General features: G+C 41.5%; 9 protein-coding genes and 6 long non-coding RNA genes across 30 annotated transcripts; 9 read left to right on the top strand and 6 right to left on the bottom strand.

The window, feature by feature from the left end:
• The first annotated feature begins 3,698 nt into the window (after positions 1-3,698).
• LOC111253025 (uncharacterized) lies at positions 3,699-13,191 on the top strand. 4 transcript variants are annotated; one of them, XM_086992611.1, is made up of 9 exons: positions 3,794-3,811; positions 4,277-4,350; positions 5,906-6,196; positions 6,361-6,512; positions 6,712-6,911; positions 7,188-7,292; positions 7,481-7,816; positions 8,115-8,465; positions 8,735-13,191. In XM_086992611.1, exons 3-9 carry the CDS (start codon positions 5,985-5,987, stop codon positions 8,939-8,941), a joined length of 1,563 nt encoding a protein of 520 aa, XP_086848737.1. In that variant the 5' UTR covers positions 3,794-3,811; positions 4,277-4,350; positions 5,906-5,984; the 3' UTR covers positions 8,942-13,191. The 4 variants fall into 4 exon arrangements, with proteins under 4 accessions (XP_022667555.1, XP_086848737.1, XP_022667553.1 ...); XM_086992612.1 differs by lacking the exon at positions 3,794-3,811 and adding an exon at positions 3,885-3,899; XM_022811820.2 differs by lacking the exon at positions 4,277-4,350 and having other exon boundaries at positions 3,699-3,811.
• Positions 13,192-14,412: 1,221 nt separating this feature from the next.
• Positions 14,413-32,758, top strand: LOC111252660 (uncharacterized). 2 transcript variants are annotated; one of them, XM_022810908.2, is made up of 12 exons: positions 14,413-16,154; positions 20,221-20,544; positions 21,727-21,885; positions 22,433-22,585; positions 22,696-22,860; positions 23,023-23,175; positions 23,357-23,460; positions 23,697-23,762; positions 24,124-24,302; positions 24,713-25,091; positions 25,308-25,899; positions 26,422-32,758. In XM_022810908.2, the coding sequence occupies exons 2-12, from the start codon at positions 20,376-20,378 to the stop codon at positions 27,249-27,251; spliced, it is 2,949 nt and encodes a 982-aa protein (XP_022666643.1). In that variant the 5' UTR covers positions 14,413-16,154; positions 20,221-20,375; the 3' UTR covers positions 27,252-32,758. The 2 variants fall into 2 exon arrangements, with proteins under 2 accessions (XP_022666643.1, XP_086848524.1); XM_086992398.1 differs by lacking the exons at positions 14,413-16,154; positions 20,221-20,544 and having other exon boundaries at positions 21,764-21,885; positions 22,315-22,585.
• A 7-nt stretch (positions 32,759-32,765) lies between these two features.
• On the bottom strand, positions 32,766-87,091 carry LOC111252661 (uncharacterized). Of its 2 annotated transcripts, XM_086992399.1 has the most exons (6): positions 85,697-87,091; positions 79,864-80,051; positions 72,681-73,173; positions 46,129-46,349; positions 36,610-37,006; positions 32,766-36,485 (listed from the first exon to the last, which is right to left on the bottom strand). In XM_086992399.1, the coding sequence occupies exons 1-6, from the start codon at positions 85,911-85,913 to the stop codon at positions 35,950-35,952; spliced, it is 2,052 nt and encodes a 683-aa protein (XP_086848525.1). In that variant the 5' UTR covers positions 85,914-87,091; the 3' UTR covers positions 32,766-35,949. The 2 variants fall into 2 exon arrangements, with proteins under 2 accessions (XP_086848525.1, XP_022666644.1); XM_022810909.2 differs by lacking the exon at positions 79,864-80,051.
• On the top strand, positions 48,304-69,930 carry LOC111252662 (uncharacterized). Its single transcript, XR_002674303.2, has 3 exons — positions 48,304-48,672; positions 53,071-53,170; positions 58,344-69,930. It is a non-coding gene; the product is annotated as an uncharacterized LOC111252662 (long non-coding RNA).
• Positions 87,092-96,718: 9,627 nt separating the features above from the next.
• On the top strand, positions 96,719-99,534 carry LOC147754779 (uncharacterized). The gene is made up of 3 exons (XR_015330438.1): positions 96,719-97,491; positions 97,909-98,211; positions 98,510-99,534. It is a non-coding gene; the product is annotated as an uncharacterized LOC147754779 (long non-coding RNA).
• A 26,048-nt stretch (positions 99,535-125,582) lies between these two features.
• LOC111253249 (RNA-binding protein 25-like) lies at positions 125,583-139,450 on the bottom strand. Of its 2 annotated transcripts, none has more exons than XM_022812389.2 (19): positions 139,261-139,450; positions 137,841-137,968; positions 137,450-137,557; positions 136,843-136,958; positions 136,511-136,612; positions 136,060-136,192; positions 135,618-135,746; positions 135,088-135,183; positions 132,387-132,473; positions 132,085-132,248; positions 130,797-130,929; positions 130,377-130,502; positions 130,073-130,191; positions 129,456-129,733; positions 128,981-129,075; positions 128,722-128,775; positions 128,377-128,539; positions 127,817-127,982; positions 125,583-125,878 (listed from the first exon to the last, which is right to left on the bottom strand). In XM_022812389.2, the coding sequence occupies exons 1-19, from the start codon at positions 139,322-139,324 to the stop codon at positions 125,827-125,829; spliced, it is 2,313 nt and encodes a 770-aa protein (XP_022668124.1). In that variant the 5' UTR covers positions 139,325-139,450; the 3' UTR covers positions 125,583-125,826. The 2 variants fall into 2 exon arrangements, with proteins under 2 accessions (XP_022668124.1, XP_022668125.1); XM_022812390.2 differs by having other exon boundaries at positions 139,225-139,422.
• Positions 139,451-139,668: 218 nt separating this feature from the next.
• On the top strand, positions 139,669-168,496 carry mRpL20 (mitochondrial ribosomal protein L20). 3 transcript variants are annotated; one of them, XR_015329881.1, is made up of 5 exons: positions 139,669-139,823; positions 140,637-140,769; positions 141,538-141,712; positions 167,785-167,880; positions 168,184-168,496. XR_015329881.1 is itself a non-coding variant. In XM_022810525.2 (4 exons), coding segments are annotated over exons 1-4 (474 nt in total). In that variant the 5' UTR covers positions 139,669-139,822; the 3' UTR covers positions 145,104-145,479. The 3 variants fall into 3 exon arrangements, 1 of the variants encoding a protein (XP_022666260.1); XR_015329880.1 differs by having other exon boundaries at positions 167,785-167,909; XM_022810525.2 differs by lacking the exons at positions 167,785-167,880; positions 168,184-168,496 and adding an exon at positions 144,939-145,479.
• On the top strand, positions 146,871-163,858 carry LOC147754778 (uncharacterized). Its single transcript, XR_015329882.1, has 2 exons — positions 146,871-155,707; positions 155,957-163,858. It is a non-coding gene; the product is annotated as an uncharacterized LOC147754778 (long non-coding RNA).
• On the bottom strand, positions 166,551-173,353 carry LOC111252500 (uncharacterized). Of its 4 annotated transcripts, none has more exons than XM_086992406.1 (11): positions 173,159-173,352; positions 172,470-172,852; positions 171,355-171,504; positions 171,058-171,148; positions 170,798-170,897; positions 170,208-170,455; positions 168,999-169,083; positions 168,608-168,733; positions 168,007-168,240; positions 167,527-167,623; positions 166,551-167,300 (listed from the first exon to the last, which is right to left on the bottom strand). In XM_086992406.1, exons 2-11 carry the CDS (start codon positions 172,805-172,807, stop codon positions 167,255-167,257), a joined length of 1,515 nt encoding a protein of 504 aa, XP_086848532.1. In that variant the 5' UTR covers positions 172,808-172,852; positions 173,159-173,352; the 3' UTR covers positions 166,551-167,254. The 4 variants fall into 4 exon arrangements, with proteins under 4 accessions (XP_086848532.1, XP_086848530.1, XP_086848531.1 ...); XM_086992404.1 differs by having other exon boundaries at positions 170,735-170,897; positions 173,159-173,349; XM_086992405.1 differs by having other exon boundaries at positions 168,007-168,237; positions 170,735-170,897; positions 173,159-173,347.
• Positions 173,354-177,666: 4,313 nt separating this feature from the next.
• Positions 177,667-183,406, bottom strand: LOC111252589 (vacuolar protein sorting-associated protein 33B-like). Its single transcript, XM_022810754.2, has 11 exons — positions 182,685-183,406; positions 182,186-182,356; positions 181,875-182,009; positions 181,525-181,684; positions 181,181-181,351; positions 180,843-181,037; positions 180,235-180,341; positions 179,547-179,638; positions 178,749-178,950; positions 178,352-178,592; positions 177,667-177,920 (listed from the first exon to the last, which is right to left on the bottom strand). Exons 1-11 carry the CDS (start codon positions 182,769-182,771, stop codon positions 177,679-177,681), a joined length of 1,803 nt encoding a protein of 600 aa, XP_022666489.1. The 5' UTR covers positions 182,772-183,406; the 3' UTR covers positions 177,667-177,678.
• A 388-nt stretch (positions 183,407-183,794) lies between these two features.
• On the top strand, positions 183,795-214,961 carry LOC111253399 (uncharacterized). Of its 5 annotated transcripts, none has more exons than XM_086992809.1 (23): positions 183,795-183,953; positions 184,231-184,399; positions 184,546-184,664; positions 185,108-185,228; positions 185,642-185,836; positions 186,093-186,185; positions 186,645-186,804; positions 187,125-187,273; positions 187,519-187,728; positions 187,888-188,022; positions 188,496-188,714; positions 188,934-189,068; positions 189,558-189,779; positions 189,903-190,122; positions 190,305-190,416; positions 190,552-190,627; positions 192,123-192,198; positions 192,349-192,452; positions 192,560-192,736; positions 192,963-193,123; positions 193,331-193,478; positions 194,959-195,138; positions 212,973-214,961. In XM_086992809.1, the coding sequence occupies exons 2-23, from the start codon at positions 184,247-184,249 to the stop codon at positions 213,081-213,083; spliced, it is 3,276 nt and encodes a 1,091-aa protein (XP_086848935.1). In that variant the 5' UTR covers positions 183,795-183,953; positions 184,231-184,246; the 3' UTR covers positions 213,084-214,961. The 5 variants fall into 5 exon arrangements, with proteins under 5 accessions (XP_086848935.1, XP_022668462.1, XP_086848936.1 ...); XM_022812727.2 differs by lacking the exon at positions 212,973-214,961 and adding an exon at positions 195,459-195,693 and having other exon boundaries at positions 183,796-183,953; positions 184,564-184,664; XM_086992810.1 differs by lacking the exon at positions 212,973-214,961 and adding an exon at positions 195,459-195,693 and having other exon boundaries at positions 183,796-183,953; positions 189,636-189,779.
• On the bottom strand, positions 206,025-209,232 carry LOC147754777 (uncharacterized). Its single transcript, XR_015330187.1, has 2 exons — positions 208,537-209,232; positions 206,025-206,991 (listed from the first exon to the last, which is right to left on the bottom strand). It is a non-coding gene; the product is annotated as an uncharacterized LOC147754777 (long non-coding RNA).
• Positions 214,962-218,044: 3,083 nt separating the features above from the next.
• Positions 218,045-223,906, top strand: LOC147754776 (uncharacterized). Its single transcript, XR_015330186.1, has 3 exons — positions 218,045-219,938; positions 221,209-221,394; positions 222,519-223,906. It is a non-coding gene; the product is annotated as an uncharacterized LOC147754776 (long non-coding RNA).
• A 2,241-nt stretch (positions 223,907-226,147) lies between these two features.
• On the bottom strand, positions 226,148-260,994 carry LOC147754775 (uncharacterized). The gene is made up of 4 exons (XR_015330183.1): positions 260,349-260,994; positions 229,402-229,648; positions 229,111-229,171; positions 226,148-226,972 (listed from the first exon to the last, which is right to left on the bottom strand). It is a non-coding gene; the product is annotated as an uncharacterized LOC147754775 (long non-coding RNA).
• LOC111253405 (histone H3-like) lies at positions 226,274-227,878 on the top strand. The gene is made up of 2 exons (XM_022812742.2): positions 226,274-226,524; positions 227,241-227,878. The coding sequence occupies exons 1-2, from the start codon at positions 226,274-226,276 to the stop codon at positions 227,398-227,400; spliced, it is 411 nt and encodes a 136-aa protein (XP_022668477.1). The 3' UTR covers positions 227,401-227,878.
• Positions 260,995-277,570: the final 16,576 nt, after the last annotated feature.

Genomic DNA, 277,570 nt, shown 5'->3' with positions numbered 1-277,570 from the left:
ATATTTCCATTGCCTAATAAACTTATGTAAAAAAGCAACGAAGTTAAATAGAACGGTACAATCCAGGCACGATACAACTGGTGGATGTCACGTTCAGAGCGCACCCAGATGACCTCTATCACAATATTGTCACATCGTTGACGATTTCCGGCCATATCCAAGGCAGCACCGCGCCACAAATGGCTATCGTACGGGAATCTTCGGTGGTCTGCTGTATTAATTCGATGTTCATTCATTCGATCGCCAAGGATCGACGAAATATGTGGTGCTTTTTCCTTCTCACTGGAAACCAACCCCGGAACATTCGGGGAACGGTCGATGATTTTTCAAGTCATGACATCTGGGCAGGTAAGCTTTACTACGCTAGCATTATCCAGCAATACCGAATTAAGGGAAGAAGAGTCACTTGACAAAGCAAGGAACCCGGACGAAAAAACAATATAAGAAACGCTGTCAGCGTACGTTTTTACCAGCATCGACTGCCTCATGGTATTTCTACGCCAATACTATTCTATTATACCGCTGCAATTTGCTACGACTTGCCAAATCGGATAGTCTTAGTAAGTCGATGTACATATTCTTAGAACATCAACGAGTAGATAGAAAGATCTGTTCATAGTTTCTCGCGTCGTCGATAATTACTCAATATCTACTTGTAGCATGCTTAGTTTAAGCGGGACCTGCACTGATTGAAGGACCAGTAAAATCAGATGAAGTCCATCTAGCGTACCTATAACAGCAAGTGTAAATTGTTTTGCTCTGAAAGCTAGAGGGGTATGTGACCATAATAGCCGTTAGGTAAATATTTTGTCAAAAAAAACTTTTGTCAGGGAACAGCTTCGTGATAAACAATTCTGTCATTCGCTACCGAGACGAATCACTTCCTTACAAAAGCTATTTAATATGCTTGACTCGGCCTACCTATTCTCAGCATCCAAAATTTCCTAGCGTTTTCCTTAAGATATACTGGTTCCAATATGTCATCGTATTATCTCTTGTACATATACTTAAAAAGCAATAAACATCGTTGCAAAAGATGGAACACAAGCGGTGTTGCATGGCCCATCTGAGAATATAGTGAGTGACGGCAGTTAATAAACGAAGCTATTTCCGCTGATTTGAAAATAGCGAATTACTTCTTTTCAAAAAGAGAGGACTCAATAAAATTAAGCACTTATTTGCCAGTGAGCGTCTCTTTGTTTCGAGTTTACGTGCAGTATCGCCGTTAGGCACTCCATCAGCGGACAGACTGCTGGCTCCCAGGACGAAACGTAGTGTGTTTATGTTCGGGTTCGAACCTAGACCACAACGTGTCCCTAAGCTAGGGGGCCTGCAGGGATAGTATAGCGATATCTTCGGACCTTGTTGGCGTTCGTGAGTCGCGGTGACGTTTGCATAATGTGTGGATCTTCACTAGTTCGTTCCCTCGGCAGTGAGCAACTGATGGTCTCGACCTAGGTAAGGCTTGAAAAGGCTTCGGATCAGTTACGACTGTTTTTACTCCTGGCGGGCATTGGAGTATGCGTGCGGCGTACTTGACTTGCTGCCATGCCTGTATTTAAGTGATCCTCTACAGGCCATTTTAGTAACCTGATTTTTGAAGTACGTGAAAACATGTGTATTGCAAAAAGTACATACTGCACGTATTTCTGACTCGCTGCTCGCGCCGTCCTTTGAAGGAGACACGCCATTGTCGTCGGATGGCAGGCTAGAGGTGCAGTGGGGTGCAGCAGCCGTTATTTATCGGCACCTAATGAGGCATTCTTTTCAGGGCCTCGGAAAGAATACTCGCTGTTATGGGGCTATGTTGGTAACATCTGATAGTATATTTTCAAGCTATTTATGTAAGGTAATTGAGATTAACAAAGAGGGCAGAACTTAATCTTTTCAATGTGTACAGGATAATTTAGCTAAGAGGAAAACTTGAAGGAAACGTCAGTTAGAAATTCGTAACTAATGAGAAAAAAACCTATTGAGCACAGGCGACCTATCCTTTCCCTGCTACATAACACTTCTTTTTTAGCTCACCCTATATGGCATCCTTGAAACCTGCGACAAACGTAAAACGACAAAATGGAAAAAGAATAGACATTAGAATCAGATACATTTTCGAGCGGAACTTTGAGTATATTTAAAATGTTTCATTGATGGCTTTCTATCGTGCTAGGTAGACGTATATAGACGAGAGTGAGAACGTGGTTCCGATCGAATCATAATGGTTTCCTAGAAAAACAATTAAAGCTATGCTTAGTTTTTCATCTGCGACGACAGCAAAAGTATGGTGAGTTGCCCTATTGTTAGGTTTGCCCTAACAGTGTTTGCCTTCAAAATACGGCGGGACGTTTTTTCGATCTATAGATAAAATCTACTATACGGCTACGCCGATATTGTACGATAGTCCGTTAACAGGTGACAACAATTAACTAACATTAGATCGATTGTTTCCGTTCTCTCTAAAGATAGTGTCTACTAGAAGATATGATTGGATAAATGGATACACACACATATGGACATTTTTTTCATTTGTGTCCAAGGATTTATTCGTATCTGGAAAAAAACAGGAGTAGTTGCCTGGTAGGCGAAGGGATTTATCTTCATACTACATAAGTAGTTACTACTCTTTCTTTCTCGCTAAATTTAACAGGCAACTTAAAAGAGTGAGCGTTACACATTGTTTAGGCGTACCTGTCTCTAACATATATATTCCCTATATTTAAGACAGGTATACAACTATTAAATTAGCGATTTAGTTCCAGCGGTAGCGAGTACACAAAAATCATATCATTTAAATGTTTACATTTTTACACAAATTTTTTTACCTCTTTATATAGTCTGTTAGCTGCGAGGTCACATTGTATCGAACCCTGTTACGCCATACCAATTTGTTGTTATAAAAAAATCATAAATGAGTAAACGAACTCTAACGTTGAACTCCAGATGTATATCAATATAATATTCTATATAAGTATTCTAGAGCACCATTTGCTTGTGGCGAGTAGTTAGTGCAAAAGTCACGACCTTTTTTTATCGGACGCGTACAAGAATATGACCGCAGTAAATATCCTACGGCGATATAGGTTAAACGCAGCTCAGAAACAACATATAGCGACATTTTCAGAAAAAAAAAGCTTTTGCTGCAGTTCAGATAATTCGAAGTCGTTTTTCTGTAAAAAAGCCATTGATCTTAATAAGATGCCGCCAGAAATCGGGAAACTTTTTTTCCCGTAATCTCGATCATAGCTAAACGGATCTGATATCGTTAGCTGTCGTCGCTAGATATTATCTTCACTTATCCTTTCTAATTCTCCATTCTCCACTAAAATTAAGTGCTTTTATTGTTCTTCAATCTATAGCACTGTTCAAAACGATGTTTCATCACACCAACTCCAAGGCAAATCCAAAGTACTCATTAAATCGGCGTCTTTTATTGGGCTAGCTAGCTAGCTAGCTATTTCAGTATACCCAAAACTGTTTGAACTTCGTTTTTAATCGCACTATTTAAATATGGAACTGCCAAAATAATATCACCTTAGCATTTCTAATATAGTTTACTATATGGATAAAAAAATGTTTGCCATTGAAGGACGATCAATTCAAAAATTTCTCTTGTAAGAGGTAAAATCATGACTGTGGCTCCATCTAGTGGGTGGCCTCCGCTAGCTGCTCTACGACTTTCTATAAACCTAACGGCGCCCCCTCGAGGCTGCTCTGTGCCCCACGGTTCGCGCACGCGCAGAGACGCTGAAGTGCGCAGTGCTCTATTCGTATCGATTTAAGGCCCCGGCGGTTAGCCGTGCTCGCCTGGATAAAGGTAAGTCAGTGCACTTTCGCATCTTTTTTTGCAGCCCTCTTTGTGTTTGATGTTCAACCTCAATCCATATCGCTGTAGTCATCGAGAAGTAAGTCATTGGCGAATCGTAGATTTAAATATCAGAAGCTCTGACGTGTATAAATTTTAAATCGTCCGTTTTGATGGAGCGAATACGGATCAGGATTTTGGCAAACGTTCTCGAAGAGTGCTTGCTTTAGACAAACGTCGTAAGCTAAGCGCCTGACGGGTTTGCGGTTGCGGTATTTTGACGCAGACTAAGGATTTTAAATTTGTCTTGACTTGCAGATATCATAATGCGTTTTACTGTTGTCCATATCTAGAGAATAGCGTCAACTAGGATATTAAATTGGTGCAGTATAGTGGATCGGCCATTTTCGATCACATGGGTGATGCGTATATCTCCAGTTTCTAATCTGCGTCTGTGTGCCGTATTTTTGGCCTTAGATGCTCGACAGATTGTTCTTCATAACCGAAGCAGGCCTATTGCAACGTTATCTGCTCTGCAGCTTGAGCTCTAGGTCAGTGCACAGTCATCGCATAAGTACTCAATATTATAACAGAGAACGCTGCCCGATTCACTCAATATATCTGTGCAAGGATCGCTTAATTAGTGATAATTCTTACGTTACAATTTTACGCCATACGCCGCCAGTCCCGTTGAATATATAACACTCATTATAGAAGAATTTTTGTTAGCTAACAATTTAGCCCAGGGAAATAGGCAATCATGGATATCTCAGAGAGCAAACAGGTACTCGATAGATAAAAGGACACCAAGAAATAAGCCAAAACGGAAGAGTTACGACTGCTTACTTCGAAAGCACACGTAACCATGGCTAGCTGATAGGAAAAATTGCTTTCATATCGCAGGCCAACGTGGAGCTCCCCATCTAAGTAAGAACCTTGATAATTTCAGCCCCGGTTTAGTTAGAACAACTGGCGTTCAGCTAATTTGTAACGCTAGTTTCTATATATCAGCGGCATTGGCTGTTTAATACTGATGTGGGGCCAGTAAGGAATCTGGGTTTACCATATTGTTACCATGAGTTGAGCTGCATAATTTTTTAAATAGTATAAGCGAACTGTAATCAGTTTGTCATTGCGACGACTCTGTAATATGGGTAACTACCTATCCAAAATAGAGTAATTAATGTCTAAGATAAGCATTTCCGTGTCTTGGTTTAAAAACTCTTTCATTTTTGGTCGACTTCTATGCCTTGGGTCATCAACAAAATAGGCTGAACAAGCCTTCGTCAGATTTTATCAATGATTATTTCGCATCGCATCTGAATCTTCGTCCGAAGGTTGTTGGCTGTCTCGCTATATTACCGTTGAGCCATTCAGAGATACAACCTATATATGCATATAGGTAATTATCCCTAAATCGACATGCACCTCCGCACTTCAATGACACGGTTGTCCATGTATCATTCCTGGATCTAACAGGGTTCGTATTTGAGTAAAATATTTGAATTTTAATGATTAAAGATAGATAAACTATTGGTCTGCCTGGAAACGGCATACTAACAACGTCTATCCTGTGTTGAAGTATCGCTTTCGCCAAGTAAGACGTGGCGAAATCGTCCGCTCGTGTAACCGCTACAGGCTATACTGTGACTTTTTTTAATGTTTTCTCAGCTAACGAACGTAGTACCCTCTTTTCTTTCCTATCGGTTTTTTGATTCCTCCAATATTTGCGTCGTTTGATGCTTGCCTCTCATGGGATTAGCTCCCATAAAGTAGAACATCTCAATCCTTAAAATTCGTATGAATGGTAACCCTGGTCAGGTCTCAAAGATGGACGGACGATGCCTATTAAATAAATTATGTAACGGTTCAACTGTGTTGACACTTGTTGTGTGAGCATGCGCATCAGTGGGCTTCCTAATAACAACCTGAATGATAAAAATAATTAATAATATATACAATGATGATGATGATTACCACTATGGTAGCATACATTTCTACGCTTTCTACAAGGTAGAACAAGTATCTTCTTTCTATACTGTGAATAGATTGCACGTAGCTACACATAAATGTAACCTAACTACATTGGCTTTTTGGGTATTTCAGACCGCGCTGACGTATCTACATTTGTCGGCAAATACATTAACGACAAGTTTTGTCAAAAGAGATCAATTCCGCTGTCAGAATGAAGCGGTTAGCCATTTTTACAATGGCATTAGCCACCGTTACTTTGGCGTTGGACCTTGAAGCAGTGCAGAGAAGTTCAACACGTAACCGATATTCCGCTATGAACGGAGATCTCCTGCACGAGCTAGAAAAGAGACGCTCAGTGGCCCCTAACTATTTCAACATGTTCGATGAACCGAACGGCCGCATGGCTAACGATCGATACTACAGGTAAGCGACCGTAGGTTCGAATACTGATTGCTTTAAACGCATAGCTTTCACGAATGTATTGCAATCAACCCTATCACTCATTTGCACATACGGTCAGTATGAACCGTATTGTCTCTCGGGGGATCTCAGTATCTCGGACTGTTGTATCTGAAATTCGATCGCAGGCGCATGCAGGAACTGCTGGCCAACATGGTAACAGCCACCCAAGGGGCTCGAGGCGCAGCAGCATCTGAATCTGCAAGTTGGCCAGACGTCCTCCGCCAACGGGACGCTCGACTTACGCAAATGGATGATATTCGACCACCTTATGATCAGGGTAAAGATATACTTTTACGTTAAACTCATTCGTGGGCCAGAATAGATTAAAATCTACGTTTAATTCACAATGCTGTCCTCGACTTGCCTATCGAAGCAGGACTCTGTGTTGAGACTGAATAGTTATCCTGAATCAGACAAGAGACACAGTAACTAAACTATATTCCATTGACGGTGCGTCTCCTCTACGTCTATTGCAGATGATTTTCCGTCGTATGAAAGTGCCACCGGACGTCAGGATGAGTCACTTAGCCGCTGGACCCTGCCGTCCCCGCCACCGCCGTCGGCAGGGGCTGGCTCGCCTTCGGGAAGACAGCAAAGCATCCTTGACAAACGAATCAGCATTCCCGATCGCCAGAACTCTTACCGAAGCCACAAGCAGCTCCCGTTCTCGATGAGGGTGAGTCGGATCTCGATGTTGATGATGCTAATCTTATCTCCGTGGAGGTGAGCCCACAAAGAGGCTTTTCTGTTAAACACGTTATTATTCTTATTCTTAACTAAGCTAGCTAACTCTACAATTTTCGGTCAAGTCAGTCCAAGTAGATCCTGACCATTGATGCGACTAACGACTTCGTTAGACTCGGTAGCATGGGCCCTGAGAAAAATTCAATTCACGTCTAATCAACATGCATATGTCGTAGAAGATATTATTAACTCTTCAACTTTTACGCAGGTTCCTCAGGAAGAGCTGCTAAAAAAGAGGTCTACGGAACTATTAACAACGGAGAAGCCACAGACCTCAAGAAGTGATATCCTTATCAAAGATCTTAAGCAGCCGGTACGCAAGTTCTATACCACTACATGAATCGCTCTTAAAGCTGTATAAGCAGATCAGCGGACCTGATTGATTATTCTAATAATATTCATGTAACACATACCTGCTGTTCTAAGAGATTACGGACTCCAGTTTATTTTGCTAGCTTATTGCAATATTGACGCGGTTTTTTTTTCATTTTGCAATTTAAGGACATGGACAAGAGGAACAAGCGGACCGCCGTTCCTGACGCAGCATCTTCAACAGTAAACACTGAGACAAATGTCTCGAAAGCATCCCTCAGTAACGGAAGTGGGGCTAGCGGCAGGATGTCTCCTGCCGATTTCAAGCAGTGGCTCACCGACGAATACTACCGTAATATGGCGATGAATTTCGCCACGATGCGTAAACGTCGAAGCGTGCCTGATCAAGCGGGCCTTGAAGGAGCTCCGATGGAAGCCCCTGGAGAACGTGACGACGGTGCGGCGTTCGAGCGTTTGCGTTCGATGGAGCAAAGCCTGTTACAGGAGGCGCTTCAGCTTATGCAGGTGGAAGTAATTCTTAAATTTAGAGAATACTTAGATCAACTTGCTACTAATAGGGAATGTAAACAATTTTTCAAACGGCCATTGCGATCAGCACCCCTAACTTTTGACATTTGTCGTGCGCTTAGCCTAACTTCTTAATTCTATGTGGCACATTATCCGGTGCAGATTATATTCAAATGGGTGTCATTTTAATCCAGAGATACTAAAGGAATCAAAGATTAGAATAAATAACAGAGACCCAAATTGATTTTTCAAACAGTTGGCCGTGCTTGCTGAATCTGCTGAATTATTTTTTTAGAATGGCAATGCGCAGCCGGGGCGTGGTAAGCAACAGTTCAAGTTGCAAGTATCGGAGCGTCTTGATGTCGCCCACGATATCGAAAACCTGAATAAGGCTCTACAAAAGCTCTACGCTGATTCGGAGCGACTGCGCACTCTGAACGAGGCTCAACTGATGACTGCCCTTCGGGAACGCGCTGCATCAGCGCCGGAGGCTTCGGGCGGCGTCGGCGCCCAACTGACTGACGATTGCCCCGAACTGTCGCTTCTTTCCAGTGGCTGCTCAGCTTTGCAAGGAATGTTTCCACCGGCATCCGTCCATGAGCAGTTCCTACTCTCGTGCAATTGGCATGAGGTCTGCTATGCTTGTGTAAGTAGCCACAAGTTTTCAAAGTGTTATGGCCATTTGGTGCGACACGTCTAGTTAAAAAATACATCGATTTTAATTGGCATCTTTTAAAAAGAGAAACGTTAATATAAGGTCTTTATTGGATTTTCCTCGCCGACCGCTTTTAATATATACAAAATGATATTTTCAACTTCTCTTCATTCTTCAACGTAGCGTTTCGTCGTAGTATAACGATTTGCCCTCTTCGTATTTTAATAATGTTTTACTTTTCAATCCCTCCTCTATAACAGGGCACTCAGCATGGTATTAGCTCTGAACAATGCGACCGACAGTTTTTATCAGACATGCGTATAGTTTGCTCGCAGCTCGGCAGCTGCAACAAGCACATGGTAGCACTTCTACTTGAGCCGTTGCATAAACGGCGCGTCTACTTCAAGCGGAGCGTAACGCCCGTCTGCGATCGGCCGTGCGTAGCGTCGTTCCTTGCTCGGAACTAAAACATCGTTGTTTCGAAATCTCGGCAGCCGCCAGGCTCTACCGGTACACAGTGTATAGACCAGTTTAACGTACCTCTGAAAAAATTTTACGTCTCGTCCCTCTTGCGATTCTAGTGCTTCGCGCGCTAGGCTACCGGCAGCCGGGGAGGGGGGGGGGGGGTCTGGTAAAGTTTGTCGGCGGTTGTACAGCTCCTGATAAAGGATGACGGTCTACAATTGCGAATAACATTGGGTTATTAGGTTGTCAGGTCGATGAACGTCTCGCTGCAAATCTCTCCGCTTGGTTGATTAGATTTGCATGCCATAAGGTGATGGAGAGAGATCAGTTTTTAGGGTGAATATCAGGCGGACTAAGGTCGCGCGCCGCCGCGTGTGCTGTCAACAAAGCAGCAGAAGGTCAGTACAACAGCTGCAATTACAGAAGTACCACAGATCTGTTGCCTGGGGCAATATGATACTGATACGGTCAATATATGATTTCTCTTCAGGGAGAAAGTCAAATGAAATAAATGCTGGCAACATGTCTTTTTCCCTCAAATGATTTGCGCAGCTCACGCAAAAGCTATATCGTCATCTCCTGAACCAGAATGTCTTTCGGCGAGGAATATCCATGCCTGCTCTTATAGTGATACACACACGATATACAACAGACAGATAATAGAGAATAAAAAGGAAGAGGACGCAACAGAGGAAAAGACATAAGTAGGAACATGACCTTATACGATACTAAAATAACAATAACATCATTATTATAATAACAGCAGACGAATTATGATATACACATGTAGAGGTACTTAGAAGTGGCATCATTAACGAATAGAACTAGGTAAGGCAGGACGCCAACAGCACAGCGATCGTGAAACAGATTGTTTAATGGCATACGCTATATCAATGAAGAGACCTGGGAAAACATGAATGACAAGAAGTGAGTACATATAGAACGATAATAACTGAGTGATTTACGGCTAGTAGTTACAATGGCAACGTGCAATCGGAGTAACTTCGAGGGTGCAAGATGGATTCGGATAGAATACGAAGGCTATGATTGTTATAACAGGACAATGATTAACAGTGATCATAGAAAATGCCCTGTTTGGAAGAAGGTGGGGCGCCAGAAAACCATGAAGGAAATCTGATATACTGAAACAGATCGATTTTAGTTATACGGCCACGAGGACCTGTTTCGCAGTGGGAACAAGAAGTCACTAACTTTGACGTGATGATGATGATGATGATGATGACGATGGCGGTGCAATATCGAAAGAGTGGCATCGATCGACCAATTTATTCGGCCGAAATTGAAACGAAGAGGGGCAGGCCAACAAAGACTGAAGTTGGATTCTAAATAGGACGTATACAGTACGAAGGAGGCAACGCGGTGTCCTCTTGAAGTATAATTGCTATGGTGTGACCATCTATGTTAATTGTATCAGTGAATCATCGTTAACAGTAATCACGTTTGTGTATTATTGCTATCCATTATAATTCAATACCAACCTGAAAGATCACCTGCATGGGCCGTAAACACTTACTTACATGGTGGGAGATGAATAATCTAAGTTATATGTCGAAGGGGACAAGCAAAATAGGGGGTAGATACAATCCTGTGCGAAGTTGCGATCGTTAGAATGGTTTGGAAAGAAATGAGGAAACGCAGACGTACATTTGAGAAAGCCAGTCACTGCGAACGAACGGGAGTGTTATGAAAGACACTGCACATCATTGAAACGTGATGTCAAACATACTGAAACGCGCGTTGTCACGTGGGACATATAACATTATCATGTAACAACAATAATAATTACTAATAACAGTAATACCAACCAGAATATATTAAAGTAATAAACATAACAATATTAATAGTAATGTTATATTCTCAATAATAACTATATATACATTCAATATATCTACTTTATCTCCTACATTGAAAAAAATGTCAAAAAACACCGTGCGAACACGTTTTCGTTAACGCGGGCCCCCGATACGTTCACGTCAAAGCGAACGCAACCGCGCAGATTGAAACAGTTGAAACGCTGAGAACAAACAGAAAGATTAAATCTCACACAATTCAACATAACGACGCTAATATGAAGTGTTATTACTAGTAAATGATCACCGACGACAAAACGTCGATGGCAAGAAAGCTGTTCAGAAAAAGAAGCTACAGGAACACATTTTCCTAAAGACAACAAGATACCAGCTATCACTACAAACCCCCTATAAGATAAACGGAAACGGATGGATACAGGTGGGCCGCATCGGATCGTATGGAGGACTGCTCTGATAGTAAGATCAGGCACAGCAGCAATAGCGACACACCGTTATAACATGGAACACGTCGACGACGACCTGGAAAGCGAGCGGAAAATACGTTGGTATACGTACACAAAGATCTAGATAGACGATGACAACTTAAGGGTCTGTCATTCTGAAAACAACACAGTAGTAAACAAACTAACTAATAATTGCAGTGAATACTAACGACAAGCTATTGATTATACTAGTTTCTTTAACGATAAGATTAAAGAAATCATCTACATATACTGACTGTGCTACGTCACAGTTGGAGGTTATCGAGGTAACACGAATAGAAAGAAAGAAACTGCGTGCGGGGGGTGCAAAGGGAAGAAGGGGCAGATGAAAAGAACAACAGGAAAAAGGTTCTAATGAAAGCCAATAATGGGCATGTGATGACAGCTGAAAACGATGCGGTCTGTTGAGCGGTAACGGCTGACGTTGTTAATAACCGACCACCGACTGAAGAAACAGAAGCTACTTAAACTCAACGTGAAAATGTCATAAAATGTTGGAAAAAAAATTGGACAGATGATAAAGGAATGCTGAAGTGTTTTGTATTGGAACGGTAATAAAGATTGCGGAAACGGTTGTTATGATCTTCCGAAATATATGATAGACAATTCGTGAAAAAAACGAACGTTGTAGTAACGATCTTTATTATTATTATTAGAAGGAACAGTGAGGGATGAACTGGACTCGCTATAGAGTACAAGTGTTTCGGCACAATGCCGGCAAAATTTCATGTTCTGCTGAGTGTACAAAGGTACATAAAGAGCACATAAAAAATGTTTAAGTTAATTATTAGTCAGGGGATGAGCACCCATACACTTATGTGACGTACCAATGTGGCGAGCATTTACCTAGCCGTGGCTGTAACTCGCTCCCATTAATCTAATATCCTCCCACTGTTGAAAACAACGGTATAGGCCTATACGTGTCCTGACGGAAATTGTTTACGTGGCTTGTTTCAATCGTGCTGTTATCGCTACGAAGGACAAAGCTTTATATGCCTATTCGAAGAGCATTCATTGTCTAGTCATTCCCCTAACTAATCCGGCGGGAACACATTTGCATCGATTACAAACTACAGGAAAGTACCGCGTGAGCGTCAGCAGCGAGCGGCCGAATAGAGATTCATGCCAAAAAAGCTCACCTATCCCCCATCAACCCAGCACAACTGATCTGGGGCCTACTTCTTTTGGTGGCGTTACTCTGTTCTTCATTCTATGTATTTATCCTTTGCTCCGGTCCGACGTGCTGCCGGACACTTCCACGAACCGGTAGCCCTCTATTTGAGCGGAGCATCGTTCTTGATAAATACTTACACTATATACGTTTGTTTTCTAGTATTGGAGTCGTATTCGATTAACTAACGGTATTTCAATGAAGATTTTGTTAATTTTGTTTTCATAATCCTTAATTAAACATCGCTTATGGAACAGAAGGCCCACTTGGCCTGATTATTGACAGTCTCCAACATGTATGCTCACAGCGAACACTTAGCCGTTGTACTATTCGCATCTCATATACACCTAAAAAATCAGCTAGTTCGCTCAACTAAGCGATTTGTATCTTATAGGCTGGCATTCAATAAAAGGCAGTAACTACCTGATAAAGGACAATGGCAGAGTTTCGATGTAGCAAATCGCTCCCAACGAGCCATTATTATTTTCGGCAGGGATATTTTTCATAGGGCGTATATACGGGGCATAGGCACCCTGCTACAAATCGTCAATTTCAGTGAAGTAACAAGGACTCGAAAACGTCAAAGTCCAACAAAACTATTCAATGGAAGCGATAGGAAGTCCGGCTCTCATAAAAGAAAATACACTAATTTGAAAGATTATGAGACACGAATGAAGAAGAACACGACAGTATAAATACTAAATTAAATATAGATGCAACAATAACAATACTAACGATAATAATAAAGGTTTGTTTTTATCTTAAAATGATCGCCTTTTCATTGTTAGTCTATGGTACATGTCGTCCTTGGTTTATTATGTACCTATTTGATCGCATCTATCGCGGATAGTAGGCGCCCATCGTAACGGAACATTCACTAGCAATCTCTGGCTTTTTTTTTTTCATTGCGGTATTTTCTCGGCCTATTCAGTTACGTAATTAGGGAAGACGGACAAAAAGCTTACGAGGAAACATGTTTCTAACAGATTCATACATGCAAAAAAAAAAAAAAAGGATATATATGGGTTGTTCATACTACGTTTGTTAACTAGTATTAGATAAATACGAAGTTTCAGCCAGTTATTAATAAATTACTCTGCGCACGGTAGTACGATGCATGCATGTTTTATGAGGTGGAGAATGTTCTTAAAAAAATTACTAGATAAAACCAATTTATATAATCTAATAAAAAAAAAGAAACTGTATAAGCAGATACATAACTGCCTGTTACGATGAGCTATCGACCGGTTGACTTCAAAGATTTAGGCCAACAAGTTAGAGCCTTGGTCGAAGGCGCCATACTCAAGTACAAACCGCCTATAAGGTCACGGTACAAAAATTTCTTTCTATACTACTAGTCCAATAATACAATGATGAATACGTTCTATAGATAGAGTAGATACACCGGGAATTAATAGGAAAATATCATCCGAGTAACTTATTAGCTCCTAAAGATTTTTGAAAAGTTTTTATTACGGTGGAAAACGTTCGCACTACGAACGGTTCAGCAGCTAGAGCTTTAAGATAATCCCGATTACAGCATGAGGATTACTAGAAAGCAGACTAGTAAAAAATTATTTGGTCTTGTCATGGTTCCCTATATAGATGAAAAAAAACTCGTTCTTTTTATGTACAATAGGTTCCTGACGCGGTAGAAGCAAGCACATATTTTGGTGAACCTGCCACACTATCGAAGACAACAAAAACAGACCTATAATTGCAACGCAAGGCTATTGAAAACGGTTAGGCTACTCTGATCGAAAGTATCTTTTCCAATAAAAAAATAAGAAATCGAATAATTAAAATAGCTAACTGGCATGATTTACTTGCTTTGTCTTCAGGTATAGGCACGTCATAAAAAGCCATTTCGAAAGGTGCTGCACAAATTTGAACTGCGCGGTTGTCGGGCGTCGTCTTTCCATCCAGTACCAACCTCGCTTGCGCCTGTTTCCTTCCCTCATTTATTTTTTTTTGGCTGATCGATGCGAACTCAAACTCGAAGTGCTGGTTCGGACTCCGACTGCGATACCGGCAGCGCCAGTATCAGCTGCACTCTCCCAGTTCCCTCTGCCAGCTCTGAACTAGGGTCTATGCTGAAGCTCTCCGCTCTGACAGTGACTGACTCACCATTCACCAACACCCCAACACCACCTACCCCGAACCCCAACGCCCGACCTATAGCAATACCTCCTCTACGCGTGCTCCTGCAGCCAAAAAGCAGCTACTACGGATGGGGGTGCCTCTGCTACTGCCCTAACTTCCTTTCGGAACGCCGACCGCTGGCCGCCAGTCTTCTTGGCCCATGACGCGCGTACACCATCTCTCGTTTCTAACCCGTAGCACGATGTTTCAGCTCGGAGCCGCCCTCTCGTTCTCTTAAGTCCCGCTCGACTCCCTGTCGACTGTATACAGCTCCCAGTTGTTGGACAGCAGACAAGAATGTCCCCCAGTACTTACCAGCATCACGACGACTACAACACCAGCAGCGGCAGCAAATTCAGTCGAGGGGAGCAGTAGCCATCGGAACGGAAACGCACCTTTCAGTAGTAGGACAGACTCGCAGTCGCTATTCCTCCGCTGCTAATGGCGACAGACAAGTTGCGAACTGCTTGCAAAGCAGCTAAGTTGGACGTCGTGTATGTGCGAATGTGAGTTAAAATGGCAGAGTGACTGAGTCTATTGAACTCAGTGGCTTCCTGTTAAAGCATTGAAAGTCACTAGATAAGCAAGCCAATACCGCAACGCTGCCATCAAGGAGAACCAGCGGAAGAGTCTTTGAACTATTTTTACAATTATTAACCGTCCATGCTGTGCTACTAAGTCTGATTTTACTGCGATCGGCCGTAAAGTGAGTCCGAAATGGCGATCGTCCCAGAGAAGGTGCCGCTGACGGCAAACACATCGGAGGAACAGTCCTTTGCAGGTGGAGTGCACTTATAAGCTATATACCCCCGTGACGTGTCAAACTCGATGTCAATGCATACAATAGCGGACAGTTCAGTTTTGCCTTGAGAGCATTGAAACGGTGGACGCGTTAAGTCAAGCGACGCCAGACTCAGGACGAAAGTCTAGCGCTCGTTTTGACGTTGATTACACCGAGTGGCCTGTTTTTTTAGGCCATTTGAAGCAATTTTACTAGTCAATCAACTATGAGCTAGAGAAGCGTCTGCCTCAAGGTGTATCCATAAACAAACAAAGTAATGGAAACCATTCACTCTGTATGCCCGTTGGGTTATGTCAAAATTTACTACAAGTAGAATAGCAGTCACTCGCAACACGCGCCAAAAACGTCACCCTCCGAACGTCGAATAGGCGACGTAAAGAAATTCGTATCTGAGCTTCCCGCGGCAAACTGTTATAAAAAGCGGCAGCCGTAACAATGGCAATTCCTCAACTATTACGATGTGTTTATGGTCGGTAACAGAACGCCGAAGGGCAAAAATCGACGTGCATTTAAAGCAAAGTGATCCGAGAATTGATTGCCGCTTGCGAGACGGTCCTCATCGGCCTGATTCGGCAAGCCATTCATAGCGCCAACGAAACGAGTCAAAGGAGACGGTCGCTACGCAAGGCCAGCCTGACGGGCTCATCGAATCCTATGCAGAAGGGACATCAACAAAGACGGCTGTGGCGGTCGCTTAACAATAATCTCTGGCGCGTGGATGCGTTTATATTGTAGCTTCTTACTTACTGTGAGGACAATTATCAAAAAGACAAGAGGATTCGCAAGGTAACTCTCCAATGAATAATGCGATAGTGTAGTTACAGTCAGAACCATCTACAAATGGCTTTATAAAATAGACTGGTGGCATATTGATTAGGTATAAGCTCACCGTCTCGTCGCTATAATTCAGTTTCTGTATGATTTCATTCCAATCGGATTTAAGGAAAAATCACTTAATTTTCCCATTCTGCTTCCATGTTTTGGTCAGTATATAGTTATCGAATGACCAATACAATAGTACATAGCGTTCATCGTCCGCATAACCCTCCAACGATAATATACGCGGAGAACTTCAGTTAAATGTTGTAATACTAATCAACAGTAACGATTGTGTCATCTGCCTTCGTAATAACTCGTACTCGAACAAATTCAGATCATCTGATCATAGACGTACGCAGACAGTCAGCCAAACGCATTATGGGACTTCGGATCGACACGCAAGTCGTAGATGCTTATCGTTGCGCACATAGTCAGTCAGCGGCCATGTCAGCGTGACGCCAGCGATGGTCTAGCACGGTCTATCGTTAACGGAAGGAAGGAAACATTTGAAACAGTCAGGCTCTGTTTAGCAACTATAGCATTCGTCATTTAAGCGCTAGAATCTGCTGTAACTTTTGTTGTCTCAGATAAATACCCTAGCATGTGCTTGCCCCCGTAAAATTTGCCCACCATCGTGGCGATGCAATGACGGCGTTGTTACTGAGCGACCCGGAGTTGGAAACGGCAGCGTCACAATATGCGGCGTCTGTTGTTGGCTATAGCTGTTATTGACCACACTGGAGGAGTGCACAAGGGTCTTGCTTGCCACGAGTCGCTGCTACTACCACTATACGCCTACAAAGAAAAAGTACATGAGCGAACAAAAGCTATCGACAACTGTCGTTTGTCGTTGTCGACTGCCAGTACGAGCGGGAACTGAAACTCGCCAATGGCGAAACAGAATCTGTTAAGCAGCCTTCCATTTTAACCGATAGTTTTCAGCGTCGCTTGACGACAAACGTAAACAAAGCATAAGTTCGAAAATGGAGCACGCCCAATTATTTGTCTTTACAACGTTTTCACAATGAATTGTTTAGAAGGGCACAAAGTTAGCTGGACGGTACATATGGGTAAAAATACATGAAATTTATTTAATTTGTTGGCTAAAGCTTAACTCGGATGTTATTATTATTATTATTATGATTATACTTGAAGTGTAAGTATTCGTTAACAATATGGCTGAGGAGTCAACTTTTATTTGTGCGTATCTAACTGGATAGGAAGTTGTGCTACCGATAACCCTACATCTGTACTCCAGTATGAATAGTTTACAGAGCTATAATGATACCATCTGCCCAGAAGACATCATCTAGAGACATAAACGCTGCTTCTTACTAAAGCTTTTAGTTTGAATACGGTATAATATAGGTTATTATATTACTTTAGGTAGTTCCTGAGATACAGCTAGAAAAGTATGCACGTTTATTACTATAGAACGTTGTAGGACCATGGGTATTTCAATATACGACGATCGGTTGAATTGTCTAGGATAGTATGAGACTTTCATATATCTCAGCAGCCTCTACGTGCCTCAGGTCTAGACTTCAGGGAAAGAGTGCGCCTTTTCCGCGTTCCAAAAATCAAATATGTCAAAAAAATTGGTATATAAAACTGCGAATTAATATCGCTGTTTTTAAATAGCCTATTTAATGGCTGCTATATCCTTTTTATATCGTAGAACCTTGTGTAAAGTGTTCCCCTATTAAGCGGTCATTTTGGTCATATTTACATCAATCGGTAGCAAAGGACGAGGAGTTATGGAGAATTATTGAGACGACCAACAACTTCCACCCGTTATCCTTTACCAGCAATTCTTATCTCTAAGTGTACGTATATTTTAAGGCAGAACTGGGTATTCGTCACATGAATCATAACTCAGAATGCTGTTAGGCCTATTTATATTCAATCTATAACGCGGTGGGCCTTTGTATCACCTAGCAAATTGTTGACCTCTTTCGCCAGACGTTATCATTAGTAGGCACGCTAACGGCTAGCCATCGAGGCACGTTTCTCAGTGGATTCCATACCTTCTATCGTGCACGTTAGACCTTTCTAGTTAAACCCTACGAATGTCATTGGACTTCATTGATTCTTGTCGACTGTTAATGCCGAGCTGGACGTTTGGCAACATATAATGAAAGCACTCTCGCGTTTGCACCTGGAAATTGTTGATTCCGTACACTTCTTTTCTCTATTGATTCCCTCTATTTTTCCATAATATTTTGATCCCATATATTTTGGGCTTTGTAACATTTAAACTTGTTTGCTATGACGAGCGCAGTTAATGAAAAGACCAGAAAAATGCTTACTGTTTCTCGTACCCTAATCTTGGCAAAGCGTCTTACGATCCATTGGGCCGTTACTGGGCCACTTGCGGCACTGTTCCGTAGCTACGCCTGCCCAACATAAGGTAGACAACCGCAGCCATTAGCTGCTGATAGTAAACGAGTAATGGACGTATTAAAACTGAGAAGACTTGAATCAGTATTTACTAGCAGATGATATTGAAATGGCGAAAGGTATATAACAATATGCAATGTTGGTTTCGCCGATATTTTTCGAAGCACACCGTTATCGCCTCGCTGCCTGCTTTCATCGGCTAGAGGTTCTAGGTTTACGCTAATACAAAATTACAGACAGACTAAGCGGAGCAACAAAACGTTCGTTAGTAGTAGTCTATAGCCCTTAAGATACGGAAGGAAGTACTACACGAAAATATAACGAAATACGAGAACGAAGCGTAGATTTTCAATACGAATTTTTTGCTTTTCTTTGCGGAAAGATTAGCCGGTTGAGTATGTTTTCGAGCAGTGTTAGAAATAATTTCAACAAGGACCCGAGAAGCTTGAACCCTTTGTTGGAGGAGCACAACTATCATCATTTGTGCCCGTCGATGTCGTGCTTGTTATAGACCCGAAGCAGAAAAAAGGTGACCTTCATTTTTAAAGCAGACCTTCAGTTTATTTTAAGTTGCAGTAGTTCGTGAGTTATATCGACAATAAAAATGTGTCGTATGGTAATTTGGCTCAAGTATACCCTTACTTCGAGTTCTCGGCGTTGATAAAGATGTCGCTTGCTACCGTGAACAAACATATGTATTATCATAAGCGGGATAAGCCATTGAAATGCACTTAGAGGCATCCTCAAACATAATTAATGATAATCCCGAGCTATAGATTTCCTCCGCTATTTTTTTTACCGTACTAACCAGCGAATGACGACAGTAGAAGATGTACTGTCTAAAACAGCTCATGAAGATGAACCATGAAGATGAAGGAAAAATCATCACAACGCTGAGTTCTTGAGTCGAAGGTGACCTAAGCCTGTACATGGAGGTACCTTCCACTATCTTTATATATTTGCCCTTAGTGCAAATGCGATCAATGCGCTTTCTAATAGCAGCCAACAATATGTCATAAACATCAATTACCTGATTGCTGCGTCTACTCCCGTAGCAAGTATCTGGTGTTCTCCTATCCAGAATAAAAGCAAGACTATTATGTATGGAGGTTCCCTAGACGCTGGGCGGGTCAGAACGATAATCGGTAACTTCAATTTTAAACACGGGGCAACAGCAGCGACGGGCGAAGAGCTCACGTACTGCTGGACCTTGTAGAAGGTTATTTTTTTGCAAATAGGATGTGGTATTGTTTTTGAATAAATAATGTACATAAACGCGTTGCACCACTGATAATACAATCAGTTCAACTGTTCTTTGTTGTTAGATAAGATAAGCAATGGTAGTTGGACTCTGCGAGCGCCATGACATGAAATGTCGTAGATCCGACCAGGCTCGAAATGCGATAATATCATAGAACAAAAACTTCTGTTGGCCTGAAACATCTCGCAGAATAAATTTATAACTAATAGACGAGAGGTCACTGCATAAAGTAGTAACTGAAAAAAAATCCACGCACCAATGAAAGGTTTCGATAACTATTAGCTAGTCTATTAAGTGCTCATTAAAACACATTTACGTGTGCCGTACACATTTTCACAAATACTTCTGACATCTTGTTGTTTTTATTTATAGTTTGATCGTGGCTTTTCTGCCCGTTGGGAGACCACGCGTAAGCGGAGGCCGTGTGGCCTTAGCGAGTTCATCATCACAGGCTGGACATTGTGGTAGGAGACGATTGACGACTAGGATAACTGTGGAAGGTCGTGGAGATTCAGTCGCTGCTGGAGATGTGGTCTGTAGTGCAGCTGGGAGCGGCTGGAGAACCCGGCGCAAAGCACGCTGTTCCGACCAGCAGAAGCAAGCACGCCATGTGTGTAGGACAAGATGGGTTTTTCTATATGCTTGGAGGAAAGAGCGCCAATCTGCCTATGAAGGACCTGTGGCGATTTGACCCTGGTTAGTCGTCAGAACTAGTACATTTGCCCGTATCATTCAATTCAAAGCATGCTATTAATTGTTATTTCATTATATTACTGTCATTGCTTCCTCTTATACTATGACATGCAGGAGTCCTATACAGAGTACGACAGACACTTCTGTAGATCGTACGTATAGTATCAGACGTCAACCAAAACTGCTTGCGTATACAATTCTCTTCGAATTACTCGCAGACCCAGTTACAAAATTTCATTGTAACTAAGAACAACGGATAGGCAAGAGCCAATATAAGCAAAAAAAAATCCTAGATGAGGCTATCTCTATTATATATATATATATAAAATTTTTTTTTTCTTTTTTAGACAAGCTTGTACGTTTGGAGCCATTGTTAAACATAACATTGTCCAAAAGCAGGCTTAGCTCCTCTCAGAAAGGATGCGCTGATCCTATTCGGGTATCGTACTCTATCGTTAACCGATACTCACGGGTGTAGTTGAAGGGTCGATTAGAACAATCCCCTCAGTTTGCCCCGACCAAGCAAATCCCAGAGTTGTTTCCTTTGTGTGATACAGTATCCAAGAGGAAAATCTCACCGACCGACTCCAGCTGGGTAACACAAAAAGTATTGCTATTTACGGCTTCTTCGTCCTCACCTGCCACTAAGGCTGTGATGATTCGTAACCATTAGCCAAACGAATAGATTCAGTTCAATAGCTTGCGAAAGAAGTACTAGAATCACAGAGCATCCTATATCGATAACCCGCTAGCGGACAGCCCAGCCCCAGGTGGTGCGCATTAAAGCTAACTTTCGATCTCAAGGTTCCGCACCCCAAACCCAGAGAACATGAAAACCCAATAATAGGATTTTGGTCCGTGGAATAAGTTAATTGAATAACGATACGCAAACGAAGGTGGCAGCAAGGTTTTCCCGTAAACCAAACCGCCGGTGTTTGGTCAGTGTCCAACAGCACTATGTAGCAAGTTGAGATAACAAAGTAAATTTTATAGTAATTTTGAAGAAGTTATGCATTGCTAGATTAAAAACAGGTACTCTAATAGCCTGATCATTTAATTAATTAGCTACCCTCTCGATACATTATATATAAGGATAACTAAACTAATCTAAAAACGCAGTAATATGCAATTCACAGTTCAATAACTATGTGTTTATATATTATGATTTTTTATATTATTTCGCAGTAAAAAATCAATGGGACGAAGTTGAATCTCAAGGGGGCACAGCTCCCCCATCACTTCAGGAACATACCGTTGTGTCATGGAAGAGTAAATTATATGTTTTTGGAGGGGAAATCGGCTTCGCTTCCACCGGCGAGACCCCGCTTTGGGTATTCGATATATGTAAGTAGTTGAGTGTTATAAAAAAAAAAGTAGCGGCGGCAACAACAAGGTCTTCCAGGCAGATGATTACGTTATCTAGAAAGTTGGCTAGTTGAAAAGATTATTAAGATAAATTTCTAAATGAGCATCTTCTTTCTCTCCGAGATTAAGTTATTGTCAACATTTTACGTTGCGTATGTCCTGAAACGTCTCAGTACACGTTTTTTATTAACGATGTTACCTCGGTAGCACTGTAGTGTAACACAGCTTGGCCGCTGCTCGTGCTTGTCTCGAACGAAAGTACATATTTTCTATTTTTGTAACATTGAAATAAATCATTTGTCTAATTTGGACTGATAAAGACTGATCGATTGTGAAGAAATTCATATTAATTAAATACGAAAAGTCGGATAAGTCGGATATTCTTAAAAACTCCTATTGCTGTTTCAGGCTGCGTACAGTCGTACTACGTAAAAGGTAGGCCAAACGAAAACACGTTGTTTGAAGAAAGGAAATATTATAACTTGATTGCTTTTAACATTGTCGAGTGCTGGCGCGATCTTTCTAGTAACCGGTGTATGGCGGAAGCATGTAGTTCAAGGTCCCCAACCGTCTGGCCGTCGAGGTCACTCAACAGTGGTCTATAATGGAGCCATGCATCTCTATGGAGGCTATCAAGACCTTAAAGGATCCTCGTCTGAACTCTGGAGTTTCCATTTCGGTACGAAAATTACTCGGTATACATTTTTTAAAGGAGTCAACATTAATAATTATAAAGCTTTGAGGTTCGCAATGGACAACTGGCGCAACTTGTCCTTATTTGTTGTTTAGATACCGAAACGTGGCAGCTAGTTTCGTCAAAAGTTAAAGGCTCTTGTGGGGAAGTGCCCCCAGGTCGGCATAGCCACTCGGCAGTGGTTCACGATGGAGCGATGTGGGTGTACGGAGGCATGACGGATCTTCGTGAACGATGCGATTTTTGGAGATATGATTTTGGTATGGACATATTTTCTCAACTCAAGTGTTATAGGTAAACAAAATTCAGTTATTTCTAGATTAGACAGACTGCAATGCTCTGCGTTTACTACGTATAAACATAAGATACGAAGCAATACGTTAATAAACAAACCTTTTGGAACGTGATTCTTCCTGCTCCAGTTAACCAGCATTGGAGCCGCGTGAAGATGCTAAAAGGGGCCGGCCCAAAAGAATTGCACAGTCACGCGGCTGTATTTGCCAATCAGTGCATGTGGATCTTCGGCGGAGAGAAATCCGGAAAGCCCAGTAACGACCTTTGGCGTTACCATTTTGGTAAGTATGGCTGGGACTTTCCAAAACTCGATAATACCGTATAATATATAGTTTCAGAAGCACATCGGCTCTTCACAAGCTATACGCGCTACAATTTATGTTTACTGAGCATTCACATCCTACTGAATTCGATTCTACTACACTAAGCTTGCTGTTTATGGTATATCTCAACTCATTTCAGCAACGGACACATGGGACAAGATTCAAGCAGAGGGAGTCCTCCCAAACCCCCGATGTCGACATGTGGCACTAGCGAATCCGCAACTACATAAGTGGGCCGATAAGGTATATGTGGTGATTAGTTTTTACTTGTGTAAAAGTTGACTGTTGAAGTACAGACTGTGCCGATTGCATGGACGCTTGTTGGTATTTTTTCGTGATGAGTTATTGCACTACCATGTAAAAGAGCGGAGGGCATTTTCGAGTCAATTTGCCTCCGCTTCTTTTACAAATCGTTTCTAATTTACTGTCTAATCGAAACTATCCCAATAACCGATGTCAAAATGAATATGAGTTTTCAGGTGTTAGACACGGCACCAGCTCCTGGTTCGAAAGTGGCCCGTCTACCACCTAAATCTCAGTCGATGGTATACATTATTAGTTTAGCTTCGTTCATAAACTAATACGCACATTCGTGTGTATATTGTTTTGGGTTTTCGTTGGAGGCGCATGCCTAATCTAACATTTCAATACATCGTTAATTAGGTAAACATAGCCTTTGTCCTGTCATTGACATGCACACTTTGTTCACAAGTATTCGAAATTACTGAGTCTCTCTACATTTCGAGCTTTACGTGTGGCCCCGCCGTCACGCGTTCTGCTTTTACCCCGAAATGGATTGTGGCTATGCGCGAAGTCGAACCCCCAGAATTAACACGTTACCCACTTAGTTACCTTCCTTTGTTTTTTCTTTGGTAGAAAACTAACAGGTATGCCTTGGTTCCACAGATGACTTTTGGAGAAAGGGGTCGCGGCGGCAGCTTTAAGGTTCACCCTATGACGCGGCTCGGTCTGATAAGCTGTTCAGCGGTACCAAATGCGACTTCCGACGACGAAGATGGAAACGACCATTTTGATGCCGTGAAAGCTTATTTGACTGCTTACAACAACTCGAATCAGGGCTCGAAGTACGTAACTGATTGGGAGCTATAATTGATTCGGCTATCGTTGATTGCACGTTTTGCTTGCAGGTGAAGGCCAATAACACCACTTTGTCTGAGCATGCTCTGAGTCTAGCATTTTTTGTACTACATTCGTCTGATTATAGGTGCTTAATTAATATGCTATCTGATAATGAAATATATTCAATTATGAACCGCATGCTTGAAATCCGGTAAAAATTACTGAAGCGTAAAAAATCTATGAACACGTTATAGGCCCACGTACAGATACTGGAGGTACATTATAAATATGCCTTTTTTCCACGAAATAGCTTTGTGTCTATTTTGATTATAGCAAATAGATCGAACTGCTGTTAGTATTGTTTTCCAACCAGTCATGTTCAGGTAATTGTCATGGCCTGTAATTTGTCCGACAGAAGTCTCAAGCAACGCTTATCGACCTCACGACTGGTACGCAGCATCTCCTCTGGAAACTACCACATCACAGCGATGGGTCGACAACGGGAAGAGCTCGAACGCCTCCTTGAAGAGTCTCGACATAACACTCCCCAACTGCCGCACAAACATCACTCAAAACATCATATTTGTGACTCAAATGGAGTATGCCGACACGAGATATCTAAAAGCCACAGCTCTGACGCCGTTCTCGAATCGGAGAGTGAAAGCAACACCCCTGTGCATATGCGCAACGGCGGACACTTCCGCGGGGGCTTGACGAGTGATCAGAAAACTAGGCCGTTCAGCGAAATTATCGCGCCTTCACATCAGATCGAAGTGTTCCAGCAACGCCAAGAGGTATGCTGTAGCCGCGGTAGGTGATAATTAATGTACTCGAATGCGTCTGTAGATTTTTCTTCCGTAAAGCGAATCTTCAAAGCCATAGGCACAGCTGTTTTAAGCCGTCAGCCGTATAACATGAATTAAACTATCCTGTTACAGAATCCGAAAATAATGTATAACTTCGAAACGGACAACCCTAGGATTTGTTTGTGTTGTTTTTGATTTTTATAGGCATTACCTCTGCGACTTTCGCCACCGCCCGCTAATTCGCGACCTTCACGACGAATGCATGCGTCAAAAAGTATGAGTTTTGCGCATCGCAAAGATGACACCTTGGCCATGGACAGACTACAGGAGGACATTCTTCACCAAGCGGGATTCTGTTCGACAGCCTCATGTCATTGTTCGCTACCAGCGGAGAACGGAGAATTGAAAAAGACGGTTGATGGGGGAGACTCGAAATCAGCTCCTTTCCGGGTTCAGGGTCTTGCAGCCTTGTGTACATACGAGGGTACAGAGAATAGTGATCCCGGTGATCAGGGCGAAGCTGATCTTCGTGGATTTTCGAACACTGTCCAAACCACGCAGTACGGACCTTTGACGCACATCTCAGACCTTGACTCATCAGATACGGACACCGGAGAAGGTGGGGACGGCGAAGCGCGTGGTAATCGCCGTCGTGAAGACCTTCTCGTCGAACTTCGGAAGAACACCACACCACTGTCACGAAGCACCGCCAACGAACTGGAAAGAATTCGTTTTTCAAGTCGCTTTACCTCGTTCTCAACACTTTCCGAATTGAACAATATGGCCGTTAGTCAAGGTGCGTCACGAACCTGATCGTATAAAACGCACGTTTAGCAGACGCTCGATGATAAACACCAATTAAAACGAAAGGGATAGGAGGGTCCGCTATCACGGACTGCATATTTCCTGAGGTGTGGAAATCATTTTCCCCCGACTGGCGAAGTACCCTAATACTATTACTGAATGTATTGTACCCGATCCTATACTGCTTCATTCTTTTTATGCCTTATTTAATAGACCCATCTCACTTCAGTTTCTAAAGCAGTCCGCGTATACCATGGATTATTCGTAAAGTGTCTCTGCAAATTAAATTCGAACTTCTAGATATGAATGTTCTCGGCAACCTGGCAAAGACTCGTTTTTTTTTAACATTTAATCTTTTTTACAAATTCTTTGCGGTATTATCTACATGTTAAGTTAACGCTAGTTCCGTTTAATCTCCTAATCGTTTGAGCAGCGCCAGAATATTCACCATAAAAAATCGATCGATAAATTACATTTATTCTCTGCTTTTCCCTCTGTGTTTCTGTTTCTGCAGGCCGATCTCGGATGCCGCATAGCGTATCCCATTGTTCTGGGTACTACTCGTTTGTTGAAGATGATCCAGACTTCCAGAGAGACATTGCAGTCTTCTTGCAACCTAGCGGGCGGACCAGTCCTCCGAAGAACACTTTCGCTAGTTTGCTGCTCGGAAATGATCACCCTAAGGAGACACCCATCGATAATGCTAAGGATGGTCTCGAGTTGACAACATTCTCGGCGCTGTCAAACGCAGCGGCACCGGCTATCGCGGAGCTTAAAGAGCGCGCCAAGAGCTGGGATCGCGCATCAAAACGAGTTCTTCTCCGTGGGACTGGGCCGAATGAAGGGTGTGGCAGTGCCGGGGCTGGGAGCGTAGGCGGTGGTACACTGATTCGGGAGACCCGCCTCAGGGCTCTGCCCTCACGGGCTTTGGCAATTCATGCAATTGCTGAAGAATCTGTGCATGGCTCGCCCATTCGCATCTCGTCCGAATCGTGGAGTCTCCACAACGACGATGAGGAGGTGGAGGCTGACAGTGACGCAAGTGACGCGTCGACCGAGACAGGAACTTCCTGCAGCAATAGCCAGCAGGACCAGTGCGCCCCGCAAGTCCACAAGAAGCATCAGTTACAGTTACAGCAGCATAAACATTCGCGAAACTCCTCCACGAATCAACAGGCCGGTGGGGACGAAGGATGTTATCTGCCCGGGCCGAAGCGACAGCTGCAACACTCGAGACCTGATGTACACAATTGGCAGCTGTGTCTTTACGTTTTCGGCGGGCAGGAGGCGTCCACGCCGGGCATGTATCGTTCGCCCATGACTGTATGGCAGTTGTTCGTGTGAAACGATAAATGGGTCAGTCAGGTCATATCTATGGGTGACTGAATGGGTGAATGTGCAATTGAATGTCTGCTCCTCCAGCCGATGTATCTGCAACGCGAAATCTAGCACGGATCTACTTTAAGTGGTAGTTAACTCGCCAAAAAACGATCCGGCAAGGATGTCGGAGCAAAAGGTAGACCAACGCTAGTCTGACTGCGCAGCCATGATAGCACATGAGAAAGTGCAGCAACTGAGTGGATAGAGAAATGGGCGAAGCACACAAAAGAAACGTGCAGGAAATTCCGAATGAGTAGGTCATTATTGATTTTGAGTGGCATTAAACTGAGAAAATATATTTACTATTATCCCAACGACTTATTGCCAGGCCGAATTCGGTAGCCCAACGGCGATGACGCGTGTCGACCCGATACGAGGAAGCGACACAAAAGGGTAACCGGAAAATGTAACGACGGAAAATGCCGTATAGTACTATAGATTAGTCTTATCAGTCCAAGAAATGACCATTTTGAATGAACGAACCGTACCATTTGTCTTATATCCCATTTGGGTTTATCAAGCCCTCTTTTTTCCTCTACATTATTCGCAATCAAGGTCAATGATCATCATCGACATGTACAGCCAGTAAAAGCAGGAGGATAAGAGGATTTTTAATAACCTCGGCATTCGTTGACACCGCACGAATTTTCAATAAGGGCCGCGAACGCTTCGGACAACTTTTCATCATAGGGGTATCAATAAAGAGAAGCTGATTCATTGAATAGAAGGCAACCGCTTCGGCAAAATAGCGCCTAACTTTAGGGAGCCTGAGGAATGTTCTGAGTCGTTAACGTCTATCAGTCAAAAACAGAAAGCTCTGCGCGGTCCGAGACGGGCTGGAAAATTGCAAAAGAAGTGATGAACAAGCTTGGTACGGTGCTACGATATAAAGAAGAACAAGTAAAGATCAAGCCATCTCCTCCGTGGGACAGAGCCGCTGTCGCGCTCATACGTTCCCGCTAGAAATTCAGTACGGGAAACGCTGCAGAATGCGATACTGATTTGTGCTTCGATCTCACAGAAGGTGCTTCTTTCATGTAGAACGGAAAGGCTGGCAAAATAACCTTAGAGCTATTGTAAGCGCGACCAGAAGTAGGCCAGAACCATTTTGGTCTGAGGTTCGCGGTCAGTGTTCATTTTTCAAACCTATACACAGGCAGTATCAACTATGCAGGATAGATGGCGGTCAGACGGTGTATTTAGCGAGAGTGCTGTGGATGAACTCAGAAGAGAGATGGTCTTCAAGTCAAGCCAAGCTATCTAATCCCAGCTAGTTAAAGAGGCCATCTCGAGTATTAACGGAAGGTGATTTGCTGTTGCCGCAAGGCCAAGGCCCGCATATATGATCTGAACGATTCGCAGCGGTCGGCAATGATCTAAAGTGGAATCTATCTTCGAGCCATTGCAATGTGTAAGCTTCGATCTAAGTAGATATATCAAGCTGAAAACGACATGTTGTTTTTAAAAATGATCCACAAGTAGTGCCAACTTTTTCCGAAGCTTGAAAATGCGCATAGATCTTCGGTACTCCTCCTTAGGACGGACCCTATCTAGCCAACTCGCACTGTTTTATTTGTATGCATCGAAGCAGATGTAGTTTAGAAGCGCACTTCTCAAGAAGTGCCCAGGTCTAGCTGACGCCTGCTTTGGCATCCCAACCAACCCAGCAGTCATTCTATGCCATTATTATTACTATTCATTAATGCTATTTTTATTACATTATCGGCCACTATTCAGTGCACGCAGTGCAAATATTTGCGGCCGGTAACGTTCGTGCCAATTGCAGAGACCGCTTGGGTTGCCAAATAGTAACCCAGTAACAAAAAAAGATAGAGATAAACCGATCATGACATACTGCAAGGAATGTATATTGGGTCATTTTCGGACCAGTTGATTATGACCATGGTCTCAGGTACTATGCGCACTTGCTCATTATGAGGACGGATATCGCCACCAGAAACAGCTTTTATCGTTTGCAAAAAAGGCCCGCCCGTACCCACTGTGCAGTTGTTAATTAGAAGAGGGGGCATCACAACGCACCCCACATCAATACAGAACGATGACAGGCGCATAGAAATACTATATTAACAACCTCAGTGAATCATATGGATAAAATCATCAAAAAAACGAGACCGGGTGAGAAGTTTCGTTATACGAACTATACGTGTATCATAGGAGGACATGATCCCGTCGGCAGATACCATCGCCAGCCTCGCTGCAGGATAATGCAATAGATAACACGGGCAATGCTTTAGAACAAACTAAATTTCAATATGGCTATTCATATTAGTAATATGGTCACTGATAACTATTCTCTGGAACGGGAGGTAACTGTGATTTTCTTGTCCATGTCCTACCTGAAAAGATAGTTACACAAATAGTTTGTCTAGGCAGGTTTAAAATTAAATTTAATAGCTTTTTTCAATCGGCATAGGCTATAAGACGAACGGACTAAAACGGGTGGAGTATCAAAAAAAAAACACCTCAATCCAGACTTGTAATTACTAATTAGTTACAGTTTCCGTTGGGCTTATGGCCTGACGACGATCTGACCCATCTCCTCGCCAGGGCAGGGTCCGACTGTCAATGTGAAGTTATTACGCCTCAGTCGAAGCAACTATGGAGAGTATTTACAAAAACGCTGAACATCGCTTTCTGACGGTTGAGCCATCTGCTTATTTTTTCTGTCTAGAGAATAGCAATCACCTTGCCTGTTATCTACATTTATTACTACTAGTATATACTATGGCAGTGCCGGCAACACCAGAGCAGATGGCGATGTCTTGCAAAAACTGTATATTGTCTGTGTTTCAATAAAGAAGACAGAGAGTTACGTGATGAGTCTCGGAACGGTATGAGTAAGCCGTGGACTGCCATTATTTAATATATATATATATATATATATATAGATGGGGAAGAACGTTTTATAAAAAGTGAATAGTAGTCAAATAGAGCCACAAGCGACTATGTACGTGACAGCATATGAATGATGGTGGCTAACTACCGAATACGTAGATCTCACGTCCGTAACGTACGCTTCTGAGCATAAAAGGAAATGCTACAAGGAACAATTGATGGCAGAAAGGGAAAATGAATGTGGCAGACGATAAGAGACTGTGTGACAATACGACGTCCTAGTGATTCCCCCTTGGGAATCGACGCTGTCGATTAAACAGCGTGTCTATAACAGATCGGGATTTTTTACGCGACGATCAGAATAAATAAATAGGATGACGTGATGATAGGTCAGAAGACGACGACGATAACGAGGACATCGATAACAGTGATCTGATAGCGATTATTATCTATGTGGTAAATGCCGAATAGCAAAACGCTTTAAGTAACAAATACAAATAAAAAGGTAATATCATTTCCACTTATATATATATATATACACGTCTATTTGTAAGGACGAGTGTGAGAGAATGGCACCTTGAATTGCGTAGAGGCAAGCCGCAAATCAGCCCCCCCGCAAAGGCTGCAAAGCTAAGATTACAACAAGAAGAATGCTAATATAACTGGTCCTGGTGTACTCGTGTTTTGTCTATGCGTTCACATACGCTGTGAATGTAACAGTAAGCATATTGAATATCGCAAGTTGATTGTGCGATAGGACCAACAGGATGACGAAAGGTGAGCAGAGCTGACTTAAGCCCCTCCGTTGGCTGTAAGGCCTCGGTCATTCGGTTCCATGCCATTCCTTCAAGATCCGTCCCTCAGAGAATAGGTGGCTCAGGGTAATGATGGTCAAAGGTTGGATATCCGGCCTGCTACCTACTGGACGCTTTCCTGTGTGCGTCCCTAGATAAGTGACGAGTATATGGGAATCAGCTACTCCAGGTGATAACTGTCTGGTAGAAACATGAGGAGCCATTGAACGGATAAGGGTTCACAGTCTATTTTAACTACTTACATGCACTCGGCCGATCTTTTTTGTTCTTTCAATAATTTTGACGTATCATATCGCTACGATTAACATTTGTAACTTGTCAGTGGTCGTGTGGGAATGCAAAACTGAGCTTCAATCGTTGAAAGCTACGGATTGTGTACCAGTAGCGAATATTGGATACGAGGCGTTGCCTTTCGCCTGCAATAGACTGAAAATACTAGATACGTACCGTTTCAATAAATACAAGACGCATCGAATGATCATAACATTAGTTGTGGTTATATGACTAAGTATATAAGTCACATAGACGTGAACATTGGTAAGCACCTCAGGTCGGCTCGGCACGCCGCAGGTGCTTAAAGGATAGGACAGAGACAGGGAGTTAGACAGGATGAACGAAAAATATCGAAAAGAGATCATTTAAACACAAAATTATGTCTACTTCATGATCTCCGTTTGCTTCAGCTAAATAAGAGAGATTCTGTACGAGGACATACGAGCGAAGCAAAACAACGCCTACGACCAAAGTGGTGATACAGGACGGCTTCAGCTGCAGGACGAAACTTTTACTCGTTCCATCTCGAAGTCTGAAGTGATGGATGCGAACGAGATGCCTACTGCGATATCACGAACGCCATAATAGAAATCCACTATTCAGATCAGAGTACGACCGTTACAGAAGCATGAAGATCAGCAGACGATTCATCGACGACCATTATTATTATTATTGACAAAGTACAGAACGGCAAGGAAGGCAAAACCTATTGAAATTCAAAAATACAGTATATATATATATATATATATATATATTGCCACAGTATATATATGCGCCTAGATAAAGTGACTGTGAATGGATAATGTGTAAAAGAGGGGAAAACTTGAGATGATCGTTGCTTCCGCGGATCGAGGTAGTCCGATCCACAAACGCCGAGAATGAATACCAAGTACGGATAATTATAATAATATAAGTATATAAAGAGTAATAATCACACCGCAACAATTGAAATAAGCGTATAGTCAACTAACTACGATGATTTTTTAACTTACGTAAGGTCAGATGCTACATAACATAACTAGTCATTTTGACAAGTCAATTATACCACAAGTATTATCAGTTAGTAAAATTGATAATCTGATTGATTGGAGCGGTATTGAAATAGGCCGATTCTAAATAATTTTATTGAAGTAGACGTTAAATAAAAACACGAGCAAATAAACGGGAAAATTTACATGAGCGGGAAATTAGCTTGTTGTAGATTCTTAGCGATGCAATGATTTCCTACTAAAATTATTTCGAACCCAAAAAGAGTAAAAGTAAAAAAAAGACGATAAATTTCAAATACTTTTTGGAACGTTGTCAAATGTTTACAGCTTCTGTATGCTTTCCAAGAAAAACACGCTTAATTTTTATTTCTAAGAAGGACGGAATTTTCGTGTAGCAGATTTGAATGCGGCTTTATTACAGAGTATTTTTATTATAAAAATAGAGGCTGTGGCGTTTAGCGGTCAGCAAACTCGTCACGGAAACGCTAAAGGTGTAACATTTAAGCTTAAAAGAGAATAAATGACAACACAAAGTCTATTCCTGTGTTTCTGTTTTATTTTTAAATACAAATTTTCGTTTCGACATTATCTATAGACGTACGCAAGTTGAGGTCGTGTCTGTTACTGTAAATTCACTATACTTCTATGTATTGTTTTTTTATTATATTAAAGAATAATATTATTGTTCTAAGGGGTACCGGAGCTAACGATACACACAAGACATAGTGGCACACATCCGATACGGATCGAGAGGTGCGTGAAGTCATTGTTAAGCAGACGGGATTTAAATCCATCACTGTCACGTCAACGTCGTCCGACGTAGAAATTTGATTATATGAATTTATCTATATGCTATATATGTACATCGTTGTCGCGCCATAAGCCCGCGTGGGCAGACGCACACTGTGCATTCTATCATGATCAAGCAGGCTTCGACCATCAAAGTCACTGTTTTTAATCTTCCTAAAAACAGAAGTTAGTTAGCGATATTGATTGATAGGAACCAGAATTAAACAGCATTGAACTAGCTCGTCGATTGACTGGATTATAAAGTGATTTAATCTTACTCCGACGACAGCTGAATTTTGCGTGGTGAAGAAGGTACGGTAACAGACCGTTCCGGAAACGATGGGCAATTACCAATGAAGATATTTCAAAGGAGTAAGCATTATACCCGGGCTCGAAATATAGGTAAGTGCTAGATGGATATTTATATATAAAACAACAGAACACGGAAAATAAGTTGCGGTGCCAGTGAGTTCAGGTTATGCTTAGTATATTAGCGGAAGTAGAAAGATTAGCTTTGTCTCTTCTTAGTTGATGCAGTGCAATCTAAATCATTATTGCAACTCATCATGGCTATGCTACACAATAACATGGCGTCATACGGCGGGCAATTCGTTTTTTCTACGTTGGTCCATTTAGAAGTAAACACGGAATTGCCCCCAGTCGCTTATTCGCATTTCGCTTATTTCGATCATAGGCACACTTTATTAACATGCATTGCCCTTCATATGGGTTATTCATTGAGATATTGATCTGGCTAAATTTTTTTTCCGTTAGTTCGAAGAGGTGGCTGGTCGAGTAATTCCACAAGAAACCAAAAAGGAAATATTCTTACTCGTATTTTCGATTACTTTGACCCAATAAAATCCACAAGATAGTCGCGTCTCTTGAAAAAAACCAGCTTAGCTGGCATATTAGATGGCATCTATTGAAAAAAAAAACAAAAAGTTGAATCAATAAAATTTTATCTATCATAGACTACATAATCGTTGGGTCGACGAGAGAGTATCTAATCAGAACTGTGCGATGGGCTCAAGGGGTGCCATAGGCGTAATGGACGATTATAGCCTATAGATTAAGCAATGAGACGATTATTGTTACTGATTCTATCAACCACCGTTGCTGTTTTGACCGCGTTACTAACGAGCGAGTTCAACTGACGATCGAATGGCTTCTCGTCGACGAAGGATCTGCACTAAGTAGCTCATCTTTTTCTACTCATACATACCCCGTTTTCGCTGCAGCTATAGATAGAGAGATTTCATCGTAAGAAAAATTCTCGCGGTACATCTATCGAGTACCCCCTTAACGATTATTCAGACAGCGCATCGCATTATAACATGCTCTTTGTATTTCAAAATCGGCCGCGGGTCCTAGTGTGCTAATGACGGTGATGTGGCGGTTCTTTTTAAATATTGCGCTAGTGCTATTTATACTATGATCAATTGGAATGGGGCCCGTTCAACGTTATCTTATCTAAATGTTAAATGCTTAGGTTTATGTCACTTTTGACAATGGACAATAAGGAAAGTGACATCGATTTTGTATTTTTAGCCTTTTCAGCTTGTCGCACATTCAAAGGTCAAACTGGCAGAATATTTAGGTATTTGCTCTCACGCCATTTTGCAGATAGGAAGCCTGCAAGATAAATAAATCACATTACGAAGAAATCTCGTGGCACTGTCCCGCGCTCTCTTTTCTCCCAAGTAATACATGTCTACAGAATAAATTACAATTATCAGATGTGTGTGTTGCTATATTTTACCGTGTGAGGTTGTGTTCTACGATCATAAAAGTCACATATATATATATATATATATATATATATATATATATATGTATATGTATATGTAATTGTATCCATCTGTCCGTACGTGTATCCCTTGAGATAAAATTTACAATTTTCGATAACGTTTATTGGTTTTCGGCTTACGCTGGCTCTCCCCTGCGTACCGCTAAAGTGCATACACGAGCGGTTTAAGGGAAACGTCTATTCCTAGATCTCATCTATTAATCATGCCGCTTGATAATTTACCATTATGTCTGAATGAATCCAAACAGCATCTCCCTCTGCGTCAGTTTGTACACGTCCTTACTGAATACCCGTCGTATCAGTTTTTTTTTTTCAATGACAATTGCACTAAACATTATCCACAAACACCTTCTGCTCTAAACAAATCTCAGTGATCCTCTTCGTCATCCCTGCAGCAGCAGATGTTTCCTAGGACACTTCAATCTCTAATTGACTGACGATCTTTATATCGCAAACCTAGATTAAGTTCCAGTAGCAGGAGGAGATGGATAGATTCGTACGCACATGGTGCAAACAAATTGGATGTAACTGCACCGAAGTAGCAAGTAGATTGACGACGAAATCTATTTGATAAAACAGGAAACATACGAGATATATTTGTATTAACAGGAAGTAGGTTACATGCAGTTGCAGTCCTGACTTTGAACATATCTGCTATTGGAACTTCCAGCAAACGCCAATATAGTAAATTTCCTATACCATTGAAAATCTACCGAACTCCCAAATCAGTGATACCTGGCTGAGGTTGTTGATCTTTCAACATATTGAACACGGTCTGAAGGTCTAATTTCATACGATCCTGCCGAACGCAAAAATCATTACTGCCCCACTTTCTATTAAAATGGCCGAAACTGCAGAAAATTTTAACTGTGTTATATTGACGAAGCGTCCTTTTAACGCTTCGAAACAACATCTGCTTTTATCTTTCAGTCACAAAAAAATAGGCACTCGCACAACATATTTACATCGTGAATATCTCGCTTGCTTTCCGTTCACAGCTATTCCACTCTTCGTCTCGTGGTCACGTTTGCCCATTATGTATCATTGTTGTAGTGTCTTCTTTTTTTTCTTCAAGCTACTCTATTTAGTGCAAAGGTAGAGGCGGAGCTCTTGGTATTGTCTCGGAGATTTTAGAGTGTCAAACCTCGAAGACCGGCTCCACTCAACTGCCCACCCGGGTAATAAAACTGACCAAAGTCCGCCCCCGTTAAGTAGCCGTTAGCAGCTGGTGCTGGAGAGAATACTTCGTTAAACGTGGCAGTTCCATTCTGCGGGGTAGGAGCTCCATGACACATAGCTGCTGCCGCGGCCGACATATGGTGATTATTAACTCCTGGCGCCTGAGTGGCCTGGCCAATACTGCCCTGGGTGGGCCATGCGTTCGGACGGTTCCAAGGCATGAGGTCGTCGATCGCGGCATGGCCGTGGGTTGTTCCAGCCGGAGTAACTGCATGTGAGTGGTATTCCTGTGAGGCAAGCTGACCCACCCCAACACCAACACCCACTGCATGAAGGCCTAATGCGCCCACTGCGGGGTAGGCACCTCCGGTCTGATGCTGAAGCCCAGCCGTGCTGCTCTCCGAGTGGCCACCTCCACTAGTAGCTGTCAATGAGGCCAAGTCACTGTCCTCGCGGCACGGATGCGATGTGAGTCCGCTATCCGACTCTGAAAAATTAATAAAGCAACAAATGCTGCTTAAATCGCTTTTGCTACATAGAACTGATCTAAGTGTAGTTTAACTGAAAAAAAGAACTAATATAATGAGATGTGTTTTTCTGTCTTTTCATACCATGGTTGTTGCGTGGATTCGTGTTGTCGGTGCTAGTCACGTTTGCGCTTGCCGCATTTGCTGCACTTGAGCATTGATCTTGCTGCTGTTGCGGCCCAGCCTGCTGCTGACTCGCTCCAGGTTGGGATTGAGGAGTGGGGTTTGATGTATGGTAGACGGTGCCAGGGCCAAGCGAGGATTGGGGGGACACCGCCTCGTTGAGCAGGCCACCGTAGGCCGATGAGGAGTAAACCGACGGTGAAGCAAGGGCAGGAAAGCCACCGACAGCTGGCAGATGCGTCCCATGATGACCGGCGTGCACAGGGTGACCACTATGAGCCGAATGTGTCTGAGGATGATGTTGGCCGTTATGTCCAATTTGTTTGCGCCAGCGAGCGCGTCGATTACTGAACCAAACCTATAAAGGGACACGATAATAGCAACTCGTGTTGTTAGTCGCTCGGGGTGAGCGTACGGAAAAGGGAAACGAGGGTTTCGAAAGACGAATTTGATATAGGAATCTAATAATCTGTTCATTTTCGGATTATATACAAACAGGAGTGCCGTCTTCATCAGCGTTTAGCTTGTCCTTTAGAAATGGACCCATTAAAAGGCTCAGTTTTATCAAACTAATACGAAACGTTTAGCCTCATTGGCAGGTAACGATCATATTGAGTGACGCTGACCAATTTTTCGTCCTATTTTTTCTCTCGATCTCATAACTTTGTCGACAACGTACGTTCAATCTCATTGCTTCGTGCGAACGCGCATAAGTGGGTGGGTGCTTATGGGCAGAACGGAAAAAAAGATTTTCGACCATTTGAATGCTGTGTCAAGGCCCGCCATGCTTATACTGGCCTGCTTACGAGTAACAAGATACAGAAAAGCAAAGCGTATAGAAACACCGAATCGAAAACGCGAAATAAATCTCAATACCCAGCCGATTGCTTCGTACGCGACAGTAAGGAAGTGTTCGCGAAGAAAAAGAGAATCCAACGGGTGCCTACTACTGAGAGATGCCTGTAGCCACGAAAGCTCTACCGACTCCGGTTCGCTAACGCGTACAACTACTACACTTCGTTCAGTCGACGCTGATCGTCGATGAAATGGCGTACACATGGCCTGGTAACGTCTAGTGAAATAAAGGCCAATCCGCGACTATAGTAGGGTGTTCCTTTACTCCATAAGCTGATCGGTAATCGAGTGAACATTACGAAAACACTCAGTCATATGCCCACTAAAGTGGGCATGTGACTGAGGGACCGTGTGTATACATACGCGATGTTGGACACGTCTTCTGAGTCTGCTAAGTCGCAGCGGTTGCCGCCGCCGCCGCCGCCGACGCCGTCAAACAAGCGACGGAGGGGCGGGCGGCAAAGATCTAAAGCGGCAAAGGGAGTCCGAGAGAGATGAGTTGTGCCGCGATCTCCTGCCGCCCGCGAACATCACTCGGTGGCAGGGTGAAATGGAATTAACTCAAGCAACAGTCGAATAGATGGACAAAAGGACGAACGAACAGCGCCACTGCTAGCGTTGCCGTTGTATACACAGTCGGCAGGAAACACACACTCCACACAAATCTTGCAGAATCCATCTTCCCCCTTTCTTTTTCTATCGCTTCTTTTTCAAACCGTGTGCTTCCACGAGGAGACCAAAACAGTATGATAAAAACAGGAAGATGGCCGCATCTTGTAGACGCGAACGATGTGAGAACGAAAAACCCACATTGCCGCCGCGTAAACCGCCGTGAGTGCGGCATGCGTGATCTTGTATAGCGGATTTGTAATAGTTAACCACTCGTACAACCTGTGAAGATGGTAGAAATGTGGAGCGGGAACGTGTCTGGCTAGCAGTTTCAAAGACATTTTCTTCTTGGCCCTTTGCTAACACGACATTTGACTAGGTGTAGAATTGGGACGCACGTAAAACTTGAGACGTTTACTCTAGTGCTAGTAGTGAAATATTACGACTGTATATCCGGCTCGGCTCATGCAAACGCTTTGCGAGTAAAAGTGAGATAGACCCATAGGGCGATTAGGACAGGGGATTGTTGGATAAAACAAATGATCTGAGAATTAGTCAGTAACAGATGAATGTCGAAGCGCAGAGCAGCTGTAAGGTCAGTCAGTTGACATGCCAAGCCATATGTTCTTCTGAACGTATAGCCTTCTATGAACTCGAATCTGTGTGGCCAGCTACGATGCACGATTTGTTCTATTGGCACGGATTTCTAGTACACGTAACCTGAAATGGAAAAGCTTGTCGGAAGGAGGGCGATTTTAAGACGTTTTAAACCTATCACATAAACATAGAGTACAATAAGGCCAAACTACTAGACTGACAGGTTTTAACAAAGACTTTACAACACAACATTGTTCTAATGGACACCTAACCGAAACAGATTGCGCGCATTCACAGGAAGATATCGTCGCCCACTGTAAACCGGCGACGTGAAAGAGTCCATTTACTTTTGTCAGGTATGAATCTATGTTGTGAAGTACGTCGTCCTTCGTGCACCCGGCACACGCTACTGACAGAGTTATTTAGCAGCGTCTGCAGTCACTTCGTGGAAAGGGCGTTTACTAAATAGCAACAAATCACATTTTGAGCATGACAAATAGTGAAGCACTGCGTGTCTGTATAAGCACTGATGCCATTGAGAATACCGGTAACTCATGTTTCATTAATCGAGCTCGGATTCAATACGGAATCTGACAGAAGGCCTTCTAGCAAAATGTAACCTATGCTCGGGCATACCCGCATGAATACGCCGTTCCAGTTATCGTCTTACCATCTATCGAAGCACAACTTGAGTAGCTAGCGATTACGCCCGTGCTTCGTATGCGGCAAGCATCGATACGATCATAACTTAACCGGATTTAACTACCGAGAAACCGACAAGTGCTTTCGAAGGACACAGTTCGATCGATGAACGGATCAGCAAACGAATTTAATGAGGGAATCCGCATCTACATTAACAGCAGCACCCATCCAACTGAAAACGTATGTTTATAAAGCTCAAACGAACAGTGGAAGAAAGGAGCAAAAGACAACAAAAATGAAGATGAGATGCCTTCGTGGAGCAATTCGTGTGCCACGATGGTCTGTAGAGTGTCAAAGAGTCGAAACGAAAGCTGTTCCACCGAGAACATGAAGCGGCTTTCCGATCAAGTACCTCTCCGATTTGAACGCTCGATCAGCCAAAGGATAAAGGAAACACGTGCTCTGTCGCTGCTAGGATACCTGACTGATTGTTGCTAGTTGGTCAGCTGCGATGAGGAGAAACCGTCGCTGATCACAACGAGAGGGATCCTTTGGACAGTTATCAGCCAAACGGATACCTAGAGAACAATCAATCAGAAGTCCCAATTGGCACCTTAAATACAGCTAGCGCCGCCAAGAGCTCAGAGAGCGTTCTGCTGCTTCAGCTTAGTTTAGTTAGTTCAGCTGGCGCGTGGTTGAAGATTTAGCCAAGGCCTAATGGCTCTGAACCTTCATGAAGACACGCGCCGTTGTTGCCTATCCATTTCGTAACGACGCGCAGTGGCATCAATAGTTGCCTGTGTAATACACTGACTGATGTGCAGCGCGTCAGCTAGTCGGTCGGTTCGATACGTACCTCTAGTTGATACGTTGTTCCATGTCGGTGCGGTCTCATGGCAATGACTAGAGGCAGGCGACAAAGGCCTATCGACTTCTTCGGCTTGTTATTGACCGCCCACCGACGTCGGCTTTCTGACGGGTTTCCGTCATCTTATGACGAGCCGCCAGCGTTAGGTAAACGCCTGACATTCAACAAGTGACTGCTGGTGGCTAACACCTAAACCCAACGAGGAGATAGCAGCAGCAGCAACAACAGTGAGTGAATATAGAGGAACATCATACGCCAGCGGCTTCACGGAGCGAAATCCTGAACAGCACGACTTCAGCACGCCCGCTCTGACGCTCGCGCGACTCTCGTAGACACCTCACAAAGGTGTGAAGCAGAAACATGCAGGGAGGTTGACCGCTACACGCACCGATAGATCAAGGGGTGGAAGGACGGTCAGACAACGAATAGCAGCATCAGTCCGACAAAGTACATGTCATAACTTGGTTGTGAAGTAGGCCTACAAGTATCTGAGGTAAAAAGGGTCGGTCCATCCGTCCGGGTGGGCTGCCGCAGACCCGCTCAGTTACCCGCCATTTCTGTCGACTAGTTTTCTTATTCTGTTTAGAATCAGAACTTCTGCTTCTGCATCTCAGCAAAAAACTCAGGTTTGGGCTGTTTGCATTGCTATCACAAAACATACCCGTCATTATGACCATCATGATCACTCACGCCGGCTGCTACCAAACGTTGTCTATACAAGCCTTCACTACATCACACTGTATGACAATCCCAACCGTGCGCCCCAGCCACTGAGCACTTCTTTTTTTTTTATCCCGGAGAGTTTTCAAGTAAATATACACCGCCAATACAATTAAGAGTTAAGAAGCTAACAACAAAGAGTTCTAGTCATACAACTGGCATCAACGATGTGTGACTTGTAACACATCGGATCCGCTCAGCAAAAAAATATGGCAATCAGACCAAAACAAAAACGGAAAAAAATATGTAAGCAAATTTAAGCTGAAACAAAGCAATCAAAAACAAAAGACGGTCATGAAATATGAAAGAAAAATGAAGGGTATCGTCGACTGTATGGACGATAAGCAAAAGTGGGCAAACATTAGCCGACCAAGCGATTACTCGTTGTCTGCTAGGCACGCAGTTTTATTTTTACCATTTGAGTACTTCAGGCAGCCACAGAATACCGTTATTTAAGACTATCTCCTATATATAGTCGAACGAATTATAGAATGATTTGAAAATCTTAATATGATACCCAAACAAAACTTATCATTCTCTAGTCATATGGTCCCATTAATGGCTATTCTATAAATATAGTACACTCCTTCGATAAGGTAAAGCTGGCTGTGACAATGCTAACCATATTTTCTGCTTCTTTATGTCTAGCCGAATAGGGCGTGCGTCCTTTACGAAACGGTAAATACAGAAGACCTCGTCGTATACCTCGTCGAGTCTTCCTAACTGAGGCGATGATTGCAGGCCATTAAATGTCACATCGCAACAATAACTGCAACACGAACAGCTACAGCAGCTGTGAAATATATAAACATGCCGCGTCGATCATTTGGCGAGTGTCGACTTCTCGCCCTTCAACGTCGACGCTTGTTTTTTTTATTTATTTACTTTCATTTGGCCTAACTTCTGTCGGCGCCTATCTGCGGAGTTTACTTCAAAACGGTCGACGGACCGACTAGTCTGGCGGCCTAGCGGTCGTCGATATCTGAACAATAACCACTCACGACGACTTCGGAACAAGTCGGATTGAAGGCAAAGAAAGAAAACAAGCAGCTAACCGCTAGCAATGTATTAAATTATACGTAGACGGTTTCGGGGCGGCGAGAACCGAGGACCCGGACAAAGGGTGTCGGACGCTGCCTATAGCATTAGCCAGCGTCGAAGTCAAAACGCGACGTATGGCTCCCTACGGCGGTGTATGAAGCTCTTTATCCGTACCGCTCGGCGCCGCCAGTCGATAATAGAGACGCTTTGTCAAAAACGAGCCGCTGTTTACCCCTGTATCAGACAACGACAACAATTTTTTACAAACAACGAACACTACAATGGTTATATTTTATGTAGATATGCTGCGGAAAACAATGAAAGGGAAATGAGGAAGTAGGCAAGGACCCATGAAAGCCAACGGCAGGTTACGGATCGCCGATAACTTGAACTTAAGCATCTACTGTCTGTACTAATTCTACGCTTTCTGCTTCTATTAGCACGGCCGCGACAAGTTGTATCGGCTGGTCGGTAGCGAAATGATGATAAATTTGGATTTTTGAACAACGACGCTTCGGCGATTGTCACTACCGTCGGCTGTGATTAACGTCGATGATGAAAATAACGAAGATAGCGTACGTTTTCAGACAACGCTCAACATTGAGTTGTTAAAAAAAAGACAGCAGGCCAATTTGCGGTAGCTGTCCTATTTGCCAAGCAAAAAAATCAAAGATGATGAAAGAAAAACGTAAGAAAATTGCCTTGAATTCTGGTACTGAATGGTAATGAATATGTGGCACGGGTGAAGTACGATAGGCTTATAGCTGCTTCCATCACTGCTCAGCCTGGAACCTCTTTGCCAACAAAAGGACGATTGCAATAAGGCGTTAGATGAAAACTAACGGTAACTTATTCTCCTGCTAATCGTAGGCACACGTTGGGCTCTAGGTTCAGACCCGGACAGAGACAGATGGTTCATTTCGTGTTGGAAGCCAGCCAGTCGCCTATCTGTCTGAACGAGAGCACGTGGCGGGATTGTCGATTGTCCATTCAGGTTGAAAAGTCCTATTTTATTATAACTTCGCAAAAAAAATGCAAGATGAATTAGAACTGTTAACTTACCTACTTATTATGGTATGAACAATACAAAAAAAACGTTCTAACAATAACAGTCAGCCGTAACCGTATGATATGAATAAGATATTGAGAGAATGTCTTTCTTCATTATATTGGTCGTTATATAAGTTCTGGTAGTCATTGGGTCATGGCAGCTACGTGGACGACAATCGATTGGTTTGGACATCGACATCGTCAAGGTTAGACGGCTGATAGATAAATGGTACCGGTCGCCATGCCTGGCTGTAAAGCTGTCTACATTAAAGTGCAAACAAATTGTTCGATCGGCAGATCAAGTGGCTCAAAGCCTTCTATCCACCTATGCTCGCTTGACTCGGAGATATTGTGGGTATTCTGGGAGTATAGTACGGCACCAGATGTGGCCAATGACATCAAATAAAATAGAGCGCCGCTGTGAGGTTCCGTTGTAGCACCCAAACAACATCTCAGACTGAAGTACTTCGAGGGGCATAGTGTCTCAGCGGCCGACAAGGTCAAAGTGGCTCACCGTTTCGAAGCGTTCTTCCGTGTCATAGTAAAAATAGCACCAGACCGGTGACAGCTAAATGCCCCGTCTTCGACGAAGCAAACGCCGCCTTGGTTAACTTCGGACACGACAGATATGTACAAAAAGAGATGCCTACTCTCACAACTATATGCGATCAGTGCTATAGGGCATGCAAAATCGGTACCTAGCAGAGCGTTGCCATCCTAATAAAACAATACGTACGTACACGAGGACAATAGAAGTACCACTGGACTAGCGTATACAATTGTAGAATTTTGGAACATAGTACAGCTAAACGTACAATAGCGTTACAACGTTAACACAAGCCGAATGATTGATACTTAAGAAGCACAAAATCGGGCAAGCCTATCTGCACCTTTTTTGTTGCCTGAATGATGCACTAAGATAGATAAAGCGTTCATAATTATTATAGGAGATTGAGGGTTTACAATAAATGGTAACGTTAGATACATTCTCAGCATCTATCTTTATGTAACACCGAACATGAAATTAGTGGAACGCTAAGGACTTAGCCCTTTAGATTAAGTGCATTCTAAGTGTGTCGGTATAAAAAGAAACTTGTTTCTGAGCCTGCCGGTATTCCGGTGATACAAATCCGAATAATCCATAATAAGATCATCTACCTCTGATGAAAACCAATTGAACCTACTAGTCCTTTAGCCAAAATGAAACATCATTAAAAATCAAGTCCAATTACAAACGAATTTCACTGATCAAGTACGATTCTGTTGTTTTTATTTGTATCAGAATATGAAAACAACGGTACACTTTCATTCTTAACAACTAGAACAGGCGCCAGCAGAAAGCTACCACCTACCTTGTGTCGTCTGCATAGGCATTACTATGCGTAACACGTGTCCTGTAGAAGGCACGCTATAAGCCTGGTTATCTTTGGTTTTGAGAAACAACAATTTTTCATAGCATAGACCAATTACCTACCTCATCTGCCCCTCGACGGCCACACAAGCTAGTATCTTGTACTGCGCCAAAACGCCTGTACCCCCTGCCGGCAGGCCTGCTTTACAGTTCCTTCTAAATTCTGCTGCACGTATCGAGCGTACTAGTTCACTGCCTGACGGCCCAACGGCTCGGTCTGACGACCAACCCTTGTAAAGATAATCTATCATTTTGTCACTTAATTTCGAATAATTAGTGTCAGCGGCACTTATTTACCAATTAGACCGACCAGATCACATTAAAACTCTGCTCAGAAACGAGTGAAACAAGTTACACGAACGACCCTCGAAGAAAGAATGCGGTGGTTTGCACGTAAAGCTTACATCGTCTTTAACGCCACCGCGTCAGAAATACGACAGCGTTACACGTAGATATACGGGCTAATGGTTCACAGCTTAAAACCTTAACTCGGACTAGAGATAAACGTGAATTGTACGGATCCAGCAGTAATAAAATTCGCCCTTTGAGAAAAACACTGGATAATTTAGCGAAAGTTGTTCTGCACAACACAACTGTTGTATGGTGTACCGTAGTTGAATGTCTGTATCTGTGTGAAACGGCGATGAGTGTTCGAAATTTTAGCGATAGGAAGGCCGAAGGACATTTTTGTAACCTACAAATAGAAGGGGAAAGTTTTTGACACTCGGACAGGGATAGGGTACCGAGAAACTGAAAGATTACGATAGGTACAGATTTAAGATCTAGTGAAGCCGACAATACGGGCGGTTAGACATGACAGGCTAGTTAAGCGGGGGAACTTCGAGTGGCCACAATCAATTAGGACAACACGGCAATTTTCATTCAGTTAACTAATGTATTTAGTTAACGAACTGTGAATCGTCTATGGACGAACTGGTAGATCGAGGACCTCTAGTACGCGGCCCTTTTTCTTCTTTTTCAAGGTAATCCACGCAACCACGCTTACGACACTCCCTCTGCGAAACAGATCTTGATAACATAAAACCATTGTACATATTCATCTATGCCTAAAACTATCGAAGTATAGCACCTTAGTGAGTTTTTGGATATATATATCACATAGGAATTTTTTTTAGTTACAGAAGATACTTATGCTAATTTCGTCAGAAGAGTCGGGATCTGTAGGGAAGCAACGGTACCTGAACCGTTCGCACTTTCTTTAAGTGAAATCATGCCGTTCGTCAGAAACAGAAGAAGGATTGCCTATATTAAGATAAGCGTCATGCAACGCCAGCGTTGAACAAGGGGATCGATCATAATTGTTGCTCATGTGTATAGTTCTCTGTGTTGTGTCTATTGCTAGCTGAGGTAAGCACATATCTGAGAGTTGATCTTTCGCGTAAAATATTATTTATATTAAATAGTCACACTGTCGCTTCAACAATTTACCGTTGAAATACACTTTAAAGAATAACATTTAATTTTAGCCAGATGCGGTATCACGAATGGACCTTGACTTGATACGCCAGTTAGCATTTGTGTGACACTTTAAGGATTTCCAGGTTCAGCTGTTATCTATACTTGTCCTCTAATTGGAACAAGTAACCTAGTAAGTGGCAGTTCTCTTAATGTTTCAAATTTAAACTCGAAATGATTCGGTCTCACAGGATTTAGCCAGGATACCCACTTGCACACGAGCCTCGGTGAGACGAGTCCGCTGGGCTACTTCCTCACGGGTATAGATGTCCGGGTATTGAGTTCGCTCGAACGTACGCTCTAGCTCATCCAGCTGTTGTGCCGTAAATGTCGTCCGCGATCTCCGTTGTTTTCTTTTGAGCGTGATCCCGACCTCGCCATCCTCCTGCTCCGACGAAGCACCAGAGTTGTTATCATCGAGATCGAGGCTTGCTGTAAATCCAATCGTTCACGCACAGCTTAGAGTTATCTACAGTTACACGAAGCAGTATCACAGAGTCAACTAATAAACGGAACAACGATCGGAAAATTATCGGGTGCTGTGCAGAAGATGGCTCGGCAAGCTTGCCGCCATTCGGAAGAAGTAGCAGTTTGCTCGCGCCCGTATTTTGAATCGATAATAATATATTTATCGTGTACATATTCATTGAATTATTACTATTAACGTAATTTCAAATTATCCTCAAACTGACAAAGGAGTCCTTTGCCAAAAGACATGCTTGCACACTATATGCACACGTAGACATTACGCGAGCAAGCTACTATCATGCCGTCTCAGCAAGTTCACTCCGTGCTTATCGCGTGCTGCTACCCGATATTGAACCCTGGTTATTTTCGCAATTAAAAAGAGCCAAATGACCATACAAGTCGTCGTCGTCGTCGTAGTAACAATCAGGATATCTAGGCAAAGTTGCCGTAATTATGTCATTATTGGCGCTTGATATTACCTTCGTGTGTTGTATGTCTTTGGCCTCACGTTAGCGTTTTTCTCAGCTTTTCTGACGTAAATTTCTCCCCATTCAATTAAGTCGGGAGACGAATTTTTAGGGTGCGGCGTCAGACACCTTTGACCCCTTCCCGGCCCTTACCTCTAAAAGGGCCGCCCCTCTGATGCTAAAAAAAAATGATTGCCCGCCAACTATCTATGGAATGGCTGACTTTTACATTCCTCATGGAGAAGTTACGCGGTACAGCGGTTTACCTCATCGGCTGCCGTTACCGCTACTTCTGCCAATACCTGCACAATAACATTAATGCTCGCACGATCAGCCTCCTTTCCTCCGGCTTGGCTTAAACAACAGACATTAGGCAATGGTCGCGACTCTTGCAGATGAAAATCGTCATTTGCTGGATTATTCATTGTGCACGACGAGCGACGGACTCGGTAAGCCTTACGATGAACCGGCCTATTCCGAAGAACACCATGGGACCACGGAATGTTGATGTGCGCGCAAAAAATGCCGCGTATGAAAAGGTCAACGAAATACAGAGACACATATGTATCAAAACAGGCAAGTGGAGTAGCAGCGGCTTAAGAAGTAGACAATAAGAACTTAACGAAGACGACAAACGGCCAAATGGACTTCGTTCGTTGCATGGATAGCTGTCGGCTGTACTAATTCGAAAATCGGCAAGGTCTCGCAAGTCGGACAGGCCAGATCAGGACAATCAAGGTCGTCTGATCAAAACAGCCGACAACAGATACGCGTGGTTGTCGCACGCATCGTTTTTCGGGGCCAGCAACGGAAAAAGGGAAATATCTGCATGTAAACTACAATCAGCAGCAGCTACGGCAATATTAGCGATTTCTAACACTTAGCAGCATAGCGCGAGGCAAAGGAGGCGCTTAAGCAGAGGACAGAAAACATTATTAAAGGCTCGTCCGCTTACTTCCGGTAGGATTTAGACTAAGCTTTCATATTCATTCCCCGTTTATCTCGCTATTAAGCGTCTTCTTGAATTCTTTGTATCAAAAGGCCGTCACCTACTTTGGCCGTAATAATACCACTACAACGACTGCTATCACAAGTACCTCGTGTACTCGACGTGGTTCTATGGCATCCGCGTTCTTTCTCGGACGAGCATCTGAGCATCGTCTCCCCCGCCAGCGTTTCGCACGTCATTCTTGCTGGCGTCAACGGCATTACGTACATATAGTACTACTAGTAGTATAAGCGATTCGAGTAGCAGCAGCAGAAGTAGCGAGTGGTCTAGCATACACCGAACGAATGGGCACAACAACGGCGGGCGTGTGAATTTAAATCGATGGGGCGTTTTGTCGGACGGCTCTCGTCGGCGATCCGGACGGATCAGACACAAAGTCAACGCCCATCAATAGCTTTGACTTAGTGCTGCCGCCGACTGCCTTTCCGACAGGTTTCGACGGATGGAGAGAGGTCAGTACTCGTCTGTTTTAGCTGTTTGGTATTTAAGTGCTATTCATTCTGTCGTTGTTAATACTGCTGCTACGACGTGAACGCTTGATCCTCATTTTTGTTGCTCAATTACAAACAGTAACGGATCAGGAGGGAACGTTCTTGTACTTTGTCGTTGTTTTTATCGGTGCGGGTGCTCTTCTCGATTATTTCTGCATATCGCGTCTACGTGAATCACAGATTAACGTCGACGGACGGCTTGTATACAATATTTCTCGCGTTGTGCACAAATTGGTTGACAGGCTAAGATCAAGATGGCGAGCGATGCAGCCTGTTGCCGTATATATCGCGCTGAACAAGAATGTAAAACGTACACATACGTGAGTATTGACAGTCTATGAAACGCAGCAATTGTTTACCTAGGCGTGAGGAACCAAGGGCTGGAGGGGCGAGTGACTGAAGAGAACTGTGTATGAATTTATGTTGTATAATACGCTTCATGATAAATACACTGCGGTCTGAGGTCGCTGACAACAACTTCGATCCTCGACACCAGCGAAGACTCCGACTCCTTAAGGGATCGAAAGCTAGATATTGGGTCGACACAGCACTGTGTTATGAGTGGTCCAGAACTCTATTTTCTCCTTTTTATTCTCCCATACTTATCGATACCATAGTCTTACGGGGGTACAGTACAATTTACAACTGAAATAGTAGCATTTTACAAATGCATAAATGATATGGTCAAGAATTTTCTTATTGATGATGATTGATTTTGATTATTGTGTTTTATACGCTGTACAATTTGTCGCTTAACTTTTTTGACTTTGTTGCAAAAATACATAATGGCTCAGGTTTGCCATATGGTGTGTATTAAGTTCCGCTTATTTAGCGAAGAAGAAATTGAATTTAACTTATATTCTAGGTAAAACTGCAAGGTCCTTTTACTTTTCTACATGGATCAACATAAAGTGTAATTTTACGAATATAGATAACCTACTCAGTTGGTAACTTTAGATATATATATATATATATATATATATATATATAGAGAGAGAGAGAGAGAGAGAGAGAGAGAGGGCCTATCATTCGGGATTTCTTTTCATTCCGAAAACGTTCAAAAGTTCCTCTTACCTAACTTGAAAATAAATGCCAATCCTATTTTATTGTTACATAGATCAACGTAGCTAGTATAGAGCCACGGGTGCGGTTACCTGTTTGGAAATAGTGACTTATCTCTGACGCTCCGCACGTAACTACTAATGTTTTATTAATCAACACTAGGGCAATCAATCAGGCTAAAGGACAATAACAGTCTTCGTTGCTACTCGATTTAGGATCGCACAGTATACGGATACCAACAACAGGGTCACAAGCATGACCACGTTGTTAAGTGAACAAAAGATAGAACTAGTTGGTCTGTCTTTCCCCGTTGACAATGACTGCATTGGCCTGTAGTTACGTTTTAGGTAGAGTTCCACCTCGATCCGGTGTGTATGCAGTTCGCTCCCAAACAAATTCAATTTTTTGTTACTCTTCTACCGTCTTCGTTGGTAGCCGCTTTTCGCTATTGTGTGTGTTACCGTAATGACTCAATCTCGTCGTTTTCCTTTCATTTTATTGTTATTGTTATAGCAGCTATCTGTTCTTTGTTAGCACTGGCTGGCTGCTGCTGCTGCTGCTGCTCCCTTTTATGCCATCGTCATATTTCGGCTCACTGCTGAGGGTCCCCGATGTTCGTCTTAGCTAAAAAAGATGGGGGTAGGGGCCGATTAGAAACCAATTATCATAATTCAATAACACAGATGATGGTGACTGAGATGATAAAGTGCAACAAAAGAGCGAGCGTTTGAAGGCAAGACCGAGAAATGCTCACGAAGACTCGCCATTCTATATCGTTGTATCAAATTGCTCTCATTCTATGACTGTTCGTTGAATTTTCGTCAGCAGCCGCAACGAAGTCGAAGGTGTCGTTTGCTCGCAGTAATGGCGTCTGGCAGCCAGCGACGGTGTCGCCGTCGTCGTCGCCGCGGCGGGAAGGTTTAAGCTGGCGCTGTTCCTCGTCGAGGGGCCGCGTACGCGTCGTTCGCTTACGATACATAACGCTGCTGTAGGATGAGCAGCGTCACTTTCTATCTTCGAATGACGTGTTGGTACTTGGCTATATCATCTTTGTTACTGCTGGTCGGTCGGGATAAGCGCCGGCAACACCGATCGGGTCGGCTGCACTCCCGGGGTGGTCCCTAGGGGCCGACGCAACCAGGACGGTTCGCTGGTCTGTCGACGATTTGTATTTGAGCACGCGTGTGTCTGCCAATCCAGTAATATACGTGCCGGACTTGAACGCTCACTTCCACTACAAATTATTCCTTTTAGCAGCTGCGGCGGCGGCGGCAGCAGCTCTTGTCGCCATGGTTATTCCTTTTGCTATCTGCCGCTGATGGCTCACTTTGATAGTTACGGCTACATCCTCAGTGGTCATCACCACCGCTTCCGAATGTACAAAATACTTTTTTCATCTATTGACGCCTGCGCCGATTTGTCGTGTGGCAATCGACAGGGTCGTTGTTGTTTTGTGAAGACCACGACCTGAGTCAACTGAGCGCATTGAGATAACGGTTGTGCTGCGTTGACGGAAACAGTTAATTAAATTACAATTGCAGACACATTTATTCACGATTATGTGTGTGTTTATCTCTGTTGACTACCGCAAACAACAGTGAATTAAAAGCAAGCGTTCAGGTCCAGAGGATGAAATGGTCGGATACTAGTCGCTACACAGCTGTCGATTAGAACTCGATCAGTAAAACATATCATTTTCAAACATACGAAAACAGAAGGAAAAGAGATGTACCAATGAAAAATCTATGGCAGATAAAAGATTTCAATATATACATATAACATAGATAATTAGGGGTCTAGAAAAGTATTAACACAGAATTTTATGCAGAGGCCCACTATGTTGGAAGTACAGTCAACAAACCAAATGAACAAACAAAGTAAAATTACGGGCTCCTTTATATTATCTCGTGTATCATTTCCTTTATTGCACAGGGAGGACAGAGTCACTAATAATGATTTCAGTATACCAACCCTATCGTTAGGAGACCGCCATGGACGTATATAACGGGCGTTTGGGCACCCCCAGCACCATCACTATTATCAATTGGACTATACAACCGCAAAACCATATATATCATTCCTCATATTTTCATCGTGTCTCTCCCACGTTTTACTGGTTAGTCCATATTTCGATAGGGGCAGTTCTCTATTACCATAAGCCATAGCCAAAACACTCTAAGCCAGCACGAAATATGGGTAAAAGCTCTTCACTGGCGATGTTTAATAGGGGCGTATTACTAGTTTGATGACCACGTGTGCAGGACAAATCGTTGATTAGCGTTTCCCTCTCTCGCTCTCGCGTCGTTTATTCTTTCTGTCTCCCTTCTTCTAAGAGCATCAATGATAGTAATGGAACGCTAAACGAGTTCATCACGATCTCACGCTGGCAAAAGACAGGACCGCAGACAACACTTTCGCCCGCTCGATTCTCTCATGAGCACTCACAGCTTTCGATCGGTTGATCGATAACAATTGTTCAATCAGTAAACGCACCCCCCATAACTACAATTTGCCAACAAACAACTCTGCCACAAAATCAACGACGACATCAAAGGAAATGAGTACGAATACAGACGGATTGAATCGGAATACGGTAGGCTCGAACGCTCGACGATGAGAAGTCGAAACAGGACGTTAGGTAGGCGGATCCCGCCGAGACTGTTGGTGACAAAGCAAAGCAAAGGCAATGGCCGTCAACGTCAACGTCAACGCTCGGTTACCGAATGGCTCTCCCTAACCCACAAGTAGTATCATTATTACTCGGAACGAACGTGACCAACGCCAGAATGGGTTTGTCAGAGGAGTGGGTGTCTAAAAGAACGGCAACGGAAAACGAATGAGACAAACTGCATGTACAGACCATCTCGACTCTTCAACTTTGACAAATAACCGGTTTGGTTCAAACGGATGAGCATGGTCTTGATACGCCCCCTGCGTAGCAACCATTCCAGCTATTATTGTTATTGTGATTTGAATGTCATATGCTTGTAAAGAAAGCATCGTACAACCTGAAAAAAGAGACCTAAGGAAAAATTTTCAGGAAGGCTAGGTTAATCTATCGGAGCAAAGGTTCCTACAATCGGAAAGAAATGAACGAGGCGCATGGCCTGGTTACGGTTCAGGAAAAAGCTGTCTTTGATTAAAACACAGAATCCTTTAAAAGTTATTCTCCAAATTGATGAAAATGTGTTACGTACTTATACAAATGGACTGCTAAAGTGTTATACAGCCATAGAAGTTCCGCATTAACTATAGCGATTACATGAGAGGATCCGTGTTAATTAAAGCATCGGATCTAGATTTAATCGAACTTAACGTCAAAATTATCGGATTAATTGTAAGTCATTGAAAAGTATGATGATTGTTCCACTCCAACATATTGAAAAATAACTTCTTTCTTTGGTGCTTGGCGTAATTCCTCCGTTGATTGTCGTATTTCTTACAATCACTTTTTAATGTTATTTTTATGAAAGTGAGAATGAGAGTAATGGCTGTTATTACTATTGAAAATAAATTTAATATCCTTGTCATCATTGCTTCAACCTAAAGCTGGTCTTAAGAACATGATTATTGCGTATAAGTAAGCACACATATAGACACACACATAAACATACACACGCGTATCACATATTCTCTTTAATTTGACCTCCTTCCAGGCCCGCTTCATAAAGCTGCACGCGACGGTGGCATAAGATCGCACGCTATTGCCACGAGAGTTGAAACTTCGAGTCGTTGCCCTACTCCTCTGATGATACGGTGAGCCGTTTAGAATTCAGTTACTAATTATTAAATTTAAGAAAATCAGAATTAAACCTTGTTTCGGTAAATTTTTGGCGAGGGGGTGTAAAACTGTGTGGTCACTCCTTTTATTTCGATTTCACTTGGGCTTAATCAGCCCCACTTGGCTGTAATGTTGTTATCAACGATTGTCAACAACGGACATATATCATTTCGCTCGGTGACCTTTCGATGAACGAAAATTCTCTCGTGGTACAATCACATTTGGTCGATCCGCGTTGCATTAGCATAGGCATCAAAGACATAGGTAGATAGATATACGGCCATACGGAGGAGGGAAAAATCAGTGTTCTACAATGCTAAATGCGGCGTTGGACGACGCACGAAAAAATTAAATACTTCTTATTACTGACAGTTACTTGTACTGGCTTTAAAGTTCCTGGTCATGCACTGACGCCGCTTCGTAGGTTCATAGTGTCCGATTCAAGCTGCTCATCGAACGTCCAAGTTCGTTACGGCTTAATCGTATCATACATGAATATGTGACAAAAATCGATTGCAAACGCGTACCTCTATGCGATGTAGGTAACAACCTCTAGTGGCGTAACTGCACACTGTTTCTGAGTATGACAAAGTTGTCCTGAATGAGAGCTATTAGAAGATGCGATATCATCATCAGGCACCATCGTTGCTAGTGGTACCTACATCAATAACTATGATAAATCGGATATCGCTTAACAGTGCTCACGTCATGCGCATCCACGCGCGTCACCAATACGAGTCGCTCAGGCCTGAGAAGGTTCAGGCGACCAAGTCTGACCACCAGCTAAGAGTCGAAGAGGGTAAAGGATAGAGAGATTCATCTCTGTCCTATACTGAGGATCCGAAAATGGAGACAAACTACGGGTAAGGTCGTTCGATAGGCATCGGCAAATGCTTTAAGGACACTAAACGAACGATGCTGTTGCGAATGTAGTGGTTTCAACACTGAGCTGCCCACCATAAAAAGGTACTGGCTTTTTTGTCTACATGTATTGCTGAAGGTGCGTGTTGGCTTCTGACAATATTGATGTTTATGTTGATGTCTTTCCGAAAGTCGTTCATCGCTCCGATACACCATCGTAACGTTCAGTAGGAAAAAGAAAAAGACCAAGCAAGCAAATTAATAGAAAAGGAACGACATTGAAGACATCGACAGTGGAAAGGGGTCATAGTCTAAACGTACGTCAATGGTGAACTTCAGACCAACGGTAGTGGCAAGGGATTGCATCGACCGGATGCGACGACCATTTGAGGCAGCGCATCAACATAAGACCCACCAGCCGAATTAATACGAAGGACAATACAAACACAGGCTTATATCAGAAAAAGGCCAATGTCATGAAGGTAATGTGAGTTTTTACAGTACAGTTAGTAAGAATACAGAAAGAACCCGCCTGCGACCAGAAGCTAGCTGTTCATGGCATAAGTGTGAGCACTGATGCTTCACAAAACACAGTTTCATGCAATAATGCATGTGTCTAAGACAAACTATGTGACAACAGTCAACGACAATGTAACCTCGCGCGTTAAAAAAAATCAAGGATAATGAAAACCTTCACGGTCGTAAGCGCGCTCTATACTCCACGCGGCAACGAAATTATGTACAATACGAAGACAACTAATGTGAAGTGATTAAATAAACTCGAAACGTAAGGTATGTCTATAGCTGACTTGTATTCCGGTTAATCGTCACGAAAAAGAAATTGAATTCAACATCATTTGTCATAAAAACAGCCCGCTCAGTTTGTGGCCACGTATCAAGTTCAGCAAATAGGCCCTCGAATCGCCCCTTTGTACAGCTTTCGCCACCGGCATACGCAAACGCCAGTCAGAAGCGAAGGACACCTCAGCATACAGGCCAGACCCAGTCGCCGCTGGGAATTCAAAAGGGCCACCAATTCATTAATCAGTGGCGGTATTGTCGAAAAGAACAGTAAGCAGCCTTACTGTTTCGTCTCTCCGATGAGATTTTCACGTTTTACTTTCAGTATATCAGGCGTTCGCTGTTTCTTTGTCTGCAGCAGTTATAATGCTTTAGAAAATCTTTGCCGCATGGCAGAGTAGCAGCTAAGACGAACCATGCTCGGACATTGGCAACGTTTTCGATCAGATAGAATAACCTGTAAATAACGTTGATTTGTCGATCAGACGATACGTAGATCTGGCTGTATGCCACTTCGTCGTCTCTGACATCGAAACGTCATCAGCAATTTCATTAGGGCCTAACAATGAACTGTTCTCAGTTGTCGAACGACGGCAACCGTTCTGTCTACAGATGATCGACGGTGGACGCTGCTGGCGTTGCTGATACCGCAGCGAACCCCTCAGACATTCGTAGGTATCTCTGACCGGACGCCGGTTAGGGCCTGTGCCAATCTCTGCTAATGTCACTTACGAAGTGTGACAGCAGCCGCTGCGGCCGACAGTGGTGAGCGTCGTGGCAGCGCTGTCGCCTGCAACGCGGTCCTGCTGAGTGCCTCTCGCCTTTTGACCACATCGGGCGCAGCGACCACCCAGAGGGCGTTGGGCCTTTTATCTTCGGCCGACGCAACACCGAACAAGTCCGTTCGGGGTCGTCAATACAAAACAGCAATGAACTCGGTAACAACCACAGCAACGGCACGGTGTTGCTGATCGCCAGTTAGACAGATACAACGACAGTAAACAATAGTCATCGGTGCTTGGAGATTAACACTCGATCGCTATTGAACAACTGCACAACGGATTATCGCTTCGTGCCTAATAATGACAATGACGATGATGATGACGATGAAGGCCGCGACGTGCAGGGTAGGACTGCTCAACCGTGACCTATATAATTATGCCAGTTATCGCTGTAGGCTATTTGATGACAATGATAGATTTGTACATTTGCGGAACGAGGGCGCACGTCGAAATTGATTAATATAATGCAATAGTACTCAACAGAGCACGTATGAACGTGCAAAACTTAGACAAAAATGGACATGGGCTTTAGGGCGGCACAGTACAAGGAGGAACAGCTGTATATTAAATATAACATATTTACTTTTAGTTAATATTGCCAGCTCACTGTATCACAAAGCTCTGAGCGAGGCTACAGACTTTAAACGGATAACTAAATAGGTAAATATTTGCTATAGGGCCCGCCTTAAATTGGGATAGCATATGATGCATTCTCCATTGTACACGCCCGAATAAACGGATCAAACCCAAACAACTCTCCAAGCACGAGGCAACATTTAAATCCCATCGTAATTCAGCGTTCGGATCTTTAGGATTCGCCGAATCCGTGAGATCGTCGATTTCATCCAGCTATTCCATCTGGGGCAATGATGATGAGTAGCGATCGCAGCAACGTGCTCTTAACTTGCTCTTCCCGTTTTCTGCACACAGAATCATGCTGTAGTGTTTTGCGTTGTAGGTGTGCACGTCTCCAATATTTACCCCCCTTCTCCGTTCCTTTCCGAGGCGAGGCGAGTTGTCCGTTTTGCTCACTCGCTTTGCCGCAAATAGTCATCGGCCCATTGTTCCACCGCTTGATAGCACAGCTACATAAGATACTACTGCTTACAACTCCGGACACGGCTGGGCCTGAATAGTCAATCATGTGTGCCGGACGTAGGATCGTATTATCGAAGGCGTCGAGGGGCGCGCCTCGACGCGACTACGACGACAGGAACAATAGCAGGCCATCAGCAAAGCTGACACCATCGAGCAAAAATATCTAACAGCGACAATCACGACAACGGTTCGGGTATACAGGTACAACACGCGTTCTGGACTGGCGGTACATTACGGAGACGACCGGGTGGTCCTGCGATGGTTCGTAACCGACGCAGGCCACTCCATGATAAAAAGGACATCTGATTCTTTTCCGTTCATCTTCCTCCTACTGTTGCAGAGAGCACAATCATCTTTGACATCGTAATCGAAGAGAACAAAAAGAAGCTGACGAAGCAAACGACGTGTCGATACTTGCTTGGCCACCACGTCACTGGCGTAACGTGGGCCAATAGTCTTTCTCTTTCGCGGCTGTTGTAGGATGATACCGATGATCACACGAGACTTGGAGATCCGGGAATTCCAATGGCCAGGCCAGTCCTACAGTCAGGGAAAGGGCCAACTTGACTGATTATATCAGCTGCAGCTATGTCTAGTGCGTTTTATAGTTGACGCTGGAGACATCGCTGCAGCGTCCACAATTGAGTTGAAACGAGATCGCTCTAGGACACAGCACCCCCGTTTAAGGGGGTGGTTTTGTCATAGCAACGTGTGGCGCCACAAGATAAATATGAAACAGAATGTTAACTTGCTTATATTCGGGATATGCTATATATACGGGATGATATTGAACTATGCCACTGCTGGAACAGAAACGAAATGTGAGTGCTGTCCAGTAACCAATTAATTTTGGCTGGTGCGGACGTATCATCATAGTTTTAATTGTCAACCCCCACGCAAACACCTTGTTGTGTTAGGTGCCTTTTGCTAGAAACGGACCTAGAGACATTATTTTGGCATTCACGTAAGCACCACACTAAACATATTAAGAGGAAGCTTTCAGATGAGAACTGTTTTAATACGCACCTCTTGACATCCGGATACACTTTCCTGAGTGAAGCTACCACTAAACTTAGAAGACACTCACCCCTTGCTATTGCTGAAGGTCTCGTAGGACAAAAAGCAACTACCTACTAGCCGCGATCCTACACGGGGCCTCTGTAAGGCTCAGAACGCAATATTCAAATTTTGCTAAGACCAAAATGTCCTTACATTATAAGGAACTTGGCTTATCGAAAAATATAACGTTGTCTCATGTGGGCACAGAACCAAAGACTTTAGAGTTGTGTACTTAACGTACGCATTGCGTCCAAATAGTGCACACGCCTTACACACATATTTTCGTTCTTAAAAATTACGATCAGAATATGCAATTCCATTCATTGTATAACTGCAAGGCCAGACGAGTTTGGCCAAACCTACTTTGGTGCCATCTCAAAGTTTTCGAACCACATAGACCCCAGCAAACTCTATGACAGCTGTCGGATAGACCGCGGCATACACTGCGTGCACTGCCATTGCAACCCACTGTACACTCCCTTCTCGTTTTTCCCTTATGCCACAAGTGAATCACCTGCAATATCGGCCATTACATTGTTATTTCTAGGTGCTGCTGCTGCTGCTGGTGCAGTAACCGCACCAGAATCAGCTGTTCCTGTCGCCGACGTTGTTCCGTGGCCATTTTACCAAACTGCGGGGCCAGCGAGAGCCCCGCTGGCCGCTCTACTCGACGCTGACGACACCGGCGATAATAGCAACCCGCGCGCTCTCTTCCCTCCTCCTCCCGCTGGTCGTTGTCTTAACTGGTGGTCTCAGTGGCAGCAGCGTTGGCGACAGCAACGGTCGGCGTTAGTGGCGGCCGCCGTGGACGAACGACTTATGGCTGGTAATCGTGCTTTCTCCCCGAAGCGACAAGCACCGCCCCTTTTTTGCCAATGGAAAAGGCGGGACGTCATCAAGCGACTGAACAACGATAGATGGATGTGTATTTATACAGATATGTACAACTCGCTTGGCTGGTAAGCTTGAGAAAGCGCCTCTTCGGATCATTGAGCATAGGCCGTAGTGGTTAGCGGTGGCGACTACGTGGTACCAACTCACAACGGACGCTGCTGCTGCTGCTAGCTATACAAAGCGTTTCAACTTACCCCGTCATTATAAAATATCATAAGCATTGCTGCAGGCAGTAGATTTGTGGTGCCCGAAGCGAAATTTCAGTACAAATTCAGGCCCGAAGTATCAGAATCGTGAAAGCATGTGCTGACCTAGAATGTTCATAATGATTTTTGAAATGAATAAGATGTTTTAAAATTTTGAGTTGGTGGACTTAGTGGTGGTTTACGCAGCCGGAATATGCATAAATGATATATATATAGGCTGAAAAAATCCTTTAAATAGACCTTACCGAAGGCGGCCTTGTATAACCCTTCTAATACTCTAAGGCAAAGAGAACTCCTTTATTGCAAAAAAAAAAAGCGAACGATATAATATAAGAAAATGCTAAAAAAGATGGCAATTAAATTACATAGCCTTGTCATCCAAAAGTCAGCGAGCTTTACGCACTATGATAATCTAAGAGGCGTATATGATAGGCATCGAGTCCTACGTCGAATCCTACCGTCGACCTTACCGTTATACACGGAACTCACACGGCATCGTTAAATACTATCAAAAATGATGTCCTATTTAACGAGAATATTTAAGTCATTACAATGATGCAGGTAATACCTTAGAACCAAATTGAGGTCGTAGAGTTTCGAACAGCTAACCAGCTCAAAAAGTATTGGACGTTGCAGACCTGTACCATGCCAACTAAGCGTTCAGGGACAAGCGTCGACGAACATTTGATAGGGCTCAAGAAACAATGATCCAAACACTTTTAAAGTTTCTTTTAGTAAAAAAAATAAAACGAATGCAAGCAATTCCCCTTGATGAAGTACAAGGTCGCGAAGTATCAACTCAAGATAGGTTGAGTATGAAACACTTTGCCAGGAAGCATGTAAAATAATCCATCGATTATGTTGTAGCATCCTATTCCGTCTTGCTATCGAAAAACGACGTTCTAGCATGGGGTAATCGTGCGTTGAATATTTCCAGCATTTGAGAGCGTTTCTCCATCGAATGTAATGACGGACATTATTACATTATAATACCTATAAGTTACTTGACTCTCGAAGTAAAGTTGAAACCAATTGCATTTCCAAAGTCAGCTCAGTTGAGCGTCGTTCCCCAGTAAATACCCCCCCCCCCCCCCTAACACAATATTTACAATTATTCTACGCGGATCTGCTGCGGTTATCCTAAACATGAACAGCGCCCAAGACGCACTTCGGGGCTGGATCATGCTACCTTTTTCGTTTAGTTGCTCTGCCCGTTTCTGTCGTTATAACAACATCGTCTGCTACATTTGCTTCTTAGCGATCCTATGCAAAGCTCATCTACGTATCCAGCTAAAGAGCTTGCGTATTTATGCCACAGCATATGCTATCACTGATGTTTTGTTGTTCGGTTCGGTATACGCCGACATCATGCGAAAACATATTCTCCCCCGGCCCGGCGCGACAGTCGCATACAGATTACATACAGATGTCACGGATTACGCCGCTACTAACGAAATGTTGTCTCCCTAAACAGACACATTTATCTGCCGGGCCAATCCCGATTACCTACCTACCTACCTACCTACCTACGTAGCAAGCTAGCTAATTGTACAGACTAACGGTCATCTTTACACGTTCCGCGCTCGTACGAGTTTCGGCGAGGCCACATAGGTTCATTCAATTATTTTACATAGGCATGTTGCGAACCACCTCAATTCATCGCTGTTTGTGAACGTTCGTGTCTTGATCATGTTTCGATCATGAGGTGCTGCTCATTCCTCGATCTGTTCCCGGCGATACGGTCGGTCTTGATCGTGTCAGGTCGGCGGCCTGCATCCATGAGTCGGCCTGTATATACCTTTCGACTTTCTTCCACCCTCTCTGCTTGTTGGCCTTCTATAGCTACGCTAGTCTGAAGGTGGCATCGATGTGAGTGTCTCCGTGTCCGCGTTTGCCTGCGTGTGTTCAAGCCATTCACGTTGCGGCAGCGCCTTCACTTAGTTAGTCACTCAGTCAATCGGTCGGTGACTCGCAAGGTCCATGGCTATAACAGTTGCGATGCCGGCCTGTGTGGTCCTGTTCGCCGCAAGGAGCGTGTAGGCAAGCGAGTGCGCGCCTCTCGATCAATTCGTCGCCTCGGCTCAGGAGCACGTTTCCTTGTGAGCGGCACGGGGTCTCGTCAGTGTTCTACTGCTGATACTGCTACCGCTAAGGCTGACATCGGGCTATTGGGACCCGCTGATGGCCCATGCTGTCTGCCCGCTGACTAAAGCAGCGCGGACCTCCAGCGAACAGACAATGATTACTTCTATCCGACTGCCGATTTGGCTCGACGGATCGTAAGATTAAGTGTTGCGACCTGGTGGCAGGTCGCCGGTTTGTTGGCTATGTACATGTACAAACATGTGAACACATATCGGTTACATGGTGTGATTCGAGCTCAAAAATTACTAGTACAGGGTCTCCGAACAATTGGCAAAATCACTAATCAAAAAAAGAGCTCGTATTTAGCGTTACGTCACGCACGCAGCGAGTAATTAGACGGATGTCGTTTCAATGCTAACGTGTTAGAAAACTGCCTCTCCTCGCAGTCTCGCAGTGCTTCATCCGTATACCTTCTAGCAGTCGGTTAGATCACACTCGCTATTAGTGTTTGCTTTTTCTGCCGGACCCTTTGCTAAACTGCCTGGTTCTTAATCGTGCCCTGAACTGGGTTAGGTATGAGTTCTGCTGACACTCGTTTTGGGCTGTGCCTAATGTTCTAATACCTGGCTGCAGTGCCAGCCAATACGATGAACTGGAAAAGGCAGAATGTTGACGAAAGCTTCGTATAGGGTAGAAGCACAAATGATCTTTCGACTATAATCTGTAAATCGATAAGCAGCATATTTGCTAGCTTACTTAGATTCCTTATTTTATGGTGTTACCGGCAGGAGTCTATGAGTGTACTAGCCGTAATCATCTTATCCATGTCGGTATTCGCCAGTCTGCTACCCTATAGTCTCGCAGCAGTCCTGTAGCTGGCAAGATACATAAACAACTGAAATATGGTCACTTGGTTTTATTTGAAGGTCGTACGTATACTTGCGCTGTCGTTTGCTGTTCATTTTACTATGACCATCTGTTCTGTTGCAGTATACCAGCAATCTACGACATGTGGGTCTGACCGCACGGCATTAACGAGGAGCATATGCAGAGATATGGGACGACAAATGGGGGCAACTTTCTTAGACACGAAAACAAACAATAGAAAACAAGATGCCGTTACACATTTACACGTGTATATATATATATATATATATATATATATATATATATATATATATATATATATATGCGTATATAGCCTCCGTGAATCTAGCCGTCAGCACCATCGATAATAACATAAGTCGTATCAGACCATCGTCATGATCGTTGTCACTGAATCACTTCGGACTCACGACTCGGATAAAATAGACGGAATCGTCTGGTCCATGGTGGCATTCCACCTATTATATGGATCGGGCCCTAAATATGCGGCGCCGTACGAGGGGGTCTCCTTCAAAGATTCGAATAGATTAACCAATGTTTGCAAATGCCATCGCTGATAGACCACTGTCTATCTCTAGCCGTTTTGAAAGGCCGCTGCATTTACTGTCGGAGCCGTTAGTGAGGGCGCCATTACTTGGAGCCGGTTTAGAAGAAGCCATGCACTACGGCCGCTTTGATCTCTGTCCCCTCTTTGGCCTTCATACCCCCTCCCCTTCTCGCCCTGCCTTCGCTCCTCCGCGTGTTCGGCTGGGATGAGAAATCGTTTGTAAGTCCGGCTGTGCGTGAGCACAGGGTGGTACTCACGGCCTATCTCAGGCTATCGAGAGCTCTTTCCGTCGACTAACTAATCTGTGTACCGCTACCATGCTCCGGGTGATCGAAGTGTCTGAGCACGTTAATGAGCATACGATAATGGCGCCTCGGTTTGTCTACCGTTTTACTCGGGGCAGTTGTAGTTAGCGTCGACACTTTGCGATTTTGTGCAGCAGACGTTTCAAAAATCGATCTATAGATCAGTATTAACAACAGCGGTTTAAAAGAACCACTAGAGACAGGTTAATTGAGCTAGTAAGGCTTTTATTCGGTTTTGAAGTATGTTAGTATTGTTTTTAAACGTTATTAAAATGAGATCGTATTCTGTACATTTCATATCTCAATAGTCGACAGGTAGGTGCAGGCTATTGAAAACTAGAGGAGGATCGCAGAATCACGCAGTGACTGATTGTCAATTAGCTGACGAGACTCTGGTAGATAAAATAACGTACGCACACGTTCAGTATCTATGGTCTTATCACTGTAGATAGTTCGCATATTTAAGCAGCGCCGATTTATCAGCTAATTCAGCCATATGATCGTAGGTTAGGTAGCTGTCATTCAGATCAAGTCGGCCACTCAAAATCGTCTGCTTTTTCGGGACAACGATTGTACCCTGTGCACAGAGTTTAAGGCCTCGATATACACATGTTTGTCATATATATGGCTGTGCTCTCTTTCCAGCGTGCTTTGGATTAACTCCATCGACCCACATTTGCTACTCGATTATCTGTAGACTATTACTTTTTAGAACGGTGGCCAGTTTCCATTGCTCTGTTGTTACGTTCACTTCATAGGACCAATAGTACGACTTAGGAACCGCAGACGATAGTCGACTATATCGTTTGTCCTGCACACCGGTAGCTTCGATGGTATCATTTGGTAAGGTGGCGTTAAGCCAAGGATTTCACAGCGCACTTCCGCGCATCCGTCCATCCGTCCGTCCGTTCTATTGAGAGTAACAAACAACAACAATAGCAAACGCCCACTGTTCCGCTGTAGGATGCTCAGGCCAACAGTCGGCAGCAATAGCAGTGGCGAAACAACAAAACAACAATGGTAGCCGCACTTTTGTGTTACCTTCGCTTGTCGTTGAAGAGCTTCATCAGGAGCAGAAGCAGCAGCGGCGTAGAACTAAAGGCGAGCCTGTAAGGAGAAGCGCTCGCAACGAATGTCATCGAAAATAGTGTTCAGCCGAGACGCTGCCACCAGCACGGTCCACTGTTCATCTCGGCTTTATTGGCCATCACTCGTTCTCAATTCATCGTCTCTCGCAGCTGTCCGGCTCGAATTCAGGACACAGCCACAGAGAACATTGCCCGACGGCATCTACGGTAACAGACAGCGTCTCTTTGTGTCTGGACGTCTATTGTACAGCAACGCCGGCGGTGACAATAGAGCCAGAAGCAGCAGTAACAGTAATAAAATAATTGAATGAATGAGTGATGACAACGATGGCTTGTCGTCGTTGATTTTCAGTTGTTGCCGTTTATTCCTACTGCCTCGCCCGTGGCTGCAAAGCAAAAGCCAACGAGAGATAGGCCGCCGCCACCGCCGCCGCCGCCACCGAAAGCCGCTTCGACGGCGGGGCTATGGCGCCGATAGCGACAGCTAGCGGTCGACTACTGACCATCGTCTATCTACCTGTCTGCCGGTCGATCGCTCAGCCTTTAGGTCAACTGCGAAACACCTACGTTATTTGTAGATGTACTATCATTGTATACACATATGAATGTCGGCTGACTGTCAGAATTTACTGGTCAGAGCAGTCAGAATCAGTATTCTTGCTACCGACATATTGTCACGAAGGCAACTCGAAAGCCACGACCACTCGGAGACGACCAGCGGCGACGACAACTCACTCTTGATTATCGAAGACTTGGTCGCGAACCGGTGTCATTGCTGCCATATGTAGTACCATGCCGCCGTCCCTCTGTCGATGCCTTTCATTGATGACGTTGTTGTTATGCTTATCTGTTGTTACTCAATTCTTTACCAGTGGTTGGACACAGCGCGTAGGCCCCGTTCAGGCCGTCGGAGAGGAATGACGTCCGGCAAGCGGTCGGACAGATTGCTACTGCCAACAGACTGCGCAGAATGTCTAGGGGATCGCTGTGCTTTTGTTGTAGTTGTCGTCACCGGCTGCCGCCGCTGTTGTATTGTACATATAGAGTGTTGCTGGGTAAACAACAAATCGAAACATGGTCAAAGCCGGCAACAATAGCAACAACATTATCGACGACAGAAAAAAAAAAAAAGGTGAGACAGCAGCAGTGCTACCGTTGCTATCGTCTGTGGCGGTGACCGTTGATGACACCCCGGTAGAAAACAAATAAAAGGTTTCAAAGCAATAAAGGAGAACTGTTTAGGGGACTTCTGCGATTTTTCTACGCTCATATCACGTCACATCTCTCACGACATCAACACCTGCTAACAACAGTAGCAGTAGATAGCGGCACTTACATAAGAATTGGTTTCTGGTACAGGAATGATAGAGCTATAATATAACAATAGATAGCAAATGAAAGGATTGTCTGTAAATGTTTGCTGGTACTAAAATAATGCTTTCTTATGTAGCTTTTAAGATCGTTTCATCTAACGACGGGTACGATTCATGTCAGCCATTTGCAGAACACACAGATTGCAGGATTACTTAATGATAATTCTAACCTGCTGCTGTTACCTGTAATGGACAATATTTGACGAAAATATCAACGAGTAGGCCTGGCGTAAGGTAACGGCAATGGAGTGAAGTGGAACAAACATAAGGCGTCACAGAAAGCGAGGTTCAACGGAACAACAATAAGTAACGCAACGTCGACGTTGCGTAGTGTGGTTTCGCGTAAAATGCTTTCATACTTCTTTGAAAGCTTTGCCCCATGATCTGCGATTTTTATTGTTATTTTTGTTAGCAAAGGATAAAAACTTTTTTTTTTCCTAGAAATTTACATACACGCATACGCTTCCCCTAAGTATTTCTACCTCTGGGTCCATCCAGGCCAATGATGACTGGCACATTGTCTTTTATGTCCTTGCAATGTCGATATGACTTACTATATAATATAATTTGTTGCTTTTCATCGTTTTTTTTCAAGATTATTGTTGCTAATGCACGAAACAGCGCCGCCGTCAGGGTCAGAGCGTATTCTGTCTAGCTCAACCTTAGCTTTACGGACATCCACTTCGCGTGCGCGGTTACGGACGGGGCGACGTTCGACCAATTAGACATAAGCATTTGCCGTGGAAACATAGAATGATGCGTTTTTTGATGCAACTGACTAGTAGGTAGGAGCAGTTAGATAGATGATGGTACGATTATGCCCCTGATAGCGATAAATATGAAGTTGATGATGCTGATAAGCCTTGGGCATAAATGACTTTCGGGTTTGAAACACGACTGTGCATGAGATCCGCGCACATCGACCCTTCTGCATCAAGAATAGATCTATTGGTTGAATAGATATTGGCAGGATTTAAGAACCGCTGACGGAAGGATGAAACCCAAAATGAAAAAATCAAGTATCCACTACAACGCCAGGTGTTACTGCTTAAAAATAATGTTTATGGCTGAAATTGAGTATAGCAATATAGCGAAATATCATAATGCCGTGATCAAAGCCGCCACCGATCGAGGCTGGTAGGCTCGAAGGGTTTGTATACTAACTGTGCTAGTTAAATGTTCCTGCTTATGTCCGAAAAGTGCAATACAAATAGTATTAATCGGACACGAATAACTGGTAAGTTATTTTTGGTCGCACTTATTAACAATAAGCTTTAATTATACCCAGTTCGAGAAACAGATCTTCGATCCTTAATCGTTTAAGCTTACCTAACGGAAGCTGAAAGTATTTAAGCAGACTTGTCTTATACATTCTTCAGCGAAAAAAAAATGCGGTGCATTAACGAACGCCTCGTCGAGCAGACTGAATCAAAGCTCATTGCCTATGCAATAGTAAATTACCCGAACCTCAGACGTTGCTTGCCTTCAAAGTGATGCAGAATGCTTTCATTCAGTTATGGTTCAGCACATTAAAATAGGGTCCTATTCAATAGATCATTAAGACGTTTCCTTCCTGTATTACACATATTTTTCCCTTGAAGGTTTCATTGTAGAACAGGAGAAAAAGATCTTCATCTTTGATTTCTGTGGATCCGAATCTATTTCAGTTTCTCGGAACTGCTTTTAGTTGCCGTGAATAGTCAATGATTTATCAGAAGGCCTGCTCCTTATTATACTAAGCCTTTTCCTAAAATGATCCACTCATGGAATTGATTTGTGTTTAATTTTGAGACGTTTGTCACACGCACGAGCCAGAACCACTGACTAACACATCTAAACAGCCTTCTCATCTCGAAACTAAGTTGAGGTTTATAGCCCCGTACAACGTTACGGTCTGGAAGAAGCTGAACGCGGCGTAACATTGTGTGGAGAACATCGATAAAAGGAGACGAATTGCAGTAATAGGACGTTAGGCTGCGCCATTACTGGACAGCTAACTTGTATCTGCTTGTCCACTACCAGCTCTCCGCTATTTCGTCAAAAATACTATGAAGGTTGATTAAAACACATGACGACGCAGGAACCGACAAGGCTGTCACCCGTCGACATCTTCAAGGTAATACCCTACATAAACACTTGTGGCTAGTTTGCGGTGGCTTGTGTGCAAAAAAAGATGTCCTGAATGCAGAACGAGGTCATCTAACTGTTTTGCAACGTTCCATTATGGCGTACTAAGCCGACGAAATAGTAAAGGCTATGATGTGAATCTACGACGTTTTACTGTGCCGACGTAATAAATGCGTATCTATGTGCTCCCGTTAATTGTACTCATCGCAAAACTTTTCAATGAGTAACAGGGCAGCCTAACAGCAAGACGCATAACTCACTAATCACGATAGTTTTACGGTTTCTGTAATATCATTGGCACCGTGCTGCGTACTGATCTATGCAAGAAACCGCTGTTGTGGTCTTAAAGTATCGTAGCTCCTAATAACCCGAAAAGCTCTGCATTGACAATTCTGCGCGAACACTCATATGCTCTAGATCAGCGGCATCGATTATGTCCTGTAGCTCTTTCGTTGAATTGTGCACTGCACTGCCTCGCCTTCGTTTCTCCTTGTTGTTCTCGGCCCAGTACTCGGCCGGGGTCCTTGCGGTCCTTCGCCAGCAGTGGGTGGCCTGCGAGCCACTGGCAACCTTAACAACAGCAACGTCCACAACGTTTTAATACGGCCTCGCTACTACTGACGCAAAGCGGACAAGCAGAGATTGATTGCACTGCTACGTAGGCGATGGTATGGCGGCATAATTAAAATATAATCAGTAGAAATATTATAATCTTTATTACTTGCTTTGTACTACTTCCATCTGGCGGTAGGAGGACTGGCACGACTGACAGCACGAAGAGCCAATGGGGATATATATATAGTTTTTTCCCCGATATGTAGTTGCTAGATGCTGCGGCCGGGCGTAAGGCGTGTCCTGGTGTCCGGCGCAGCACTGGCTCACAATTTCGAGAATGACTACGACGCCAGCAGCAACAACAATATAAAGAGCAACAAGTTCAACTATAAAAGAACGACCACAACAACAGAAGCTCCGTCATTGGGAAGAACGGCTGTCCCAGCGTACATGAGACCACCTCAAGGGCTTTAAGCGTTGCCACCACCACCACCACCACCACCCAAAAAATCATCATTATAATGATGTATCCGCTGAAAATACGTCCGTGTGCGTTAGTGTAGCAGAGACTGTTGCTTCAGGTAACAATAAAACAGAAGAAAATCGAGCTGAAGAATTGAAGAGATGGACCTTATTGGCCTTCTTCAGCGGCGGCGGCGGCGGCGGCGGCGGCGAAATCGGCCGACCATACATAGTCACGACACGCCGCTGGTGTTAGCGGACCTTGGAAGTCGCGGCGCCATGACAGCGCGGCTGAAAACAAAAACTACTTTGCAACAAATCACTACAACAACATATCGTTGCCTTCTATACTGGCCGTTGCATGTTACTTTGGCCTGGTCATTCTCAGCACTCATAGGCACAGTGTACATGTTATAGCAACATATACATACAAGCAAACAACGAGAGACAGCCTAGTCTTGCCTAGTGATCATCTTCACGCATGCATATTGCAAAATATGTACAAAACAAACGCTTAAATTTTCCCATGGTTTAAATTAATCTCAAGTTCAATAGAAAAGCAGACAAGGGAATTTATAGCTTTTTTTTTTTTCTTCTTTACAATTCTCAGGTATGACTGTAAAGCTTTTAATATTACTCAAAAAGAAACAATACATTTAGCCCTATTAGGAGGTGTCACATTTTCGAGACGTATAGGGAGAAGTAAGCGAGAAAATCATGAAGCTAAAACGAACGCCACGTCTTTCGGTGCGAATAGCTGCCGGAAAAAGAGATAGACCTCTATGCATTTTTGCCATCCAATCGTTGCAAATTTTTGCTGAAAAATCTTGTGTGAGTGACTAGGACACGACGCCTAGACTTGATACGTGAGCATTTTCAGAGGGGACCGACGAAACGACTAGACAAGCTCTATGGCCTTATAAATATTCAAATTTTCGCCGGCGATAGCAATGTTCAGTTCTTCTTCTGTTCGCAAGAGTAACACACGTGTCTGTACCATAATTGCATAGACATAATATACATTTATTTTCTATTGGTAAAGAGCATAGCTGTGGCTCATTCTTCAATACTGCTTTTTCTGGCAGCCGTTCCATCAGCGTTCATCATATCTTCCCTGCCAAATGTAATTTTCTCTCGCGCAGACTTTCGTGGACAGTAGCGTACGATAAAGCCAGTATATCGTACGTGTATACGGACATAACAAAGATGAAGATTTCAAGCTTCAGAAAGGAAAAACGAAAGGAGCTTCAATTCCATTGGAAGGAAATCTGTACGAAGGGCGACTTTCGTTGCTCTCTTGATTTGCTTCGCTAATTTTCGCGCTGGTTATTTACTCTATGGCGCGAACAATACGTGCGACGGGTAAGGGAAGACATTTCGTAGAAAACTAACCTTGAAGATGATTACAAACATACACAGATATTAATAGAAAGGGTGAGAGGGGCAACGGTGTGCGCTACCGTAAAAACGTAATTATCCGTTTAGTAATTAGTATAAAATATACATCTCGCCAAAGACGACGAATCCGCTGGACCGGGGATAATTAGTTTATCTTGATTACATAAATAAAAGACTTCGTACGCCATCTATTGTATGAAATAACAGAATTTCTATGTATCTACTAGTGTTTTTTTCGCCATCTATATTCAAGCACGATAGATGATTTTTAATATATAGATATAACTTTCAGTCGTTTATTTCGGATTGCTGCTTATCTGACCTTGTGTAAGATACAAATTTCACATATGTAACTTGTGAGAATAGCAACAAGTCCTACGTAACGTTGCGCGTACATCAATTAAGTATGCAAAAATTTAGAAAAAAAAAAATGTCTTTAACATTTGTATACGTTATTGTTACTATAAATAGCCATAGCTAGTAAACAATTGAATTTTACAAATTAAACGTATGTTAATTCCGTAACACTCCTTGAACTTGTGTTGTGTCGTATGCCATCTTCATTTCTCATTGAAATCTTGAATTTGTAAAGTGCTCGAGTCGCTATTACTATCCCCGGGATACACAAAACAGGTTATTACGATTCACCAAATGTACCGATATGAATGTCCGTCAGGGCCCTACCCTATCAGGCACCGCGGGAACAGATCGCATTCACGCTGCTTGTCGATACCACTCTGTCGCCTCCGACGCCTTGGCACGACTTAATTATCTAAGCTATACCGCGAGTATCCATTAACGGTAAATGCGGACAAACGATGACGCTACACCGACCAGGACAGCTCCTTATAACAGTGCGAATAGTGGCCCAGCCGGCACATATCACACAGATGTAATGTACGTCTAGAAAAAAATAGTAGAGAAACAGGAGTAACTATTTCAATTAGGCCCCAAGGAACACGATGGAAAAATAAGGGACAAAGAATACAGTCATACGAAGCAACAAAGTGAAATATGGACGACGCATATTGGAGACAATCGATGGGTCCATGTACGGCCACCTGCACTATTTATCTTGCAGGTCCGATTCGTTGACGCAGCAATCGGCATAAATCCATCTCAACTGTCTAGTTTCGAACTGAACAAGGAGTGGCACATTTTACCTTCTCTTCTTCGATATTTCAATGGATTTTGTATGCCACAGGTACGACTGCAACACATTTGCTTATTGTTGGTCCTTCTGTTTACTTCGAAATTGAGAACTTTCGTTGCGGGACGCAACACACCATTACGTGGTCGACGCATGAAATGGCCGTTCGTCTAACAGACGTATATGGACACTCACGTATTACGTCAATATCGGGTCACAACGAATAATGACACTTCTTTCTATTTCGTTCGTCTTCTTTTAATTTATATGAGAAAAAACGTTTTATCTAGATGGCCATTGGACCGCTTTCGAGGCGAGCGGTTTTACTGACAAATACAGGTAGGTACATCATTACTGAGCCAGCATCGTTTCCGCGTGTGCTGTGAACGAACGACAAAGCAGCACCACATGTACAAACAGTAACAGAGAAGAGACCATGTCAAACTTAAACACACTATTGTACATATAGACTTCGTCCATATATATGTATATAAGACCTATATGGGTATATACATACATAGGTAAGTTCAGACCTGGACATAGACGGTTCGTCCCGTGCCGCGAGCTAGCCGTCTGTCTGATGGGACGCCTAACGGCGATACCGGACGCAAAACTCAAAACACCGAGGCGTTACCTTGTACACGTCAACGAAAAGCGTTGATTGAAACTTGCAGTCACATTACCAACTATGTATTAAACACTTCCAATTTGTTCGTCATACGAGCGGTGCATGTCAGGCCTGCATCTACTACCGTCTGTCTCTCTGTCTCTGAAAGCCGAATGCTGCGAAGCTGAGTAGAAAGATCGATCACCGTCATAGTAGCAATAGTGACTCGTTCAGACCTGAACAGCGATTGTACAACGAATGGGTGTGCTGTCGGCACAAAAAAACGCAGGGGATCTATGTCTACGCGGCACATGAACAATCAGGCCAACGTCTATGTTTCAACGCTGTCAAATCAAGGAGAACTCAAGCAAATCTCAAACAATCGCCATAGGTCACTTGGTCAGGGGGGCGCTCGTTAGAATGTAACTAATAATATACCATTTTCAGCTGTTTTTGTCACCGGGGTACAGTTTGTCGGTTGTTCGATTGGCGGTATTGATCACGCTGTTGCAGTTTTCATTAGTGCCACAATGTGATTTTTCCGTTCTATAGACGATTTATTAGAAAGACGGATGCAGTCCTTTGGTTGTCGCAATAAATTGTTATCAACAATTTTATTAATATTGTTATCAATTAACAGGACTAATATGAGTCAATATCTACTTCAAATATGAACGCATTTTGTTGCTAGCAATGTTCTGTACGGAAAATAGCTCTCTGAAATCCGTCAAACTTCGCACCGTTTCTAAACGGTTTACCTGGCTAATCACGATGCGATTCTTTTTTCTATTCTCAGCTATTATTATTATTATCACGCAGCTGTTACAGGCTGGCACGTATAAAACATTCTTCTTAAAACGGGCGCTTCAAAACAGAAAAGATGGCGTGCACCATAACCAAAAAATGGCCTGGTAGGTGATTTGGGTGAAAAAAAAGAGGCCAATATAGGTTAAATATTTTTTTTTTTTTTTTTTTTTTTTTTAGGAAATGTTGTCATATACAAGGTTAGACAAGCCTTTTCATAGAGCTTCTATCCTAACACATCCTTAACTCGTATTTTTGTCTTTCTGCAAACAATGATGAATACTCCTTTTTCAACCTACTATCGTTTCATACGGCCCATAGGTTGTTGTACAATGTGCGTGCTGCTATCTACGAAAACAGGGAAAAGGAAGATGCAAAGAAAAGCTGAATACACTTACAGTCATCTTTGATGCGCGAATCTGGCGCGAGGATTCCGTCGATAGTGTGTTTATGTTGTTTTGTAGTATTTCCGCAGGCAATGTTCGTCTGAGACTGAACAGGGCTAGTACTCGGGCCGAAGGTTAAAGGACTACTCGACAGTGGACTGATTCCCAAACTGGCTGGACTGTGATTATTCATAATGTCCTGGTTTAGGCCGAGCTCGAACATTTTTTTATCATCATCGCTCCCGGCTTCAGATGTACCATGCTCGTAAGCACCGCCACTTCCTGGCTGATCGCTACCGTTTCCACGAAGAAGTCGAGATATTGAACTGGTAGACGGTGCCGTATTCGAATCGCAAATGCCCTCTTTAAGCAAGCGATCTTTGATCTCCCAAGAGAAGATTCGGGGATTTTCTCTTCGATAATCTTCGATTCGTCGCTCTACGTCAGGTGTAGCGACACGAGGTTTCGAACCGCCTATTACTCCTGGTCTAATTGAACCGGTCTCCTGAAATAGTATACAAACACACAGTGGTTATCCTTTGACGTCACTTCCTGCAAGCATATGTACATCGTTAATTCCCATCCTATATTTTTTACAAAGGTACATCGTACCCATATGTTGTTCTAACATAACAGACGCACAACTTCTCATTAGAGAAACGTACATCGTAGCAGATCATATTGATAATTCCCTATGCCCCTTTGGGCCGCTAGACGCGCGTTTAAAGGTATTATTTTCAATTTGACATTGATCTACATATGGCAAGCCTGGAAACAGCAGTGTGTGTTTGGTTTATGATACTTAATGCAGTTCCGCTTTAATGTTGTGCAAAGTTGCCCCTCGTGAAGTGTCACGTAGTGTTTTATATTACTAAGATACTCCGCGCGAGTCAAGGTGGCCTCTTTCGTCTGAGCGTGATAACCTAGTTGTTAGTTCTGTGATTACAAAGGTTGTGTTGAGATTTGTTCTCCCCTTCGTTCGTGTTGTTCTTGCTGTTGTTATTGTTGTCGTTGTTGTAGTGAAGGTGAAAGAGACTGAACACACAGGGTGTTCCGCACCACCTTTAATGTTATTAATTGGTGGTTGCTGGCCCACGTAGTTGGTTCTTTCCTTTTCCCCGTAGTTGATCCTAGTTTCTGAACTAAGCGCTCAAAGCAGCGGCCTTTCGTAGCGTTAGCTAGCGAGATGAGGCATCCATGCGTCGCACACATCTTGAAATGAAATATTTTTGCCCGCCGTGTACTGCCGTGATCCACCAACCATAATGATGATATGCCATTTTGCCTCCAGCGCCATATATAGAAAGACACTACAAAGTCTTACTTTGTATGTTTGTACCTGCTATTCTGTTAGGCGATCTCACTACTACTCTCTGCTCGTAAGTAATGACTGAACACGCGCTGCACAGCGATCTTCTCACATTAATTGGCGAGAAAAGATAACAACAAACACAAACGACAGGACCTGCTATTATGATAACATTGTTGCTATTGCTGTCATGACAATGACTGACGAACTGCGCTGAAAGGACCAGCTGACCAGCACCAAAGGACGGCGTCCGTACAGGCGCTGGACGCCGGCTCCCAGCAGCCTTTGACCGGTTGAGCGGAACGCGCAAGGTATCAACCGACAGGTAGAGAAGCTATTGTCGTACGGAAGCGCAGAGCGGCAACCGCAGTCGCCAGCGGCTCTCTAACAAACTTGGATACATCTACTTCGCCTCCACTCATCCTGTTTTCTGCATATCATTTTTCATGTACTTCGCTCCTCACCGTTGTTTCTTCACTCGATACGTGCTTTCAGCTTCGGCTGTTCGCTGTACGGGTCCCGTCTTCGTCCCTCGGTGTGCAGTAGTTTTCGTCGTCGTCAGGGGCTAACGCCTAACCCGCTGCCATTAATGCTGTGCCCGAAATCGCCGCTACCACCAGCATCAGCGCCCATTTAAAATACTTACTTGTATTTATTAATATCAAAACAATTATTTAGCTGCTACTGGACAAAAACAATGATCACCAGGAAGAAGCAGAGCTAAGGGATGCTCTGGATGGGCAAAGAAAGAAGAGGGCGGAGGGGGATTCAACAGCAGCAACAACAGAAACACCACCGTCACACACAGTGGCGGAATGCAGAAAGATAGGCACAGTACACCAAAAAAAAAGAAAAACTAAGAAAGATGATGATCTACCATAAGAACGACCACCGTCGACGATAACAACGTTGACACGAGGGCAAGATTAAATCGGCTGCGTGGTACAAGGGCACCATCGTCACTACCATAAGCAGCAGCGACGAATAGGATTAACAGCAACAATTAAAAATAGAAACATAGTAACCACAATGATAAAAAAAAAAAAAAAAAAAAACAACGCGATCATCACAACTCTAAATGCCACAGACGTAACTCTGGCCTCTCAAAGGGGGAAGAAGTTGAACTGGGCGTGTAACCCAATCCCAAGAACAGTGCTCCCAAAGCGGGGCAATTTTTTAGTATAGAGCATGTACTATTCCGGCGTTTAAGCTCATTACCGACAACCAAGCGTCAGTAAACAGGGATGAAAGCAGTTTTTGAAAACAGGAGCTTCTGCTTTACAGAAGCGCGGGGTATGCAGAAACTCAGCGAAATTCATTGAAAGAGGTAGACATACCAGAGAACGATCCCCGTCGTCGGTACATGACGACATGACTGAAAAATAGTACGTTTCACAGTATACATCATCCAACTAGGATTAGTTGCAGTGCGTAATGATTGCCATAGGCCTTCCGTTCGTATCATTTCAGCGTAAAAGCGAACTCATGAGGCATTCTCAACACTTGAAGAACTCGTGCCTAGCATGTACATCCTCGCTTGATCAAACACAGCATACTCACTCATTGTCCTTAGCGTTAATAATAAACCAGCGTTTATGATAACTGATCTAGTTTTTAGTTCAAAGCTCCGTCTTCATGTTGTCACTTGATGCTCAATAACAATCATTAGTCGAAAGAAAAACACTGCCAAAATATCACCCCAATTACTAGCACGTTTATGACGATTACCAGTGGGTCATTAGAAAGCAGTAATCGCCCACCGCCTGCTAATATCACTGGCAGCGACGTTGTCGCGATCATCGTTAGACAGACGCAGACACGTACAACTACTAGAGACGTTGAAGCGACCATCGTTAATTCACTCAATGAGTAATACGAATAGTTACAAGCTGGTAATATCCTGAGCGTATGATCGTACAGTTGCCCATAGACCTCCTTCCTCCACCAACTCCAACACCGGAATTTATCTCTCGCCGGCCTAAGCGGAGCCAATTGATTAAGCAAACTCGACCAATTTGCCACTTAAGTGATCAATGCCGCTGCTATTGTTGTCACTGATGTTATTTCTGCTGGTCGAGTTAATCAATTTTTTTTTTATCTTGATGCTAGGCTCGTGTCCGTAAACACACGTCTGGTAGGCCTGTGGTCATCGACGCGTCACTCGTCGCCTCCGGTAGTCTGCGCGGGTCGAACGGTGGCGACAAACCCCAACCCCAGCGGAACGAGGAATTCATCACGAACGCTTGCTTATTCTTTCAATTTACGTCCTTATCTTTAGGACCACAATAACCATTTATCGTTTCGTGTTATTACTCTATGGTCCTACACGCCTGCTCTCACTCAAGAATGGAACTGTTGGAAATAGCCGCAGTCGGCAGGACGTGTCGAGTACGAAGGCCACAGTTTTGCAACAGGACACATTATGCTGAGAAACAAGAGACGTAAGCTGTTTTGTCCTATCATTCAGTTACTTGTAGTCACGGCGGTCTTGCAACACGCCTCCGTCATTTTTCGCTGCTGTTTGAGCTTTCGGCTTTACCTTTCGGCCAGAGGTTTTGTTCCAGGTCTCTGCGCCCTTCCTTAGTTATGTGCAATCTGCAGGGATCGGATTGTTGAAGAGAAACAGCCTATTATGTATGATACCGCGACGAAGTATAGATTATGTATTGAGTACGCCAGTGAAGCTTCGTATCCACAGAAGACGAACGTAGCCGTCACTTTTTGTCAAAGGCATTTGCCTCCTAAACCTTTACTCAGGCCGGTAGGTCGTCTTTACGACTCTTATAGTCGAATAGCCTTTCCTGGAAAATAACCCTGAGTAATAGAACGCCTTAAATGTAAAAGGGCACGTGCATTTGTATGCTAATAAACATGTTCGTTTGTTGATTATTCAGTTTCTCAAACGCTATATCCCCATAGAGGTATTCTTGAAGGAACTGCATCGAGGAAAATAATTTTGTAAACCTGAGCTGCTCAGAGATCTAGGCGATGTGGCCGCTGTTTCTCTAGCCATCGTAAAAGCAATGAAAAACTCCCGATTCCCTGAAGCGGACGGCGGTCAGTTTCAGCGCCCCCTGATATCACAGAAAGGTGTCATGGCATGGCACAGTACAAACATGTAAATCTGTCTTGAATTAGCGTGCAAGCAAATTTTAACAGAACGAAACTATTCAAGGGTGCCATATGGAAAATAATTGCTTATCCACATAGGCAACGAAAAATGTACTATTAAGATCCACACCCTTTATCGCCGCCACTTCGAAGCCGCACTTGACTACCGCTACTGCCAGCAGCGTGAGATGTGTGAGCATCAGGCACGTCTTTTCCCGGGACCAATGAAATACACGTGTAAATAAAACGACGTCGCGTACGAATCGATAGAGGGAAAGACGATGGAAGTGAAGAAAAGGATGATTTGAAGGTGTCAACCTTCCGCTTGAAGAGCTGGCAACTGACGTATACTTAATCAAGCAAACTAATAGTGACCTATATTTAATGTGACAAATAAAAGGATGATCAAATCAATTTCATACATGGGTGCTTACTTATCGAAAAGGAAAACCACACGAGTTTATAGAGTGGATCTGTTTTGACCAAGCTCTGATTTTATTGACTCTAACGATATATCTGCTGTCGTTGACAGCTGTCCTTATTGTCATGGTTAGTCGTTACTAAGCATACTGTTGTCCTTAACACAAGTCGGACCCCCGCGAAGTCTCGCAATAAGCATCGCCGTTGCCCCCTTAACCTGAACTAGGTTAAGTGCGAAAGTAGTAACATCGATTTGCTGAATAAGGTTTAATCATACGGCCACATCACTGCATCGACAGATAGCTACATTATGCTAATCTCTATTTTGTTTTCTGCCCAATTGAAATCGTCAAACACTTTTTTTTTTTCAAATAAATAAAGGAACAGGCATCTGCTCCGCTGTGTATGCGTTGCAAGGTCCTTGACGAATCCGCCTATTCCGATATTCCCATGACAGTGTCTTGGTAATCTCTTTCAATCTCGTACCCCCTTGAGAAACTGGCACTTACTATAACGAGACATCCAGGCCGCGCGGTTTATTGGGCTCGCGTTCCACCGGCAGCTTCCATCTAGCTAAGTATGTCGTTAGCGTGTATCTCGTTTCGTTCACTTTTCTAGGGCCTTCTTGATCTGCCAAAAGAGAGCCTTCGCTAGGTGCCGGCCGAATCACTGACGAATGACTGATGTATTAACTCCAATGAATGCCATGTTTTATGCATCTCCTTCGATGGCATGCTTTGGCATATGATTATTATCAAACGTTCCCGATCAACGTGTCCTTCGTGGTCGTTGATAGGATTAGCGATGACGAGCAACGGCTTGAAACCGCGCAAGCTATTCTCCTCCATCGGAGAGGTATTTCAATTCAAATGCGGTCACAGTTAGTACCGCTGCTGTTGCAGATGAACTCCAACTTGATGGATACAAAGCAATGAAAGCAAGCTATGAGATAAAGCTGTTTCGCATCATTGAGTCACACTTGGTGATGTTTCAGATTTGAACACGACCGACCGATTGATCGACCAACAGAGGCGATGCTTGCGGTCGCACCGCGTAGAGTGTCTTTCCTACCCTCTGTTTTCTACAGGGTCTTCGCTAAAATACAAGGACTTCTCTCCAAAACAGGACACAAACACGGTACCGGCCCGAGTTGCACAGTGCCACACAATAGCACAACTGCACTATATTGAGCACAAACAGTGGGTGCCGCTATCACGAAGTTCGTCGATGGATTTACCTGATTGAGTCTGGTAGAAGGAAAGCGAGCGCGAAAGAATGGAAGTGGCTGTTGGAGCCGATGTTTTAGAAACGCAAGGCTGACGCCTTCAACAGAAACAGCAGGTTAAAGGAAGTCCAACGCTGGTAGTAAATCTCTTGTAGAGGCCAGAGCTGATGATCTGGTGCTAGCGATGCGGGCTTACCTGGCCATCCGTCCAGTTGCAATAGCCCATCATAATGTACCCGCGAAGTGGGGAAGATCATAATAATGATCGTCATCATCGCCGTATAATGATATCCTCATGCAAGCAACAATCGGTTGTAGAATGCCTGCATGGGTGGTGCATGTATATATACCTGTACGTACGTGTGTGCGTATATTTATGCCCATCAACTGTACTGGACTGGACTATGCATCATTGAACTAACGATCTGTACCAAAGTCCCTATGGCCAGCTTAGTCTCCCGACCTGCCAGACCGGATATCAACATGTTATAAGGCTCCCCGTGGTCGCTCTAGGAGCGATCGCAAATCCTGATATGATTGTATAGCACGAAGTTTCAGCGAGTAGAGTATGGCTGTTGCTGAAACGGTGGCTAATCAAAGGTGATTGAGATAGGATATGAAAGGACGACACCCTCACGAGGTCAGAAATCATTTCTGTCTAATGATGTGAAACCACTGTCAGCTCTTCAGCTTTGTAGACACAGACTCTATAGTAGGAGCTTATACTATGCTAAGAAACTGTACTATAATGTGATAGAAGATAGAATTTCGATCAACAGACCGGATCGAAGGTCCGACCAGATCGCTTGTCAAGTCATTTTACTAACGAATATAGTATACATATATACAGAAGCCATTTAATTTCAACAGATCATGTCTGACGTCAATATGATTAACAACAGACAATTGAGATGAAATGAGAAATGTAAAGCAGTCATCCCTTCGTATCTATGCTGTTGTTAAGCTTGTAAATATATTGGCTCACAAAAGCATGGGATAATCTGATATGGCCTATTGTTGATTCCGAGCGTTCACATATCCTTTGGTATCGATGCGTCAGGTTCCTCGATGTGTATCGACCATGCATAGATACCAAAGAGAAATGTTATTTGAGGCCTGTTTTTTTTTACCTGATATCTATTGAGGATCTTCGATACACAGCCATGCGAAACACGAAGCTGTCTTGAAATAATACAAGGTCGAACGCCAGCAGCCGCCATTTCAACAATTTTCAATCGAACATGGTTCGGTAGAGGACGTCCATTAATAAAGACTCCCCCGAGTTGATTAACGCGTCCTTGACCGGTGAACGGAAAACCTGCAAAATCAACAATGATTGTTAACACGTATTTTAGCGTCAGCATAATCAATCGTAACTTAGCCGTGCGACATGCATACATACAACAGACCTGCATAGAACTCTCTCGGTTTTTTCCTGAGTCCTGTCGCCAAGTACGGCAATCATGCATGTTTTCGACTTCACGGCCTCTTACACATCGCCGTTCTCTACCATAGCAAAAACAATAGCACGTTATGAACGCTATTGCCCAGTAGTTAAATGAGCTTGAGAAGCTGGATTCAGTACGTAACCATCTCTTAGCCAGGCAGATCGGGCGCTAGGTGCTCGCGCTACGAATCTCAACCGAAGCTCAGGCGGTCGTGCGACGAGAAAAATTACTAGGACTATATTGGATCGATACGTCGACCCAATCGGAGCCGACACTGACGTGCGATTGGTCCACCAATCACTTGAAAGATTTATGCTTAAACCCTTAGGGAGAGAGATCTTCACCTTGACGTATCTACAGTTAGAGACGGCTGCACACAGAATACGCACGCACACGTATACGTATGAACAGACACGCACCAAGAAACATGAGACGCAAACCATGGCCTCTTTCTTTCTATCGCTCTGCTCTAAACATGACAGCCTCGCAGAAATATCGTCGATTCCCAAAGACTGATCGACTTAGTCCGTACCGAACGGATTGAGTTGGGGCCGTCGTGTTCGGCGCCGGGTCACAACTTTCTTTCAACACGCGACCGTAGCAAGCAGCGGCGACCGCCCATCGAGTAGCTCGCCGTGGCAATTCAACATTTGCCGCCGTGCGTCAGACGATGAGATCAACTATACGCAACAAGAAGCGAATCGCGGCTCTACGAGCGAATCAGCGCAGATTCGAAAACCGGTAGGAGGAGCGGCAAGCGACCGAACAAACGTGTCAGTAACCGCAAGACGGCAGCAGGCTTAACCGGCGCTCGCCGACGGACACGTCGAGTAGGAAACGAAAAATGAGAGAAAAAAAGCTCCAAATAACACGGGCAATAGTAAGCAGAAGTGGATGAACCTAACAGGATCGACAGCAGCAACAACAAACGAAGAAAGACGCACGCTTGTGAAGATATATTCTATTTTATTATTACGATTAACGACATGAGAACACCAAGCGGCAGCTGCGTTAACGCCGGTGTTCCGTCTTTGAAGACTATCAACGGCCAATGCTGCTACATCCGAGGCGCAGCTCAAAGGCCCGTCGCCGCCGCCGCCGCCGCCGCCGCCGCCGTCATCGCACTCGTTGGTCAAACTAACATCAACAACAGCTAAGAACTACTACAAATATCACTGCAGCCACTATTGAAGTGGCAACAGCCGGTCGTCACCGCAGACGGCGACCCGCTCGCGGCGGCGGCCGCTGCTGGTGCCAACCTAACAGGAAAGAAATGACGATAAAAGAGGACGAGCACGCTAAACAAATCGGACATTCGCCAGCAAATAGTTGTACCGACGAACCCAGCCACGGGATGGGCAAAGGGCCCCATTTCGCTGAAGCGAACGATGATGAGGTGTCTATGGTGCGTACTGAGCACATGTAGCGTTTAGGTGTCTGGGTGCATATGGATCTGGGCGAATATGATCTATGTATCTTGTTATGCAGATCCGCAGGGCTTAACAAAAGCGGACGAGGCGAGAAAGCGAAGCCGATTCCAGTCGCAGGACGCGGCCATCCTAAACGGCAAAATTCACTATTACGTCTACCTCTGCGTTAAACGCCCCCAGTAACAGAAGCGACAACAAACACCTCAACTACAGAAGAAACATGAATAATCCAATAAATGCAAAAAGGTGAACGAGACTTGTACTGTGGCATTTGAGGCTCGTTTGAAGTTATTTCTCGCTTAAAATCTGGAGAGAGAGAGAGAGAGACAGAAAAGTCAAGGGTTCTGCGGTGAATATGGAAAGTCCAGAAGAACTTAGGGGCGTGAAGTGGTCATCACAGAGCTGGCAATGCTAGAAGGCTAACATAATGTCCCGTAGCGGATCTATGGGGGCAGTTTGCATCGGCATGTAACTAGCATCGGAGGGGCTCGGCCTAGTCGCAAACCCACAGGCCGACCGCGCGTATTAGAGCAAACTACAAAATGGCTGCAGTACAGCTTTTCAGATAACAGGAACGAAACGTAAATATTCGGATATTATATTGTTTGTGAGCAGACATTCTTGAATCAACATGCTTAACTGTGATATTGTGCCGTTGCACGTTGAGTTCAAAGACTAAATCAATTTTCAAGTAGTTCTTTCGGACAGCTGGCCTCTGGTACGGAATACAATGGGTTGAATGACCGGTTTTAGACCTAACCTCCAAATGTCCTTAAGTAATACCTACCGTAGTCTGGCAGTCCATAGTTAAGTTCGATAATTGTGTTCCCTTCTAAATTAAACACAACTGTAGAACTGCTTTCAATTGCTAAAATGTTAACTCGTTCTAAATAAGAGATTAGAATGAATTAATCATTCAGATTAGCGAAATTAATTAGTAAATAAACTAATTAAATGAAAGTATATCAGTAAATTAACTGGTATGTTCAGGTGTAGTTCGCGACAAAAGTAAGGGCCAAGGTTTCGCATTCAACCTAGCACCAACTTTGCTTGATATAGGATCGATTATCGAGCAGCTGACTGGGGGATCTTGGAGCCATCTTGAATCCAAACTCTGGCGCTGATTTTGATCGATCCCTTCGGATATTTTTATAAATTCATTCTCAGTTGAAATCTTAATCAAATGTTTCAGTTGACGATGGAACGTTTACCTCTAAACGGTGATTAGGTCCTATTTCCTGTCCTTCAGTCTCCACTACCTCTCTCAAATACTACTACTCTGTCAAACTGTATTATTAATTTTATTTTAATGAACTGTTAAGTGTCCGTGATTTTTCTCGCTCCATTCGCGCTGGATCTCTGTTAAAAGGTTCGGCTTCGTAGGTATTTGTACAACTATTAAATCTGTTGACCTTATATGAAGAGGCTCAATACAATGGTGATCTATGAACCTGCTGAGCGTAGGTAATTTACGCTTATTCGTTTTTTGGGGGTTCAGGCGCCCGTTGACCAAGACAACAGCGCTCGTGCTCCTATTTACAGAACGACATACGTTTAAGACTACAATGGCACATGGGCGTCCTGCCTTCTTTAGGATCACATTGGGAGATAACGTAAAGTTTCAGGATAGTATAAACAGCCAATTCGAAACTATGGCTGGCAGTGACCTGAACCAACCGGCTCTAGGTAGCAAAAGAGTCGATTAACCTTAAACAGCTTATCAGATCGATTATTATCAGATATCAGAGCGATTTGTTTAGCAAAGGATTGTCTCAAGACTTCATTCTTGAGCTGACAGAGTGAAACCGAGGAAATAATAGCCTGACTCTTTGAAGGTACTCTTTTACGTATGCAGTGTTTGCCGTATGTTCACGTAACGCTATAGAAAGAGGATTACATGATGGATTTCACTGATTAATTATGACTTACCGGTGTCCTCATCGTAGGGTGTCAGTCCCGTATTATATCCGTAACAATGTTTAGAAGCCATGACCTTGAGTATTTAGTCTGGTATTACAAACTGAACTACGCTTTGTCTTAACTCTCTTCCAGGTTTCTTTCTAACTTATCACTTTGTCGCTAGTTCCTTGCCATTGGATCGGATACGACGTTGCTAAAACAAATGTATGGACAATTAAAAAAGCAAACCTCGTCACTGTGTCACCTTGTTTCATCAATTGCTAATGGAACTTTGCTAGCAAGTTCAAATTTGGCGCCGAAGTTGTTCTTGTTTCAGACAAAATATCTGACATGAAAATGAGCTGATGCAAGAACCACTGCTGGCCGAGTACGGACCTCAGAGGGTTGATTACTACGAAAGGGCTAGTCGTTGTTGTTGTCGCTGGGGTGCGATTAACTAAAACGACCCTCACCCCCTAGCGAGTTAACACCTGTTCAGATTTCAGCTAGAAGCGCATCCAGAGACCCAAATAAAATACTTCTTGAGCTCAGCGACACGACTCCGCGGACCGCTTAATGATGTAAAGCCAAAGTTGAGTCAAGTCTGCATTAAACAACAATTCTGAACATTTAATCAGGATGAGAGCCCGTAAGGTCGACAGTTTTAAATTTATGGCCATGCCGTCGATATTATCAGTCCTCTTCAACTGTGGAACGTACTGTAGACTAGACATGCCAAAATCATTAACCTTGGAGTCCAAAGGCATAATATACTATAATTTTTTTTTAACGTTAGTTATCATTCCTATAGTAGGGTCATTTTATGATGGTGATATCTGCATGATTAAAGATTGATTGCTGAGTAGAGATGTTTTGAATTAATTGATGAGATTCTATCAACTCAGTACAACAATCAATAGATCTTATTTAGAAATGTACCTCCGCTTTTCTGGAGAGCGCACTGTAAAACATCTTCCCAGCTTTTCATGGGATAAACTATATGATATCCGTGACTCTAAAATCTTCGTTGATTTCAAGATCAGATAACACATGTTGGTAGTGCCTGAACGTACGTGGTAGAAGAAGACAACGATAATGAACAGCAGGAACTTACGAGGGTGTAGAACCAGCCTCGACGTACGATTGCCATTGCGTGATTCATTTCTACTGTAAATACATGGTTTCATTTATTATAAAAGCAGGCGATCTTATGCTAAACTTTGCACATTTATTAGCGTCTTCCATAACTGCTCGAGGGCTTCGATTTCTCTTATTATCCTTGAAGAAGGGCATTATATTTTTGTTTAGATATGCCATATTTTTCTTTATGTTGGAGAAATGCCACAGGGTATTGCTTTGGGGAAACAACTTATCGTATTTTGGAATACAACCAATCGGCAGTGCATAAATAAGGGCGAGCAAATCCTTGCACCTGGTCTTCACTTAACCTATTCGATACGTGGGCTACCAGGCCCAATCGGCAAATCTGGCTTGAAATGCATTCCTCATTAAGGGAACTGTGAGCCACATCACACGTTCGTCATCTGAGTGTTTTCTTCTAGAGTACCCTGGATTAATCTTCCTGATTGGAGCGGCGTACAGTATACCTTAAGCGATTCCAAGAAGCTACTAGGAGATATGAAGGCAGAGCATTTTCATATCGAATGTTTATTTTGAGAAAGGCTTTATCGTGCCTTTGAGCGAGTTCACTAGACGGGCGGCTTCCCATGGGATTATGCCGTACCCGTTTCAACCAGTCTCTAAAGCGACCACCGCGGCAGACTTGCAAGAGACACTTAGTTAAACTTACTTCAAAATGGAATATAACACCAGTCATAAAATACGCCTTATTATAGCTACTTTTATATCATGCAAAAACATTTTTTTTGTGTATAATTTTCGTTTCTTTACTCTGAACGTATTTAGATTGTCATGGGCTCAATGTTCATCTGTGATGCTTAATTCGCGTTTTTTTGTGATTAATTAGTATCGTTCACAAAACAGAGCCCCAACATTGAGAATCAAAAGGTTCGAGCTTCTGCTGCTAGACATACTTAAAGCTAGATTTTTAAAAAAAGGTCCCATGTTTTTCGTAGTAACAAACAGATTGCACCTATATATACAATCGCACACTAACTAGGTTGGGTTGCTATACACCCCTTCCCCTTGTATATACGTCCACGCACCTTGGAATGGGTATCCTGCAAACAACGGCCGGATCGTGGATAGTGCACTTGATACGGACATGTGAGTCGTAGCTTTGTGAGTAGCAGGAGATGGTGCTCCATGACCAATGGACGGAGGCCACGATGGTGGAGATGAAGCGGGCTCCAACGGGCCAGTCATCGCCTGCCACGAGTTCATTCCACCTCCCATTCCAGTCATACCATCACCCGATGACATCCTTGCTATGCCTAGTCTTCTGCCGCTTTCACCTAAACGGTCCCAAATAGCCCCACTATTCCAAGATCTAGTACACAGAAAGCGCCCCGTCCTTTGACCTGTAACCGTCCTTCGGGCACGCGCACAAAAGCAACTTGTCACTGCATGTCTCGTCACTGCATTGCACGCCTTTGTCGATATATTACCTTCCACTCATCTGAGGTAGACTAGTTAGATCGTGGGGTTCCGTCAGGAGTTCGAAACCTGGAGAGGAGACGATTCCTCACGGAGTAGTAAGTTTCAGCCGACGTCCGGGTTTCACAAATGCAACACAGCAGGCGAACTCGGTATTCTTGTAGTAGTACTACTTGTAGTAGTCTCGGGTAGTTGTAGTACAAGTAACGTAAGTTTACGTACCCACGAAACTGTAGCTGTGGCAGGACTGCCGCTACAATTGACCGTGGGACTGACCTCGGTCAGAAGTTTCTTCACGAGCTGTGTTTAATCGTGTACAGTCGAACTCACGGACAAGTTAGTACTTGTAACTGTCGATGACTTATGGATGAGGCACCATTTCTTCTGTCACGAGAGTAACCCCAACGATGACAACAAACGAATACACACTCACACAGCTTGCATTAATTCGATTATGACAATAACAAAACACGCACTTGGGCTCCTCACAGACACGGAATGGGATGGTTGTTCTCCAAGCGTTTGAAGCGTATTTTTGCGGTCGCTGAAGCTTACTTTGTTCACGCTATTTTCGGTCACTTAACAGTTTTGCTTCAGCTTGGCCAAGTAGCTACGGCAGTCTGTTACACAGCTACGCTATCTGGACCGCTCAACTAGTGGGTGGCTCGTTCTCCATCCAAAATTCCTGCTGTTTTAGGGCGTTGTTGGGCCCGATGCTGGCTGCTGCCTGATCCCACTACTGCTGCTAGTATTTGATGCCCGCAACAAACGAACTCGTAGTCAAGCGAAACCCCGACGGCCCACAAATGATTCGCGGGTCCAGTGGCTCAGCTAGTGCCCGCCCAAAAGTGCCCGCTACGCTGACTATTAAGGCGGAGCCTGGGAGGAGCTTTGGTCCGAAATCCCGCCCTCCATCGAATCGACAGTAGACTACTAGCGTAGACAGGGCTCGCGCGCGCTGCAATGTCTGCGCATGAATGGCGCAGTGCCAGCAGAAGAAGCAACGGCAATGGTTGCGGCGTCAACGGACCCGGCGTGCGTCGGGAACTGTTGCGGTCTGCACTGTCTGGCCAGTCGTCGTTACTGCAACTTCGGGTAGCAGCAGCAGCAGCGGCGGTGGCGGCAGCTGGTGCTGCTGCGGGGTGGAAAGGCTGATAAGATTCCGAAGGAAGAGCTGCCATTGCTTGGTCGTCAGCCGGCCTCTGGCTGACAGATGATACCGACTGGCGCTGTATTCGATATCAACGGCAGCGCGTCTGGTTACTGCAACAATACGGTACTATAGCTATGGTTGTAGTACCTCATCTTGCTGCTACAATTGGTGGCTGGCATGGCAATAGCAGACCAGCTTGTTGAAACCTGTTAGCTATACAGCAGGCCAGCGACGTTGGTAAGCGCGACCGCCGCGATGACGCTGGTGGCAGCGACAAGCGCAGTGGCTTGAACGGCCTCCCAGCAAAGCAGTACCGTTGCTGTATTGATTGATACTGACGGACTTTGTGTGGAAATGGTCGGATGGTCAGGCACGAGCCGCGTTGGCCGCTCTATAGTTTAATAGTACAGTTGGAGGTATGATACGTTGCATATTGCCAAAGCAACAAGATCAGCGACGACAGGAGGAAGGCCTCAGTTGCAAATGATCTTCTACTATATATGTAATAGCGCTAACGCTACCGAAAGCCAGCAATAGGCTGCGGGTCGCTACTGGTTCGCATTTTTGCTTACTGATGCCTTTGGTGCTGACTCACTCGATACTTCAATGGACTAGTTTCTTTTCCTTTCTCGTGTGCGTTCTACGCGAGCGAGTGCCTACCATCGTTATGACGTCTTTGCTTACCGCGCCGTTGTCGACTGTCGGCAGCGTCGAGTGCCTGGCAGAGGGGTGGTTCAGCGTCCGATCGTTTCTTTGCACCCAGCGAATGGTGGTATTCCCGTGCGCTGTTAAAAATTTTGTTCGTTGCCATCTTCCGGTTGTTGCACGAGCATTTGGTCGTCATCGCCTTCAAATCGACTGCTTGCCTTCACCAGTGGTTAGCGTAACAATTTTGCTCGGCAACGATCGCCATGACCGTCACTATCGATGGCAGTGATATGCGTCGCGAAGATCACACATTACTGTTGCACCGGGATGGGTACACTGCAGCACCTGCTAGTCCTGCTAGCACCGCCGCTGCCGCAATGGCGCAACTAGAAAACGTCGGTCGCGCGATCATCATTGCGGTAAGCGAAGTAGAGCGTCACTCAGATCATAGATCACTGCGGCCTCATTGCGCGCATCTGCCAGACGAAACTGGTCGATAGATAGCAGGTGCAGCATTCTTTGACAAGCGGCAACAACGCTGTTGACCAGCACTTGCCATTTGTTTTAAGCGAGCAAATCAGGACCCACTATTGTACCTACAGCTGAACTTTTGCCACTGTCCTATTAGATTTCGAACAACTGTAACTGCTAGTATGTATTTGTGGGATATAACCGGTTACCGCAATATATCCCCTATAGGTGACTCACCGGGGCATTTATGAAGAAAGTGTACAATTATACACGCCGTATGCTTACACACACCGAAACGTACGAGCGATTTACGAAAGCTTATTCGTGGTTCTATAACGAAACCTCTTGATACTCACATCGATTTTCTGTGGCCTTCCTGTCATAAATACTAAACGTTTATGGAGAACAAACTGGCAATAAGTGCTATACAACGCTCCGTTCGGACAGAATAACACACATCTATATATACATATAAAAGACGTTGTAATTATAAGAATGTGAAATAAAGCGCAAATTTTCTATTCGTTATTTCAATAGTCATGAAGAGATTTTTAAGAAGACACTGTCGGTCACATCGTTTGTGATTATTACCTAAATACTAAACGTACACGTCTTCTGTAACTGCAAATTGTCACGATGATTTCCGTCGTCTACGATCGTCACGATATTGCTAACGATTATCACGAAAGTGCTACGTGATCTTACCGCTAAACTGACTCTAAATTGCCAAAGATCTTCTTTATCGCCTGTTAGCATCAGCGTTATTTGCCATCTAGTCTTCCATCTGTTGGATCGTTGAGAAAACATACCGTAATGGACAGCTAGAATGAGACAAGTTGTCATCGTGTTAAATCCAAGGGACATTTGTTAGCCATACGAATGCTCTTTCCAGTTCCTACATAAACTAGTCCTTAATTATAGATGGCATTATATTGGTAATAGACAATGGTATAATTTCATCTTATTCGACTATCTCTGTTCGATATTTTACATATACGCTTATTGAACACGGAACAGAGCTTAGCAGAAGGCCATTTCTAAATACTCCACGTGAAGTATCCTCGCACAGCGTTCATCCTCATTTAGGCATCGCTTAATCTGGAAAGTGCCTTAAAGATCAATCTCTGGGGCACTCTTCGTTGAAAATCGGTTGGTAGTCAATTGTCTGAATCAAAATTCAACGACTGCTATTGTTGATCTTCCAAAGACGTATATCACAGTGGGGCTCGTTGTAGAAATCACGCATCGATCGCTACACAATACGTTAATATGACGTTTTCGACGCCGAATGAATGTGCGATAGCAGCACACGAAGGATGCATGACTGCCGTTCACGATGCACCCCTTCGCCTGCACCCCCAGTCATCCTGATCGCATTTCACGCCCTACAAGAGCCAGCGCTCTCGGTCGCCGGAAGCAGGCCAAACAGATTAAGGCTGTTGCGGGTCCTTTTCATCCAATCCGGAGGCCCTATTCGGTTCGGGAAGGCAGCGAAGCCTAAGGGGTGGGAAATATGCGGTCTAATCTTTGCTTGTGTAGTAGTAGCAGTGGCAGTAGCAGCAGCAGCAGCTTCGTAAGTCCCATATTTAACCTAGCTTTCTGGATCCAGCCAGGATGTTTCCAGGAGCCCAGCAGGGGCGAAGATAAATCACGTTATACGGGTAAGCAAATGAATGCTCCGTTTAATGTCGCCTGCTCTAAAACGAATATTCAAGGATCCTTAATCTGCCTATTTAAATTGACACCAACATTTTGATAGACTACAGTAGGTTTATTTCAAATGACGTCCAGCATTTCACTCTAAGCGATATTGTCATACTGTTTTTACATATTCTACATGTACAGAATATTTGCCGACTCGGAAGCTGCATAGACGGCGATAGCCTTAGTTGCAGTGATTTATATTTGGAGTTTCTCTGGGCTAGAAAGGAATCACAACTGAGAGAGCGGAGAGTGTGAGTTTTAGTCATCTCTAATAAATAACTTTATTAAATATTTTATTAAGTAAAAATATCATACTAGATAAAAAATAAATAAATAAATAAATAAGATGCCGTAATTCGAAATTTATAAACTTGTATATCACATCGAATAGCTCAGGCGTTCGACGCTTGCTGAACTTCCCCCGCAATAGCGGCGCACTCCTGAACGTTCCGTGCATTTGAAATGTCAGCTATATTCACGCGCCGATCAAAATATGACTCAGGAGTATGTGCTTTCTCCATTGATAATTTGCCTAGCGTCAGTTTCGAAAGCTAGATAAAGCTTGAAAACAAAGTAAAAAGTAACTTTCTCTAAAGTTTGCGTAGGCTTTGGTTTTTCGTATCCGTGAAATGGAGGTGAATCCCCTTTCTCGGGTGGTTTCATCCACCGTAAGAGTAATTCGCCCTGGTGGCAATTCGGTCTCTATTTCCAGTGAAGAACGACAGCGCATTGAGTAACGAGGACCATCTTCAATAGACATCGAATACCTTCTTTATTTTCATTAGAATGACAGCTCTGTCTTTCGGGATCATTCTATCAAGAGTCGTGTGCTTCTTCGCCACCTACAGTCTAGTTCCGGCTGACGAAAACTGTAAAAGAATTAAAAAAAAAGATGCACGAGAAGGGCGACGGCTACCACTCCTTGACCTCCAAGGAACATCTTTGTTCAGAGAAGACATGGCAGTAGTTCAAATTCGGCTCATCTCAACAAAGCAAAAAGAAGCGTTAACGCAGGCCATCGTAAATCACAATGGATACGGCGAGAAGGCCCGGTAGCAACAATGATATCAGTCATGTAACCTGGCAGCGTGAACATAAGTTTACTGGAAAGCATCACTTCCATTGGCCAGTAATATTCATTGCCGGATCTGTTATACTGCCGCGGGGTATAACGATACCTTCGGTGGGGCTGACGAGATCCCTGAAATCTAAGAAGTCATAAAATCGACAAGCTGAGTGGGGCTAGTGGTGGCTCAACGGGAGTTGTGTAACTCCGTCGTAATAAGATATCACCGAGCAAGCAAGACGCGGCATTCGGGACGAAGATAGCTCCACCATCAAATGACAACGCCAGCAGCGACAGTGACAAGAGGAAATAGCACCCAGAACTCGATGTACAGATTTAACTTTGGATTAACGTGTGAAATCACAAATCGACTGATGGGGATCTCCGGCAATGCCGCTTCGGGATGAACTGCGGGGATAGTCGCTGGTCCGGATAGCGGACAAGGGGCGCCGGTGGGCAATTCTCGCCCGTTGCTTCAGGGAGTCTCCGCCACCGCAATGCCTGGAATTACGAACTGTCCCGGACGCTAAACCATAACAGGAAATTTGAAGTCCAATAATAGAGGAGGTTTAATAAACGACAAGCGATTAAAGTTACTGCATCAACATCACACAGGCTTTGTATGATCGAAAACACTCTTGGTAGCCGTCGAAAGCTCTTGGATTTTTGGTGAGCTGGATGACATTCAAACGCTGAAACCTGTCGCTCGTCCCTTTCTTCAAGTGTACACGACGTGCTCTGAAACCTACCAGTTCCGTTCTCTACGACACATATGTGTGGTAGGTCGTCTGCTGGTTTTTTAAAATCCTTACACCTAGGCTATTTTTTTTTCTCTAGAACTTTGTAGACTTACGCTTTTATCTACAGAGAACTTTTAAAGGAAAAAGATTGAGCCACGTAATGTGTACAGCTAAGCAGAGTTGCTTTTCCCAACCGTGGAATTTCTTTGTTCTTTTCTGACGATAGTTATAGCTATTACTAACCGGTGCGGCATAGTAAAGATTCCATACGGACCAACCAAAACGCTCGCAGATTATCCAGACAGTAGTAGTAGTAGTAGTAGACAGCTGAGAACTTTTATGGGACTGCACGATTTTCGGAAGCAATGTAGCCCTATTATAGGTTGCCTGGTTCCGCCAATGCGTCCCCTCTTCAACTTACGCCTACCAAACTAAAGAGGAAATATTTTCGATTAAGTTCCGTCATCATTTTCAACGCCTGTCACGTATAATGGGTTGACAGTAATCGATTGATTACTTGGACAGAGGGAGCCAGCAAAGCAGGGAAGGTATGAGGTCCTGGTATACCGTATGTATCTGAAATACGTTGTCTATTTAACGTAAAACTGTTTTTTGACTGACACAGAGAGCACGTACGCTGCACTGCTGAAACGATTAGGCGGAACTGTTAATTTATTAGCTATGTTACAAACTTAGATCTACAAGTAGAACTTTAATGGAAGAGATGTTACTTGTTGTAGGCTTTTAAACGTCTTCAGACAATTTCTAGTTAGCCCAACAGCGTGGCATTTCTATAGCCAGTGACGCTGGCCAATAGACGTCATCCATACTTGCTCTTACTCTTCAAATTTCAGACAGGTGATATAACCCAGTGCATTCGGCGTATAGACCCCATTGTATCTGAAAGCTATTTTGTGCCTGAAAACCTTATGGGCGCATTTTGCAATTGGTCTTTCTTTATCACTTGATACTTTTTTGCAAGTATTTCTGAGGCGGATTAATGGTTGTAGTTGAACAAGGAGCAATTAACGCCTATATGGCAAGTAATGAGCGTCCTCTATATAGTTTTATCAAAAATTTATGGTTACAAAGGTGGGCCCGTGTACATTCATACATTTCTGTCCCACACCTAAATACTATAAAAAGTAGCAGCTATTAGAGTGAAACTGAATCAACTACCTTTTCTTTTGCTGATCGTATACGGTGACATTGCTTCCCATATTTATCCTGTTTGTATTGGCATGTTCACAATGTGGTAGCTAACAAAGTGACGTTTTCCCAAAATCTGGACATTGTTTATTATATATGCTGCCAAACAATTGCCGTTATGCTCACAAGAATCCATAGTCTCGAACGAAAACTGGAAAAAACAGCAATGGATTCAATTCATTCTTGTAGCCGAAAATCCACCAAGGATACCGTCGGACCAAGGACTACACAACGTTCCGTTCGCGCATAGGCCTTCGCTGGCATCTTCGGCTCGCTTCGCTGAGAACTTGCGTTTAGCTAGATTTCGTAACGCGTCATGTATACTCGCAGTATCGCAGAAATGTGTTCGGTCGGCGCCGTATAAGACGGTCTTCATTTTCATGCTAGTTAGGGATGTGGAGGATGCGTTTCGTAAGGGAGCAGTTTCCCGATCGCTGTGTTTTTAATGTTTTCAATTAATATGCTTTGCATTAGGAATAGATGAATTGACGTAAACGGAAACTGCTATCCGATAGTTCTAACGCCGGCAAGATAAAGAACGTTTTCGCATCGTAGTGCATGTTGGATTTTGTTTGTGCACTATTAATGTGTGTGTATAGAACCATAGAATTGACTGGGCTGGTCAGACGATTTCTGCGGGTTCTTGCTAGAGGCCAGGCGTCGCGGGGGCGTTACGAATTGGACGCGCACATTTTAAAACTTCGCAGAAGCAGAAGAAAATGTTGTTCATTAAAAACAGAGTACGCCTTGCGGTGTTGGTTTGTCCTCCCTGTGTACGGTTGCGTGCGGATAGGATCCAGCAGCTATAATTGACTTTCCGCTCCAAATAGTATACTTGTTTAATACGTCTTAAACTCCTCCTGTTTTAATCGAAGATTTATGCAGTCGACTTATGGTTTTACACCGCTTGCCGTAGATCTAAACGAATTCATCAACGGACAAAACTAATCGTTTTGTTAGTGCTCTTAACTTTTAATAGAGCTTATCTACTTCGGTCAAGTAATGTTAGCAACATTTGTCTCGTACCCCCCTTACTCCCGATTTTCCTAACAAGGATGACTACTTCAGGGGTCTAAACGAGGCAAGAGAGCTACATCTACAAAAAGACGTTTGCAGAAATGCAGGAAGATTCTGCGATGAAAAGCTCACGTTTGGGCCCACTTTCAGATCTGACCCATTAGATAAGACCCCAGAACTTCTTGGTAAGCAAACGGCAGAATTGGTTCTACAGAGTGAGATAGTTTTTGGCCTAGATCGCACATTGATGTTAAACAACTGGACCACGCAAAGCAAAAGTGGAGGCAACTGAAATTTTAAGAAGCTACCCTTCGAAAACCAGCATGAAACCGCTTTCAGTAAGTAAGGTAAAATCATGATTCTTTCATGGTCTGCTTGCTAGCCCAGGTGCTGCAAGTTGGTCAGTCCAAAAATTTTGGACGAGCCTTCTATCCTCTCTAATCGTACGCAGGAATTAACACAGCACGTAACAACGCACAGATGCGTATCAGCGTCGACGACAGCTAAAATTCAAACGAGGCGCGAGACGATTTAATTAGATGATCGCCATTATTTATGAGTTGTATCGGAACGATCGGCAATAACAGCTACCAAGCGGCTGTTGATAGAGAGAGAGCAGCGATTGAGCCTGCTTCACGGAAATGATCGTTCGATCGCTACCCATCGGCCAGCATTTGGGAGAAAACATTTGAGATAGGGCCATAAAACTGGATCACTATTACGAATACTGCTCCTTTCTGTTTGCGTCGGCGTAACAAACTTTTACGCGATTCCTCCCTAAGTGGTTATGTATTTGGGATGGCTACGACGACAACGAGAGGCCTTAGTTCGACCGGCATTTCCGATTTTTTAGATTTGATGTTTATGGATAGATGACCATCGAGTGGCCAGCTGTTTCGAACCATATAGAAAAGCAAAACGTTGACTCTTTTCAAAATTCAGTTCTTCTATCATCATCACCACCACCACTGTTATTAGTCTTCATTTAAGTTTTTTTTTTTTTTTTGTACACTTTGAATTTTTAGTAACTCGTACTCATTTTCGTAAAGTTAAACTATCCTATAGAAGCTTCTCGTTTATTCGTAAATTATCGAAATTTTGTTACAGTTATCTTCAACGAATCAATCAAACAATCTTACAATTATCACCCAGTATTAGAACCTGCATAAGCACAAGTTCGGTGATCTTTTCCTCACTTTTGTTTATTAGCTGCTAGCCTTACAGCGTAGTTATTTACAGAATTCTTGGAATTAGCTCCCCCCTCTCTCTCTCCATATATATATATATATATATATATCGACGCTCCTATTGCTAATAATGAACAAAAACCTAGTTTTTACTTCATCATCCGGGTATATTATACTGTATTAATTCAAAAGTGTCAATGGTGACTGGCTTCTCGTACAAAATTCCTACAACTTTTGCCAGTGTGTGCCAGGTGCCTATTTCTATAAAACTTGAATTCGTCCTATTATTATATATTTACTCATTTGGGGCGTTCGACTAACCACGAAGTTTACTATTCGTTGCCAGATAGAGCATTGTCGTTTAAACAACTATTAACAATTCGCTTAGTAATTACAAAGGGGATTATATGTATACGCTTCGAATGGTTTCAAGTTTTGTGGTCCATCACGTAGCGACAATGGCTGCTGTTTATCTCCAGAGGTTTTCGGTGCTGTACCAATGTGATGAGCACTCAACAATATGGTTATTTCGATTTAAAAATATATGGAAACGTCTAACGTGTGTTCTAAATGCAGCTACGCTCACCATAACGGTAGATCTACAAAGGATCCCGGCAAAGCAACTTAGGATAGGTTTTAATTTTTAACAACAACGAAGTTTCGAAATTTTACGTTTGTTCAGGAAGTTGGAGACTTCAAGCGTGGCACATATGGGTACTACGGAACGATTGCAGAAGGGGTCACTTTGTAGTGTCGCATTCGGGTGTTGATAGAAACTCGTTTACTTTCGTCCGGGTTTTTTGGGAACGCTTTGTTAGAGCTTCGAATTTGTTATCGTGTGAATATCGCATGTGCCATCTCTCAGCTCCGAGAGCAAGGATTAGAGCTTATCGATAATTCTATCGGCCGATGTTCTCCTTCGTTGCATCGATGCAGTTTCGTTTCTACTCGGGGCCAAAAGCTACTTCACCAGCTCTCGCTGTACTTTTGTGGGCTATTATTTTTTTTTTTTTGATATCCTGCTGTTATAAGCGATGTTCGCAATCGTTTGTGGCATGTGTATGCATATGATACCCTGATAACATTAAAGTTACTTGTTGAAACAATAGTGGCAATGCAAAGACATTGTGACACTATGCAGCGGCGATTTTCCTCCTTATTCCATCGAGTTATATCGTTTTCCTCTTTCCTCTTCCTATGTGCTCTTTCATTCTCTCAGGACCGCAGTCCTGATTTCCACGCGCAAGATTTCCACGAAGTCGTGTTTACGGTGGGCGCCAATGGTCAAACGATTGCGCCTGCAGTCTATTCACTTCCACTATATTGAATTATGCTGCTAACTGGAGGTCAACGGCGCAGTGCTCTCGTAGTCGAGAAAAGTCCTCTACGATAGTGTTTGAGCAAGTCGTGGGCGGTGTTTAACGTTCAAAAGATGAAAGATCGTCACCAATGACTCAGTGGAACAACGATGCCGTAACTGCTGTGCGTCGAATAGGCTAACGTCGCAGACGCCCACACTACAATCAAGACAAGTAACTTCTCATCGTTCCCTTTTCTCCTTGCAGTTTACTGCTACAGTGGTCATCACCCACAAACAGAGGTAACTTGTTTACACTGAACGTGTGGCGTGCGTTCATTCGGCGTGATCTGGTAAGTTGTCGATGTTGTTGTCATTGCTGCTCGCCACTACGTGACGCGACGGGGGCGGCAGACCGGCAGCTGATTGGTGGAAAGCTGCTTAGTCTGCCCTGGCCGTAGCTATGCATTCAGTCGATCAAGTGACACCCTGTTCTGTGTGAGAGACGGAACGGGTTAAAAGAAAGTAGCCAGGCTGGCTAAGGCCACTGCTAGACGACAGTGCCTCTATACTGCTGCGGCAGGAGCACGAGGTTGCTAGTTGGATACGCTTCTTTTCAGGTGGTTTTGCCTATCGAGCTGTAACCTAAATGCCTGCGTTCCTATATATGTAAACGTTTGTACGTGTTAGCTGAGGTGGAGTTAACAGTTTGCACAATGAGAAGTAGCAACGACAGCTCCAGCAGCGGTAGCTGGTTCACACGCTCCGATAGCCACGTATCGCTTTCTGTCGCTGCTGCATCTGAGATTTGGGAGAAGTCAGAGACAAGAGCTTCTTTGTTTCCGACCTACAAGCAGATTAGGCCATTCAGAGCCACACGCCCGTCCGCGCATTGCGGCGGCTGAAAACCAGGTAAACACAAACGAAGGCGGCCATTTGAGTCAGTAACGAGCTTTCTTCTTAAGTTAAATATTGTCACACACCGACCCTTAAAGGACGAGCTATTAAATCGGCAAACAAGCTGATAAGCAATGAACGCTACGGAAACATAGATGCACTAGTAACAGTAATAATAGTAACCTGAGTGTGGGTACAGACTCACCGTAGAGTAATAGGAGCATCAGTTCGCCCTTGAAGGATCAATCACCTTATTTGTCTGAAAGAATGGCCTCCAGTCTTTCTTGACGATTTTCTTTTGTCAAAATTAGAGAAATCCTCTAAGTTGGCCCATAGAGTAAACCGGCAGAATAGATTGTACGAATAGGCGTGGCATTGCATAGATTAATCGAAGTTTCTATTCGATCTTTCCCCTTTCAATCGCACGTATAGACTACATGTGATGTAGAAGCAGTCGGACACACGCGAATCGGTGAGCTGGCTTCCAATACGCGGCTTTCAACACGGTTGTCCCACATTGATTAATTTCCACCGTGGTCTTGTGGGATCGCGTCCTAAGATTATAAATTGAGTTCTCCATCTTCGTCTTTCGAACAGCCAGGCAACAGCGACCAGATCAGCAGCAATTCATGCAGTCGTTCTTCGGGCATGTCATCATGAGCAGCAGGAGCGAAAGCAACAAAAATTACTCACTAGACATCACCCGAAGCAGTTCAGTGGTAGGAGATAGCCACGGTAAGCATCAAGCTCACAAAACGTGTGTGTGCTTTAGGACATGTACATAGCCAACCTATTACGACTACCGGGCGCTAGCTTATTGCAGCCATATAGGCAGGCGATACCCAGCAGGCAAGCAGTGATCATTAGGAAACAGCGCTAGAGAGAAGCTTGTTCTAGCTAGACTAAAGAGGGATCCAGGCCTTTTTCAGGTGACGTTTCTATTGCTTTTGCTATTGGCATAATCAAAGACAGTCGTGCCCTCGTTCTTCCTCATTTACTTGATTCGTTTCTTTCCTTCTTGGCTTCTTAAAAGCGCTCGCGTCGCCGTTTGTCGCGTAGTTAGATTCCTACCACAAAACGACAGTAGCAGCCTTAAGAGGGCGGCCGGTAGAACAAGATCTGGATGTAACGAAAGTGTCTTAAGCATAACCATCGCCGTCTGTTGGAAACGCTGAAACAAGAAAAGCACTATAGAACGCTTCAGGACTTCGCTTCGTTAGGGTAGTATGATGGGCGGGAAACGGCGACCAGTAACGGCAGTCATGGCAGCGTCGGCAGAAGCAAGAACAGGCAATACTCCTGGAATAAACTGGAGTGGCGTGGCGGTTACGGCAACAGCGGTAGGCAGCACTCTGTAGCACCTGATGGCGCACTGGGCTGATGATTCTTTTTCCCGTTAGGTCTTGGCACTCGAATTTCAATCAAGGCTGTAGCTAGAATTGTGGGGAGACGAGGAAGAGAGTCACATCCCCTTGTCTGCTGCTCTATCTTGCTTTGGCTCTCGTTCCATTACCGCTGTCTCTACTACTCTACGCAGCCCCCACTGGTGCTTCTGTCGGACAGCGCGAGTAAACTTTCGACCCACGACGAGCTCTGACTAAGGGCAGCAATCTTCTCATGTAGGTAGCGTTCACTGGGTCTCCAGTAAGACCAATGGCCTACCTAGACACAACACTAGCAGCTGTGGGCTCTGCCTTACCGTTGTTCTATTTAAAAAAAAAAAAAAAAAAAAAAAAAAACACTCATTTAGCTTTTTGTTGCTGGAACTAACTGCGAGAGCAACATGTGTCGTGTGATGTCGCGATTTGTGGATAAATTGGCCTTATTACAATTTCGTCCACCCTAAGTGGAACTTGGCTAGATAAAGTCATTTAGATGCCGCGGCCTTCGCGAAGAGAGTGGGTCTAGCAGCTCAGAGTAGTGCGACGGAGGTAAAAGGATTCGCAAATGTCACGTAAACCCAACCTAAATGGTTCAGATACCATTGGCTGAGTACAATAAAGGTGGGTGTGTGAATTCAATATTAAACAATGCATTGAAGAGATATATTTAGAAACAGTGATCTGCACCATAATACACACATATAGAGAAAAACTGGGCGTAGAATTCAAAGACCAACCTATTTTGGAAATACACTAGATCGAAATCGTTTGCGTTGAACATGATCAAGTTGAAACAGACAGGCCACCTTGCGGACAGTATTAGGATGTAGGTCCAAAGGCACCCATACATGACGGCCTTTTCCTTCTGCTTTCTTTTTAACAACAATTACATGCCAATTATAGGACGCGCATTTTTTCGGGAAAGCTATACATTAAAAATTCGTTCAACTTAGAGGAAAAAAAACGTCTGTTTTACGAGATGCATGAGAGCTCGCCTGATTTTTAATACCGTTCGCGTATGCTGAGCTGATTCAAAAACGGGCTGTAAATGAACCTGATTAAAAAAATTGCTTCTTGAATATGTGCATGTACTGATTTAATCGTTATAAAGAATAATCAAAAATTAAAATTGACACATTGATTTTCCAAAAGCTATAGTGTAGCCCAATGCGCGTCATACATAGAAAAACAAATCGTAACTCTTAGAATAACAAGCAACAGAAGCTACAAAGAAAAAATACGACCTGTCTTATAATATATATAAAAGTCGGTACGTTCTTTAGGAAGAAAAACGAGCAAAAATAGAACGGTATGAAATGCGTCCCACGCTTCGAATCAACTCAGTGTGAAACCTATTTGGTGTTAAATGAAAAGTGGGTTTCAGACGTGGGCTAAGGACAGCCGTTTACAATTTTTTTTTGTACAACGAGTAAGCACAACCAAAGACATAAAGTGGATTGACCATAGGAAAGTCTCTGAACGGCCAGTGTAAAGTGCACTTACGATACAGCTGAATTGATGAATTTTTAATTGATGTGTTTTACGTACGGCGGTCCCCTTGAGTCGATTGAAACTTTTTGCTCGTTCTATCCGTAGTTGTTCGACGTTGGGCGCTTTTCATGAAATATTTTTTCTCTCCCATTTCGTAATCGCTTCCAGCTATCCGCTTCCAACAATCCGTCAAAAAATTTGATGGTCCACCGCATCTTTTGAGACGTTGCTGCTTTTCAGCACGGAAGCTCCCAGCTACGCATTCACGTAAGCCGAACACCCAGAGCTCGGAAGCGATGTCTTCTTCCACGTACTGGGACGGTATCTCTACGCCGCTTCTGAACCTCTCGCAGCCATTTTTAGGAAACGTTTCTGTTACGTGTTTGGCGTTGAGTGGTAAATCTTTAGATCCTCGGTTCAGTTTTCAGCGGCTCCAACGAGAAAGTTGATAAGCAGGAATAATAAGTCTATTTATATATTTATTAATTCCTAACGGCCTGTTTTCGTTGTGGCGACAAGGCGACGAATTTTCCTCGTTCAATATCGTTTTCTATTTTGTTTTTGTCTTGAGCTAAGAACACCGGCGTTGTTCAGTAGTAGTTCGTCGACGGAAACGAGATGTTTGTAGCGTACTGCCATGAGCCAGGGCGAAATTCTCGTTCGGCTGATGGCTATGAAAATGGCGCCGTGACAGCCAGATAGCGGCCGTTTACCGCGTGAGCGTTAAATCGCTCGGACAAGCCTACCTGCCTACACGAACAGGTAGATACAGCGACAAAGATCATTTTACTATGATGAACGAACGACAACAACTGACAGATAAATAGACCGGTACTGGACAAAGGGAACTAATTTTACTATGAGAGCTCAAACGCATGCTTGGGCGGTGGGCAGACCATGGGCTAATCAGCAACTATCCAAACATTTACTGGGATGAAACGACCCTTAGACTGCTCCATCTAGGCCGAGGGACACATTGAAACACGACATTTCCAGAAGGGAGCTTGTTTCTCTAGCTTGCTGCTTTATCGTTGATCATCGGTAGGCAGACATACGTGCAAGCGACGATTGACGCCAGTCGCTTCCGTTCTTGCTAGAGAACGTGCATGCGTGCAGCACCTATTCAACCACTATTCATCGCCCAAGACGATTCTTGCGGACGAGACAGAGAAGCTACATTAATTTTAACGATAACCGCAAAAGGAACGTAATAGGTGTGCGTGAGAGATAGAACTCACTCGAGAATGGCATAGATCTTCCACCCATCTGTCACATGTATGAATGTGCAGATATATAGAAATAACAACAAAAAAAAGAAAGTGAGATCATTCATGCATGACTGTTCTTCATCGAAACCAGAAAACTAAATCGAGCAGCTCGCAATTGTGAATATGCCAAATGAGCGGCATTATCGCATTTATAGATATTTGTCCATCGAACGCTAGCCTTTCTATAACATCTTAGCGGAAAATTCGTCTCAGAACAGGTATTGAGTCCTTAAAGATTCGTACCGGCACGAATATTTGCAGTGAAAAGGGAAATCCAACTACGGATTCGGCAATGACCTCCGATGGTCGCCAGCTTCTGATCAGTGTAACCTAATTGATTGAATAAAAGTCGAGCCACATGCCAAGAAAGAGATCTTTAAAAGTCACCGTTACAGTATATGCACAAAAAAAAAAAGGGAAAAAAGGTATCTACCTAATTTAATCAAAGGTATAACATAGCATGGTCTCATTGCAGATGAGATCCTTTGAGTGTGCTCATGTTTAGCTTCGGGTGGATTGCAGCGTTCGGAAGTTGAACGTTGCACTCAAAGAGTCGGATACTTCTTTGTGGTTAAAGTTGCATATAAAGAGAAAACCAATATAAAACAGTGATTCACCTCACCGGTTTTATGAAACCACTAACGCTTTCGTTACTATTCTGTTAAAAGCGATCCCAAACAGCAGCAAAGGTTACTGCGGTTATCTAACAAATGCCCCGCTTGAAAACAGATAGCCAAGTTCAAACACTGCCGCCCCTGGGCTAAAGTTTCAATTGGCCTGGCTACGTCGCGCAGATTGTTCCACGAACTGGCCGGAAATGTCGCTCCTTTTACTGGTAATATATTGATTAGCAAAGGCGATCAGTAGCAGGCGCTGCTGGACAATTTTAGACAAAGCGGCCACCTTTTTCAGATAGGATTATAGACGATGGCCTTACCCAATAAATAAATATAAATAGATTTAAGTGCGTGCACCACTTACCTTTTTGCCACGTACGGCATCACGTCGTAATGCAAAATAGAACAGAAAAATCACTATAGATTAAAATCACATTGATTCAAAGCGAGATTATACGTTTCCTTCTGCTAAATACAAGAACCGTTTTAGGCCAACCCTCTTACAGCATGGAGATAGGTACGACGCTTCACGGTGGCTTTCCTTTATATGGATTCTAATAGGTTTATAACCGACAGCTTGAGTAACCCGATGTACCCGGGCGAATACAAAGCTATTACTAAAGACTAGACTATCTATAGCAATGTAGTTGAAAAAATATACACACACACACACACACACACACATACACACCGAAGGTACACAAAAAGCAGGCCTGTGACACTGAAAAAATACATGCAATTCTTCATGAATAGAATAGCAGCATAATCTGCCATAACTTATCCTCCGCAATAGCGTACGCAAACAGGCCACTCGACAGTGAACGACGAAATCTAATTGATAAAGTTCGTATCCGTTACAGTTCATATATAGAGACTTTGGAGGTAGCTGACAATGACAAATATCCCTTCCGATAACCATTTCCACCAAAATAGCAATAATCTATCGAACAACATACTGTGTGCTCAAGGACTAGTCTTTCTACTAAACTAAACTAGTCTTTCTTACACAAGCTTAGCTAGGAAAGAACTTTATTTATTCAAGTTTTACCCTACACGATAAACATCCCTATCTATTAAATATGTAAACGTGTACTATGCGATCGAGCAGAGACACATCAGAATATACAGATAGGCACAGATGCTCATGCATTGGAGCCTACCTAAATTTGAACCCGCAGGACACGAATCATATCAGGGGACAGAGTAAAACCTGATATGCTGGCTGCCTAGTGTTACTAGGCGGGAAAGCGGGAAGCGTATCAGTTGAATGTAATTTGTGGCCTCTGAAAAACTTCATACAGACATAGACACGCACCCACATGTGTGTAGTTCGTAAGAAGCGAATGACGGGTCTCGTGTAAGACAAAATTTCCAGAATGGGAGTTTCTTTTGCTCGTTTAGCAATCGCGATAACTCGTATAGTCGAAGCGTATAGTCCTAGCGGGTAGTTGTCCTGCGTCCTCTGCTCGAGGAGGCAATGCCTTTGAAAGGAACACGACAAAGACGAAGAACCAAAATAGAGTGACTTGACTGAACGGGGGAGGCGGTCGGAGCGGGGGCGTTCCGTGTAAGATGCTCAGCAGCGACTAATCGGCCTAGTAGTATCCTAATGTGTCTCTAATGGACCTGGTTGGCCTTGCCTACACTCTTCTACAAAAGTATCATCCCGAACTCGGTATCACATGGCGACACCTGGCACTTAAATGAAGAACAGAGAGAGAGAGAGAGAGGTGGAGAAGGTCTGCGGCGAAGACAGGCGTTCAGAGAGAAAAAAGACAGCCTCATAGGAAGCTACTTCCAAAGGATCAGATACTACAGCATGCAATCACTACCGGCCCAAGCTGAATTGCCGATACAGATCTGACTAGTTTAAGACCGTCAAACCCTTATCATTTGAAATGCCATTGGTTATACTACTATCATATAATTATCATCTATTTTTCACATATATTATTTTTCTGTGAAGGCATATCCGCTGCAATCAGTGACAAATCGCTTACTTATGCTTAGATCGAATATGATCTTTGATGTCTTTTTTAATTCTGTCTGTACTGTGCACGGTACTAGTTAGTACTATGCGTGCATAACATACATGTTTAGGCAATCAATCAACTAATTAAGGGCTAAGGAATAGATAGATCTAAGCAGTCCACTCAGAGGTAAAATCGAGCTTGACCGCTGTTCTTGCGAAGTTAAACTGAGTTGTCCTTACCAAACGGCGCTTTGTCCTTTATCGGCCTTTGAAGTGCTGGCCATCGGTCATAGTCGCCTTTCGGATAATTAGGCCTCTTTTAAGATTAATCTGTTCATCTGTTTACCAATGAAAGAAAACCTTAACGATAGATTTAGTTGATTGTTAATATCTATCCAAAGACTGTTGGTCAATGCATCGATATTAGAAATAGAGATCAGCAATAATAAAAGAAATTTCGTTTTGTGTTTTGTGTCAAGGAAGCTCTTCGGCCAAAAAAAAACAACAAGACGAAGCTTGATTAGGGACAAATCCATTATTCTGCAATAACCGTGTTTTCAGAAGCGCAGAAAACTACGGACATAGAAGACCTCAAAATATTGTAACTTCAACTTCCGGAAATGGCAGAAGCCTGAATAAGTTCTAGTTTACGCCGACCTGATAAATCCCAAAAGGGCCTCATCCTGTAAATTATTAGTCGTTCTAATTACTTCGTATGGAACCAACACATAGAAACTGTGTATGATAGTGTTTCTTTTTTTTTTCTCTAATGAATAATCTGTGCAGAGCTCCAATTCAGCTTCACTTTGTCTCGCCTATCTGTTTATTTAGTTGCACAACTACATAACGGTTGAAGTGTTTGGCTGAAATCTGAGTTGATGCGCAGACGTATCATGACAGTCATCGTGTCATCACTGGGCGGTTAGTACCGGTGACCAGAGGCTGTTTCTTTTTGCGATGGTGCGTTGCCTTTTAGAAAGTTCCTTCGTTGCAGTCAATAACGTTCGCATAATACATATTTCTTTCTATTTTGAGTATTTTGATCGTTCCGATTTCGCTTACATGTTTTTTTCGTTCATACTTCGTCATCGCCGAAGTTCTACTTACTTTAACAACAGCAACAGGACCCGTAAAAATAAAGCCGACACAGGCAGGTGGATGATGGGTAGATCGGCACACATAAACGGAAGATGCAAAATCATCAAAATGCCCTGGGACAGAGCAAAGAAACTTTCCGCTGAACTAAGAATCAGAAACGAAAGTTGTCGAGTGCGGGAACCAGGGGTCCCGTCGCTGTGCTGGCAGCAGTTGTTTCGCGCAACGTAGATAGACACACAACGAAACGAACGATATCAGCGATACGGCAGACGCCGCGAACGGAATCAGCATCATATTCAAGTGGCTGATTCGACTTCGTTGATGGCCAACTACAATTCGTCTACGTAGTCGTTCGTTTTTGCAGGACAGACAACGGTGACGGCAACAGCGTCGGTACTAGCAGCATGTATACATAAAGGCGGGCAGGAACGATAGCTAACAATGGATGATTGCGACGGCCATAGCCGGTAATGGCAGTAATACCTCCAATAGCAGACCGTACAACGACAACAGCAGCGTTGGCCACATAATGATGGCAGGCGGCGATCGATTTATAACTATAGGAACTATAGCTCTAGGACAGCAACGCAATGCACCATGTTCAACTTTAGCTGGAACAGCGGACCGACCGCTAGTGTTTGACAGTTAGTAGGCTCACGCAATGGCTCAACCGCTGTCGCGCTACGTCACACCGCGCCGGGCTCGCGGCAACTTCGAATGCATCAGGGCGAATAGTACATGACTACCAGCAAGGGACCCATGATCATGGAAGAGCGAATAGGAAATAATAAAGAAGATAGAAAATTTGAAAGAAATAAAAATGAAAGACCTAGCCAGCAAGCACCAAACCCCCAACGGATAATAGAGCCGAGCAACGAGTAAAAAAGGAACCATCGCCACGAGCACGCATATATATGTATGTCTGGGTATGTATGTGGTAGGCAAATGGACAGACACACGTGTAAAGAATCGTGCCAAGTAGAAGCACGGTAAATGGGCCGACGATGCACAGCGTCGCGTCACGTCACCACAACATAGCCACTGAATTGTATAGGAAAACGACGGGATATTACACACACACACACACACACAGACACGCACGTTATATATATAAAAACAACCCTGGAACGACTTTTAAGATGAAAGGCGCAGGGGGTAAGGCTGCAATCGCTGAAGACGAGAGTTGCAGTGCCCCAGAGAAAAATGAGCAGCATAACAAACATAAAGAAAAATTAGAAAAGAAAGGCGAATATGACCAACCCATACAGCCAGACGGGACAGAGGCCCTGATGGGGTAACCGAAAAGACGAATTGCTATCTTAAGTGCAGTTCGAGTGAATGATAGGGTCGCGCAAAGAAACCTGTCGTCAACAGATTTGAATGTAAGGAAAAAAAATCCCTCCGATCTTCAAAGTATATAAACAGCCAAGTGGCTTCGATTGTCTTACCCTCACTTCAGAGGTCCGCAAGGTCTCTTCGTTTCGATGGAGTTTATTTCATACGGATTCAGCCTCATGCACATAGTTGATAGAATCCCTGTGTATTGTAACTAAATATTATTTATTATTATTATTAAATATTAATTATGCTTAGGTGGGACCTACTGAAGGAGCATTTTTTTTAAAAGTCCCTAATTGGATCAAAGCTAGGTTGCTTCTAATCTCTATCTGCACATCACTTCTCTGATTTGTTGTACTTTTTGCAATTTGTACTTAGGTCTCGAACGCTAGGGGATGGATAGGGCCTCGGTGATGTACGCTTGTACGCGTATTACAAGCAGACAAAGCTAGCCGGTTCGAAGTCTCGTTTGGGACCCCAACTCTTCTTCTCTCAGCTCCCAAGCTCTTCTTGAAAATATCTTTACTAAACAAACCAATGAGTTATGCATAGGGTTTTTTATTTACAATTTAGAAAATTCGATAATTACTGAAATTTTGCCAATATTTGCTAAAATCAGATGCAGCCCAACGATCATTGGCGTTTGACCTCGATCTGCTGCTGTTACATGCAATCACACTGTTAAAATGATTTATGGCAACGTAATATACTTCGCATATATCGTTATATTTCTTGTATAAACAACCATCAAACTTAGCCTGTTTAGGCTCTTATCGAGTCCAACCTCACGCACTAACCTAAATTAAAGCATGTGGCTGATCAAATATGATTTTCAATGATTTGTTGCTAGTTGTACCGATTTAGATTCAACTCTATAGTAGAAATTACTGACTGATTAATTCAGATATTTATTTTACAAGAAAACGGCAAAGATTAATAGAGTAGTAAAAAAAAAATACCATCCAAAATAGTACCGTAGACTTTCCCTTTTAGACGGCCCTTGAACACAGTAACGGTTTCGAAGTAACTGATCTGCAGTAAAACTAGGAAGTAGAGAAATTACATAACGGACCTATAAGAGACCATTTGGCGTAAGCAGCTGCTACCGCTGCATGACGCTACTTCAACATTCGAAGGTTTGTGCGAGGTCGAGTGTGCACTTCAGCTTTCGCATCGACGTTGCGTTCTGCCTCGCAGTTATGAATGAGCACACGGATACGAGATGCTAGCAAGTACAATATGATCATCGCAGATATCCGTCTGTGTATTACGTGAGCTTAGGAGTTCACCACGAGCGAAGCATCTCTTAACATTTTGAATCTTTATATATATATATATATATATATATATATGTTAAATGAACTAGTATATGTTTTTTGGGCTATGTTAGAGATATCTCTAAGGATAATCGGCCAAATGGTCCTCATACATGCTAAGAGATACAATATGGAACAAGCTTCTGTGGTGAGAAAACAAAGCATTTAAGGAAAACAGAAGCAGAGCGGATGTTAGTCAATGATTCTTTGATAGCTAGGACACAAATAAACCAGAGCATTCTTCCATTCATAGGTACAGACTGAGTCACAGGTACGGACCCCTAAGAAGAGCAAAGATAATGTGCAGCGAAAAGCGCCTACCGCATACCGGTATGTCCACATTTATCGCGCTTCTGAATGTGGCTTTTACGGCTTCTGTCTTTATGTGTTCATATGGCAGGCGGTCCTTCCTATTCTGGGATAGGTCCGTGACGCATGGCCTACAGAGCACTAAAGGTCCCATCAGCCTCAATGTCGAAGCCGCGTGTCTGGTAAAAACTCTTTCTGTGGGAAGGCGGGCCATTGCCAAATAGAGTCCCGCCCACTTAAAAGCCTAGCGTAAAATTACCTCGCGTGTCCACGTTTGCTATTCATTGCTTTGTTTTCTTCCTCAAAGGTTTATTGAGTTACCGTCTGAAGATAATGCATTTCGGTTATCTTTACACACAGCTGTAGCGTCCAATTTATACAACATATCTGAGCTACACTGGTTACATCAGTTTGGATCGATAAATCTTCAACGAGCTAATTTGTCTCTTTGGGAAGATTTTAGCCTCAAGGAGCATGCATGGGTACGAAGCTGAGGTAATATTTGCGACTACTGCAGTCGAGATGAGTCACAGCCATTGCAATTCATATTTGAAATATTACGCAGGTCAAAGACATTTCACAATATATGTGACTTATTTCACTGGATGGTTTTCGCTCTTCTATTTGAGCTAGCAAATAATTGACAATTTGGGTCTGTAAGCCTTGGCTTGAGTATCAACCAAGGCTCAAGGCCACCCACTCGGTCTCAGAAATGAAGACCCGTTTACTATTTACTGTGGACGTAAAACAAAGATGGGAAACCCTTCTGCATCAGCCCTTTCAGCTACCTGCCTTCAAACTCTTCTCTGTTCTTACGGAAGACGCCATTCATCATTTAGCACCCAAGCGCCGATTGCTGTTTCCTTTCCTTCGAAGTGAAGTCCTATCTCAGCATTTTTCATATGTCTGCCTTCGAGTGTCCAACGCCACTACTGTTTATGCGATCGCGGCGCTTACTAACGAAGTGAGCCTCAGCTTTCTGCGCTCGAATAAGCGAGTCCCATAATATGGCTGATCTAAGTCTTGGGCTGCTATGCAATCCGATCGACTTTGCAATTTGCAGAACCCAGCAGGTGTGCACTAATAGCGACTGACTTGCTTTTTCATGATTACTAACGTAAAGACACCGAGACGCTTCTAGTTTCGGTTGTCAGTGTCAATTTCTTGAGATACGGACGCGAAGAAAGATGACCGCTGCGCTAAATGGCCGCCTTGAAAATTGAAAGAAAAACGTGAGTAAAATCAAAGACTGAAAAAAGCGGAAATAGATTCAGTTGGAATGACCCTTTTGGGCGTGGCAGCTACGACTGAACTTTGATTTGTCCTTAAGACTAGCACCAGCAGGACCGGCAGAGCACCAGCTACTGCTACGCCTAAAACGGGCGCCTTTTGTGCAAAGTTGCCTTCACATGGAATTAAGGGTTCCAATTTTAACCCAAATGGCTTTGTTAAAAACGGAAATTTGCTTGCATTCAGCAATTGAGCGAATTATTAGAACTAACGTCATCGATGATATTTTTTTCAACAGTTGTTTACAAAAAAAATGCGGTAAATAGTATGTTATCTCATGTAGAAGCTTTAGCTATAAGACACGAGACTATCGCTTGTGTCACGTGCGCGATAGGACCCAAGCTGTGTTAATTGAACAGATAATGAGTAAAGCATCGATAATTAGAAAAGGTCTATTATAGAAAAAAACACACCGGTAACGGAATAATTTTTTAGCCTATCCGCGTTAGCTATGGAAAAAGTTGGATAGTCAAAAAAAAATCACTAGATTTTTGAGAACTTCAGCGCGTATTTCCTACTAGACTCGGTGAGTTCGAGAGGCATATAAAACCATTGATTGTTCAATAAGCAACTACAGTTTCCACTACCGCACTGTGACGGCTTGGGAGAGGTCAGGCTACGGAGCATTTGACTGAATGTTCAAATACAACAAGAAAATCCCTTCAGTCACGAGTTCTCACTACTTCTTAGAAGAGATTAGCGTGCTCCGCCAAGGTGTTTGGTAGGCACTCCACCAACCCACTGGGCCAGTCAATGAATAGACCCACAACTGTATCCCACATGTTGTTTATCTTCAGCCCCGACATACAGTTGAAGACCTGGTTTGCCCAAGTAATATCAGGAGCATGAAGAACCCCTTTGAAGGAACTTGCTCGGCCCTATTGCACGACCTCGGTCAAATAGCCCCACCTTTGAACAAATCGAGCTCATTAGCTGAAATCGGGCATAGATCATTGTTTAACGCTTTGTGTAGACTCATTGCTATGTCAGCCATACCATTAGTGTTCATAAGTACGATTATTTTGAAGAAATATCACGTCAATTGGCATAATCGAGAACCTGCGAAAGATCAATTGCTACGCACAAAAAGCACGCTGGCGGCTGGCGCGTCATACGTCGAGTATAAAAAAAAAAGAACCGTAATATAGTGTTCTTTTACCTAATTTCATCTTGTGAAACGGGGTTAAAGGCTAAAAGCTCTTTTACATACATAGCCATTTAGAATGATTTGAATCCGGGCTCTTTTACAGACATAGTCCTTTAGAATGATCTGATTCGGTTTTTTTTTTTGACAAGATAACAACATGTGTCAGAAGTACGTGAGATAGAAACGGTTTTTTTTTTTTCATTTGATCAAATTTACTTTCCTTGTTAAAGGAGTTCCTACCGCTATCCAGCCCTGTTCTAAAAACCCGCGATGCGCTACCACACGGTAGCTGTACTTATTCTACACACCAAAGTGTTTACCACCAGATTTAATTAAGAGCGTGCCAATTTCAACCATTTTCCAGCATCCAATGTCCAACGCCGACCCAGCGCTAGAGTTGAATGCGATTTACTACACGCGCCCATAATTCTGCGGCGCGTGTAGTAAATCGCGGCCTTAACTCAGTTACAATGGCATTTTGCCTCATTCCGCCAGTGTCAACGCAGTGTTCAGCAGTGTAAGCACGATAAACCATTTCGAACCAACGCGACCTGACAACCGTCATTGTGTACGCTGTCCAAACGCGTTTTGGCATACAGATTAGGTACCCACCGCACATCGATCATCGCCGAAATCTCGTTGCAAAGGCTCTTAAGGTACCCTATCAGCAGATTCCGCACGGGCTCTTGTTGTTATTATTTCTACTAGCCGGTTGACCTTACTCTGTTCCTGTTAGAAGGCCAATCTCGGCTTCGATGTCCTGCTGCTGCTGCTGCTGCTGCTGCTGCTGTTGTTGTTGTTGTTGTTGTCGTCACTTTAGCGCTTTGCCTTCATTCTATGTGTACGTCAGTTCCTCTCGAAGGGTCTCCACAGCCATTAAATTTGCCGATACTGCAGACCGTGCAGTCACCACTACTCATATTACGGTTGTTATTATAGCTGCTGCCACTGCCGCCACTGGCTTTATCAATACAAATCATCACCGACGACGTGGTGTCGCGTCCGCATACGGATCGCTTTTCGCCTACGGTTCACGGACGCGTCGAAGCAACGCGACAACGAAGGCGCCTGCCATCGCGGCCGAAGTGGCCAGTTCCCGTTGGCCTGCCCATCGGCCGACAGAGGACCGATAGTCTTGTGAAATGCTGGAGTTGTGAATGTTGCTAATAGTAAACGAATAAAGAACGAAGACGGACTTCATTGGCAGCAACAGTAGTGGCGACAGAAGACGCAGAAGTAACAACACCTCGACGGACGGACAACCAGACTACGATTACTACTACTACATCGACGACTGCTACCGATGCCGCTCCAGCACATTTGAGCTGACGGCAACTTCAAAAAAGAACAGATTCAACCGGTTCTGGCGTTAGTCGCTCGTTGTCTACCATTGCCAACGAAGCGACGAACGTTTATAGAGAAAACAGGAGAGAGGAGAGGAGCACACTAGTAAGTGACTTCAATGTCGCTCAGCCACTTGACGCGAGCTGCGCAGATCCAGCCGTCACCGCCGCCGCGTCGAAGGCGACGAGGAGGTTTTAGAGCAGTTCTGAAGCAGCAGAAATATGAAGAGTAATCGAACGCTAAAGAAAAGAAACCTACTGTCCATACCAGTTGACGACGCCATCGCTACCAGAAAGGCGTCTACAAGAAGCGGCTTATACTTTCGAACGTATATACGCTACGGACAGACCGAAAGGCAGGTCGACAACGGAGCGCAGAACGCAGGTGCCAGGACCCGACGCCAGCTCCGATACGACTGATAGACACGACAACGGGACGGGAGAAGGGAGAGAAATTCCTAGCGCGTCCAGGTGTCAGAATGAGGGACTGAAAGAGTTTGGTAATCGAACGAAGCTGTGATACAGAGATCGGTGCTATTCCGGTGACAGAATTTTCGACGCGAGAAGTTTAGAAGATTTTTTAAACGCCTGATAAGTACGATTCAGACGTACAATGATCGAATTTGTATTGTACCCGCTAGTCGTTTTGTTCCTACTATTGGCCATATCCTTATTGCTGATGCTGTTCGAGGCAGTGGCTGTAGGCTTGCTGATGTGACAGATTTCTGGTGGAACTGACTTGGAGAATTTAATGTAAAGGTTTAATCAACAGTAACAAACGCGCTTTATCGGAGGCAAGACTATCATGTTTTTATAATGCTGTTTTACGCACAATAACACATGGCCTGTAAAGTTATCTGTGTTCTTGTAAAGTTATCTGTGTTCTTGTAAAGTTATCTGTGTTATCCTTTTAGGTATAAAGATTCACATTCATATAGTTTGTCTCAAATGCTTTGTTCTAATCGCCTGCTTGCTTGTTCGTGATCCAGAAAATGTACCAGTCGTCGGTGAAAAGCAAAACTGCTTTTCTTACCGGGCGATTTAGAAGCCGGCACGAGGGTAATATATACCTCCAGCGTGCCAGGACTAAAAGAGCAAAAACTCCCTCCCTTGTAGGTTAGCAATAACACACTGCTGCTATGGTCCGCTTAAGCGATACGTATACCGCGCAATTTGCGCTCACCACGAAGATTGGGCCTGGCTCAAATCCGGGCAGCAGCTTCGATCGCATGTTAGGATACTCGCACAAAACACAAAGACGGATTCTCTTGGCTAAAGCGCCGGACGCGGAAAGGATGTTCTCTTTGGGCACCGACCTCTGTCCGCTTGGGTATCGAACGATTGGGCAGGGTAGTTCGATCCCTAAAGCTTTTCTAACTGTAGTGTCACGGTCATGCAGGAGCTTGACGATCTCAGTAGACGCTTCATAATTGTGCGGATTCCCTGGTCCAGGAGTCCGTGTAAGCTACGGCGGTTCTCGCATGGTGCATATTGGAACTTCCGCACGCAGCGGTCGCGAATGTCGCTCGCGCTACTTGTAGCGTCTGCATCCATTGCGCCGTATCTTTCCTGAAATACGGAGACGGCACCTACCACGTTGCGGTGGCTATGTAGAACTCAGTCCTTTTTTTCACGAAAAGGGGTGTGGCTGGTACTGTAGACGTTTGGTGCAGAGCTTGTGGCTTAGTTTTTGTCCGTGGAGAACTGCCACAATTGCGGACAAGTTCTTATGATACTCGCCTAGACCTGCTTCTCTCGAAAATTGAACGAGACGTTAACAGATGAACAGTCTTAAGCCTTGATACTTTTGGGTGGCCGAAAACGGATAACGCGGATCCCGCCGATTGTAGAAACGCAAATGTTGCTGCTGGGGAGTAGTATAGCATGGCTCTCCATAGCGAAATCGAAGATATTCACGAAGGCAAGACGAACTGGCCAGTTCTCTGGGGGCAAGTAATCCGGTGACAGTTCCGTTTTTTTTTTTTTTTTATAAAATGGCGTTATGTTACTATCAGTAGCCACCGGGAAGCGCCGTCGATACAAATATGAGTTGATTTCTAAGAGAGCACCGAGATACCTATACATGCCGGCACGCTCTCCACGTCTCCATTAAGCTGTACGATCAATGTCGATTCCGCTTTATGAAGAGTCTACAACAAGCCGAAGGAGCCAGACTGTCGATTGTCAAGAAGAATGGCCCTAGTAAATCGTTAAGAGGAAGTAACACGGTGTAGCTTGAGCCAACAGTTATGAGAACAGGCGGTAGGACGTTTTAGGCCGTACGTGCATAGTCCAGTCGGGCTTTAGCATGGGCTGACCCACAGGTCGTAATGGGGGTGCGCTGTTGAAATTTTTTCCATAGGAGGTCGAGGCTTCAGCTGCGTCAAGATTTTTTTGCATGCGTTTGAAACAGGCCTTCACGAGTACTCTACTACGGATGGACCAAAGCTTACCATCCTACCGCCGCCACCAGACTTCCGACAATGACGAGGTTTGATCGCTTGAGAGTGCTGATTGATCAGCTAGCAAAAAAGTTATATATACATACGAATGTCCAGACTCGAGATCCGAAAATGCATCTATTGTCACTGTACTCCTTGTATGTCCGTTCTTATATCACGTATAGATATACGTATGATTGCAGTTACCTCTTAGTGTACACAAAAATAATAAGTAGTCCGACTTCAAAGTATGTTGCATGCAGCTAAAGTATATCTCCCTAAAGAAGCAGGTGCCGGACGAAGGACTTCATTTATGTATATTTCGTAGCCACAGAAGAGGATAATGTAACGATTGATAAAAGGATTAGGAGAGCAATCTCGATCTCAAGTCTCTTAAACCATCGTGCCTGTGTTTTTGTTTACTAAGTAAACCAACGACAACTTTCCACGGATATTAACAACAGGACTTCATTGACGTAAGGTTGTCTCATAGATTGACCTCGCTCGTTTACTGAATGGGCCTACACTGTACACAGAAGTGACCGTCGTTACGACCCTAATGAAGGTGTTCGAAATAATAAAATCTGAAGTCGATTGAATACCGCAAGTCGTTAAATCAAGCACATTATTGTCACACATGACCATGTAAAGATGTAATAGAAAATGAACAAATGCCAATAATTCATCATAATGACGAAGTCTACGTGAGAACATGTTGAAGCATAATGTTAACCTTATTATCCATATATTTAGGCTTTTAGGCGAATATAGCGAACTTGGAAATTGGTTAATTTTGCTACATTAAAAAGTAACTTTAGTTCATTCTAGAAAAGGAGTTTACAAGGAAAAACCTCTTGAAGATCAACGTTTAATGGGCAAACTTTTGTTCTTCGAGAACTAAATTTATCGAAGGTTGGTGGAGATATCAGGCAAAAGGACCTTAAGCAAAAGTACAGTACGAGAATAACGCGAACGTTTAGCACAACAACGAAAATTAGTGTTGAAGACCAGCAAGTGGGGACTAGATGTCGGAACCTGAAGGACAGAAACACATCGCCGCAATCGAAGAGCTTTTTCATGAACGCAGAGCTTTGAGTTTAAGAGCGGTCGATTCAACGTGTGAGAGTTGCGGAACTTCATTCAAACAGAAAATTTAAGCATATGGCCACCATACATAACGACGTAGTTGAATTTCTATCGCTAGTCAGAGATGGACTAAACGAGGGAATGGCGTCGTGCTGGAGAGGAATCGAGCTTGGTGGCAGTGTCAACATTGGCTTCGACCCGCTTATTCTTCCAAGAGAAGTCTATGTGACTACGGGGTTTTCCATGCCCAAGAAGGGGTACCTGGTTGGCAAGCATATCGATTTACTTCAAGAAATGGTAAATACACAGAAGAGAAATTACATGTGGGAGCGCCAGTGATAGTTACGTGGCTGTCCAGAGCCTCAAGTTTATAAAAATAAAGGTAGGGACCTCTAAGATATCGTTCTAACCTAGAGCTGTTTATCGAGTTTTTGAAGTCCGCCGAATTTACTTGTAACAGCACACCACATACAAAGGTTAATTTATTGCCGTAATGACTTCGTATTAAATAAATAGATTAGAGAAATATATATCTACACAGAGTTTAGATACTTTGTCCCGGATTTTGTTCCCTTATCTCATGACTGATAGCAAACATCTTGTTCTTAATTGTTTGTCCATTTTTAGCAGGTAGAGGAAACTACGAAGATTTACTTCAGAGAGTTGTGTAAGTTCTTATTTGTCTATCGTTTGTCGGAACGCTTAAAAATATTTTCAGTTATTATTGACAATCGTAAGATGTTCAAGTCAATGTGAATACGAACGTACATAATCCACACAGACAGAAAAACTTTTCTGTGAGGACAAAAAAGCCTGCTTAAACAATCATGCTCTTTGACACATAATTTCTGGTCATTCACATCTTACTTTAAAATGATTTAGTTGAAAAATTCTAATTTATTGGAGGGATATGTATTGAAGTTGAACGTGCGCCTTATAACTTCTGTAGAGGCGTCCGAAGAGGCCAAGTTAACTCCGCCGAGACATATATATATATAATTGTTTGCAAAGTCCTATAATAAGAAAAATTACATTTGAATCCTAGAATAATATTTGCAGTTATTATAAACTCATATCGTCCATATTCCAGATACGACTGTGCACTTTGACCCTGCTTTTTCTAAGCGCTGCTAGATTACATTTGTTTTTAATCTAGCATTTCAGGTGACATTGTCGGGAATTTGTTATTCTAGGGGTGCAAGCCATTATGTTATGGTGTGTATTTCTGGGCGAGATCAATGAAGTTAGGAAGGAAGGAGGTTAATCAGCTTCATCTAGAAGATTTCAACGGTAACAGAGAAGCTGATATAGGCGTAGATATTAATTTTTTCAAAGTATATATAATTTCAAACCGATAATTTATTATTGTCGCAAAACATCAACATAGTTGACGTGATCCCGTCCATGATCGTGAGGTCATAGTACTATACCGTTTGGACTTTGCTACTAACTCGAAAGAACGACGAAAAAAACCACAGCATTCCGAGAGGAGTTTTCGTCTTGACGATAAGATAGCAATAACAGCAAAGTAGATGGTAATTAGCAGATGGTCCCAAGTGCTATTACTGCAGTCTGAATCGTTATTCCCAACCGTCCCATCAATTAATAGGAATTTTACTGCGTTTTACAATTTGTTAGTATCAAAAATGGACTAAGAAAACGAGTGCCCCCCTTTGCTTCGGCTCCTGTTTGTCCAGCAACTAGGCATTATTACATGGCCACTTATTAGTACTTAACGCCGTTACAGCGAGCCCAACATATGAGCTAACTCGGATAGTACCTACTTCGTTTTCGCTTAAAAATTTGACGAGAAGACCAAGACTATCTTCAGGATCAAATCACTTGTCGTCTGTTTGACCGCGTCTCCGCCTCCAAGCCACAGAATCGTCATAGGAGTCGTATCGATCGGAAAGATAACCGAGGGTCACCTTTTTCTCGCCGAGTCGCGTGACCGGCTCTGCCCGAAGGTCGCTATGTAATTTTCAGGTAGCAACGACTTAAGGTTTAGAGCGAATTTTTCTTCGTTGTCCAATTCAAACGATGGCGGATACTTTGTTCCCGCACACGGATAGACAGCTTGGAGGTGTCAACACGCTACGCTGTTAGGCTCCTTCTTGTTGTTATCACTGTCAGTAAATATCGCTTCCGAGGACGATTGGGGTGGTTTGTGAAGGAGCCAATCAAAGTGGAAGAATCGCTTAAAGTGCATCGACAGGAAGATGTCGAAAACAAGTTTGCTCTTTGATGCCCGGTCAGTAGGTAGGTTTATCTAGTAGTTACCAAGGGACGTGTCGACTGTGCGACTGAAATAAAATGGGGGCAAAAAGATATGCCTAAATTTCACTCACTGAACACTAATGGAAGGCATGTAAAGCTCATAAGATTAGTCAAAACTAAACACATAAGGAACTTCAAGAACGTCGTTCTACATGTAGTTAACATTATTATGTGCTGATCTTTGCAAGACTATGGGTGGTGACTATGGGTTACTTCTAAAGTAAGCTACTTCGCTATTGACATAATCTTCTCGAATGAGTGCATTTTTCGTTCAGTGGCCAAAATTCGTTTAAAAAAACGTGTCGGTTACGCTTGGAGGACGGTATACGCTTCTTAAAAACGTCAAGCAAGATGGGTGTCTGCGAAGAAATCTGTGCTTTTCTAGGTGCCTCTGTAAAGGTATAGTTTCTATTATAGGATAGGCCAATGCGTCCACATGGTAGTTTACACAAAGAAGCCCAGAACGAAAAAATAATACCAAATAGAAAGCTGTTAGTTACTTAATATTTTTAAAACTACGAGAATATTTATTTAATAGTGATACCTATCGCCCGATTAAAGAATAGAATTATCTATCAAGAAGCACGACTAAAATGTTATCCCTATTATAGCAAAGTGACTATGGTTTGGTTATATTGCAACCATTAGAGACCCATCCAGTTAATATCATAGATACCCTCCCACACTGCCGGGGTCCAATTCGTTTTGTTGTCCATGTTTGCTGAACGCGGTCGAACAACAGCGAAACAGCTATCGTCATTTCGTCCTGGCCTTCATAGCGTCAACACGAAACAGCATTTTTTTTTTTATAGATATACACTAAGGTAAGTGATGTATTTTTCGTCTTCGTTTTCGCGCGCCATCATCTCGACTGAAGTAACATAATGAACAAAAGAGCTTCCTGAAGTGGTTTCGGTAACCGACTGCGCGGTGGTGTGAGGCTGTTCAGCCCGAGGCGGTACCGATCAAATTAGAGGCACCTTGAAGGTGTCGTGTGCGCGCGGTAGGTCTTAAACGACTTCACTAAGAACACAGCAACAGTAACAACAACGGCGGCGACAATGCTGATAACAGTAGATAATAGTAGACGTGGCAACAAATCGATTGTTTCATCCGATAAACTTAATATAATTCCTTTATCTTTGAATTAGACACTTAAGGAATTCGATCAGTATCTAACATGTTTTAATTTTGTCGCCTGTATTCTGAAGTTCCTTCCCTTTGGTTCGGTACGTCACATGAAATGTAGTGTATCCTATATTTCATAAAACGGTGGATCCTCGATGTGAAAAGGGGGGTAATTTTTTCCTTTAAGGCAAACGCCTGCCGTAAAAGCCGAAGTGCTTTAACAGTGCATAGGCGGACATAGGGCTAAATAAAACATGTTATTTTCACACTGCCGTATTATTATGGTTATTATCACTACAATATAAATGAACGTCAGCACTTTGCACCTTGAAATGTTCCAGGTTTTATTTGAATGGTTAGATATTGTCATCAACACAATTTTGACTTTATGGAGTAAGTTATGAACAAGTTGGGCTATGTTAAACGTATTCAGTCTTGGCATAAAATATGCATGGCTCATACTGCTCTATTTTACCGGGAGATAGTATAATAGAATAGTGACGTCTGTTTATCGAAGGCTTGCGCGTCGTATGTGTTACTACAACGCAGACGGAGTTTTTACACACTGAATAAGGATTTCGTTCGTATCTTATTATATTGTATTAATTAATATTGTAATAAATAGTGTGTACGTATTTCTGCAAACACGTAATGTAAGAACAGAAGCCCGTTGTTGTTCATTTACTAAGTTCCACTAATAAGAAACCACGCAGAATTACATTACCCTTCATAGTTGCACTTCGTAATTTGCAGAAAAGTAGAAAAGGGTCCAAAAAGAAAAGGGAGACCGCCAATTTGTCTTTTATGCAATCGTTTTCGAGTCGCAATCGTTTCCTGATTTTACCTCTCAAACTTTTAGACAAAACGATCATTTTCGAAACGTTTTATCTGCCTACCACACAGCTAACGCCCACTTAGAGAAACGCATGCGTCTACGTAATTCGGATATAGTATAACACAAATAGTATTGAGATAAGATTGTAATAATATAACCTTCTAATATAGCATTATATACGCATGCTGAAGTACTCCTGCCCCGTCGATTTCGTACAAAACAAAACGGAAATCGTTGTCGTCTTTGCTACATCCCTGTTTTTCAAGCATATCTAAAAGTAGGCTTCACAGGCTAGCGATACATATTGAGAATAGCCTGCGGACCGGCTCTAGCTCGGTTCCGAAATGGTCAGAACGTTTTTCAGATTTGACGTAACCACGAAACGCGCTAGTAGTTTGCGACAAGACGATTCTGCGTTCGTGTTTACATACGTGCGCGATGCTCTGCTCTGATCGCTGTGGATAGCGCGATCTACGGCTCTATCGTTGTTGAAACTCCATTCCCTCGCCGGCAAATAGCAACTTGTCCTTCCTCTGTTCATTGCGGCTGTCGCTGTGAACAACGAGCACTTCATGAATGCACCGAAGCTACAGCTGCTACAGTATCGATGCCATCCGCTCTGCTCGCGTTGTTCGTGATTCGTACGGGAGGTCTGTTTCGTAGTCGGGTCAAGATCTTCAATATCTCGCCGACGCCTTCGTCGTCGACTACAACAAATGGCGCGCGACGCGAAATTTCGGGAGGGCACTGTCAGCCAAGCAGACTTGTACATGCACGCTCGCACACGCAAGCGTCAAATGCACACAGGCAAGCTCGCTCTAACATTCATTACCAAACAGACGTCAAACCGCTGCTACCGCCAATATTGTTGATGCCGCAAAAGCCGTCGTTTTTTTTTGTAAAGAACTATAACACGCAAAAAAGATTGACGAATTTTTCTTTAAGTTCGCTATGTCTATTGCCTCTTGCGAGGTCTCTCCGTAATACCTGATACATGTTCATATGTGCACAACGCGTCTCATTTCGTCGACTTGCTCTGATTAATTCGATCGCGTAGAGAAGCTGTGATAAGAGGTGTGAGAATGAGGGAGGAAATGCTGGTAACTAGGACTTTACTGCTCTTGGAATTATTTTTAATAGAACTACAAAGTTGTGCACGGGGCTCGATCTGTCTCGTTATTTTTGTAGAAACCAAAGGCTATAACTTGCTTCTTCTTTGGAACTGTGAGCCTAATTGATTTATTTATGGTATTTTGAAATTTTATTATTAGATTCTGTTACAGATATACTAAATCTATGAATGCGTTTGTGCTTTAGGAGATAAAACATTTAGCCTTTTAGTCTAAGACAGATGGTTATTAATACAAAAAGAGGAACCCAAAAGCGATTTAGCGTTGTTTTAAGTTTGAACTGTTGTTAAGCCTTATTCTTATCCGAGTTAGATGGCTTCGTTGTAGCTTGCGCTCTGTCTTCATGACCACAACGAATATCCACATTTAACAGACATTCTCGAGACTGTTATATAGGCTAATAATTAGAGATCCTATTACTGTAATAACCGAAACATAAAGATTTGACCAAACGATCTATTGAGAGACGTCCCATCCTATTAATCGCGTCAATTTTCACCACACTAGAACCAAGCTTTGATCTACCTGTCATAGGCCTTTTTAGGTATCTCAAAAGCTTTTTGACGCCAGGTTTAAAATGTCGTCTCGCTTCCCTCAGTCATCTTACGCAAGACTCAGCTACAATAGATCGAGTAATATGCTTGCTACTAGCGTGCTTTGGCGGCGTTAACACTTGCCGACATGGACTGAACTGAACTCCTTGGGCAGGTTTTCAATTCGAGAACACGGCTACACCGTACGTACGCATACATACACAACCGCAGTCGATTCGACGCCAGTGTGTACGGATCTAGTGAAAATGACTGCAGCGAAGAGTACGCTATGATCCGCCATGTGATCGATCTCAGCCAACGCTTGGCTGCTGGCGGTGACGATTTTGAGACGACGCAAGGTAAGCGCGAAAAAAAAAGAGAAATCTACTAAAGGCGCATTGGCCACGCCACAAACTCAGTCGTAATATGCCTTTGTTGGTTTCTGACAACAATCTGTCTATTCTAAGCGTTGAGGTCAGGTTCGTGGATTGTCGTTGTTGATAAGTTCAAGCAGCCGTATTAGTCAGCGCGACAACGGTGAACGGAGCACCATAGAAGATCAAGGCTTGAAGTTGAAATGAAAACTTATGAAGGTGTAGGAAGACATGATGAAACACATCGGCGGCGGCAGTAGATTAGACGGTCGCCTAGTGTTCCAAAAATGTGCACGCCGAAAAAATCCGGTGAAGAAGCGAGGCAGGCGGATGGCAGATCAGAACAAGGAAAGGTTCGAGAACTGTGTGAGATCAAAGGACACTTTGAATGTAGGCCGATTGCTGGCCTTAATACATACTTTTACGGCTGCTTTTGATTAACTTCGCATCATTCGTCGGGGATATTAAAGAAATGCGAACCATTCGGATGAGCCTTTCAACACCGCGAACGTAGAGCCAGATTCGGTGGATGTTCGCAGCGGTATTTTAGCCATCCTTAGACCTTGTCTTTTATGGACCTATTGATCCTTCAGATATTATTGCGATTGACTTTATAGCAACATTCTTTACAGGTATATGTACTAAAAAACGTTGAAATAAATTGTTCATTTATTAATGCTAGCAACAAGCAAAATACCACACCAAAGGAAACGTCGAAAATATGGACGCCCTTCAAGTGCACTGGCTAGGTCATTTTCAGGTGGACAACAGGAAATATGAACTGTGGATGTGAACGAAAGAAATTGAATAGTCCACTATAGTTGAAAGTTCTAATTTCAAGTACGTTTATATATGAGAAGGGCTACATGAAGCCGACGACGGTTCAGCGACTGAATACATCGATGATTAAAGCGATCTGGGGGATGAGTAGAACCTAGTGTGCACAGTCATACAACTAATGGCTCAATTTTCAACTAATAATAAAAGCTATACAAAACCAAGCTTAAACTTTCATACACGAACGAACTGTTTCGTGTTTATTACAATTGTAATTGAACTCTGTGGTTCAATGTACAACAGTAATGTATCTAGACCCATGTAGCTGATACAAAAAAGCCAAACATGTCTGTGTAATGTGACTTTCAGTTGAAAATTGACTACAGGAAATGAAAGAGGTAAAGGGAGGGAGAAGATGACGTTCACAAGTTATGATAACGTCATCAATTAAAGTAATAAATTATTAACTGTCTTATTATTACAGCGAGCGTTATTTACAAATTATATAATAAATATGAACGTTGGAAAAACCGAAGATAAATCCTACCACGTCTAATGATTATGCCGATATGATTCAGCCGTGGCTTTTGTCAGCAATAAGTGGGGGTAGCGGGTGAGGTAACTCTAGACTCCTAGTTTCGTCACCTCTTCGACGAGAGGTGCGGCCGTTCAATCATCTCACTGCCAGCATCACTACGACTGGCGGCAGTAGCGACAGCGGCAATCCCTCTATTTCGAACAGCTACGACGGACAGCGATGAGCTTTAACCATGGATACAACAACACGAACGACAAAGATCCCTCGAACAACTACTGCTATTACTAGCGTAACTTCGGCGATGACGACACCTCTATAATCTTTTTCTTTTTTGGTCCTTTTTTCTCTGTCTTTTCTAGTAGTTCGTCTTCGTTGTCGTCTATCCGCCATTTACTTCGCTTCCCTGTGGCTAAGACAGGCAGCGGCGCAGGCACCAACGTGATCGGTTCGAAAGTCACCACTCATCGATGTCCATACGTCAATGGTATTGGTGTTGCTCTGATGAGTATGAAAGCTTCTGGCTTTCAGTTAAGCGCTGCCTCATCCTACTCTTTTGGTTATTTCGAATAGGTGAACCGACTTGTTGTTGTTGTTTAGCGGTGGTCTGCCTACAGATATTGACTTCAGAAACACGAACACCGCGCGTCATGCGGAACGGCCAACGTCGATTTGATATTCACTTCAATGACAGCAACAGCAGGTGAAGTAGCGGCGACATGATGGTGGTGATGCGTCAAATCATCCCTCATTTTCTCACCTCAACTGCGTTAACTGCATCAGCCGCGGTCATCGCAGCTACGACAAATTGAAATCACGCCATAAAGCGTCATCGGTGCTGCTGAAGATAGCGCAAATGCTGATCAAGAGTTAACGGTGAAAAATGAAGATTGTGACTATGTCGATGACGACGCATGATGCTGATGGAAAGTGGCGGTTAAGCCCAAAAAAGGTGGTTAATTCGTTAGCTTAGTGGAGAAACAGGAAGGACAAAAGGAATAAGCTAGTCAATTCACTTCCATACTTTTTTAGGAAACCATGAAAGAGGCGTGAAGTACGAAGGATTGAAGACAATTCGCCTGGCTATAGTCGTTATGTTAAAGTATGTTAAAATAGATATAACTTACTTGAGGTCCGAGTTGATTAGTGGATGTTGAAATGAATAAGAGCAGTATACCTTTTTGTAGTATGCTGCTGTGATTTAATTGGGACAATTGATTTTTAGCCAAAAGGTATACCTCATCTGCGACGCTTAGGTGCATATTTGACAAGGTTCCTATTATACTAACTGAATAAAATAATCTATTAGTATCGTATGACAAACAGAAGTCGCCTTTTAAATGACGTTGGCTTCAACTTGCTTATTCTTCTGATTTAGGTCCATTGGGCTTTCCATATCTTCAAAAGAATCGAGAAGCCATAGATAAACCAAATGTCGTAACGTGGGTAATACGTATATGGCTATCTAGAGGCTGCCAGAGACATAGGAAGAGTGCGTAAACATAAAGGAGAGTAGCTCTAGCACATTAAAAAGTAATCCTAGCCCAACTAGTTTATAGATTATTTAGTTTCAAAGATTTGCTTGCAACAGCCTTGTTCAAACTAATTAAGTATAAGAAAAAATACATAGAAAGGCATAGCCCAAGCTAGTGTTATTTGAGAAGTCTACCGTTTGCACTCATGTAAGTCCAGAATGTTTGTTAAACCCCTAGGTGCGTAATAACTAGGCAAGCACTGACGTTGGCATGTGGCATTTGGCGATGTAGATAATTAAAGAGAAAGGCTTATCTTGTAGTTGGTAATTGAATAAGCAGGTATCATACCTTTTAATTAGCTCTACGATATTTAGGTGATATTAAATCATTAAAATATGTTAAACTTCTCAATACGATGGCGTTTGGCTATGTTTGAATCAATCCTACAACGTAGTGCACCAATGATAGGGGATACAATTTAATGACAATATTGTCGATTTTTTTGGCTAACGTTCCTTGGTTGTTACCCATCATATTGAGAAAGTTTTCTCAAGTCTGATGCCATCTCTCTATAGCGGTCCATCAAAAAGTGCCAATCAAAGGACTTAAAACTTAAATTCAGATGATAATTTTACTGAAAGCTTTGATCAGCAAGAGTTAGTAGATTCGAAATAATTTCCAGACCACCCTAGATAAAAATAGCCTCCCCCGTTCCCGATAACTATGACAGAAAAGGCATTAGTCACTTGTGTGCTTAAACACAACTTCAGCATTAACAGCTTAGACATGCCAGGTCCTTTCGACACTGTTTTTCGTCTGAAGCTTACAAATGACTTTACTTTCTTTGATTTAAATAGACTCTACCTGAGAGTGAATACTTCAACGTTATAATTTTTTAAACAACTTTTCGAATCACTCGCCTTATGGAGCACTAACGACACGGATTTGTTTCCAAGTGAGCTGGCAACTATTAGACGACGATCGTCAATAGATGCTTCGATTTCTTTATTTACACTCTACGTCATAAAGAAGATCCTTATCATTATCGCAATCGAATACGGGATGATAATACTATACATTAGGCATATAAAAATACAGTTCGGCCACTTTCTTCTATGTATGTGTGTATATGTTTGTGTATGTAGATCATGTAGACTGTAATAAACCGATGCGCCGCAAAACAATCGCTCAATTGGTCGATGTTGACGCCGCTAACATGTTGTGTCCGCTGTCAGTATTCCTGAAAAAGAAAAATATTGTGTACTGTAAACAATACGATATTCGCACATTTGTAGATCATACTTATACGATGCTGGTAAGTTTGGTAAGTATTTCAATTAGTGTTTGTTATTTGGTTCCTATTTTTTTCAATAAGGCACTGATTAATACTATAGCGTTCTCCTATCATATTCACCCGAGTGAATGATATGATGTTTGCTAAACTGACCTGGTCAGGTTTAAAAAAAAAGCCCTGTCCTGTTAAAATGGGCGCATGATGATAAATGCTAAATAACATTAAATTGAATGGACACCAGCGTAGTAGACGATGCCTACGCCGTTTCCATAATTCTAACTGATAGCTTAATAGACATCATGCATTATTCTACAACTCGAAAAACTGTTTCGTAAGAAGTACTTCCCAGTCCTCCTGAAGAGTACATTATATTCACTTATTCGCGACAGTGTTTATAGTGGTAGGCGTAAATCTCAAAAACAGACGTGATTTAACTAGTCCTGAACTCCAAATCCAGTGTTTTGCCCTGTTTGCCTCGGTAAAACAGAAAGCCAATAATATTTTGTAGCTGTGTTTAGAACCGTCTATGCCATGGTGTGCTGATCTGGCTTGCAGCATACAGGTTACGACTGTTGCGTCGCATACGAATCACATCAATCGAGTACTCAATAAAGCTGTACGCCATTAATTTACTATTATGCAGATCTTTCGTACGTAAAGACACCGTTTTGGAATCGACTATCTGTATAACCACTGACTACGAAAAAAGCAAAATCTGATGGCAGAAGTCTTCTCTAAGTGAAATTTGAATGCCGAGCTCTCTAAAACACAGCGTTTAGTTACGCTAGGTTACGTGTTACGATAGGTCATCGTGAATATGATAAATATTTTCACCATTGAGATATAGGCATAATATTATACAAGCGTTTTCTGAAACCACATGGAAAATACTGAGGATAAAGTAGAACTTTCCAGCACAATACTTCTTTTGTCTAATTCTTATTTGACATTCTTTAAAAACCTGCGCATGTTATATTGACGCAGCCGCTATGGGTAACGTACTGTAATTGAAAATCACCTTTCAGAACAAAAGCATTGATCTTTACACGTAACACTTCTGGTTAGAATGTCAGTTATTGGCCCATTAGGCAAACGCTATCGAATACGTATACATTTATTTCGAAGGTCAGTGTTCTGGCATACCCAGATCAAATACATTTTATCGGATAGATTGGAGATCTGAAGCAGTTCTGAGAAATAGGTTAGATTTAAGGACAATAATTTCACCCAAAATGGCTGTACATTTGAATACTATTATCTATTGGTACTACTCACAATATTATTTATAGGTGTTAATCCCTAAAGAGCACAAATATTTACTACCAAAAAATCAGAGGAAGAGGTCTGTTCCGCTAATTCGTATAGCGGATTTAGCGGATTTAGCGGATATAGAATTAACTGGTACATACATAGATTTTACTACAAACAGTCAGTCTTCTAAAGAAACTATTCCGTATATCATTTCATTTCCAAATTTTACCTATTTTGCAAAAATTTATTGTAGACTTTGCAAAAAGTCGATATTATTTTATCCGCTAGGTCACACACTTCGGGTTGGTCGCGCGTCTCCCTAATTAGACCTTTGTACCTTTTTTAGCAGCACCATTTTGAGCCACCGGAGCGGTCGTGAAATCACTGGCCAGTTCACAAATACATATCCTACTGTACTAAAAATAATGAAGTCCAGCTGAAAATTTGTTTATTTAATGATACATACCATCGCTTTATCAGTAAGCATTTTGGCAACGCATCGGGTAGCATGTATATATATGATAATATAATCACAATAACAGATCTTATTGTCATAAATTCACATTTGCTTCCCCAGCGTTAACCATCAGCGAATGCTGGCTGGAGCTAAGGAATCTTCCGACTGAAACTCACAGTTGCATTTTTTTCGCTTCAACTTCGTATATTAGAAGACGCCACATTTTGACTACAAAGTTTTCTGCTTCATCATCCAATACGACAGATACGTCTCCTAGCAGACTAGCTGCGTCTGCGCCGGCCATAATCTTCGAGCAGATAAAGTCGACTAACGTTGCTTCCTCTGTAAAACGCCAAATGTTCGCACGCGATGTTAGAGTCATTTCAACGAGACTGCGTAGATCGCATGTTCATAAGCATTCGAAACTTGTAGCAATCGTACTAATCCCATTCAAGAGATCGAGTCACTTTGCCATAAAATATCAATATTGTTAGTCATTGCTGACAATTGGCGCTAGGTGTAAAAAACTGAATGTGGATACACTCAGTATCAGTATAAATGTAAAAGCAAGACAAATACGTTTGGTTGGAAATTGTGCTAAACTAGACTATAATTATTACTATAATTACAATTTTCATGGGAGACAATGAGGTCCAGATTTAAGTTGAACGATTTTGGGTGTGGTATAATAATGAAATTATATAACTCTGCGTGCAACAATTTTTGATAATCTCACCGTCTCCAATATACTCGATGACTTTTTTATTAACCCAGGGACGCACTCGCTTCACCATAAGAGCTTCGTCAACGAGTGAGCGGTCTAAAGCATAAGCAAACAACTCATCTCGATTTGAAGGAATTTTCTCTACAAGGAATTTCATATGGCGACGCTTATCCTCCTATACAGCAGAAAAGGACAAAATTAAAACATATCAGCACAACTTAAACGAAAATATAGCTTCGAGCTTCAATTTATACCTAATCGTCTCACATTCTTTATTTGTAAAGTTTTTGGTATTCAGGATGGATCAACTTGTTAGACAGCAAATCAGTATTGCTCTAATGAATTGTAAATTAATACCTTGCTTCGTTCCTTGGCCTCTTTTTGCTCTCTAGCCAGACGCTCGTCTTCCTTCTGCGGCGTTGAATGTTAATCCGTCGGACAACCGTCATCCCAGATGACGGCCATGAAAGTAGACGCATAAGTAAAATAACTATAATGAAACGATCTAGCCAACAAGCTTGAAAATATATAAAAGCTAAAAGTTCACATTAAGTGATAGGGCAGTTTTTTTGCTATTTGTTGTTTTAAATATGCTCGTAAGATACAACACAGATACCTGTAGAGGGTCCTGAGAGTTCAGATTCGAGTTCTTGCTGAACTTTCTGCTAACAGCTGGGCTATTATCCCCGTCGACAACGTCTTCACCGGTACCTGGATCGTGATCACGATCAGTTGAAAAAATACAGCGTAGAATTTAAGCACACAACTTAATTCAAGCATTTTTCGATTCGTCGCCTGCAATTTAGCTAGCAATTTAATTTGAATATCTAATTATAGTTGCATACATGCTAAAGTTTTCAGAACACTGCGTACGATATTCCCTGTTTTTGCCATTAAGCAGAAAATTCCACAACCATTAGTTCTATGCTTTCTATCTGTAAGTTGGCCGTAAGAACGTAAGTGCTTACCAGAACTTCCTGAAAGCCTTTTAAAATGCTTCCTGTCCATGCGTTGGTTGAATCTATATATATATATATATATATATGTTCATTTAATTATTTTAGAAATAATTAAAAAGCAGTGATACACACCATGAGCTGACGTATCATCCATTCCTCTGCTGGTGTCGTCCTGAAGCTGGACAACGTCGCTAGTCATCTTTCCAATAGGATGATCAGCACTATCACTAATTACGATCACATTAGTGGAGTTATTTTGTTGCTGATGTTGTTGCTGCCGCCGAAGAGCCTCACGCTCGGGATCGGGATGTCCCTCTTCGGCTAACCTTCGCTTCAATTCGTCTAACTCCTCACGTTCACGCTGTCGATCCCGCTGATCCCATTCTGCTTCGCGCGCACGTTCGCGCACCCTGATATAATGCATGATAGATACTATTATTATGTACCATACGTATAAGCTGTCATCATCACTTTAAGCCATGCCAGAACTGGCATAAATTTAGTCGGCGTGTGAAAACAGCTGTTTCGTAATGAAGCCTTTGTTCACACATTTTGTAAAATAATTTCTAACAAACGTACGAATTACATTGTGTGTACAATTCTGGAAAGTCGGAAGGAAAAGAACTGTTTGCTGAAGAAGCATAGAAGAAACGCTTTCTACTTCAGCAAACGTAGCTTTGACGAAATAGAGCTTATTTGTGGTCGACTCAGTTGTTCTATCTATATAAAACAAAGATAGCCACAAAAACCTTCGTTGTAGTGAGGAACCAGAATAGAATTTCACATCGTCTCGTTCGTCGTCATAATCTTCAAAGAACTCGCGCAGCCTCTTTGCCTCACGCTGCTCTTCAGCGATACGTTCCTCTTCCTGCCAAATCAAATAATCAATCGATTTGAGTTTATGATGTTTCTCGATTTAAAAATCATCGATAATATTCCTTAAAAGACCAACTTTAAATTCGAGCAGAACAATAACAGCACACATAAATGATACATTTGCTGTTGTTGCTGGTGCATCTTTTATTACAAATAAAACTTTTGTTGCGTTCATACTTTTTCTCGGTCCTTCGCATACTCTTTTGCCCGGCGCTTCTCTCGCGCTTCCCAATTTTTAAGGTGTTCCTGATAATTGGCCTCCTTCTCACGTAAGCGTTTTTCGTGACGACGACGCTCGTAAACCTACAAACCGCAGCAGAATCGTAACGGGATTCTGGTTAGTAGCCGAATTGCACAATATGACATTCAATTTAAATATTCATGTTCACTTCAACTAATAAATAGATAATCGCCTACTATGTAGTACCGCGTAATTTTCGCTATTATTATAGCAAATTCTTAAAACTATTAGCTTGGATAGAAATTATTAATATTAAATTGTGAATAGAAGAAATTGATATTGGTGTAAGAATGAAAGAGGTTATGCAATTGTTCTTATCTATGTGCACTTTAAACAAGAGAAAACCAAAAACTCGCCTCTTCATCATCAGTGTCATCGTTGGCTCCGCTAGTTGCGTTGTTTTTCTTCTCCTCTCGTCGCTTCTCCCGTTCCATTCGAGCGATTTCACGTTCCCGCTCTTTCGCCTTTTCGCGCAATTCTTTTTGGTACCTGTGACAAATGAACAACGCAATTTGGGTTTAATCTTTCTTTAAAAATTTCCAAATTTCAATACTAGTGTGTATAACCACCTTACACGTCTTCGCCTGCGGCGCGGTGCTCCCAATGTGAAGTTCTTTCGATGAAAGACGCAAGTGCGAGCGCGTTGTATTCGTGTTCTTATGGTGTGATGGTAACACCAGGGTCACTTAAGATCATCAAGTAATAGGTAAACTGGCTCAATTTGTTGGCTTGTCGCTAAGCGACCTTTTCGACATCTTCCGTCAGTCGTTAAATGCAATATATCCCGATGAAATTAATGACAGTTGTCGTGTATGTGTCACGGCGGGAGACCACTTGTACCTATGATTGAAAGTCACCTCAGTTATATTGCATGTATTACAAACACCAAGTCCGCCGCAGTAGAACGAATGGGAAACCTTTTAATTTAAAACAAGAAGCGATTATTCAAAAATGAAGGAAGAAGCCCTTATTCAGAAATTTGCAGCAGATTTCTATAAAAACATCACTGATTCCATGAAACAATTTTGGATTATATTAAAAAAGTGACGGCTCGAAGAGCATGTCCGAGGCACTATGCCACCCGCAGCTGGTTTTAAACCGTGACCTGCAACCCTCTGATGAGAAAAGGTGACTCGAGCAACTTTCTGAACAAAAGTAGGATACTGAATAACATTTTCGTAACTAAAAAGTAGCTCAACATATTAAACCTCCCACTTCTTCCAACTGTAACCACAGAAAAAATTCCAATCGTATTTTAAGTTGAAAGACTCTTCGATACTGCGGGGCTCAGAAAGAGAATTCTCAATATAGTCTGAAGCCACTTTTAAAGCTCTAATTGAAAAAAATTAGATCATTAACACATTTATGATATGTGAACAGCTCATTTACCCGCTGCACTAGTAGTAGGCTGGAGGAACTGGGCTCATTTGAACGACAGCTTTAGAAAACTCTGAAGGGATTGCACAGGGCGCACTGCTATCAGTTACGAGCTGGTCAATATATTTATATTCTCATTGTGGTAGAACATACCCTTGTTACTACGATAATAATCATCGCTACTATTATTTAAAAAATAGAAAAACAGCCTTAATGACCTCTTCCAGCCTGAAACGAGAACAGTTTAAGCAATTAATCTCTACATACCTTTCATCGGGGTCTTCGACCGGCGTCCGTTGAGCTTTCCGTTCTCTGTCGCGATCTCGTTCCCGGTCGCGCTCCCTTTCCCGTTCACGTTCACCTGACCGGCGTCGTTCCCTTTCACGGTTACTGTCTGGACTCCGACGCGGTGATCGAGCACTTCGTGGACTCTGCAGCGAAAAATTACACATCCAGGGCAGACGCGGATAACACGTGTGTTAGAAATCGAACAAACTGCAACACAAGCGTCCAAAGCGGACAGAAAATCCTGAACCTGCTAATAGACCATAGTAATAAAGATTTCTCACCCGGCTTCGTCGACGTGGGGACCGCTTACTACTGCTGCGCGTCTTTTCATCTCGACGTGTGCTATTCGGTGCTGGCTCTTCCTTGTTCTGAAATGTTATTGATAACTGCGTTATTAATCTGAACGCAGTATATTATATCACAACAGAACTGTCGTAACCCAATCTGATTAGCTAATTACGTCGAGACTATGGGGGAAACCTCATGTGGCCAATAAACAGAGCATCAGATTTTTGTGACCGCTGCGCCAATGCGTGCTATAATTTCAATTTTTTTTTTCTGTGATATGCGTTAAAACGACCAGCTTGGTCAAAAAATAGAACTTGGATAAAGCTCGTAAGCGAAACCTCACAAAGTTCGCTGGTAATTCAATATACACTATCGCTAACAGATACTTAGCATAAGTCTCCTATAACAGCAAAAAGCAATGATATCCTACGAAACAATCAATCTGACTGACCGACCGATATGTCATAACATTTAACAAATATTAATATCAATAATGAGATTTTTCATTATTTCCCGCAGAAGCTGCAAAATGATTTCGAATATAAACAAAGCCGACAGCGGGAAGTTAGAATTCAAGCAGAAAAGCATTCCAAATATATACTAAATCAAGTACACTGTCAGACATGCGAAGTCATACCTCATGTGCAACTATTAAAAATACGGGGTGATGAGAAATAAGCATACACTACTCAACGTCTTGCGAGAAATTTGATACTGCTATGCAAAAAACACTCCTACCAAAAAAAACATGCAATAGGAATGTGGGGAGATGGTTTAGAACACAATCAAGGAGATCAAACACATTTCTGTAAAACTTGTTGATGGTTTTCACCGCCGCCGCTATCACCACCACCACCGTTACGGAGAGTATATGCCGAAAGCTAAACAAAGATGGGGGGCGAATTTAGATCGCCGCCGCCGAATCCGCCTCTGGTTCCCGTTTCGCCACATTTGAACACACTACCAGCACCATCAGCACACAAACCCCACAACTTCGAACCTGCAGATGCTTTTCCAGATTACTTGACATCGGTTCGCTGAGCATCGACGGTTTTTCGAGCAAGATTTCCATCTTAGATTTCGTTTCTGACCGGGATGCTAATACTGACTCACGCTTGCTTTTCGGATGTGGTTGGTATAGTTGTTGCCTCATAATGTTCGAGGATCCAGGTGCAGGTTCAGGTGAAAGCTCCGGTAGACCACGAAGTTCAGCGATAACGGGAAATGCAATTCGATCACGAAAAAGGCCAATAGATTGGATCGAGATGCTCGCAGGTGGTACGGTTCCGCTAGTACGGGCAACCCGGCGGCGCACACGTTGGGCAAATGATTCTAATACCCAAATGGTTGTATCATCATATTGTGCTCATGTGTTTTAGACCAAATACTTATATGTACCCATTAGAGATAACCGTCGACGTAACTACTTCATATTGCTGTAACAGACCTGTTGATGAAGTTTTGTGACATGATATATGAAATGTCTTCAACAAAATTATCAATTAAAATTACTCCGCCACAACAAGTGACTTCACTGCAAGTTGCGAAGGAAATGTTTGTTCCATAAATAAGCATGGTTTTGTTTCAGTCTCTTAAACACTACATTTTTTGTTCTTCTTTTTTAATTTCACATTAGTAAAATGAAAAGCCTAATATACTGATCTGCTAATAATCTAATATACTAAACTAATCATTGTAATGGGCTTTATGCAAATTATAACACACTGAAGGTCTAACTTTTGTGGGTCACGTCCATTAGTACAAGAAGTTATATGCAAGAGCATATGAATTTTTACGAAGAATAAATCACTGGGCCTAAGCATAATAAATAAGTCATCAAATGCATTTCTCCAGGTAAAAAGCATATAAATACAAGAAACCTAACTAAATAGATAGAGCAGCTGTAATAGGTAGACAACGGCGGATAAATAATGGCTATTATAAACTAAATTACATTTTAGGCCATTTGTAGCGTCTATAGAGAAGGGACGCAAGCGAAAGAGCGAGAAGGAAATAAACAGAAGTTAGCGAATAGATATAAGCCGTGCCTCAGTACAAGTCGTCCTTGATTACACACAAAACACACGCCGTTGATCAAACCCTCTTCCTTGCTGTATTCATTCATATCCATTCCCATAAGCACATCATCTACTCACCCCATGAACATATCGGCAGGTCAACATCAGGACTAATCGGCTATTCGCGGTGAACAATAATCAAAACAACATCGCGAGAGACAAAGATAATAATGACAAAACGGAAATTGACAATCGTCATTCGGCGACAATATTAATGAAGCCGCTTAGCATGAAAGTATACTGTTGTGGTTTTCCAAATTGAAGAAATTCACGCAAATCGTGTAAAAACAGATTCACAAATCTCTCTATACCACGCAGAATTGTGTAGCACGGTGTTGTATTAGTATAATGAACACAAAAATTTACAGTCTACCAGTACAATTGTATCACAGGTCAAATGCTTAGATCAACTTATTGCTTGCAAATTAGTATTATTTATGATGATGCGTACATTCTTAGGGCATTGTGGACTTTGCATATAAACACAATGGTGCACAATAGCGCGGTATATATTCGATTATACATTGCATTTATTTATTTATCATATTTACTTATGAGCAAAAACGAAATGCCAAAGTGTGCACTTGGTCTAACTTTCTAATCATTATCTACTTACCATGTGAGTATCGCGGAATTTGTCGATTTCACGAGTGATGAGACTCTTTTTATCCTCATCCAACTTTTTCATGTGCTCCATTGCATCCAATAATACCTGAGGAATAGAGAAAGAAGGAAAATTATCGGTACTGCATGCTGCACTATGTAAGGCGTAAAAAGACTATTTTACGTGAAAAATTATTTTAAGAATTGAAAGCCTCAAGTACATTACAAGGAATGTAGCGAATATAATGACCAGCATTTAAGAATATTCGCATCATTTGTGTGGTTCATATTGCTTTTTCATATTTCTATGATCCGGTTTGTCTTTTTGAGGTTATTATACCGCAATTATTATACCGCAGAAGATGGAGTGTGAAAATTAAAACAGAGTTCCTAATCTCTTTTTCCAAATATTTTGTATAAGTAAAAAGAAAATTAGCACATACTAAAGCAACCTCAAAATACGTTTTTAAAAAACATTAGATGAGTCTCAAACCGCGTTATATTGTTATGGCCAGTGCAACAGTTTGCAGTGTAAATTGGTACCTTTTCATGAGCCTTCCGACGTTCCTTGCTAGCTTCGCTCTCCTTCGACTCCTTGTCACGTGTGCTCTTTAGTTCCGAGGCGTGCACCCGCATCAGCTGCTGAATTTGCTCCATAACTTCCCGATCAGTCTGCATTTTTACAGCACGTTCGTACAACTTGTCATGTTAACAAATGCCTTTATGTATGTTGCTTCATACCTAGAACAGATAGCTGACATAGAGGAGCTGAATGCTCAACAGTACTCGCTGGTACGAACTCTTTACACACCAGATACACGACATGTTAGAGTAACGAAATCATGTATAATTAGTTTTACATTCTTAGAATTGAAATGTTATAAAAATGTTAACACTTAGCGTCATTTAGAGAAAAAAAAAACTGCGGAAGAGGAAGCTGTAAATCTAGCTTTAAAAGCCCTTATAGCAAATTTGCGTTTTTAACCTGTTTGCAAAAGTCGTCATAATCTTGCCGTTGCTCGCGCTGTTCGGCCTCATGCTTTGCCAGCATGTCCTTCGTTTTCGTTTCAGCTTTGACCAGTAGCTGCTTATCACCGATCTCTAAGCCATTCAGCAACCTGCAACTCATTGACAGCCGACACATCACACAGATGTAAGTGCATGTATTACAAGAACAAAAATAACCAGTTAACAAACTAGGTTCAACTTAGTGTGTAAATTTTCTTTTTGACTATTAACAATATCACTAGGTATCGGTTAGAGAGGTGAAATTACTGAAAAAAAAAAATAGGAGTTTAGATAGAAAAAGAGATCTGTTTGTCCAAGTATTGCTCTTTCAATTCACATTAAATACATTATGGCTGCTTTTGTAGAGCAGCGTAATCATTGTATTTTTTTGGTACATCAAACACATTTGCCCTCCTAAGAACCCTAACCTGATTGCTCGAATAGCAGCGTCAGGTTCCGCGTAATCACAAAATCCAAAAGCTTGAAGAATGTTATTTGCTCCATGTGCGCGTTTCCAATTGGCGATGAACCTGAAGACGATATGACGGAGAACCATAAGAATATTAAAATCCCAGGTTAGAAAATAAATAGTGTTTCTTGTACGCATAATTATAAAGTCCAACTGATTAAAAACATCTAGATGCTTGGTGTGCCGATAGATACTATTGTCTTCCATAGTGTATATAGACGGCATACTATATAGTGAAACCGCTTCGCTAAAATTTTCTTGAGATTATTAAAAATTGGCCCATTTACTTACCCGCACTTGGCCAAAACGGCGCGAACTAGCCCGTCAGTTGCACGTTCCGTTATATTGCCTACAAAAACGGTGATCGTTTGGTTTTTATCATCGGCTGGCTGTTGCCCGGACGATGACTGTAATATTTAAAAGTATGCTCTCATTAGTGTCGGGTCATTATTCGAGCCAACACAAATTCGCCATTGAAAACTGTGCACAATTCTTAACAATAACTATGCAACGGTTATATGTAGGATTTGTAATAGTAAATGATACGCTATAAGTGGTACATTTACGTGTCACAAGGCACAGCGCGTAATAAAGATAACCGACCACGAAAATATTTCGTTACAAAATAATTGAATGATTCGAAGTGAATATAGAATAGGTCTATTTTAGAAGAAAACTTAACACTGTGTTAACATTGATTGTATTAAAGAGATGCTAACGATGATTGGTTAGGTTGGGTACATATCCATGACAAGGCTAGACTTCCTCTGTGTTCACTTACGATGAAAGCCACATCATTAACTAATTTCCTACCAACATGTAGAATTCCTCTTAAAAATTGCAAAGCGATTGATATGAAATATAAATATAAAAGATATGCGTTAGAATTAAATTTCACCTTTGATGAGTTTTTAGGGAATTGAGGTCGAGGAGGTCTTCGTTCTGGAGGGTGAGGAGGCATCGGTGGCATACCCATAGGATTGGGGACTCCAACTACAGGAACCACCTAACCGTACGCATAAAACCGAGGAAAGAACATCACACCGATATTACTAACGTTTGGGACCCTTAAGTAATTCACTGTTACCAGAAATAGAAGTTTCAAAAATTTTTAGTAACCACTACCCTAAACTCAAGGCGCACTTCTAGCCTTAGCAAACTTAGACAGATTTTTCGTCGTCATAATTCTTCCACATAAATATACATCCACGAGGTTTTGGACAAGAATCATACCTATGCGATAGGTAAAAATACAGTTATGTAATGACCAACGCTAAGATTCAAATTACCCCTGGTGGCATAACTTGAAGACCTAGAACAGGCCGCGGCATGAATCCTGGCGCGCTCAGAAGGGGCAAACCCCCTATAGGCGTTCCACGTGGACCTGGAAAAGCCATAGCCAGATAGCGAATAGAGACTGGAACCAGACGTAACACAAAAACAATTAAAGACCCGTTTTTAGATGTTTATAATCCACCCAAATTTAATTAACAAATTAGCGAATTAGCTTAGTTACTTTGACTATAAGAAACGCATTAACATAGTCAACCTATAATCTAAGCCCATAATTAAACTAAGTTAGTATTAAGAATTACAAATTAAATATATTCAGGTCAATACCTCTAGAACATAAACGTAAATAAACAGAAAAAGATAGTATCGATGTCAAGCTATTAACGTTCTTAACCTCACAAACAGAAATGCGTTTTCAGATACGCTTCTTCCATTTTATTTTTAACGAATTTGTAATCAGAAGCATCTCAAAAAGTACTTTTGTAAAATCAAACTATTACAAATAAACAAATACTTGTTTCTTTGTTTAGTGCTTTGTGCCAACCCAAGCCGTCACATTAAAGTGAGTGGCTTTTGTTAAGCAACCGCAAATTATATATAGATTGTTATCTCAATTTGGGTGGTCAGAAAACAGAACTATTTTACTGAATAAAAGATCTTACACAAACGTTATTGTTCACCGCAATAGGGATTTTTTTTGAAATAGTACACTTTTTGAAAACAATAAATTAAGAATAAAGAACCTTTCAAAACCGATAATACAAGCATCTAGTACCGCCAACATCCGTTGGAACCATCAGAATCGATTTCCAGCGCGTTATGCACTAGTTGTTTATAATTAGTTGATTGACATTAAAAAAACACCCGCCTAATGTGCTTTTGTGGGGGTTACTAAGCCAATATGTAATCTATACGGAACCGACTAATGTGAATGGTATGAATGTATCACTAAAAAAGTAAAAGACAACTGTCATGTGTTTATCTCTAGTTTGACGCTACCCAGGAAATACCAGGAATTGCTTAGGCGTCCCGCCTAAAACTGTACATCGCGGAGGTATTCCCTGGAGAGAACAGGATGAAAACCAATTAGCACTTGTGTTTGAATGATTGGCATGTGGAGGTTTGAGACACTAAATACCCAATAAGAAACGATGAAAAAAGTTGAGCGCACATTTAGATAAAAAGAAACTAATGACTATAACATAGCAATGATGCACTTGAAATCAATTGGAAGCGTCTCTGAAAATTGTATTCAAAAAAGTTTGTGGCCTCGCATTACTTCATAGCCTAATACATAACAACATCGAATCGCAAAAGCATTTCAAGATTTCAAATCAGTTGAAATCTGGGGCTTATATGGGCGTACGTTATAATACGTACTTGCTATGTGCTGAAATTACAAGGAGTCAAACTCACTCAAACGCGTCCTAATTCTAACAACATCCAATAGTGCACAGTTTGTTTTCAATTTACATTTCATACATAGAATGGAAATCGCTCGACACGCCACAGAATTAATCACAGGGTACAGAACCGAATCAGGTAACGTATGGCTTCACCGGAGCCCACAGACACAATTGCCGACGTTCCAAACCAAGCATAAACATTTCGTTCTAAACAAAAGACCCTCTCTTGCGCTAATGCAATGTCCCACGAATGGTTTGCTGACTAAAACAACGAAGCAGACAGTGAGCAAATCTTTATCGCGCGCTTTTTTGAAACAGGGCATTAAAATTAATGAACATGTTTTTCATCAATCTACTTGTCCAGTGCTAACTATTCATTCTTCGGGTCTGAAAAGAGATTAGGAGAAATATAAAAGCTAAATAAATTAAAACGTAAGTTTCTAGATATTATTTTTTTTTCGAAGCTCGGGTATCCATTACGTTAGTCCCTTTATTTTATTTACGAGCTGAGTTTGTTGAGTGCCGATGTGCGGGAGTGAAGTGCGCGAACGCGCTTCGGAGGAACCAACAAAAGTAAGAGTTTGTCTATTTTATTGCACTTATATCTAGTAACCAGCGATACAAGGATCAAGCGATGATAAAAAACAGGAAAGACGCTTAATCATTTGCTGATAAATTATCCCTACTCCAGAAAAGTTATTGAAACAAACATTCATTTGGACCTTCAGATGTCTGATGACTAATCAACGATTAATCCCACTCTCTTGATCAGAGGAAATATTGTCTGAGATATTCTGATAATATATATATATATATGAAGAAATAAACACCTGAAATCTGTAGTTGGGTTAGTTAGGTTAACCAGTTCAAAATGTGTTGCTACTTGCAGTAGAAAATCCAGCAAAAACGTTGTATTAAGTGGTAAAGTTATCTAAGTTGTGCTTGCACAGAAAGCACTCGATTGGGCGACCTGGTCTGGGCAGCTAATCCACAACTTACGTCACCATAATGACAATGAGTATGCAACCATCGCTGGTTCAAATATCAGCGTCAAAAGGATTACTACGGAATTTTGTTACCGTACCGTTTCATAAGTCGGTTGAAAAAAAATCTGTTTACCTTCAGCAAGCTAATAATTGGTAAAAAGAGACCGAAAAATCAGAATATATTGTGAGCCTTTTACTGCATGATCTTCACAGTAATACCAAACAATTTATATCTAGAGTGATTCAGTATACAGAGAGCAAAAGTTCAGAATCATCATACAAAAATGCGAAATAGGAAATGCTTAAAACGCGTGAGTTTTATCATTTTCCCTCAACGTTTACTAGTAATTATGAACTACGTAACAATCACATATAGCATCGCTGTTATCTTTTCTTGCAGTGGTCAATCTTACGGCAACACTATTTCGGTTGGTTAAACATCCGGCCAACAAATACTGGAAACGGAACAGAGTTTTTCAATATTGCGGGCACTTCTACGGGCGCCGCAGGAACGTCTATAGCGTCGCCATCAGGTTAGTGTCAACTTCTTATAGATTTATTCGAAAGAAGGTTCGAGTCTATCTTTGTTGAGGCGTTCCGTTAATCTCTTCACAATCTTTCAACGGTAGTATTAACTTTTTTAGGTATTTATCTATTTGATGACGAAGTAATTAACGTATCCCAAAAAGTCATTGATCCATTAGGTGGCGTGATTAATATATCATTGCCGTAAGCTGTTCTTTTATTGTTTACAGTAATTATTTCTCAAGCCCATCCTATCACAAATCCATATCACTTGCAATACCATGAATAACTCACTCTGTGGTAAATACGTTTCGTCAGCCTCGTTCTGGATTACACAACTTAACGGTAGGAATTGAGTCGCGCTTGAGGACTGAACAGGGCTCTTGGGAGCTGAAAAGTTTGTAAAGAATGTTACACGCGCAGCGCCAACTTACGGCTTACCTTCAGCAGAACTATTTGTTTTCGCTTTTCATTTCTCAGATTTTTTTTTATCGAAATATCATTTATGGCGTCGGAACTCATAAGGTGTTTTAGGTTAACAGCGAGATTTTGCAGATGCTATTATTCAAAGTTTGTCAAACAGTCAGTTTGGACTCCGGCTCATTTGACTTTAGTTTTACCCCTGGAATACCTATATTATGAGTCGGTAGGTACAGTCTTGATATTGTATTAAAAATAGGGATAATCATGGTTTTATTTTACTTTCCTAAATATCGATTAGTTAATTTTTATCCTTAAGACTTATAATTGTGTATGTACTAACGCTATCGATTTAGGTCACTGTGGAAAGCTTGGGAGCATGCACAAAGCGGCCGAGTATCACACAGACGCAATGTAGGCACTTTATGGAGCTCTAGGATTGGCGCTGCAGCCGAGGAGCTTGGTGTTCGGGGAGGATATTTTCCATTTGTTCATGGTTTGGCAAGAGCTAGCATTGCGCTTGATAGAAAAGTGAGTACATAAGCCGAATTAACTATGAGACACGCGAAAGATATTCAGCAAACTTTTTTTTTTTTCGTTTGGCACCTAAAATTCGTATATTTCTTTATATTGTAATACACGTTCAAGTAAGCAATTTTTTAACGTCTTCAGCTATCCTTACTGTGGGAAAATCTTTGAGATCACCTCTGTGGTATAGCATTAGAAAATTTACCACTAGGAATGTAGCCGGGGGTGGCTATTGCTGGATTTATCTGGGTTTTTTTCAACAGATACATGAAACGATATAGTAACCATATTGTATAATAACCATTCTCCAACGCTAAAATATAAAATTAATTCTGGTCGCGGTTCTGTTCATGGGTATGATGGCAATGCCCTCAAAAAAATGTTCATTAGGTACTTGAAGCCAGTTGCCTATCAAACCTAGCTATATGTAGTTTCAGGTGTTGTCGTTAAATTATTTTTTGCACAGAATCATAAAAACAACGTTTCATAGCAACGGGATGGTTCGCAGAGGTGAATATGTGTACTATGCGCATTAACATTACGCTATAAGCAAATAAGCTGGGTGCATACATTTGTTGATATATCAGGCTGTTACAAACGAATCCGGCGATCTTTGAAACTGAATAGCTTTTGATTTAGTTGGGTTGAAATTATAATTTTTAAATACGTGTTAAACGTACTCTTCTTCATTTGTCGCACACATTTGTCTCAGCGTTTTGATAGCAATATACCTACCATTCACGTTTCCATATGTAATTTTTTCATCTATGGCTTCTCGAAGTAAATTGACGGCAATATAAGCTTGTTTTTTTACCAGTTACTTTTTTAAGGCATGGAAAGCTCCGTAATGACTTAGGCTTAGATCGGGTGAACAAGCGGGTCGATGCAAACGTTTGGTATTCCTTTGGTCAATCCAGGAAATAACTGAGGCAAGGCGATGGGGTCTGGCGTTGTCATCAAACAATTAAACTGCGTGCTCTAGATTGCTGTGCTAGTGGTCCGCGAGTCTCTTAAGAAATTTGTGATAGCGTTCGTTTATTGTTTTATTTTTTGCGTAATAGCAGATACCTGGTACCTAAACAACAACAAACATTTCAAAGAAATTTTTTACATGTGAAATATCGATTGTTGACGGTCAGGATCAATGTAACAACCACTGACCGCAATTACAGCTTTAATTTGGGACTTAAACAGCTCACTAGTAATTCTCGAAATATTTGTTCTTGAATCTGCTAAATATTTCAACTTTTATAGTCGCAGTACAGGTATGAACGCGCTTAGTGGTGTGCTACTTTTCTATATTAAATACAAAAAAAAATTATAGAAGAATTTCAAATTTATTAAAACATACACAATGTATAGAAGTTAGAGCTACCAAGAAGTTTAAGAAAGTCGTAAAAATACTAACCGCTGAAGTTTATTTAGATAATCTAATTGATGATTAAGGCTCTCCTGTCGAATAAGGCCGGCAACTTCTGTTAGAAAGAGGTGTATTAAAAATTTTTGAATTCCGAAATGGAAACCCTATTGAGGATTTTCCGGTTTCCGTATGGAGGTTTTTGTTGGATTTTTTAGGAGCACCACAAAGACTGGCAATAATCTAAACCATCAATCTCAGGCAAAAAAAGAGGTTATTAATCTTGTTGACGCTTTGCTTAGCGTGAAAAGAATGGATAATGGCTAATCGTCGTTCAAATACCGAAAACGATGCACCGTTATTAGTCATGACGATTTTGTTGTTTTGTTCTAGAAAGAACAAGTTTTTGGTATCAGGAATAGGGCAATATCTTTTGTGGTATTCGCGATTTTAAAGCAAGCGCAGCATGCATTTTGGTGAAAAACAAATTAAAATCTTCAACTTTGATTTTGATGCTGAAGTGATTGTTGTAGATGTTTCTACGTCATGCGCCACACAAATTATTGCTTTTTAGTGACTTCATTTATATAAGTAGCAGCAAAGACAGATTAGCGTGTAAGTTACAAACTTATATTTGATTTGTATGTGATATGCCATGCCCATTGACAATTTTACTTAACTTGAATCTGCCCTCCATTGATTAAACACAGTGACTTTTTGCAATAGCAAAAAATTTCTAAGGGATCATCCTTTATATATTGGCACACAGGCAGCAGCCTAACTAACACTGATTAATGTATGCTAATTGACGGAAAAATAATAAAGGTTTTCGTGTCTAAGCGGCGCGTACCTAGACAGACATTTAGAATAATATACAAATAATGTGGAAACATTTATTAATACTAATCCATGTCCTAAATAAGGAAACCAAGCATTCTGACGTCTGATTTCCTTTTGGTAACACTCTTAGTGTTGAAGAATGCCATATTCCACACAGCTGGCGTCAATGCATCGCGAAGGTGATTCCGAAGAAAAAAGTGACCCGCAGCTACTATTAGCCTGTGGAAATATTGCTAAAAAAACAATATGCAGGTTTCCTTCAGGTGGAATACATAGCATGTTGATGCCTTTCACAGATATAACGCTATAAGAGCGGCACGGCTTTACAGAAAAAAAAGTGCTAGATTATGAGAGGTTTTTGCAAACTTCTTTGAAAGCTTTTTTTTGAGTATCGTTGAACAGATAATTTGAGCCAATTCTCGTTAGCAGTATTAATAAGAGACCTCCCTAAGCTTTTGCGGTATGCACGATGTCCACTATATTATGTGTACACACGATGAGTTCCATGGCCCAGGCATGCAGTTCCGTTGTTGACTTAATGAGTTTCCGTTTGAAAAATTAAATATTTTTTGGAAGATTCACAACACTCTACCATTCGATTATTAGGTACAAGGTACAAGGTACTCATACAAGATGTGATGGAACACTGAATTTGACTGGAGTTTCCTACAGTATTCTATAGAATCAGTCGTAAAACTGTACTTTGTAAACCTTTCGACGCCAATGTAGATGTCAGAATTTGTGAGTTACAAGCGGCTCAGGGAAGAGAAGTTAGAAAGTGAGGGCTAGTGAACTCAGAAGCCGCCCATCTAGGGGACCTCAAGGATCTTACCGGTGTTGCTCAATTATTTTTTTGGACTGTCGAATAATAAGACTATTTCAACCACTTACAGCATATTTTGCGTCAGGTGGGCAAATGATTTGTTGCTTCATTATCGATATGAATTTTCATACTAAAATGTATCATTTTCTTTTAATCAGCTTCGTATACTATACACATATTTTTTCTTTTAATCATATTTGTCGGTATAGGTACTGGCCGACATTGCGTGGACAGAACCGCGAACGTTTCGTAGCCTGGTGGACATCTCCCTTAAGGAGCTTGCAAAAGATGCAGCAAACGCAACATTATCTCCCGATAATGTCATTGATGGTGATTTTACTTCGAATGAGACAAGCTTGCCGAAAATGCGTTAGAAACTAGAGTCTAATGGTTGAGCTTATTCCTTTTAATGAAACATTAGAGCGTTAACAGTTCCATTGAACTCTTCATATTGTCGTTATTCTGGATATATGTAAGGTTAAAATTAAAAATCAACGTACTTCGTCTCACATCTTCACTTCGTTTCTCTTTTTAATTCGCCTAAAAATGCAGTACTACACTTATAGTAAGGTAATAGCGATTTGTACCACGCTGGCGGTGAAAACTGAAACCTTTAAATGAACCAGACATTGTTCCTTATACGTGCACTGTACAATCGGGGCGATGAAATCGAATGTCAATAAACGAGTGTCATCGTAGATGGGCGTGTACGCATATATGAATAGGTCTCAATAAAACGGTGTATCATTATTTCACTGTCATTTCTTGTCTCGTACGTAAACAAGCACAACATTTTCCGGACCAGGGATCACCAGAGTAATAAACTTGTAGTTAAATAGATCTTTCTAGGAAAATGAGCGTCAAGTTTTTCTAAAATTCAAGTTGAATCTTATCTCAGTGCCAAGTACTGCTTGTGGGAAGACAGCTAATTACGCTTCAACACGATCAAGGGCTGTAAATCCTGTACCGGGCTGTAAATTGTATGTGATAGTCCATGCTTTTGATGTACATTTGTCGTCTCTTTCGAACGTTAAAGTCCCAAATTCGAATTCAATTGCGATACATTGAGGGTAGATGAAGGTCTGGTAAACTGCTATACATATGAAACTAAATCGGTACAATCTCGTACTCATTAGTTAAATAGAAACTATCTTTCCTAAAGTACTAAAATTAATGCACGTACTTAAAATCACGAACTATATCACCTGAAGTTTTGTCTTAAAATAGCGAATTCATGCATCTGACGAATGTTAGTGCTAATTAGAAAAGAAGATTTAGACGTCATCAAGAACAAGCGAGGTTTTTCTGCCAGTTTTTCTAACAATCCAAGCCAATAGGATCCATTAAAATCACGCCAAACAATCCGATGGTAAGAAGCGTACAACTTCCGGTTTTCCATTGATCTTCGTTATTGCGGGCCAGAAATGGAATAATATACATGTATTTGTAAAACCTTAAATTCTGTGACACAGGTAATAGATGTTGATTTGAAAACAAATCGCTTCTTCTATGTAATCCCTTGCGTTTTTATATCCCACGTCCTGCGGTTCTAATTTTTTGCTGTCCTCGCTACCGAAAAACGTATGAGATCGCTATAATATGATATTTGTTAAAAAAAAAAGTCTAGAACTTAAGAGATTTTTTATTCTCAAATGAATTTTTTGCGGTTACACACATTGTTCAGGTGTATAATTCATTACAATACTTGCTTTAACCAGCTTTTCAGTATCCAGAAATTACGAGTGACTACAGTGGGATAATAAATCTCATTCAAGCGCAGATCGTCACGTATCATTTTTGGCCTTGTCAAATACAAAATTTGTCACCATTTTCCTAAACTAGTCATACGCAGTCGTAGTCACTTTGCACTGGTAATATGTTCTGCGGTACAATTGCAGTACATAGTGTAGTACTATCTACGGAACGTTGTACCCGCTAAGTGTATTTGATACCTGGGTGTTTCGTTAATGTTGTCCGTGACACACTTACGTAATAATAACGTTAATAACAACGATGTTCTGTTCTCAATCTATTCGTCAGCGGCAAACTCACATGATTTTCTTGGTCGTGCTGATGTATTTAGTTACGTCAACTGTGTCGTATACGCAAGGCTTCATACAAATGCTTGCCAGAGGATCAGAGATGAACGTAACAAAAAGGTTCGGTATGGTCTACTCCCGAAGATTCCTTAACCCGTATATAAACACTGACGACTGGCAGGTAGGGCCGTTAATACTCAACCGCGTAGGCAAATATGATATATGTCGGAAGCAACCAAATTTGGGCAACCGAAAGGCGGCTTTCCTTGAACAAACATCAAGATGTTCTATGGAGGAGCAGATAAGGGCTCTCGTTAATAGTGGCTTTGGATTACTTATTTTTGTGAATTATTTTCCCGCTCCTCTTCCTCAATTGGAAACCAGCCAACTGCCCCGAAATCAAGTGCCGGTTTGCTTCATATCCGAAAATACAGCTTTTAATTTTGATGCGTATCTGTCTGAGTTTTATGTCGTCGTATACGCTACTGGATGTGCCACTTGAAAAAGAACATTTGATTAGGCAAGTTGCTGTAGTCAACACACAGACGAAAACGGGTTCAATTCAACTTCATTATGACCTTTATCGTATATATTGGTATTCATTGTATGCGTGGGTTTTGTGAATAAAGCATGTATATCGAGTGTTTACCGTAGGTGCTGAAAGAGGCAACGTGTTTGAGTTACTGTACTTAGCTGCAAAATGAAGTGTTTCGGTAATTCATTGTGAGTTCGAAAAGTTGACGGCTAATAGGGATCATCGGTGTTACCAGATAACTAAACAACTCGTTTTTATTACCCTCTAGTAGTATTATTGTTTATCAGCTTCGCAGAACTTCGTCCTTTTGTTACCTGAGTAGCTTCGTGGTAAGAGATTTTTCACAGCATGCTACAAGTACTTAGACACTACTAGTACGAGTTGTGCATCGGTATTTGAGTACTAGAATTGCGGTTCTAAAACACCGTGCGTTCTCGGAAAGCTTATAGGCTTTAAAAATGCAGAAAACTTGAGCCGAATTCCAAATTACATGCGTTCGTTTAAAGGCATCGACTCATTTCGAGAACGGCGAACTTGTCGGCTCTAATGGAACGCAATGCTATTGGATTGATTGCAATTTACCACTGACCTGCCAATACCTATATAAGATTATTATACCTTATATAGGTGTTGGCAGGTGACTTCAAATATTCATGGACTCTTACATCACTTATGGACATTTATGGACCTTAAGGGTCCATTTATACTTGATTTCTATTATCTATTCCAGTATGAAATAAACTTTTTTAAAAATTATATTTACGAGATCATCGACGCCGTCACCATTAATATAATACTGACCCGTACGTAGTGGTTTCCACGTGTTACGGGAATGCGGTTTTGTTGTGCCTTTGTGCGGGACTGCTTTCGCAAAAAATCTGATCACAATTCACATCTTAGGGGTCAAGATACAGGAAAGACAAGAGCTTAATATTCATGATAAAACTACCAATTATCGTATATGAACTAGTTTATTGGAATAGCTAGCTAAGGCTGAGTGCTTGTTGTTTTCACTGGTTAAGGGATTTTGTCTAGTACTTATCATCTGCTTTTTACGTGTTTTACATCCGATACTAAAGCCGTTACGCATTGGTTTAGATAGCTGGTTCCTAATACGAAACAGCATTTACACTGTGCCTTCCGGCTACATTTTTAGCAGCATTTTCCAGACCCACGTTATCGCATGAATTATCGTAACTTGCACTCTGCCGAATCATTTTGACTAGGTTGTAGTCTCTTTATAACGAAAGAAGGAATGCTTGTTCGCGCTATCAGGGACTGTAGGATCCCTTCGGTCAGGCCATAGTAACGAATTAACAAATTAAAGAAACGAATCAAGCTTTAATAAGGATGCTAGTACATGAAAAGGTGAATACGTGAAATATCAGTCTAACGTTTGGCTTTAACAGAATCGCTTGGTACCTCTATTCAGTTCACCGATTGATGGATATCTTTCTCTGATCTTCTGTCGCTTATGACAGAGTTATTCGCGAAAAGTTCTGTCGTAAGCGGCAATACACCAATCTATAGTAAGGGAAGGGTACGATAAAACACGACAAATTAATGGAGCAAAAGTTCTTGATTACTTCGCGTCTTCCAGTAACAGTTCCTTACTCCTATTCGCCACTGTAAATATTCGTTTAAGCCCTATCAAAGAAAACGCTGTGGTCTATTGTCATCTAAGCATATTCGTTTAGCATTTTCATATTGTTTCACTCTGTCGATATTCTTGTAATCAACGCCATACGTTCATCTATTACAACGGTTTCAACCTGTCATATGAACATTTCTTAACCGGTGTTCCACGCTAGCAAAGCTTATGTTTGTAATAGATAGAATGTATTGTTTATATAGCTATGTAGAGTTTAGAACGTTTGCATTAGCAGTAGCTACAATTCGGTTATATATATTTGCAAAACGAGCGTGGCGCAGGTGAGCTAGCAAAAATAGAGTAGACAGGATCGACAATAATCCTTTAAACGCCAGGTGATTTGCTGATAATGTCATCGCTTTCGTTGAAATCACATAAACAGATCGATTTAGCAACAAAGTTTCCTATTTTTAATGAATCGTTGACCGTTGTACGTTGAATACACCTAGGCCTACCACTTCGACTGCGTGGTATAGAAAATTAGATAGTGAGGTTTCACAAAACGTCTGTTCCCAACTAACGATTTACAAAATAAGGGTAACACAGGACGACGGTGAACGGAGCAGATACCTCTGTATATATACACGAATATATATATACATATTCACATATATACAGAGGTAAAGAAGCTGACTTATACGAAAACGGTATGTCACATAGCGGAGCAACATTTGGCTGCTAAAGTAACATGTGTAGGATCTTGTAAGCGACACGACGTAGGACCCACTGTAGAGACTCCGCAACTAATTGGACAGGCGTAGAGGTTTATTGTTGACAAGCTTTATCCTTGAGAACGCGATTAAATGAACGTGAGAGCATACACGATAGCTTGAATTACTCACAAAGACTTCGGGTACAATTGTATGCCATCGAAGTTAAATCGAAGCTATCCGAGGACAGTAAAACCAAGATGCTTAATCGGTCTCATTTGCACGGACTAACAAACCGTTTGATTTCTAAGCGATCGCAAAATAGTTGCTGTGAATAAAAAAATCAGTCGTAGAAACGGGCGCTAGCTTGCCCACGATCCAGGACATTTTGCAATTGTAATTTCGAGTTACATCAAATTGTAGTCCAGCGTCCGCGCTCATGACCGTTGTGTCGAATGCAGAAGCCGTCATACTCTTCGTCGTTCTAAAGACTATCTAAAGCCAATGGTTGAGGTAATTAATCTAGAAATCAACTGAGAAATGAAACAGAATAAGCTTGAACTGTTCAACTTGACGGTATGATATAATAATAAGTAGCAATGATGATGACGCCAGTCGAATGGAGGTGTGCGCTGGCGTGCGTTTCGCTACGTCGTGACATCAATAACAACAACAGCAGTAATACTATCCAGGGAGCCCTAGTTAATGGAACGGGAGTAGGCGGTTAGAGCGATCAAACGGGATCCGTCGGCCAGTAGAACCGCTGAGTAGTCATCAACGAAAACAACGAGCCATAGGCGGATAAACAGATATAGCGAGAATAGAAATTCCCGCATATGAGGGTGGGCGAGTGAAATAGGGAGTCGATCAGTGAGTGGTAGCAGGACCAATTTCATTAGGTAACGAAACTGGATTTGGTTTGTCATTATTGTTGTGAATACGGAAAGCTATTCGAGTAGTTAGTGAATATTCCCCAAGCACCAGTAACTAACTGTCTATTGCGGCTGACGAAAAATGTGAGGTGCGTAGGTACTCTGCGAAAATGTTACTAGTACTTTTACTGAAACCTGGATTTACTAAGCAGCGCGCAATAGAGTTTGCGGCTAAATCGTAACAGAAAACGCGCGGAGTGACTGCATGCGTCACTGTGTGGGTGCGTTTAGCTAACATCATGAACGGCAAAAGTTGGAAACTACTATTGAAAAATGGCGGCGACGACGACGACTACATCATCAATGGCGGGAAATTTACATGCGACAAGAATAATCAGCGGCCGTTTACACAATAAACTGTTCTAACCGTGTGGTAGTAGAAAAGGGGCAAGTAGGTAGTTGAGTGACCATGTGTCCGTCCCAGAGCGCGTGTTTGCAAATGCTCATTCTTGAGCCGGTCTGCCTTTTTTTCTTGCTCCCAACGAATGTCGAATTGCGTAGGCAGGGCGAACTTATGTCTCGTGTAGGCTGCGAAACAAGCACTAGTCAAATTTCCCCTCTCCGTCCACTCCCCCGATGGAAAAAGACGCCTACAAGTCGAATGGTAGGCGTCTTTTAGCAAAATAGCGTATCTCCTACACAGCAAGGGCTGATTTGTTTTGCAGCCCATTTTCATGGCATCTCAAACATGGATAGGTGCAATATGCAGAAAACGTAACTTGCTTACTGTTATTATGGAGGCACTATAAAAATATGAGTAGAAATGCTTGGGTAAGGGTTTCTAAGCCGTTAAGTCCGAATTTAAATCGTCAAACAAGCGAATGGTGTCTCTGTGTTAAAATCATTTCGTCGAACCAGTTAGGTGAACGCAATTTTGGTGCAGTAGCATCATTTTTCTCCCTAATTTATCCCGTCATAGTACGTAAAGTTAAAGCCTATACGAACTTCGTATCGCTGTCTCCACACAGGATTTAATTCAATATACTAATAATGTAACAACCTATGCCATACAAGTATGTTTTAATACCCATTTCCGGCTCGGGCTTTCAATTGACTGGATCCACATCAGGTTAGAATTCGAATTGAATAATAATAAATAGAATCGAAGCCATGACAGTCAACGGGAATTTCTCTGGCCATAGATAGCACGCCGCAGACTCACATCAATACCACGTTACAAGACCGGATCTGCGATCTGGCTACCATATGCACCACAGACGGGAGTTCCCGTCTTCCCAGTGGTGACCAAAAACGACAAAACGTTGCATGTCGCTTTAATATATGTTATTTAATCGCACCTGTTATGTAATATGTCGCTGGCGGTATATCAATATGCTATGTGTCCCTTGAACGTCTTCCACGATGGAAATTCACTAACTTAACTTTCGATTTAAGATCCAATCAATCTGTCCGTTTAGATTTTTATGACTGATTTTACACTGTTCTTATTCTGTGAATAATCTTCGTTATTGTAAACCCATCGCTACAGTTATAGTGCTGAACAAAGCTAGAGAATTTTCCATTAAATTTTCATCATTATATATACGTGGAGGAACGTTAAGCGTAGAACTTATGATTACATTCTCGTAACCAGCTGTTATGTAGTGCTTTGTGATAGCGAGTGCAGCATATCAAGAAGTTATAATTGTCAAGTGATCAGCAAACGTTGAATCGACTCTCGCGAGGCCACTTTTGATAAATAAACCTTCTTGTAGACCTCCAAGGTTGGTCCCGTTCCCTGTAGAAAGATTTTGTACCATGGATGTGTCCTGATTTAAAATGCCCTAATGACTGCGCCACTGAAAGGAGGAACACTGGGCTCGCTAGGTGTTCCTTATTCATAAACGTCTCATTGGGTGTTTCCAGCGACATCATAGCCCGATAACAACAACAGTACCCACAGCAACAGTAACAGCATTGGTGGAATTGAAGGGTGCTTGTTTGTCAGCCTACTCATTCATCTCTGACTCGCACGTTTTTTGCCATCCTGTTAATCTGTTCGGCTCCATTGAGTGTGTGTTATATTTCACTTGGATTACCATTTTTGATAGGCACCCTAAACATGAATGCTTCTAAACCATATTCGGAAGTAGCAAACAAAACGTCCGCTATGATATACTACGATGAACACATAAATGTTACTGGAGATAGTAACAACTGGTACGTGGGACCATACAAGACCGTACGAGTGGGCAAATACGATTTGTGTCGAAAGCAGCTCGATACTCAATCCAACACTATAGCCTTCGTTCAGCAAACATCTAGATGTTCTGTCAATGTGCAAGTGAATGCCCTCCTCGACAGTGGTTATAAAGCGGTAATTTTAGTCAACATTTTCCCCGCTCCTGTTCCGTTTCTAAATATTACCAGCCAGCAAAAGTCTGTGACCCCTGTCTGTTTCGTATCTGAAGCAACTGCCTTTAATCTTCGAGCATAGCTCTCAGTCCCCTATAAAGTGACCGTACTCATTACAGGATGCCCCCATGTAGAGGAAAAAGAAACTACTAATAACGAAAGGGTCATTTAGACTGCTCTCGTTACCCATGTGACACATTCGACTTCTAACGGCCTAGAAGCTTATGTTTGATCAGCTTTCAATATCTGTGATGCTACATAGAAAACTCTACGCACGCGTAAATTTTTTGACAGTACGAAGCAGCTACAAGAGCACAGAGACGCTACTTTGTGCAGCTTGCAATTGTAAATAAAATCAGCATTTCAAACGTTACAGATCTGTGCTTTTGAGATGTGACGATATTTTTCAAGTATGACTTTTTATAAATATTCGATACGGCTATCGAGGTGTAGAAATTTTGAAAAAGCCGCCCGGGACTTTCTTCGAGGGTCGCGGGTTTGAGCGAATTTGAATTTGAATAAAACGACCTAATGAATTGCCTCATTACGATGAAAATAGATAATGCCACTGATATTAGTGGTGACCCATGAACCCGATTTTCATGCAGTACAAAAGTGCGGTTACGAAGTTTTACAAAAATGTCCTCTCAAATATATAGGAATCTAAGTACATTTAATATTCGAATCGAGATTGACGATATACAGCGAGGAAATACGCAATAATAATTGATTTCTCGATTTTTATGGTAAAAAAAATGATTTCGACAGTAATATCATAAGCCAAGATGATTATATCAGATAGAATTCGCGTCACAAAAGCGTATTTGAAGGTGTCGTCAAGTATCGAACGTTTTGATCTTTGATATATGGATCCGTCTCTGGTCCATGATGGCTTGTACACGAATATTTTCAATCAGTATCTGCTATTCGGTCAACGCTGCTAGCAGTTGCTGTGGCATGGCAATGATACTGGCGATTCCTGAAGGGAACCTTCAGGGAACTACCTCTGGAACCTACAAGAGGTTTGGGAATTTCGGTCGGTTTAAAAAAACTTTAGAGTGAGCGTTGCATAGACCTCACAATGGCTGTGCTAATAATAATGATTTTGCGCAGCCCTTGTTCCCTCGGGGATCAAACGAACTATATTATTGTTATTAAAGCCTTTTTTTTTTGACTAGCGATAATCTAGCACCGTTTCGCCTTTTTTAATTTTCCTGCGGCGAAAAATACATGACTAATTTAAAAAAATTTTCTCAGTTTCAACTCATCCGATTATTACTACTGCTTGGAATCGCCTTTTCAGTATAAAATCCTAGACTTTCGCTCACTAAAACGTCAAGTAGGTTTAGGTCTTACGGACTTACGTGGGGTGTCTCTATCAGACCTATAAAAACGACATAGTTGCCTATTCGACACGGCTGCATTCGCTGGGTCGCATGTCTGGTAAGGTCTGCATGACATAAATGTCTGTACCTTCTAGAGCCCTACGTCGGTCAGGTCGAAGTTCGTTTGTAATATTAATTTTTAATGCAAAACGCAAAACAGCTAGAGAGTAGAACCGGCGTTCGGTGTTTCAGCGATTTTTAAAAGAAATTTATGAACGCGGTATTTAGCTTGGATAGGTCATTGAAATGCACTTTGCCTTTATGCGCACAAATAGCCCAGATCACGTAATGTATACTAAACTACTTTTTGGTTTGCTAAACAAATGGCCAAATCATATGACTATCGTATGGAAAGAGTTTAGACAAGTGTTCTCGCAGTGTAAGCAGAAGAGATGTATTTCTATAATGTTATTATTATATCTATTATATTATTATTATTATTATTATAGGCTATTTCTAACTGCGACTGTTGTTCTATTCTGTAATGTGAATTAAAGAGTCTATAATGTGTTTTCTATATATAAGGGTTTAAAATTAACGCCTTCTATTGGGATCTGAAATTAAGTTCTTGACTTCTTGCCGCCGATAGGGTTGAAAACGTTTATCCTTCGAATGTATGCCTTGCTGCTACTTCTCGCCCTTATCATCATTTAAATAATGCTTTTGATTTCCTACGCATTAAGGCTATAAATCGGAAGAAAGAAAACAATATTCCCAGTTCGAAATAGTAGATCTCGTTTACTGCTCTAAAACACCCCTTACACCTGACAATGTCTGCTGAATCTGCGCCATGCCTTTTATTGTAAGACTTTTTGATACGTGTAGAAATCTACCGAAAAGACCGATGCGAGACACACGCCATGCTTAACGCGGTCCATGCATAGATCTTATTCAGAAATGGGCCTCAACGTTTCCGCTAATAGAGATGTTAGGACATTAATTATTATGGACACTTGAATTCATGTGACATAAAACATAAAGCATTTAAATGCGCCTTATTGTAGTAACATATATATATATATATATATATATATATATATAAATAAAGTAGAAACAACTTTATAGTAAAATTTTATCTATAAAATGTATCTATTGCGCGTCTTTTCAACCCTACAGTATGAATTAAACCATATCACGTTCTATAGCATCTCGCTCTACTTTCTCTCAAGAAAGTATAGCCTTTTTCTCCTTACATACCCGTATTTCTGATCTCAGTATATAGCTATGGAATGAACGAAGACTACAATGAACAAGATGGCTGAGCAAATCAAGTTGGTTGAATAATCACAGTTTATTAATTACCTGAAGAACTATTTCATTACATTTTTCGAGCTTTCAGTCCGGTACGGAAGTCGTTAAGCATACGGCTGGTTCTCAGTAAAAAGCGCAATGTTTCTACGCCTGTATTCTAAACATCTGTTCGTACCTCAGGTAACGAGCGGAAAAACTAAACTTTTGCAAAAATTGATCATATATCCACGATTTTTTGGGCATACCACAGTCTTTTCCTGGTTGTTAATGCAATAAAGATTAATGTATTTTTCGGCCAATAAGTAGCAGCCGTTTAGGCATCTTCTGTTGGTTTCTTCACGTAAGCATCTATTTTCAAAAGCATAGTTGTACGTTTTCCTGTATTTCTTTTACTGCTTAAATCCTATTTTTCCCTTCCGCCTGGATCAGGTACTTCTGGTGATGCAGTCGAATGATTTTCGCAAGCCACAAACCCCACGAAGCAACAATAACATGGCTCAATTATTTGCAAAGCCCTTTATTACGGTCGAACGACTCCGATGTGACAAACGCACTTCCTAAACTTCACATTGGCCTAGGCTGGGTTATGAAGCAAGCTGCATTTGTAAATTATGCATAATTATTTTTTCAATTTCAACGTCGACAAGGTTAGGTCCTATTATTATTATAGGAACTATTATTTATATTTCTTGATCCGCACAGCCAACAAAAATCGGCTTGTCGCACGACCAACGTGAAAAACATGCATACGAATTATTTGTTTTTCCATTTGCATTTCCGATTTATATTGAATCTCTTGTCACTTGCGTTTCACGAGGAAAATGAAGGAAATTACTCACTATTCCGGTAAGAATATGACCACAACTGGCTGGTGACGTCGTTTCGAACCAGCGTAGAACAAATCATCGAAACGAGTGGAATCATGGTGAAGACTTAGCAGCGCAGTCTGTTCTATTGTTCGCATTATTTCATTACTATATCATGTTATCGATGCAGGCAAATCCAACTTTTTAAGTTGGCTTGAGTTTGTCATTTTCTAGTATGAAGAAGTGAATGTCCTTCGCTTACATGTTTGATAAACTTATCCGTGATAAGTTTATCTATCAAACATGTATATATATAACAAATATAATAAATATACATAATACAAAGCAGTGATATTTTTGTCGTCATTTTAAGCGCTCGCTAATAAAATTACGATCGAGCAAGATTGCTTGGAATAACCAGTGTCACTTTTGATACATGTGCAAATGCTTCCCAGCTTACGAACACCTCACGCATGGCACAGTTCTGTGGAGGCTGCCTGCAATATTTGTTCCTTAGAAATTATCCATTATTTTTACTACTAATGAAGAAACTCTGGTCGACCTCAATTATTGCTTCACCAATTTCTTAAGCACTGGCATCTGCAGAAGGTTGAAGCATTCCTAAATGTGTACGCTAAGAAGTTCCGCACTGCACAAAAGGTAGGGTATGTGATTTTTATGAAAAATTCCCAGTCTCAACAGCTTTGAATTTGTCTGTTTCCTCGTAGTGGTATGATGCCTCGGACGCTACTGTTAGTCAAATCTTGAATCAAACAGAGGAGGCGCTGTAACAGATTGATTAGTTCGTATTCGTTGCGAAGACCTCCATTAAAGTGGCTGGGAAGCATTAGTAGTAACCAGCGTTTGCACTAGTACCAACTTCTCTACAGGGACGACGTTTAAAATTGCAAGTGTTTACTGTAGCTGGATGCGATAGCGGCGAAAAATAACTGGGTCATCTACGCAGGGAAAAATCTACAATACTAAGACAGTAAACTTCATTCAGTCAGAGGAGAGTCATTTTCATGACATTCGAAGCGAAACCCTCTATAGAGTAACAATACGTGAGCCCTATCTTGGATAAATTGAAGCTGACTCTGGTGCTCTCCTGAAGATTGAGGCTTAGCAGTACAGCAGAGTGTTATTTTTTCAGTAGCAGACAATTTTACTAGTTCCATTCACCTAAAAATGTAAATTATTAAAATGTATATAAAAACTATTAAAACATCACTATCATTGCAGAGGTAACCTGTTGCGTACAGTGAGACATACAAGGGAGTAATAAGAGAAACGTCAGAGAAAGTATTGACTTTTCTAATGATTTTAGAAGAATGTTCACCAGGTACAATTATGATCCAGTGTAACTATCTTATGGATTACGAGTCGTACTCACTAGTTAAGGCAGGCTTAGTTGTACGAAAAAGTTCATACCTTACAGACTCTCGGTTATTTCCTGTCTGAAACAGGTTCTTTGAACCTGAGATGCCGAGACGATATTCAGAAATTTCAGATTGTTCATCTTATAATAACGTTTGCCTTCCGAATAACTGTGTTTACGCTTGTTTGTCTGACAAACTCAGCATTGGCTGGTATTACCTATAATTCATTTTTTTTTTTTTACAAATTTGCTAACCTACCTAAGAGGAAAACGTGTGAATTTCAGTAGACTCAGTCCGTTCTTCGGCACCGACTGCCTGTTTTGTACTAAAGCATTGTTTTCAGATATTGCGGCATTAATAACACAACGTATCAAAAGTGGGTGCGACTTTGGCTGCATCACAATAACGACCTCTTAGACTCTTAGTTCGTTGTTATCAATGAGATACCTATATATTTTGAAAAAATTAAGACACTCTTATACCACACACGAGCTATGCGAACAAAGAAAGTTAAATCTGTATTTAATATAACCTGACGGTGGGTGATAATGGCCTAACTGTTCGAAAGTCCTTAACTCCTTTATTTAGTCCTTAAGTAAAATGACGATTTCTAATGGAACCTACATATTGCTCAAAAATGTCGACTTGATTCCGCATATGGGTGACCTGAAACAGCTGAAAAGAACTAGAACGAGCAGTTTACGATACGCAAGTCAAGCTGTAACTTTTAAATGCCGTTCTCGTATACGCATAGTGGATGTTTAAGATGAGGTGGAGTACTATGAAATTTTTCATTTTCTATTGACAAGGTCTGCCAGCTTACTCAGACGTATAATATATGGAGCTGAAACTGCAGCGTATAGGCATAGATTATCATGTGTCGTTGGCTACACTGCAGCTTGTTTTGCTGTTGGCGCGACCATGTACATTTTACAAACTGGGCAAAATAACGGTGTGTGCAACGATCGACGGAATCCCTACGGAGAGGTCCTTCGGTATGATCTACTACCCTGAGCTGGACATGCTACCACTAGAATCTGTGGAGCTTATTGACTCACGTAAAGATAATTACTGTACCTCTCGACGTTTTCCCTATGAAGGTAAAGTGCTTTTATTTCAGCAGAACTCAAGATGCAGCATCAAAGAAATGCTTAAGTATAGCGAAAAAGAACGAGTAGTGCTTCTAATTAACTACAACTTAAGACGTATACCGTCTAAAATCGACAAGAAGGGCCTGAGCGTTGAAAAAATGAAGCCTGTATGTTTTATCTCTGAGAGTACGGCTTTCTATTTGATCGATTATCTTACGTACGGCAATGTCAGCATCCAGTTCTCAACTGAATGCTAACTATACAATGTGGACAGAGGCATTCTGCAACACGTCAAGGAGTTCACCGTCGTTGTCCGGATAGGCGGACTAGGGCTCTTGAATCAAAGGTTGTTTAGTGAAGAAATACAATTGACGCAGAGGTCAATTAGGCAGTGCATTTAGCGAGGACGCTGTACTCGGAAGGCCAAAACGTCTTGACAACTATCTGGTGGGTAGAAATGTGTGCCTATCTAGATAATTAGATTCTAGATTCCTGCCAGGCTCTCCGTTGATCAGGGTGATCTCATGAACTTTATGGTAATCATCGCGTTCTCACAGACGGCTTGCTGATCTAATAATATTGCTATGTTATAATTTTTAAATATTGCTTACTTTTTGTGTTTGCTGCTCCCACACACGTCTTGCTACGATAAGCTCAGCTTAAGAGGTGAAATGATAAGGTAAGAAAACGGTGTTTGCACCACTTCTGGTACATCTGTTCATTTTTGTAGCATGCAATTATTGGGGTCGATCTGCTTATTTCAATAACCATACGGTCACCAGAAAATACCCTAAAGATGGCCCCAATGAGAGAATTTAATTTTTGCGAACACTATGCGAATGTCTCGGTTTGGTGAACCTGAGTCGAGAAGCCAGAAGAGATATCGTCCGTAGTCGAGAAGCCAGAAGAGATATCGTCCATTTAAGTACATACGCGTTTACGGGCCGAAAATGATGTTTCCAGTATGCCCTTCATGATAAAGTAGCTCCGCAGAGAAGCAACCAAATGCTCATTTTGATCATATTTAGGGCGTCAGCACTACGCTAGCCGTTCATTACCGTGCTTATCAATATCCTGCACACACAGAGCGTATACAAATAATTTTTATTATGAAATATAGAGATTAAATAGGGTTGGTTCGTGAAGGCGTGAGTAGTGGGTGTTCGTTATCAAGGCCATAATGTAACGAAAAACGGGTCGAAGTTCGGGTTATAAACATAAATTTGGCATGACAATGTCTGTAGATGGCTGTTTTTCCTGCATGTATATACATACTTTGACTATGCAGTCAAAGCTACCATCGAGTTATGGTACGATATAAGTCTAAAGTAAAGTACAAGCTCTGTGCATGTATATATATATATATATATATATATTCTTGAGCGATTTCTGCCATTGAAAAGTATAATATCGGTGTTTATTTGTGCACTATGTAGTTGTCATAGCCTGACTGTTATGTTATTATCATAATACGTAAAAAAGGAGCGGTGTCACACAAATTTTTTACAAAAAATGTATTCGTGTTAGATCAAATGAAGCCAAGATCATCTTATTCGCATTCATATTATTGTTAGGAATAGACTATTTTTGCTACTAAATAGATTTAAAAACACCAACCACAGCGAGGTCACACAAATACAATAAAGTGATCCTTTTATCATTTCCCGCAACCAATCACTAATTTCCAACAGGTGCTGACAGATGTTTTTTGATCAAAGCGTAATTGTTTCGTATTTATCGGAACTCACATATTTTGGGTGACTCGGTTTTCCTGGGTGGGTGTAGTTGAAACAGTCAGCAACTTCTCCATCTCCAGACGCTGTTCAGGGTTTATTGGGCGAATCGTTCCTTTCTAATATCTACATATATACATGGGATCGTTTTCGTTCTTTCTAGTTTGTTAATAATTTTTTTTTACATTCCGTCTTTTCGGGTTTATTAATAAAATTTCCTTACATTCTGTATAATCATGGAAACATGTACAATAAACCTACTAATTACAGTATTTTGAAATTTTAAGGTATATTTAAGGGGTGCTAGAACTCGATAGACGAGACAAAATACCCGAATTTATGAAAAACAGCTAGTTTTTGTTAATACATGTTTCTAAGTCATTTGGTAAAAATGATTAGTATTACCTAGTCAAATCGTAGAGACATCCAATGTATAACGCTCGCCTTTTTGGCTCGAAACGAAGTTGTTCGAAATAGACTTGTCGGTCCGGTCAGGTAGAGTGGTTCAGCAAATTGAGACAAAATTCGGTGAGCTATCTACCGTAGGTAGAATGCTATAGGTTGCTGAGTTTAGACTAGAAGTAAGCCAGTTCCTCTACAACCAAACAGAGTTATAATGGCGAAAAAAAAGGACGTCATTTTCACCTATAATAAATTTCTTGGATTACCCTAAATCGGCAAACATTTATGAAGAAGCACCAGCACCAAGTTTTTGCGCAGTTTGGCAAGAAATACAAATTACAACCAGTGCGAATTTAAGGTATTGATCAATGCCGACCAAAAGTGTGTTTCTGACAATCGTTCGATTTCAATTGCGCCGTTGCGAAAGATGGTTACCCTATTTTTGATGGATAATAAAACGGAGAAAATTGCCTGATGCTGTTTGCTACTTTTCTTAAGAACGAAGTAGCAAATTGCTGCTTCGCAAATCGTGAATTTGTTGACGATCCGTAGGTTTATTATAAGTCGAAGCAAAATTTTGGTTCTAGTTGATGCTCTGAATGTTCAATTTTCCAAAAGGACTTCGCAGCAAGGTGGTGTACAGGCTCGTACTAGCCAATGATTGCAGAATCGACTGCCTGAGAATTTACACATGCTCTGGAATAAGCCCCGCCGAGTAGCCCAAATTTGAAATTAACGTGTTTAAACGTGGGTTCAACAAGCCTTGACATAAGAGCGTTGATTTGCTGATAATTTCATCATGTTTCTGTTTGGAATCGAGTTTAAGAGGCAATCCATGAATATTCCGACTTTCGGAGAGTATCCACTAAAGGGCTTTGTTTTTTAATTTAATGTCACTGAAACTGAAGCTGAACAAAACTACACTTAAAATAGACGCGGACAACAACAAATATACATGTCTTCATCGTGTTCTCAGATGTGCCTGGTATGTATATAGGTTGACTGAAGTGAGCCTAAATACGGTGATTTCTCGCTACAAGAAAGTGACGAAGGTCAAAAAATGCTTCATAAACAAGACCCTTCACTCAGTGTCACTAAGAGAAAGGGTTACCAGGTTGTCTATTGCTAGGCTGATCTAATGACTTTTAAACTCTTCTCTAAAAGAGAGAGACAAAAAAACGTGCTGCAGCAGTTGGCCTCCTATTATAGGCTGAGCCCCATACTTTAGATTCGATGGCCAGGGCGAATACGATAGTACCGAAAATGTATTTTCGTCAGTGCTAAAGGTGTTATACCTAACCGGCGTTACTTCCAGTATTACCAGTTTTACAAATCAATAGCTCTTGACAATCAATCTTTGAAGGTTTGTTTCGACGACACTAACGCTTCGGGTCGAGGATCAATCATAATCGATAATATTCTCTTTTGAGAGAATACGTAAGGTGATTTTTCCTAAAAATGTGAGATCTGTCATCAGCTCTGACTAGAATATATCATTCCCAAGAACATTATCGCTTAATATACCATTTATGAGTGGAAGCATTAAAATTTTACCGAAAAACGTGTAACACCTCGTGGACAGTCCATTGCTACATGATAATTACTATTACTAATAAGCTTAGTAGAAGTAGATGGCACTTATGCCTTTGAAACTACGTAGTGACTTTACATATATATATATAGAAAATAAGCTGTCATGTGGAGTTTGATTAGTTAAGCTATTGATTAGCGTACTAGTGTTGCCGAAATTGGCCATTGAGGCTTTGTACAACAGATTTTCTTCAGGAAGGCCACAACTGGCTCCACATATAAGCATATTCAGGACTCAATCGAATGCGCAACCGCGCTGACCTAATACGCCCGGACAAAACCAATATTCTAGAACTGCAGAATTGACATCGAGATAGTAAAAAGTGGTGTACCACGCCGAACTTGCGTACCTCATTTTGTCAGTGATTAATGTTATCGTAACATTAATCGATATAATAAAATTAATCGATAACATTAATCACAGACAAAATGAAGTACGCGTCTAACCAAAAATTTTGTTTTTTTTTTCTAGTTCTTATATGCTGTGTCGTTCCGCATAAATAAGATCTATCGGAAGGTTAAGTATGTGAGACAGTCTGTTGACCCCATTATCGTATAGATTTCCATTTTAAAAACAAAGCTTTTGGCTAGAACCTTATTTCTTGCGGATATAGCAGGGAACTAGGTGCATAAATGGTGCTCGCATTGAAGTTACTTTTACATCATATAAAATCACTTTAAACTGACAAATGATTACTATTGCTACCAGGTTAAACCTACATATAAGCTCACAACTACAAAGTTAACTCAAAGGCTAGTCTCTGGTGATGTTGGTACCGTTCGAGTTAAGATAGCTCTCCATTCTCGTTTACAATGAACTTATTTATTACTGACCGTTTTTGAAATAGTCGAGAGAAGCTAACCTTTTTACCAGACTTTCAGCAATGAATAATAGTGAGAATTATATCTGCGTAACTTCAACGCCGCTACCTTGTGGAAAGAACTAGTGCGTTAGTCGGAGACTCGCACAATACTAGCTGAGGCCAGGACGCATCTAAACGGACATTCATCTTAATCTATTTATTTATGTATCACTAGATGCGTCATCCCTATTCCTAAAAAAGTGTTCAGGTGTGTCTGAAGAGAAGTGACTGACGGGAGACTGACAAGTACGCCCACGTCCGCAACTGAGAGAACTATGGAAATAGGATCAACATTGGAGACATGTTATCACAATTAGACCACACACATTTCGGTGCAACGCTGTGCAATTCGTTGCGCTTGCAATGCTCTATGAACTGAGGATCGCAGGAGGGTTTTCCAACCACCGGACTCGAAAGACAACAGGGCGGTAGACTTTCAAATAAACGGCGCGCAACGTTGAACGATATTGAAGCCTTTTATTAATATATATGTTCAAAATAAGAGGATCCTATCGATCGATACAGCAATAGCCGCGCCGCGGACGTTTGCTTATTGAGTTTCACCTTTTGGTCAACTTAATACCGAGTTGTCCGTGGGTCACATTAGATAATTAGGGGACTGTTTTTCTGTAGATAGTTCGCTCGTGTACACTTTTGACATCTGCTGTCGATGAGTCATTGTTACTAGCTTCATTTAAAAGAATCTGCCTTCGATGGTTAGTACTATTATTATTATTATCGTCTAAACGTCTTCAAAGCAAGGCTTCGATACGTGAGTAGCTAAAAATAAGCGATGCGTGGAGTAGCAACTAGCCGGCAAGTGATTTGGTTGAAGTCCGTTATGTCCATTAACGAATGGGGCAGTTAGTGTGAACTTGTGGCTAACAACACTATGACAGGACAATGCGGAGAAGTTTACTGGGGCGCAGGAAAACTTCGTGAATATGTCGAAGAATGCCTTTAGAGGTGAGCGAGAAATATTTCTAGCTGATTATATTAATCGATGAATAATTAGAAGTTTAATACTAGGACAAATGGATTCTACGACACCATCAGATTGGGGCAGATGATGGTTTACTCTTAGATACCCATTTTGGCTAATATTTTCTACGTATTAATCTATCTGAAAGTCAATATAATCAATAAAATACTTAATATTTAACACCGCTGAACATTCGAACCAACTGTGGATGTTTCAATAGATGTCCTGAATTGGCAAATGTATCTCGACGGCTATTCTCGGTAGGGTTGCGTGCGATCGCAACGCTCTATGTTGGACTAGAACGAGACGGCCATTTATGATTTACTTCTAAAAATGTCGAGGGAACATATTGGCTCGTCATTATCTGTATTTCTTACCTGTTCGTCAATGACGCACTTGCCGTCGGAGCACACAACGCCCGATTAGCAATCATCACTGCTGTACTATCGTTGGCTTCGAAGGTTTCACCGATACAATCATGGATGACTTTTGTTTCACACGCTTGAAAGCTATTTAAAATAAATATCATAGATTGACGTTTTTTACTGGTTATAGCTCGGTCGATTGAAGTACGCGATTATGATGGAAAATACCAAACCAGCTACCCTCATCACTGCAACTGAGTAATGTAAAATCTTTGCTTGTTTCTACATGAAAATATAAATCTAATAGTTTGAATATTCCAGACGTGCTCTCGCCCCAAGTTAAGTATCAGAAAGCCTTAGTGAAGATGGCGTTGTAATAACGTAACTGCTAAATTAACCAGATTTCGCGTCTTGTATTTATAAAGATAAGAAAATGATTTGAAAAATACTTTGCTCGGCTATTGTCACCGTAACGAGCTACTCGAAATCAGCCAAATTTTAATTGGATCTTCGTTATAAAACAAAAAAAAAATTCTAACTATCCTATTATCGTCTAAAAATGGATTGTCCCAAATCAATTCACGAACCTGCATATGTTTACTAAAACCGGTGCTTAAGTCTTCAAGCAAAAGTAATGACGAGCAAAAAATGACTAAGCACATATACTTCCAATACGAAAAATGTTCTATAATTTCAAAAGCTTACCAACCAGGTGTTTCTCAGGTATTTTTCAATACATTTGCTGACTAGATCAGTTCAAAGTCGACTTCTTTGACAAAATCAGCGGCGGCTATTTCAAACCTCAAAAGAAGCTTTCAATAATTAAACATTGTCGTTAAAACAATGTTAGATGTAATCTAGCGAGCGGAGCGTAACGTTAGTAAACTTGAACTAATAGCAAATCAATGATTGGCAGTATTGTGCCGATGCTGTTCTTCTCATCTATTCCGTCATGGTAGCCCCTGTTAACGCCGCATGTGTGATGTTCAGAAATACATCAGGATGATGCCTGATATGATGTTTTATTATTAGAACCGGCGAATGGTATACAACGAAAGCATCATTTTTTAGGTGCAACTAACAGCGACTCGAAATAAACGTTATTCAAATAACTGAAACCAGTTGCACCCCTCTGTGCCAAGACCCACACAGCGTTTGGTTCTATCGGTAGCCTGATAGCCCCTTCAGCGTGCGGTACTGATGTTGAATGGACAGCGCGTGCAGTTTTGAATGTTTCCTTCTCCTAGGTTGAGCTACCGCGGCGCATTCTGTCTATGTAACACAGTCAAAAACACTGAGATCCCTACGTAAATTTCCATAGGTGTGCCATTATGTCTATATTGCATTGTTGTTACTGTATTCTACAGAGACTCAAAGAAGGTTGGGACGTTTAGAACGATTGGAATCATTTTTCAAGCAAGTGCCAACTGATGCAGCACTGCAGGAGATTGCTGCACTTTTTGCAAGATATGTGCTGTCAATCAATGTCAGACACATGGCCTCTTTCACATTAGAATATATGGAATGAGTGTTTGAGTAGCACAAAGCAAGTCCAAAATGAATTACTCAACAAATAGCTTTGAGAAAAACTGACCAGTACCCAACGCCCAATCAAGGTAGGAATCATCAGAGGGTAGTGCTATCGTAAGTAATCGAAATCTTTTATCGTCTATCTACCTGAGCGGTTGTCTAACAAGGGTGATTTTGACTGGCCAAATGAAAAGAGCGAAGATACGAGCAGCATTTTTTTAAAATAAGGGTACTACATGAAGGTGGCCGTATTAAAGCTTTGTAAATAATAAAATTTTAAAGTACTATAGTATATTATTGACGATACGTGATTTATTATTGTGATTACAAATCATAGAAATCGCAACTGATTCAATGAATTACGGGATGCAATAAGGTAATAAACTATCGCTACTTCAGCGTCGTTAGGTAAAGTTCAATAATACAAACTCGTACAGTTTTGCAGGCAAACTATCAACTTCCATCGTTGCCAACGCTATATTCGTCTTTCAGGATCAACGTGCTGCAATGTATTTCTCCTTTCTGTATTTCTTAAATGTATGTAACATTTGAGCGTATTTGACATCTGGAAAAGCACCTGTCAGGGATTCAATAGCACTTGGAAGTCCGTTGAACAGATGAGTCTTGAACGGATATAAAGGTGATCGTTATGTAAACAACACATTATTATATAAATGTGCAATTTTTACTCAACTCGCTTATCGCAAACGTATTCGAAACTAACCCGTATAAACACAATATATTACACAAAAAAAAAACCAAAAAAGTTCCATTAATGAAAGGACAACTTGCAACGATGATGCCGTTAAACATGAGTCACTGTCACGTTGAACAATTAGCTATTTTTTCAGTCTTCTATGTATACCATCATTTTAAGGAAGTCCCTCGTGTTACGATTACAAGCAATGGCTTAAACCGAACTCGAGGCGTATAGCGCCGTACAATACAATGTGACAATCGCTGTCAAATTGAGCAGCGCTGTTCGTTCAGATGAACGTTCTCTTTACAAATCGAGTATCGGTTCGTTGAGATCTGGAAACCAATTGTGTATCTAGCGTTATCGCAGGGTTCTGATAGGCTATCTAGTATAGCAGTAGTAGCAACATAACTGACACAGCAGATTTCATCAAAATATCTAGAAAGTTTAGAGGAAGCACTTCAGTAAATATATTCATGAGTCTAGTTGTGATATTTTTATGTGCACTGCTAGATTGATGACATTAAATCTGTAAAAAGTAGGGTACAGATTTATTCCTACCGAAATCTTGGCGGGGTGCGATGAAAGTCCTTCACAAGCTGCGCGAGTGTTTTTCCCGGCGGGTTTGGATTGCGGTAACTGCCGTTTCCGCCGAAAGCTGTTACCAATGAAAATGCTTATAGTGAATATCTGAATTACAATATTAATATTTCAACAACAAATATTTGCATAATCCAGCACGTTAAAAAAAAGTTCGACTTCAATACTGTCACAGTATATTATGCATGTCTTGAATAATGACTGGTATGTCTTTTCCAGTTAAAACGGTCTAAGCTGGAAGAATAGGTGCTGGGTTTGTCATCCTTTTGATCAGCTCCCGGAAAACATAATGATGAAGCCAAGATAGTACTAGAGGTGCACGGTCTTTTCAACAATTCGCACTGGTATAACTTTAGCATCTTTTTCTTATAATGCATATTATATAGAATATAATATATATATGCTAGGGTTATATAAATTAACCCTAGCGTCTAATCGCACCTGACGCCGGCGAAGTTATAGACGGACTTTGACGAAGTTTTGATGGGACCCGCTTTTTTATTGAGCTAGCTCCTGCCATTACAGTAGAAAAACTAGGTACAGAGACCGTGGAGCAGTTCGCACATGAGAAACCGGAAGTCGTATTCAACTTCGACATGTTCAGCCTCTCTTTCGCAGGACGCTTCTCAGGCGCAGCATCTCGTTTCGGCAGCACTGAACGGAAAACTTCTCCTGCTTGTCAGCGAGGAACGAACAGCGCTTAGTGGGTAGTACCTCATAGATGGGTCTTTGAAAAATTACAGTTATAGCAGAGATGTGCTCGTGCATTGCGATTAGTGTGAGATGTATTACAATTCGTACAAAAAAGTTTACATCAAGGTTGTTGCGCGTAGGACCCTAAAAGTTATTAGAGGTCGAGTCATATAACCACAAAACTTAATTCCACAGTGATAACACGGCCGAATAAAGCGTTCGTTTTCTGAATAAAAAATGTTGTGCTGATCTCGTTGAATCATTGCAGCAACACAAAAGAGATGGGTAATCTAGTAGTATATTACGTGTAGGCTGGCATATAGATATTGGGTGTTATGTATGAACTTACCGACTTTGCTCTTTATGTGGGCGTAGGGGTTCCGTGTTTTGCTAGAGATAGGCTTCTTTTTCGACGGCAATACGGGCTGCTTTCCAGCTATTATCGTTTTCCTCAAAGAAAGCTTGCGGAGCGAATCTGCAAATAGCGCCAAAACTAATTTGGTGCAATTCGTAATCATTGGCATTCCTGCCTTTTCGAAATTAAGCTTTTAATTTATGTTAATGACGATGATCGTCAGATTGATTGAATAATGATGGTAATTCTACTCTTGCACGTTCTTTTCATAATATAATGCCATTTTTTTCTTTAGGTCTTTCGAGAAGCAAAACGCACAAACGTCTACCGTTAGAGCTCTTATATTTCCAAACTCCTAGAAGCTATAATCATTTGACTTAGATACCTCTATGGTTAAATTGAATACGTATTCCTTTGACCAGCGACTTCTTCCGCTTTGGGGTAAGAACCACGAGCGAGTTGGCACGAACCTGCAAACACAACTCTCATTACTACTATTATGTTTTGGATTAACAAAGTAGCAAGGATTTTTATCATAGCTTCAACTATTATATTAGATAAAATAGGAGAGTGGTTACTACATAGTATAAGGATTTTTTTTCTAACTAATCAAAAACGTAGCATTTCAGCCGAAGTCCAGCAATAAACCAACTTGTAATACCAAGAAATGTATTCGCTGCCATTTTCCTCAACCTGCTTTCATGTTTTAGTTAATTTATTCACTGCTACTGCCAGAAGTTGTCAGGTTTGGCGTCAAAGAATTAGGCCAGTAAGGTTTTGAGGCTCTTTTCACAGTCGATTGTAATGTTGCGACTCTCATCGGTAGCGGAAAAAATGGTAACCCAATAGCGTGGGGCCTGGAAATACGCTAAAAGGATCTCCCACTCAAGCATTCGCTGGGCGACTTCACCGACCTCGCCACGTGTAGTTTGACATTATCCTAAAAATAGATGAATTGGCGTCCTCTATCGAGCCTTTTTCTGCTGAGATGCAAGTAGCCGATTTATAGGTATTGACTGACCGTCTTGTTCTTCTTAAGCAGCTTCGGTATACAAGACCCTGTTAGTCCTGCTAAATCATGGTCTTAATGGAAACCTAACTTAACTGTGAACTTAGACATATCCCCGGAGTTACCTATTTTTTTTTCTGCTTCATAGGGGCGTGGAGACACTGCTTGTTGTCATTCGTAATAACTTTGTGTAGAAACATGTCATTGTGACTGCGTGTTGGGTAATGCCAACTCTGGGAATCTTGAAAAGTCGTATCTTCTTGTGCGCTTAATTTGGCCTATGGCGTACCCTAACATATATTATATAAGATATATAAATGGCATGCCCATCAAGACTGATATTTTTGCATATAAATATCTGTTATTGTTTAGATACAGTGTTCGAGAAAAATTGGAAAAACGGTTCCGAATTTCATTTAAAACACGCTTGTTATTGAAGTTACAAATGGCCCAGAAGAGCACGGGGGCAACATGTTCGGGGTAAACATGGAAACATTACTAGGGCTACTTGACATAGGGGACGACATCAAATGTGACCCCTCGGCTCTACCAGTTGAGGCGAAAAATGTCATGCCAGCAAAATACCATTGATGAGTTGGGGGTAGGTGCTTTCTTGAGGTTGTTGTTGTTTTGCGCTGGTATAATCTTTTTCTTCCCATGAGCTGGACGGGTAAGAAGTGGTGTTACGTCTATTTTTCCATCATTTTCGTCAGGATCTACCTCTTCAACAAGAGCGGACGCCATTGGAAGAGACCATCGGCCTAAAACATGGCGTTTCAAGACCTTCTGTGTCAAGGTCCTGGGCTGCGGGATAACTCGATAGCCGTGCGTTGCTAAAAAGTTATATTCATGAACAATATGGGCAGTTATAGCATATTCATTTTATAACATCTAGCATTCAAAATAAAAGTATTCAATAATTTCCTTTTTGCAAATGAATCACAAAGGCTCCAAAACAGCAGAATACAGTAAAATTTTTCTAAAACGTATCTTGGGATGGGAATAATTTAAAAATAGTTTTAGCCTATTAGCAACACGAGGACAAGTTGATCAGATCATCTCCAAATGAGTCTCTATTTTCGAAAAAAATATCTGGAGCATGTCAGTGGTACCTTGTTTGCAGGCAGTATCGATTCTATCTTCAGGAAGGCATAATGGGTTCACTAGGGTATTACCAGGTCCCGGTCGAGTGATGCGTTTGAGGCGCGTTTTTGGAGGCGTCCGTGGACGGGCTAATAGTGCGAGCGGAGTTACCGGTGTCAGCTCCTTTGAAGCCTATAAGCGACAACTCGCTGGTGTTATAACTTAAACTTAATTTGTGCCTTAAATAATTGACGTTAGACTAACAAAGATAAAGCGACATTGATCTTAAGGATTGTTCTAAAGTCAGAACTTCGAAATATTATGACGAACGGTTATATTTGTTCAAACTGACGCTATTTTTCGCCTGCTGATCTTCTGGCGGAATTGGTTTCTCAGGAGGTGGCCGTCGAAACATGATCTTTTCACGGATGCTCTGACTACGCCTGCCGAGGAAAACATGCAATATATTATTGTCAATGCGCCTTTCATTTCCTTACGGTGAATTTCTGATCATTTTTGAGTTTCTCAACATATAGGCTTAGGTGTCTAAGCCTCTGCGATACCATTGAGGGGGTCGTTAAGGCTGCTACATGCGCAACCTGCTCGTAATTCTTATTTTGAAAAACGCGTTCTCGATGTCTTTTCGTACCTTTGAATGCCTTTTCGGGCTGACTCCGCTAAAGCAGCCGCTATCGTACGATGTTTATCGGCAGTTTTTGCTTGTGTAGACGAAAGATCATTTACGCTAGAAAAGTAACCTTGGCGTTCTTTGTTGGGCAAAACGGGATCGCTAATGGGCCTACAGACAACAAGCCGAAAAGAAGCATTTTGGCGAATCATCTCCTTGTGAAATAAACTACTTCCGAATAAACGGCACTAACATGTATAACAACCAACCATCAACATAATCGCAACGCTATCCTATTACTTTCCTAGTAGTATTACGCTGCTTTAGATGCTCAGCACGTAAAACAGAACGGCTCAGCTGTGAGTCCCGCCGTTGCTTAAATTTCTGAATCTCTTAGCTATGACACGTGAATTCGTCAGTTCATAGCCTCAGGCACAAGATATCAAATGAATAGGGTACATAATATTAAATAACAATGAATATAAACAGACTCAAATTCTAAAACAGCACACGAAACGGCCTAAGCCTTGTCCGGTATTTTCTTTGCCTGAGCAAAACACATAGATTTGTCAAACTTGGTAAAGATGATGGCTAGGAAGCAAGGAGAACCTGTATGCTAGTGATCGTCGAATGAATTTCTCAGGTAAGCATCGAAGACGCGCATTTTTTAAAAATAAAATTAAAGATCATCAAGATAATTCTGCTGTTGTCCCGGTTATCGCTCAGTAACGTACTAATCTCACCGAAGTTTGCCCTTTCTACATTAAGTAGAACATTGTCCGAATTGTTATTACAGTTATAAATAATTCTTACAGTAGTAACAGAACTTAAAACAACAGAATTAAAAATGATGATCTCTCGTCGCTACAAATAATATAACAAATTTCACAAACAAAAACAACCAGTTACGTTAGCCTATTAGCGTTCCACAAAGTCACAGTATGAACTACTGAATTATGCGAAATAATTCGTAACGTATTTTCTGCTTAATTCATGGAACAAAATCAGTTATATCAATGATAAATTAGTTTCATGATTGAAGCTCATGTGTTTCATGTGTTGCTCGGTGGAGACACACTGAACCATGTTTAAGTATATCATTGGCTATATTCAACAATGGATTTTTATAGGCTTACGCGGGCGACTTTATCCGAACTACAGACTTGCTGATCGATCTTAGCTCAATCGTCTGATTTCTCGGTGGAATTTTCGTCTTTTCTGGAAATTGACTTTTTCGTTGCTGTTCTTGTGATGCTTGCGATCGCGGGAGCTGTTGTAAAGGTCCCACAATGCCGGCTACGAGACCCTTGGCTTGACGCTGCTCAAAGAACTCATCGACAGTTGGATCGTCGTCAAACGTGTTGGGACATGAAAGAGCATCGAAGTCTGCAAAGTCGTTCGAACTTGTTCGAGAACCAAGATTCCTGGTACTCCCGAATCCAGCCTTTAGATTGAGCTTGCTCAGCGGAGCCATTTAATCACGGTTCCTCTGTTTGCGCGTTTCCGGCGTTTTTCTTGACTACCTGCGTATATGCAAAAGGTCATAATAATGTCGGTTATCTATACGAGTTAATTATTCTTCTATTGATTAGCAATGGTAATAAAATCGATGAGGTTTATTTGAAAAAGATCCATTTACAGTATCACCGATCATAAACAAACAGAGGGTATAGCACGAATTCACAAGCAAGAATTCTGTACAACGCATATAACTTGTGCGTTTTACAGAAAATTCAATATGAGAGTACTCTGGTTTGAAGCAGATAAAGACGCCACGACAAAAAATATAGCTAGTATTTATAAAATAAGCCGCGCTATCTATTACTTGCCTTATTCGAAACGAAACTGTTGTATCGCGACAACAAACAGGCTACCAATCTCCCTCTGTTTTTTTGCTAATAACACCTCAAGTCTTGGCAAATAAGCAGTTGGCCCCACGTCGTCTGCTGTTCCAAATAAATTCTCCACAAATTCGTGTCTTCGTCTGGATAATTGGGTGGCTTTGAAAGGAGTGCAAAGATTGTTCTTGCCGTAGATGTCGAACGTTGGGAATCATGTATGTGCACGCATGATAACGCATATGAGTACATGTTTCATTGAAGGGTTTGTCGAAGGATTATGCATACGACGATCGTAGTGCCCATCGATACCCACTGGTAATGTCAGTGTGCCGAAAGATGTAATAAGAGCTATTAGATGTTGAAATTCATGCCGTCTAGTAAAGAAAAAAAAAAGCTGAACTGAGAACTGTGAATAGTCTTTTGGATTAAAGCATGTTTTTCAGTTTTGGCAGGTACAACACGAAAGGTACACTGAGTAACAAAGGTCGCAAACCTAGGCTTAGTATATTGTGCAAGATTGTAATCTATTGAATAGCTTGGCTAATGCTATCCCGTGAAGATGATCTGCCCTATAATTATGACAGATTATACAATACAATAGCGCAATAGAATTTATTATTCCACCTTCAATCATATAACAATAAACGGCCGAGCCTAATAGGACACCAGCCGCTATTTTTGGCGTACAAATTTGCAACCGAAAGATGTTCAATCGAGCCTGTTGACTTGCGACTTATGCACATTTTTTTAATACGTAATAAATTACGATTAGTGCACAATTTTAGTGGAAAAGTAGCATAGACAAGAACCTCTTTGCAAGATTGATTAATCTCACGAAAAATCTTAACAGAACTAGGAAAAAGGAGCAATTGGACTAGATGAGAATAGGATTATGTCGGGTATAGACAACGCAAAAACCGTCTTGAAACAGCCCCCATCGCACAGCTCAAGAACACATAGATGCAACGATCCGAAAACTTGTCCCCTACGAATGGCTGAGAAGGGGAGCAGCTCATACGTGTAGTAAGCGTATGGGGCTTGTTGACGCTAAATGAAGTACGCCGTTCGCCGTCAGCATGCCCGTAAGCAACCACGGTAAAATTTAGTCATAGAATCTATACTTTTGTTTTTACTTTTAAACATTGTTCTTTAGTTGGGTAAAAGATATATACAGGGACACATTTACGTAGTTCATTCGTGTGATAAAGGTAATTCGCGTGATCCACATGCCGTCCGTGATTCAAGCAGAAAATATTTGGTCACTTGACTAAGAAATCAGCTTAACAAACGTGCAGGTAATGAATTATATTACAGATAACTACAAACGATACAGCGTAACGAAAATATCGCATATGTCATTCGATTCAAATCGTTTACGAGCAGAACTCAAATTATTTTTTAAACTATTGCAAAAACCCTAGTATAGGTAGCAGGAACGATTGGTCAAAACGGACGAATTCACATTTTTCAGGAACAGCTATCTCTTAGCGTCAACGTCGCCTCTGATGGCTGCGATCCTTCGATCGTGCGGAGGAGATTGACACTTATCATTTGCATAATCTGTAGCTAACGAGCGTTGATAACCTGCGTAGGTTTAGAGCTGAATTTATATTGGTGATTCGATAATTGGATAAAAACTTATTGGATTGCATAAAAACGCGCAAAATCGAAATAGGAGGCATGATAAACCCGCTTTTTTAATCCAGAAACATTGAATATTGAAAATTACTTAAACTCAATGCATCATGAAAAAATGCAAAATCATATGCGATACTCTCATACTTGAAACGAATCAGTTAACCATCTGCTACTAAACTCATCATTTTTGTGGGATGCAGAACAAACAAAATGTTTATTTCCTATATCGTTTCCAGTTCAAAGAAGCCAAAACCTTGTTAAATATCTTCATTAAGTGTATTTGTTGGAAGAAGACAAATAAATAGTACCAAGCTCTATAGGGTAAATCGATCTATTCAGCTCAGTCTGCAAGTCGTTTTTTCTGAAAACACGATTAGAGCTACAGTAACCTGACAGCTACCTTGGAAACCCTCGCGAGCGAGAGATATAAACCTTAGCAGGATTTAAAAATAAAGCAAGAGGTATCTTATGCAAAGCGAATTATTATTCAGTGCTTATCTAGGTTGAGGCGATTTTGAACAAATAGTTCTGTTAGTAAGGTACTTCGAATTGAATCGTTTGGGGGCGCTATCGCCTCTTTTGACACTTCTCGGACATACCTGTTGCAATAAAATCTATGAAAACCCAAGTTACAGACAACTCAGCATATTAGAGCCTTGAGAAGATTTTATGATATATACGTTCCTTTTCGTACTGTAAATGATGATTTTTAACAAAATACAATAATATGAACCTTAGTCGTGCGGTTCTCTTTTAAGGCGTGCTTTGAACTTTAATTTGCACATAAAATACGGAAAATCCATTATTAGGAACCCTATACCAGCTTTGTACGAAAGCCAGGTTAAAAAATTGACCGAAAATCTGCCTTCAATGTTTTCAAGCTTGAAGGGGCATCTATCAAGACGTTTCCGACATCATGGCGATAGCTGTTATCAGTGTTCAGCCTTGCTTTCAAGGTCAAAGGTGAACTGCTTTTTGGGTCATATTGGTACGCGATGAATAAAATATTACTTGATGTACACTTCGGCCGCGCACGCCTCTTTATCGATAAACATCATGATAGAATACAAAAGCTAATTAAGAGCGTGTCACGGTCGAATAATATATAATCCTATATTCGGAGTTGTATAATTTTTAACTAAAGGTGAGTATAACATACGGTCACTAACGTATATCCATATTTTTTCACTGGTAGATGGAGTGATCAATCTGCCATTATTCTGGAATCGTTGAGTCGAATGGTCTAAATCGCAATTATGTTGATTTTGAGAGAATAAACATTTTTTGTTATATTTAAATATTTATAAATATTTCTGAATAGAAATAACCACAATATCACAATACCACAATATATGGTAAACTAATATGATTACCTATAGATTCTCACGAAAAATAGTTGCACGCGATTGATAGGTTGCCATAAGCTTTCTACGTATTAAATTCTCAGAATAGCGTTACTCTATATGTATATTATATGCGCGATACAAGTTTCTGTGGTTGCAGCTTTAATTCTTTACGCCAGGGCTAGTAGGAATAAAGAATTGTGGATGTTGAGAGTTTTGTATGAGATATTCTATAAGAAATCAAGTTGAAGCCGGCTGAGGCTCCGACTACGCTTGACGACCAATATCGGCCACTATAAAGTATTTGTGTGGACATACTTTATATAAATAGATATTTTTTTTATTGGTTTCCGATAATTTTTTTTGTTACTATGTTGTTGTGTCAGCCAGTGATTTAGGTCCGTCGATAGGCGACTGGAGTAACTTTTACGCCATAGTTAGGCAGCAGTATGACGAATTCGCCATAATTTGAAGACGTAACCCGGCTTGAACCGAATGTGGATATCTTTGTTGTTTGTTTCACCGCCAAGGATCTTTCGAGCTGTGTATAAAGGTTTGGATATGGCTGTCTTGTGGCTGTCTCAGTGTGGCGACTTTTAATAAAGTGCGACCAGTTCTTGGCTTTACGGGCTTGGCGCAAAATCAACTTATTAAACGAAACGTCCATAAACTGTATGTCTTCGCACAATTTATGGACGGTCTGAGCTGTTAAACGCAGAAAGTCGAAACCTGTAATATGGGAAATTGCTCACAAAATCTGGACGTGATTTAGGAAAATAAAATCGCTCGGAAGGTCCATACTAACTCCGTGTCTACCTTCTAATTCAATCAAATATACCTCCTACCAATAGTAGATACTCTTACTTTCATATTGTTGACTTATGTACTAACTATATATAATTACCGACAGCCGAAAATGAATAGCTAACTAGAAAAGATGAGGGTTTGTTGTTGTGATGAGGGCTCCACGTTAAATACTAGGTATTCCGGGGAACTATGTTAAATCTAATTATCTGTGCCAATAATTACTCGAGCTCTTCTCAGTGATTAATAAACAAATAAAGAACGAACAAAAAATACACAAAAACAGTATTAACTAACCAGTAATATTAGTAATAACTAGTAGTAATAGTCTAACAATATTAACTAACAGCATTTGCAAAAATCCCGTTCCTGTTCCTTCTCAGGTTTGATCTTATTATATGTACTTGTGCGAGATAGTATTATTGGATCTAAACCTCGATTAACTGTGTATATTATAAACCTTTCTGTACGGAAAACTTTATAATTTTATAAAGTAGAATTATCCGGGTTGCAGTCTTTCGGTGGCAAAATTTTAATTAGATTTTCAATATGCGAACGCATTCTATATGATTCGCAAATGCTAGGGTAATCTATTCGAAACTATTATATAATAGATGCATAATACTACACGATTTCACTACACCTACGTCCAGGAATTCGAGCCGGTACAAATAATCAGTTGGTCTATAGAAACAAACTATACACAGTTCTTAAGCACACTAGAGAAGTTTATTAAGGAACCTCGTTCCACCACAAACATTAGTGGCTGCAAAAAGTATATTAAAACCGTGGAGTTTTGACACCAGTCGTAGTGCCGCAAGTTCACCGAAGGTTGCTCCACCAATAAAGTACACGAGAATTGTTCGTGGTCGAGCTCCGGCACCAGTTAGATCGCCCGATGATGGCGTTCCCCCGAAAGATCGTTTAGTACTCAATTCTTCCGTTGAGAGCGATCCAACGCCTGGGGACAGAGTAAACACGTCATTCAAAAGTTAGTGATTTTAGTAGTTTAACGGGTTTACAGCTACCCTTATCGAAATCTGCAATTTATATAGAGAGGCTTTCAATATTTTCAGTCAATAAACATTATTCTGAATGACTATTTTTCCGTCACAGCTTTGACAAGTGCTTTCTTGTTCACTTTCATTCGCAGAAGACCTATTACAACAGCGTATTTTAGTTTTCCGATAAAACAAAATATGTTTAGGTGATCAGTTACAATAACTGTGCAATACGACACAAGTCATAATGAAGATTTCTAGGTGTTTTCGAAGCTCCTCGCAAAAATCCCTTTTTGAAAAGACCTTCAGACGTTTATGTAGCAGCTGTCTGCTTGATGGACGACTAACTCTATGATGACATCTGCGCATCCAAACAATGAGTTCAACCTACCGCTAATTTTAGCAAAGTTGTCAAGTGTTCCTTGGTAGGCAGCTTCTACCAGTTTGACAACCAATGGGACGTAGAGGTCATTGAAAACGAAGCCAGCGCTATGCGTACGCCCTCCATTTCCGCCAACGCCCGATGCCGTCGACGACGACAGGCCTAGGCGACGTGCACGAACGATGAAAGCTGACTCCTTTAGGCCAAGTAAGCTTGCACTGGATGCCATTTTACTAATCATTGAACCACTCTAAAAATCAAACAAAATTTTAGATATTTAGGGGCATAATACCTATAATCGAGCATATTTCTATATATGGCAGTAACACTGAATAAACACAACAAAACATGAATTTTTGTTACATTTCTAAAGACCATATAATACATGCGCTAATTATACGCTCACTTTGCTTTGGGCTGTGCTAATAACCGGCGCAGCCTCATGCAGGATCCCTAGCTTTTCTAGTGCCTGCAGCACGCCAAGGTAATGAAACCCAAACTGATGCAGAAAAGCCGTGCGTAGCGGTTTCAACTGTCCTAAAGGAATTCCGTCATTAGCCAAAGAAAGCAGGCACAGTAGGCGAAGGCAGACTTCCCACGATTTACCACTGGAATAGTGACAGAATAACCTACGATAAACATAACGCTCTATTTTAAAATATACGCAAATGTAGAAGTGTGTCAGTAGATGGATCATGTAAATGAAATAAATTAACTTCGGTTCAAACCCCGCAAGCGTACGCAGGGACCGAAGTAGGCTTTAAACCTGTTCGTTTGCTAATATAGCTCATTCACATTTTTATTTTCATATTACATAACAAAATGTTAATTTCAGATGAAGTCGTAAACCTAAAACAATCCGTTCCAAATTTTGAAGCGTTTAAAGTCGACGGGGTGCACGAAACTCAAAACTTACGAAAATGCTCACACACAAGATAAACCAAATATTTATCTTATCTAGAAAAGTCAACAGATTGTCAAAGTAAAAAAGCGTACGTTTCTTATCGTTATCGTTGGTTAAGATAAAGCGGTCATCAACTAATAGATACTGGTTGCACTTGCCGGGTACGTAGATTGATTTATTAATCGGATTCATACGTGAGCTGCAAGAACAGTCGTATTACAATTGCAGCATTTACTCTCTACCTTTAAATAAATTGCAGTGTGTACTTTTCCAAAAAAAGATACAATGAAAATAACTAACCTACAAATTGATTCTTTGATCATCTCGATTGATTGCTTCATTTCTACCCCCTGCAACAGATTTTGCTCCACGGCACGAACGACGTCGAAGTCCTAACGATAGACAGATTCACTCAAGGATAAGTAAACATTAATATATAGTATAGAGCATGATAAATATAAGTCCTAATGATTAACTAGGTAAATAAACCTGTCAGCAGAGTAACTACCGCACCAGAATCTCACTAATCAAAGCAGACGTATGCTTTTCTACCCGAATCTAGAATAGCACCTCTCTTACTGGTGCAGATTAACAATCCTCGTAGCCCGCTAGGCTTGTTTAAGGTATTGTGTCAAACACTAGATGTAATGCAACTACTTGTGCTGACTGAAATCTACCAGATAGAGCACCCCTCAAATAGTGCTTGTGTTTCAACATAGATCAGAAAACATTCTTGTACCAGATTATCAACAGTGGGTTATATCAGTCTAGGGCAATATTCTAAAGTGAATCATGTGATTGGAAATGGAACAAGAAACTGATGCATGTTACTTAGTTTCCGCATATACACATACTGCACGATTTCTATATAGTACAATGAAAAAGAAACGAGTTTGCTAAACAAAAGGTTATGTTTACCTATAAAGTTATTATACTTTATAAAGTCCTTATCTTAGCAAATCCCTGCATCGTTGATTACAGAACTTACCTGTCCTCTTTTTCGGGAGATTTCTTCGCAGACACTTATATGGAGCGCCAATGAATTTCGAAGCTTTGTTATAGCTTTTACTTCAACATTAACAAAGTGCTTCATAGCTGAAACGGAATAGAGGAAAGCCACAACACATGGTTGATTGTCTAAACATTTTTCTTTTTTGCGCCTTTATAGACTTTAGGATATCAAGAATTGAGAAAATGCCTCGCTTGAGGGTTTTACTTTTCTAAATTACCGAAAGGTGCAGATTATAACGTTTTTGGCCTTTAAAAAAGAACTTAGGGTATATCAAAGGAAAAAATACAGCACCTGGGCATTTCGATATGAAAAGTTACACCAGACGCTATAAAATCATAACCTGCAACCGTTTTTTCTTCAAACCTGAAAACTGCTTACTGCGTACATTTCCAGTGTGAACCACTGTTTCTTCCTGCTGTTAGCTTATATATATATATCGCTAAGGTACCGAAAAATTCAGCAGATATATCTCTACAGGTAGATCTAAGATATATCTGCTGAATTTTTCGGTAGCTTAACAACAATATGACCGTCGTAATTGCGATTCGAAATCTTCGAAAGACAGTCGAGCGACTACTGCTTACCCGAAATAGACTGGGGAGTACTAACGTCGCTCTTGGAAATCAACTTTTTGCTCTCATTACTGAGAACGCCGAACGCTGCCGACACGTGTTTGTCTTTAATTGCCGCAAACGTGTCGCAGGGGTCGCGCAGCTTCACTTGCCGCTCCTCTTTTCGAGTCACCGTCCTGGGAATGATACATTTCCCTTTTTCTATGCCTAAAACGGGCATTTTGATAATATCATGGTATATTGTAGTCTCAACTTGCTCCTTATATGCAATTTACAGATATACCGATAATGAACGCGTATTTTCCTTTAAACATTACTGTAGTTTTACTTTGAAAGTGTTCACTACATACCAAAAAGATCGTCAAGAATGGCTGTGTAAGTCATTTGGGTAGCCATTAAAGATGCTAAATCAATGTCCCTGTCAAACAGGATCAGCTGGTCTATGACAAACTTTTGAGAGGATGGTCCATGGCTCCATCGTGACGTCCGCCATTGCCGCCGAACGGAGTGGCTTTGTTCCCCTGGAAAACGTTACACAATTGGCGTTTAAACCAGGGCAAGTTTCGTTTCGGTGATTGACAAGCTCGAATTATTCATGTCGATCCCCTGGGATCTGCCAGTAGGGGGTCTTGACGGCCAAGGTAGCTACCTACTATGGTGTGTTAGTGAAGAGTATGAACTGTGTTACTCTTACCTAATGTAGTAACATGGAGGATTTTAGCGAATTCCTCCATCTGGCAAAGTGACATGGTTACTGAAGTCAGTGGACTTGAATCACTGTGCAAGAACACGTCTTTAAAGAACGAGTCTTCTTCAAGTGATGCGACGTCCTCGTCCACGAGAATCAACGTAACCTTTTAAATAATCAATGAAAATAAAATAATTTGCGACATTATCTTGATTCAGTCCACCTAGCGATTCATATCAGCCTATCCTGCCGTGTCCACTTTTGGTAAGTGGTGCTCTTAAATGACGCTTTAAAAAAACTTCAATTCCGTATGGTAGTCAGCTAGCTATTGCCCTAAACGGACATGTTGAACTTACCGGAAGTGAGATAAGGTTAATTAGCCCAAAAACGCCTTCTGCTTCAATCAAGGTAGAACAAACAGCTGTCAAGCGTGGGAGCGCTAGGAGGTAGAACTCACGATTGTGGGCATTACTAGATAATACTGTGCACACCTGGAAAAATAGCCAACAACAACTACTGCTTGTGACTAGTCAGTTGTCCGTTGACAGAGCTTGTCAGGCATAGATCTAGCAAAACAAACAGTTGGCCAACTGTTTACCAATTGAAATGACATCTTACTAGCGACACCCTATATACGCAGTACAATATACGGATGATGTACTCTTACCTGTTTTATTGACGAAAGTTTGCTTTTAACAATGAATACGCACTTCCTAGACGAATTTGGTGGTAGCGCTGATTCTAGTTTAAAGATCTTGGCCACACCGGTAGCCTGTAGCTTTGTAATGCTTGCGATACTATCCATACACTTGATGAGAGATGTCTCTATAAGAAGATCCTGGAATATGGACGCAAGTAGTAGGCGCAATTCATCAAAACTCTTAGTATACGCACGCGTAATTCATAAATCAAAAACACACGTAACATTTGGAGCTTAATTGGATTTCCATCACTAGTGGATTTCGTTCTTTCTAAATAGGGTTATTGCTCCGTGATCCTTGACGTTGTTGTCTTTATGTATTAATATAGATCAACATAGAGACATCATCCGCTGCAGAGTACACTTTTGAATGTTGCGATATGAGCGTTCATTTAGTGCTACACTATCATTTGCAATTGAATATGATGTAAGTAAAAAGAAAAATTAGAAGTATCACAGTGCTTACCTTAGGACCAACAATACTTTCCAGAGTCTTCAACAAGGCAGTTTCTGCATAATGTTGAATATAGTCGCACATTGAGGATGCCGTCATGATTTGTTTTGAAATCCGTGTACAGCCAATAACTAGCCCAATAGCTAGCACGATGATGTAGCTAGCAAAATACTTAGCATTGACTTCCCATCTGTTCCACTGATAAAGTGTTTTGTACAGTTTTATATTACCAGTACTGCATGCATGTATACGCGTATGTCCACACCTAACAACATCTTCCAGGTTTAACCGGTTTCAACTATTTGGTGCACAGTAACCCAGCCGTGCGGTGTCAATAAAATCGTCATTCGAAACAACATGAATGAAGGCACAGATCAATGACGTAGAGCTTTATATATATACATGTATATACTTCACTGAAGTAGTCGGAGCAACTGTGAACTCAGAGGGCCATACTACTGCTCGTAGAACAGCATATGTTGTGTGCATGGAGCTAAACAAATACAAAGCATATTGTTCGAAGTTGTTCAGTTCCATAACATTGCATCGACATGGCAGCAGGGGAAAGGTAAGAGTCGCACCAAATTCAGCGAGAACGAACTGTACGAACTGTAGCTATGGAAGATGGTTTCTCGTTCACCAACAGCTGTTTGATTCCCGCGTGCAAGAGTTCAGGTTAATGGAATTGAGCGCGTTGAGCCGCTGCGATGGCCGCTAAATTTGATTTGATGGATTTGATGGTATGGAGATGGAGTCGCTTCACTAACTGGCTGTAGACAGCGCGGAGCAAGGCCGAATAGTAATTTTAAGTATACGATTCAGTAATTTGGAAAATAAATTAATCACACTGTTATGTGTTTTTCGGATAGTGTAGAAACTTGGCACTTCTTTCCTTCTTGAAAATGTGAAACAGGCAAAACCTAAATCAAAAATTTAAGTGACAAAGTAATCTAGTGTTGCTAGCAAACCTGGCAGCAGACAAGGCCAACCTGCACGTAATTTTTCTTAAAAAAGTACGTTTCCTTAATTTATCGATGTTCGGACTAAAATAAGCTTAATTATATTACGATATCATTCATCTTATGTACTTCCATCAGAAAGATGTACAGGTGGTATTCAAATCCCACACACCACTCAACAGATTCTATGGAGTGTCGCTTCACGTGTCGGTGCCGCGCGTGAACGCGAACAGATTTCGAACGATACAGAGTAAATTTATTAACTTGATTGTGTATACCGTGTTCCAATTTGAGTTTCGCTACACTATCTTCTGTGAATAACGTAAGTTCTGATGAATTCGCTAATATGAAAAAATATGCAGCCGTCATATGCGAAGACAAACAGTGCGGACAGAATAAGAGTAACGAGATAAAATTATTTAAATTGATTCAGTTTCTTGAGCTTAACTTATAATCTGCAACTAATACGGTTTATTATATGTAGATTTTTATTATCGATAATTTGTCATTCAGTCGTTTAAAATTAAACATGCTTTTGACAAAAAATGGAACAGCAACTTCGACATGAAGTACATTAATCACTGTAGATTGATTTGCAGTGTTCCTGAATGCAGAATGACGGCTGTGCTATACGGCGCTCCCGACGTGGTGTGGTATGAACCTGGGGCTATTTCGGTTGCGACTTCGGGGCTAATCGCATTGACAACTGGAGCAAGTGTTTTGTTTGCAATATTGGATGATGGTGCACCGGCTCGGAATAATGTTCAGGTGGTCATGTTTACATAGCATTTATTTAAACAAAGCAGCATTGAAGAACCATCAAAATCTAAAGATTGTTTGCTAACACATTCCACAAAAAAACTATGTTAAATTTACGCTAATCACAGATTAAAAATTTCGTCATCTTACGTCAGGTTACTGCACATTTACAGGAAAAAGGGGCAAATTTTGATACTATGGAACGAAAAGCAGCTAGTGAAGATAGGGAACAAGCTTCATCCATGCGTTCGAATAGTGTTAGCGGAAGAGCCAGGTATGTGACCATGTATTATATTAGGTAGTATTCCCAGTCCTTGTTCGTCTATCGGGAAGCTTAGAATATTTGCTACCTGGTTGGTGGTATTTATTTAAGGAAGATGTTATTTTTTTCACTGTACTAACGATAAGTTCGATCCATCGGCCTGTTGCTTCATCTAGTATAATCTAAGCCACTATGAAATTCTCCCCAATACTCATCAAATACATTTATATGGTCCCGTGATAGCGTAGTAGGCGACGTGTTTACCTGTTAAATTTAAGGACATGTGGGGGTCTAGTTCGAATAGGGCATAGACATATTTACGAGGCTTTGTGCTGAAAGCCGGTTAGTCGAAGTAATACTCAACAGCTGAAGTAACGGACGTAAAACGCGAAAAACATTTTTCGATACATTGATATACCTGTCTCTTAAATATTATTAAACTCTCCTTCAAACAGGCTGGTGTTTCTGAAAAAACTCAATGTTCATCCAGAAAAATGTCGCGCAGTGCAGTTTTCACCAGAGAAACTTCCTAGCCGGGAGCGGGTTGCCCTCCTCCTAGAACCTTCAACTGTAAAGGTATTATTGAGTTTAACCAGTTTTGTAGTGCGGTTACGAGAAAAACATAATGAAGAATAACCTATAACTCTGGTTTAGAGCGTTAAAAACAGCTAGGTAATGCCTTTATTCAACCTTGGACAACGATTGCCGAAAGCAGAAATTGTTTTGATTTCCAAGTGTTTAACGACTTATTTCTTAGCTGTACTCTGCCATGAATGATTCGCTCGGCTATCATAAGATGTAGCATTGACAAACTCAAACGCATATAGGTAAATTTATATTTAAATAGACACAATTGTGTTTATGATCAACGTATTCGCAATATTTCGATAGCAGTAGCGAATTAACGTGGCAAACAAGAAATCACTTTTATTAATTTTTTAATTACTATCGTACATAACTGACATTTATATATTGTGGCTATTTGTCAGGTGATTGATTATCCAACGATGGAGGTAATCTGGAATGAGGAGTTCCCATCAACTGCGCCGATTAAAGCAATACGTTTCCTAAATGATCGACCACAGTGTTTGGCCCTGGGATTTGCGTCGGCTGATCTGATCGTTGTAAATTTGGCCAACAAAAAAGTACAGAAAAGCGGACGTCTTCTAGTGAAAAACGTGCAGGTATGTTCTATTATGCTCTTAATAATGAATGCTTTTTACGCCAGTTCTACCGTGAAGTTCGTAGGCCTAGTAACCTAAGAAACGACGTACATGCATTGCCTAGTTCTTCTCAGCATTTTGCCAGTTTTGAACTTACTAAGTTCAAAACTGGCAACAGAGCAATTATGTTTTGTCATCTATTGTGTTCTTTCGAAGTCTTAGTTGATAGACCTGACTCAATTCAGAACGAATAAATTATAACAGCTCTAGTATGCAGGAGGAACTTCAGGATATGGACGTTTCTAATGGACAAGCAGTATTGGGCTGTTCGAAAGGCACAGCCGCCGTTGTCGATCTCCACACGTGGAAGGTATGTCTTCTTGTTTTGGGTCTTTAATTCATACTAGTAGCCCCTATAACATTTCAATAAGCTTACCTTATAGTTGTCTTTTCGACGGAAGATCAATAATCATCACAAGCTACATTTGAGTATATACTCTGTCCAAGCCGTCGGCTAAGGCAGAATAGAAATTCTTTTATTTCATGTTACTTATCGAAGGAGACAGTCATTAGACTAGGTGAAGTTATTGCAAAAAAATCGTCAACCAGGCAAAATGTAATTTTCACTAGAGAGAATTCTAATTTTAGAAATTCTAAAATTGGAAAAATAAAAATGAACTCCCGGTAGTAGGTAAATTGACTCTTTAAACATAGCTGCTCACCATGTATAGCCTTTCATCTAAGTTTATTTGGATTTAGATTAGTGCGTACAAGCCACTGCTCTTAAGTTAGTTGCTGTTGTCTTATTGGTTGAAAAATTAATTTGAAGGTGTTAGTTAAATGCAAGGTATCAGGCCAAATTCGTGCAGTTAAATGGAACCCTACCGGTGATGTCGCCGCTGTAATGGCCGTAGGAGAAAAGGGCCCGTTATTCATTAGCGATACCAGCCAACAGGCTAATTCCTACATTGTTCCTCTGTGTGGCAAAGGTTTGCAGGATTACCGTCATAGACAATTGGTTTTTTCTCATTGTGGTCGTTGACTTAAACAAGAAGTTGGTATGTTACGTATAATATCATACAGGTATTTTTGTTACATCCAGAAATTACATATGTTACCTCGAATTTCTCGATAAAATATAAATATATGAAACTTTATAAAATTTGAACTAAACAATTTTAATTAATCGTTAAGAATATGCACTCTTTGTGTACGATAACGAGTAACACGGTAACCTATGCGTACAAGCTAAGTTATGCTAAGTTAGCTAAGTTATTAGCTAGTAATTAGGTAGCTTGTTATTTTCCAGCGACTCGTGTGCCGTACACTGATAAGGCTCTACAAAGTGTTAGTGTGTGCTGGATAGAGGATAAAATAGTCGTGTCGGTCCCGTCCGGAACACTGTGTTTCGGCAAATTCAAAGGAAAGAATACTAAGCTCGAGCCGATACATCAAGAGGTTTGTTAACGAACCACATTTATCTCACCGTTTTTCCATTTGCAATTGCTATCGTAATTTGGAACCAGTACTGGCAGCCTCTGATCATTTTACATGTATGTACATTTACATGTATTACATTTAAATAATGATATAAAAAAGCGGGATCCATTCGATTCCATAATAATAGCACTATTTGTTTAGCCACTCAATTTCACTTGTTTTATTGTATCTGATATAATCATTGATCGCTTCTCCACCGTTAGCTCCTGTCGAAATCTATTTGCGCCCTCTGCCCGGTCGCGCCAAACATTGTCCTCACAAGTGGAATTGATCGTGTATTAGCCTTATGGGACCTTACCGCCGAGCGCCAAACTCTTCTTCGTTGCCATGCAGGATTGGCGGGATTCGTATACAACATGGCCTTTCATCCAGCCGGTACTGGTGTCCTAGGAATCGCGACCGGCAACGGAAGCGTATGTTGTACAACTATATAGATAAGAAAAACTTTTGATTAGTTTCCTGTTGTAGTCGATTCAAATCGAATCTTCCCAAAATGTATATGAGCATTATACTTTTTAACTAATACACCTAAAAGCTACGTAAGTGGGTGCTATTTTATTTTGCACTTGCAGGTGTTACTCGCGAAAACCGACCAAGGTACTTTGGAACAGGTCGGGAAACATTTACAATTGCGTTCACGCGTTTACAGTATTGCCTGGCACCCGACAAATGAAATGCAGTTGGCTGTGGGTACTCAGGATGGAGAGGTTGGTTCCATGATGCGATATATGTTAGTTCCTATTTCACTAGGTATAGAGGGGCAATTTATGTGCCGAAAGAACATTTTCATTTAGATGCTCTTTCCATCTTGATCAAACGCTGTTTCGGTTTTCAATCTTAGGCATTCATACATTTAACAAATCCGGAAATTCCGTGTAGGATCATCAGGCGCAACATATCACTGCATATACAATTCCGCCTCTTAGTTGTTTGAAACCATCGTTTACGAGGGAACTACTACGATGCTTTTGATATCTGAGAAGGAATTTAGCAGTGTAAGTGCAGAACAGTTGTTCCCTTCTTATATAATTTTACTTTCGTCCATAAGACGGGAGACTGATATTATTGTATTTCTATAATAATATATTATTATTTATTATATATTTGTTCATTTCGCTCAAGGCGTTTGTTTCCGTTTCGTACTAACGTTACGTTGTACTGCTTCCGTTTCACTGGCCAGGTACTAGTGTTCGATGTGTCCCCACACAAGACAAACGTATCTCGTTTTCGGACAAATAAACGCGTTGGAGTCGGCTCAATAGTGTTTGCCTCACTGCCTTTGGTCAGCGAATGGCCGCTTCTCTTGGCAACCGATGGAACTCATGCGTATTTCTCGAAGGAGAAAGAAGAGGTCCTGCGCAAGTTCAATTCCATGGTCCCGGGTATTGAAAACCACAAGGTAGTTAAAAGCGAGTAGGCATTGGCAGGCATGAATGTTCACTCAAAAATTCAGAAACAAGTTTCAGTATAGCCTTCAGTAACTTTCCGCATCTGATGTGGGATTCCGAATGTGTTTCCAATTTCTATATGACTCTTTGCTTGTATATCGTATTCATATTGTTGTATATATGAAGATTAACGGTTAGTAACATAATATATGCTATTGATCTTGTTGCAGATAGGGTGTGTGTCTCACGTTCCGCAAAAAAATTTGATTTTGTTCGGGACTTATCAGGGAAAGCTTATTGCTCTCGACTCGTCTTCGTTACGAATTGCGGCGGAAACTCGCATAGAAAAGCACGCCGTCACTGGGGTAGGCAGATATATTAATAGTTTAAATGAGTAGATTTTTTTCATGTTTCAGCTCAAGGATTTTAATGTTATGGAAAAGGATACATTGGAACTTTTTTTTTCTTTGTCAGACTTCACGTCTAAAATAAGAAGTCGCTCATTATCCAGTAGATCCAGCAGTGTAGGACCGTCAGTCTATTTATAGCAATCTGATAGCAGTCTGCACATTCTCCCATGCTAAAAAATAGCCGATTTTATCTAATAAATAAAACATGTTTTAAACATTGTCATTAAAATATTTAATAATTGTAGCATGGCATGGTGGCTATAAACTATACAATGGTTACTAGTAACATGATTTTTGAAGTAAGTACAAATGGAACATTTTGCGAAACAACTGCGATATTCTATAGTTCTGTATCCGATGAACCGCTTGAAAGAGCATGCCCACCGGTTTTGTGAAATATACCCAGATCACCCGTATTTAACCGTATTTTTAATTGACGTTTAGTTGGCTGTGTCTCCATGTGGCAAGAAGGTAGCAGCTGTATTTAGTACCAGCTATTTTACTCTGTTTGACACGGATCAGCTATGTAGCCGGTTTGGCGATGGCCAGCCCTCTCAACCGGTTGAGCCCAAGTACCGAATAACTGACCATTCCTGCACAGCGTTCTGTTGGAATCCATATGACGAAAATGTGTTCGCAATCGGTGGAAACAAGGGAGAAGTTAAGGCAAGTTTGAAAGATAACTTTGACGTTATATGTAATGCAAAGCTGCGCAACTACTGGCGATTTTTTACGGTGTAAGGGGTGTTTTTATCTTTAGTGCTATTCATTCTACTATTCAATTTGCAGTTGTGGAATCTACGTTCTGGCAGTTTACAACGCGTGTTTCATGGTGTAGCCGGAAATAAGACAATTCTTGCTATGTGCTGGAGTCCCATTGCAGAAAATCGAGTGTATCTTGGGACCAATGGCAACACATTATACCAACTCGATATGGACGAATGCGAAGATAAAGAGTCTACCAATTGTTCTACTGAAGTAGACTTAATTGCTCATAAAATTGCGTCAAGTGAGTAACACAAGTCAGCTTCTATTATACTGAACTTTTTTTGGCAAAATTAGTGTAAATTGCGAAGATATAGACCAAATTGTTAACGGACGAGAAGAGGTCTCCGCAAGAAAGAGTGCAAGCTACGTCTAAACATACACAGTCATTTAAGTTCTAATCAGTGTTTCTCCCTGGCTCTAAAGCTCGCTCAGGTTCAGCTAAAAGCTCGAAAAAGGCGTCACTATTTTCATCGTCGAGTAATTCTGAAAACATACCTAAGGCGGAGGCATTGGAAGACCTATTGGTGCTACTGAGGTAAGTGTTCTCGCTTTTTTTTCGCAGTTAAGTTCCGTAGCGGGCACACTTACCCCTTATCGAATACATCCGGCATACCGCTCTATAACTGCCAATTCTGACAGTTTTGTCGTTATCAACTGTTTATACTTGCAGTTGCGAGGAAAACGGTAACTTCTCGCCTCTCAAGAACAAGCCCCATATGGGTTTTTTCCATACAGATCTTATTCAGGTTGGTTCACAATTACTAAGGTAAGATGCAAAAGAAATTCATTTGAGTTTGTTGATGAAGCTTGAAGTTTTGACAACGTCTAAACAACATTGTAGATTGGGCACTTAAGTGGTCATCTCATTGACTCATGTCATTTGATTCAAGTAGATACCAGCTTTTTGGAAGAGTAGCTCACTAAAAATATTGAGCCTACAGTTAGAAACCCGGGTACTTTCTCTTTTTCTTCTGAAACAGAGGAATAATTGTTCCATATTTTAATAAGGCCGTAATAAAACCAGCGCTAAAAATGGTCCTGATGCATTTATTTCAAACAACTTGTTAAGAAAGCTTGTAATCTTTCAGCTTTTTATTTTCAGAAACTTTTTGAACTTCGCGCGCTTTGACATAATTTAGTCCAAAAATGTACTGGTTCTCCTGCCAGATTAACGATAGTTAATGCCGCATATTCGTTTCGGTATTAAAAGCGGTGTCAACACTCAGTCCTGGTTGTGAAGTGCCTAGTGAACAATAGTATAAGGGTTGTGAAACTGCTATCTTGAATCGAGTTCCAGTACCGCAGTAGACACCAATATATTGTGGCTTATTTACCTAACCTTGGTACCAACAATTATTAACCGAATAAAATAAGGTTTTATATATGTCATAAAAAAATCTGACTTAACAGTATCGACAACATTAAGGATATAACTGCATTCAATTAATTTTATTCACCGTGTATCGCTAACCAATGTGATGGGTTAGGTTATTATTACCTCTTTCGTTAATTTTTTTGCTTGTTAATAGCCGTCCATTATGTGCCGTCAGAAAGATTTTTTGCTTTTTAATTCTAGTGACATTATTTTATCTAGATCACAGACTTTCAGCTTGAGCTTGATTTACTAAGTAGGTAAGCCGTTTTTACTCAAATACGAATTTCGAATGCTTTGTCAAATGTATATGCTATATTTAACGAAAGAAATAGGATAGCAAAGAACGCCCAGGATTTGAGAAAAAAAAAAGGAAAAACTACAAAAGAGAAAGAAAAAATGAATATGGTGTAGATCTTCTGTGTTTATCATTGATTTGCTTTTAATATTTTTGCATTCGTTATCTTTTGGTTACTTTTCAATTTCACATTTTCTGTGTGCAACTTATTTAGGTTTTTCAAATTAGCTTTCAGTTGATTTCTTGATTGCATCTTTTTAATCGGTTTCGATTTGTTACCTTATATTATCACATATTTTACCTTTAGATATAGTTTTTCTTCTATGATGATGTCTACCTCGCAAATTTTAGTGTACAAGAAGAACCAATTTAAGGTTCGAGTTCAAGATCTAATTTTGTGACCTGAATAAAACAATGATAATGGTTCGAAGAGCAAAAAAGAGGCTTTTCAACGAAATATAACATTTGATCTTCAGCAAGTGAAGAACTGAAGAACGAATACAACAAACAAGAAATGCCATGCTTTTACACCAGGCTAATACCTTAATGTATGTACTTGTATGTTTCTTAGAATACATTAACTAACGAGGCGGAACAGCATTGCGTGAAAATGAACAACGATCTGGCTCTTCAAGTTCTATTAACAGGTGCTGCTCATAATATTATTTTATATCATTCGATGTTATTTTAATTCAAAGAAGTTATTTCGATGCACATTTTGCAATTGCAAATGTCTGACAGTCAAAATTACATATTACAGCTCTACTATGTTTCCGTCGTTTCTTTTGTTGCTTTAGGTGGAAACATCCGAGAAACAGTGGAGTTTGCAAAAGAACGCAAACAGCTTGACCAGAAACTTGTTACTTTAAGCGTTTTCGTCTCTAAGGAGTACTTCGACGAGGTTCGCATTTTGGGAATAATCCATTGAAAGCCGTTTCTTTTGTCCAACCGATACGAACACTTATTCTGATACTTTGCTCAAGCTTGTTCGACGTCCTTTTGTTGCAGACGGTATCGGCGTTGATCGATCAAAATAAAGAGAGCGATATTCTTTCCGTTTTGCCGCTCATGGTAGCTACCGGTCGCACCGAAGAGCTATTACAGCTATTATGTGCACGAAATTTCCATAAGGAAGCGGCCGCAGTTGGGTTAACTACATTGACAAGAGATCATCCTGCCGTTAAGGTAAGTTCGTGTTGTATGCACCACTTTGCGGTAGACAAAATAATTGCACCGATTTCCTTTCCAATAAAATCCAAGAACTAAGTAGAGACATTGTGGTTTTGCCAATATGCCGTAGATAATAAGCGCTAGCTGATCATATCAAGTGCTAGTTCAGAGGTACGAATTTCGGCCTCAAGCTGTTTGCCTTTTCTACAGAATCAGTTGCATATATATCTGATAATTGCAGAATGTATATACATCGTGGGCCTCTCGTTATATTGAGGCCGCTCAGTATGAACGAGCTGCAAGGTGTTATCTTGCGGCAGAGGAAAAGGAAAAGGTGGTTGACGTTTTGACCCTTTATCACGACGCTGGATCAGCATCGACGGCTGCTATTTGCGCCAAAAGGTCAGGGACACCGTCTAGATTAGTAGTAAAGTATTTACTTTCTAAACTGAAGGACACGTTGTAGTTTAGGTTTGAAACCGGATATAGATACACTTCGTTTTGAGCTAAAGGTCAGCTTTATAAGGCAATAATTAACAATAGTACCGGACGTAAAAACTTAGCTAACTTTAGTTAATATTTCAACTTAGTGCTAGTTATTAATTACAGATTCGGTCTCCCAAGCGAACTTCTTCTACTGAAGGCTGTTCGTAACCTGTTGGCTTCAGTAGAAAGTTTGCCGTGGCTGTCGAGATTAGCTGAAGAATTTAAAGTGACTGCATTAGATGGTCTTAGTACACTGGCCCAAGCTGTACGGGTACGTCTAATAAATTATCTTGAAATGGACTATACAATTCGATATCACATCATAGCAATTGTCTGATTCATGATTTCAACGTGGTGTTTACTTAACCTTGATAATTTTGCTTATACAATACGATGTTTAGGTATAGACAGATAGACAAGGTAAGTTAAGCTGTGAATTTAATGAGTCTAAATTGGAGACTCATTTAAAATACTAATATAGAACTTTGTTTTTATTATTTTTATCAAGATACTGTCTTTTGTAAAATTACTTGTTATGGTATTTTCTTTTTGCGGTCACATTCAGTTTTTCGGATGATTTTGGGGAGCCTCTGACGATGTGGATGTGGTTTGTTTATAGTCGATTTTATTTTTAAGCAGTGAACTTCTTGATGATGTTCTGACTGCAAAAATGGTCTCGTACATTTTCATCCATTCGCTTTACGTTTCTAGTCTATGTGGTCTATCCTTTCGATACGTGACGTTTCGAATTCGTTCTTACATTACCCCACCGGAGCAGTTCCGATATACTCTAAAACCTAACGCCAATACAACCTAGCCAATGGCTAAATGTTATGTGATTTGCCCACATTTTTATTTGCTTTGTCGGTCTTCACCTCTTTCGCAAAAGAGAAGAGATATAGCAGCGTTAGGAATTTTATTTTTGAAAATAGCTTTAAAAAAATCGGCGCGTATCATCGTTTATTCGAATTTTCTCCCGATTTTCATAGAATAATATATTAGTGTGGGTTTAAATTTTGCCAGAGAGTAACGCATTATGGAACAGATACTGTAGACTAGGTTAGGAGTCTTAGACGCAAGACCTCGTTAATGGACCAGTTTAGAATATGGATAGTCTCAACCTTCTTTATTAAGAGGAGTGGCTTTTTACATATTCTCAAATTGTGTTCTGTTGGACGTGCTCTATGCAGCTGCATTCTGTCATTTTTCGTTATTCCAGAAAAAACATTTATGACAAAAGCTATTTTTTTGTTCTAAAAATACACGAGAAGTTTCAGTAATATAAAATACGTGTTCAAGACGACCACTCATACCCACATGGCACAGTTTGTACTACGATAAACTTGTGGATCTACACTATATCTACCATTAGGCTATTTTTTTTTGCTTAATATTTGTATAATTTAATTGTATAGTTTTGTTCATATCAAATTGTACAATTTTATATTTTTGTTTAATAAAATTTTTTGGTTTATTATTCATGCGGTTTACCTCCTATTTATTCTTATCTGCTTTGCCAAATCTTTTTCTGCTCCCATCTGTTAAATTGTGCTTAAATTACGTTATCAATAGAAGGATAACACCTTTTGTACATTATTTTGCAAACATAGGAATGAGCGATATTCCTCTAACTAATGAATGTAATGAAACTTCACTTACCATTATGCAAGATGCACACTATCATTTTCTGTAACCTTTTGCACTAGCTTCCTTTAGCTACATGCTTCCCACTTACATAGTTTACGTTGCAGTCCTTTTATCAGAATACGAAGCCGAGCGAAGAATTAAGTGGAGAACCATTTCTAGTTCCCGTCGAGTCCCTCGACAAACTCATCAAACCATGTCTGCCCTTGTTTACTCAAGATGATTTGGAGTTCGTGAACAAGCTCTTGGAAGGTGTCCCGTTGATTCGCACAACCGATGAGCTTCAGGTAGGTTACCCAGTTCCTTAATGAGATAAGATATCAATAATTCCGCTGATATTTCTAGTATTAGTGTGATCTTTCGCGTCTTGATGTTGTGTTAACGAATATCGTAACGAAGTTTTGACCCAACGACTTAAATTGTGATGGCTAAGTCCGTATATTGAAACACACAGACAAATGACAACAACCGTCAAATGTTTGATTTGCCGATTGTATACGAGTCTCAAACCACTTAAGGTAAAGCCTGTTTTATTCAGCTCATCAGTGTGTCACCATCGGGCTACAGATAAGCGTAGAAAATTAATTTACTTGCTAAACATTTTCAGATGTTAATTGTTCTGGAGATTGCAGCGTCTCTCATTAGCAATGGCGCCATTAGCGAAGAGGCCAAAGTGCGGATCTCGCAAAGGGTGGCACAGTTCGATTCGGGAAAGTGTATGCACTTTGTTATGGCTATGCTCTATAAAGCCTCACCAAACGAGTAGATGCATCCATGTTAGACTATCGATTATCACATTTTTTTTAAAATAAATCTATTTCATCTTGTGCACTGTTAAAGTAGATTAAGGTCTGTCTAATTTTACTATGAACCACCAATGTCGGCAAGAGCAGAACTGAATGAACAGAATGCTAAGATATTAAGGGCAGGGCCTCAACATGCACTGCAGCAATAGGAATTTAGGAATGCCAGAGTAATCTGTTGTGAAAGAAGTCGTGAAGTGATCTTGCATTATGGGGTACGCGTGATTCTCTCTCTTTCGTCATGTGACCGTTGTCAAAACCGTCTTTAAATCACGATTGAAGCAAAAAGTACTTAAAATGAAAAATGTTTTAAAACATTTTTTGCATAGATTTTCAACGTGATTTGATCGGCGACGTTTCACTATTTTTCGGCTAGCATCATAGCCCCATTACTTTAGAACTTCCGTGGTTTCTGAGCGAAAAATTGTAACTGGTGATTTTTGCATATTAGTTCCATTAAGGCAGGCCTGCAGAGGCCGAAAAAGATGATAGTCTTATGGGGCAAGATCCAGTTTATACGGCGGATGCACTACAATTATGTAACCTCAAAGCCATCTGACTAACAGAATAATCAATGCTTTTTTCAATAATCCAAAATAAACTTAACTTAGAAACACGTAATGGTTCGAATCCGAGCGTACACACTTCGTTTTGTGCAAGGAGGCTGTCACTTGAAGCAACGCCTAATAGGTTAAGTACCGGGCGTAGAATTCGAAATTATATGTTGGCTTGTCAAAAAGGTATTTACCATTTTTCCGGCTTAGATGGTCATTCAAGTCACGTATATCAAACTAGTTTTCTGTATTTTGCAGTTTTATTAAGATGAAAGCCCATATATCGCCAGATTCATTAAAAAAAAAACTCGTGCTGTCTATTATCAAGATGCGTTTAAACGGTTAAACGTTTTTTGTTCTAAAAGTCTCGATACGAAAAAATGCTTTCGTTACGGAAAAATTGATGAAGTGGTTGCGAAAGTAAAAAAAAAGCTCGACGTTTGGGCGCTACATGACTTAAGGGCAAAGAACTTATGAGGTCATGTTTTAATCGAAACTGGGTTTTTTTTAAAGCGATCGATCTTGGGGTGATGAAGAGGGATCGCATGCAATTGTAATGTGCAAATAAAGAAAAACACGCTCCACAATCGATGGCAGAATGCGGACTACCGCCAAAAAAAGTAATGCTATGTCTTCGACGGGATTAGAAAGAAATCGACCATTATGAGGTGTTTCCGCTTAGAGGAACAATTGTTTCGAGCCTCTACTGTCAACAAGTAACAAGATTACAACAAGCCATTGAAAAATATGAACCGTAGTTAGTGAACAGTTAAAACGTCATCTTGCCCCATGACAGTGTTAGACCACATATATTTTATCTATCTATAGATAGAGAGAACTTAGATAAAAATTATAATGCATCTGCTGTAAAGTCAAATCTTGCATCGTCTGGCACTATCTGTTTCGATTTGCGCTGAACGGTGTGGAATAACGGTTATATTAACAGCGAGATGCAAAAATTGCTTTTAACACAATTTTTCGCTCAGAAACAGTAGCGGTTCTACAGTGATAGGATTTTCAAATCCAAGTCCATCTGTTCACGTTTGCCGGTAGTAGCGAAAACGTTATACATACAGGTGAACAACATAGTGTACCAATATCGGAGGGAGTATATAGAATCACTTAGAACACTTCCCGTCATATGGATTATGCGAATCTTCTTGAGTTTATAAAGCTATGCTAAGAGATTTGCCAGATGTCGTAAAGGTGGTACCAGGGGGCATAATGTCCATCACAATTAGTCGAGAAGTTCTGGAAAGCTCGGTTTCGTGCAAAGTCTATGGTAGAATTCATGTATGGCAAAGCAAGTGATGGAATGTATGTTTTGTTTATTTATACTCGTCGCTTCTTATCAGATCCGACACTAAAAGGTCTTCCTCGATATATAGAAATTCCAAGGTTAGTCTTGAAGATTTGCATTACTAGAAGCTATAGACGACATAGGTTTTCGGACGACAGTGACAAGTCGACTAGGATATATGCGAGGCGATTTCGGGTCCCATGTGTAGGTACGGTGCTCTTGTGAGGAAAAAGCTTTTGAGGCAGATGTTCTAACTGTTCGAGTTTCTCCACTCTAAGATTTCCCCAGACGATACGTTGTAATGGGAACTACCTTGAGGCCGAATAAGCTGAAAGTGGTTAAGAGGGATCAGCGATGAGGCGACTGGTTCACTCATGCGACTAACATTGCCTTCTTGCTTCTTTCAGTGGGGTGCACAGTGAAACTTCTGCCATTCTCATAGAAGTGTAACGCTAAATACGGAAACTTATAGACATAGAAAAAAAACGACTTGGGGATGCAGAAAATCGTCAATGCCTTGGCCCCGTCCCCTTTATACGTCACCGCCTCCGTCTAAAATGACGTGTGCGCTATCTAAGTAGTAGCTGTTTGATTTCAGTTAGCAAGACGGAGAGTAGCTCATATCAATTTCTTTCTTTGCTATTCCCGGCTGTGATCAATTTTTCTTATTCAAAAGTTGGAAGTGCCTTATTATTTCCAATTGATTATATACTAAAAAAAAACTATATAAAGCTATATATCTGTAATTCGATCTGCTATATCGATATATATATATATATATATATATAGTAATTAGTACAAATCTGGTGCCACCAGTGGGATCCAAATCCACGCTCTCCAAAAGACTAGTTCACCTGCAACTACGTAGAACTAGTCCTGGGGGAACGCGGCTGCTCTTGTCAAAATCAGTCGAGGCTTGGTCATCAGGGCCACATGGACGTAAGTAAAACCGTATGAAGATTGATGGCATTCTATTTCCCGGACAAGAATATATGAAACACAGTACTTCAGGACGAGAAGAAGCCCACTTGTACGGGCCTGTTACCGCGTACCTGCGCAAGGCACCTTCAAAGCTGTGCCAACAATCAGCTGGCTTTGGAGATACTGGAATCTCGCTTATGTATGTACATATATAGCAAGGAAAAGAAAGAATAAAAGAAACTTAAGCTATATGGGCCAAAATTTGCTTAGCGCTATTGCTAACCGGTGTTACAAGAGAAAAAAGATTATACCACTATATTCGTCAGCCTTTTTTCTATTATATGGTCTACCGCAAGTTCACTACCACTCACTCACTCACTCATCTTTGAGTATATCAATTGAAAATCAAATATCAAATGTTTTTCGCTCATATAGTCTGTCAAAATGGGGATACTGAAGCTACTAGTGATTTCGTTCGAAGAAGCTAATTATTCAAGCAAGCTAATAGAAAGTGTCTTTCTCACTAGAAAAAAAACTATCACTATGGCGAGAAGGTACGATGATTTACTGCCAAGTTGAACAGGTCATAACATATGTAATAGATTATGATTTGTCTACTATAGATCGACATGAAGTTATGCTGCCCACTGTGAAAGCAGCTTTTGAATCATTCAAGCGTACTCAAGAGTAGCGCTTCGTTCAAGAGTGGAAAAGAATAGCCTCCAAAGCCTACCTGACTGCCGTGAGTTTTGTGTAACTATCGTGTTTGCCCGTAATTTTGGTACAAAGAACCATGCATTATGAATTCTCACCCATAATGATGATAAAATCTTTAACATTTGTGTGAAAATTAGCATGTAAGTGCCGGTGTAATAGATCTCTAGATATTTATATAGTTAAGATTACACTTATTTCAGATTTTTTTAAAGTAAAAAAAACACAACCGCATAAATCAAAAAGTTGTTTATTGTTTTCTAAGACCAGATTCAGAGCTAAAAGAACCGTTTTAAGAAGTTCGTGGCAATAAAATGACATATGCACATCCCCTTTTTATCGAAGTTCGCGTACACGTGGAGAACGTAAGTCTTATTTTTGCATCAAACTTTCACTGAAAAAATGCGATAGAGGTACTTCATTGAAAGGTGCAAATGCGATACGTTGCTGAGAAAATCGGCAGGTGGTCCAATTATTGCGAAAATATATGTTTTAGTTTAACTTAACATTCCTATTGCGCTGAATTGCGTGACTCTAAGGCCGTATAATCCTTTAAGTTTATCTATAAAGTTAACATTGACGGCATCAAGTTCCATAGGTACTCGGATTAAATTGGTCTACCTAAGTACGTTTTGTACGTTGAGTAGAAAAATGTTTATGGGGGAATGGCGTATAAGTGTTTGCTAACGATTGAGTGTTTCTGGCTGTTCCCTAAGATATTCTATCCGTACATTAACTCTCGAACACAGCACATATCTTCAGAGAAAAATGTAGTAAAAATCGTCTTTTCCCTATTAATACACTTGCTGACTACTAATCTTAACTTATTAAATGAGAACTTACTGCTGGTACTGCCGTTTAGCATTGCCATGAACGTCTGGCCACCACTACAAAATGAGGTATGCTTATGCGCTGTCTCTGAATACTATGTATATACAACTCACAAGTCCCCGCGATAGCGCAGTGGAGAGCGTGTTGGGTTACTACATACAGGGACACGACATGGTTTAAGTTCGAATCCCCGTGTGGGCTCAGTTGTTTACTCCGAACAGTTTAAACAATTCACTTTCAATAGTAGTGTGGTAGTTCACTTTATTCCCTTACAAAGCAAACAACAATCCTAGATATTACTAGCATTACAATTGTTTGTTAAAGCTGAATCTCAACGTGGAATAAGAACAAAATACATTTGAACTTTCCTTTTCCAACTTCAATACCACATGTGAGAGATTCTTCAGTATAAACAATTTCAAGTTATCAGTCAGTGATTTCTCTTATTATAGAGGCTGAAATCAGTTAGTCCTTGGCGACTTTCTGGGGTATTTCACGAATACCAAGAGCTCCTAATTACAAAACCTTCAGACGCGTTCATGCAAGATAGCTCAGTTTTTTGGCAGCGCGCTTGTTCTCATGAAAATATCTCTCTAAAAGCTACTAATGATCTGCTAATTCAGATTGTCGCCGTTACTTTTGTGTGCAAATACGTATATAACGTTTACACTTCAAGCTGCTTGAGACTACTTTCTCGTTTTCGGGCTTTTCCTGTTTGCCCACTTTAGAAAAACCGCCTGTTGACAAATTTTATGACTTGCACAGCGATTTCTCACTAATTATCGGAAGAAAGACGTCCGCGATAATACTCTGCGTAGATGCCCAAACCTTAAGCTCATCCTGGCTGGTTCGTAGTACCATAAAGATCGAGGTCCAATACGTTTAAAGCAACTACCACGGTTCTGACAGGACCCACAAAGGCGGTTTCATACGCGTCATGTGTACTAATACCAGCATATGTAAAGCATGTCGTAGAGCGCTTATCGTTGCTAACATACACTATCGAAAGTGTACATGATACTCAAATGTGATGAACAGAGATTTTTACATGCTGCCATGACTGTATTGTAAATTGCACTCCCTACAAGCTAGAGCTTTATCGCTGTGCGATACGTACTATAGATTACATCCATTAATTACTCTGATTTGTGTAGATTGACTCGAATTGAAAATTGATGCGATAAAGAAAACGAACCTCAAAGCTTTGGCACGGCAGGGATTAACATTAGAGCCCGATAATGAAAGATTGCAAAGGGCAGATGAAGTAAGAGGACGCTCGTATACGCCCGCTATAGCCGTGACGAGAGGGGAGAAGATCCGCGAAGGCGTTTAAATGTATCGGAACGGTGGAATGCATGGAGCCTTTCAGTCGATGCCGAAGGGATCTGTCCTTTATGGACAAAGTATAGCAGATCCTGGAAGTTACGGTACAGCGAGTCCTTTTGATCACATCTTGCACCTGCTGAGTGAGCTGCTTCGCTCTATTCAGTTCCATCCTGCTGCTAATGGTGCGGCTATTTCTGGTCCGGAACCCACTCATTATACTAGAACGGAGCCGGCCGGTACAAATTCGGGGATATCAGGCAGCCCAACAGTTTGCAACTCTGGCTTCATCAATTCAGTCGTAGGTCAACCGACTGTTTTCGAAGCTAGGTCAAGTTATGCTCCGGGAAGTTGTGCTCGAGAAGATGGTGTCTGGCATGCATATACTTCAGGCACGCCACAAGGGGGTATGGTTCTCGATTTTGACTCACATCGATATTTTGATGAAGTCGATGCTCATAGGATTTCGGCGACAGCGGATCCCTATATTGTGGGTGGAGGATTGGGCGCAGGCCCGCTATTCAACTTGGAGGAACTTAGCCCATACCGTTCACACGCTGGGCAGCACCATTACGATGCTAATGACAACTACGCTGGCATTTGCTCGTTGGGTAGCTTTAATACTGGCCCCTATAATGAAGCCGAAGCAGAAGCGCTCTACCAATCTGTACAGAATCAAAGCTTGGTTGGAGCACCTCGAGCCGCTGGCCTCGGCTTCGATAAGGGCCGCCTCTCAGATACTTTTTGTGGAAGCAGTATCTGTCCTCGAAGTGCCTGCCCTCGCGAGACGTTCAATGCGGGCCCATATTACGTAAGCCGAGAAACTTTGGTAGTTTCACCTTGTACAGCTGGCGACCACCTATATGGCCCTTGTCGCATTTTACCTCCAGACATTGCTCGCTACGAAGCCCAAAGGAATATCCTGTCTCGACCCGTCGTCGGCGGAGCAAACTATAATACGTGCTGCACGTGCATCTGTATATGTCGGACCGACTTTAATCCAATTCGCTGGTAAACGCTACCATATGAAGGTTTGCTCTATTTCATAATTCGTTTACAACGGTCTATATACTTTTGTTAAAAACATGATGTGGCTTCAACAGACCGGGGATCCACGATTGCTTTGTCTGGCGTAGTGTACAATAAAATTAACTCAATCAGTGAGTAACAAAACGTGTTCGCTTGTTAGGAAGAAACAGCTCGCTATACATACGGGCTAGGGTTGTCATAGTAGTGCTTTCATAGTAAGAGAACGTTCCTTTTACGAGTTACCAGATTATTCTCGAAAATGTGGCACAAAAATATTAGCGAAGTGACCACTTTTGAGTTTGGCACTTGATAGTAAAACTCTGTTACGTCATGTATCGTAATGCAAACGCGGAAAAGCATGATCCGATGAAGCCATCAATACACTTGTGAATGGGTTGGTTACCTTCACTTTTACCTTAAGAGTTGAGTCAACTTGGAGTACAAACTCCGTGTCACCTTGAACCAACTTACAATCAATGGGCTTGCTTTCTATTCTTCCTTCGTTTTAGGATCAATTTTATTTTATTTTACAATAAAATCCTAAAATATTGAGTGAGTATTGCCGCGGCTAAATAGAACAATAATAATAATAGAATAATAAAGATAGAACAAAAGTTAATTCGTCCGCAAGAAATTCTAAAGCCGCATTTGATTTTCGTCATTTGTAAACTGCTGTCTAGTGAATTTCTACCGCTCGAACTTCTGTATTCGTGGATTTATTGGGTCTTAAAATCTGTAATGGGGAAATCTAGCTAAATAGTTCTCGATTAGTTTTTGGAGGTTGTGAGTCTCTGATACAACAGGTTACAGCATAGTAAATGCCGCTATTCGAGTACTCTCAATGCCAAAAAAGTTTGACCTCCTAATTGTATCCCAATGAATACAAAATAAATTACAATTGTAAATTGTCATGTTAGCAAATGGTCTACCTTGAGGGTATGAATTATAAACGAGCTAAGGTTGGCTGAAGGCAAGAAGGCCGCTCCATACAAGTTTCGTAGCATCCAGGTTAATCTTGCTTAGCGAGGAATTAAGGAAGCGCTTAGGTTCGACGGGTTGAGCTTTGGCTCCGTATTATTTAAACAAATGTATTGTATTCGAGTCCTCATGCATAGAAACATGCATTCCTCATGAATAAGAACAAATAGTGCTGCCAAATAGCTCGATATAAACGAAATCTGTCTGTTCTCTGAGGAGAAGGACTGAAAGAGAAGACTGGGCCCTTTATATCCCCAAGCTGCGCTCTGGGTACGTACAACTGGAAGCAAGTCTAGTTAGCCGTTTCTTTGCGTGCTTTGTTGGGCCTCGCGGCCTAGCACGTGTAAGACTCATCTAATGCATACAAAGCAAATATAAACAAAAGATTCCAAAAAGTATTACACATGTTGGTTGGAATTTTTTTCGCATCAGCTTTTTTGATGTATGCTTCAACGCGTAGAGATAGTTTGATACATCTAAGTGCCTCTTTTTCAGCGAGGCATTTTTCATCAGAATTGTATCAGGTGTGAAGTAAAAGTTACTGATAAAGGTTTGTTGGTTCGTTAGTTCGGCCGCTAAACGGAACGGATATCAAATGTGGTTTCAGAACAGGATCTAAACAGTCTTCTTAAACCTTGTTTAGCAATGGCTTGTACCAAGAAGTGATTTTTTTTCTTGGTGTCTCAATACCGAATTAGTGTTTGCGAAAAGTTTACCTTAACTTCGAAGGTCTTGTGACTATCTCTGTTGAAAGCGGACGCCCTCGGCGCGTTTTAGAAACCCAGTGCGTGAAACACGCACAGCTTGCCGCCTATACATGAGAAGCTAACTGTGTGTCTTATATCAAACGGATTTCAGAAGCTGATTGCCTTGCCTCTACTATGGATTACGGGGCTAGTCTTGTCCGGAATGAGGAAAACTCGGACTTGCCATTTTGGTGCAAACCTTGGCTTCCCAGCGAATCCCCTAATTAACGCCACCGGCGAAACACTACATAGAAGCACGGGCAATAATGAAGCGATGTGTTTGGACACTAACGGTATCAGCTCCGATACGAACCGTTCACAGGCACCTCAACTGACATGCTGGATTCTGGTTCGCGCGGTTATTTTAGCCTCACTTGGTGGACTATCACTAGCAGCTAACGGTGCGACCCTATTCTCGATTTGTTGTCAACATACGCGGCGATCAGCACCCCATGGATCTAGCTTGTACACATTTTAGCACATATGGCCGTGGCGGATTCGTTTGTTGCGGCATTCTGTCCTTTGGCCGAAGCGGCGTGGACATAGACCGTTTCATGGTTAGCTGAATCCTACCTACAAGGCGGTAAAATTGTTGTTATTTGCTCTTTACATACCAACCCCGTTTCCCTGGAACTCAACAGATAGGTTACGTGGCAGATAACAACTAGTCACATTCAAACAGTTAATACAGTAGCCCCGGGGACGGCTTATTAGTAATGTAAATGCTTGCTATTTTGATAATTTGAGTAACGCGTGTCAAAAAGCTTTCTTTATTTACATTAGCTAGTCTCATATCATGGGGAGATTTGGAAGCAACGACCCCGGAAAAATTGCGAGTAAGCTTTATTTCTTTACTTAATATTCAATGCATAAAGGGTAGGTTGAAACGCGCGTACTTGAATGGATACTTAAGACGGAGGCTTAAATTGACCAATTGTTCGTCGGTTAACTTTGGCCTCAAAATTGGAAATGCATATCAGCATATCAGTTTGCTATTATACCTCATGATAGCAGGGGCATTATACGGTCACGTTACACTTCATCTTGTGAAAGATACTGCTTAAAGTATGCCCCTGAATGTCTGCCTCCTGTTCCTTTTTCAAGTCTTTGGTGCGTTCTCTGCCATTTTTATTGGCAGTCACTTGCTCGGACTTCCCGAGTGTTCCAAACTGTAGCTGAATTGCTGGGCATGTACTCAAATAAATTGGGCTCGTCAAAGCGGCCATGAGCTATTTGCTTTCTATGGGGCAAAATCCTGCATAGGTCCATAAGATTGTCCGAGAAAATATGGTTCTAGCCGTTCCCCCAACTAAATTGAATGGATTTGAGTTATGCGCACCTATAAGCCAAATTAACATGGATAATAAAATGTTATACCCCATGTGACGTTTCTGATAATGGCTGGGACCATACATGAGATAGCCGTGAGCAATCCTTAGGACCTCTAGGAACTATTTAGGAACTAACGTGAAATGTAATAGTTGGTTTCGAATCTAATCGAATGAAGTGACTCAGGCAGACGAGTACAATCGTATCCTCTACTTTTAACGCACGTTTATATGAGGTATTTTCACGCTGGAAACAGGTCGTTTATGACTGCGTCAACGTAAAATTACACCCAGTAATATTTAGATTCCGTTTCACGGACGTGTCTCATTTTGTGCTGATGACCGCTGCCCTATTCGGCACGAAAAAGATGGCAATAACCGGCCGTGATAGAAGCCTGGATTTGGCCAATACTGTGCTAACGATTTTTGTTATTAATCAAACAGACAAACTGTAATTGTTTTTTATGTCGCCTGTTCAGTGATAGAAATGAATAGTCACTAAAATACTTGCACCGCTAACAGACCAATATAATCTGTAGCCCTAGCCAAGCAGGCGATATAATTCCAAAATAAGCCATCGGCCTAATCTATAGTAAGAAGCAGTTTGATTAGCATTCGTTGTAAAGGCACAAAAGTGTTTAGGATATTAAGCGAGGTAGTGGAAGTAAACAATTTGTTTATTTATATATTGTAATAGGATTTTGTGGCGTACAGAGTTTGGCTTTGGGGGACATGGAATGCACTGAGGTCAGTTACGTCGTCTGAAAAATGGGGTGTGACAAACTCAAAACGACAGAAGGTATTTGGGACTTTACTTGAACGGATTAAACTGTAACCTGTTTCAGTTGATCGATAACGTAAAATACGATTCCTATATCATTGCGATAAAAGCAACTATCTATTCTCGCCGTTATTGTCAGGTCGACTCTTGATCAGTCTCAGTATGGCTTATATCTAAACCAAGTCTGTGTCTTGAATAATATGACTAGTTCTACGGCAACGTTCAATTTCCACGAAAATTTTTTGCCAACATGTTACGCAAGATGCGACAATACTCTCTAGTATTTAGCTTATGCCATATGACATGGCAACGTCGAACAAACCGACATCGATGTTGTTTCTCATAGAATCCGTTTATCTCGCATACATTGTGCCTTTTCCTGGCGCTCGGTCCATCAAGCATGTCTGTTCCCTATTGCTGTAATCATTTATTTCATACAAGCGAACTATATTGAATTATTTTAAGGTACGCAACAGATATATGATAAGCTTCAGCAATTAGTAGCTTTCAAAAAAGGGATCCATATTCCTAAAAATAACTTCGCGTACTATTCAATGCAAATGATCTATCTGATTTTCTTTCCCTGTCTCCGTTTTATTTATAAAATTTTTTCAGTTTTGTACTTTTATTGTATCATATAGATTTGCTCGTAAGGATTTGGTTGTTTTTCAGTATGGCCTGTACAGTCGTTGGATTGACGTTGTGCTTATACTGCCAAAAAACATTGGAACTTTTGGTTACCCGACGGTGCCTCATGGCAGTCAACTGATCCTCTCGTGTTTCCAGCTCTGGTCTCGTTTTCTCAACCCCTTCAAGTACCTTTCTTGTAGCTCTGAAATTTATAAATCGTATGGTCGCCTAAGTTACCTAGGTTTAAAACATTTAGGTTTGAAATTCGTTCTACATACTCATAGCGCCTAAGCATACAGACGACCGCCTCAATAGACTATTCAACCTATAGCTTCTTCGGTTGGTGTGAATTTAGTGTGGTGTAGGTTCGAATCCCGGCTTAGACACGCGGTCCGTTTCGTGCTGGGAGCCGGCCATCTGTCTGATGGAACGCCTAATGGCAAAACAGGACATAAAATTCGAAACAGCACGTCTAGCATGACAACTAGATAGTTGTACGATGTTGTCTGTCTGCCATTTTGTATAAGCTAAGCTTTCTCGATGCTATTATCCAAGTCCTGTTCTCCTGAGTATTACTGCGTGTGCCGGCTGCAGGAGGCGATGTAATCGCTTCGCCCCGACACAGACTGTTACTCCTTACGCTTAGTTCAATTTTTCTTCTTTTACCAAAGCAGGCTGTCGTTTTGTTCGTGAAACAAGGTGTTACTTAGGGCAGCTAATTTGTCCAATGAATAAACCGTCGATCGAGTGCTCTAACGCTAATGATCATAATGTAAAGCTGCATATCGAGTTTGCCATCGGTAATAGCGGTGGTCGTGTTCTCTACTCTACATAAAAATAAATTGCTCCACTTATATTTTTGGCCAGGGATGGTCAGCTGTATCTACATGGAACAATCAACGCTTAGCGATGCTTTTCAATTAATGTAAATATGTCTCTTAGACAGAAGAACGCACTGTCACCGTTCTAATGGATGTCCATCACTTAATACCTAACACATTATATTTTAGATGCGTATTCTCAGATTATAAATTGTATATACTAAGGAAGGTTTGATTGTAGAGCTGAGAACTGTTGCTAAAGTGGATTCATATTTTTAATTTATTATGGATGGTTGCGACGGAAAAGTGGACGAAACAAATCGATGGAAAGGGAAATTTAATAATAATTTTATAATTTGTAATCAATTCAGTATACAAGCTTAACTAGAAACGACATTAGTATTTCTTTAAGGTAGTTCGTAGAAGAGATATTAATGGGCAAACGCCAGAATGAATAATAACAAAAAACAATGCCGTATCGACAAACAGTCGCTTCACATTGCCTACAAAAGCTACTCAAACGAGATTCTGCTTGCGCAACGTTTCTGAAATAATAACATGATCGAGGTAAAGGCTTAAAGCTTAATCTTTATTGGCAAAAGCGGTTTTGCTTTGGCCAGAATGGTGATTCATTCGAATTGGTGAAGACAAAGGGGGGCTGGGGGTTCGCCAAGCAGATCTACGCTATGTCAACGTCAATCGGTTTAATTCGGTTAATTGCCGGTGTTCGCCTGAAGCTATATGCAAATGCGGTTCTCCATTAACTAAATTAGTCGCACCTCTGCCATTAAATTAGACACCAAATCAGTAGCTGAAGTTGTCACGAGATTGTCATTCGAAATTTCGCAGTTGACTATTGCCATGCCAACGGCACAGGGGGAGGTAAGGAAGCATCGTTCTGTTGCTAACAGTTAGTCAACGCTTACCCAATTGTGGAGCAATTCATATATTCCAGAAATTATTTGCACTCCTTAGCGTGAGTTGACTATCGAGGGGTATTAATTATTGTATTACTTGCCAGAAAAAGGCTTCACAGAGTTCAACTTGTGTGAAATAACTGTGCGTATATGGATACTACTGATAAATAGCATTTAGGGGACAACCGAAACGAAACTGACTTGGTGTTTATGTTGGTCACTCCGAACCGCCTATTTATTTCGACTGTGTTCCCGTAACTGCGTCTGCAGTAAAGTTGATATGTTCAGCCATGCTGCCTAGATTTTTTTTGATTAACGCAAAGTGCCGCCTGTTTCTTGAGATCAGCATTGTAGTGATTGAAGTCCTTATAAAAATATACTAGCTTGTTTAAAACTGTGTGTTCTTGTTTGAATTTCAGTTAAATCAAAGTCGTTTCTCCTATATCGAGGAAGACATATAAATAGTACGTTTACGATATTTCAGCGGTTTAAATACAGCTAATATTAACAATGTTCTGTGTTGCCATTTTTGTACAAATAACGCCCTTCGGGTTAATTTTTAATGACGAAGTCCACGGACGTATCTTCGAGAACACAGTCTTAGTCACTTTAGCGGTGTAGTCGCCTCTTAACTGTCGGGCGCGTTATTTCAAAATGCCATGTATTAGCGGACCCCTATAGCCTATTAAGTATATGTATATTGAGGTCTGCTCTGAACTTTTCACTGTTGTATCAATTGCTACTGCTATAAAAGCTGTCTGCAAACCATATTCCCTCAAATGTTTATCGAAGTTGTCAATATTATCGAAGAAACATGTTATACAATTCGTGTGAAATGTTCATTGTTGTCACCCTAAGAAGTGTTACTATATATATTATGTTACATAGATGTTACGTTATACATATTATGTACACATAGATGTATGTAAATTTTTTTAATGATTACTTTGGAGACAACCGATGCCATAAAAGGACATTAAGAGTCATCTATCGTGGGACCGAAGGGAGTGCACTACGATTTAGTTATTTTTAGATATATTTTTAGAAAATACCAGTCTTAGACACCCATGCCGTCGCATCATATAGCTCCACTATACAAGGTAATATGGGCCAAAGGTTAGATTATATAGGTCAATAATGATTTCATAAAAAAAATTAGTTCAACAAAGCTAAGAAAAAAATATTTCTATTCGAAAGAAAATAGGATGTAACTATGACTACCCGTGAGTTGAAATTTGGAACTCGTCTAACTTAGGTACACATGAAGTTCCTTTATGCAGTATGGAACTGCCTGTTGGGGAAGGTAACATCTGATCGTCTTGCTAAAGAAATAACGACGCTGAATAACAATACGTTTACCGTTATTGAAAGCCAGTTTGGTTGCATTGAAGCCTATATAGCTATTGTTATTATGTATTGTTTTGGTATAAATATTTATTTATAATTAATTTTGATAAGTGGTTATGGTTAATCGCAATGTGATGTGTTTGGTGTGTGAGTGATGCGTTGCGGTAAAAAAATTTCAACAGCAATCAGGTATGTAAGGTTTTTGATAACAACGACTTGCGCTAGAATGGACACGGAACTATGTATTACTTTAAATTGACCTATTTAAACATTTACGCGTCGTTACTAGGCTGATTTATATTCTGATGCTGCCTAGTTCACTCATACCATTCGCAGAATCAGTATTAACGCCATAAAGTTTCCTACTTATGTAGCCCCTAAGGTGAGGATGTACTATAATTAAATATAATACTGTTACTGAAAATGAAACCAAAACAAGTGGGTAACTTTGCTTCTCTAGTATTTATTTATTTCAAAAGTTCGACAAAATGCGAAAAAATATTTGACTATCCCACATAGCTGCACGTTCCATATAGGGTGAGACATTTTAACCCGAACCACCGTTATAAGTTATTATTCTTTTTTCCTTTTATTATAATTTTTATCCGTTCGTTTTCGAGAGAAAGGCCAAGGTTAAAATCTAGGATGTGTTTTTATCATAGGTGCACCCAGCTGAACGAACAAACAGTACCCTTAAATAAGTGTACAGCAGCTGCGCAACCTGAATATTCATAAAAAACTATGTTTCAGTTTTATTTATTATATGTATTAGAGATGAGCCCACTTCCAAAAGCAAATCGTAACAAAACTATAGTAGTATTAAGTATCTTTACAAGATTTAAATACTGGCTATACTAGTTGTCGCTTATAGAATAATAGAAAAAGAAAATAGAAAACGTATAAATATAAACTAAATAATAAAAGATATTTATCTCTACATAAAATGCAGCTTAGAGATGAATCATTTAACACATCAATCAACGATCAAAGCGCTAAAATAACATGCATTAATGTTCTTTTGAAAATTGCGTCAATTGTTAACCTCGTATATTGCGTTCTGTTTTTAATAGGATCTGGCAGAGTGCTCCTCGTCAGTGCAGCTAGTCCCGCATCTTGAAATTAATCATATTTTTTTCTCGCTAGCCTTGGTTACTTCAAACCCCTTTTACTGACCGATGCTTGGCTTGGAGTATCTCACAATTGTCGGTTCCGAAGCTTTCGAATACTACTACGGAATCCGTAAGGCGCGCAGTCAGCTTCATAACCACGTAATGATCGTTCCTTATAACAATGATCCTTCGAGGACTTGGAACATTTATTTAGTAGCCCTTCTAAAGCCGTTTCCATGACCCAGCTCGTGCGTATTCCCTATACAGCATCATTGATTAATAGTTTATCTGCATCGTTTATACAGCCTTCATACATTAAACGTTCCATGTGTCTCTGCAACAATACAGCGGAATCTCTAATAGCCTTGTATAAATAAAGTCGAAAAGGCCTGCTGACAGACGCCGGCAAATCAGCGATTCCTCCTTTAGCGGCAAGTTACGAAATTTACGATAAGTTTATCGCACAACGTTGCGCCTGCACCGCATATGCAGATACGGGAGATGAGCATAAAATCCACGTGTAGTTTCTACCGTGTAGTATTGATTCATGCGGCTGCTAGACGGATCCCACGTGACAGGGTAGCAGTTGGCGTTTATTTGTATCGGGTTTTTAGTGAAGCTATTACGTCAACGAAAACGAACGATGATAAAAATACATGGAGGACAACAATAGGTGGTCAAAATTAATCTATGGGATTGTCTGCAGGAGCTCGTGGCGTGAATGTACGGAGAGGATGTCCAAAAATAGCAGATTTAGCGATAGTACCCCATGGATCTGCTACGCGATTACCACCGCGCTCTGTCTCGTCATTGTTAACTTTGTCCAAATAACCTAAATAGAGCTTTTGATAGACTGCTGGCCATTTCACTTATTTCCGAACCTTTATATATACTGCATTTTAAAAAGCAAAAGATTGCGGACTGCGTTCAGCATTTGTACTGACTTTAACTGACAGTGACAATTACTTAAACCTAATCATGGGTGTAGGCCATTGTGACTATTTTAAGGCGTCATGGCTCAATGATAATTGAACATTATTGCGGATAACAATACATGATTTCTGGATAATTTAAATCTGTCTATTTGAGTGTTATGTCCATGATATGCTCCAGCCAGCCCAGGCAGTAATGGCTCAGGTTTTACGTCACCCTATCTGCTTACCTATATTAGGCTCGTTATGTATGGCCGCTTTATTCCATGGTAAGTCCTCTGGGTCTACTGACGACAGCTTCGAAACTTTATCGACAGGCAGCACTGAATGAAAGGTCAATATTCTATAGAAAACAATGTTTGATATATAATGGCGGTTACAGTAACGGAAGAGTTAATGCATAAAAACATTTACTGCATGCTATAAAATCAACTGACGTTGCTAGTATCAAAACGATCGTATGTTATCGAGCACGGATCCTATCATTCCACATATTCGTGAATTAGGCCGACGTAGTGTGCAGCTGTTGAAGTCACCATTTGTCCAGTAAAATGATTTGGACACATACTAACAGAATTAATTCGCACAGCACAATAGGCGCTTTGAGCTAAGCATTATTCGTTTTAATATAAAATAGAAAAAAGTGAAATAGTAGAAACTAGATAGCAAGCCATTTATTTTGTCGATTTTCGATCGATCCATAGAGCGGCTTAAGAGGCTTGCAGCTAAAAATGAATTCCTCATTCGTTTTAACGGCGTGCTGGTAAGCCAGATGGTGATGAACTGATGATAGGGTTGCTGATGGGACTCACGTACTCGTTGCTATATTGAAATTGCGTGCACATCACTTTCGATTTGCTTCGTCGTGCCGTACCGTCTCGGACGTGCTAATAGGTACCCTGCAACGTGTAGTCGTGCACACGCACGAATATCAACATGCTGGCATACAACCGACGACAAATAGGCCCATAGGTAAATCAATTGGAGGCTTTTTATTGCATTTAGACGAAACAAGAGTTGAGCAGAAATAAAGCGTTTTCGTCACTTTGTCTTTCAGGTTTCTTCTATCTACTATCACCTTTTGATCCTCATGAGACGAGGTCTCGTATCGCGCCCAACAAACTGTCTTTTAAAATACGAAACAAAACCCCCTGTTAATTTTAGGTAGAGGCAAAAAAGCTAGAAAGAAGTGATCATTGTTCAAAAGACGGCTGCCTGCAAAAAGCAAACGGGGCTTGTCACGTAGAAGGACAGAGCGTGGAATAATGGTCTGCTTCTCGCCAACGTTTGATCTAGGAAGGACAACTGTCCTGCAAGGATAGGCGTCACCTTTGTCGCTTTTGAAACCATTGTTTCGTTATAAAACATAAGGGGAAAGTACGATAACGCTTTGTGTAGAGTATCTGTTAGCGAAACAAGAGGATTTACTAATTACACACACGAAACGATTGAAACAGTAGTTCGCGCATATGTGGAACGTATGCTAAAAGTTTTTACAGTTACCATTGGCAGTTAGAACTGGCACAGACTCGTATTTATGCTGATTCGCGCTGTCCAGTACAACTGCCGATTGCCCCAGACATCCTGTGGTTCGGAGCACTTTCGTAAACACAACGCATTGATATAACTAAAAACGAACAAATCAAGTGCTTGAATAAATCATGACATAGCCCGGAGGGGGCAAATTGCCTTGCTTATTAAATTGTCGAGTACCGTTGCGCAGGAGCTGCTTCTCCGGCAGGTATTTACTGTAAACTGGACGGTACGAACTTATAACATGCGTAGAATGACAACAGCTCATATTATTGGCTTGTATTAGTTGTGCAGACAGCTTCGCATTGCTACTTGATAAATCCGTGCGTCGCGAGATACGCGTAGCCAGGTTGCTACTTAACGCATTGCATTGAGTATATACTGTATACCGAATATCCATGTTAGTTTATATAGGCTAATTATGACTTCACGCTCTTTGTAGGGTTTTTTTTCTCACGTAGTGAGAAGTCTATGAGCAGTCCGTTGTGAGAAAATCGTGCGATAACTACATAAGTTTGCTTTGCCGGTCAAATATGATTATTGTCTTGGACTTTTACCTTTACATTCATCTATATGTCAGTGGTTTTTCTTGTAACAGAACGTACATAGAGTATCTATGCTTCGCTTATTTTAATTTTAGATTTTAAATGCAGTAGCACGTTTATTATTAAGAAAGAACGGCAGGGATATCAGCACCTTTCGTTCGCTGGAACAATAACAACAAATTACTACTATTTACCACAGTAATCTGCCTATTTCTCTCGTGCCATGGTTCTGCTATAGGGTTGTTAGGATAGTGCCAAACGAAATACAATCAGCACACTTTTTTTACCCTGTACAGATAGGAACCCGTACAACTTAGTTCTGTTGCAGCGAGACAGATTTCTTTTTCGCTCACACCGAGACACTTTGTCTCCTATTTTCTATGCTCTGCAAACCTGTCTGCAACAAAAAAACTGAACAAAAACTATCTAATATCGGTTGAATGCAAAAGTACAGAATGCACGAAAAGGAGTAGCCTATGCTAACGAATTTTATCTAGTAGGAAAGAAACAACCAATAGCTCTGCGTAATACGTCTTTTTGGATACCGAAGTTATATACGGGGCTTTCAACTCCACACAAAAAAGTACCTTCAGTTATCAGATTTTTCTCATACAAGCGATTTTAGACAAACAAACTATAAAAGCATTGTTACTACGTTTGCAGCAATTTAAGGCAACATTATATATATATATATATATATATATATATATATATATATGATATAATGAACGGGACGTTGAATAGGAACGACTATGGTCGAACTTCATGAAGTGACACATGGTTTTAGCTAACGACGAACTTAAACACGCTAACAAACGTCCTGAGCAGATAAAATCAGGATCTGATAAATACTTACTTATTGATATTAACATCTACTGTCATAATGTGTATTTCAAAATGGAGAACAAACAAACACTCCAGTTGGTCCACGAACTGTATAGAATTGAAATAAAGTTAGACATAAGAAATGTGTATTTAAATAAAAGTCTATATATATATATATAGTATTAATATGCAATAATAATAAGTATGTATATATATATAGTAAATTAAGGGACATTTAATAGAACGCCAACCCTCATTAAGGCTTCCATAAAATGATAGAGATTCACTTCGCCTTTAGCGGACCTAACTAGATATGAATCCATTTTTTTGATAAGACAGAATTACTATTGTATTCTTTTTTGGCATCTTTTGCTATATTTTCTATGTTAACATGTTTTCCGAATCACCTCTTTTAGCCAAAGCATCAAGGATTTACTTTCATTAGGTCTCTGTCCACGATGGAGTCCACGGATCCATTCTCAGTTGAGATTTCTTCAGTAGAGCTGAAATGGCATGGCAACCATATGAACCGCTATTAACTTTGATAACAGTTCTTTATTTTTTTAATGCTTCATTCTTTCTTAATTCTTTTTCTCTCTGGTTAACAGGAATTTATGTCGATGTTGAGCTTCGATCAACGTGACAGTAAGCTTGTTAATTATGGTTACTATGACAACGCTTTCAAGGACACGTGCATGAGCTGTGCAGACTATGCTGTTCCCTAAAGTAGAAACGTTGTTGTCGTAGAACCGGGAGACCCCACGTATTTGGGGCGGGAACGCAAGTTCAACCTAACCTAAGCGTTGTTCCAACAAAGATCCTTTTCTTTGACGTTGGAAAAGTCAAACTTTAAGTAAACCGTACTTAATTAGCAGAAATGAATACGATAATTAAGCTGAGATGAGCTGCATATATTATGAATTTGAAAAACACAAGTGCATCTAGCTACCTAGGACTTAAAGTTGTGCTTGCTAAATTTAGTGCTGCTTAATATTCAGTTACGAAATTGAACTGTGTTTAAGTTCAACAGTGGCTAAGCGGGTTGCCCTTAAATGAATATCAAAGTTTGTACTCTATGCTGAACTGATGTATACCTGCTATATATTTGCTTAGCACGATTGTTCTCTTTTATCCAATTTAACTATAGTATAAAAGTGCACTTAAATTTTTAACTGGCCACATAAAAAGTAGTTGCCTCTATGTGCACATAGGACGTAACTGGCTGTAGGCTGTAGCCTTAAATGAAGAATCTAGGGAAGTTTCTGAGGACAAGATTAGATTTCTTTGAGGCAATCATGTACTGAACTATAGACGGTACGCGGTATATAATAATAGGTGATTCTGCTTGCGATGGCTCCAGTCGGTAGAGCTTATATCTGTATTTGTATAATTTGACTAAACGTTTTTTTATATCTACCGCTTGTTCATCTTTTTTTGAGTGGTACGGGGCCTTTTCCAGGAGCAGCGCCGTGGCGTCACTTTTATTAATGTCTGTTATTGCATTAGCCGGTCTGCTGCGACATTTCAGACAACTGCTAGTGGCTATTCTTCTAGAGAATTTCTGCCATCTATCGGTTTCGACCTTTTTAATTTCGACGCAGTATCTAAATAAGTAAAATAATCTATTAGATTATTTTTGATCATATTTTCCATTAAGTGCCTCTTGATACAAGACGTCCATCAAAGGGCTTAACTTCTAGCGACTGTATGTGTGCATAGACCTTTGCATACGAGAAGTTAGCTCAAGAGTCGGGTGAACTGTTCAACGAGATCAAAATAAACTTAGTTTTAACAATTTTTATTTGATCTTTTCAAACTCACCGGGGGAACCTGATAACAGTCGACTGTCGCACGCTTCAGGGCAAGCTTTTTTTTTGCATTGATATTTACCATAGGACCTCTTTTTCTCGTCGTCCTTTCTGATTATGGTTTGAAATGCGTTTACAGTGCGCAACATTTGCTAATGTTTAATCTCTGATATTGTTGAAAACTTTAAAAATATACGAAGAAGTTAATTTTTGTTAAATTAAAAGAACTAATTAATCTCAGTTCTCAATCAACTTTTTTTAACATCAATTAATAAAGTGAAAGTGGACCGAACTTCATACCTACTGCTGGCATTAATGATCTCATCCTTAATTAATTTACCAATATAAAATATTATTCTCTAAAGACAATATGTTACTCATTTTCGTATCTGTCATCGTTTCGTAATTGTCACCTCTCTGTTCTGGCTTCTCTATCAATAACACTCAAAGCAGTCATCGTCGCAACGTCACCTCATGGTGGCGAAGGGCCTGAGAAAATCATAAACATGTTGATCTGATACAGCAACCGGAGAGTGTTATATGAGTCCTTGACAGAGGCTTTAATCCTCTAAAAACTATATATTAACCCTTATGCATATATAACATTAACATAAAGCTCTGCGTCGCTAAGTTCGCCAGATTGGAAAGTGCGCCTTTGACTTAAACGCACGGAAACAGACGAGGAATTTTGAGTAGTCAGCTTGTCAGGAAAGTCCATGTTAAACACTACTTCCCAAATGTATCCCAAATAATGGATATGACATCGAGATAAAGTACTGGCTTTGTTGCTTCTCATCCCCCGAGAGGGCTTTGTCTGTCGATCTGTATCGGGTACAGACGCAACTCCACTTCGTGTTTGATTGTAGATATGCTTTGTTCAGTTTTAAGAGTACAACAAATGAGATATTTACTAGAATATGAAATTTTTCTTTTCACACTCGAATGAAGCTACTAAACGTACCTATATTTTTCCCTTCCCCTATACCTCGTCATTATTATTATTATTGGCATAATAATATATATATATATATATATATTATTATCAATATATATATATAATCATATATTAAGCGCATTGCTAGACATGGCTCTACTCTATGTCTGGGGGATGGGTACAATTATGACAGAATGTATAACAAAGTTCCGGCTAGTGGTCCACCTTTTATAGTTTGTAAAGTACTGCTGTTATTATATTTCTAGAAGAGGCACCCAATGAGAAGTGCGCGTTGATTCCATATGAAGTAAATTACAGCCTTCCTCTTATAATACCCTCACCCCCGCCCCCACCCCTTATGGCATGGAAACCATGCACGGGAAAACTGTGTTTTGGTAGAAAGTTCTCCTATGTTACTCTATAGTTACATATGATTATATACATTATGATGCTTTCTTTTTTAGCCTTATCATTAGTGAATGAATAGGCTGTCGCCATTGAAGGCACGCTGTCACATTTAAGGGTCGCCAATATGACGTTTAATGAAATGTATATTTATGGAAAGGCAGCACTGATTAGAAAACGGGTCCTAGGATAAGCAGTCAATATGCAAACTGTGTGTCGACGCTACTATTATCAGCTTCGAAGACTCATTCCTTATTCAATTATGACGCTGTAGCGGGCCTGGCTTCGCTATTTTACACGCACGATTGTAAAGGACCCGCCAACTTTCTTTTTCAGCTAGTGTGTGTATTTAAATCAGCCTTTATATAAGGCTGGTTAGCGCCTGAGTTCCTCGGCGGATTGACAAACGTTGCTCGATGAATGTTCACGGCGGTGCGCGGTATTGCGACACCCGAGACTGCGCTCAATATGTTTGGCAACTAAGTGTCGAACTCAATTATATTACATCCTGTGGATGGATTTTTTTTTCATCAAGCTGAGTTATTGTGCGTCCACTGCTTTGCTTAGTGAGCTAGGAACCCCATAAAAGGCCTGCAACGGCATAATTAAAAGTCATCCATGCTATGAGCGATGCGACTTTTTCGATTTTAAATTCGATAACAAAAGCAAGGCCCCGCTATAACTGAAATGCCCCGACATCCGATATATGGATATTAAATCATGCGCATCTCTGTCGAATCCGTTAGATACCGCTCGTGCGCGCAGACTTGTATCAATTATTAAATATGAAGTAATAGAGAAATACGGAACAGCGTAAACGATTCTATTTGGTTGGTCCGCAGACTGCCAAGTATTCAAGGGGAACATACTGTGAACTAGCGCCACCTGGGATATCCAGTGACCCAGTGGAAACTGGGCGGAGATTGTTAGCTCGGGCCAAAAAAGAATCCCTACGATTATAGTCGTGATTGTGACTGCCTTCATGATTTCCTGGACGCCATACTATGTACCCTGATCAGCGGATTGCACTGCCGACAACAATCTTTTCTTGTTCAGCAAATATAACTGGCTAACCATTTGCTGATCAGTGAACAACTGTTTCGCTTTTACGCCGATTTGTCTATGGCAATAGACGTGAACGTATACGCAGCTTAGTTCTTTATGCAGAAACATTGTTACAATAATGATGTGACTCTTTATTATCCTAACTTTTTAAGCAACTGTTAACAAATATACCCGAATATTTCAAAATAACTTTTGCTCGTTAATAAAGTTCGAAATAATTTTTCTAATTGCACGGAATCAAGCTTTGTGTGAAAAACCACGTGTGGCTCTTGAACGATTTAATAATCAACGACGTCTCAAAAAGACGAGATTTAATTTAAAAGAAAACGGCATAAATTCGAAACCTACTGCACGGATAACAACGAATTTTTTTATTGGGAGGAGACAACCTCATAGGAAAATGGATCGCCGCCCGTCAAAGCACCCAGTGATCACTTCAATCCAATCTGCAAATACGATAAGAAGTCGTATCTCAGTTGATGAAATCAACGATGAAAATAGGGTCTGATTAAGATGGATCGATGAATTTGGGCCTTACGCTGAATATTGACATAAGTACATGCGAGTACTTGTGTTACTTCTACCCAGTTTACTTTAGGCATGTCTAGAAAACTGAAGAAGTATCAGGCGGTACTGTGGTTAGTTTTATCAGCTACTTTTTCAAAAAGCCATGTGTTCGACTCCGGGCTAAAGGCCTTAACGGAGAATTTTTCAAAAGAACGCATTTTCACAGTGTTCCCACATTCATGTAGGGGCCATAAAGATACCGACGCGCAGTGCGCCTGAGCTGGGGCCAGGCCGAAAGTCGCTACAAAGGCTCGATCACCGAATTAAGGGTGCATGCAGGAATTATGCGAAGTATATGTATGAACTCGGATGCGAAATCGACAGTTATGTTGGGGCATCAGGTTAGTAGAGAGCTGACGGGAAACAGAGATGGTTTTCGTAACGGGTATATGCTACCACAGTGGCCTGGCTGAAGCAGCGGGCTCCCCTCACGTTTCTTGTAGCAGTATCAAAAAACTGGAGATCAGATTAATAGGATGGGCATCATGTGTATATTGGTGCCAATGCTCTTGATTTTTTCCGTTGTAACGGCTACCTGCCAAACAAACGAACGACTTTTTCAGGGATTCATATATTATCCTTTGCTTCTATTTATCATGCTAAAGTCAAGCATATTATGTCCAACGTCAGTCATTCGTTGCTATAAATGTCACCATCACGTGGATAGATCAGATTCTTCAGCTGTAAAGGGTTCTATTGCGAAGAATATATAAAAATAAAAAGCTATGATATCGTTTGAAGCGGCAGATACAAACTTCTATTTGAAAGTATCTGATCAATGATTTTTTTGTTTTGACAGGCGTGCTAGTACATCGAACGATGTCTTTTTTGAATTGATACGCGACGTTTGTCGTGTCTCGTAAGACCTAACATAAAGCTGGCAGACGATCACGACGAAGTCTATGTAAATCGATATTGACCACAATATAATGTCGTACGCCAAATTGATATTGACAGATTAACAAGCACGATACATTTTGTTGTACTGGACGTAACAAATGAAAAACAATAATAGTTTTTAATATAAAAATTTAGTATATTTCTCTTTCAAGAATTGAAAAGTATTCAACACCAAACTCGCATACATGTATCTAACAGTGAGTGTATATCTAATAGTCATTATTATAGATCTTTTTCCTTTGTCTCACCATTTCCCGTTACTTATTAACAATTCTTCTCACGTATAGTAGACGGTACGAGTAAACCACTTTTACATCCAGCTGTGCAATGTAATGGTAATAATGCTCAGGATATTTCAGGGATATGATTTAACTTACCATAGTGTAGTAAATGTGTTGTCTGTCTCTGATGCGTACGCCCCTTTGCTTTATATATATATATATATATATATGCGGTGGTCCTAGAATACGCAGAACCTAGCAAAAAAAAACCAGTTAGAAGACGGCTGGACTCATTCTACTGCGTACCGCCACACAGGTGGCGCTTAATTACTACCATTCCAACTTCGGCGCTCGATGGTTGCAGGTTCCTACCGAACCCACTTGAATGTGGGACCATTCAACGGTGGCCCTGTTACGTATCTTCCAATTTGCCTGTACGCTACAAACAGTCCTATCATAAACCACATTGATTCCGATGAACGAATTACAGACGATTTCGTGACTGAAGTTAGTCATATAGAGGCATCACGGACTAAATGCGATGTATCAAAGTAATACTGTGCCAGGATCCAAGGACAAATTACGCTATTGCATGAATGGCCGATTCTGATGCAAGGAACAATCGGCGGCAGCAGCAGACGATGTCAAAATTCTTGCACCAAGAATACAACTTTGGGTAATTATCATCGGCCGTTGAAAAGATTTCGGCGAACCATTTACGTAGCAGTTGCTAAGGTAGTAATTAAGGCTTGAAGAAACAGCATTTAGGTAACGTAACCTATAGATGAAGGCAATTGCAAAGATGTTGAAAAGCAGTGTCAAACTTTTTTTTTTTTTATAGTTTCGCGGTTCTATATATTTATATAAATCGGTTTTATAAAGGCTAATGTACCGGTTGTGCGTGATTAGTTTTGTGCTACTATTTTCAAAATAACTTCTTCGAATCCAGTAGCTAGCTTGCTGCTAGCTACTTTTCTATATGTAAATAACCTACCTGGAAACGGATTGCCATTTACTGGGGGTATTTCTTTCTAACAACCTGTAGAATCAGATGTAAACAATTTTTTATTGCATGCAACTACATAATATAAACTAGGAGGCACCTTGGTTGGGGTTGGTTAATGCTTTTGTTAAAGCCTTCATCTCCTCACCGTAAAATGTCCACAGTATATCGTAATTTAAGATCAGCAGTATTTTTTAATTTTGCTATCTACGATCTAATGCACCTAACCGATCTTTCGCAATAGCAGCGAAATAATATATTCAGTTCATAAATATGGGAGAATATATAATCCCATATATATGAACATATGGGATTTTTGATTTGGAACTCAGTTTCATTTAACGAAGAATATTAATTCGAGTTATTTTGTCATAAAATAGATAATTAAGTGGTCATCCTTAGCTTTACAAAAGTCGTCTAACTAAATTATACTTTTTAATTTAAATCCATATTTAACTCAATGGTTTAGCTTGATTAAAGGCTCTTAATAATGAAGAGAAAAAAACATTCAAATTCCAGTTAAAAAAAAAAGCTCAAAAACCGTAGTCAGTAAAGAGTTATAAAATGCGACACCGGAGACCTCATAGGAAGGCATATACATTGTTCGTTTCGTTACTCGCTATATTCGGTTTTTCTCCAGTGTCCTTAAACGATTGTTAAGGCATCAGCTGTCTCTTTGATGAAATTAGGATTCTCGTAGAGCTTTGCTAAGTTGAGTGTGTCGAACGCCATAGAAAAGGAACAACATACTTAGGCGTCTCAGATACCTAGCCTTCGAAACCTGTTAACCTTTGCAGGACCTGCCCTCTGCTCCACCTACAGTAAACAGCTAGCTGTTCGGGCGTTTCATCCAAGACCGTAACTCCCGCCCAAAAGCGTACGTTCAGTAATTGTGTATTTTGTTAGTTTGCAGATGGGCGCCATTTAGACTGAAGCGGCGAAGTGAGATAAATTTGTGGAGAGAGAGATAAATATTTGCATGAGGGTTCCTTGAGTTCGAAAAAATGCTACGTATGAAAAAAATTATAATATATCCCATGTGTGAAACAGATAAAAGGAAATTGACTCGATATAATGCATCGTCATAATGCAATAATAATAGTTAGCAACAATGAGTAGATGTTTGTTAAGATAACGACTTAGATAGGCGTGCGTGTTTGCCTTACGAGGATCCTAACTTCATCAAAGAGGCAGCTGATGCCTTAACAATCGTTTAAGGACGTGTTTCCCGTACCCAATAAAATCCATATGGCTTAATTAATATCTAGTGCTAATGTACATATGCAAAAACGCTTAGACCTAGTAAAAAAAAATACAGTTTTTATTGATTTTTATTATCATTAAAGATAATGCAGCAGTTATCCATTATCTGTACTTTGCGATTACAATTTAAAGCCAATAATATCTAGTTAATATCTAAATAATAATCTAGGAATTTTTTGTTAGGATTATATGAAAATATGAGAAAGTGGACAAAAGTCAAATCTGTGACGATATACATTCTCCAAGCATACGATTTTCCTATATTATACTATAGAAGGACGCTATAAAAAAAAATCGAATTATACATACAACAAGATAGCCCACGTGGTTAAAATGATACGCCATCAATGTTAACTCTCTAGCCTTTGATCAATTTCTGAGTGCGGTTAATTAAAAAAATCGCGCGCACGTACAACCTGTGTTATTGTCCTTTGTCATCGTTTGCCATTCTAATGAATTTAAATATAGGTAAATAGCTCAGGTACTATGTGAGCGTAACAAGTGACGATGTTGCACCTACCTGAGAAAGAAAACGCATCGTGTTTTTTTTTCTTATGTACTAGTATTTAAAGCATAATTTTTACTGGCTTATTATATAATTTTAGTCACGTATACGGTTCAGAACAATAAGGAACTTGTTAAGCAATCCAAAATGGTTAAGAGTATGGCTAGACTATGTGTTCCCTCAGTAGAGCTATCTGGAACTGTAGAGCTTCGTAGCATTTTTATAACAAGTGTACTGCTAATATTCTATCTATACGCTTTCGCCTAGGATCTTGTCTAGCAGAAGAGTATTTTTATAAAGGGTAAAGCGAGCAAAAGGTTGTCTCACTTGTACAGGACACCTGGTGGTCTACGTTAAAGTTTTTTTAAAGTTAGCCGTTCCCATCGAACGTATAAGCTACGCTTCTAATCTACCTAAACATGCATACAATTTCAGATTTTGCATGGCTGACGTCAACAGTTTAAAAACGCACTTGAGAGGCCGAGTTCCACCTTTGTAATATCGATTTGTTAGGAGGCTTCATTGTACCATTGAACTTCTCTAATAATAACCGCAATAACTCACTTTGAACATATGATATTTCGTACATGTGCGGTTCAAGGACAGAGAAGCATTTGATTCTTTGAGTAACGAATATACTATATAGCGAACAATTCGTGTTATCTCTCTGTAATGTATATAGGAGCTTCACTAGATGCTAGATAGCCATCTGCCGCTTGGCTAAAATCAACTTTCAATTATAAAAATTAGACTAGCTCTGAATTACGGATTAAAATCGAATCAAATTGTGGCCTGAACTTATAGCGGCGGCCTTATGTCCCTTTAGACAATTGCTTAATTGACAATGGCCTTATGTTCAAAAAAAACTTCTACATTTTTAGATATCAAAATGCTTTAGGTTCGTCACCTATCCTGTCCTGGTTTAGTTGGTAGATGAAAAGGAAAATGGGACTTACTGCAATTGTAGCTGGCACTCAGGTAGCCAGTCTGCCAGAATCACCCTTTACTTCCGTTCAAGCCATGGCCAGAAAGATCGGTTGATAATATGAGACGTCGAGGCAAGGAACATTCTGTGGGGCTGGCCGTTGCATCTATATCGACCTCAGATTTTGCAGATGCTTTCGCATTGTCGATGGCGGGGGTTTTCATGGAGAAAAAAGCGGGCACAAGAAGCAGTCCTAACGCCGAAATATCGGCACGTGACACGTATAGTTAGCTTTTTTTTTGTATTGATGTAACAAGAGAGGACGGTACCCTAGCAGTGCTTTTTCCAGACCAGGAAGACAAAATCGCTGAGACCGACAGAAGTCTACACTGAACAACGACATGAGCGAGCGAGGCCGTAGATGTCATCTTACCTTGCCACCAACTGACGATAACCCGTCATATAATAACATCAAAAGTCTATTTGAGTTTTGCTTGAGTGAGAAAAAAGTTGGGTCTGAAATTCGCATAAATAGGCGGGTCAAAGTTCGAACAGGATTCGGCGGAACGATGAGAGAGAAACGACGACAATACACTGCTTGTGCGGGAAGCGCACGGCCCTTAATTTCCCAATCGTCGCCTTATTTGTTCTTTTCCTAAGGCAAACGCTTATATAGGCAAAAATAGCGTCATTCTAAGGGACGTCGTTGGATGTTCGGGAATCTATTGTCAGGGGTGTTTGTTTTTATGATTTGATTTATAGAAAATCGTTACGCAATCTTCGATGATTTGCTGTAAATTATGGTAGGGAAAATATATCTTAACGGGTAATTAGTAGTAATAACTTGTGTTGTCTTTCCTCTACACTGCCTAGATCCAGAAATCATTTTATTTCACTACCAGACCAAGTTCAAAGGAGCTGCGCGACTAAATTACCTAAGACCCAGACTGCTGAAAAATGTCAGTCCCAGTGCATTATGGAATCGCCTTCAGTGATTATGGCGAAATCGTATACTGACACGACTTATCAGTCTTATGATGGCCTTATTGAGGCAGCGATTGAGCGAAATGTTTAGCGTTGTCAAATCTCAACTTCGACAAATCTTCAGATTCACCAAAACCTCAACAGCTGATTGATTAAGCGGCGGATTATTAGTTAGTACGCATTGCCTCACCGAGATCTTTTGCAAGCAAATAATTGATTCATATCACGTTTAGCGGGTAACCAATGAATGTCATAGCGGGCGTGGCGTTGCTTATGCGAATGTTTCTACATTTAGGAAATATCTGACACCCGTTCTGCCATATATTGAATTGTTTTAGTGATGCCAATGCAGAATAGCGCAACTTTACTATGACCACATGCCGCATCGGCAGTGACTCCAAAACAGCTTATTTTCAGTATCCATCACGGACACTGCTCATGTTGATGCGATCCATTATGCCGTATTACCTTCTTTATATGCCTTTATTTTCAATTAACACTATCGTTCTTCGTCTTATCGCTGGCATTTGAGCAGCGCTATTCAAGCTTCAAATGGCCACATTCACTAATTCACGTCACGTTTTGCTGACTGAAACCAACACGTTACATGCGTAGCAATGCTCGTTACCGCAGACGTTTACAGTGACGATCAGTGCACGTGGACGCCAGCGACGAGCCTGAGTAGAGCGAAAAGCCCCGCTAGCCGAGGGCGTCTCCTCGGACCGCGTAGGCAGTTACGCCTGCCACCATTTCGCTGTCGGACTCTCGAAAAGACGCATCGTAGTGCAACACTATTCGAGGCTAACTGAAGGAATATCGTCGTTCGTATTATTAAGCAGCAACGCAAGGCGCTTTGAGGCCTACACGTCGTAGCCATGGCTCGTACAAAGCAAACAGCTCGTAAGTCGACTGGAGGCAAGGCTCCTCGAAAGCAATTGGCTACAAAGGCCGCTCGCAAGTCAGCACCTGCCACCGGCGGTGTGAAGAAGCCACACCGTTACAGACCAGGCACCGTTGCCCTTCGCGAAATTCGTCGATACCAAAAGTCCACCGAGCTCCTTATTAGAAAGCTTCCCTTCCAGCGACTGGTACGCGAAATCGCTCAGGATTTCAAGACGGATCTCAGGTAAGCTCAGATTAGCAGTAAAGAAGGTTATAGGACAGTGGCACTTTTGATTTTACTCATGTATTATATAATGTCTAGAAGTAACGCGCTGCGGGGTTTACGGACGATTACATAAAGTGGCTCAAAGATTTTTTTCTTTTCAAAGAAAAAAGACCGCATTTCAGACTGTGTAACCTCACAGATGAGAGATACCAGTAAGTGACGTAGGCCTTTCCGACCGTCCTTCACCTGCTATGGTTCATCTACTTTGCTAAAGAAAAGTCAAATTTTAATACAAAAAGAGAAGGCAGTTAGTTTTATTATATTTCGCAGCAGCAGCGGCGGCGGGGGCGGGGGCGGCGGCGGCGGCGGCGACGGCGGCGGCGGCTGTATCCGGTTGTGACGGTCAAGGTCACCTATGTCCCTTTATTTCGTGGAGACGTTATGATTCGTTTTCTTACGGTGCATTCTGTAAGCGTGTGATGTTGAAAATGGCAAAAACAACAAGTTACCAATAGCCTCGATTATTTTCGTGCGATGTTTTCTTCGGTGCGAAGTAATTGGCTAGATGCGTTTGTTGGAATGGGCAATCATGCTCGAATTGTGACTTGTTTTCGGCCAAGACAAGTTAGCTACCATCCGTCAGTTTGCTATCACTAGCGTCTAGTTTGCTTCCGTATACCCACCTAACACGAGTTGCATTTTACCAAAAACGTATGTGATTGTGTCTCGTGTAGGTTTCAGTCGTCCGCCGTCATGGCACTGCAGGAAGCCGCCGAAGCCTACCTCGTTGGCCTGTTTGAAGATACAAATCTATGTGCTATTCACGCCAAACGGGTTACCATAATGCCCAAAGACATCCAACTAGCGCGGCGAATCCGTGGCGAACGCGCCTAAGTATTTAGTGCAGGTGGCGGTGTTCCCGAGTCGACGAACCCCTGGGCGATCGTTTACAACCTCAACCCCCGATCAGGATGAAGGTACACGTCGGGGCAAACAAATCTAGAAATGAGCGGCATGTGAGTAGGCATTGTATCCACATGCTAACGGAAAGTAGCAATGGCAATAGCGATTGCGGTAGAAAGCTATTAATTTCGTTAAAACTGTACATATTATGGTAGAACCCATTGAACATGAAGGTGATCGAAACAGGAATACACAGACAGAATGACAGCGAGAAAAACATCGACCAGCAAAACATTGCGTAACACCAAACCTCCCATGCGAGCCACTTGTATTGTGTAACGCTGATAATCGGAAACGTTAAACTGAATATAATTAATGGACTGGGAGTGACGTCAATTGTGTATAGGAGCGCCTTGCTTTATGCTTCGAACACTTTAAATAAACGAAAAATTTTACGCGACGAATATCATCCGCCTGATTTTGTCTTCCTTCGGCAGGAAACTACATGATTTTATACGATCGGGAATTGACTGTGGATCATAATCTACTATCGAGTGTAACAATGTAGCTATTACTCTGTGACTGAATGCTTTTCTGGTGAAGACTGAGCATGATTCACAAATCTATTCGTAATCATAGGATTAGGGAAGAGGCAGTCATTTCTAGCGATATATTTCAAACAGGCGTCTTTCAAATTTTTCGGTCACATGTGTCACAATCGAGAGCACTTAGGGTAATTGTTTCTGTTTTTGCTTGGGCCCAAGTTAACGCGTGTCGATCTTCTTCCAGCTAAAGTTGTCTGTCGACGATACCTTTCAGCAGAAAACTTTCCTCACCTATTCGTCCTATATTTTGAACGTTATCTAGTGTTTAGCATGGGCAACTGAACAGCTCGCACAGTCATAGGCCCACATTGTCTAGCAGGACTGATTAGAGGACACGAACTTCCCTCTTAAGAGCCGCAGCAATGTCTTTTTCTTTAAAATATCTTGCAATCATACAACAGCTTAGACGAAATTTTCAGGCACAGTATCCTGGTACGTTGCATGCATGCATCCAATATGCTTGGGACATTTCAGGGAATCAGGATATTCTCATGCAACATAAGGCAGCGGTGTTCAAGTTTGCATGAGTAGCTACAAGTAATTCTGTTGTTCAGGCTACTATTTGTTATGTGCTTGTTTAGCATTTGTAGGGACCTTTGTCTTGGATGTATGCTAGTCGTTGGCTCAGTATTTACCCTCCATCGACATCCGAGTTCTAGCACGTAATTAACAATCGAGATTATCAAAGGGATTTCGGGTAAGTGAGGGCCGGTAGAAGGCAAAAGATAGAAAATAACTTATAATTGAATAGTAATATAATGAGATAATTTGCTAGTGTCGCTGCATTTATATTACGAGTCAGTCCTCTTCAAGTTGTGAAGACTCTTTAAGTCATCCTCGTCAAAGATGGCCACATTTCTATGTTAAACTGCTATTATGACGTTCAAAAAGCAGCGTCCACATCGAAGTGATCGAGTTCGAGCCGTAAGATTTTTGGCAGTGGCAGAGATGAAGTATAGGTGAGAACTGTCTAAGTATAGTAAAGCAGCTCGTTAACGAATTTTTCTATCTGTAGGCACCAGAGTTGCAAGCCGTGTCGTGAGGGGGTCTTCGTGACACAAAGAATAGAAACGTTTTAGACGTATGACGTACGTACAGATAGCGCATACGTATCAGACAGCTGACACACTGAGCTCCGTTAGCTCGGAATACTGAAACTAAAACAAAAAAAAAACAAAGAAAGGTTAAATATTTATGATTTTCTAATACTAATTTCTAATTCTATCAAAAGATAACCATTGTTCTGTATACATACATATAAGCTATATAAATAAAAGAAGGTTAACCTATACAACTTTAGCTTATAATAATAGAACTAAGGCGAAATGATTGTTGGCTTGCTGGTAAATTTATTTCATTTAATATTTACTATTAAGTTTTATCTTACATCGAATTGTATTACGTTAACGATCAGGTCTAATTCTTCCTTCCTACGTAGTTGATATACGGCTCAAGTTGACTCTGTGTATGGTAGACTATTGTCGACCCGGGTCGCCACCAGACTTTTCAGTGCCAACAAGTCCGATTGTTGATGAGCGTCGTCTGATCTCCTTTCTTTGAATAGAAACTTCAGAGCGAACACCTTTGTCATAGAGGACGCTTGCGTTATCTGTTTCTTGACTAGTCCCGAGGTACTGCGCAGATTATTAGATATGGAGACATTAGTAATAACAGCATAATTCGTTGTTCTAAATGTGCACATCGTGAACTAGTTACGGCGTTATATTAGTATAGAAGGGGGCTGTCATATGTGTGCAGATGTGCGGACAAAAGTACATTTTGTAACGAGGCAATTTTCTGTTCAGCGAGATGATGTTTGAACTTATCTAAGGCCATTATTATTACTGTAACCTACTGAAAATTTGTCTTCTTTGGATATTTTGAGCTGCAACGAATACAAGTAACGTATTTTAACCTAATTCCATATCGGATTTATAGACCTCGGCGTCTATACATATGTACATCATAGACGTGGGAACGGGAAGGCAACACTTGGATGTGCTGATAGTTATAGCGAGTGTTAATCAGATACGACGCTGGGACACGATTTCATTGTACCATTACCTGTATTACGATCTTTGATCTAGGAGATTTGGATAGTGATACCTGGATACGACCTAAATGGTATACAGTCATATACAATAGACCTAGTTGTCACGTTTGGATTAAATACATTTTCTTTTTATAGCAACTCTATTGATAGTGTTTACAAATGTCTCTATAATATAAGACTAGCTTTAGCCCGCAGCTACGAAGAGAGTGACAAAACACGATTAAAGATTGAGCGAACCCTATAGTCTTCTTGGTATAGCGGAAGCAAATATTATACAGGAGGGCAGGTTGCGTCTAAATATTTCACCATGTCGCTCAGGTCTTGCGCCGCGCTGACGCATTGCTCATATAAGGCAATGTGCTTGCGAACGGTTCTGTTTTTTTCCGGGAAGTCCTATAGATTCTTATTATTACGCTTCAAGAACGACAGAGCATTTTTTCGAAAACGGGCCGCAAAGGTCGGCTCACCTATCGCTTAAGATCAACATTCGGCGTGCTCTAAGCCGTACCCATATTTCTGCCAGACGAACCAAAACAGCTACGTCTTTCTACACGTGACCAAACTTCTTTCTACTAGCCCGATGTAATTAATGTACACAAGCGATTTATGTGAAATGTGCCTCCTGGTCCAAATATAGCAACCCTATGATAAACTGCACACTCTAAAATTTAGCAAAAAAAAATTATTGATTTTGCTTGCTCCTGTTTTTCTGTTACGAAGAAGGGGTTTTGCCCCTAAAATCTACTATGTCTATTCCTTAACGTAGTTTTATGCCAGTTAATAATTAAGTACTTATAACGCAAGTTAATAGTAGAAATACAATACATTGTGTAACGACAATTTATGGGATATAAATTATGGACCGAATTTAATTGTCACACATATCAGGTGTGTTTAGAATCTATCGATGTCTAGCAAAGATGGCTATTTCACTCCGTGCTGACTTTATTTGTATGCGGAAGTAACCCGCTCGTCAATATATAACGTTGGATCCTTGACAATTCGAAAAAACGTAAATCTGCAAGAAATGCCTGAAATTAACGTCTACATTATTTACTTCAGTCGAGTGGAGTGGACGACATAATTAAGGTACAAGAAATGCCCCTGTAGGACCTTTTTGTGGCGTGAAGAACTTCAGTGTGCAATAGCAGTCCCCCTTTGTACGTCGATAGTAATGACAGACGTGGAAACAACGATTATGTTTTGTCACAAGAAAATACGAGAGTAATTGCAGCATAAATTGCTTATGCTGAATCGGCGGCTTGAGCTAGACTGATGAACTGTGAAATTATCAGGAATTTTTATGAACCGTTTGTGTTTATGAAAAAAAAATGAATGAAGCTTTTTAATTCAAGTAAATGATGTAAGCCGTCATTTCTAAGTAAATCCAAGTACTTGGTTCACTTTGGGCCTTTTCATGAACAAAAACTCTCATCAGATTATCACAAGCTGTTTGCATAACGAAAAAATGTCAAAACGCAAAATCTGACCTGCCTATTGTAAATACACGACATTTTCTATTTCGCTTTCCACGTTGTGCAGAGTCTTCTTAGTCAAGTCAGTAGACGTTGCCCTTCCCCCCTTCCCCTTGAATATATCGTGCTATGGGGCGGGGCTGATGTAACTTCAGTCCTGCAAGTTCCTTAAACAGTGTACAGTCACCTGGCTGGCCTGTTGCTTGTGAGATATTTACCCCAAATCGTGAGAAATAAACTTCCAGCAGTGTGGGAATTCTTTCAGCCGATTCACTCATCATATGCAGCGGCTTCGTGGGTGTCTTATTTATCAATATCGAAAAGATACGATAATCCCGCTATTTTGTCACTGCATTGACAAACTCATGGCAATCTAAAGAGCTGACATAAACACAAAAATATATGGTAGATCTATTGAAGTGTCCCATTCTTAGGTCTTGATAATTAGCAGCTTCAGGAAGCTCCTCAGGAGGGAAAATTTACGTAAACACTTATAAATAAATGAGATGGCACTGACGTCGATAAGGGTGTCTTTCATACCATAGTAAACTAACTATGAAGAAACTAGTATCAGTCCCTTGGAACGAAAAAGCAGGCACGGTCTTATCATCAATCAGCGGTACTTATTCCCTTTAGGCAAGTTACGCTGGAGTTGTTATCATAGCTGGAACTGTATGTTTCACCCTTCTGTATGTACATTTTCAGTAAACATGACATCACTCAATGCGCTAATTATGCAAGCATTTTCGAGCCGTTCGGACAGTGCCGTTACGAAATGAAGGACCTCCGCAATACTGTCTCAGACTGTGAAGAATAAATTCACCCATTATACTTGTACAAGGTGACAAGCATATCTATTACATGGAGTCCTTCGTCAGTCTCTATGCGTAACTTACCCCTATGGCCGTGCTTCGTGCAAGGGTTTGGTTTTATTACAAATGTGTCTGGTGCTTGAAACAAGTGCGTACTTTACTGTTCCGTTAAGTTTTCTGGCTTCGCGTGCAATCAATGTAGAAAACCTCGTACATTGTAGGTTAGCTATGTAGACTTTACATGACCCTTGTAACTTCCAATGATGATTGCCATACCACTGCCGATGGTGACTTAAAGAAATTGATTACATTCGTTTAATGCGGGTCCACTACAGCAGCTGATCGACAAACAGACTGTTGATCTGACTGACCCGGGACTACAATGCAACTTCGATGCACTTCTGGAATAGGCATCGAGGAATATTATGGACGTTTGAGCTGAAAAATGCTCTTTCAACAATTAATGGCCTATATTCATTTAAGAGATTTGTAGCTGATTCTGCCATTTGGTGTAATGGTTTTATGTTTCGGGTAAGATACTGTCGAAAAGGATCAACGTTGACTATAATTTCCCAGCCGGCTGATTGGTGGCAGCTGAATACCTTGCTGGCAGAAAGTAAAAACTGTTAAACTCGAACCGTTTAGGTTGTCCGCCGGTAAATCCCAAAATACTCAATGTGTTCAAATCATAACTCCAATTTTCGATGCAAAAGTAAATTGGAATTATCGTTGTGCATTATGGAATAGCAAATACATACATTTGAATTTTTCTTTCAATGATGGACCAAGGCTTAGCGAACTTTTAATTGAAGCTAAAGATTATTTGTCAGATTGAAGAGAACTATGTCGACGTATGTCCTTATTATATACTCTTTTCAAAATTTTGAAAGATATCAGGCCATAGACGATATTTCCTAAAATCAAACGATAGAATAGTGCACGGTCACAACTCGGATCCTGCTGATCCCGGATGTTAACTCCGCTGTAGGATGTTAGCGCACGAATTTTCTGCATCGTTATCTTCTCGGAAAGTTTGTCTTATGAGCTTCATTTACGCGATCGTATTTCCACTCATAGCGTCCACGTCGAAAATGTCCTCTGTATTGCAGCTTAACCTTAGGTGGCATCATTGAACACTATTTAAATAGATGCGGGAGGCGAGTCCTTTCGTCTAATGCTAATTGCGCAATAGGCATTGCAGATGCAATCAAGTACATTTGACTGTATATCAGGACAATTAACACCAGGACAATTAACACCGTTCAGACATCCGCCACACGTACGTAATTGCTGTGTGTTCAATAATAATAATAATAACTGAAGATAGCATCAACTTTTTCCGACTGCTGCGACCTTTGGAGCTTTTGAGGGCTAGTTTCTATTCTAAGTTTACTTACATGCTACAGTCCTACCTAAAATTCTAAAATCTTTCTTAATAAGGACCGCTTTAGCACCTGCTAAGCTAACAATCCAGGTAGGTAACGTTTTTTGGTTGATTGATGGTCATCGTGGTCGTTAGCTTCAGGACAACGTTCTTGAGGAAACCTGAATTCGTGACGAGTTCTAATGCGTTCCTATGCAGTATACACACAACCTTTTGTCCTTAGGAGCATACAAAGCAAAATCAGAATCGCATATTATCATGAAGAATTCGTACACGCTGGTTAAGTACTTCCCCTAGATACTCGTTCCACATAGTCACCAATTGTTCGTCGAATAAAAGCATACGAGCTAAACTCCAACGATAGATTCAACTATACGATGCGGTTGTTGGGCACGCAGTGACTACTACAAGTTTCTACGACGTCTATGGGCATATATATTTAGCGGGTCGTAATACGTTTGGGCGCTATCCGAGCGCATTAATTTTGTTGCATATTTGATAGATTTAGTTGCGTCGACTTTTGGGTTTGCACCAGCTTGATATCCGTCATTCTTCTTTTTGGCCGTTAGCTACTGCTAAGTATTACGAGAAACCTGAATTGTGAATGCCAGGATTGGTAAATTCCAACCGATCACTGAAGGTGTCAGGATTTCGAACTGGTTCGGCCCGGGCAACTTCAGTCAGCTTCTGACCGGCATTACCAGAGGCTTCTACATCTGGTGAGTGTGCACCGGGATCAAGGACGTTGACAATGACCATTATAATCTCAGCAGTAATATACGACGCAGCGTAGATCGCGGCAGGGATAACGACGTCCTGGACAATCGATTCGGGGCGCCAGTTAGGTAGTAACCATCTCCAAAAACGGGTGCGTTTCGAGTCGAGTGGGAGTCGCTCTCTTGGTCTCCCAGGCAACGCTGGTTCACTCGCAGACGTTTTCATTGGACTATTTGATGAGTCCGTAGATGAAGGTCTGATTGAGTCTGCTGATGAGGCCCGAGAAGACACGCATGACGCTGGCGTAACACGCGCTGAGCCGTTCCGTGAAATCTCACCTAATCTCCTCTTAAACGTGTTCGACAACATACTGCTCCTACTTTGGTCTAGCGCTGAGCTTCCTTTAACGGATTCCGCGGAACAGGTTTCTTTCGCTGTGTCCACAAACGAGTCCTTATTTGCATCGTTTGTTTGAAGTTTGCTTGTTTGCTCCGGTAAGACGCCGTCCTCACCTCGTGATGGCGGAACCTTTTTCGGTGGTTCCGCTGGCGGCTTAGTTCTCGCGATTATTTGAGTGCTGTCCGTTTTCATCGACAAAATTTCCTTTGATGTCGATGGTGATGGCCTGCCTATCGCTGGTTTTACCGATGCAGTTGGTGTAGCTGAATTTTTTGATTCTTCCGTAGACAAGTGCGTTTTGGCTGATGTTACTGATAATTTTATTTCAGGTAAGCTCGTTCTAGCTGACGATGAACTTAATTTATTCTCACTTAATGTCCCCCTCAAGCTCTCGTCTCCTAAACTTAGCTGTGTGTTCGTTTGTTTTCCGGCTAAGCTAAGCGCTGTTTTGTTCTTTTGTAGTTGTAGAGCGGTTTCGATCAAAGGTGATTTAATACTACGATGAGTCAGTGATGATGATGTAGGAGCGCTATTCGAGTGCTTTCGCGTTGGCCGAAGTGGTCCTCTAGCACGCTTACGTGCAAGACTAGCTCGTGTTTCTGCTGGCGATGGCTGTCGACCCGAGAGTTGAGGAGTTTGATTAGAATCTTGCCGTGCTCCTGTTGATGACGGTGATGAATCTTGTTCATCTTGGTCTTTTAGCGGGAGCGGCACTGACATTATTATGAAACCAATAGGCCTAAATTTCTAGGTCAATCCAAATAGGTACAAAGACATTAGTCTTTGATATCAGGAGCCTGTACGAGAAAACGTCTAATTTTGAATCGAATGATGTGTAAGTTTAACTTCGTTTTTCACTGTTATAGAATGATATTAGTTTGCGGCTAGGCCATCCAGGCCAAATGGTGTACGTACAAATACGGTAAAAAGCGAGACAAGCATTTTTTTTTTCTCTATTATCTTCGGCGAGAGAAGTTTTTCAGGATTGTTCTTGAAGTACCGTATCGATATCATTGGTTACCTTGTACAGTCACCGGCCTAAGCTCTGAAACGCTTGCCAAAATTTACCAACAAAAGAAAACACCCATCGTGCAATAAAAATATACCGTACTTTACTGTTTTCCAGTCAAAATACCCGAATTGTATCAAATTCTGACAGGATTAGACTAGCTGTACCATAGCAGTGTTTAACGACAGTTCCGTACAGAGAACTTTAGTGCTTCTGCCAAAAACGTAGTAGCGCAGAAGACTTCATTGTTCTTCGCACGTCTGCCATATTGCGATATTTTTTTGCGAAAGGAAAGATAGGCGATTGGTAGGATATGTTGAGTGGCTGTGCGCGATACATATATGCAACAATGGCATTGTTAACTATCTTTTGTTGACCTATGTAGGGGAGAAAATGTTTGTACACGAAGTTATGAATACAAATTTAGAATGCCAGAGCCTGGTCACTCTTTTCGCTGTTTTTATGTAGTTTGAAAATTTAATACCAAAACCTCTGCAATGAATAGTAGAGCCTATGAAGCAATAGGATCATTCTTCTCAATAGTACGACGATTAGGGTGTACAATGCTGTACATGCGTTAGGGACTTTCAATTACAGAATTACTGAGTCTCAACGGGGTATCGTGCCGCAACAATGTTGGTTTTGGGTCCGAAGCTTTACACGTTTACTACCAAAATAGTGCTTTGTACTACTCCACCAGCTGAAACCATAGTGAAGTTGCGTATTTTGTACGTATCGTGTCACGTCGACAGCAGCAGCAGCAGCAGCAGCAAAAAACTTTTTCCTTGACAATCGACGAAAGAGGGTGTACATATAGCATTTAGTTCTTACTTCAGATTAGAGGGATAGGGTGTACATATAGCATTTAGTTCTTACTTCAGATTAGAGAGAGAGGGTGTACATATAGCATTTAATTCTTACTTCAAATTTGAGAGACTAATGATTACTCGTTCGTAATTATTTCGAATGACCTTTGGATTGTTTTCCATTGCAAGGAGGGCCATTGCGGATTGTTTTCCATTTTTCTTACAAATTCTACGTAATCAGAATCGGAAGTGGGTATATTATTTTACAAATTCTACGTAATCAGAATCGGAAGTGGGTATATTATTAAGTTATGTTACAATGGGAAATAGGCATAACACAAGTATTTTTGAACGCATACACATATCTAGTTTATCATGGAATCGTTTATACGTGTCGTTTAAGAATGACCAAGGAGCGAAGCTGCCAGTCACTGGCAGGTACTCTCCCTGAGTAAGCCGTCGTCTAGAAAATACCGTGCTGAAAGTGAGGAGAACGTCGTTTCTCAACGGGCCAAATACGGGTCTAGCCATGCATAATTAATGGCCAAGTTCGGGTCTAACCATGCATAAATACATAAATAATCACGAGTTTCATTTCCTTATTACAATGTACGATCATTATGTAACGCGTTGATTTCATGTAACGCGCTGACTTCAGTACTAGAACACTGAAAACATGCAAACTCCAGCTGAAAGCCACAGGTTTGCAGGCGTTTTCTACCCAGGCAGGGTACCCTAAGAGTATGCCTCCTGCCATTTATAAAACATTTTTACTGCATACTTATTTTAACAGAATGCCTTAATCGGTGGATATATTGTTACGTCTAAAAAGAAATTCCCATTATTAAGAAACAATTTGTGTTGATATTGATGCTCGTGGGCCTCCGTTGATTTTGTTGTTTCCGTAATCCCGTAACGCTGTCTACTCCATTTTTAGAAATGCAGATAGAAGCTCAAAATCGTCCATGTCCTCGGGGTATGCCAGGATTTTGATATCTGACGGTACGTTGTGTAGTCGTACACATAATTTACTCACTCATGATAGGAGCTGTCTCATGAGAATCGACAACACACTATCTTGAAACGTTCGTCCAATCTTAAGGGAGGCATCTTACTTCTGCACTTCTGCACCGACGTCAAGTGCCATGGCGATTAAGACAGATTCTAAGAAATTAAATTTACGTTTCCGTATTCTGAATGGCCCTCCTTGGTTTCACTAGAATTTACTTCGGCCTTTGATACTCTAATAGGCACAAACTCCGTAGGATCGTAAGCGCAGGGTTTATACACGCATGGATCGTGGGCTCCAAACCCAAGGAATGAGTCTATCGCGTCAACAAGTTGAGTGAAGATATCTCCCCCGACGAAACTGCTGCCGCCAACTTTTCCTATATTCTTGCCTTCCATCGATGACCCTTGTTCCCTACCGCACTCACAGCTTCACTACTTTTCCTTTGATGGCACACCGAATCCACGGAGCGTAACTATGTGCTCAGGATACTTAGGCAATCGACTACAGGCTGTCGTCTGTCTATTTTCCTTTCGTTATTCTATGCTTTAAAAGAAACTTTCTAGAATGATCACACTTATATACTACATTGCACGAGCCTGAAAATGCTATTATAGGTTTTTTTTTCAACAACTAAGAAACCTTATCATATTGCACACAGTGTTTTCATACTAAAGGTTAAGTAAAAACAGTGAATGAACTATTTCTACTCAGTGTGTAATCGAACGGGATAAAGAATTGAAAAAAGGCACCTGACTGTTACTAGGACGTCAAGGATTTATTCGAAGGCGACAGAGTAGCGTCGTAGTGGTAATAATAAATTTGAGTTTCTTAAATAAACATGACATGTCCGGTAATAACCTCATGTTCAATGTACAACCTAGTATCGTGGCCTGCTAATAATGACTGTTACTGTTTTTTTCAGCTATGGTGTTTGAATTGGGTCCTGTCTGTTTCTCTCTTCACCAGCCACGTTCTATTCGACGAACGTAATAAGTTCCTTTTTTTCTTTTACGCCTAAAAGTAATTGCTCAGAGGTGCTGAACGAGTTTAATCCATATTAAAGCGATTGAACTTGTATTCTAACGCTGTCAGACCAAGCCAAAAGTTTTTCAGCCACGTTAAATGAGCATCAACCATCTGGCATGGCCAATCATGATGCATCGTAGTGGAATCATCACAATGGTCTGTAGTAGACTCATCGACGGATCGTTTGTCGGATAGTTTTCGCGCCTTTATCCGACCGACTTCCTCGTTGAAGTACAACGGAAACATGTCCAATTCAATGAATTTAACGGCTCAGTTCTACCTAGCCATTATAGTTGACTGATTCGTGTAGAACGCCTATAAACAATGGTTTTAGCAAAACCTAATTTATAATGAATTTGTATCGTTTTCGAAGGCTTTCGTCGATCCTTTTACTATTCAGAGCTGCAAATGAACCTTAGGACCGCATTGTATGCTACTAGCTATTTAAATATGTTTTGCATCGATAATTTGGAAATAAATGATCAAATACCAGAAGTGATCTTCCAATTTAGCGAGTATCTCTTTGTGAACGTGTTTTTCTATCATAATCTCAGTATTTCATATGTGTTTCGTTGTGACCCTATCAGCTAAAACTAGGACATCAATACTGTGCCTCTAATGGTGGCCATTACGCTAATATTACGGGGATGCACTCGCTATATGCTTTTGGCTGTCTTAATATTATTTAGTTTCAGGTAGGCAAGATATCTCTCACAGGCGATTTGCAGGGGGCCAAAAAATGCGGCTCGGTTTCATACGGTCACAGTGTGAAACCACGGTAAGCCTTCCAGCATAGCTGAAATTCAGCGTTGTTGGTCCCAGACCCGCCATTAATACGTCATTGGTGTCTTATGTAAATTTACTTGCTTCACATACAACCGCCCGCCGCGAATTAACGTATTTCCTAGTACTCTATTGCTTCGAAAAGATCCATTATTTATCCTCGTCGTTTCAATCAAAAAGCAACCTCAGTCAAATTTACGTCCTCTAAAATCCTTTTTCGCTGTAGCCTCACTCAACTAAATTTTCCAATTTAGCTTATGTCATTTTAACGCACAGCTAAACAGGGAGCGACGAAAAGTCAGCGACTAATAGACATTTTAGGTTCAAATAACGAAACAGTGACTGCTGTATGATTTTATGTTGCTAGACGCGATTGTATCAAGGTAAGAAGAGAGGACTATAAGAGTGGGTTTACTGAATCGGACCTGTAGTTAATGTCGGCGATAGGCAAGCGACACGACAAACTGGTGATGAACGGAAACAGTTCGGGGCAATTTTGTTCGCCGAATGGTGGAATTGGCGCATTGCGCGGCGGGCGAGAGCTTGTTGCAGGTGTCGCAAATGTTCTTGATGAATGTCTAGACTCATTGCCTAAGACGCAAGACCGTGTGGCAACCCAGAAGACTGCACCGACCCAGAGTGGCGGCTCCGCGAATCATAAACCTCGATTTACCGACACCCAGCGCCCGTACTCGCACACCGCTCACGGTTCCGTCTTCTTTCCTACAAGCGGAAACTACGAGCGGACCGGAAGCCGTAGCAGCGGCTATAGTTCCAATGCACCCAATTGCACGCTTCCGACCCCGAGGCCATATGCGTCTGTTAATCACACAGCTAGCGCGTACAGCCCTGCTGTCTTCTTCAACGCCAGTCCTTATAACCGTGCAGCACCTAGTAGCACACCCTACGGCCCAGTGTCTGGGCCACCAACTCCTGCTGGGTACTTCACCGGCGGTTACAATCCAGGCGTTTTCAACGCTAGAGCTATTGGTTACCCAGCCTACAACCCGATTGCAGTAAATCCTGGCGCTTACAACATGAGTGGTGCTTATAACCCCGGCCAGGCGTATAATCATGGAACATTCAGATCTGGCGGGGTGCTTAACCTTGGAGGGTAAAGAGGAAAAGTAGTGGAAGAGAACTGCAGCTGTATTATCCAATGAACGTCAACGTTTCGAAATCAATCGCACTATTGAAATCAAAACCGGAAGTGGTCACGCCAGAATGTCCCAAACATTGACGATGACTAGATTGAGAAAAGCCCCACGACGAGACGTACAACCAACGAGCAGACGAGACAACACAACAAGACAGCAACAACAACAATAAAGCCTATTGTATTACTGTTGTTTACTAAGTAACGTGTTACTTTGATGGTGTTACTTTGTTGATAGCGATCCTGTAACTGGGCTGGGCTGCTTTGTTAAGCTGTACATGATGAAGCTGGTAAATAGAAACACACTTTTCACAAGTGTGCGGAGGCATGTCAGCCAGTCGAGTAACAAAATAACTAGGAAATTTAGAGTTGCTTCGGCTTTTCAATGGGAGATCCAATTAAACCATAGTTTAAACTCAATTAAAAAAAAAAAGTAGTCCGTTAATAATTTTCAGTCGCTTTCCAACAGCGCGTTCTAACCTGCAACACATAGGATCAACATAATATCAATCGTGGGGCTTCAACCCAGCCTTCAACCACCTGTTTTGATAAGATAGAGCGAGCTTGGCTTTTACTTAAGCGAAATGATCAATTTAGAGTACTCGTAAGCAAGGGACAATGTAAAACGTACAAAATCTAAAGTGAAACTGTGGCCATCAGTGTTAGAGATTCCTGCTAGGCAGCCAAACTTTTACATAGGCTATTTTTCAATACGTCGGGTGTACATTGTTCAAGAGCTATTACCGATGGTTAGCACATAGGTAAGACGCCATTTGCGCTAATGTGCGGAACTACGGCTTAGTTACAAATTGAAAAACAAAGAAAATTCATTAACATGATCATCAAGGTCCTATCTTGGCTAATCGCCAATAGTCTTGTCCGTACTTTTTTCGGTACGCCATTATCAGCAAGTAGATACTAAGGCTATTGGTTACAAATGGCCATTGGTCAGTCAATTGAAAGGAAAGTTCACGATTACGTTGTAAGTAGAACTTTTCAAAATAGTCGCGTCATCTTAGTCGATTGAGCTTTACTATGGATTTTATTTGCCGGTTTTTCAGCGAGCTGCTTACCGCTAGCAGTTTGGATTTTTGCGCGCTGCATGTAGATGCAAAATTAACGCACGCTTCTATTAATCTGAATTGTTGTTATACCTTGAGTAGCTGTAAGTTGTTTGCGAAAACAACGAAACAAAGCGTTTTTGATCTAGAACGAATCGTTGATTGATCAAGTAGAAAGCTTAATGAGTAAGATTCTAAAGAAAGGGAGAGAATTCTAATACTAAATACGGCATAAGTGCAAGCGGGTAGTGTATTCGATGGATGGCAACTACCAGCTACCCAGATACTATTCACGCAGAGATAATCCAGACCCACTTCGAGGCGGTGACGAGCTCATGGCTTACTTAGTTAATGCCGCCAATAATGCCCTTCACGACATCTATCTAGGTCATGGTGGCGACTTCCGCTGCCCAGGCAGTTTCAGTATAGCTGGACCGAATCCTCGTGCTTTAGGTTTTCCCGGCAGTGACAGGCCTGGATGCTATGCTATACTCGGATTTAATCCCAATGGCGGATACAATTCGTATTGCGCAACTAATGGTGGTTCCTGCAGTATGATAAGCAACTACAACAGCTTCGGCAGCCCATCGTCGTATGTAACCGGAACATACAGCCCTTCTACTGGCTACGGTGGTCCGAGCTACGTTGGTGCTAGCAATGCTCGTGGAAGTCCATATCAGTACGGCGTGTATTGCGGCATTCCATTTTCTCTAGCTGGTTATATACCTGCGCCGTTTAGTTCCACCGGATTCGTCCCAAACCCTTACGGATCCAATGTGGGAAGTAACGGAAATTACAGTGCAATACCGTATGGTCAATATTTTTCTCCGTACAGCGGCGTAGCGTATCGACCGCAGCCACGAATATTCAGCATGCCTACATGCGGTTCAATGGGACATAAAAACCCAGCTCACTATCAGTCGACCATGGAGCCATATACTTACAGCTTTGACCCAAATAACGTTCAAATTTCGTGGCAGAGCAATCCTGGCCAACTCGCCACTTGTATGCACAATGCAGGTTTGCGAAGCACATGTATGCCGGGTAGTCATTTGGGCGCACAAAGCCAACCTTGTCAGAGTAGCACTTCTCTGGCGGTGCAGCCTTGTAGCTGTGAAAACGTCGCTCATAATGTCTGTAACAGTACTCCTGCTGCTGTAAGCCAGGCCAGCTGCCCAATGAGTCTCGGCCCACAAGGAGCTAATCCAAGGATACAAAGTGCACGCACATCCTGTGCTCAGCATGGCCCCTGCAGGACGCACAGTAGTACATGCGGACGATGTTCGAGCTCTGTGACCGAATCGTCCGCAAGTTCTGCTCCAGCGGACACCAATCCAGGGTCAGCCAAACGAACAGCTCCTGTCAAGTCAGAAGAGAGCGAAACCAGTAGCTGCAACGAAACCGCTAATCCTGGTAACCTAGAGGATTGCCTCCGTCCTTCCACCCCCTCGCCGGCTGCTAATATACCCCTTGTTGATACCATCACGATCACTGCCGACGGTACAATACATCGACTTTCAAATCCTGTAGATCAGTTTGCCGACACATATAGAATTATCAGCGTTGGAGATTTTATTCCTGTGACTCGACTAAGTGGAAGTGAACCCATTTTAGGTGGAGCAGGAACTTTCACCGTTCCTGTTCTCTGCAATACGGGGAGAGCCCCAGGAATCTACAGTCCAATAACGGGTGATGTTCAGCATCAACAAGGACCGTTGCACGTAACCCCCGGTGAGCAACCGCACCCCCCAGTAACGCCCAACGGAATGGCAATCAACCCGGCGGTCATTGTCCCAGCATCAACAATTTCAGGGGGAAGAACTGCTCATTCGGGATCCACCGCTGGAGCTACTTTCACCCCAGTAAATTTTATCCCTGCAGGGCTCTTCAACACCGTTGCACGCCCTGGTAATCCGCCTATCGTAAATCCGTATAGTCCTGGTTTCTATAACCCGAACGTTGACAACATCGGTGTCGTTCCTCCGTCGTCAAAGCAGAACCCGGCGGCAGGCGCAGGCTAGTCAGACGATATGACAGCTGTAGATCGTTGATTTTCGCTATGCATAAGTCCAATGACAATAGCAAATTTGGCCTAACCACGTTATGAATGCGATAGTAATCACGAGTCTTCATTTAGCATCACTGTCGAAAATTTACCTAGAAGTAGATGAGTTGGTTTTTATTGAGGCAACATACTTGATTAAACGTTTCAGTGGCTTTGAAAGTTTTTTGCTGGAAAGCTGAAACAAATATCGGCTGGAACGGGCTTAAAAAAAACATAGTATTATTTTATGATAATGCAAAGATAATGTACGTTTTATTTATAGCCCACGACACCATGGAAAAGGACATTGGATTTGAGTCAACTTCGGGTGGTAAATAGGCACGCGATCGCCGTGGTGCGGTGTAAACGTATTCGTCACTTAAAAGTCAGAGAAACAAGAGCACTAGTACTGAGTTTTAGCCCACAGATACTTCAATGATGCAGTAGTGGCCTGTTCTGCTCGGTCCGGTCAGAGTTCTTGTATTGGGTCCTTTGTTTTTGAAGCAATGTTCAACAGTGATATCTCGAACAAAACAGCCCTGACATTTGCCAGCCATGAAAAGGGTGACCAAAATGGATACACTAGTATCGTACTATTCCTTTATGCTATTTACTACCCAGTGATTTCGAGTTTTAAGTAGATTACTGAAATACTGAAAAGTGATATCAGTCGGCGTAAACTCGCATAAATCCCATGGGATACGTTAGGCGCAAGAAACTCTACTGGAACTCTAATGTGAGGCTAATAGCAGGCCAAAAATTTAAAAATGCAAGACTTTAAGAAAATTTTATCTTATCTGGACGACCCAGTTGACAAATTTTTTTCTAAAACCACTAATTTGTGCATCAAACTTAAGTGTACCAAAAATGAATTTTAAAGCGCTTACATTTAAAACCCATTGTACATTTTCCGGTTTTCTTCATAAGTCTTCTGCAGTTTTCAACGTTACGAAGACTGTAAACCGTCGATTTTGGATAAAAAAAAATCCCTGATCTTAGTAGAAGTTTATCTAACACGAAAAGATTCGATAATAGCTGATTTTCGGTCCGAAAACGATGCACTGTTGCTCATCAGAAACTGGGTTTCGTTTGGTAGGAAGAACAACGAATGAACGCATGCCCTGTACGACAGACCATCAAAGATTTACCCAATGTGAGCGCACCATCGTATGTCCGTTGATGATATTGGACCTCGTATTATTTCTCAATAGTCTCGTTCTCCTAAAACCTCTGCCTTTGGCGCTCACAACATACGAACCGAAATAATAACAGAAACCTCTTATTTGAGTTACTAATATATAATAAAAATTTTATATCGATCGAACTATGCCATGAAAACATTGTTATAGTTCGGCATACAAATTCAATCATGTGAGTGGCCGACATTCTAACTAAGCAGTAAACATCTTGATCGATGGATTAAAGCTATAGCTTAGTTGGCTCTTTGATCGATGCACTAATTAACGTAAGTTGTTACATACAAGTACGTGGAGGGGCGGCAAAAGGAAGCGATACGAGATTTCGATTATTGTTTCTTCTAAGGATAGCTAGTTCAGCCAGAAGTATGTTACGTTGGCGTATCATTGCATTGGTGTCGATTGTCAATTGTGTGGGTTCCTCCTGAATGAACTTTGTAAAAAAAAAAGAAAAAAAAAACGCTAATATTCGAGCCGAAGAACTGTTACCAAGTGGGTACTGCACGACGACTGCAGGTCGACGATGAGACTGCAGGTCTTCGAGCAAAAAGTACTTAATATTACATAATTTCTAGTAAAAAAAAAATCTTTAGCTTGAGTTTTTTACAGGTATAAATTATACTGGAAAATGGAAATGTTTACAACATCTTTTTAGCATTAAAATAAAATAGAATAGCAAAAAAAAAAATATTTTTTTATATGTATTACACATTTTTAGCGTTATCTGAAACGCGTAACACTGCTTACAGCTGTGATCATTGACATTTTTATGATACGTAGTAAATGACGATATGATAAGTTAGCTTTGCGTCTTGATGACACGCATGATAAACACACGGTGTATACATGGTACGATGTACCGTGCGTACATCGTGCGGTATGACATACGATGTACTTTTCGCGCAAGAGTGGACTAAATACGTCTTGAGATATTCTACGTGAGATACGATGACGTATCGTATTTAGCAAGATATTATCTAATGTCAATCTGAACGTCCGGCCGGCACCACTAACTTTTACATTCGATTCTTTCGTATTACCTACATGCATATATATTTAGTCTGTAATCGCTATGTACCGCTATATACCGTACGCTTCGTATGCGCAAGGGCCTAGGCTGGTTTCCCGATAAAGGAAGCTTCATCGTAAAATCTATATCAGAAGATGAACTAGCTAAGGAGACCCAAATACGAAACTGACTTAACTTTAGCACGTAGTCATCACTACTGAATTGAAATAACGAAGTGATTAGTTCAAACTTTGCCTTGCTTTCAAAGCCTGCATAGGAATGTCAGAGGAAGCCAAAGATTCGGTGGAGCTGGCAATCGGAGATACCTTCACGGACCAGCTTCATATATGCGAGGACGCTACTTCAAGTGACATAAAGACTTCTGTAACGCAGTATGCCGATTACAATAGTTCTCTAATGCAGAAGTTATCCAATAAGCAGAAGGTGGCTGTTGCTAATCTCACGGCCAATGTTCATACTGGTGCTAACCCAGGGGCCTACAATGCTTGCATCCAGAGACCCTGTATCCTCTAGCTTGTCACCATCACAGTGAGGACATCGAAAAAAAAGGCGGTTGTCAGTACTTTCGTTATATTTGTCCCACTCGGTGCTTGCGATTAAGACTGAGCTGCGTGAGTGAACAGAATAAAAACTAACGATATTCAGCAGATGTCTTCATTTAGCAATACATGCCGATGTCTGAAACGACGAGATATAGCAGTCGAATGCAAACACCTATATTTCTAAATATAGAAACGTGTAGAATACGGAAGATTGGGTAAAAACAAGAGTTTCTGAATGTGGGATTGATCCTTAAAAAAAATAGCAACGATAGCTATATGGAATAATCGCATCCTTCGGCGGTATTTTTTCTTACTGTTTATGGTCTTTCACTGTTGACTCTCCTTGTTATACACACGAGTATCGCTTCGTCCGCCGCATTATGCATATCAAACATCGCAACATAGTTTAAATAGCACTACTTGTATTTTATTATTATCGATAAAATGTTCGCCTTTTCCCTTAGACTGTTACAGAAAATGCGTACGAGTACGACCAATAGTTAGCAGTTATACAGTTCTCACATAGGAATCGATAGGTATCTTCTATTGGCACCATAAGATGTGCTTATTAATAACTTCACTCCTCAGTACAGGGGTCCTGGGCTGAAAGATAGAGGCCTGTAAACCGCCGGATTGAGATATTGAGTTACAGTTGGAGCTCGGAAAAGAGCGGGTTGGCCGCCCTGACTATATGTACTCGAAGATGGGTTCATTGTGCAAGGATATTGTGTATTTGAGCTCAGACAGTCGTAATTCGTGATCGAAGGGTCTCTTATAGCCGAGCTCGGAACAGCAGCAGAGTTCACTGTAGTGCTAGTACCAGAAGTGATTAGGTTCGGGTTGTGTCCCCTAAAGCTAAACGCGGTAGGGCCGAATGCGCCGGGATTCAACGAAGTAACGTTCGGCACCGCTAAGCCGAGGCTCGGATCGACAATGCTAAATGAAGCCGCACGAGAGTCGATTTCGCTGCTCCCCTGGTTTGATAAAGGATTTTGCGTACAGCGTTCATTTACAACATTCGGGCTATGTACAGCACCGGGATCGGTAGGATTTTGCCGGTCAAAGTTCGTTGAACTGGAGTTTTGAGTGCCGTGTAACCCTGCGACCGCAGTAGCAGCAGTTCGTGGTGCGCAAAAGTTCGGCGACTTCCAAAGGTTTACAGGTTCACTGGAGTTCCTCGCTAGGTGTGTTTGTGCTATACTGGAATTAATAGCAGTAAGACTTATCGTATTGCGGTCGGCTAGAAGACGATGCCGTTCAACGCTCTGCGCATTCCCTACCACAAGATTTGCTGCACTGGTCCTTTGTGGCCCAATATTCGTTAGGTTTGATATGGATAATCCAGGATTGAGAGTACCACGATTTCCTGCCAAATTATTTCTAGCATCACTGTTTACTTGAAAGATGGTCGGCTCGTTGTACTTGTCTAACCTATGAGGTATTTTATTGGAATCCACGTTACTAGGATTTAATTGGCTGGATATAAATTCACTAGAACTCATCATACCGCACTCGACTGAACTGGAACCTATTATAGGAACATTATTTCCGTCGGTGTTCATTGGGCCGAACGAATCAGAAGTTGGACTGGGTGCAGCGGGATTCCTTGAATTTCTAGAAACCCAGTTTTTCTGCATAGAATATGATGTCGCTGGCGTTGTCACTTCTGATTTGAAAACCTCGTGTTCCGATTTGTTGCCTTTTGATTTCACTGAGCTGGGCAGAACCGGGTCAGCTTTCATTGGCTTTATTTTACCGGCCTTTATATTATCGAAATTAAAGATATCTTGGTGCAAGCCGCGTAAATTGGGTGCACCCGAATTCCAAGAGGTGTTCGGTAAAGACGCATGACTAGCTTTTATTTGGTCCTGAGCGCTTTGATTAGCATTGTCAAGGCAAATAGTTCTAGAACTGGAACTAGTAACATACGAAGTCGACTTAGATGAACTCGAAGCAACGGGACGTGGACTCACACCGCCGTAAGCCATTTCGTTTCGAGAAGTGTTATTTTGGTCATCATACGTCATTGTAGTGGAATTCGGAACAATGCGAACAGCCAGTTTTTTAAATGGGTCGTCTTCTTTAGTGGCAGAGCCTGCACATTGAGGGGTGTCCATCCAAGTTTCTGGGCATACCAAAACAAATTTTGTGGGCTCCGGCGCCCCAGAATCCATCGGCCCGCTACCAGCCGTCTCATGATCCCTTGCACTCCCATTCAGTACAGCCGCATTCGTAACGACAGAATTAACAATAGACTCTTTAAAATTACCGGCATTATATTCGCCAGGGGTCGGTTTTTGAGCATTCAGTGACTTGAGCCCTAGTGCTTGTATACCTAGTTCCATTGCTTCGGACTTAGGAGTATCCGAATTAGACGTTCGACGATCAACTTTTGAACCTTCGTTCGTCAATGTATTGTCGCTGTCGATATGGCGTACGTCAGATTCAATAGGAATGAGGCTCACGTCATCTAAATGAGTTACATTTGCTGTGCAGTTATCAATATTTTCTGGGAAAAACATTCTGAGAATAGGAGCTAACCTCTCGGTACATGAGCTAGTTCGCTGATAATCGTCGCTAACAGCTGCGTCAAGAACAGCTGACAAAGGAAGACACATTCCGTAGCTATAGGACTTCGAGCTGACAACAGGGGAGGCACGTGTGGTAGCCGACGCAATGAGTCTGCTGATGAGACCGTGAGAGGTGTCGGAATCGAATTCTGTAGCGTGTATAGAATACGGTTTGGAGCATCGAGTCTTCGGAGTCCTCGAATTATTTAAATCGGCATCAATAGTAGACTCGTCGAAACTTGAAAGGTCGCCATCAGAACTATAGATCCTAACAACTTCGACATTGGCGCCACCAAAGCTATGCAAACCAAGGTGGCAAGCTCTTGAGAGAAAAACGCTATTTCTTGGAGTGCCACAGGGCACTTCTGCGTCACCACAAAGAAGTTCGCCATTTGGAATATACGCATCCGAATCTCGGGCATCGAGACAAGGCGCATTTAAACTATCTATATTGAGGCCGCTTATGTCGTGGGCGAGAAGGGCAGCAACATCTCGAATATTATGGGGCTGCGTATGAGCGTGATCATCTCTAAGCTCGATTTCATCAAGGTCGGAATTGCCCAATCGGGCTGACGAGTCAGAAGCGTTAGCATCAACAACGTAGATTTCAACGTTACGATGGCCATCCTCGTAAAATTCAGGCTTGAGAGCGCTGGGCAGTGCAGAAACAAATCCGTGGCTGGCACGCTCGAAGACGCTAAAAGATCCAAAATCCGTCGGGGCTTGATTGTCAGCACTGAAATCAACCATGCTCGATGTGAGAGCGCCGAAATCAAATGCAATATTACCGCAAAAAGAACTGGGTCGACGTTGGAACACATCGAAGTTGCCAACCTCCAAATTATATAATAAATCTGAACCAGTGGCATCCGGATCAACTCTGTGGCTAACAGAATTCTGTCGATAAAACACTGACGGTATTTCATCGGATTCAAGGTGCGGCAGAGGAGTATTTTGTCCTGTAGTATAGTCTGCTACAGAAATCGCTAAAGGCTTCAATGGGCCAGAACAGGAGACGTTGTATTCAGCTAGTCCTGAATCGGTCGGCGTCAGTTCAGGGTTACTGCACGAAGCCTCTACAACACGTTCGGATAGATTGACGTTTGAGGTTCCACTATTCCCTCTGTCAGTGTCGTGCGTAAAGGCACAGAAGGTAAGGTTTTGTTCGGCAGCGTTCAGCGGCTGCGTATTTGAAATCGATGCATAAGGAATCCGTGGGTTAAGATTAACAGAATCTTTGTCAATACAACATTGAGTAACAGCACTTGCAGTGACAAAGTTCGCTGTAGCCTGTGGCAGGTTCCGTGCTGGAACGGAAATCGAGTTATTAGATTTTTGAGCACGAGAGTCTAGAGAAGCACAATTTGGAATACTGCATAAGGTTTGGGCATCAGGATTCAATACGCTTTGGTATTGAACTAGTGTGTCATCTTTGGTGCACGGAATCTGTGACCCGGCCGCTTGAAATAAAGTTATAGGGATGCATGCATTGAATGCGTTGAACGGAGCAGCTGTGCATGGACAGAGCAAGTCTGAAACTAAAGCAGGGTTACAATTGACAGTATCTTGTTTTTGGAAGTTATAGCTAAATGAACCTTGACTAAATTCGTTTGGAGAGAATACAGCCGGACAGGCACCGTCGACGCGCAGACCTAATGTTTGAGGTGCTATCGATTGGGTCGGAACCTTTAACCTGCCAAGATTGTGCGCCCCAGGATTGACCGGGTTTGAAAGATATGCGTCAAACTTCTGCGCGCTCGAGCCCATATTGGCGTGATATTTTTGCCGATGCCTAAGGAATATAGATTCTGATCTTGTGATTGAGCCACATTCACTATAGTGATTCTTTCCCTTGACCACCTTGCAATAAAAGAAGTTCTGTCTGGATTACGTATTTGGCTTGTTGGGCACGGTTGATTTTGTGTTTCTTAAGTTCGTCTGGTACGCGAACGACGCTTTAGGAAGTTCCTTTTTCCGCGAAAAAAGTACCAATGCTCTTCGTCGCGACACCACAGTGGCCTGCCGCGTTTCGTTATTTCAAACAAACCTGATGACTCTAAAAAATTTTTAAGTAATGTACGTGTCCGAGCGCGAAAATTGAAACCATTAGGGAAAACCGCTCAGTGGGAACAAGTTGGCTAATCAGAATCGGATATATAAGCAATCGTCGTGCAATTGTTGTGCGTTCCTTGTTTATACTCGTATGTATGATGCACGCCTTTCTGCATGAATCAATATTACCAATATTTAACCGGTAGCTTTTGAAAAAAGAGTTCAGTAACAGCTAATCTTCAGGGGGTCTCAAATACAGGTTTGTCAAAGGTGTATAGAACAGAATATTTCTATATTAAATGCAAAGAAAAATGCATGAACGGATCAATACACAAGCCCAACTATTCGCTAACTCAGTTGCTTGTTGGCAGTGCATCGAGTGAGACGCAGCAAGGCCATGCCAGCCTGGGACATGCTATGAAAAAGAGGACCGATTGGCTATGAGGTCATCTCTATTACTGGAAGTACGGATGGTGGAGGTTTTGTTTGAGATTAGTACGTGCCAAATGTATGTGTTGGTGTATACTTATTCGATCAATAGCCCAACATTAAGTGAAGCGTCTTTGCTTTTTTTCTTGCTAACTAGTAGGAGGAACTTGGCTACCTGTGAGGCCTATTCACATCAGCTATGAAAAACCACGAAGAGCTCAGCTACTCAACAGTTTCTATTAAATTGACAAAATTGATCAGAAAAAAAAAGTTCCTTTAACAAAATCTGTGTAGGCAAATTCTAGCAAAATCACAATAACGGTGATTTGCAATAGATATAGTCTTTAATTGCCCGAAATTACGACAAGAAAACATTGTAGCTAGCGTATTACGTCGAAACAGCTTATGATTATAGAGCGGCGTAATATCTTTAGCTCTTCATAGCAGAATCTATAGAGTTGCATAGATTTGTGTAGATTCGTGGCTTGAAAAATATCAAGTCGGTCTAGGTGACCTTCAGAAACTAAAAGCAAATTAGTTGTATGCTCGTTATAGGTTAAGTTTCGTCACAGTTTTATGTTTTCGTTATTTGTAGAAAAAGAATACAGTTCGTAGTAGTTGACTCTATGGACGCTATTTAGGGGTGAGGCTCTTTCCCTTTTAATTAAACTACTCGGAGCACATGTTTCAGTAACAAATTCGCGTGCGCACTTAATAAGGCGTCTATTTTATTGATGTCAATCAATTTGATACGAATGAAATCGATACAACCTACAGGTGATCATCCGATGCGTACCTACGAACCAATGACAACCAGATTTAGATACGGTAAGGAAGCAATACCAGTCATTTCATTGAAGGTATCTAACAAACGTCCTTTTAATTAATACCTGGTCTCGTGTTCGTTACTGCTTTTGCGCCTGCTGTTCCTGTGCTGTATGTCACCCACCGATCAACATATCACACGGCAGGGCAAAGACCACGTGGTTCAGAAGCACTTCTTTGAAATCTTTAAGGGCTTTCTTCGCTGGGAGGTCTGCTTGACGACGGTATTGGACATGAAGGCCGGAAGGACTATTCATGTAGCTTTCGGTTCCACTTTCGGGCCGCCTGAGCAGGGGGCTCTGTACCATAGCCTCCAAATCGATTCTGCTAAGAATTTATGTGCATCGCAGTTTCCACTGTAGTTACATTTTTGCTGCTCGAACGGTTAAAGAGGCTAATCAAGCAAAAACGTTATCTGATGTTTTCAACGCCTCTTTTTAGGTTTTCCGAGCTTTTCCTAGGTGTTTAGGTTAGCATCCATGTGAAATATCTACCTCGCATCTTCAGTTTGTAACTCTGCTAACTGAGACGCAGACGTTGCTCAGCCGTCAACCTAGCATTGATCTCGATGCTGTTGCCTTACAACAACTAGTAATTATGGCTTCAATCGAAGCTCAAACATAGGCTCGTGTTCGATCTACAATAGTTCCGCCATTACTGTTATCACTGTTAACAATAGACATAATATAATTGAAGACTTCGAAGCACAATGTGCCCAAAAGTCATCTTTTGCTGTATTGCCTTAGATGGTTGAGTTTAAAGTAAGTTGTTTGAGAGAAGCTCATACCCGAACATTCCCGTGCAATCGCACCAAATGCACCGTTTGCCTTCTTTTTTTTGATGGAACTCTGGCTTAAAGGGCGCTATCATACCCTGAATGGGATTATAACTTATCTACCTTTTGTCAACCGTTAGTATCTTTGCAAAAAAGTTATGCTCGTTTGACTCCAGAAGATGATCGGCTGTGCACACGACTTAGGAGTTGTGTAGGTGGTCACCCAAGTCCTGAAGAACCCAGACGTCTACTTAACTGATGTAATCGTTACAAGGGTCTCTTTGAATAACCGATTTAAATACCCCCGTGTTGTCCGCAGTCTGGTGAAGGCTCATGCGTGGCCTTTATCGCCAGACAATCGACCTGCACGTGCTCTGCCTTCAGTGCCAAAATCATCACTTCGAAAACAAACTAACATCTTTATCCTGCAGTCGGATACTGCAGACAATACTGGGTTCGTATACTCAACAGGTTTCCTCATAAGTTTCAGTCGCGTTCACCATTCTCCAGAAACGAATTTTCAAAACCGTGTAAATCAAGTACACATCTTGGACGACTCACACAACTGGACTGAAGTTTGAAGTCGAATCAGACATGGCGCCCGCATGTTTTAACGCCGCTGAAGATTACTACTTTGTGCAAGAAAGAGAATTGGAGAGATCCTAATCGAAGAGACAAAATATAGTAGCAATAATTTTGTATTATTGCAAAAAATGCCTAGGAATTGTCTGTAATTTGCTGTCACGGATGCTTTATAACGTAAAATGGAATAAAATTTCGCTTTGGAAACTGTGGATTTTTTTTTGTGGTATGGACAGTATTGAAAAATTTGTGGCATTGTAGACCGCAACGCAGCTCTTAAAGGATAAACGTGTTACTGGTCTGTTGAAGCTTCGGGGCTACATAAAATCAATTGAATAATCATTTAAACCTATAACTGAAATAAATTCATTGTTCAAGTGTCAAAATTGACTATTTATATCCAATTATAGTTGTCTACATCTATTGTATGCTAACGTGTATAGAAGGCAATAGTTTTTTTTTTGCTTTCATAATATTAGGTGAAAAATAGTCTATTACTAGAACAGGAACGGAGAAAAGCCTATAAAAAGTAAAAAGCATCTGATAATAATAGATTTCCGGGTGTAACAGATATTACTTCAGTTCAATGCCCGCGTTTCTAATAACGAACTCATGCGTTATCAGCTGTCAACGTTTACTTAACCAACAGCTTTGTCCTCACAGCTCAGGTAATGAATATTGCCACATATCATGTACTACCTACCGTAAAAGTATTCCTAATAGACAAATTCTTATCTCCTTACATTAAAACAGAGAGATAAAGTGATTTACTTGAATTTTTGTATCTTGAAAAATATTCGTAGATGATCACTTGATATTTAAAATAGGGCAACTTAATGCGTAGAATCTCCGGCTGTATATTCCGTAATCAAAATGACTTTTTCTGTTTTTGCAAAGGTAATGCTTTCAAAAGCGAGCTCCTAGAAGTTTCAAACTTTATTCTGATTGCAACGCAAAGATGGATACACGCATCAAGCTCTGAGGACATGATCTGTTAGCTCCCTGATATTGTAAAACCTTGCCCGTTTACTATCATAAGGCACTTCAATACAATCTGATCGCTGGCGCAGTAACGAAGAATAGCTGTTCGTTTTTTTTAGACCACTACGAGTTAATGAAAGCTGTGTTTATCTAATAAAACCTAAAGCGACTATATAACCGAACACAATTGAACAATTCTGAACATCCCGTAAATAACCCAGTTAGGCCTAATTTAAATTGTTTTCATCTACACTGTGTGCGTAAAATAATTGTATTGCCAGACATTTTAAAAGTAAAAACATAGTAACTGATTACCTGATTAAATTAATTCCTGAAACGTTAATTTTACATATTAAAAACTCGGCAAGCCTCATTGAAAATAACAAAAGAAAGTAAGTGGTAAGTTAAGCCGTGCCTTGTAGTTGCGGAGCTGAAGACTCAATGGTTGTTTTGTTGTTGACTTTGCCCCTACGCTATTAAAAGCATGAATAACCTTTGGAATGACGACAAAACTTCTCCAATTAGGAATTAAATCGATCAAATAACAGTTTCAACATCTAGGAAATAAAGTTCTACTTCAAAAACAGTGTTAGATTCTTTGCCCATCTGTATTGGATACCATACACACAGATCATAATTTTTTTTCACTGCTAGACCTATTGGAAACATTTTAGGCAAGCTAGGTCAATATTTACTTGTTGCTTGTTTGAAAGTGCCAAATATTCTTTATACGTCCATCATTCTATCAAAACAACAAAAAGCCATAAAATGTCGACGAAGTGTTTTCGTTGAATTAGTTAAGTTTCAGAATGTACAATCAAGCTTTTACCGATACCTCCAAATAAATACGTGACAAAATTTTTATTTGACTTTTAGTTTCACATCAGCTACAGAGGTGGCACTCTAATAGGGGTTCACGCGATCAAAATATGATCGTACTATATAAATTGTCGGCGGTACATGGATGTTTTCCTACTAAACCATATTATCGAGTTTTCTATAAGACTCAAACGCAGGGAGCACCCCGTCATCGCTACGAGATGCAGACTAATCCTAATTACGCTACTTTGTCTATCTGAATTTGAACAACGCCAACATTGTATATCGATACTGCCAGTATAAATGGTCGCCACAAAATTGCTCGAGACATCATCATTTTTAGACGGATCATGTCACAGATTTGATTTTATCCTATTTGGTTGACAGTCTTTCTCTAAATTTAGATTTACTAATTCTGATAAGTGTCTTCCATCAGCAATTAAAAACACGTACTAGTGTCATTTGATCGATTCGACAATCACTCTAGGAACACTATTACGCAATATGATAAGTGGTCACTATAGTAACAGATGAAACAAGACAAAAGTATTTTCAAGTTAAACTTGCAATACCCTTCCAAGAGTTACACAAACGTATACGAAGCAGTGAACTTCTCCGAAAAGCTGGGCGTTTAGATCGAAGTGTCTCCCTTACGCTGCGATTGCGTATTCGGCACAGGGTAGAAATCGTTAATCGTTTATAGGATAGGTCAATGCTACCAGCTAGTAAAAGAAAAATCAACAGATCTTTGTAACAATGCAGCTACGTGCGACCGAGCCACCTTCACAACCCAGTATATTCGCGCTCCTAATTCACCCAACGTTTTCGAGCAGACAAACTTTTCAGGGGTGCGCCCCGTAGCGCCTTCTAGCGGCCGCCAGATGCTACAGCCCCGGCTATTTTGCCGGCCGGTTACGGCTGTTCTACGATCGCACAGCAGCGCTTTGGGAGCAGGACCACCAGTTGGTCATGGCGTGTCCCTACCCTTTCCCGACACCCACTCCAAGTAGCAGCGGTGGAGGCGGCATTGTATGGCACAGCACAGCACGCGCCAGTCGTAGTTCGCCGGTGAGCTGATCGTAGTGCTATAGCAGACCTCTTGTTTCTCTCCTGTGGTATTCAGTAGCAACAGCAGCAGATTGTGTATTGGTTCGTCGTTTGATCGGCCGGGTGGGTGGATTGCAGAAGTGGCATAGTGTGTCGGTCTGTCTGTCTGTCTGTCTGTCTGGTCGGCTGATTGCTTCTCGAGCGTGGCGCAGAGATCGAGCAGGCTTACCCAACGCTAATCGTAGTGGCGACGTAGCACGGTAAGTGAGGTAAAGAGACAAATAGCCTACACTGTACGGCTGACTGTGTGCGCTTTCGTTGTCTGCAATCGGCGCCATCACCGCAAAACAGTCGCATCGATAAACCCAATAGCGCTAGTAGCATAATAAGCATAAACGCCAGTTGGCGGGAAAGGAACCCGGGTGAGGAACGTCAAACGTCCGTTGATCTTTATTGGTGAGTAAAAAAATACAATAGATTAAAGTAGACAAACGTAGGAGCTCGTGAGGGGCCATTCTACTGCTGAAGTGAATGGATAGAGAATAAACTGTGCAATCATCAATACGAGAGAGGAAAACAAGCGAGTTGTCGATCGAAATCGTAGATCGAAGGTTACTGGTCTAGCGTCACTAACTGGATAGATGAAAATAGGCCGAAAACTAATTTAACTAAAAGCGGTCGAATTGGCTCATTTCGCTGTGAAGTTATTCAGGCGCGGGTAAAGCCTATAGTATGCCGTAAATATCTGGCTGTGCGCTAGTTATCAATGGTACAATTTTCGTTGTAACGAATGTTTGATGCCGCGTTTTCGCGAGGTTACTATGAAGTAAAGTTAGTCCGCATCTTTTAAATAATGTGTGAATGCCATTTGAGGGTGCTGCGAAGAGTACACGAATGAAAGCGTCGGCCTGCTTGTGCAGTAGTGGTTCGTAGATACCCGTGGTGGAAAGCTGGGTATATAGGCGTGCCTGCTTTGCAGTACGTCCCGGAGGTGGTGAGGTGGGGTGAGCTGAGCTGAAGTGGGGTAGGATGGGGGGGGGGGGGGACCGACATCCGAAAAAATTCGGCAGCCAGTTCTTTCTCGTTTGCGTAACGAGTGGCGACGTCACCCATTGTTCCATATAATGGAGTCATTTGAAATATTGCGAGTATAGTTATAGGGTCTATACTGTGAGCCGCCTTTGCACCAAACTGTACGAAATAGAATCCGCCTCATATCTGTGTATACACATGTATGTATATTGTACATATTACTGCTGCTACTAGCACACGTGCTTCGTGATCGCTTAGGTGTCGTGCATGTTTGCATGTACGAATGAACGATCTGTTTGGCCTACTGCCATCGTTTCTTCTACCCTTAGCAATGGATTGGAACTATCACAGGTGCCTAGTAGGCAAGCTGATTATAAATACCGTTGTCAGAAAATCTCTCTTGGTCTTCTCGCAAATATTCTTATGATGGAATGTACTCAGACTCGAATGGTAAGGATGAGACAACGATACCACTTCGTTGTGTTTATTATGCCGGCGTCGAACACTTAAGTTACCACTGGTCAGGTTTAACTGGCTACTTCGACTTTTCATCTACAGCGAATTAACTACAATGGCGCTATCGGCGTTCGCCAACTCGATGTGTATCGGTATACAATACTAGGCCGTTATTTATGAGGGCTCAATTCATGAAGTTGGTGTGGGCATAGCAGTATCATCAAGTCGATAAGTCATCTGAGCTCACGAGCTGACTCTCTTCTCATCATACGGTTTGAGCTTGTGAACTGCGACCGCTGTTAAACGGACCGATGTTGTCCGGCACAGATCTGATTAGGTTTTTGAAAGTGGGTGCGCCTCTGTAGGGTTGCCTGTCTGTTGGTAAGAGCTCAAGCCACCAGGTAACGACGGATGAGGCACCAGCCGAGTTACCGTTACAGTCGCCACTGGCGAAGTCTCGTGACCTGCTATGACCAGGCCACAGAAAAATGGCGACATGACCTGACCCCAAGAACGGCCGACGCACAGGTTACTGTCTACTCGAGCGATGTTCGGAAACGATCACGACGACCACAACAAAAGCTACAACTGCGCAGCGAACAACAGTACCAAAGCAGATACATACCGTCGTAGATAACAGAGAATGAAAGGTTCTTTTCTCTTGTGCCGCAACAGTGGGTTTGTTGTTGGCTACCGCCATTATCACTGGCAGCAAAAATCCCATATATCGAGCGACATAGTGCGGCATAGCTTCCTCTCCCATTCTTCCTCCACGGTGGCCTATTTTTTATTAGAACTCAATTTACGGATTCTCTCTACCGGTCTAGTCACTGTAATTTGACTGCATAGTTACACAAAAGCTGAGGGATAGTATCTGATACCGCTGAAACCTAAGGTCACGCCGTTGTTTCTTTAATCGGTGTTGATTTGTTTCTCTTACTATTTTTCGTACTCTAACGAACTAATTTGTTATGGATTTAATTATGAGGGCAGTTGCGGCTACTGAATCATAGCCGGTTGAGGAAAGTGTTGAGTCTATTGGTAGCTTCTAGGTATACATATCATAGTTATAAAATAGAAGGAACAGTCAGCTTCATGCAAAGTAAACTTCCCTCGTAAGAATGAGTCACCGATGAGCAGGGATACAAGTATCTGTTGTTGTAAAGGGCGAGTGCGTCTCACACGGGACACAGTGTCTTAATGACGGGATTCGCCTGCAGCTCAGGGCTACCTAAGAGCGCTAATGACTCTATCATCCGCTTACACATGTGCCTTGTACAAAGTAAGGCTCATTTCTAGACGACCAGAGTCCTATAGTTGGCGTTACAATTGTATTACCTTTTTTTTTTTTATAAAAAGTAATACTAATTGTTTTTTTTTTACAAAAACAATACACGTGGACTTTTATTTCGGGAACCCCTTCCGAAGTAAACGTACGAATTTGTTCGTATATCATTACGGCGGTGTATCTATTTGGTATGTTTGAGGGACAATTGAAAACACGGCGAAGGGAAAGATGTTTGGACACTGCGGCGCGATATGTGCTCTCGTCGAACTATAAGCTCATGGAACTAACGTTAATAAATGGGTTACATTTGTATCATACTACAACAATCGTTCAAAAAACTTGCGTCAAGAACGTTCAACCACTAGGAACGAATTATTAAGCCTACTAAAACCACTGACAATACGGCTGTAGTGACAACAGGAACGTCTGTTTCGGGCTTGAAGTACCGCTTGGGCTCCGCATTGACTTGGTTCTGCGACCGCCAATGAAGCGTCCTGTTGGAATTTTTCGCTATGCTATCGTTTGTCTTCATAGCGTCATTTTCGCTCATGGATTCGATCTATGTGGCGTACATTGTCATCTATTTTTCGACCATAATTTTGACTGGGCAAGGCCTGAAGCAGTATTTGGTGTTGTCCTCGTACGCTGACCGTTACAAGCGATACGCTGACCGCTAAGACCCTCCAGCTTACGACGGCATACAGAGATATTCGATACTAGCAAACGACTTTCAAAAGTAGTAATCATCCCAGTTTGTGTTGATAGGCCAAACGAATCCACGTCAGAAGTATCAGCGCCGGTAGCGGCGCTAATTGTTATTACTGCAAACTTTTCTAGTCTTTTCTCATATTATTATTACTATAGTTAGTACGAGTATTCTTGCCGTTTATTTTTGGCCCTTGTCCTTCCCCGTAGTTGAATTTTTAACCCTTCTAAATGTTCCTCTAAGCATTCTAAACTCATAAAGACTCACCATTATGTGCTGCAGTTGTAGTTTGTCAACTATTGCCGTACAGATGGTGTAATAGTAAAATTCGATTTCGCTTGAAGAGGATGTCTTTGGGTCCTTCTGATGTATTCGGGTCATGTCTTTTCGACCTGGCGTTAATATGAACTAATTCTACTCGCGGTAGAAAGTTGACGTCGTACCGTAAGACAATCGACTGTTGTATTTGACCCTCTATTTTAGCAATTGAACCTTGAAGACAGGTCGACCGCTCCTACTAACCGTGTCGTCGTGCGGCCGAGTGACTCACTGAAGGGAATGGGTGACTCACCGTTGAATGAGTAACCGGCCTCTCCTACGAAATAGTTCAGAAGAGCGCTAGTGCACTCTGAAGAGAGGGGCCGGACCTATCTGGCTTAACGAGATGCAACGCTGGCAATATACGCGTAGGCATATGCGGTTAGTGACATTGCCCGTAACACTATTCGAGGAACCTTACTCGGTTTAGAACAAGTCTGATTCATCACTACGTATGCTTTATTTGGCTGAATATCTCTCACGCCAATTTTACTGTTTCCAACAATAGCACAGCGGGTCAATTAATATCGTCAAATATTAGTTGCAGAAAAGCAAACAACGAGGTGTACGCAGAAACGTCTTGAAATTCTGGGGAACGCTCCAAGTCAAATGCGCATTAAGCCTGAACGAGGCGCGCTGTTTAAAAATAAATCTCTGTGGAAATGCATAGAACTCGACCGTCAGAGGCGAAATATTGATCATTTGAATATAGAACATGAACTAGAAATACTCGATGGCTTACCACTTTGGTGTTCTTTTTTTTTTTGGGCTAACTACGTTGCTATAGCACAATCCTAGCACTTCAATCCATTCGTTCAATTATCTTCTTACCTTCAATTTATATATTATGATATGCGGCTTTGTTACTAGATATAATTTTACAAAACTAACAGTTGTTTATGATTGTTTCAAGATGCAACCTACTGCTCGAATCGTGCGCATGATATGTATTTAGGTTTGACTCTATGTTCCTTGTTGTCAAACCATTCCTAACAAACTAAGCTACGCGGGCGCTATCGTTGATTTCCTTTTGCCAACCGTGAGAAGTTTATGGGCCAAGTACCATCCATTTGTAGTGCGTTATCTGTGATAATGGTGAACGGCTAGCCGCAAATCCTCGGTGCGCGGGTGGTTGTCATTGGAAGGCTCAAAGAGACAAGATCAAGGAAAATACTAGGACACGTCATGGGACTGTCATATCTTAGGTTACATATTTATTAATAGGAAGATATATTTGATACAGAATTATATTCGTCGGTTCGTAAAAATGTGAAGTAGCGTGGTGTGTGTATAAAGCGTTCACGGAAATTTGCAACGACTTTTCATAGCTAACTGTGGTTGGCCACTGCAACGAACGCGACGCGGCAGGCCTGAAGTAATTACTGTTGCTCATAAAAGCATTCAATAGCGAAATATGTCTGCATCGCTACGTCATTTATGCGAACATTAAATTTCTGCTTTGCTTGAAGCGATCGATTACTGACGGACTAATTTCTGTATTCTACAAAGCCCCTTTATAGCAATCGATAGATTTGTTTACTCGTCATGAAGTATCGGACGATGAAATTCTCCTGCCCCATGTCTCCACCGAGAATCTCGTATCATCCGATTAAGCAAGTTGCAACCGCCATAATAGAACTTAATTCGTACTTCAGGTGGCCTGCTTCCCATAGCTGTGACTCAATAGATAGGTGAACGAGCTTCGGGTTCGTTCATTACCAGAAGGAAGCTGTGATAATCACTGGTACACTATTTCTGTGCCAATGTTATGGCATAATTTCGAATTCGTAAAGAGGTAAGTCCGATAGATCCCTTTGTTTAAAAGTTTGCCGCGACTGTGATGTTACAGAATCGAATGCACACGTATTTTCCTATGAACAAACAGGGGGATCTTAAACGCGAGATTTCTCTGTTACTCCACCTGTTATTTGATCTCTGCCCCATAAGGCGAACTATCGATAATTTTAGTTTGGAACATCGGATGGGTTTTTGGACCTCGGATGGGGCTATCAAAACAGGCACGATACGCATCGCACGTGTCACGCATGCAAATTGGCCTTGAGTTAGTTTTGAGGATGTCCGGCGTTTAGCATTAGTGCAAGTCTAGCTACACAGTGTGACACGGGATGCTTGAACGCGTTGCTAGCCGACTGACCGACTGCCAATAAACGTAAACGCCAGAGTAAGTATACGGGACCTAGTAGACAGCCTATGGATTTGCTATTTGCCATAGTGATCTTAGTTCTTATTGAATGAAACAATTATCATCGATGCTCGTATCTTGACCGCTATTGTCAGTTTTACCCATACACTCGACATTTTGTCGTGACGTGAACCCAACGCACGGCGCGGTATTCGTTAACAGCGACCTCCAAACTTAAGGTAACATCCCTGTACTGCAAAGTTACTGCAAAGACGTTTCCAAAAGCAATGTGTTACGAAATACTCTTCCTTAAAAGATCATTGTGTGTGTGGTGGTGTTATGTTGTCACAGTGAAAAAAGACCCTTAGATGAACTGCTGTATCCTATTATCTATCTATCTATAGTATATATATATATATATATATGTCTATTTATAAAATTAATGACAATCTGTGAGTGTCTTACGCGTTCTCATCGTGGTAGCGTCGAAGCTAGGCTAATATAATTCGGTGACTGTGAAAAATCATTAGAAATTCGCTCTAGTGTTTGATACGGGTGCAATAACTGTTTTGAACATATAAAATTGATTTGGAAAAAAATGTTTCTAATTGCTTGCCAGTAAGGTTTGTCGCGCGTCGAACTAGGTTCGATTGGGAACTCTTTTTGAGCGTCTAGCTTTAGCAGACGGTTAATATTTTAAAATCATTTCGGCATCGATCTTCACTATGCGCAAAGAGATTTATCTCTGATTTAAAAAAAAAAACTAACTCGTGTCTTTTGCCTATTGATTTTTTTTATAATTCCTCAACCTGCGTTATTAAGAGAAAAACTTACGAATTTTTCATGTAAAGATTTGATTGTAGTGATTTTTGTAAAAATTCTACAAAAAAAAATAATTACACAAAAGATGCAAACACTAGCCGTGCCTCCTACGCATAAAGTATCCATATGACAATTAAAAAGTTCGACGCCATTATATCCGAAGTCCAAAATCGTAGGGTATGCGTCTACCCCCCCACCACCACCCCCACCCTACCCCACCACCACCCCCACCCTACCCCACGAAAGTCACAGCAATAGTAACAACTTAAATGGTCAGTCTTGATTCGTCTGACTTTGGCGCTTCCTTGGCGCTACTAGTTATCACTTTCATGCTTCGATAGCGAATCCCCTTTCTATCTATTGAAAGATGGGAACCTAGCATCTTGTTAGGTTTATCTTGTTCTTACTGAAACGGCTGATCCCATCATCGACGTTGATGATGCTGTTTCTTTCTGGTGGCTAGGAGATTCCGAATCAAGCCAAATCTACGTAGCCGCAGGCGTTTTAAGCCTGTAGAGCGTTGTGTAACGGAGAGGCGCGTTTGGTTAGCGGACGCGTTTTGCCCTTAGATACTGGGACGGCCACTAGTCCGAGCAACTGAATACTCCATGCTGGTGCTCTTGTAGGTGGTGGCTACCCTCCGCCTTTTTGAGCCGCTTGTTGCCTGATGATCTGATGGTCGAACGACAACGGCGGAGACAGCAGAGCAGTAGTGGTAGAAGTTATCTTTAGACTCAACTGCCCCAGAACGAGCCCAGTCAAACCGGTTATGACCCATTCACCGCTCACTGATCACGTGAAATGGACGGCGTGGTCAACGAAGCTGTCGAGTAATCGACAACAGTAATTAACTCCGGAAGCAACGACAGAAAAATAAAAGCAAGCAATCTACAAAGACGAATACGCAAAATATGTGCTAGGATAATTGTAGATGCCCGCCGAGAGGGTGGAATAACGTTAGTTACACAGAAAGGGAGAGAGCGCCGAAGTACTGCTTTGGTATGCTATGGTCGTCGGCGTCGTCTGAGTGCCCAACTGCGATACTTCAGTAGGGGTAGGTAATCGATAAATGCGAGCGCGTCCACTGTAAGTACTTCGATGAGTATAGAAATTGCTTCTAGTTAAAACTTTTCTAGGGAAATTCAGTTACTTAACATTCTATGGTTATCTCTAGAGACAGAGTTGTAGCAACAACAGTTACACATTAAAGGTCCGGGGACCTTTGTGCTGGGAGCCTTGAAGGACATTTGTGCTGACAAAACCTGACCGAGGTGTCTCATATAGGCAACATCAAGAGGACTTCGCGCGTGTGACATTGAACTAGCAACTACAAATCACTTCAATGAATAAATGCATGTATGGCACTGCATCTGTAAAGCTCTATTGGAAATCCTTAAAGCGGAACAGGTGAATCAAATACACAGGGACAGCGGCTTTTCAACTGTTAAAAATCGGATTTTTATTTGGTGTTAAACACAGACACGCTGCTGGATATGGCTCGTATTTTTTCGATTGTCGTTACTTTCGTGTTGTTTTCTATTATCGGCGTTTGTTCAATATTTTCCGAATCTTATAATAGCTTTATTCATCCGTCTTACCATGCCACTGGACCGCTGTGTTTGTCTCATAGTGCTACAAGCTCTGGATCGTGTTATCGGCAGCCAGATGGCTCTGCAATGCTTGCGACAACGCCATTTTGATGTTATTCTGTGTCTCAGATAAAAGGAGATTTAAAAAAAAACCAGGCAACAGTGCAACACAGATGTCGGCACGGGTACCTTTGTTGTTGACGGTATAATGACTAGTCTTACAACCTTAACATCTCGAATTTCTTGCCACAGGTCATGGAAGGTTATAACCAGAATGCATTATCATTCCGTCTGTCGTAATGGCTTCATTAATCATGCTCTCTAGTCCTTTCTGTCCTTGACCTTTTTTCCCCGCCTGCAATTATCACTTATTTCCGAAGGCTCGTTTATCAGTAATCCCAGCGTCCTTGTTTACCTGTAAACCTGATGCAAAAACACTACCGAAATCGACTAGAGAGGTGTTTTTGTATATATAATTTTATAATTATGAAATTATATATGTATATATTTCAATTGTCGTAGTTCACGGTGGGAGTAGGGGATTTGCCGTCATCCACGCCGTCCAGTCCGCTCAGTCTAGCTAGGAAATGACAGATCATGCAATTTGTTTTCAATGAAGGAATGGCGTTATGGGATGCCTTTCGACCTCCTAACAATAACATGTCTAATACTTAAAGAGCCAATACTAGAAGTTAGTTCTCAGTGACTTGTAAGCCGACAAACACAAATACAAACCTAGCACGAGGAGTAACAGGTCCAAGGTCTCTGTCCACAACGGTCCTAGAACCAAATGTTACGTCTCGTCTGTACGTATCCAGCAGCAGTATCTGATAAAGAACTGCGAGGTTTTTTGCTGATGAAAACTGTACGTTAAGTTACTAGTTAACTATTAATTAGCCAATGGTATGTTACATGCGCGTATGTGTACCATTTAAAAATGGCGGGAAAAGCAGGAGGCTTGAATGGTCGATGTACTCTGTGGGTTTGCTGTTGCATAGAGTATTTTCGAAAATCTTAACTATCTAGGCCGGCGTGTTCAGCCACTTCTACCTTTGTGGACAGCATTTGATTCCGTTTCTGCTGATTTTGTGTAAAAATACCCCACTTGCGTTTGGCCGGCATTGTCCAAAGGGCACTACACACCTATTACGTTTTTTGTACCATACGTTGTATACACGTATACTAGTGAAGCCTTGTCGATTGTAAGCGATCAGAAAAGTAACAGCTCTATCGTAGCATAGCAAATCCAATTTGGTTCGAATAAAGTGAATGGATTCACAGCAATGCAGGAGGGGTTATTTACCCAACAGTTCAGCGGGTTCTGGCGGGTGCATATATGTAGTTCCCTACATAAGATGGAAAATCTGACAACGTCGACAGAGCACTTTATGGAAGCATACACAAAATGAGCTATCCGAAAATCTTTTTAATCAAGCGCATAGGGAGAATTCTACGATAATAGAAAATATATTATAAATCAATATTGCATAAAAAATGCATTAAATGTACTGCTTATAATTGTGCATGTCATTGTAATAGTAACTGAAGTCGCTATTATATTTGCTAATTATTTCGACGCATCAGGTAGTCGTAGTTTTACGGGAACACCTCCTCAAATAGGGTAGTTTCGTTCTGTACGCTCTGGGAGAACAGGTTTGCGTAGGATATTCATACACCTTTTTGCCAAGCGAAATTGCAGGTGCCAAGATTGCTGGCCATCCACATTTACCAAGAATGTAACAATAGTCTTTTCACTGTTTGTCACTGTCAGGCAGGTCTGATCGGCTGAAATCGCCGGAGATCAGACGATTAGTACAATGCTATTAGGTGTATTCGTGAATGAATATACAAGCTAATAGAAAATCGTTATATTTGATTGCTTTAAGGACAGCCTCGAAGGGATTAGCTCTTGATTGCTTCGTTAACCAACCGATCTGAGCATATGTAGAGCAAAATTGCCGGATCTTCAGTTTATAAAGGTATTACCGCAAGCGCTTCCGAAGTTGGCTTGAATCTGAAAGCTAGATTAAGAAGAGAGTACTTCCTCTTGATATGAACACCGTCCAATACTAAGCTAATGATTTCGTACTCTTCACATTTATAGTAGTATAGATCTTCCTTGCAGCAGCGCTGGTACAAATATAACGCCTCGAATATACCCGTCAAATTGTAACTTCTTCTGGGAATAATAGGCGTTGTCGCAGCAATGATAAACCCTACCTGGTCTCTCATAGCTGGAATTTGTCCGTAACGCTAATATCTGCATGTCTGTTTATCGGCGATGACCCCTTATACCTATGAATACTTATGAAACACATTATGAAACTGCTGTGTCAACGAGGGGTACAGATAGCACTGAGCCGTGTAGACATGTTTTGTACCAAACAGGCTGATATAGACGTTTAGCTTTGAGGCCACCATACGTCGTCTGTTTACTGTAGCCATATTAGATGTTCAATCATTCCAATAAACAATAGATAAATCGAACAATTAGTGTCAATAAATGGAGCCAGTCTCACAGAGCTAGATGCTGTTTGCCGTAAAGGTACAGCATGGGTTTACCATTTCGAACCCTGTCGATTTTTGCTAACAAATGATGAACTTATCGATAAGCCGCAAACCTCAATAGAGATGCGATCAATACGTGTTAACTAACTTGAGAAATGGTAGGAAGAAGGTTAAGTACTCCTTTTATCGATCAGGGCATTAAGTAGGCTGGCTATTAAGGTCTTTTCCAGAACCAAAGCTGGAGCTCGCTAAACACTATACCGATCAGACTATACCGACCTGAAAAGACGCATACCTAATGTATTGTTTTCGACCGACAACCGTGAACCGGCTGTTAGGTAGTATACATGCCTCACTTATTATAATGATTATATGAAATAATATATTATACTAGCGATATGATTGGTATGGTAATTCTCTTCGTTGCTATATCTTTATATGGTAGGATGCAAGTCACATCGAAGTGTACACACTGTTCTTATGCTCAATGAAATCTCGGTGTTTTATTTGTTATTGTTTTTACCCTGATGGTATGGCAATACGCCACGTGTTTCCGTAACATGAAGTGAATCTATCCTCAGCATGTCGTAAACTAGTCGCTAATTCGCACCCGGATACCGTACATGCAATCTATGAAAACGTAGGCGTGGTATCCTGGCATCAACCTTCCGATTGGGTAATCTGTTTGGAATTCGATATACAGTATAATAAGGTATAATAAAATTAGTATAATAAAATTATGAGATTATATAGGAAATAAACCTACCTAGCGAAATAAGAAATTCGTCTCTTACCATCTTACCACCAGCGACACGTAGAAATTATTTAACGAATTTTACATTCAGGTAACAGCTGTCTCAGTATTCTTAGAGCATCTATACAGGTTTTGTATTTGCCCTCGAATTTCGAACATGCTGATGCGCAGTTCTTTGAGAGGTAACAGGTTCTTCGCAAATACGCGATGCTTCAAAAATAGTAATAATATGCCCCTAATGGGAATATTTATTAATAATTTCTTCGTTTTTAGATTCGTTTCGTTGGTAAATTATACTCTCATTCTACTTACGTCCCGGAATCAGAAGATATCTTTCAACTTGGGCTTCATTTATAGGTGCACGTTTGCTGCAGCTGTCTGACGTGTCTGTCGCTATTTGTTACCAAAGAAAAACTGAGACACGTTCTATGAAAAAATAATTGTTAAAGGAATAGACTAAGTTCTCAGAGATCTTGCCAAATTTATCAAGAATATCATTGAAGACCGTTATACATTAAAGAAGTAACGCTGGTTCCAATCAAGGCGTTGGCGTAAAAGTTTCACTGTTATACACGCGCCCACAAGTCGCATCATCTTGCTTTTTCGAATTAAAACAAATCGTTTCTTCTGTCTGCGCATTATTGGAACTTCTATAATCAAGTTCCAATAATGCGCAGACAGTGAACGTAGTGTGGCACCTAAACTTTTCTTTATGGTGATGGAATAGGGGTTCCTATTATCCATTATTCGATGTGCCTGCATCGATAGCGTACGCGTATCTAGCGTACAGTTTACTACCATGCTGATCAGGCCACACCCTCATAATTCCGTTGTCGCTGTTTGCTAGGCCTATACGTTAGGCGACGCTAGGGCAAACATTCTAAACGTACCCCGTAGCAAGATCAACAGTCAGAACAACAACAAGGACAACAGCGCCAGCTACATCAGTGCAGCAGTGCTAACAGGGAACTGGGCTGGGGTAGTTGGTTCGCAGAAGAACTTAGACTTCAACGACCTCGCAGCTCTCGTTTGCCGAAGTTCCTGCCGTCGGATGTGGATGGGTGGTGCCACCCGAGTATATGGGCATCTACTATCCAGCCCATACACAAATGCTTATGCAGTAAGCAGAGAGAACACAAACCAGAACGACAAAAATGATGAAGAAGAGTTCATTAGAGGAGTACCGTTAAGCCGTCAGAGATAGTTTACTGCCGTTATTGGTGACAGCAAAGCCACCAGCTTTTGACGTGACTGGCAGTGACGTTATCTGTGCTTGAGTTTTGGTGCAATGTCAGTCACGGCTGGCGACAACACCCTGATAAACGGGCACCGAAAACACAGGATTTTAGCCATTGATCTGTTCTAAAAACACCGATATCAGGGAGTAGGGCAAAATAGATCAAAAAAGAAACAACACCCCATTCCCTGTGGCGGTGCTCCATTCGGCGGACAGAGAAGAGAGGCTTCGTTTCGTTCGTACTCGATTAGGGGCGACGCTTCTCGGTTTTCTGACGCTATTACGGTCACATTTCTATTTTTTGATGACAATGGTAAGGCTACGAGTAAAACCGACCAAAAGCAACTACGATCAAATTAACAGAAACGGAGTTTAGTCACAGTTCGTAGCAAATGACTTGTCCTAACACGTTTCCGCACGTAACTCTATTCTATACTACAACAGGTGGTATTGTTATCGTTACTTTTGTTGCCGTTGGTTTAACTAATTGCTTCATGTTTGAATGTGAGGCTCCTTTCCATCACTGTCAAGTGCGTGTTTTTACTTGTAGGTGGCCTGACAAACCGTAGACCGTCATTGTTCAGGGCTAGCAGAAGCAATAGTATCAGCTTTTCGGAAATGAGAATCAAACAGTTCTACGGGCACCCAACCAATCCAGCTGCGATTCGCATGATTTTGCTTTACGGGACTGTACAGGACATGTATATCGCACTCAAGCTTTATGCTAAGCAAATTATAGAAACTAGCAATCCGACCACGCTGTCATGCCTGCAGGATTGACAACTAATGTAGCTAAGTTAGACGTATTCAATCCATCTACAGCGTAAGGTTTTGCCGAAGGTTTACTGAAAAGGTGTTCTGCTTCTATCAGTGTGGCGCCCTCTTTTGTAATCAGTATCATAACTAAGAGACGGCCAATTTGAAGACTATAAGACCGAATCGGCTTTTCGTGCACTCAAGCGGCAGTACGCAAGCGAAGCTACTGACTGTCAATTCGCAAAAGATCAATGCCTATATATGTATATATGCGCATATGTAACAGTAGCTCCTAGTGAATTCTTTTAGCCACGATATAATATCTATTTTTCAAAAAATGAACAGAGCGGCATCCGTGAGGCATTTAACCTGATTTTGTTACTGGCGCCGTTATTTTTCTGCCAGTTAGCGACGCTGTGCTGTGTCGAGACTACGTCGTCGTCTGGATTAGTAGTATTAGCTAATAAAACTATAGGCCTGTATTTATCTAATCTAGCGAGGCCAAAAAGCTGTGACCCACTCCGTGAACTATGAAACCTATCGTAGATTGCATTTCGTCCATATGAATCTGCCATCTTCGGGCAACTGATGGTAGAACACAACGGCAAACGAGTTTGCTAATTGAAAAACAAACAGATTTAACCTTGGCAAGCAAAAGTAACTTCACAACTCTAACGGACCCCACCTGACACCATGACTATATATGAATAGAGGTTGTCAACGCTAACTTGATGCATCTATCTTAACACTTGACAATACGCTTGACGTTTCCGTAACGTATAGCGTTAGAATCTGATATAGTATTAGCTGCTGCTACATTTAGGACAGGCACGGCTCACTATCGGCTTTGATTACTACGTCGTATCATTTCCAGTCTACTGTTTCGTTATAGAATATCAAAAAAATTTAAATTTCGAGAAATAATCATTGTCACCGATTGTTGTTATCAACGTAATGCGGCAGCGAGTCATCTTGGCGACGACTGCATCCTAAAATAGACGCCCGTATCACACAGTACGGATTAACCCGGAAGAGTTTCACAATGGAAAGGGCTGGCTGTAATTTGTGCTGATTGTTTCGTAGTCGTGCACGGGGCGAGTGCTGTGATCGACTGACGAAAAGAGACAGACGCTTGGTGACTGCCCCTACAGCATTGCCATTAGCTAAAAAGGTAAAATTTAATCTAGAATCGGTGTATGTACAGCTTTTAACTGCCATTACGAGTTCTGCCGGAACTATTTACAGTGAACTGCGTAATGATCGCCAGTGATAGCTGATTGCTTTCATCCTAACGAAACGACAGATGAAAATTCAATTTACTCAATACATTGGCACATTGTCATTTCTGCTAAGGCTTGACGGACATGACGTGTAGAAATGTTTGTGTTGAAAGCTGCTTGAGCTTGTCCTACTGAAAGTGACGTGATGACTCTAATAATGTGTATGTGCCTAATGTAATAAATAGGATCTATGTATGGAAATCTTTGAATCTATCTAGAATATGTATATGGTCCAGATTTGGTATTCTGTCCAAAATGAGACGACGTGAAAATGACTGTTCTGTACAGGTTTGCCTCCACAAACGCCACTACGTAGAAGTACGTCATGAGGGTGTTAGCGTTCTAGCTAGATGCGTGCACGGTTTTACCTATCGAGGTGAAGTGTGCGCACCCCTACGAAAGCATCGAATGAGAAAATATGGTACATCAGTTCGTCTGTTTGTGAAATTTGCTGCATTGACGGCGCGTCTGCCTGACCTGCGATTTATGTTTCGGCAGCAGGAGCAACGAACGCGACCTAAGCACAAGCGATGGTCGGTCCTTGGCAATGATCTAGCGCAAGTCCTGTCGATGTCATCCTCTCCGAGATGTTGACGCTCGTCGGCTAACCTCCAACAGCCGATCGGGTACCACTAATGAGTACACTGAAAGACTAGTCTAGCCGTTCAGGTCGGTTCAGCAAAATAGGCGTACTCATTGCTACGGCCCGTTCAACCCCTCAGCCTCTCTAACTGGGTGGCTAGTCAAAAACGATGACAGTTGTCTCGGTGCATTGAACCGACCTCTCAAACAGTGCGACTGAGCAAACTGCATCAAGCACTGGACGAGCGAGTCTGCAAAACACAATTGAAGAAAAAAACGCCTGCCTGTGTGTCCAGAGCAGTGAAGTGCCGTAGCATAATTGCGGCGCAATAATATAGCTACCTCTGCCCGTAAGCCTGAAGTACAAAACGATAGCTACTGTCGTTCAAGTTGTTGCTATTCGAAACGCAGCAATGGGTGGCGAAGTTGCAAGTCACGAGTTCGCCGTTGGCGAAAAAGCTTTACCTTTTCCCTCCGCCTCCTACCAGGAGTGCACACTCTGCGCGGTAAAGGAAGTCGCGATAGCCGAAAAAATGTACTGATAGCCAGGCCGAGAAGGCTGTCAAGTTCGGCGGTACGATCGTACATATATATAGGTTTACGGCGAGTAACAGAAGGTCGCGACCTGTTTGAGAAGCAATACACATAATATACTTCATTAGTTGAGCAGTACGCCTCGAGACTGGCAGCGCTTTGTCTACTAGAGATTTTCTGGAAAAGTAGGCAGATTTTGACAACGTCTAGGATCTACGATTATGCTAGCTATGAAGGCACGAACAGAGCACAGAGCACGCATGATTACTGCGAGTAGCTATGTTGTAGTTGATGACAGGATCGCAAAGCAATTAGGTCTATTGATGAGTGTCACTAAGATTTAAAAATATTTTTTCTTTAGAAAAAATACATTTTGAAGTATATGGCATTGCAATTAAATAGCGAGTGTATATCCTTATTTTATATAAAGGTTCTTTTTTTTTGTTTTTGCATTGGCAAGTTACGCAATTCGTTTCCGTAACTAACAACGGAAAAAAGCTCAACAGTCTTTGCTATATGTCCCCGCAAATTCATTGAACCTCTTACTTGTGTAAACAGATAGTATTAAAGGTCTAAAGCGTATGACTGAATAGTATTTTTGAATGTAAGATCGCTGGTGGACAATCTTACGAAGCCTGTACTTTTGCTTGAATCTATGCTTCGGGGGCCTGACTGCCACGTATAATGCAGCGAAAATTTTCGCTGATCACTTAAAATCGGGTCGCTTGCGGGTGCTTCAACGTTGAAGCAGCGTCGAGTAACCGCAAAGCGCAGTAAAACCCAGAAACTAGACTGGGGTGGTTTTAGCGTCGCTATGAAATCATAACCATCCAAAAAAAAAAAAGTATTTTTTTCTTAAGGCAACGACAACATTGGAAAATCGACGCAAAGCAACATATTCTACCCTATCTAGATCAAGTGTCAAATTTTTAAGACATTTTGATCCCAGCACCGATAGGCGGGAGCGCTTACCAATGCGTCGTCTGCTAGCGTTGGCAACTTTATTTAGCAGCATACAAAATGTTTCAGAATGACATTATACGTGATTGTTTGGTACAGCGCGTAAGCGGCATTCGGACGCTGAGCGGGTTCGATGCAAGAAGCTGGGAATTGAAACGGAAGTATGGAGTTAATTAAGCGGAAGAGAATGCACACACGTTAGACCAGTGTAGCTAACAAAGTAATGGGCCTCGCTAGCCGTTTGGTGAAGCGTTTTGCCTGAAGAGACATCGTTTGCTGGATCTGGCCTGTCAATATATGGCTTGTATTTTTGGTAGTACCTCGAACTCAAACTGAGCCATCGTTACATAAACAGCAAAATGTTTTCGCCGACTGAAGCATCGTCGTGGCTATATGATTTGCGTTTCCACCCCGTTCGAAAGAAGACATCCGGTTGAATCATTCCTGATTGATTTCTCAAAAAGTTTTCATGTTGAATTTGTTGAAGAATGTTCCGGTTTCGATTATTCAATAAAATCAAAATTACCCTGCATAGGGATGGATACATGACAGCAGCGTCGTACTCTGCAGAGATGGAAAAAGCAAAAGCGACCGCATCGGTGTTAACACACGCATAATTTTGTCGTTAAAGACTGAGCAAGCATCGTGGGTGAGCGTGCCGTTTGTCAGCTCCACTCACTCGTATATCATCGAAACTGACATAAGGATAGATGTTTCCAATAATATCGACTCTTAAAATCGAAGATCGAATTAAAAACCAGAAGATAAATGACATGTTCTATTCAACAAACAAGTCCGTAGTCTTCATTATGGACTGATTGACTTCGGAAAAGCCTGTCCCGATATCCCTTTTCCGAAGTCAATCAGTGCATAATAAAGATTGAGGACTGTTCTCGAGTAGAACACGTCATTTAATTACTGGCAAGCCTGTACTCAGCTAATGAATATATCAGCTTTCGCTTCGTCTGCTCAGATCTTCGTCTACGGAACTGTTGAAGGCCGCAAATGATCTAGATCCGACGCGTTTATCATATTACGATTTTTACTACTGTTATTTTTGATGCGTCACGAACTGATCGGTTCAAGCCCATGATGGATTGGAGCGCGACGATTTTTTGTCACTAACCCGAACTCAGGCACGGGACATAGAAACAACCCACTTTCAAAGTTAGCTTTCAGTCTGTCGCTACGCTGGAAGCAACACGAAATCATGATAATAATTCAATAGTATCATTGCTGAATCGTGCCGTAGAAACATTTGCTAAAGTTACTGTGAATGTTCGATATATTAGCGTCAGGTTAGCAAGCGAATGGGTTACGAGCCAGGTGTGGAAATAGTGTTGGCCTGCTTTTCGTTTCTAGGCGACGCCGACGGCTTATATCTACGCTGGCATATATCGTAAACATACTGGAACAAGTTGTCATAAACATTCCCTGTGCAAAAGTCCAGTCTACACTTTAGCGTCCATGAAAAGCCCTAAATAATGTGCCGATATATGTGTGTATGAAACCCAGCAACCCGTAATGGAATCGTAATGTGGTTGGCGAATGTCGATATTGCTTTACCAAAAAACGTTTTTCCTGTGCCTTCACTGGCGCTAGCCAAATGGCATACTTGAAACTCGTCATTGGATTCACCATAAATTTCGAGCTCATAGTTAATGCCTAATACATGCCTTGTCTAGAAGTAACATCGTTACGGACCTCTCCTAACTAGTATTTGTATTGGACTGCTGGGAGCGAAGTAATGCGAGAAAAGGCACTGCAGTCAATGGACGTATCCAGGTCTCGTATCAGCATTATTGTGCCTGACACACAGTTACAGACGCCACGCACCTGAAAGAGACCGTGTAGTGCTGCTTCCCATACTATATATTATATGATAGGCCTATGCTGCAATAAGGCTGTCCTAAATGATCCATATAGGAATAATGTGATGGAAATTAGGTATTCGGCGAAAGATCGAATGTCGTCGAAACCGTTGCACTTGTTTTTCGTTTTTTGAACGTCTTACACCCAAATGTCGAAAAGATGCTGGCGCAGAGGGTTTATTTTTTGCTCTGAAGGAGAAAATACTAATATGACGGTGATGATTAATTATCTTAAACGCCTTTTCACTCTGATCTCATGCGGCATTTCGAGGCCATTTTTTGAGAGATAAGTACTGGTCATTTACGCTCGTTCTATTTGATGCACTGAAATAGGCTATAAAGTATTATCTTGATGATTAAGTAGCGGCTTTGGTTATCATCGCCCACACCGTCCCAATATATCCTTTTCTACTATGTTTATTGTCAATGATTCCGGTCATGATGGCTAATTCTAAATTATGAGACAAGGCTGGAGTGATAAAAAGCAAGGACATGTTCAGGGACCATGTACCTGTCGTTAAAATTAGCAACTGGTCTAGGTTACTATGTCCCGTTCATTCCGCGTCTTCAGCGGTAACGTAAAATAGCATTATTATTATTATTATTATTATGTAGCCATTCGAATAGGCAGTATGGTTTTCACTGAATATATCCGTTCGCAACACGTTCACCTATCAAATATCATATTCAACGCTGTAGTCGTTCAGATATGCGTCTATTCGAACTTTCCAGAACTTCGTAGCGTCACACCGAACTTGCCACGCTACGGGTTTGCTAAAATTTCGAAATTGTTCTGGCACGTAGATCGCTAATCCACGAACCCTTCCGACACAACATACATACAACTCCGCTGTCGTCTGGCCGCTCGCTCGTCCTCCTCAATATTGACTATTATAACGATTCTTGAAAATGCGAACGATATGCATCATACGATGTGATCTGGTTGTCGGCGTGCACATTTAGGTATTGCCCCCCCCCCCCCCCCACGCCGCTTTGGAACAGCCTTCTTATTCTTTTAGTAGCAATTAGTAAAAAGCAAAAATACATGTGGGTAGAATGTATAAAAAGCACTGAGAATAAGGTATAGGGGACAGGAAATAAGCCCGGTAGATTTTCCTAGGATTTTTTTCACTTAACGGTGTTATCTTGGTTGTTGCTATCGTCCCATGGGTAATCATTAAGATCAACAGCTGATTAACAATAGCAGCCATTGGTCGCCTTGTCGACCTGAACTTTACAACCAATAGAGATTTCCGACAATTGAGCGACACTATTTCAATTGGGTTGCTTCGTCATATAATAACCATCCATCAATCTCCGGCGGTCACAACGATGAAGTTATGTTTGAATTTATTTTGTGACACGCCATTCGTTCGTTGTTTTAGTATTGATTAGTAGGCTATTGCCGATAGTTTGATTCGTTGTCTGCGAACGCTAATTCTTCGAACTACTGCAGCGTACATCTCTGATTCATTGAAGCGCATCAAGCCAGGCGTTGCTATTAGATAACGCTGTCCTAGAACACCTGGTCAACAAAATGGAGAAATAACGTGCCCCTTCACTGGTGTTTCTCAATCGGTGATTTGATCTATATTCACCATTACTATTATTAGTTGACTGTTTTCTAATCCCTGTTACGTGCGTCTAATGAGCTGTATTATTGATCCTTTAGCAAACTTAAAATTTTAGCCATCGAACAGTATGATTCGTCTATGGGAAAATGTCTCAGCCAAAAGTATTTGTATCAAGCCAGTGGTCGGCTGGCCCATATATATATAAAAGTCATAACCATACGAGCCACTAGTATCACTTGCTTTGCTTACGCAGTATTTTTTTTTGTCTAATTTATTTCATTTTTCCGGTAGAAATGTTTGAGTTGTGCGAACGCTACATGCTCAATGTTGTCTGTGTCTAAACAAATGACTGAGTCGTACGCTGTTAGTCACACGGAGTTAGTAGTCTTTATTGTAGACATGCTATAATGAAGTTTAAGAAAATAGTAACTGTTATAGCGCTGTTCAAGCCACAATAAGATAATGCACAATTTATTGGCGAGCTACGCTGCTCTGTCGGCCATTGCCTTCAAACGAACGATTCTGTCAAATAAAAGGCTCTCACGTACCCATGGAGCACCG

This window comes from Varroa destructor, unplaced genomic scaffold (genome assembly GCF_002443255.2).
Source record: "Varroa destructor unplaced genomic scaffold, Vdes_3.0 BEIS01000006.1, whole genome shotgun sequence".
Taxonomy (NCBI): domain Eukaryota; kingdom Metazoa; phylum Arthropoda; class Arachnida; order Mesostigmata; family Varroidae; genus Varroa; species Varroa destructor.
This window is presented reverse-complemented; position numbering and strand designations above follow the sequence as displayed.

Excerpts from the sequence above, each read along its gene's own strand:
- LOC111253249 (XM_022812389.2), bottom strand. The coding sequence starts at position 139,324 with ATGAAATGTAAATTGAAAACAAACTGTGCACTATTGGATGTTGTTAGA. Across the intron at positions 130,503-130,796 it reads ATGACACTGATGATGAAGAG|GTTTACGAGCGTCGTCGTCA; the intron begins GCGAGTTTTTGG and ends TGCGGTTTGTAG. Across the intron at positions 127,983-128,376 it reads CATCGAGTATATTGGAGACG|AGGAAGCAACGTTAGTCGAC; the intron begins GTGAGATTATCA and ends GGCGTTTTACAG.
- mRpL20 (XM_022810525.2), top strand. Across the intron at positions 140,770-141,537 it reads GTCTATAGCGTCGCCATCAG|GTCACTGTGGAAAGCTTGGG; the intron begins GTTAGTGTCAAC and ends CTATCGATTTAG. Across the intron at positions 141,713-144,938 it reads GCATTGCGCTTGATAGAAAA|GTACTGGCCGACATTGCGTG; the intron begins GTGAGTACATAA and ends TTGTCGGTATAG.
- LOC111252660 (XM_022810908.2), top strand. The coding sequence starts at position 20,376 with ATGTGGTCTGTAGTGCAGCTGGGAGCGGCTGGAGAACCCGGCGCAAAG. Across the intron at positions 23,461-23,696 it reads TACATAAGTGGGCCGATAAG|GTGTTAGACACGGCACCAGC; the intron begins GTATATGTGGTG and ends ATGAGTTTTCAG. Across the intron at positions 25,900-26,421 it reads CAATATGGCCGTTAGTCAAG|GCCGATCTCGGATGCCGCAT; the intron begins GTGCGTCACGAA and ends CTGTTTCTGCAG.
- LOC111252661 (XM_086992399.1), bottom strand. The coding sequence starts at position 85,913 with ATGTCATCGGGTGATGGTATGACTGGAATGGGAGGTGGAATGAACTCG. Across the intron at positions 80,052-85,696 it reads TGCAGGATACCCATTCCAAG|GTTTTCCGTTCACCGGTCAA; the intron begins GTGCGTGGACGT and ends TTGATTTTGCAG. Across the intron at positions 73,174-79,863 it reads AGATCCTCAATAGATATCAG|GAGACCGGTTCAATTAGACC; the intron begins GTAAAAAAAAAC and ends ATACTATTTCAG.
- LOC111253399 (XM_086992807.1), top strand. The coding sequence starts at position 184,247 with ATGACGGCTGTGCTATACGGCGCTCCCGACGTGGTGTGGTATGAACCT. Across the intron at positions 186,186-186,644 it reads TCGATCTCCACACGTGGAAG|GTGTTAGTTAAATGCAAGGT; the intron begins GTATGTCTTCTT and ends ATTAATTTGAAG. Across the intron at positions 187,274-187,518 it reads TCGAGCCGATACATCAAGAG|CTCCTGTCGAAATCTATTTG; the intron begins GTTTGTTAACGA and ends CTCCACCGTTAG.
- LOC111253025 (XM_022811820.2), top strand. The coding sequence starts at position 5,985 with ATGAAGCGGTTAGCCATTTTTACAATGGCATTAGCCACCGTTACTTTG. Across the intron at positions 6,197-6,360 it reads GCTAACGATCGATACTACAG|GCGCATGCAGGAACTGCTGG; the intron begins GTAAGCGACCGT and ends ATTCGATCGCAG. Across the intron at positions 7,293-7,480 it reads TCAAAGATCTTAAGCAGCCG|GACATGGACAAGAGGAACAA; the intron begins GTACGCAAGTTC and ends TTGCAATTTAAG.
- LOC111252589 (XM_022810754.2), bottom strand. The coding sequence starts at position 182,771 with ATGACGGCATCCTCAATGTGCGACTATATTCAACATTATGCAGAAACT. Across the intron at positions 181,352-181,524 it reads CCTCCATGTTACTACATTAG|GGGAACAAAGCCACTCCGTT; the intron begins GTAAGAGTAACA and ends AACGTTTTCCAG. Across the intron at positions 177,921-178,351 it reads CAACTTTGCTAAAATTAGCG|GCGTTGGATCGCTCTCAACG; the intron begins GTAGGTTGAACT and ends CTCTGTCCCCAG.
- LOC111252500 (XM_086992404.1), bottom strand. The coding sequence starts at position 172,807 with ATGGCTCCGCTGAGCAAGCTCAATCTAAAGGCTGGATTCGGGAGTACC. Across the intron at positions 170,456-170,734 it reads CGATACTGCCTGCAAACAAG|CAACGCACGGCTATCGAGTT; the intron begins GTACCACTGACA and ends ATAACTTTTTAG. Across the intron at positions 167,624-168,006 it reads TATAACTTCGCCGGCGTCAG|CTTTCGGCGGAAACGGCAGT; the intron begins GTGCGATTAGAC and ends CATTGGTAACAG.
- LOC111253405 (XM_022812742.2), top strand. The coding sequence starts at position 226,274 with ATGGCTCGTACAAAGCAAACAGCTCGTAAGTCGACTGGAGGCAAGGCT. Across the intron at positions 226,525-227,240 it reads GATTTCAAGACGGATCTCAG|GTTTCAGTCGTCCGCCGTCA; the intron begins GTAAGCTCAGAT and ends TGTCTCGTGTAG.